The sequence below is a fragment of the Saccoglossus kowalevskii genome, chromosome 6, assembly GCF_978046115.1.
Source record: "Saccoglossus kowalevskii chromosome 6, keSacKowa6.1, whole genome shotgun sequence".
NCBI lineage: Eukaryota > Metazoa > Hemichordata > Enteropneusta > Harrimaniidae > Saccoglossus > Saccoglossus kowalevskii.
This window is the reverse complement of record NC_140646.1, coordinates 28,907,958-29,196,315: the sequence shown is the minus strand read 5'-3', so window position 1 is coordinate 29,196,315 and position 288,358 is coordinate 28,907,958. Positions and strand designations below refer to the sequence as shown.

The 288,358-nt window shown below is 35.2% G+C and overlaps 14 protein-coding genes, 3 long non-coding RNA genes and 2 other non-coding genes across 28 annotated transcripts; 11 read left to right on the top strand and 8 right to left on the bottom strand.

Annotated features, from left to right (window-relative positions):
- Window positions 1–10,096: 10,096 nt before the first annotated feature.
- TRNAR-ACG (transfer RNA arginine (anticodon ACG)) lies at window positions 10,097–10,169 on the bottom strand. The gene has a single exon. It is a non-coding gene; the product is annotated as a tRNA-Arg (tRNA).
- Window positions 10,170–16,683: 6,514 nt separating this feature from the next.
- On the top strand, window positions 16,684–32,577 carry LOC100373815 (CBY1-interacting BAR domain-containing protein 1-like). Of its 2 annotated transcripts, none has more exons than XM_085500327.1 (6): window positions 16,684–16,946; window positions 20,130–20,364; window positions 22,205–22,273; window positions 27,289–27,501; window positions 28,911–29,024; window positions 30,037–32,577. In XM_085500327.1, exons 1-6 carry the CDS (start codon window positions 16,915–16,917, stop codon window positions 30,265–30,267), a joined length of 894 nt encoding a protein of 297 aa, XP_085356453.1. In that variant the 5' UTR covers window positions 16,684–16,914; the 3' UTR covers window positions 30,268–32,577. The 2 variants fall into 2 exon arrangements, with proteins under 2 accessions (XP_085356453.1, XP_006818258.1); XM_006818195.3 differs by lacking the exon at window positions 16,684–16,946 and adding an exon at window positions 17,118–17,338.
- A 183-nt stretch (window positions 32,578–32,760) lies between these two features.
- On the bottom strand, window positions 32,761–60,829 carry LOC100373669 (RNA-binding protein 12-like). Of its 2 annotated transcripts, none has more exons than XM_078010474.2 (3): window positions 60,786–60,829; window positions 37,985–40,950; window positions 32,761–36,023 (listed from the first exon to the last, which is right to left on the bottom strand). In XM_078010474.2, the coding sequence occupies exon 2, from the start codon at window positions 40,938–40,940 to the stop codon at window positions 37,989–37,991; it is 2,952 nt and encodes a 983-aa protein (XP_077866600.1). In that variant the 5' UTR covers window positions 40,941–40,950; window positions 60,786–60,829; the 3' UTR covers window positions 32,761–36,023; window positions 37,985–37,988. The 2 variants fall into 2 exon arrangements, with proteins under 2 accessions (XP_077866600.1, XP_077866601.1); XM_078010475.2 differs by having other exon boundaries at window positions 38,291–40,950.
- Window positions 60,830–60,928: 99 nt separating this feature from the next.
- On the top strand, window positions 60,929–88,803 carry LOC100373519 (meckelin). Of its 2 annotated transcripts, XM_085500324.1 has the most exons (29): window positions 60,929–61,125; window positions 62,568–62,759; window positions 63,849–63,936; window positions 64,268–64,340; window positions 65,304–65,378; window positions 65,513–65,587; window positions 66,243–66,394; window positions 69,104–69,203; window positions 71,260–71,289; window positions 72,281–72,367; window positions 72,553–72,618; window positions 72,729–72,792; window positions 73,405–73,497; window positions 73,763–73,883; window positions 74,073–74,178; window positions 77,188–77,343; window positions 77,766–77,864; window positions 78,017–78,103; window positions 80,916–81,098; window positions 81,352–81,408; window positions 81,768–81,908; window positions 82,106–82,186; window positions 82,467–82,583; window positions 83,160–83,270; window positions 83,364–83,394; window positions 83,550–83,632; window positions 85,514–85,616; window positions 86,284–86,426; window positions 87,132–88,803. In XM_085500324.1, the coding sequence occupies exons 1-29, from the start codon at window positions 60,945–60,947 to the stop codon at window positions 87,210–87,212; spliced, it is 2,976 nt and encodes a 991-aa protein (XP_085356450.1). In that variant the 5' UTR covers window positions 60,929–60,944; the 3' UTR covers window positions 87,213–88,803. The 2 variants fall into 2 exon arrangements, with proteins under 2 accessions (XP_085356450.1, XP_006818273.2); XM_006818210.3 differs by lacking the exon at window positions 71,260–71,289.
- Window positions 88,659–97,658, bottom strand: LOC100373366 (uncharacterized). Of its 3 annotated transcripts, XR_014929705.1 has the most exons (8): window positions 97,516–97,658; window positions 95,939–96,550; window positions 94,591–94,749; window positions 93,906–94,097; window positions 92,571–92,730; window positions 91,918–91,987; window positions 91,012–91,539; window positions 88,659–90,931 (listed from the first exon to the last, which is right to left on the bottom strand). XR_014929705.1 is itself a non-coding variant. In XM_002736097.4 (7 exons), exons 1-7 carry the CDS (start codon window positions 97,565–97,567, stop codon window positions 91,515–91,517), a joined length of 1,275 nt encoding a protein of 424 aa, XP_002736143.2. In that variant the 5' UTR covers window positions 97,568–97,658; the 3' UTR covers window positions 88,659–91,514. The 3 variants fall into 3 exon arrangements, 2 of the variants coding, with proteins under 2 accessions (XP_002736143.2, XP_085356452.1); XM_002736097.4 differs by having other exon boundaries at window positions 88,659–91,544; XM_085500326.1 differs by having other exon boundaries at window positions 88,659–91,539.
- A 3,174-nt stretch (window positions 97,659–100,832) lies between these two features.
- On the top strand, window positions 100,833–116,989 carry LOC100373218 (uncharacterized). The gene is made up of 22 exons (XM_085500650.1): window positions 100,833–100,885; window positions 104,791–104,899; window positions 105,294–105,354; window positions 105,880–106,056; window positions 106,539–106,673; window positions 111,059–111,184; window positions 111,459–111,590; window positions 111,858–111,983; window positions 112,096–112,215; window positions 112,502–112,624; window positions 112,756–112,878; window positions 113,209–113,331; window positions 113,472–113,594; window positions 113,676–113,798; window positions 113,926–114,144; window positions 114,450–114,545; window positions 114,837–114,932; window positions 115,169–115,264; window positions 115,407–115,508; window positions 115,625–115,730; window positions 116,315–116,431; window positions 116,714–116,989. Exons 1-22 carry the CDS (start codon window positions 100,872–100,874, stop codon window positions 116,844–116,846), a joined length of 2,580 nt encoding a protein of 859 aa, XP_085356776.1. The 5' UTR covers window positions 100,833–100,871; the 3' UTR covers window positions 116,847–116,989.
- On the bottom strand, window positions 116,983–130,622 carry LOC100373068 (long-chain-fatty-acid--CoA ligase 1-like). 3 transcript variants are annotated; one of them, XM_006818194.3, is made up of 22 exons: window positions 130,324–130,622; window positions 128,304–128,377; window positions 127,823–127,937; window positions 127,271–127,338; window positions 127,043–127,144; window positions 126,738–126,837; window positions 126,388–126,560; window positions 126,125–126,157; window positions 125,903–125,954; window positions 125,661–125,734; window positions 125,407–125,484; window positions 124,451–124,585; window positions 124,262–124,344; window positions 123,867–123,921; window positions 123,621–123,716; window positions 123,315–123,476; window positions 123,041–123,157; window positions 122,646–122,699; window positions 122,189–122,278; window positions 118,741–118,842; window positions 118,566–118,637; window positions 116,983–118,245 (listed from the first exon to the last, which is right to left on the bottom strand). In XM_006818194.3, the coding sequence occupies exons 2-22, from the start codon at window positions 128,346–128,348 to the stop codon at window positions 118,084–118,086; spliced, it is 1,968 nt and encodes a 655-aa protein (XP_006818257.1). In that variant the 5' UTR covers window positions 128,349–128,377; window positions 130,324–130,622; the 3' UTR covers window positions 116,983–118,083. The 3 variants fall into 3 exon arrangements, with proteins under 3 accessions (XP_006818257.1, XP_085356449.1, XP_085356448.1); XM_085500323.1 differs by having other exon boundaries at window positions 128,304–128,361; XM_085500322.1 differs by lacking the exon at window positions 130,324–130,622 and having other exon boundaries at window positions 128,304–128,964.
- A 2,777-nt stretch (window positions 130,623–133,399) lies between these two features.
- LOC100372922 (uncharacterized) lies at window positions 133,400–145,277 on the bottom strand. Its single transcript, XM_085500649.1, has 15 exons — window positions 145,165–145,277; window positions 143,713–143,885; window positions 143,058–143,180; window positions 141,973–142,179; window positions 141,495–141,632; window positions 140,774–141,068; window positions 140,074–140,177; window positions 139,440–139,603; window positions 138,938–139,033; window positions 137,969–138,074; window positions 137,613–137,685; window positions 136,865–136,922; window positions 136,363–136,433; window positions 136,007–136,082; window positions 133,400–135,677 (listed from the first exon to the last, which is right to left on the bottom strand). The coding sequence occupies exons 1-15, from the start codon at window positions 145,275–145,277 to the stop codon at window positions 135,552–135,554; spliced, it is 1,923 nt and encodes a 640-aa protein (XP_085356775.1). The 3' UTR covers window positions 133,400–135,551.
- Window positions 136,529–136,602, top strand: TRNAI-AAU (transfer RNA isoleucine (anticodon AAU)). The gene has a single exon. It is a non-coding gene; the product is annotated as a tRNA-Ile (tRNA).
- Window positions 145,278–145,601: 324 nt separating the features above from the next.
- Window positions 145,602–156,260, bottom strand: LOC146742215 (uncharacterized). The gene is made up of 3 exons (XR_014929835.1): window positions 156,152–156,260; window positions 155,959–156,069; window positions 145,602–145,730 (listed from the first exon to the last, which is right to left on the bottom strand). It is a non-coding gene; the product is annotated as an uncharacterized LOC146742215 (long non-coding RNA).
- LOC144355066 (E3 ubiquitin-protein ligase TRIM9-like) lies at window positions 145,921–147,215 on the top strand (the record flags this gene model as incomplete). Its single annotated transcript, XM_078010464.2, has 3 exons — window positions 145,921–146,616; window positions 146,897–146,992; window positions 147,090–147,215. Coding segments are annotated over exons 1-3 (918 nt in total), but the record flags the coding sequence as incomplete, so codon positions are not given.
- Window positions 147,246–148,004, top strand: LOC144355063 (uncharacterized). The gene is made up of 3 exons (XR_013421113.1): window positions 147,246–147,326; window positions 147,545–147,567; window positions 147,880–148,004. It is a non-coding gene; the product is annotated as an uncharacterized LOC144355063 (long non-coding RNA).
- On the top strand, window positions 148,236–149,274 carry LOC144355065 (fibronectin type III and SPRY domain-containing protein 2-like). The gene is made up of 2 exons (XM_078010463.2): window positions 148,236–148,500; window positions 148,601–149,274. Exons 1-2 carry the CDS (start codon window positions 148,236–148,238, stop codon window positions 149,176–149,178), a joined length of 843 nt encoding a protein of 280 aa, XP_077866589.2. The 3' UTR covers window positions 149,179–149,274.
- On the top strand, window positions 149,987–155,495 carry LOC102809378 (E3 ubiquitin-protein ligase Midline-1-like). The gene is made up of 7 exons (XM_006818208.3): window positions 149,987–150,765; window positions 151,146–151,241; window positions 151,429–151,662; window positions 152,074–152,096; window positions 152,309–152,436; window positions 153,819–154,115; window positions 154,701–155,495. The coding sequence occupies exons 1-7, from the start codon at window positions 150,157–150,159 to the stop codon at window positions 155,369–155,371; spliced, it is 2,058 nt and encodes a 685-aa protein (XP_006818271.3). The 5' UTR covers window positions 149,987–150,156; the 3' UTR covers window positions 155,372–155,495.
- Window positions 156,261–157,427: 1,167 nt separating the features above from the next.
- LOC146742214 (uncharacterized) lies at window positions 157,428–166,142 on the bottom strand. Its single transcript, XR_014929834.1, has 3 exons — window positions 165,948–166,142; window positions 160,569–160,667; window positions 157,428–157,514 (listed from the first exon to the last, which is right to left on the bottom strand). It is a non-coding gene; the product is annotated as an uncharacterized LOC146742214 (long non-coding RNA).
- Window positions 166,143–175,136: 8,994 nt separating this feature from the next.
- On the bottom strand, window positions 175,137–222,929 carry LOC144355062 (uncharacterized). The gene is made up of 3 exons (XM_078010459.2): window positions 222,709–222,929; window positions 178,203–179,938; window positions 175,137–176,957 (listed from the first exon to the last, which is right to left on the bottom strand). The coding sequence occupies exons 1-3, from the start codon at window positions 222,899–222,901 to the stop codon at window positions 176,337–176,339; spliced, it is 2,550 nt and encodes an 849-aa protein (XP_077866585.2). The 5' UTR covers window positions 222,902–222,929; the 3' UTR covers window positions 175,137–176,336.
- A 10,833-nt stretch (window positions 222,930–233,762) lies between these two features.
- On the top strand, window positions 233,763–241,700 carry LOC144349076 (uncharacterized). 3 transcript variants are annotated; one of them, XM_085500833.1, is made up of 15 exons: window positions 233,763–234,005; window positions 235,475–235,551; window positions 235,648–235,685; window positions 235,956–236,020; window positions 236,389–236,450; window positions 236,732–236,779; window positions 237,164–237,250; window positions 237,648–237,722; window positions 238,094–238,176; window positions 238,414–238,490; window positions 239,633–239,683; window positions 240,248–240,289; window positions 240,446–240,495; window positions 241,080–241,393; window positions 241,622–241,700. In XM_085500833.1, the coding sequence occupies exons 1-11, from the start codon at window positions 233,786–233,788 to the stop codon at window positions 239,653–239,655; spliced, it is 855 nt and encodes a 284-aa protein (XP_085356959.1). In that variant the 5' UTR covers window positions 233,763–233,785; the 3' UTR covers window positions 239,656–239,683; window positions 240,248–240,289; window positions 240,446–240,495; window positions 241,080–241,393; window positions 241,622–241,700. The 3 variants fall into 3 exon arrangements, with proteins under 3 accessions (XP_085356959.1, XP_085356960.1, XP_085356958.1); XM_085500834.1 differs by having other exon boundaries at window positions 241,323–241,393; window positions 241,622–241,655; XM_085500832.1 differs by having other exon boundaries at window positions 240,446–241,393.
- A 6,965-nt stretch (window positions 241,701–248,665) lies between these two features.
- On the top strand, window positions 248,666–259,766 carry LOC100371575 (translocon-associated protein subunit alpha-like). The gene is made up of 8 exons (XM_002736086.4): window positions 248,666–248,861; window positions 249,728–249,973; window positions 250,839–250,966; window positions 251,875–252,006; window positions 252,679–252,758; window positions 256,818–256,896; window positions 258,581–258,680; window positions 259,536–259,766. Exons 1-8 carry the CDS (start codon window positions 248,789–248,791, stop codon window positions 259,601–259,603), a joined length of 906 nt encoding a protein of 301 aa, XP_002736132.1. The 5' UTR covers window positions 248,666–248,788; the 3' UTR covers window positions 259,604–259,766.
- Window positions 259,767–260,568: 802 nt separating this feature from the next.
- On the top strand, window positions 260,569–276,700 carry LOC100372774 (zinc finger TRAF-type-containing protein 1-B-like). Its single transcript, XM_002736093.4, has 4 exons — window positions 260,569–260,852; window positions 261,928–262,166; window positions 268,429–268,640; window positions 276,274–276,700. The coding sequence occupies exons 1-4, from the start codon at window positions 260,646–260,648 to the stop codon at window positions 276,669–276,671; spliced, it is 1,056 nt and encodes a 351-aa protein (XP_002736139.3). The 5' UTR covers window positions 260,569–260,645; the 3' UTR covers window positions 276,672–276,700.
- The last annotated feature ends 11,658 nt before the right edge of the window (window positions 276,701–288,358 follow it).

The following is a 288,358-nucleotide window of genomic DNA, read 5'->3' as shown; positions in this document are numbered from 1 at the left end:
AAATAAATAAAATAAAACGTTTTTCTATAATATTGTTATATATAATACATTTATTAATATTTTATTTCAATTACCTGACAAAATGATTTTGATAAAATAAATGCACATAATACCATGGTAGCGACACAGCTGTCCTATGATACTGATACACAAATATCATTCATGATATGGAGTTATATATTGACCCCCCCACACACACACACCTACACCCACACACACGTATGTCCATATACACTACACAATAATATGTAATATTGCAAAGTGCCAAACATACATCACTGGGGTTTATATATTTTATTTTGAATTTTATTATAATAACACTCGTCGATATACGCGGTTAAAAGCTTAACAGTGACAAACTTACCGGATAATTTAGATGAGATAGGGGCACTACACCCATTGATGGTATAGTCATTGGACATGCATAATATCGTAATAATTATACAGTTGTGTTACTTTTCAACTTAAAACATTGTCACATGTTATTTTGAATATGTAATGAGACAGTTGGCGCCATGCTGCAGTACCAGTATCATTCAAGACCGCTCCTCATCAAAACATTTCATCCAAATAGAGCTCGACTGTTTTTATTGGAGATTTATTTTTATATATAACGACCAAACGAGTGTCACACTTAGACTGGAGCGTAATAAAATATTATTCTCTATCATATGCCGAAGCCGCGTCCAGTCCGTCGTCGACACCGCCCTCACAACCACGTATGTTAAATTGATACGACTCTATGGGCTAGTATTGTTTAAGAATAGTCGCCTTAAAACATATGGATTGGGATTCCTAAAAAAAAAAAAGATGGTGGCCTTTCACCGACGCAAGGTGGTTCGTCAAATTATGAAACAAGTCGTTATTAAATGTTAAAGGGCGGTGGTCGTTGCGTAGCAAGTGCTCGAATTTCATGTTAACAAAACAATGTATTTTACACGCGTTGTATACGTCGCCATGTGTCCCATGTCGAACACGACGCAGCGCGACGACCACCGCCCTTTAATATTGGATGTACACTGCATGGTATTTTTCTTGTATCGTACCCAGGTCGTCAATAATCTTGCCATTACGTTCAAGATGTTACCGGTCTGTAGTATATGACTGAGACATGTGACTCCGATATGATGTGATGAGCCAGAAGGAACAGCGTGTTCGCCCTTATGCTGTGTCCCCTGTGCAAATAAAAATTGGTTCGCTGTTATTTCTCTTCATACAAAGGTAGATATATTCAAGGATATGTATTCACGTCCCAGCTGACGTGCCGTGCAACAGACCAGTGTGTCCCTAAGGTAATGCACATTTACGTACCGCCATCGGGTTGTTGGATGTGAAGGACACAGATATTTTGATTTTAGGTCAGAATACCAGCAACCCATGCCGTAAACACGCCATATCTCCCAAGACAGGCGACTATAAGTTGGACAGGGCTCTGGGGAATTACTGTCAATCAGTACTAGGCCCGCATTATTATTTCTTTCAACTCCGACTAAATCTCTTTTATCCCGAGGGATACTACACCAATCCCGATTCTTGAACTCGGTGATACCCGAATAATGGTAATAATACTGATTGATTGATTGACTGATTTCAGAAATCGTGGCTACATGTACATCGTGTAGGATTTGTATTGTTGCTGGCACCATTGTTTTAATCACTGATGGTCGGAGATAAACCTTCTATCTAGACCCCCTGCGACCCGATCCCTGTGCCCTGTGCCACCAGCATCATGCTTAATTGTCATTTCTGGTTTTGTTTTCGTTAAATTATATTCTGTATACAGTCTATGGATCAGAGGGTACAGTCTTTTATATTTGTTTATTTAACTGTACAGTATATATAAATCAGTCATTGTCTTGAGATGAGTTGGCATTATTACAATTTACAATCTGTGGTCATATAATGTAACTGAAATGATGATTCCATCTTCAATATAGACAATCTGTTTTACACGACATTGGAAAATAGCTTTTGCCAGAGGAAACCAGCTGTGTTTCCAAATCACAGAAAAAAGTGATGTTCACTCAACAAATGAATAATAAAATGGGCGTGGCACTGGAATGGGCGCGACGTAGACTATGGTAGACTATGTAACCGAACTAGTACTTATAATATTATTATAACATCGAGATAGATGTATTGAATAGACGTAGGAGGGGCGCAATGCATCTTTTCGGCGTCATAAACTAAGTATAGATGCGCGTACAAAATATAAATTAACCTAGGATGAACTAGTGATGTACATGATATGCTGTGACAAATATACACTCTCGCCACAATAGAGGGTTAAAGGTTACTGTGCAACGGTTGGTGTCACCTGACACAAATCATTCTCGTATGAATGAGTCCGGTGTTCGTAATTATGAAAATTACACTGCGTGCTAATTCCTGTGAAATCTGTGCCCGATGTAAGCCGTCACAGATGTGTTCCATGTAGCGCTTCGTATTGTGGAGAAAACAAAAGTAACACAAACAACACACTTTGATAAAGGTCGCACGATTCACTCGGTGGCACTTGATTGAAATATCAATGGTGTCAATTGAGTGCCCAGTTCAGTCAGGTTTATAGATTCGTTATAGGAAAGTCGGTAGATCAAAAGTGCAGCACATCAAAACAATTTGACATTTGATAATACGCGATTTCTTCGGGAGTTTGGTACATTTAGTACGCCGTATATATTGAATACAGTCTGCTACGGGTCAGAGCTGTTGTTTAGTACAGTGAAAGACGGTAAATTGCACACGTATGGCTTATCAAATAGACTACATAAATTATGACCGTCTGGCGGTAACCGCCAATAAATACAGTTTTCTTAGTTGAACAAAAAATCTTATTTTATTCCCTGTAATTGATGTAGTTTGTGGTAAAAAAATAAACCAACATATACATCTATTCATGTACTGGTAACTCTTGAGTTGCGAGTTTGTGCATGCGCAGTGTGGCTGCCAGGGGAGCGCCCTTAATTTTTGTTTGAGATAGCAATTTAAGTTTGAGTTTGAGTCCGCGGTATTTTAGTATGATGGCGGTACATTCGTCTCCAGTGCCTATATTTAACAGTCCAAAGCAAGGTATGCTGTTGATCACTGCACAACAAAGCACTGACCCGGGCGAGGCAGTTCAATAATTTGATGTAATGACACGGGGACATAGCATTATAATATCTGATGCTTATTCCATCAAACTTCGGAACACAATAATTTTACGCGTCGTCGGGTCCCACATGAAGGCGAAATTCGAGCTACCGTCTTTAACATATTCATTATTATTGTCTCAGTTTTTGCATACTGGAAAGTAAAGACATAATACCAAGCTCAGTAATTTATCACATGCGATTTATCACATGTGCTTCAGTACTATTTATTTTTTTGCGCTTGGTCAGCGTACCATGAACGAATACCCCTGTAGTCGAACTAATCTCTTCGCTGACGTTTATCACTAAACTTTCTTGCTATCCCAAAACGCTTGATCGCAAATTATATAGCAGTTCGTCTAAACATGGTGCTCCCAACTAATATATCGCAGTTCATCTAAACATGGTGCTCCCAACTAATATATCGCAGTTCGTCTAAACATGGTGCTCCCAACTAATATATCGCAGTTTGTCTAAACATGGTGCTCCCAACTAATATATCGCAGTTTGTCTAAACATGGTGCTCCCAACTAATATATCGCAGTTCGTCTAAACATGGTGCTCCCAACTAATATATCGCAGTTTGTCTAAACATGGTGCTCCCAACTAATATATCGCAGTTCGTCTAAACATGGTGCTCCCAACTAATATATCGCAGCCTATCTTGACATGATGGGGCTCCACATCCATATGATGGTAGTACTTATATCACAGTCCATCTGAATATCATAGTCAATGCTCTATACATAAGTTATACGGGCAATAACGTGGTCTCTAGCATTATATTCAGAGAGTAGTTGTAGTGGATGCGCCAACATGACATTGAATTGATCATCGTATTTTATAGCGTATGTTAACAAGCCTTATCACTGAGAACTAATCTTTAAAATTACATGATTCACTTCGCAGGATCTGTTCAGTGCAGTTCACGAGAATTCTTATTATGAAATCAAATTTAGAGCAACCTTATATGTTGATTATAACATGGAAGGTAGAAGGGCCATGATTATAACAATGACAAGTTTCTGGTGACTGAACCTTCAGTACAAGCTAAATCCAGTGCTCAAATATTTCACGACTTGTTACAAATCACCGTATTATTCATGATCACAATCATCTGTGGGGGATATTCTGCATAAAGTGAGATTGCATCTTTCGAGCAAATGTATCTGTATCATGGTCATATATGGAATATTCATTAAATGTAGATGATTTTCAGTATTTTAATTAAAACATGTTTAAATGATTGTTTTTGGATATTATATTTTGCGAGAAACAATATAATATGGTTTATCGTACAATATTTGTTTTTAGGAAGCAGCACTCCTTTAATTAACTTGTCCGTACATGTAATTACAAACTCATGTTTTCAGTATTTCATCAAGCGAATGTTATGATGTTTGCAGTCAACTCATTGAGTTATTCAAGATAAATCTTTTTTTATTTATTATTATTTATCTTACTATTTCAAATGCTCAAAAATACTCAAAGTTATCCACATTTAAATTTTCAACATGGTAATTCATGTAGATAATATGTTACATGTGATTTATCACATTTCGGTACCAGGCCGATTTTACTGTCAGTCACCTAATCTGGTGATTTACACATCATAGTGGTATGCACCACCTGTGGACTGTTACGCCTATTTGCATTTATTCGTAATAAATAAGTAATGAATAATTATAAAAATTAATAAATAAATAAATATTACTGTTCGCAAGACATCGTCTATTGTTGTTGTCTAAACTAATACATATATTGGAAACGCTGTGAGAACGCGCTAATCATTATGTTTTGGGGACGGCATGAAGGTTCTAGTGTCGAATTCGTTCGATAAAGTCGGTAGTAATTATATGACAATGATTTATGTAAACAGTTAACATGTTTTTACTGTATTTGACATTGCTTTGGGTGTCTGGGCATATATTTAGAGAAAACGAGTAACACGTCACGTGACAAATAATATTTTCTATGGAACACAGTGATAACATACTTAAATCAGATATATCATAGGAATATCGTTCACAACAGAAAACTCTACCTTGCCAGTAAATGAATTGTCAATTATTCTATGTGATGGCCCGAGGTGATGGTCTAGTGCCTGTACGTGTCACGGTCACGGTAACCGACATAATATTGATTCCATGTGGATGTGGGCCTTGTAACTAAATTACAAACAAGAAATTATTCTTGTACATCGTATGGGTGAAAGCAATGTCGTCGGTTATGATTTCTTTCGTCACCTAGAAACAAAACATAATCTTCATTGATTACGACTAAAGATCAAAACGACACCCTCGCTTTGAACACAGCCGCTTGAACACAGCCGTACCATTCCTTGTAAACAGAGGGAACGAAAATATCCCGATGTTTGATAAAAGTCGTATTTAACATGTTTTAGGCGACTGTGCTTTGAACGGCATTCGCGTCACCCATTTACGACACAGAAGCACGGTTTCACTAGAGGGCGCTGTTCACAGGAATGGTGTAGTTGTTGACGATTATAAATGTTCGGGGAGGTTGTTTAGCGTCTTTGACACTGTGCTACAGTCGTGGGTAACCTTTAAACACAAGATAAAATATTGCATAGTCACTACTAATCCAGATAAAAGAGCAATAATTGTAAATTTCGTAATACATGTACATGTGTGTGTGTGAGCATCCGCCAGCACATATTTCTGTGTTAGATTCAGTGTGCATCGCCAAACATTGTCCACACGACTTGGACGTCGACTTGCTGGTTAGCCGGTGAACTTGTTAACCATACGACGACTGGTTTGAACGTCTGTGAGATCGTGGCGGGTGTCAGACACAACGAAAGACGAAGTACGGCCTTTCAGCTGTTGTCGAAAAAAAGATATATGTCTTGTTAGGTACAAGTCCCACCGTCTCCACCTCAGGTAATACACATAAACGTGGTCTACCCTCACAATACAGCGGGTAAAACATTGCGCATACAGAAGGAAGTGTCGACTATTGGAAGCTGTTTACAATTACATGATGTTACAATCTTGATTCGACCAGTAGATTAACAGTGTTGCTCTGAATTAAATACCAGGGGTGAAAATTGTAATTACGTAAGCTAAATATTAACCACACCAATCCACACATGGCTATAACACACTGATAACATGGATAGAGATGAGATGGGTCCGTGAGTAACTTGAAGTTGGTGTAATGGTGACTCCGCTGGTACCTAATGTTGCATACTTTCTACCAATCACATGCTTCTGGTGGTCGACGTCATCTGACATTGTACGCAATGAATTCGCGGTAAACCAAACATATATTAGCCGAGTCACATTGTATACGACACAGCCTCTATATCATACGTCAATACTTAACAATGTTATATGTTTATCTTGATTTTAAAGGCGAATTTTACAAGAAGTATCAACGTCAGTCAATAGAGGGCACTACATAGTACAATAGAAGTCGACGTTCCAAATTTGACATAACATCGTCGGAAGAAATCATCAGCCTGCACTGTGACACTTAGCGCTTCAACAAGTGTCATAAAAGGTCTTTTTTTTTTATAATAACCCAATACCTAAAATGTAAACACAATATAGAATGTTATTTTATTGTTATCTGGCAGTCATACAAATATGTACGTCGTCAGTTTGCCCAGTATTACGTAATCTCCCATGCAACTATTGGCAAAGGAGGAGGAGGAAGAAGCAAATGAGAAAACAAATACGTCGTTTTTTTCAGTTATAATATAAACAGTCGTGTCACAATGAAGATAATTATTATGCATCTGTTGCCGCCGTTGTTTTGTCGAGCGTTATATTTACGTCAGTACACTGTGTACATACACTGTCTGGATATCTACTACGATGAGGTACTCAATTGGGAGGACTACATATTCCTGTGCATGTGTACAGGTGATGTGGCAGATTGGCCCAAGTCAGGGTGATTTGTTTTATTGATACTGAAAATAAATAAAAAAACGAAATTTCAACCGATATCCCATCTGTTGCAAGTGACAACGAATTTCGCTAAAAGTTGTGGTAATTGACTATTTCAGGTAAGTTTGAGACAGTTGTTTTCTGCTGCATTGCCAACGTATACGGACTATTTTAATTTTGTATCGGTGGGACATGGTATTGTTCAGATTGTTTTTGTATTGACAACAGTGTCGCATATCTTGTACATATGGTGGCAGATACAAATAACTCGTTTCTCATTGTAACATGTATATTTAGATGTTGGATATTTCTTTCTCTGTCGCGTTTCCATTTTTTGAAAAAAATGCCCAAAGCACAAGACACGAGTTGTGTCTGATTAGCGTCCGCTAATACCTCAAACTCAGAATATGTTGGTTTGTTATTCTGGTATCATATTTAATATAAATTATATTGTTTAAAATGCACGCATGTGGTCTATAGGAAAAAAGATATTTAAAAATGAAGGGGATTATCACGTGCGTGAATACAAATACAACTACTAATTGTGGAGTGAAGCACAGCGTCGCCGCTCATGCCTATTGTTAACGGGATTGGAATCCAGTAATTTATTGAAATTACCATAGTTGTACGTGATTTCATTATTTACATTCCATGGTTGATTGTGTTAATTGATATAGACTGCTGAGAATACAAAGTATCATATTTTAAATAAAACACGTCACGGTTGAACTATGGAGGATGGCAGAGAGACAAGCGTGCACACATCGTAAACGCCATGGTAACAGATTGGAAATTGTCGTTAAATATACAGTGTAATGACAATTTAAACTGTTACCCGAGCCGTCGGGTAATAGCTATGTGCGATTAAAGGGCGGTAGTCGTCGCGCAGCGCGTGTTCGAATTTCATGTAAATAAACAATGTATTTTACACGCGTTGTGTACGTCGCTATGAGTCCCATATCGAACAAGACGCGGCGCGACGACCACCGCCCTTTAACAATATTCAACGCGCAATCGCAGGGACACAGAAACTACTCGTAAAGGTAAGTTGTGGATATCTCAGCAAATCGTGTCATGCTCCAATAGATAGCGCAAAAACAATTATAACCATGTGGCATTGTGCTATTCTACAGAATATCAATCAGTCAAGTGACATTGTTGACGAGCATCGGCATGGAGGATACTACTAGTAATCTATCGATCAAAAGAGTTTTCCCAACTGTAGCAACTACGACAACATCTATATCAGCTAGCTTAAAATATCCTCACCGCAATTCAACTCGTAGTACAACATATACACCTGTTTTCTTGATTTTTTGTGTTGGCGCACCCCTTGCGCCAGGTATTGTATGTAGCGTCAACAACGGATTGGCAGTGCATTGTGCCGTCACTTGTTGACAATTGAAAGCATCTTAGCTAACTAGCAGCCATTTCTCGAAAGGCCACTGTATAATAAATACTTACTGCAAACCGACTGTAGCAAGTCCTAAAGTGATTATCAATGACACTGGCCGTTGAGGGCGAGGTCTAAAGTTTTTATGGTTACTAGTATTCAATAGGTATAGTCAGAGGTACATTACTTGGGGTTTGTAACTACGGTGACATGATACCAAGATCCCGTCACAATCTCGCTCTCGCATAAGCGTTCCAACTCAGAAAAAATGCGAATGCGCATGCCCGAGGTAACTAGGATACTGGGATGTCCAGGTGGATCAAAATAGCTGCCCACGATATGACGGATTACGAGAACTATATTTTCTGTACATTTTCTATGTATTAAATTTTTCACTATGATAGTGACAAGAAAAGTTTTATGTTTTTCATTACAAACCTTGAACATATGCGTCATGTCAGAAGGTCGTAGCCTCAGTCTCGCTATCTACGAGAAGAGACTTGAATGGGATCTTGACATGATGTCACCATACAGTACTATGCGAGTTGCAAACCCCAAGTAATGTACCTCTGGTATAGTATATATAACTGATTTCGACATTTTATCAGTTTACAGACTGTATTAATTATATTTTAGTTCGAAATAACAGATGGGGTACTTGTCAAAAAGTGGCTCGAGTTTGAAATTCACCCAGTCACCCTCTTTTTAATAATTTCACATTGCAGTTTTCTACAAGGTTGTTTTCATTTATTTCAAATATCATTTTCGGAATACACTGCGCAATTCACCTCTATTATTATGCCTATTTAAACAAGGAAACGTAGTGCTATAATTTAGCAATAATTTGTGATCTCGTATTCATTTTAGATTATACGCCGTCTACGATAATCGTATTGAATATACTACTCGCAATATTATTTGTAACAACATTTCGCCATGATGGAAATTTTCTCAACATAAAACTTAAATCGTTTTTTTTAGTTGGAGTCTTGTTCCAATGATGTTTTTTTAAAGCGGGGGGGGGGGGGTCGTCACCTGCGCACGCGCGGGAATTGAGTCCCAACCGACGATAACAACACAGGCTAAAACGCAAAGGCTCATGGGTAGACGCTTGTTTGTTAACAATGGCATAACATAAAATACAATAAATTAAACTTATATTCTCTGAAATTACTTAGAGGGTGGGAATAAAAAAATATTCACGACATGTATAATTATAAACCATTATTATAAATCAGTCACGGTAACACCACAAGTTACAGCCTGCCGTAATTTTGCGGTATTGCACTGGGTATTTTCATCCTACAATATAAGGAAAAGCGCGTAACAAACATGGCTGCCCCAGGGTTTGACCTGACCCCACACAAAGAAGTTCGCTAAATCTGTTCTAAACGGCATTCCCATGATGTATTCCTGGGGGTAAAAGATGTATAATAATTAGGATATTACGAGGATACTGCAAAGTATGCACTCAGACAGCACGCGATGGCTTTGCCCTCTGCTGCGCGTCGGCCGATACTCCCGCTGAACTGTCTTCGTGCATATTTTGTAGTATCTTGTAATAATCTCATAGTATGTAATATTATGAACTTCATCCGTGTGTGACATTGGAAGAATAATTATTTTGAAATAAACAGGAGCAAAATAACAAAATAAATCGAGCGTGCCAGGATTCGAACCTGGAATCTTCTGATCCGTAGTCAGACGCGTTATCCGTTGCGCCACACGCCCTGGTTAACTCGTTACGAATTACAAACTATCAACGCTTGACTGTACGTAGACCCCGGACTCTGATAAGATAACCAGATTTGACAACTTATTAGTTGGTAAGTAACAATAGAAAAAATAATCTATTTATCAATATATTCTACTCCTGGCCAATATTTGTTGAGGACATTATGGTTATATCACAGGGAGCCCAGAAGCTATAATAATGGAAGGTACTAACGTTAGTACCTATAGTATGCTATAATCAACTATACGCTTCATCTGTATGCAGGGTTATGGGGTGGGGTGTATGTGGCTTGTATCTAGTGTATGAACACGATAGTCTCTTATCATATTCGTTTATTTATCTGGCCGATCTTGGTCACGTTCAATTGAGTTTTTCATGTTAAATCTGGCTCTATCTCAAACCCATAGTTTTTATAAATCATTTTAAAAATACTAGTAAACCCTCGGTCTGAACACCCGCCTTTGGAAAAATCTACGGCCGAAACGTTCGTTCAACTTTGAGAAGTAGGGACTGTGTACAACAATGGGACATCAACGACCTCACATATATTATACAACAAAAGCTTGTCGCTTATATTTTTGCAATTATTGTCAGTTTTTACATTAGCAGAAATGACTAGTGTTCATCAAAGCAGTTGAATGAAAATGGCATACAATCATCGTTTTTAAATTAACGGGCCTGAACATATGTCACCGATCTCAATCGTATGTTGGTATCATTTGTCACAAGAGAAAAAACACATGGTCAATCCATAAAGCAAAATATAGCATTCGGACATAGGGGTTATTTAGCCCATCCACTCAAAGTATTGCGTCTTCTGTCATTGTTTGTTGTAAATCAGCGCTCATGTACGTTTAACAAATATATATAATAAATAGGAAGACTATACGAAGACTAATGTGAATACAAATATAATGTATAACATTGTCTTTCAAGCTTTGTACATTTCGCCACAAAAATGGAATACTCTTCACAATGAGTGGCAGGCAGAAAAATACAATGAATCACCAGCTGTGGTATCTATGCGTGATCACAGTCCCTTGTTGAGGGAGAGTAGCGTGTGGTATGTAAGTGTCCTTGGGTGAATATTTTGCAATCACACGTAACTTAAACATTCAGCATTCAGCGAAGTGTTTGGCGATGCTACAAACTAGCTTACTGAATAACCGACGAGGGGAATTCAGAGATGTTGCGCCCACAGGAAAATGGGATTAACAAATGTTATTTTGTGTTTTACAGTTATAACACGCTTAGACAAATATTTAGAAAATATTAAAAAAATATATTAGTTATATTAATAGTAAATTTCCCAAAAAACGGTAATGTTTCAAATAACAAAATTGTGTTTAATTTTACCATGGGACCATATCTACATGGCAGTGCATGATAAACCATAGACTATATATTTTCTTGCGGTATAAACCCGGGGGTCCGACTTAAAGAATGATCTGGTACGCACGTCTGTGAACGAAAACGCGTTAAAAGGGTGTGTTTTTTTCAAAGAAAAGCACGTTAACGCGCGTTACGCATTTAGGGTTACCATTTCAGTTAAAATAAACAAAAAGGGTGTCTTTTCCGGTACTGCCAACGTGATAAGGATGGTTATTTTTTAAATGAGATTATCATTTTTTATTGCTTTAAGGAATTCAATGATCGCAAAAACGAGGAAAACGTCCGGACCCTGGTTAACGACCCTCGATCACGGGCGATCACGGCATATGACCAACCCGTGCTTGCACTGAAGGGTTAGAAAGCTCGAATATCGCGAGATCAGGCGCGAGTTCAAGGTGCGTGATTTTTTAGCTTTCTAACAGTGAAAAGGGTACGAAATTATGACCTTTTAAAACGTATTTAGGGTCATTTTGAAAACCTCTTTCACAGACATGGGTTCCAGGTATTTCCACAAGTCGGACCCCGGGGGGTATATATTAAAAACTTTTCCAATATAGCAAGCATTTCACAGTATAGGTGAGTACTCAGGTGTGTAGATGAACATCACAAGTATAAAAGTTATCAATCAATCAATCTGATCGTGCGTTTTAGGAAGTATGTAAGGTAAGTGGAGTACAATAGTTCAGAAAGTCAACGAAACGAGAGCACAAGATAAGATGCTGTAAGTTCGATATTTGAACGTTTGTACGCTTATTATATACCGGTACATGTGACTTCTTGATTTACTATAGATACAATGTTGTGACTTGTCTCCATGTTCCCGCTCTCCTCTGATCTGGTGATATAGACACCCTGAATTGTTTCAGTTTCTTCATCTTCAGGATCTTCACTCCTGATTTCCTGAATAACAACTTGAATATGTTACCAATCTCTGAATCATCATTCTGTAGAATATGCTGTACATCTATCGATGGTCTGTGATTTCTGAATGTGCTCCACCCTTTTTTTCTGCATCTAACTTTATCTTGCTTCTTACTCTCTCTTGACAAACTGTGCTGTTGCAAGTATTTGTCAAGCTTAGATATCGTCATATCTTTTAGTTTAGTTTACAACAATGTCCAACCAGGTATAGTCTATATATTCTTTCTCCTTCGTTTGTTGTCACGGAGGTGGTGTAGGAGATATGGTTATGTTATTTACTGTTGTTTTGATATTTTTTATTAATAATAAATCTTATTTCAAATATATAATACTCATTTTCGCTACCTTCTTTGGTATTATACAGTATGATGAGTTGAGTTATTCAAAGAAGAAAACTATTTGAGTGCAAGCATTGGTTGTTTAATAACATCTAACAAGTACAATAAACTTTACATTTTGTAGAAAAAACATGATTTTGAAAGTGTTAAAAGAAAGTTCATTAACTTGAATGTTTTTGTACAATAAAAAATGTACGATACTCCCTAAATATTGTGTTTTTTTAAACTATGTAATTTGTTTTGCACAAAACAAAATTGGTTGCCCCCTTCCAGGCTATTAAAAATGAATGCCCCCTTATTCAATTTCAAAATAGGTTTGTTTCTAGATGCCTCACTGGTGCAGCCCAGAAATCCAAACTTGAACACTGCAGTAGTGCAATGTCTTATCTAAATATGGATGAGAAAGCTAAGTCTGGGGATCCATATTTTAGAGATACATTGTCTACGCATTCATAACCAGAACTCGATAGTTTTTTTTTTATTTCTTATGTTTTGACGCACTCGGTCGTCACAAGCCAACATTTAGAATGCACATCGTAAGCACCCGAAAAACGTGCAAGGCTTTAATAGAAAAATAATCATGGCTCAGATTCAGAATTGTTTGCATGTTCCAAACAAAAAGACAAAACCATGTTTGTGAGACCTACGTTATGACGGGAATACACATATTTTTGGCTTGATCGTCTAGGAAGTAATGGGCCATGCATGTCGAAACGAGAATCTTCTTACACGTCCTCTTTTTAACTATTATTTTACGAAACATCAACTATTGTTGGTAGTCATGATAGTAATAGTGTTGTTGGCGAGAGTGGTGGTAGTCATTGAAGCCATGATAGTAATAGCATTATCGGTGAAATTGGTGGGAGTCAATGGTATTTATGATTAGTGGCATAGTATTGTCGGCGAGAGTGTTGGTCGTCTATGGTAGTTATGATGATAGTAGTATTATTGGTGAGAGTGCTTGTAGTCAATGGTAGTTATGATAGTGGTAGTATTGTATGAACGATTGTTGGTGATGGTCATTGGGGCGATGATGCTGGTTAATTTAATGTAGTCATGATGATCGTATTACCAGTAAGAATGGTGGTAGTCAATGGTAGTTATGATAGTGGTAGTATTGTCGGTGAGTTATGGTCGTCAATGGTAGTTATGATAGTGGTAGTATTGTCGGTGAGTGATGGTAGTCAATGGTAGTTATGATAATGGTAGTATATTCGGAGAGTGATGGTAGTCAATGGTAGTTATGATAGTGGTAGTATATTCGGAGAGTGATGGTAGTCAATGGTGGTTATGATAGTGGTAGTATTGTTGGTGAGTGATGGTAATCAATGGTAGTTATGATAGTGGTAGTATATTCGGAGAGTGATGGTAGTCAATGGTAGTTATGATAGTGGTAGTATATTCGGAGAGTGATGGTAGTCAATGGTAGTTATGATAGTGGTAGTATTGTTGGTGAGAGTGATTGTAGTTATGGTAGCCATGATATTAGTAGTATTGTCGGGAAGATTGTTGGTGATGGTCATTATGGGGATGATGCTAGTTAATATAGTCATGATGATCGAAATATTGTGAGTAAGAGTAGTGGTAGTCAATGGAAGTTATGATAGTGGTAGTATTGTTGGTGATTGATGGCAGTCAATGGTAGTTATGATATTAGTAGTATTGTCGGTGAGTGATGGTAGTCAATGGTAGTTATGATAGTGGTAGTATTGTTGGTGATTGATGGCAGTCAATGGTAGTTATGATATTAGTAGTATTGTCGGTGAGTGATGGTAGTCAATGGTAGTTATGATAGTGGTAGTATTGTTGGTGATTGATGGCAGTCAATGGTAGTTATGATAATAGTAGTATTGTCGGTGAGTGATGGTAGTCAATGGTAGTTATGATAGTGGTAGTATTGTCGATGAGTGATGGTAGTCAATGGTAATAATACTGTAGGCCTCCGGCCTCAAGGTATACTCATTGTAATTACATAACATTTTACATAGGACAATGTCATTTTACAGTGACTGAAAAAGAACAAGAAAATATGAAAGAACATGAACAGCCAGACCAAAATAATTGAATTACGTTTTTTTTTGTGGCGAGGAAAATAAATTCAGAAATATTACGCAAGATTACTGCATTTTGTAATTGTAATAGCGATATAAATTTTTCGGGTTAGGAAAATGTATAATAATAACTTGGGATGTATTTAGATCTCAACTCTTGGTAAAACGGACAGATAATGCAAAAATGGTACTCGTACACAATTGGTATTACATAAAATACAAACTCTTTTTGTGCGTGTATTATGGAATTTCTATCAGTTTCAATACGTAGACAATGGGCAGAAATTCTTAGGCGACACAATGCTTTCCTGTAACAGTCTTTTTGGACTGTTTTAGAATAATTCTCTTGACCAAATATATATTTAAATTTTCTATAAAACACAGCTTCGGAAATAACTCGAGTCCACTTTGCCAATTTTGAATATCAATGTCCAAGCATCGCTGTTTGAAAAGCTTAACAAAGTATTCAGAGTTCCCCACCCCTTGGTTGTACCATGCCTCACCCAGACCATAAGAAAGAAGTAACATTTTTAAATTCAGGGCCCAACACTTTTTACCCTTTTCTGTTTCATGGTACTGAAACGTGTAAGATAAATAGACTAGTCTGTGCCGGGATAATGATAAAATGCGAAGCCAGTACTTAATAATCCTAATAAGTCTAAACGTTTTAATAGTAAACCTACCTAACTCCCCCCTTATAGCCAAATCTGGTGCATTAAGATAGACTTTCAATATAAATCGACAGAATTTGTTTTGTATAATTTCAACTTGATTGCCATTATGAAAGCCCCAGACTTCGCTAGCGTACATTAAAATTTGTAGGATTTTACCATCAAAGATTTTAAACGCAATATTTACATCAATACCATCAAATTGCGAAATCAATGGTAGTTATGATAATAGTAGTAGTATTGGTGAGAGTGATTGTAGTCATGGTAGCCATGGTAATGATGGGCATGATGCTAGTCAATGTAGTCATGATGATCGTAGTGGTAGTATTGTTAGTAAAGAACACATAATAAGGGTGGTATAGCCATGGTCAAGATCATGAAGGCATCTTTATAGTGGTAAGTATGATAAGTACTGGTCAATAAAGCAATACATAACTTTCAAGTTTTTTTATTCTTGGAAAGTGGACTAATAAGTATGACCCTCCTTCAAGACTGACATAAACAATGCAACGTATGCATGATAATTAACGACCTTCCACTAATTCCACTTTTCCTTACCCTTATAAAAAACGCCAGTTCCCTGACGCAAACAACCGTTGAAATGACAAAATGTTTTGAAGAAATAACACACAATCGTATGAATATTCCTGTTTGCCTCAATTTGTTAACAGCCAATTGTAAGCGATGTGCTGGATGTACATGAATAGCCCACACTATTCATATACATCATTGAGTTTTAGATTGTGGGGCAATACATAGTGGATTCATCATGTCATGTCTGTCCCCCGGGGTCTGTCCAAATTAAATAACTTATCATAGATCCATAACACTTAAACTTGTTTGTTACTAGGAACCCACAATACCACGACTACTAATTTAGTAGAGTAGCGAGACGATGATGAATTTTGCTTTACACGAAATATTTCAGAATAGGCAAGATCTGCTTTATTGCCCTCGTTGAAGGTAGACTACTACTCCAGTGGAGTGCGCATACTAGTATTTTAGAGCATATAGAAGTAACAATATTTTTTACCAAAATATGTATACAATTATTAGTTTTCGAGTTAGTCGTCAGCAGTGCTTGCTGTATGACAAGTTACTCAATGGTACAAGTTATGTAGCGCCCCCAAGCGTTGGGCACTCAGCGTCGTTGAGTGCGAGAGCGAGAGTGCAGTGACGGTCAAAGAAAACGATTCCAGCTGGAAATTGTATACATAACGATTTTACGGCGAAGATACATTGTTTTTATGCATATATGCTGAAGCGCCAGGAAAGGTTCAACATTTCGATATCAACTCATGTCAGACTGAACCTTGTTTATACGATTTGCACGTTGTTGCTAAATCGCAACTGAACTACGGAGTTGAAATGACGAGTCGAGGTGCGGAGGTCCGAGCGAGGTATGTATGACTGATTTTTAACCGAAGTGTTGGTTGGTTGGTTTAATCATTAAATTTTCGGTTAGATATTATACGTCGTTGGTTTATTATTTGAGAGATTACGTCGCTAGGATATTTGCGAGAGATTCTTGGCAAGAAACCATGTACGATTTATTTGTTTAATTTGTGTTTGGACGGTCGACGCCATTTTGTTGTCTGTGCAGTAACGATTGGGAATGTTACGACTAATATATCTGGAATTGTAAGATGTCCGCGGCACATTTAGGATCGTATCGAGGCAGTACTCGATCCACTACTGCCATAAACAGCTCTCACCATCACAGAACAGTTTCATATTCGCCACCGAGAGGACACGCACAGTCATCGCCGGGCTACATTCCACCAAGAGCGAGGTATTGTCTCGACTGACGACCTGAATTCATTTTAGACGCTGTGTGTAACAATAGCCAAGGGCGTGTATACTGGTCGTATATAAGCAATAGGCAAACTACGAGATTTTCATAATTGAATTATCGTCTAGGCTTTTAATTCTTATAGTTTATAGTTTATAGTTTACAGTTAACTGTTATAGTTTCATTGAAAAAATTGTATCCATTCATTGCTTCTCCAATTATTTGGTAATATTGGAATGTTTATCGTTTTGTGAATATAAACCAACCTATATGCATGTTCGGACAGGTTTAGTGTTTAAATGCCTCCAGTTTGACAATAGTGTATTTGCTACCGGGGTCATACATGTATATGAAACGATTGAATTAAAAGAACCGCTCCCTTTCTGTTAGATCTTTACCGTGAGATCAAATTTGTCCATTATGATCCGTGTATGATCCAATTTTTTCTTCTATCCATAATTTTAATTTTCTTTATCAATTACCTGACAACTGAAGTATGCATTGTTGGATCAAGAGAATTGACGGTATTGTTGTCCAGGTGAATGGATTTCTACTGATTAGCATGCTGGTAACAAAGCATCAAATAGTCCATAACATTTTAGGAGAACAAGTACAGTTACTGCCTTAATTTAAAGATCACTTGTTGTAGCATTGAAAAGTAATAGGTTACACTAAATATTGACTTAAAATACCAAAATTGGCAAAAATTTTACTGATTTGCATTACCACTGACAACATGCTATATAATATTTTTAACTATGAATAATTCTGCTAGCTCAATTAAGCAGTCGCTAGAGTAGACTGGTAGGCTAATTTATTAAAACTATCGCATGTCATCCAGCTCCCTGAATAGTAAACATTTTCAATATGAGTAACCATGCAAATTTCAATATATCTAATTTTAACTTCAGTGTATCTAAATGAAGGTTACCTGTATTCTTTCAACTGTTTTGTTTATAAATTATTCCATTTCAGAAACAACATGCATAAAGTCGTGTTTCCAAGAGTGTGTAACAATTGCGAGTGTAAAACATTGGACTATAATTCTATTTTGAATCTTCTTGCAAACTGTAGTGCTTTCAATCTTGTGCATATAGTTGAAAATTGTGAAACTTAAAATCTTTATTTGTAAAATTATCTGTTGTTTTGGCAATGATTGCACATTCAGTAATTGATTATTATAACAACATTCATTAAATACTGACAACAAAAAGTATCTACCTCCTTATAGACTTAACTAAACCTTAATGAACTTGAGTCTGTGGGTAAACATAGACAAAGACTTTTTAAACAAACTGTAGTTAGTGTTTATCAAAACACTACTGTGTTTGTGTAACTGTGAATCTATTGTGATGGTGTTTTTTTTTTTAATTGACTCCTTTCTTTCCATTTTTTCAATTAACCTTCTTGCAGTGGCCATTTTTTTCAGTTGACCATCAAATCACAATATTCAGATTCTGTCTCTGCCTGTTTTTGAGTGTACTCATCATGGACTGATCTCTTATGTTTACTCATTTTATGTGTAATATAAGAAATGCTTTTTTGAACAACCCCTTCCATGATTTCATTTTGGAGGATTTTGTGCTATAATGTAATGTTAGAGGTCTGGATACTGACTTCACATAATTCGTAAGGGTTGTTCACAATAATTTCTTATATAATACATACATTTATTTATTTTAGATATGTACATCACTGTTTAGTAAATGGGTATGGGGTGATTAAACTTTGAAACTGAAAGCAAAATTGTTAACAAAAATACACTACTATACTCAAACTATTATTATTTTTATTGTAAGGCAGTCTTGCTGATGAAGTTCCGCCTTGTTACTTCCAAAAAATGATGCTGATCAAGCACAACTGATTGTTATTGTTTTTCTTTTAAAAGCAAGAAGTAGAGTGTGATACATTACCGGTATTACATACCTTCACTTTCACGCAAATTCTATACATGGTAATTGGTTTAGAGTGAGAATGTCCAGGGTATTTTGTGGCCCAGTGAAGCGTGAATATAACCATTGCTATGTGGAGTACCGATATGTTTGTTCAAAATTGTGACATTCACATCAATTCGGCTTGGATTTTGTAAACCAGTAATGTATGTGCTAGTTACCTATCAGTAAAATTTATTGACATCTTGGAGGCATCTTATACAAATACTACTGCTTAAATTTGGGTGTTTGATATTTGCCCTCCTAATGTTTGGCATATGATCCCCTGCATTAGGGCACAAACTCACATAATTCAATTAGTAGTTTATAGTATAGAACTAGAGTCTAGAGAAAGAGAGTCTAAAATGACAACCTCTTTGTAAATGCAGGGCTCCATCATTAAAATACTCAAGAACTGTATAAAATTGAGCTTTCTTTTCTTTACTAAAGAATCCAATCACTTAAACATTCAGTAAACCTATTGCATCCCTTACTTCCAGTTCCTGCTGATGTGTAGCTTATGTACATCGCTGTTTAGTGTCAATGTTTCATAAATTACACTTCTTGAAAACTATTGGCAATCTATATTTGGTATACACATGCATACACACGTTTTCTACATATGTAGAAATGGATAAAAATGATTGTTGCACATTTTCTACTGTTAATGCTCACCTCCATGCTTTAGTACAGTTGAATGTACACAGTAAAATCATACCACAGTACTTTGTTTATCATCATATCTGCAACTGTTAGTATGGCATTATTTTGGTGGTTACTTCAGTGTATGTTTTTTTTTATGGTGAGCACAAAATTAAGTTATATGCTTTTTAAATGCACAATTTTCTCATGAAAAACAGGGAAAATCAGTCCAAGTTTGTACAGTCTAGAATTGGAAGCACAGAGAAACACTTTGCTGATCTATGTCAACAAATAGCTGCTTATACACGAAAGACAGCTAGACTTCGAGACAAGGGTGATGATGTGGCCAAAGCATTACTGACCTACGCTGATTCTGAGACTCCATCAATGAAGTCCGGACTTACTAGCTTTGCAGAATGTATGTCGTCAGTACAAGATTATAGAAATGCAGAGGTAAGGTCCATATATATTCAGCTCTTCAGCCGATCTGGAAACATAGTGTGCTGTCAGTATTCTTGGTTATGTCTGGTACCAAATACTGTACAATTCTTAAAATTAATAAATGTACCTCTTGATGCTATCAATAAGCTGATACATCAACTAAAATTTCTATTGCATTCTTAGTCAAAATTAATTTCTCAGCTGTGTTGTGAATATATTAGGTTGTTAGGAAGTTGTCATTATTGAACACCCCAGATCAGATCAGTTCAGGTCATGGTGTTCAAGGTTTAGAACACAGTCAGGTAACAATCAATTTACTTTGGAAATTGAAATCCACAGCTAAATTTTAACTTCCTTCTGCAAGCAACTTAACAGGCAATCAATTAATGTATTTTGACATGGTTCTGCTAGACTGAGTTGATCAGTAACTGTCCTTTGAAACCAATAGGTCACTGATAAACTAATCAGAAATTCACATTGCCAAATTTAAATTCAGGACAACAAAAGCATTTGACCATGTTTACATTGTTGAAATTTAATGATTACTTCATGCTGAACAGCTCAGTAGTTAAATGATCTGGAAGTATGAAATCTGGTGTTATTAAAATGTCAAGTAAAAATCACATAATATTGAATTGTAGATGCATAATTTATATCCAGAGATTGAATGACAAATGGTTCAATAATTGATTTGTGAGTTGTTTATATCTGACAAGCTGCGGTATTTGTAGTGTAGTCTCAGTTTTTGGCAGAATGAATTTTGTATTAGTATTCTATATTTGTCATCCAGACAGGTGTTACAATGGCATAGTTGATTGAATAATCCAGTACCCAGACAGTAGACGTATCAGTATTTTACATTATTTCTATATTTATTTACAATTTTATTTCTGTTATTTAAAAAAATGTTAGTGAAAGGAATGATTAATGAGGGTTCCTTGCAGTAGTAAAAATAATACAGTTATATAAAGTACATGTACATTGTTAAAGTAAAAAGGAATACAATATAAGTACAATGTTTTACAATTAATAATTACAGACAAACTGTAATCCAATATGTGATAACATCCTGGTAAGCTGTCATTTGCTGGGGTGTATCATATTGTTTCCTTGGTTACATTATTATCTGTATTATCATAAAATTATTTCACTCAACCAAATTCATTTAAAAAAAAAATAATTTAATTTTAATTTATCTTTTCAATTTTAAAGATTTAAATTTGTGTCCTTCTGACTCGTGCTTTAACTTTTGAAACATAATGAAGCACAAAAATAATTATTGTCAGACTAATGTTTTAATGTATGTTTCACATTACATCTCGGGTGATTTGCCTAGAGATGGCAACACTGTCGATGTGGGCATGATTAACTTTCTCATGCTAGATCATATCATGGTAGATATTATGTTCATCAGAAAAATAATGAATAACTATTTATTGAATCTATCAAAAATTATTATTATTTCACACACACGATAAAAATAATTTCCATTTTTATCAGATTAATTCACTATTTTGATTAAAACAAGCATTTTTACTACCATGAACTAATAGACTTTCTACCTAAGTCCTTATTATTAACAGCAGTGTTAAATATTTTAAAATGAATTTCAGTGACCTTAGCAACATTGTAATTAACTGAGTTGTAGAAAGTTCATGCCCTTCTTTCAATGATCAATGTTACAGTTCAGACTCAGAAATACAAGATGCAAGGAAACAATAATATGATGCCTTTATTTATTCCGTAGTGTCCTTTGATCAATTCATATATTCACACACATAAAATATTGCACTGTAACAGAATTCTTTCTTGTGTAACTCTGCAATGATGACAATGTTTATCTTTTCACCAGGTTTTAAGACTGGAATCCAAAGTAGTAACACCTTTAACACTATATGGAACAGAATGTAAACATGCAAAGGTGAGGTTGCTTGCTGAACATTGCCTTCTATGCAAGGTTTTACATTTACGATTTTGTATGCACTTTGACATGACGATTGGATATTGTTAACCCATACTTGCTCCAAATGAAGCTAAACAGTTAAATGCATAACACTTGTAATAGAACATTCTGCTCTGGAGACCTTGTGATGTTTCAGTGAAGGACAACACTTTGATGCATCGTCACCCAATTCAGTCTGTTTACCTCATTATGTGATGTTGGTTGAGAGTGTTCAGTCTGTTTACCTCAGTATGTGATGTTGGTTGAGAGTGTTCAGTCTGTTTACCTCAGTATGTGATGTTGGTTGAGAGTGTTCAGTCTGTTTACCTCAGTATGTGATGTTGGTTGAGAGTGTTCAGTCTGTTTACCTCAGTATGTGATGTTGGTTGAGAGTGTTCAGTCTGTTTACCTCAGTATGTGATGTTAGTTGTGGGTGTTCAGTCTGTTTACCTCAGTATGTGATGTTAGTTGTGGGTGTTCAGTCTGTTTACCTCAGTATGTGATGTTGGTTGAGAGTGTTCAGTCTGTTTACCTCATTATGTGATGTTGGTTGAGAGTGTTCAGTCTGTTTACCTCATTATGTGATGTTGGTTGTGGGTGTTCAGTCTGTTTACCTCAGTATATGATGTTGGTTGCGGGTGTTCAGTCTGTTTACCTCATTATGTGATGTTGGTTGTGGGTGTTCAGTCTTTTTACCTCAGTATGTGATGTTGGTTGTGGGTGTTCAGTCTGTTTACCTCAGTATGTGATGTTGGTTGTGGGTGTTCAGTCTGTTTACCTCAGTATTTGATGTTGGATGCAGGTGTTCAGTTTGTTTACCTCATTATGTGATGTTGGTTGTGGGTGTTCAGTCTGTTTACCTCAGTATGTGATGTTGGTTGAGAGTGTTCAGTCTGTTTACCTCATTATGTGATGTTGGTTGAGAGTGTTCAGTCTGTTTACCTCAGTATGTGATGTTGGTTGTGGGTGTTCAGTCTGTTTACCTCAGTATGTGATGTTGGTTGCGGGTGTTCAGTCTGTTTACCTCATTATGTGATGTTGGTTGAGAGTGTTCAGTCTGTTTACCTCATTATATGTTGTTGGTTGTGGGTGTTCAGTCTGTTTACCTCAGTATGTGATGTTGGTTGAGAGTGTTCAGTCTGTTTACCTCAGTATGTGATGTTGGTTGCAGGTGTTCAGTCTGTTTACCTCAGTATGTGAGATTGGTTGAGGGTGTTCAGTCTGTTTACATCAGTATGTGAGGTTGGTTGAGGGTGTTCAGTCTGTTTGCATCAGTATGTGATGTTGGTTGTGGGTGTTCAGTCTGTTTACCTCATTATATGATGTTGGTTGTGGGTGTTCAGTCTGTTTACCTCAGTATATGATGTTGGTTGCGGGTGTTCAGTCTGTTTACCTCAGTATGTGATGTTGGTTGTGGGTGTTCAGTCTGTTTACCTCATTATATGATGTTGGTTGTGGGTGTTCAGTCTGTTTACCTCAGTATATGATGTTGGTTGCGGGTGTTCAGTCTGTTTACCTCAGTATGTGATGTTGGTTGTGGGTGTTCAGTCTGTTTACCTCAGTATGTGATGTTGGTTGAGAGTGTTCAGTCTGTTTACCTCAGTATGTGATGTTGGTTGAGAGTGTTCAGTCTGTTTACCTCAGTATGTGATGTTGGTTGCGGGTGTTCAGTCTGTTTACCTCATTATGTGATGTTGGTTGTGGGTGTTCAGTCTGTTTACCTCAGTATGTGATGTTGGTTGTGGGTGTTCAGTCTGTTTACCTCAGTATGTGATGTTGGTTGTGGGTGTTCAGTCTGTTTACCTCAGTATGTGATGTTGGTTGATGGTGTTCAGTCTGTTTACCTCAGTTTTTGATGTTGGTTGAGAGTGTTCAGTCTGTTTACCTCAGTATGTGATGTTGGTTGTGGGTGTTAAGTCTGTTTACCTCAGTATGTGATGTTCGTTGCGGGTGTTCAGTCTGTTTACCTCAGTATATGAGGTTGGTTGAGGGTGTTCAGTCTGTTTACATCAGTATGTGAGGTTGGTTGAGGGTGTTCAGTCTGTTTGCATCAGTATGTGATGTTGGTTGAGAGTGTTCAGTCTGTTTACCTCAGTATGTGATGTTGGTTGAGAGTGTTCAGTCTGTTTACCTCATTATGGGATGTTGGTTGCGGGTGTTCAGTCTGTTTACCTCAGTATATGATGTTGGTTGCGGGTGTTCAGTCTGTTTACCTCATTATGTGATGTTGGTTGTGGGTGTTCAGTCTGTTTACCTCAGTATGTGATGTTGGTTGTGGGTGTTCAGTCTGTTTACCTCAGTATTTGATGTTGGATGCAGGTGTTCAGTTTGTTTACCTCAGTATGTGATGTTGGTTGAGAGTGTTCAGTCTGTTTACCTCATTATGTGATGTTGGTTGAGAGTGTTCAGTCTGTTTACCTCAGTATGTGATGTTGGTTGAGAGTGTTCAGTCTGTTTACCTCAGTATGTGATGTTGGTTGAGAGTGTTCAGTCTGTTTACCTCAGTATGTGATGTTGGTTGCGGGTGTTCAGTCTGTTTACCTCATTATGTGATGTTGGTTGTGGGTGTTCAGTCTGTTTACCTCAGTATGTGATGTTGGTTGTGGGTGTTCAGTCTGTTTACCTCAGTATGTGATGTTGGTTGTGGGTGTTCAGTCTGTTTACCTCAGTATGTGATGTTGGTTGATGGTGTTCAGTCTGTTTACCTCAGTTTTTGATGTTGGTTGAGAGTGTTCAGTCTGTTTACCTCAGTATGTGATGTTGGTTGTGGGTGTTAAGTCTGTTTACCTCAGTATGTGATGTTCGTTGCGGGTGTTCAGTCTGTTTACCTCAGTATATGAGGTTGGTTGAGGGTGTTCAGTCTGTTTACATCAGTATGTGAGGTTGGTTGAGGGTGTTCAGTCTGTTTGCATCAGTATGTGATGTTGGTTGTGGGTGTTCAGTCTGTTTACCTCATTATATGATGTTGGTTGTGGGTGTTCAGTCTGTTTACCTCATTATATGATGTTGGTTGTGAGTGTTCAGTCTGTTTACCTCATTATGTGATGTTGGTTGTGGGTGTTCAGTCTGTTTACCTCAGTATTTGATGTTGGATGCAGGTGTTCAGTTTGTTTACCTCATTATGTGATGTTGGTTGTGGGTGTTCAGTCTGTTTACCTCAGTATGTGATGTCGGTTGAGAGTGTTCAGTCTGTTTACCTCATTATGTGATGTTGGTTGAGAGTGTTCAGTCTGTTTACCTCAGTATGTGATGTTGGTTGTGGGTGTTCAGTCTGTTTACCTCAGTATGTGATGTTGGTTGCGGGTGTTCAGTCTGTTTACCTCATTATGTGATGTTGGTTGAGAGTGTTCAGTCTGTTTACCTCATTATATGTTGTTGGTTGTGGGTGTTCAGTCTGTTTACCTCAGTATGTGATGTTGGTTGAGAGTGTTCAGTCTGTTTACCTCAGTATGTGATGTTGGTTGCAGGTGTTCAGTCTGTTTACCTCAGTATGTGAGGTTGGTTGAGGGTGTTCAGTCTGTTTACATCAGTATGTGAGGTTGGTTGAGGGTGTTCAGTCTGTTTGCATCAGTATGTGATGTTGGTTGTGGGTGTTCAGTCTGTTTACCTCATTATATGATGTTGGTTGTGGGTGTTCAGTCTGTTTACCTCAGTATATGATGTTGGTTGCGGGTGTTCAGTCTGTTTACCTCATTATGGGATGTTGGTTGCGGGTGTTCAGTCTGTTTACCTCATTATGGGATGTTGGTTGCGGGTGTTCAGTCTGTTTACCTCAGTATGTGATGTTGGTTGTGGGTGTTCAGTCTGTTTACCTCATTATGGGATGTTGGTTGCGGGTGTTCAGTCTGTTTACCTCAGTATGTGAGGTTGGTTGAGGGTGTTCAGTCTGTTTACATCAGTATGTGAGGTTGGTTGAGGGTGTTCAGTCTGTTTGCATCAGTATGTGATGTTGGTTGTGGGTGTTCAGTCTGTTTACCTCATTATATGATGTTGGTTGTGGGTGTTCAGTCTGTTTATCTCAGTATGTGATGTTGGTTGCGGGTGTTCAGTCTGTTTACCTCATTATGGGATGTTGGTTGCGGGTGTTCAGTCTGTTTACCTCATTATGGGATGTTGGTTGCGGGTGTTCAGTCTGTTTACCTCAGTATGTGATGTTGGTTGTGGGTGTTCAGTCTGTTTACCTCATTATGGGATGTTGGTTGCGGGTGTTCAGTCTGTTTACCTCAGTATGTGAGGTTGGTTGAGGGTGTTCAGTCTGTTTACATCAGTATGTGAGGTTGGTTGAGGGTGTTCAGTCTGTTTGCATCAGTATGTGATGTTGGTTGTGGGTGTTCAGTCTGTTTACCTCAGTATGTGATGTTGGTTGATGGTGTTCAGTCTGTTTACCTCAGTTTTTGATGTTGGTTGAGAGTGTTCAGTCTGTTTACCTCAGTATGTGATGTTCGTTGCGGGTGTTCAGTCTGTTTACCTCAGTATATGAGGTTGGTTGAGGGTGTTCAGTCTGTTTACATCAGTTATGTGAGGTTGGTTGATGGTGTTCAGTCTGTTTGCATCAGTATGTGATGTTGGTTGTGGGTGTTCAGTCTGTTTACCTCATTATATGATGTTGGTTGTGGGTGTTCAGTCTGTTTACCTCATTATATGATGTTGGTTGTGAGTGTTCAGTCTGTTTACCTCATTATGTGATGTTGGTTGTGGGTGTTCAGTCTGTTTACCTCAGTATGTGATGTTGGTTGTGGGTGTTCAGTCTGTTTACCCTCAGTTTTTGATGTTGGTTGAGAGTGTTCAGTCTGTTTACCTCAGTATGTGGTGTTGGTTGTGAGTGTTCAGTCTATTTACCTCAGTATGTGATGTTCGTTGCAGGTGTTCAGTCTGTTTACCTCATTATGTGATGTTGGTTGAGAGTGTTCAGCCTGTTTATCTCAGTATGTGATGTTGGTTGTGGGTGTTCAGTTTGTCACTATTAAAATTCTATTTATACATTTATCTTATAGGCTGATTTGAGAGCATCTTTTTCTGCCTACCACAAAGAACAGGCACAACAAAAGAAATTAGAAAAAATAAGGCAAAAAAACCCTGGTGACAGGCACCAAATATCTCAAGCGGAATCTGAACTGCAGAAAGCCAGCGTAGATGCTACAAGATCAACCAAAGCATTAGAAGATGAAATGGATAGGTTTGAAAAGAAGAAGCTACAAGATATAAAGGTAAGCAGACTGTATTGCATTGTGTCTTAGTGATCCATTCTTTAGCTAACAAAATGAGAAACCCATTAGGGTGTGAATTGCACTTTCCAAATGCTATGAAAAATATTGTTTGATTACAAATAATTAATTGGAACTTTACACACTGTTTATAAGCAGATGTAATATATATTGTCTCATTTCAATGTACATAATTTACCACATTGTCATCACCATTGAACACATCATGTCTGAAAGTTGCAATTATTCATACCATCTATATCTACAGCATCATTTCTCCCTTCAAACATTGCCAGAGCAGCACATAACCTGGGTACAAATCCTGATGGAAAGATAGATTGTATGAATGTACCCTGTATCTTATCTTCAGTAAGTTCTAGGGTTTGGTCTGGTATTGCAGCTTGTGTAATATATCTTTTGATCAGGATCTTTAAACGCTGCTCTGGTGATGTTTTCGTAGGTCAGCACAGTTTATCAATAACTTTGGGATGTGCTGTGTTCAATGGGGTGATGGCATGTACATGAATTCACTTTTATCCCAGAGAAGGGTTTTAACATACTGTAAAAGGGTTAATTATTCACTGGGTTTTAATTTTGCTTATTTCGCTGACTGGAAAATGCGCTAAATTAAAACCCAGTGAATATGTAAGATTGAGCATAGAACACATTATCTAAATGATAAAACCGTGAATTTAAAACCTACTGAAACCCTGAAATGCTAAATCAGCGAAATTTAAACCCAGTGAAAATTAGTCATTTTACAGTATTCAATTACCGGTACTGCTGATTTTTACCTTGCCCGTACCATCAAAGATGGAAGGGAAAGGTATATTAAGGGAAAAATTTTGTCCGGCGTTGTCGTCGTTGTCGTTGTCGTCGTCGTTAATAATTGTTATTGTGTGCATAATAACTTTACTAATTCTATTCCAAACTTTATCAAACTTGGTCACCTTATTCATCAGTATAAAGTCTTCCCTGAGTTTGAACAACAGATGTCCTGTATGAAAATATCATACAAAAATTGAGAAAATCTGATAAAATATTTTGACTGTTTCTACTTGACTGATCACTGGTGATACACATCCAAGGTCACTGATCTCAGTGGAAATATGCATTGTTGTATGTGTTCAATGAAGCAAATGATTTATCTTGTAATAATATCCTTGGTAATGTATCTCAGAATCCCATACTGGGTTTCAAAACCAACTCATGGAGAGATTTCACAGTCTGATACACATTTGCAAACCTACCAATAAAATCTTTACAGAAAACAAGATGTCAGAAAATCAATATAAGCACTGCTATGAACTGGGTGCCAAACTTTGATCAATATCTGAAGCTAATTTAATCTGTTTAGTCAAAAGTTATCAAATCAATGTGTCAATAAGAAATCATGTTGTATTTTGTTACAGACCATTTTACGAGATTTTGTCAATGTAGAGTTATCATTTCATTCTAAGGCGTTAGAAGTGTACAGCAATGCATATCAATATTTGATGTCAATAAATGATGAAGAAGACTTAGAGGTAAGTCTTTGAATTCACTTATATTCGCTTGTATTCAATACACATTGATAAATTTACTGTACTCAAAAGATTTGGTACATGGTTGATAATGAATGAATTGCTTTTTTTACAGTCAAAAAGTATAACAATTCGTTTTATATTTGACTTACTTCATCACCTTGTGAAAGGTATTCAGCCTTCTCTCTCTATCACACCTGTTGATGAGATCAAAGTCATTGTAGACTTATATTAGTTTTCACTGCTATGACTTGTTTTGGGTTGCTTATCGTTGTATCATTATAATTCAATACTATTCAAATTCCATGAAACTTTTTTGTTGCCACTTTTCCTGATATAGTATTCCTGGATTTGGGGCTCGATACATACATACTTTAACCCAGAGAACACTCACAATAGACAATTTCCTTTTCACTGCCGGATCTCGTGTTATAGATGAAATCAAACATAGTTGCATCAAAATATTGTGTGAGATTCAAAAATTGCAAAAGTACTTTTTGGGTATTTAATAATGTGCTATACATTTATTTATTTTATTTATTTAACACTTTAAGAGGGTAGTCCAAAATACAGTAAAGTAAATTTCACTGGACACATTTGGTGATGGCCAGTTTTGCTGAAGTATGGTATATTAATTCCATATACCTCTCTGTTCGACATTGTACTATAAAAAAAGTTCAAAATCGAATCATTTGATTTTTGTACTTTTGATTTGCACCTTTCACGCTACGTGAGATCCCACAATGAATGGAAAAATCACCTATTTATATACAATTTTAATAGCATATTCAGTGTACCATATGTATGGGTATGCCATTTTGTATGTACATACATATAAGTAATATACCCCGGTAACAGATTAGGCCTGACCAGAATTGATTGTATACAGGGAGTAATAAAGATTGCCTGTTATATCGATAGTTGCCCCTAACCCTTGGTCTCCAGTTTGTCAGCCCCTAACCTTGAGTTATTTTGGGTGTGCAATAATGAAGTCTTTCATATTGTTTTGTTACAGGACTTTCGTAATTCACTGAGGCCGCCGAGTACACCAGGTCAGTCTAGATATGGTATGTTTGCAGCTCATTCCAAAGGATCATTGAACTCCACTGGTCATAGTGCCAACAGAACACCAAATATGGAAAGAGGAACAAGAGCAGGAGGTTCCAGCCATACCAATGGAAATAACATGAATGATTATGATGATGATGAAAGTGAAGATGAAGAATCAAGCTATTATGCTTCTTAATTTATTACCTTTTTAATTTATTTATAACCAAACACAATGCATACTTTACATGGCTCGCATCCACCCCAATTAGTTTCATGGCCACTTTACAGTTCAATTTCAAAACAGTAGAACTTTGTCTTGGTACTGTACAACTCTACATCGATGATCTGGATGCAGCATAAACTGCAGGCATTCTGAGTTTGCCTGTGCCACCAAACTTTCACAACCTAAGAAGTTTCTATCGCTGTATTAATGTCATGTAGATATTTGTATTGTTAATCTGAACTATGTGTCTAGAAGTGTAACATACTCAATTCCTGAGTATGTGGCTTTTAATAGTTGAATTTATATGATGCTGATTTGAACAGTGTTGATAATTACATTGTGAATACACATAGGTAGATGAGTCAGTCTCTCCATGTGATGATTCATATCTTCCTTCAGGGTCATAGTTTAGGTCTGTAATGTATCACTAAAAAGAAACCTTGCACCATCAGCTCCCTTCTTCTTCAACTCCTGATAATTATTAACTGACATAAATTGCCCTGTAGATATATATCATTTATTTGTTTTTATTAAGCAAGTTGTGGTAATTGATTGTCCAATCAACTTTTTTTTAAATGTTGTTGTTCATGATATGGAACACGTCCATTGTTTCTAGAAAGGTTGGGGGTCATAGGTCATGATAACACCTGTTTTAGATGGTGTGCAAGTTTTTTTTAAGTTTTATAAATTACTGTACAATTTGATTACATGTCCACACTTGGTCTGAGTGAGAGATTATTTTGAAATAACTTTATTTTTCCAGGGTTACCTCTTGCAAATCAATTTTTTTTTTAAAGCTTTTTTTTTTGCATATTTAGTTGAATGTCATTTTAGCACTTTTTGTGGCTTTGTTCACCGTCCACATCTCATGCTTTTATAATGTAACCGTCCAGTCATCACATCCCCATGCTTTCATATTGGTAACTTTAATGTTAAATGTTACATACTAGATACTGATTGATGACCTCTTCAGACAGTGCTATTTACTGTATACTGTCTGATAAACTTGAGTACAAGATCTCTATATATTTCAATGTACGCAAATAACACTGAATAAATGACATGGTAAATACTATGTCAAATCAAAGTAAACACGTACTGCATGTGTAATCGCCTAGCTTCACTTCACTACATGTCTTCCCCTCGGCCATCCCCAAAAAAGGATGCTTAATAACCAAGAGAGCATGAAACCCGTCTAAGCGATCCACGACACACAGCGTAGCAAGATTGCGACAAAGGCCTTCAGATCTGGCTGTACTAGGATGGTGAAAGCCGAAGGGAAGACGCATAGTGACGTGAAGCTAGGCAAGTCACGCAAGCAGTACGTGTTTACTTTGATTTGACATAGTATTTACCATGCCATTTATTTGCTTACTTTATTTTCTATGTCAGCAGCAACTATGAGTTTACAATTAATTCAATGTACAATGTAGAGTTTAGTAACCTTAATGTTGAATCAAATTGTGAAAGGAATCCAAATATCTACCTTCAATACAGGTACTTTTCTGTTTAACAATTGACTTGGCACTTTTAATTATATCAGGTTCGTGTACAACTTTGCAGGTTTATTAATTTGTACTGCATGTTTTGTTCTAGTGTTGCTCATAGAATTCCAATTACTTTGCAACAATTAAAGTTGTAGCATTATTGTTACTTATAGAAACCTAGGGAGTATTGGGAGACAGTATCAAAAAAAACCTTGGCATATCCATTTTGAAATTGGATCTTTTCTACAGCTTTATTGTGGTCTTGTGACTATTATGCGACATATTTGATGTCTGTATACAAGTGAAATTAGGAACAGAATTAAATGTTTGTGGGTTTGAAATACTCTGCAAAAGCAGACAATCAAATGTAAAGCCGAAACAATCTGAATATCATCATCAAATGATTACTGTTCACAGTAGCTACATATTGTACAGGCTATATAAAGTGGTCTTGAAATAGTGCCACAACAATAGGAAATGAGGAAATATGTAAATAGGTTTATATTAATGGATACTAAATGGCATATTTCAAGTCCAGTGTTGATAGAAGCCAAGACACGAGTGTCTTTGGTTAAAGTGTATACTAGAGTTTTAGACTGTTACTATATATACATAGCATGTTACTTCTGTCACACTTCAGATGTATGCCATCTGTATATACTTCATATAACTTATCTATTTATCAAAGATAATTAACTCGTAATATATGTTACTCTGTAATTTACCCTGTAGTAATTATTTCTGAAATATATTTTTGAAGCTGCAAATTTCACAATAAATAAAATGATAAAATGCATTATGTTCTAAAGTTTTGATTTGTATGAATAATCCAAACCAGAGTTGTAATCAAAGTTGCATTTTTTCAGGTGGTGCAAATGCCTTCTTCTATAGTTAGACACATGGGACACTGCCTAAAAGATTCATGGCTGGAAGTATAGCACTCTTTCTAATGCCAGCATTCTATTGTATGCCAGCACTAATCAACCATAAAATGTAAATGTCACACCAATCAGAGAGCAGCTCTAGATTTGTTCAATGTATCAAATTCTTCCTTCCATATATGCTTCAACTCAACTGCTAATTATGTATGCATTTGAAATGTATCATTAGAGGGCGCTATATCACATGGATACGCATTAAAACAAGAGTTGCTTAAACTCTAATTCAAAGAATGTTTGATTTTTAAAAACTTGATTTATTAGTAAGGGTATAAGCATTGAAACAATTACAAATTCTGCAACAACTTTATTTAATGAAGAGAAAAAAAACACCTTGTCTTCTTTTTATGACACATTGAATAACGGGCAATAAATTTATAAATGTACTGTGACACTGACATGCAGTTGAAAGATTTTTTACAAAAAAAAAGTTCTCAAGTTTTTTTATGCTGCTGTACCTTAATGTGTGACCAATCTGATTGTACTCGTAAGCAACTGCCCCTGCTTCAAAACATAGTGTAACTATTACAACCTTACCCATTAAGAATCTAGCCATTAAATAACAGGATAGACACAAACTATTGTCAAATATTTTCTTTTGTAATGGCAAAAGTAAAGAAAAAAGTTTTGAAACAATGCAAATTTTGCGCAAATACTGGATAAAAATTTGGTGTGAACAATTCTTATCAAAAATGAACAAAGAAGTCATGTGATTACACAAAAAATTGATTAAAATTCATCTTCATTTATTCATGTACTGTATTAATCCGAATGTCCCTTATAGAATAATATCACATAAATTTTATAAATATATCTCGGCACAATTTGACAAGAAAAATACTAACATTTTGGCTGGAAAAACATTGGGGCTAAAATGATTTATACTACGTGATGAAAGTAACATTGGATTACTACACTGCCTAACTGACAGTTCTTGGAGAGTATAATATCTGGTTCTTATAATCAGCAATAGAAAATGTCTGCATTCAGCGTTATTTTCTTGCTTCACTTCCTATGTTGACACCTACTAGGTGTTAGCTATGTTTATGCATGTTTCAATTTAGCCAAATTTTAAATCGTATCTTGACAATGTTACCGATTAGTTAAACTCAAATTGAACTTGGTTGACATATTTTATGAATTGATAAGATTTCCAAATGTGAAAATTATCAGATACAAAGGCAATTGCAAAGGCAAAGGCAACAATTTTAGGTGAAATTTTACCAATACTGGTCGAGTTACACTTGAACTTTTACAACCTTGCTACATAATTTATGTACATTTTCGTAAATAATTTCACAAAATGTGATTACCATATTGGACTCCATGTTTTACCAGTAACCCAGTGTTATGGAATACAATACGACTCCACCTTATCAGTCTGATGGGTGTAAATAAACAAATACATCAATATTACCTTGATACACAAATGTAGAAATACTGTAATCTCTTTGTAAGTGTGAGAAATCATATTATTGCATTTACTTTTCAGGTTTCCACGAGAGCACTTGGGGTAACTACTGAATGAGATGACAATCATTTGATGGGCATTGACACCAATGCCCCTCAACCATTTTCAATGTCATGTTTGTTTTAGAAATTTTGGAATAAAGTAGTTTAAACTATAATCACACTTGAAACAGTACAATGCCAGGCAGAAACTCTGGGGTTAACATTTATGGTTTAACTTTACAAACTGCAAATAACTAAACGCATTTGGCCAGATTGACTGTATATTTGCAGTCACTGTGTTTGGTACCACAAGTCATTCCTGTAGCCAATCATGAATAGGTTTTGATTTGAATAAAATGCAATTATATTTATAAACTTGAGATGTACGTATGTGAAAATGACAGTATCGATATTTCTACACTTGTGAATGCTTTATAGTTATTATCACATGACCACCATCATTCACAGTAGTGACGTTTAGTGTGAAATATCACTGATACTTCACATTGAACGTCATCATTCTGTGCGAGGTCGAACAGCACTCAAGGGGAAAAACAAATTCTGCAATAGTACCATTTTTATCACTGCGATAAGAATTTCTGGCTGGATAACAACCATTACTTGCACTCATGACAACTGAAAGTTTATTTTGAAGAAAAAAAATTTGATGATTTTGAATAGACGACCATAACTGCAAATGCATGTCCACCCACTAGCTTAGATACAATGTACCATGCCTATTTAGCAGTACCGGTAGATACATAAGCATAGTTCTGTAAAATCACGAATTCTGTCATTTTGACATTAAGTTGGTCTTGCGATAAAAAAAGGTTATCACCTGATATCACTTATTTGTAAAGCTAGTTGATACTTGTGAGTTGTAGTATCTTCTCACATTCGGTTTGTGGATAATACTAGCCCATGATGCCACTCATCCAGCTTTATGAACATTTGATATCTGGTAATAATCTCATAGTATTGCCTTCCAGCCAAGTAAATACAACTAAGGTAAAACTAAATCTTGAGCCATGGGAACAAGGTTTAAAGAATAAAACAAAAAATGCTTTGTCAATACCATTTGATTCGTATTAATGCAAAATTTAACATGACATACATAGAGCTGTCATTGTGTTAATTTTGATGCCAAAACACTGAAATCACTAATGTATGCAACTTAAATGTTTAAAATACTTATATATAACAGTTATTTTTAATAATTGGGTAAGACGTTTTGTTTTTGAAGGGGTGGGGGTGTCAAGCACTACTTCACAATACAATAGGCATCTTTTAAATAACAGACAATACAACACACCTTGATTGATATGTAAAATAGTTATAATGATAGTCTTCATATGAGACACTACAAAACAGAACATATATAAAAATTTCAAATAAAAAAATATCTACTTCAAAGTCACTACTACTATTGACTTTTCGACAACATAAAACATGTGCTACTCTAACAAGTCTAACTTTAGCAATATCAGTGAACACTGCGAGTGTAAAACAATAGGTACAACTGTTACTGTATAAAGAGGATATCTATATACAAAAATATAACAAAATTCTCTTTCAAATTTTTATCCCAAATCACTTCAACTATGTTGGGTTTTCTGGTTCAATCAGTGGCAGTATTCTAGATCAAATTACACGATCCAGAGTAAGAATATAATCTATCAAGTGTTTTTGTGCATCAGTGAAAGAAAAGAATACAATTGTACGACACTTATTTGAAAGCGCAGTAGAAATAACGTCTCAGCAGTTTGTGATCTTCAACAATACTATCCATACACCACGGACTATGTACATCTTCTATTACTTCATCTGTAATATCCCGTATTGAACATGTGGCCTATTCAACAAAATAAAAACAACGAAAACACACATGATACCATGAATAATGACTTATTACCAAGTTATAAATTTAAGGTTTTCTTTCAAACTCCTTTAGCATCGATAGACACTTGGTAGTCAATTAATCAATCACCAATAAATCAACTTTTTCAATTTAAGAATGCAATTACTTGAAGGTCGTGGTCGTCACACCATGCATGCGTTAAACAAGTGTTCATAAATGAATTTAATTTCCGACAACCTATGGCGCTCTACTAAAAATTCATGTATGTATGCAAAATCTGGGCGAGATGGACATACTGGAGGTTCATGATCCTAAAGTTTACTTAAATAAATCTTGGTACCGTCTTTTTCCTTGTTCATTTTGAACTGTGCATTATTGGAAGTTGTTTTGACAGGATGCGTGTGCATTCAACAATTTCATTCATATGAGACCATATCTGGCGCACAAGTGGCATGATGACCACCACCAATTAACTTACAAAGATTTCTCAAGTAAGGGAAAATGTGACCAGTTTTGGATTACGAAAATAATTTGTCTGTATTTCATGGTTTATCAAATAAAGAAATCCAACAAACTGCTTACAGTAGATCACATTCAATTACTATGAAGGCCACTTTGTACAGCCATGAGACAGTAAAAATTACCATGATGTTGTAACATTTACATGGCTGTTCTAATCATTATTCAATTCTAGAAATCAAAAATAATAGCATGCATTTGATATTTGACATCTGCACAATTTTCATTCCAATTACTTGGGTGAAATGTTATGCTTAAGCCAATCTAAGAGAGGATGCATACTTAAGAGATAAATTTGAATTTACTGGGAGAATCACTACCACCACCACCATATACAGAGACACCTGAGGATGCTATGGCTACAAGGATTTTGGAGTGCGAAATAAGATAGATATATGGAACTACTATGCATTGTGTTCTCCCTGAGAAAATATTCAAGCGCTGTGGCTAATTTGCATACACAAGTGCTAATTAATTTTTGTTTTGCCTTGTTCAGTTATTCGTTTGTCTCTAAAATATCTATGCCGAGATATTCTCAGAAGAACACTGTATTGATTAGTCACAATCTTTTGAAATCAGCATCAACCAAAAGACAATTCTCTGGATGTGGCACAAGTAGTTCTCAAAATAATGCATTAACGAGTAACAGATGAGGGAGGGTGTTGGCAGATAGTGTGGTTGGTTTACTATGATACACAGGTTGTTGACTGGTTAAAAATATGTGGCTGTTGGTTTACATTCACCTGTATACATGTAGTTGGTACAGCAGAATGCACACTGAATAGGCTAGCTTTTGGTGCACCCCAAATGGTAATCATGCTGCACTATCAGTCTACAAAGTGTGGTAATGGATGCACTGAACTGTTAACAGTAAATATGGCAATCAAAAAAATTAGCAAAAGAAAAACCAACCAGTTAACTTACAATATGCCACTACCTAGTAAATCCAACCACACACCACAGCTACGCAGATGTAGAAAATACACTTTTAGTACGGGGGAAAATTGACAGGAGAAAACAAACTAATTTGTATTCCCAGTGTTTTAATAGATACCTGTGACTACATTACCTTTTTCGTGGATCATGGCCAATTGCAAACCAAAACTGCTAACATCTAATTTGAAAGTAAAGGTCTGTGTCATTCATTGTCCACAGTCACAGTTATGAACACAATCCACTGGGAATCTAACATTTCTGTGGAGTTAATGATGCAGGCAGTTCATGTCATAGTAGAGCAAGCTATTTGACATAGTGGTGGTAATGTTATTAGATTTTATTGCCAAGTGAGTTCTGTGGCAAGAAGTCAAGCTAAGCAGTTGACCTTAGATCCAGGAAACTGTTAATGAAATGGAACCGATCTAAATAATGAAATTTTGCTATCTTTTTTTTAAGCCAGGTGAATCAAGTATGATACAATATTATTGTCTTTTATGTACCTTTTTATGCCATGTACAGTTGTACCTTTCTTGGTCCCATAAAGGTGTTGTTGAGATCCCTAAGAGCTCTGTTAGCTTCATGTGGACCATCAAAAGCTACCAGAGCATCTCCTGTCGGCCGGCCTGCATCATTGAAGTGTATCCGCACAGAGTCGGGAAGTACTCCATATCCATTGAAGAAATTGAGGATATCTGGAATAGTAGCACTATAGGGAATATTTGTTGCTCCTACGACACACGCCCTACCACCTAAATTTTCTACACCTGTTGGCCTTCCCTCATGCCTTCTATCATTGCCATACCCACCCTCTCTTGGATGCTGCCTAGGCCCCATCATGTCAGGGGGAGGTCTTTGCCATTCTCTTCTTCCCATTTCCCCATTTGGTCCACCATGATGCATAGGTGGACCACCTGGAATCAGTGGACCACCACGTGATGCTGCAATAGAAGCTCTTCTCTCAGATGCCAGTTGTTGAAGCGGTTCATTATCTTTCAAACGCTGTAGCATTTCAGATTTACTGACCCTAGTTATATAAATAGTTCTATCCCTAATCTTGCCTTCATTTCTTGCTTCAGCTCTCTTAGCATCTTCTACAGAATAAAACTCGATATACGCTTCATCAGTGTGAAGACCTTTCTCATTATATGTTCTCTCTATTCCTTGATGGACTATGGCAATACCAGACAAAAAGTGCAAGATTTCCCCTCTGTTAGAAGCATATGGTATGTTTTTCATACGAATACATGTACCTTCATCTGTAATAGATTTAGGAGCATTTTCAGAACTGCCTTTCTCTTTCACATCATCTTTAGGGGGTTCAATTTTATCTTCTAATGGCAACTTCTTATCATCACTTGTTGGTGTAGCAGGTGCTGTCGACATTTGTGAAACGGTGCGCATCCAGTTAGGATGTGATCTGATCTGAGCTTTCATATCTTCCTTTGCAATAGCCATTACTGTTACAAAACGAGTTCCAATATATTGCCTATTTCTTGCAAGAGCTTTTCTAAAATCATGCACCGTTTTGAATTCAACATAACCTGCACCTTTACAATTTCCTTTTTCATTTACTTCTAGAAAGATGTTTTCTTCCGGGACATCTAAACCTTTGAAGAAATCAAAGATGTGGGATGTGTTTGTAACAAATGGAAGTCCTCGCAAGGATACACATAAAGAGTCTCTTATGGGGGAACGGGATCTACTCCGATGGGAACTTCTGGAACTAAAGTTTGGGGCATCTTGGTGCTGTCTGTCTGAATGGAAAGCATCTCTACTGTGTCGCCTTTCAAAATCTGCCCCACATGAAGCCCAAACCTTTTCGGGACAAGGAATAACTTTGATATATCTTGTTCCCATATACTTCATGCTCCTTTTTAATGCTTCTTGGTGATCCATCTGGTTTCTAAATTTCACAAAACCATCTCCGGTTCTCTTTCCAAATGAATCAGTTGAAATCCTAATACCATCACGATCAATCTCTAAACCTGCGAAGAACTTCTTTATATTTTCATCAGAAGATGAAAATGGAAGTCCTTGAAGACGAACACAAAAACCATCATCTCCTCTTCTTTTTTCTTCATTGAATGATTCAGAATCTTCTCTTCGATACTGTGGTCTGTTGGGTCGATCATCCATAAAAGATCTTTCATGATGTCGATGGCTCGAGTCTGATTGGGATTCAGAACGACTACGTCCTCCCCTATCATCATGAGATCCACGGTGCCTTTGATCATTGTACCTAGAACTGTCTCCATGTTTGGAACCAGAACCAGAACCATAACGATTCCTCTCACGATCAGGTCTACTATCCGCGCCATGCTTATTTTCAAACCTATAAGGTTGTTCACCCGATCTTTCAGACTGATTTCCAAAGAGAAATTCGCTCCGTCTTCCACCTGTATCTCTGAAATGTGGTGGTTCTTCTGGCTTTTCTGAAAAATTATCTGGGTATCTTCTCTCCGATCTGTCAGGGGGTCCAAAACGCCTTTCTTCATTAAACATGTTTCCATAGTTACCATTCCTAAAAGATGGCTCCTCAGGTCTGTTTTGATCAAATGTGGGGACAACTTGGTTCCTGTTAAATGCCTCATTATTTGGAAGAGGGGACTGAAATTGTGCAGGGCCTTCACCAGGCATGATTGGAGTTGCTAAAAGTGGTTGTTGTGGTCGTTGGTCTAGGCGCTGGCCAGGTTGACTTTGATGTGGCGGCAATGGGTGTTGTTGGTGGTGAGGATGCATTTCATCTCTGTTGAATGGTTCATCTCTGTTGAATGGCTCTTCACCAAGCCTACCGAAGTGTGAAGGTTCAGCCGATCTCCCATGATTTGATGGTCGGCTCATTAGTTCAAGTTGATCTCCCATTCGCATTTGATCATATGGAGGTTGTTCAAATTGAGGTCTATCCATATGCCCATGTGGTACTGGTTCTCTTCCTCTGGGTGGGAAAGGCCGATCATCAGGTCTTCCGTACAAAGGAGCAGTTTCTGTTCTTCTATCATATGGAGGCGTTGGATGTTGCCCTGTTATGTTTGGTTTGTATGGTGGTGGAGGACCTCCTTGAATGGATTGCTCAGCTGGAAAACCTGATTTAGATTGACCAAAACCTCTATTATCAAGTGTAGGGGTAATGTTTCCTTCATTTCCTGCAGCAACGGCTCCATCAAAAGGATCACCACGTTTTCTAGCCTGAGCAGCTCTACTTGCTGCAATAACATTTTGCATTTCTGATTTGCTACTTAGCATTAAAGTAATTTTAGAGCCACACAGAGGTTGATTAGTAATGAGCATTGCCTTCCTTGCCTCTTCATCGCCACCAAATGCGATAAAAGCATCACCAGATTCACCTCCAACGATATGAACTCCACCATCCGGTATTGTCAATCCTTTGAAGAAATGTCGTACATCCAATGCACTAGCTGCCCAGGGAAGACCTTGAAGTCTGATTATTATTGTCATGTTTATGTACCTGCAGCAAAACAGAAGGTCCAAAGTCTAGATACAAGCAACAACACATTTAAATAAACAACCCGTGTTAGGAGTCAAAACAAAGCATTTTAACACTGAGTTGGTAAAAGGTAGTGGTAGTTAGGTAGAGGTGCGTGAACCAAAAGTCAACCCCCCCAGGCCACAGTAGACCAGTCCGTAAATGACATTGTCCCAGTCTGTAATTTAGGTGTCGATATTTTAAAATGAAGTCACCAAAATATTAAGCTTACAAGTAAAAGTTGAGAGACGGCAATGTTGATCCAATTGGGACTGTAATATAAAACTAAACACCTGCAAGTTCGATCTTAAAAACGAACAATATGCATCTTCATTCCACTTAGTTTTATTGTAATCGGCCAGCCACTTTAACATTCAATTTTTAGTACTTAACAATGCATGGCACAGTCAAGTTAGTTATCAAATTTAAGATATATAGTTTTGTTTATAGTAATATATTTCGAACAGAAACATGTCAGAATATATGGATCCAGAAGCTGATGCTTGATAATTTATTTAACATTAAAATGATTAGCTTTCAGTCTTGTATCTGATCGTCAAACGAGTATTTGTCCATACTGAGAGATATTGCTCTGGAACAGCATTAATTAAAACAAAATGGCAACTGGTCTGTCATTTTAAATCAGATCGTCAAATCAATATATCTGTATATCTATGACATGATGTATAATGAAAATATAAAATTTGAACATAATCAAAGCATGTCAGAGATAAGGCTCTAGAACCGCATTCATTAAAACAAAATCGGACATTTTGAATATGATCTAAAAAACAAAATGACGTGCAATTAAGGACCTATAATGTCAAATGTATGTACCAAAATCTATCTGTAATCCAGGATGCCAGATTTTGATGATTTTTCAGCAGAAAAATGGGCGCCATTCGGCCATCTTGAATCAGTTCATGAAACAAATTGATGTCCATATGTATAATATTATCGTATGTATAATGTATGTGTGAAGTTTAAATGTAATTGGTCCAGGCATGTCTAAGACGCACACATCAACAGAGGTCAATTCACAAGTTCTAGTTTTCAGATGGCATTTCATGGACGTCAGTTAATCAAAATTATTTAGATCACAAAACAAATTAGATGCACAAGTATTTTTTTAAAATAGTAACTTCTAACATAATTGGTCATGCCAGAAAAATAAAGACATTAAACAAGTCATTGAAAATAGTACTTTTTGATCTCCAACACCAAATAGGTGTATTATTTGTGAAATGTTACAATTTCATGCAATTAAAAAAAGCAGTGACCTATTCAAAGAAACAAGCCATGAAATGAGTTGATATGCATACATGTGACATGATGTATACTGGTATTGTGCATGTGAAGTTCAAACTGTGTCTTTTGAAACAAAATGGCCACATGTTGGTCACTTTTGAATCCATGTCATGAGAAATTGTCACGAGTGTTTTTTAAAAAAGTTGGATCAAAGATTTTGTAATGTCATCAAATAAAATTCCTTGTGAGTTCCATTTGTTATTATTGTTGTACAAGTCATACCTAAGTGATAGCAGCTTGGACTTCAAACCGACCATGTCAGACGTGTGCACTTATACCTGAGCGGAAGATTCAATGTGAAGAGGATGCCCAACTTTCTTCAGGATTGTAGGAATTAAAACTTTTAGGCATTATCAATGAAGTAGACTCTTTGTATTTTTGTGTTACAACCATAAAAGGGTATTATTATAATCAGATCAATCAATCGCTGCAACCTCCCAGCACAAGTATTTTTTTTTATGGATACATGTTATTGCGACACTTATGTGAGCATAAGAATTAATATATATCACTTGACACAAGCTACACCTGACCCTGAATAAATCTATTCTAGTATACTCTCACACAGACTAAATGTCAGTTGCGTATGCCTGCTAAGTCAGTTGCATTATGAGGGTGTCACAATCAAATGAATTTTGGAGTCCCCTGCATAAAATCAACCATATCTTTTGTACGCAGTGAATTGTGCCACCACCATTAATATATGCTTGAGTGTTTTTTTTATATCTTTCTTCATTACCGAGAAATTTTACCTCAAAGTTTGGATAAACTTTAACCAGTAACAGCTTTTTAACTCTTCTGTAATTTTTTTTTTGGTTGATTGATTTTGTTAATACCTGGTAAGCAGGTCATACTGTCACTAATTGGGAAAAAAAAATGATTTTTGAATACTTTCGCCCCAAATGTATTACCTTGTGCACAGACAAGAGATTACTGGCGCTGACATTGTATCAATGTAACTTTGAACTTTATATGAACTGTAAATGCTGTGTTTGATCAACGAATCTTGACAATACTATCGCACAACGGTCGGAAATAATAATTATAACAGAATACGTGCTAGTAATAAAGTAAAGTGACTTTTGAAGACTAAGTCTTTTTTGGGAACTTCGTATATGGGCCCGGTTTTAGTTATAAACCTAAGTTAGCTTCACGTTCATGTCCTACGATGCTTTTTTGAGCGGAGAAAATCGCCAACCAGCTTGTTTTGCATTGTGACCAAGTCATGTATATTTCGACAATTCCCACTCAGTGATCGAACAGTTTAGAGGATATCACTCACATCATTAGCACTATGCCCACACATAAACACACTCACAGATTGAACAAACAACTCGGGAATAACATTTTGATTTTGCATGAACCCATGATTGGTAATCATTTTGAGGACTCAAAATGACTGTTCAAAACATGCTTTCTTCTTGTTTTTAGACGAAAATAACCTCAGTTGTATCCCTTATAATTTCATCATGTACGACAAATACCATCCCCACACATTCTGATTGTCAAAATCAATGGAACGTATCAATGACAAATCACATATATTCTGTGGTTGCAGTGGGCCTGAAAGTGAGGCTTGGAAGAAATAACCGCAGCATGATAAAAACAAATTACTGTAAAATCTGTATTAGAAGCCACGTTTTCTAATAAAATGGTACAATGCAACAGAGAGGATGCGGTTTCTATTAACATCTAAATGTATGAAAAATGGTGAGTGTTTGGTTTGGTTAATTGTTTAAAAAGTATAGGAGAGACTTCTATTAAAGATGCAGCTTCTAATGCAGATTTTACGGAATTCAGTTTCCAGTTCTCTCCTACAAGTAAGTATCTATAAAAATTCTATGTTATACGAGTCTCCAGTATAAAGATTTGTCAGTCTGCCTACATTGGCAAATAAATAGAATGGAATACAAGATTGATCAATCATAGAGAATCTAATGCCCACAGCAGGTTGGACTTGCCGATCCATTACAATACTGTCGGTCATGGTTAGTTATAGCTGTGTACGTGGCTCCATGACCACAAATACACGTTTCAGTCAAGATTGAGAGGGATTTGTTCAGACTTTAGGATTGAACATCTGAAGTCAAGGATGGAATAATGTGAGGCAAGTCTTTTATGTGTGCGGTAGTTACAGATGACGTTCAACTGACCATTAAACTATATCCAACAAGTCATTGTCAATGACACGTCCCCGTTCCGTTCATATTTGAGTGACATATACATTCAAAGCAGATCATGACCGAAATGCACCTGCATATTTACAACACATTGTGCTAAATCTGAACAAAATCCATCCATGCATGACTGAGATCCGGTTCTGGAATTGTGAAAATACGCGATTTTGATGCATTTTCGGCCTTAAAATGGCCATCATTCCGCTATTGTTAAGCAGATCATGAAACAAATGCACATATCTATTTGTGACATGATGTACCATGTGTGTGTGAAGTTTGAACTTGATCAATCCAGACATGTCTTGGATACGGATCCAGAACTGAATTCTTTAACAAAATGGCCGCCAGTCGGCCATTTCGAACTTGATCCGAAAAAAAAGAAGACATGCATCAAAGTCCTATTATGTTTAATGTATGTACCAAATTTGAACAAAATCCATCCATGCATAACTGAGATACGGGTCCGAAATGGCGAAAATGTGCGATTTCAATGCATTTTCGGCCTTAAAGCGGCCCCCATTTGGCTATCGTTAATGAGATCATGAAACAAATGCACATACATATTTGTGACATGATGTACCTTGTGTGTGTGAAGTTTGAACTTGATCAATCCAGACATGTCTCGGATACGGATCCAGAACTGAATTCTTTAAAACAAAATGGCCGCCAGTCGGCCATTTCGAACTTGATCCGAAAAAAAAAAAAAATGACGTGCATCAAGGTCCTATTATGTTTAATGTATGTACCAAATTTGAATGAAATCCGTCCATGCATAACTGAGATCCGGGTCCGGAATGGTGAAAATGTGCGATTTCAATGCATTTTCGGCCTTAAAGCGGCCGCCATTTGGCTATCGTTAATGAGATCATGAAACAAATGCACATACATATTTGTGACATGATGTACCTTGTGTGTGTGAAGTTTGAACTCGATCAATCCAAGCATGTCTCAGATACGGATCCAGAACTGAATTCTTTAAAACAAAATGGCCGCTATTCGGCTATCGTTAATCGGATCATGAAAAAAATGCATGTGCATATGTCCCATATAATGTGTGATGTATGAGTGAAGTTTGAACTTAATCGGTCCATGCATGTTCGAGATACAGGTGATCACGGACGGACGCACGCACGGACGCACGGACGCACGGTCGGACGCACGCACACAGGGCAAAACATAAGTCCCCGTTTTCGGACTGCGTCCGAACGGGGACTAACAAGCAGCCTCTCGGCTGAGATAGCTCCGCTGTTAGCAAGGTACATTTCAATTAAAGAACAGAAGATATCATTAGAAAATGAACAATATGTATAAGTATGTATAGCAATTGGACTTGTTGTTTTCAACAAGAATTCAAAAATATCATTTTTTACCAAAAATGACAAAAATATTCATCAAAATTAGATAATTGAAGATATCAACACAAAATGAACAAATCTGAGAGAGGTCCACATGTAGTACCTATATATGCAACATCAAAGCAATCGGACTTTTTGTTTTTAACAAGAAGTTGAAAATATCACTTTTTACCAAAAATGTCAAAAATATTCACCAAAATTAGGGAATTGTGGATATCATCACGAAATGAACAAATCTCAGAAAGGTCCACATGTAGCATTTATATATGTAATATCAAAGCAATTGGACTTGTGGTTTTTAACAAGAAATCAAAAATATCACTTTTTACCAAAAATTACAAAAATATTCACCAAAATTAGGGAATTGAGGATATCATCACGAAATGAACAAATCTCAGAAAGGTCCACATGTAGCATTTATATATGTAATATCAAAGCAATTGGACTTGCGGTTTTTAACAAGAAGTCAAAAATATCACTATTTACCAAAAATGACATAAATATTCACCAAAATTAGAGAATTGAAGATATCATCACGAAATAAAAAAATCTGAGAAAGGTCCACATGTAGCATCTATATATGCAATATCAAAGCAATTGGACTTGCGGTTTTTAACAAGAAGTCGAAAATATCACTTTTTACTAAAAATTACAAAAATATTCACCAAAATTAGAGAATTGAAGATATCATCATGAAATGAACAAATCTAAGAGAGGTCTACCCCAGGTACATACACACCAAGTATCAAAGCATTCAGGCTTGTAGTTTTAAAGAAGAAGTCGAAAAAGTAAAACATTGACACGGACGATGACGGACAATCACTCATATGATAAGCTCCGCTCGACAAAGTCGACAGCGGAGCTAAAAAGGTAACTGGGTGAACACATGTGACTTGCATGTGAAAATGTTTTCAAACTTTTGTTTATATAATGTAGTGCTAAAACATACTTGCTCAGACACCGAGCCAAACCAATTTCAACTTCACATTGTATCAACTGTAGCAGGTTGTTTTATTTTCCTATCCCGATCACCGTTCCATCCATGGTTTCTCCCTATTCTATGGTCATTTATCCGAAAAGGTGACTGGGTGAATGCATGCAACTTTCATGGCGAAATTCTGAGCGCAACAGAAGACAGGCTGGTGAAAATGTTTTCAAACTTTTGTTTATAATATGTAGTGCTAAAACATACTTGCTCAGACACTGAACCAAACCAATTTCAATTTCACATTGCATCGACTGTAGCAGGTTGTTTTAATTTTCTATCCTGATCACGTTCCATCCATGGTTTCCCTCTGATCCATGGTCATTTGTAATAGATTAAAATCTCATGTTTTGTAATAATTTCAACACCCTTTGTGAGAAAAACTTTTAAAGTATACTCACAGGGAAAGTACATATATGTATGTGCAATGGTACCAAGTCACAATCAGATCTTGTACCAAAAATAGTGTTGTGGTATATGCCTAGATCAGATTAATACTTGAGTACTAGATATAGTGTCGTATGGTAGAAACAACCAGGTGCTAAGAGAGTTCAGCATTAACTTGTTAATTACAAAACATATCGGTATCAATATTTATATAATTTTTAATTAATTTAACTCCCACAAAATGATAATACTCAGATAGGCAGTGTGCAGCAGGCTTTAAATAGGTCACTGCCCTTGGGAACACTCATACAAACAGCTTGAATGAAATGCTTCAACTTCGCTGATTTTTGTATAGTCTGTGACCATATGTACCAGCAATATGACATTTGTATGGTACAAGAGTTGTTTTCATTTGTGATGAAAGGTTTATACATGCATGCCATTCTCGTCAACTTTTAGGCGTCAAATACTCTTAAACCTTGGCTAACTAATGCACTGATGTCAAAATCATATTCTCCATATATTCAGAATAGTGCAAGATAAAAAAAAAAAAATACAAGTCATAATACACATTTGTACGCCTAGTGATTCATGCATGCAATTTCTCAAAATGTAATACATTTTCGTTATGCAACAGATTTTAACCAAATTCATCAATGAATACCTGAAATATGGGTTACAAAGGCTGGATATTACTTATTGTGATTGATACTTGTATGACAGACATGATACCAACTGGAGTCAGTTGTGCAATTCCTTCCTTTAATGTACGTCTTTATTATTTATTACATCAAGACTTGTATTACATACCGGAGTAGGATAAGATAGGATAGGATGGAAACTAGAGTCAGTTGAGGCTATTTAGAAACGAGTATGAAAATCATGACACAAATGCTCATGTACATTGTATATGCATGACACGATTTCTGACAAAAATGTGTGGTTTTGATGCATTTTCAGCCTAAAATGGCTGCCATTCAACCATCTTGAATCAGATACTACAAAATGTTAGTGCACATGTCCGATATGGTGTCTGATGTACGCATGAAATTTGAACTTGATCTGTCCAGTGTCATAAGTATGACAATTTTGAAGAAGAGAAATAAAATTATGTGCATTACGATCCTATTGTGTTTAATGTACCAAGTTTAAACCAAATCCATTTCTACATGACTAAGATCTAGTTCCGGAAGTGGAAATGAGCGATTTCAATGCATTTTAAGCTATAAAATGGCTGCCACTTGACCATATTAAAGTCAACGGAAGATGACACTGCCCCCACTTGTCAGATGTGATTATAGTTGGCTATGAATTATAAAGTTTGAATGTATATGTATAAAATCGGGTAGGAAGATTAAATTGAAAATAAAAAGTATGTTACTCAAAGTTAACAGCTAGGATATCTATTAAATTTGATAAAATTTGCATCTATTTTAACAAAAATTCACAATCAATTGAAAATTCAATTGAGTCAATATTAAATCACAAATACATAAACTATTAATAAGTTCACAAGACATTAACAAAAATTCAAAATTAATTAAATATTCAAATTAGCTCATTAATTAAGTTGAAAGTCAATATTAATAAGAATTCAAATTAATAATTAAATATGCAAATAAGCTCATTAATTGATTCCTTGAAAAAATAAATCAATGTGCATCTGTACCAGTGATCACTCTGTCTTTGTACCAAGTCTCAGCTATATCGGGCCAGGCATCTCTTAGAAATGAACACGCCCAAAAAACTGGATTTTACAGGATTTTGACATTCAAAATGGCCACCAGGCAGCCATATTTGATCAAATCAGGAAATAAATCCAAGTGAATATGTATACCTCCTCACTGTGTCTTTGAATCATTGAAATCAGCCAAGGCATCTCTGAGAAATGTCAATGGACAGACAAAAGCAATGATTAACAATCAAAATAGCTGCCAGTCGACCATATTTGATAATTTCAAAAAAGTAAAACAATGTGCATCTGTATGGGTGGTCCCTTTGTCTTTGTAACAAGTCTCAACAAAATCGATCAAGCCCTCTCCGAGAAATGACGATGGACAAAAAAGGACCGAATTTTGGCATTAAAAATGGCCTCCAGTCGGCCATATTTGATTGAATCGGGAGAAAAAAATTGACGCGCACATGTATGGTTGACCACTATGTCTTTGTACCAGGTTCAGAAAAAGCAGCAGTCCAGCCATCTCCAAGAAATCACTCTGGACGGGCTGACGAAGGAAAAACTACAAGACCCATCTCGGACTCTGTCCAGGTGGAGGCTAAAAAATGCTCATGTATATGAAGGCTATGTCTGATGCATGTGTAAAGCTTCAATCTTGAATCTGAATGCATTCTTCAATAAAGGGTCCCATTGTGTTCAATGTATGTAATACCAAATCTGTCCACAGGTGTCTGAGATCCAGTTCTGGAATGGTGAAAATGTGCAATTTTAGCCTCAAGGATGTAGTAGATGTTTTTTTTTTGAAAATATCAAATATACTTTTTTTCCCCCCCACATTCTCGTATAAGAATACATAAAGCATGCATTCAACTTTTGTAGCGAGAAAACAATTGTAGCGATGGTTTAAAAGGGTGAAAAAAACAGCTTTTTATAATCAAAAGGAAACTCAAGTATCACTGTTTTGAAAACAAAGATGCTAATTTGAATAAATACACACACTTCAAGTGATTGACAATCATCTAATTTACTTATTGCACGTAATCGCTACCCTGAACAACCAACATCCATAGATAATCTTGGCAAACATTATTTACAAGCGTCTTCTACACAGCAAATCGTTTTATCCAGTTTTTATATATTGATTATGAAGTGAGGGCCAAAGAAAAGAATATAAAAAGAATGTCTGAGGAAGGCAAACTACAGGCGAAACGGTCATGATTAGAGAAAGCCGGTGTCCAAGTTTCTTTTTCTGGTGACAAATACCAACCACTTGCTGAAGAAAATGTTTATAGCTTGTCTACTCTAAAGATCCCACATGGTGATAGTGCAAATGACGCCGATGAAGGAATGGTAAACAGCGTCATCGTGGTTGACATCAACATTTTAAATAATTACATTTCTAGCAGAACGCTGTGTTGGAAATGTAAGGATGGTTTGTTGAAAATATCTGAACAAAGTCGCCATGGTTTTGAATCGCATTTCCAACTGATTTCTAGCAACAAGCGTCAATATCAGAAACATTTCCCACCTCAAAAATGAATGGTGATCACTATGTCGAGGGTGGACAAGCAATAGGGAAAGGCCACTGAAGTATTGCCAAGCTAACCAGCTAGGTGGGTTTACCACAGCCTGGTCATCACGAACTCTTCCTGAGGCACATAATATTATGGTATGGTACATCCTCACGATGAAATTAGGTTAGGGATGTGTCTCAACATTGCCCATTTCTTCCTGCTCCCTGACGGTGATTTTTGGCATAGGTAATCTCTGATAACTGCTAATGAAATCTGGCAAAGATAGTTTGTCTACCACTGACTTTAGGTATTAGACACACCTTTCCCCTTTCTGAACTCTGACATTATATTTCAAAACAACGCTGAAGATGTTTCTAAAAAAGTGTCACGAGGTCAAAATGTTGGTCATGCAACAGTAGACGATTTGAGAAATTGAATTCAAACCTTTTATAGTAACTCTAAGTACCGCAAACATAATTTCTGTGGCCTTTTTTCGGTTTCTTCAATAACGTATTTGCATAGTGATCACATGGTCCCATTTTTTGTTGGAATATTTATTTCATATTTCAAAAATATGCTTTCTAAAAATATATAACCTGAATGTTACTTGTGCTATGCAATTGCAATAAGCTCCACTACACCCTTAAAATGCCAGCATTTGGATATCCTAAAACAAATGTTCCATGATTGCTTTGCTTTGATTTATTTATTTGGTACACATTCCTGGAATGTGATTACATTCACGTCAGCTCGGAGCATCGCACATCAGTGCACATGCAATTGATTGAACTTATCTGAAAGTGTCTGGTATGGAGGGCGTGTTTTTTCTTTTCCAAACTGAAACAATTTTACTACAGGAACAGAGCAGTGCGTCGTCAACTCATGCTGGAAAACAACTAAAAGTATTTCGTTTCTGGTAGCAGGCCTGCTGGTCGATGACTTCATGTGAAGCATTCGGTGCATGTATATTGTAGCCACTTTTCTCATGCGTGTAGCAAATTGCAGGCAAGATATTTTTGCAGTCCCAAAAATTGCGAGTCAAACCTGTTTTGTTGATTAAATAAGCGAAAGAGATGAATGGTTGAAATAAAAAAATAATGGCGATGAGGTTTGAAGCAAAAGATCTAAATCTGTATTAAAAATTGTCCTCTCTCCTTTCACATTACCTTCCAAGGAATACTGTAATGAAATTTTTCGGGAACACTTTATTCATAATAATTATCATATGTTATTACTCAACACCCGCTTCATTCAATGTTAACGACGAACCAGCCTCTAACACGCATCAACAAAAACGGCAACAGAGATTATCAATGCAGAGATGATTTGGAATGGTCACGTTCAGAATACTGACATTATTTTAGTGCTACGAAAGAACGTCAAGAAACTAGGTACAATAAATAAACAACTCAAGTTATTTATTGCCGAAGATTCGCTATTACGAACTTGGGGGCGTATACACAATTCTGGACTTGATTTTGATGCTTATACATCCAATACTGTTATCCAGAAATCATCCATTTACCAGAGAGATCGTTTACGCAACACACCTGCGATTAAATCACGGTGGTCCATAAGTGATGATAACAGCCAGAGATTCTGGATTACTGCTATTCGTCGCATCGTTAACACTGCGTTACACAAATGTGTTACATGTAATAAGGTCGACAGACGCCCATATAATAAACCCATTACAACACCGCTTCCAGAATATCGTAGTAGTGTAGATTATACTGATGCGTTGCATGTAAAAAACCCTCACAATAACTGTACATCCGAAGCGTATGTCTGCCTATTCACCTGTGCAGTAACTCGAGCGATTTAACTAAATATACGACGAACACTCATCGCAAACTCAACAGCCGCTATGAACACCTCGCCGAACGACGATGCGCGTTCTGGAAAAGATGGTCATCAGAATATATGACAGCACCAAGAGTGGTATGAAAACGAACTCTATTAAAGTCGGTGACATTGTACTCATCCATAGTGATGTCAAAAAGCGCGTAAACTGGCACATGTCAAAAATTACGCGTCTACTGCCCGGTGCAGATGGGATCGTAAGAGCCGCTGAGATAAAGACAAAACTTTGCATAACGAACTGCCTAATTACCAAACTCTACCTACTGGAAACGAGTGAAGGGAAACCAGCAATAACAACCATAACATCATTGCCAAAGGGAATGTCGAACCCAACCTTCCCAACATCCTCGCCTATTAATTCGATGGACATAATAAATGACAATGCAAATCAATGCCGACATCACTAGACGTCCTCAACGCAAGGCCGCAATTCAAGCAAAAGAACGAATAAAGATACTATCCTATGATCAATGAACTGAACCACAAAGTTATTTGCATAAATCTGACCTGTACTTTTTACAGCTATTATTACTATGAATATGATGTATGAACTCTTTATCATCTCCTAGTTCCATATTTTTTCTTTCATGAATCCATAACGTACATTAAATTTCCCATAGTTAATTTCCAAGAGTTCTCTTTTGTCCCCGGGAGTACATCGGGAGCACTTTATTCATATTAATTATTCTTTCATTTTAATTTCGCTTTGAGTCGCAGTATTGTTGTACTCCTTTGACTGTTTCACGCCATTTAACTATTCAAGGTTATAAGTACTAATGTAAAAGTGAACACACTTCAAGGGTAAATTCAGCCAGAGTTTATTTACATGGTGTGAATCCTTGGCTGCCTACATAAACAGTGATTCAATGTAATTATGTAGTTGTTTCTACCTGATGCTCTTTGATGCATGTCATATTCCTGAATAAATACTGTCTCGTTGTCTCATAACTGCGTAATATACAATACACAACCAGACTGAATCCTGTCTTCTATTGTGATATCCAACGACAACATTTTTTCAACTAACAGGGTACTCCATCAGGAGTACATGCAGGGGATACAAGCTTAATGCAACTATATACATAAATTTGCAATGTCAATTAATTGTGGGCAGACAGTTCTAGAATGTGCAGCTGCTATGGAACAGGTTTTGGCAAAACCATAATCAGCTCTTCAGATTATACTGTAGTATCTGAATAATTTTAATTCAAATAAATCCAAGTTTTTCATATAAAACCATTGCAGTTTTGGTTGTCAAGATATATGAAAATGACTTTCATATCTAAAGTATGTTTAAAAGTTCTCATTGAGCAACGAATGATTCAAATGAAATTCGAACAGCAGTACTCGTAATCGTCAAGATAATTTACCACTGTTCTTCCCAAGCATTGGGTGCATTTCAGGTACTGCAGCACCAGCCATTTTGAGGCAAAAAGGTCTGCCATGATATAGTGAGATTCTAGTGAACTCATGAACCAAATTAATCCTGGATATTACCGGTACATGTGTAAAAACATATGCAAAGACTTTTTTATTCTCAATAGCCATTTTAAACATACAACTTCACTGCCATCCCTTTATAAGGTAGTTTGGGCTCAAGTCAAAGTGACTAACAAGATTGTGTCCGATTTCTTACCCAGCCCCATCAGTGAAGCCAATCAGAAAGCAGCTAGAGTATTTTTCAATCCTGTCATGCATAAATGATTTGATGAAAGTTTGGACCAAATTCATGCATGCTACTATTATCCAGCATACATGTATATACAATGCAGTGAGAAAACTGATTTGGTAATATTAGGAATTGCATCAATGTACCAATAATTTTAGCAGACATCACAAGGTGAAATAGTATGATTTGAAGAACATGCCATACACGGAACTAAACATTCATTTTCTTCTCCCAGTAAAAACCCTGTAATCAGACCAGTAATTTTATTGTGTGTAGTTTTTTTTTTATCATTACACATTTGAAACTCAAGACGTGTTTAACTGTTTACGACCACTGTATATATTTTGTGCACTTCATTTTATACTAAACATTTCTTGATCAACCAGAAAACTGTGAAGATAGAAAAGTGAACAGTGCAAAATTCCACACATTAGAAATATCAGTTTACTCTGTGTTCCCATTCGTTCAGCCATTAGTCTTATATTTATTTATATATTTTTTAAGGGCATTTTCTATGAAAAAAACTAAATTCTATTCAACCCAAACCTCCATAATTAACAAATCAGTTAGAATTAAAGGGAGGCATAAAAATATTCAAAATTCATGGGCATGTGATACGAGACAATATAGTTGAGTTTCATTGTCTTTCAGCAGGATTAATGTAGATAGTGCATTTATGGAAATCATGCCACCTAAGAATCAAAACTAGAATCAAGTAGATGTAATCAGCTAACCATCCTCCCTTCCAAAAAGAATGTTCCTTTTGTGACAATGCAAGTCCATTCCCCCCAAGCAGATACACATTAACAGATCCAAAGTCTGATCATAAACATCTTCTTCAAAATAAATTGTACCATGTGATTTCACTTTACATGGAAAGCAAAACACTAGTCAAAACTTGCACCATGAAAACTCCTGTAAACCAATGAACAGCTACTCTGTATGATTGCGTGCATATGAGCTAAAGCTGAAACATTTGTTTCGCTTTCTCCCGATACCCTATACTGTAACAGTCTTTGAAATATTATCAATTTCGTATATCATTCTGTTATTCCACTCTTATGACATTACTGGATTCTAGATTCATGTTATGAAGACCGCTAGTATCAAATCACAACCATGGCACTGCAGTTGATATTATCGAGATGCCATATTGAATTGACAGATTTGAAGCTCGGCAAGTACGATTTTGGGTAAATTCTGGACAGCACGACCGACTGATAGGATTATTATTACCTGCCAACAATAAGTTCTACTGGAATGCACGAGCGATGTAGTGAAAGGTATTAGTCCACCATGCAGTGTAGTGAGCTGTATTTACGGTAATAGTCATAAACTTAGTGTTTAAACTCTTGCACGAACGCAATATCAAATGTATTCTCATACCGGTAGTAACCATTACTGTCAACTTCAGAAGACGAAGATTTGTATATCACTTATCAAACTTTTTTCACATTTTTCTTGTAATTGAGGATACACAGACTACAGATTATTAGCACCCAACTTGACATTACAAGAATTGTTTTAATTTTTGTCATTCGAATTTTTCGCTGTATTATTGGTCAATTTGATTTACGATTCCATGTTCATTTCATGGTTGAATACAATGTTTTATTTTGTTTGAGAAAATTCAACCATTATATATTTTAAATATCGGTGCCATTTTGTCTTATCATAATCATACGAATTAACCACAAGACTTGACATCTATTCTGGAAAAACAAGCAAGATGTGTGAAAGAAGAGAATGTTGTATTTTATAAGGTTAACAGGGTACAGATCAACCATTTGAGGTATGGTGTAGTAGATGCGAATATAAGTTTTAAATGATGTATCTAGAACGGTATGCAAGTTTTATTCTTATCTTCAAAATCCGATATACAAATCCAAACTGCTCTGAAGAGCATGGTTGACAACTATCGGATAATAATGCAGAATTGGATCAATACACAATCCAATATTGAGCATAAAAATCAAGTGAAGTCATGGCACAGCATGACAGTTCAGTTCTTTCCTCCATGGTGTTTTATGATGCGTTCACCAACTGATATACAGTAATCAAACTACAGGACAATGCCAGAGTTGTTAAAATTTCCAACTACTTAACGGTTTCAATGATCAGATGCGAGATGTTTTTTTGCTAAGTCATTTCAGTTTTCATTCACAAGATATGCCACAGGGGCACACTTCCAATGTAGCACATTTCAATAGAATACTGGAAGTTAATGAATGCAGTAGTAAATTAACTGTAATATTCATTAGGAGGAAGACTTGAATGTGCATGGAATTTGTAAGGATATTTGGAGAGTCAGTGAACTATACAAACATGTATGGCAATATAGTCTAATATCTACCAGATGAATTTTTGCAGACATTTACAGTAATATGCATGACAGTGCAGTTGATCAGCAAAGGTGATGCACATGCATGTATTTTTCTGATGAATATTCTGATTACATACTGGAAACAGCAGATTTTTTGTTACCTCGGTATTTAAGTTTCCCAAGCATGTATGCAACCAACGAGTATGATGTAGATTCCGTCAGACTTTGCGCCTAATAATTGTGTCTATTGTGACTTGTGAAAAGGGTGTGGACTAGTAAATTAGGCATTGACCATTCCCTGTAAAGGCTGTTGACAACCATGTAAGATGTTAAATACTTTTTCCCACACTCAGCTTACCTTTCAAAAATTGCGAATCACCAGTTTTTAAAAATATCCTTTTTTTCAGAGTGTTTTTAACATCAGTGAATAAACTTTTGCATTTGTGTTAAAAAAAAGTGCCAGTCAATATCTAGAAACTCCTGGAGAACTGCGTCATTACGAAACAGCATTCTGATTGGTTAATACCAGGCAGGTAAAAATCTTGTAGAAAAACACCTCTTTTTATTGAGTTTGTGTCCGATTAAATACACTAACGAAGCCGATAATGAAGACTGGCTTGTCAAAGGCCCTATTAGCCTGGTAAATGGCTATGCAACTACGTAGTCAGCACAAAATTCCATGTCATCTGATTGGCTCTATCACATAAGTACATTACCGTGAAAATGCGTATGCATAGACTGACCTGCAGTGTGGCAAACTGTGGTTTGTTGCACACAAAAAATTGAAATTGAGCGAGTCATTCATTGACATTTAAACCAGTAAATTCATGCTTTAGTTTTACGATGTGTTGTGTTATCAAAACTTTTTTAGCGAAAGTTATTTTCCTCTTTTGTTATATTTTATGATTGCATCAAAAAATAGCTATTTCTAGTTCTCTGGTTGTGTCAATCAGAATCCCCTTGTTTCTGATGCGTCAATATGGCTTGAAGAATACACTGCTGACCAGTAGGGTAAAACAAGCAGACAGATGATAGATCACGATCATAGACGGCATCTAGTTTTTTTAGGGAATCTGTTGAGAATCTTGTAATGATATAATGCATGTTCAATCACGCAAATCATCACACTTTTCAGTAAAACACGAGAACAAAAATCAAAGTTGCATGTTTTAGATTGCTTTCTGGTGATATATACCACCAATGCCATTGTACACACATGTAATTTTAGCTTTTGAATATCAGTATTTTTAACACTTGCCATTATAATTATCCATTAATCAAACACGTTTCTTTTTTAAGAAACTGACCGAATAGCGAGAATAATACATATGCTGAAAGATTACGAGAATATGTAAATGTGTAGTATTCTTGCCCATATGTGTCTACCACTTCCTAAACTCTTTTTAAACATTTTAGTGTATCAGCAGTGTAATATTTACCAACTCCAATGAATATATTGCCGATTCTAATAATTCCTCCTTAGTATGATATTGATAAGTTTTCCTACAATGTACAACGAATGTAGCGATAGGTGTTAAAGACAGTTTGAAAGAGTTGTATCTTCAACAGAATACGTGGCTGAACTCCATGTGCAAGATTTACGAGAAAAACCAACAGTTTAATAATAAATTACAAGTGTGAGTTGTCAATATATTCCATTGCATGTGTAGTTGTAGCTTGAACACAAATGAAATTTTGTGAAATGAAGTGTTGAGTTGCTTTCCATTAAACTGAAGTTTAGCTGTTATATTATACCCGATAGATTAACATATTTTACCATCAGCTTATAAATTCTTGATTAGCAAAATGCAGGTAATCAAACTGAAAACAAGACAGTTCACACTGGTACACCTCAAAGGTTGAAAACTTACATTTACATTGTTCAATATGAATTGTGCATATGAATTGTGAAGCACACAACTCCCTCCTACAAGATTAACCAAACTGCAAAAACATCCACAGCGCACGAAGCTTGCTTATGGTCCAAACTACTTTCTTCTCTCTTTACGCAACATACACTAACAGGCGAGACAAAGTTACTGTACAACAACTGCAATATTGCGATGATTTACGATTTAGTTTTAGTTACCGGACTTGGTAATGAAAAAAAAAACTCTACACGATATCTTAAAGACACTAAATAACAGCAACTACATTTTCTCTATAGAAGCGCATACACTTTTGTAAATGCGTGCATCTATGGTCAAAACAGTTCTATTTTAATAAACAAGTATACTATTTGACTTACATAATTTGCATTGTTATTGGAAATGCATTTCTGAGAGCAAATACGGATATTACAGTGTCCGAGGAGCATGTGTGCGTTTATTTTTACACCATCCAAAACTAAAACTCCTGTACATCTATATTTACACAAATAGTACAATACTACATGTAGATATTTCATGAACTTTGTTGTGACAAACTTCCATACTATGGAAACAGGGTTCTTGTTTAAGCAGAAAATAATGTGGAGTTATCCCTGTTGATATTTATATGCATTGTTTGATAAGCTTATAACCAATTAACCAAGCTAATTTTTAACTTTACAATGACCCAAGATGTACTGCTTGCCTTCCTTTTCAGGTTTTGTAATTGCGACGAGAGTTTGAAGATCAACATTATAACACCATTTAATTATTTATCCTTTGCATGGATCGACTAAATTGTGATGAGACTGCACTGTTACGAATAATACGAGGACTGGATGCAACAGGCAACTACTTCCAGTAGTTATCGCATACATAATTAGATAACAATACAGTTTAAGGTATTAAGTTTGGGAAGGCTTTGAATGCAAAGGGTTAAACAATACTTCAGCCATAAGTTGAAACCCTTGATATTTTACACCTAGTAGATTCAAATTAGCTTTACATTGATATATTACTGGTTTGCAGCTTATATACATAAAAAAAATTTTATTGCAGGATACAGGATTATAGCTGTACTGATTAATGGTTGGCTGCACGGCGTGATATTACCATGTTAGATGTATAATGATTTTGAATTGACTGCCATTATGGCAGACAAAACACTCTGCATGTGACTCGTAACACACTGTCAACATGAGACTATTTCACCAAATCATACATTTTTATGTGCAGCAATTTTATGATGCACGCAATGATTCAATGTAGTTATAGATAACGTATATGAAAATTCTAATGCACCAATTCATTACCAATACTATCTATTATTCGTATTTGTTTATGTATTTCGAACAATGTAACAGTAATGTACTCTTTCAGTGCTGATGTCCCACAAATGCACATTTTTTTTGTGACAGATGCCATTCAGGTTTACCGTTGTCACACAAAAATTCAAGAAAGTAGCTTTAACACATTTGAATGCCAAAGTGATGAAAAGCATCAGTATGCCATTTACATAGTTAACGAAATGCAAGTTTCCAAATATTAGCTGATATTCAGCCGAAAAATAGTCTATATCAACTATATATCTGATATTGCATCTTTTGATTTGAAAAAAATATAAATGTTAATTAAAAGCAAAAAGTGTTCAATTGTATTATGATTAAATAAGGCCAAATATGATAAATCCTGTGTTTCCAGTGACCCTACCTACCAGTATTTTTGGACAAATTAATAAGAATTATGCAAACAAGCTAGAAATTATTCATTTCTAAGCAAAATACTAAGGTCATTCCACTAAAGTTGTATTTTTTTATTTCATATACATATACCTACACTTTGTTGTATAAAGGAAACACATCATCTGTAGTTAAAAATTACCTCCGTGTCATGTTCAAGCAAGGACGAGTACAGCTCACTGGGGAAAAATACGATTGAAAAAACCTGCTACTGTCCCAGTATTTTTAGCCAGTAAACTGGAAACACTAAATTTGTTCTATTTGGCCTAAGCCATATCTGTATATGACCAGTACTATCCAAAAATAATACAGTTCAACACATTTTGCTGGTATTCCCATGCATTTTGTTGATGTTTTAATACCCAAATTATTTGAAATTTGAATGCTCCCAAAAAATGTTTTATTTCCTGGGAAAAATTAATATAAATCAGAACCAGCAAAATAAACAAATAATAATAAATACGATATTGTATTCTGGACGACTATAGGAAAAAAATAACTCCCAAATTAGTGAACGTTGATGGCGCACGTACGCAGCCGTCATCGAAGATTAATGAGATTTGTATCTGCCATACTGTAAAACCACGCCACAAATGAAAAACGAAAATAAGTCCAATACGTGCCATACCCCCAGATGCTACCCTTAAGTCGAAGCCAGCGTAAACTCACGATTATATTTCTCCTGTATCTCTTCTTGGATTTGATAGAATACCATATATTTCTCGTATTCGGCTAACTTTTGCATAAACCTGCAGCGTTCGTTGACCCAATTTCTTCTAGGCCGCCGACGATTCACTCGAGTGAGAGAAATAGCAAATATTCCACCTCAAAGCGTATTTCTCATCAGATGAAAATGCTCCAAACAAATCCCATTGAACTGCTGATTCGATCTATCGAATGGATTTAACCAGATGTAGGTAAAATATCAGTTATTTTTTAATTTGTTCTCACCTGTAATAGTACCTACCAACCACAAAATAACAAGATGGCGCCAATGGAAAAATAAACCAGTTTGTTGTTTCTTTCCTCTGACGCTACTTATCCATTGGAGGAGAGATGCTATCTTTCGCACAAACAAATGAAACATATTTCTGAGCTACAAAAACAAAAATGGCGCTTCTACTTCAACAGATACATTTATGTATCGTCCTAATATTCTTAATTTTACCATTGGTGTCTGCTGAAGACTATTCCTTAGTGTATACGACGTCCTGCGAAGATACAGAATATTTTGATTTAGCTGAACTACAGTGCAAGTCGTGTGGCCTATTTCTTGAGACGAGCGAAGATGGTAGGTCTGTCACTAGGGTGGTAACCCAATGTTATACTGGGTAACGTAACTTACTCACCGTGTTATTAAATATTTGTATTTCTAAACTATTCTTGACAGTTAAGAAACGAAAGTGATGAAGTACTATCTTCCCGTCTATTTGTTCAATTTATGCCACCATGTCGCAGTAATGAAATGCACGTCACTACTCATTAAAGGATTACTGCAACAACCCAGGACCCTGGAGCAGTAAAAACCACAGCCATGCTAGCTGAAACTAGGGTACACACTCATTTGGGATCTGGCAATTAAATAATTTGTGGGATAATATTATTTTGTCTCATTTTACTGTACTTTTATATACAATTTACTTATTTCATGTCAGGCCTTGAACTTTGATACTTTGAAGACACCCAATTGAAATTAATAAATTGAAATATCTGACTCACTAAACTGTATTTTGATTCTGAGCTTTAAATATACTGGGTACTACTTGAATAATAGAACAGCTGTATCTAAAAATAAAAAAAATAAAAAACTGAGGATAAGTGTGCATGTACTCCAGATAGAAGTATAGAGACACTGAAACATTGACATTAAGAATAGAATACTGTAGAATACTTTATTTTTGCTTGGAATTTATTTTTGCTATTTTCGCTGAAGGGATGATTCCGTGAAAATAAAATCCAGCGAATATACTTTTTTTCCTATATTTCACATTAAACTCATCAAAAAACAGTGAAAATAAATTCCATACAAAACGCCCAAAAAGCCTTTTCAGCGAAAATTAATTCCAGCGAAAATAAAGTATTCCACAGTATGTTCTATATGTAATGTAAGTGAATTAGAAGATGAGGAGCATTTTAATCACATGCAAGCAAAATGAAAGGCAGGATTTATTTAATAAGCTAAGTATGGAAGTGATCAGACCATAATAAACCTTGCTAGAGTTACCTTACTAAGAAACCAAAATAATCTAGGCGAGTCAGAGAAATCTGTAATTTCATTGGTAACTGCTTCAAACAAAAGGCAGAAGTAATATAAAATTCAAACAACCAGTTGCCTCATAAAAAATCATAAGCTATCATTCAATATAGGTTTTTTTGTTCTGTTGTGATTTTTCTTTTCTTTCTTTTTTTTTTATTTTCATGCAATCAAAATTCCAATGGGGATAAAAGTTCAATAAAGATTATTATTACTTGAATAATAGTTAATAAATTATAAGGTCTAATGTTTACATATTTGGTATAAAGACCTCCATAAATGAGCGCTGGACTGAAGATAATCATTATACAAACTTTTAATGAATGATTTCTCTCAGGTTCATTGAGTGTGAATAATTTGTTGCATTTTGTTCTTTGCAATTTGCCCCCCCCCCCCCTATGCTTACGAGGTAGTATCTTCTGGGCAAAGTGTTCATCAACAAGAACAAGATTGTAGCAGTTATGCTATGTTCATTGTAGGTTTAGACTGTGATTGTGTGGCAGGATACAAACTAGTGAGTGATACAGGTGCCCCCAGTGAGAAAACATGCCAAGCATGTCCTGATGAATCAATGGTAACGTCGGATGGATGGAACTGTATAACATGTCCTGTTGCTTACCCTTTACAACCAAATGGTAAATGTGCTGATTGTGCTGCCGGAGATATTCCTGGTAAGTCTCAGACCACATGACAATATAGCCAATTTTGTTTCTTCTCCAATATTATAATAATTGTTAAATGAATTCAATGTAGGCATGAATGTTTTTTTATGTAAATTTAACACATTTACCCTGGAAAGTCCCTTGCAGTACATTCAAATCCGAATATACACTTGAATACTGTAAAATGACTAATTTTCACTGGGTTTGAATTTTTAAATTCAGTGGGTTTTAAATTCACGGTTTTATCATTTAGATAATGTGTTCTATGCTAAATGTTACATATTCACTTTTCTTTAATTTAGCGCATTTTCCAGTCAGCAAAATTAGTAAAATTAAAACCCAGTGAATAATTAACCCCTTTACAGTATTTCTTGAATATAGAAGCCATTTGGTAATGCCCATTACCACTGTCTTTGTACGTTTCCTTTAATCATTGCCATGCATCTGTTAATATCTTGTGATTGGTTAAGCGTTTTCAACTGTCATTTTAAATTGATTAAAAATTTATTTATACTTAATATAAAAATATTCATGCCTGCATGAAATTCACTGTACATTTCTTTGCCAACATCAAATGTTCCACAGAGACAGTATATCTCAATTACTATAATATTGATCCAGCACATACTGTACATGATCATCATGTTTGAAGTTTTTTCTGCTGAGTTCCAAGTGATACATCATGCATGGATTTTCGTTAAAATTCTTTTCCCTTTTTGGTAGAAAAATCAACAACGTTTAAACATGTTGTAAACTGTTTATCCTTTATTTGTGTCCCTGAACAGGACTATTTTGTGCATTTGTGATGAAAAGAGGAATTCACTGTGGTGAAAAGGTTAAATGTTAATTCAGCTAAATACAAACAGGGACTATATCATTGTCAATTAGGTGTGACAGATCACCATTGGGATATAAACTTGAATTGGTACTGACACTAGATATTAACACAAGGATATTAATTTGTCATTACCTTAACATGATTTAATAATATGACAAATTTCTGGATCAGATCTGGCACGCATTTTAAGTACACCATTTGAGTTTCAATTCTTTGGATATTCCGGTACAAGACATGTACTAGTATCTTTATTTTTTCAGTTGAATATTCCCTGGATGGTGTTTTACAGAGTGAATATTCATGTACATCATGCCAAGATGATACACAGCCAGATGAAGTATGTGATACGTGAGTATATCAGTGAACACTTACTTCACCTCCTAATACCAAAATACTTACCTGTAGGATGATTTGACAGAAGCATAAAAATGATAGAAACTTGTTAGTACAGGTACATGTACATTGCATGTTTTCAAAACAATGATGTATAACTAAGTTTCTATCTTTTTAGTGGTACATGTAGACTATTCAATACACAATGTCAGTGTCAATCGGGCCCTGTGGAACAGAAAAGAATAACCAAAGTTCTGAAACATTTATGAATTAATATTAAATTTACTAGATTCAATGAATGTATGAACCTTGTATTGATATTTTATATTATATACATGTCCTACAGATGTGAAAGATGTCATCAGAGTGTGATTGCTGTAACAGACGATGATAGCTGTGATTGTCCTGAAGAACAAGAAGTAAGTACCTTGATATGCATCTTCTATCCTGTGTTTATTTCTTTACTACTATTTAATGTCACCTTTATCATTTTATCTTTATTCTATCATCAATATCTGTCTCTGACAGAGTTACCTTATACATATACATCAAAAACTTACATTTTAGTTGTCCACATTGTATAAAATTAATTGTTTCATCTGACACAACATCCATTAGTTGCCATGACTTAGTCGCCTTTCTTCATCAAACTCTGCCTGACTTATCTTTGCTTTCTTTTATTGTTGGTGCTTTGAACAGGGTGTGCAAAAGGTAAATAATATGCAGTAAAGGGAATAGTAAGATAATTTATTCTCTTAAACACTGTAAACTGCCTCGATTTCACAAGAGATGTATTTTCACCTTTTCGTGATTAATCGGTAGCAACAATTGTGGTTGTGAACATTTTACTAGCCCTGTTTTGGCAGGGCTCACTGTGGTCCTCACAAATGCCCTTATCTTGAATTGACAAAATGGAGAAAATGTCCAGCTGACTCCCCTTTAATATTGGTTTACAACATTTGTCAAATGAATGAATTGAAAATTTTTTAGTTGACATTATGCCATGGGAAACACATTGCAGCATACTTGCAGCAATGGCATGTATAGTCATAGTATCTCACAAAAACATTCATGTTTACATCATTTTTATACAGACTCAGTACATTATACAATAGTAAATACTTGGTGATTATTTTCCATTCAAATTATGTGTGCTTTCCCTATTCCTAATTTGTATATTATTATATTCACTTCGCACATGTCACATATTGTGTGAATAAAATAGAAATGTTTGCACATACTCTCCTATCATGTACATGTAGTGTTTTGTAATCACTGTTAGTGACACTTGCATGGTTATCTTCCAAACTACACTAAATGCCTTTTTACCAAGGAGACATGTCCCTGTTATTTTGACAGTAACTTAAATTTGTTTTTAATAGGCTGGTGGTCTTTGTTTTGAAAGTTCTGATGATCTCTTAGAATATAGAGACGGAATGTATGACATTCCATATGAGGTAGGTTTGCAGTTAAAATGCTTATTTGGGTTGATATCTAAAATAATGTATTTTAAGTTGCTAAATGAAGCATTATTATGTGTGTAAATGTGGCTGCCACACAACAAATTAATATTTGTGTTCTCCTCGTTCAGAGCTATAATGACGGTAATGGGTTGACATCATGGTACTTTGAAGAAAATTATTTGGCTGCAGAGTCAGTCTGCAATGTAAGTAATTATTACAGTAGCATTGCCAGAGATGTAAAGCACATTTTTTGTACTACATGTACCAATGTTTAAGACCTGTTGATTCAATGTGTATAGAACTTATCAAATTGAGTGGTTCTATGCCCAGTAGGTATTCATGTTACTGTAAAACCATTTAATTTCACGGATTTAAGTGTTTTGAGCATATTCACTGTGTTATAATTTCATGAATTTGTCAAGGAAACAATGAGTTTTATTGTTATTTTACATGTTCACGTATTTTAGTGTTTTGAGCTTTTCACTGTGTTATAATTTCACGAATTTGTCAAAGAAACAATGAGTTTTATTGTTATTTTACATGTTCACGTACATTTAATTTAGCGAATTTTAATTATCAGCGAAATTAATTAAAACCTAGTGAATAATTATTGCATCTCCAGTTTTATTAAATTTTAAAATCTGCTGACATCAATTGGTTCTTCTATTATTCGTTAATCTTTAATTGACAATGTGAATAACACAATTGGTGATTTTAATCTTTTTTTAATTTAAATAGGGGATTATATTTATTTGTGAAAATCTTTTTCCGGTCGATTTACTGCTTTTTGTTTTGCATAACTGCACTGATGTTGTCTAATGTAAACTTATATCTCCATATTTTCCTTTTATATTTCAGTCCTACCTGAATCTAACATCCTGTCAGCTGTTGGGTAATTTATGCGTGTTTTTAGATTACAATCAGAACAACAGACTGTATGAAGATGCTTGCTATTCATATCAAAGCATTGCTGCTCAAACTGATGGATTTGCACATGGAATCGATGGGTGGTAAGTCTTACTGAAAACTGTCAATCATATCAATATAATTATATAACTGCAAATGTTTGGTGTTAACCATGTCAGCTTACTCTAGTAGAGTATAAACAACATAGTATACACCATATGTGAACATTCTTTACAAAACCACCATTCTACCATCAAGAAAACACAAGTATATTTTCAATAAAATTCTGAAATTTTTCTATGCGCAATTAGTTGAAAATAATGGCCACTTCGAAAATCATTCTTAAAAAAGTTTCAAATAATGTACCATTTCATATACTATAAATTTTGCGGTTTCACTCCTAATAAGGCTGTTACTCAATAATAAACACTTCCAAAAGTGATGGGTGATGTTTACTGTTTGAAGGTTAGCGCCTAGATGATGATTTAAGGATGTAGTAGATTTTGTGGTGATTTTTTTCTTCATTTTTTTTTCTTTTATTAAATGGTGACTTATACCTATAGGCAGCCATACGACCTTGCTTTTTTTATTAAATCACGTTTTTATTTCAAAAAAAAAACAGCTTTTTAAAAAATTAAAAAATAATTTACAATTAACGGAAACACCGGGAATGTGCATTTCGGCTAAGCCCCTCTGAGCCTAAATAATAACATTTGTAATTAGCTTAATCCCGCAAATAAACATCGCGTGTACGCGTCCGGTCAAATGACCGGATACACTCACTCGTTGCTGATAGTTCATCGCATCGCTTTTCTCTACTATATATTATTTTGTTTTGACCAAGTTTATTTTGAAAAATGGCACAGGGAAAAAATTGGAAAAAGAGTGTCCTAATGACAGGCAAAACCTGCAAGTTTCTTAATAGCAGAAACCGTATTTTTTACTACGAAACACAGTCCCTCTACGAAACAAAGTCGGACGAGTCGACAACAGACAAGTCGAGTGAAAACCCAAGTGACATCTGCTCCACTGCACTGGAGACTGAAGACAGCACCGTAACTACCTCGAATGCTGACGGTGAGGACACTATTATACTCATAATACTGTCACTGGAGGCGGACAACACAACATCAACATACAGGATGAGCATGATGTCGAAACGAAAAATATCGCCAGCGAAGTCTGCAGTATCTGGTAACGCTTGCGGTGAAGCGAATAACACGAGGCTCGTCGACCTGGATATATTGAAATGTTCTCGGTGTAAAAAGGGAAAAATAAATATTGATGAAGAATCTCGTTATGGCTGGGAATCTCACTTTAGTTTCCGGTGCACATGCGGCCTTTCGAACATAGCACATGTACGCTGATTGGCTAAGAATACGAGGTAGTCAAAAATAGACTAATCAGGTCCATTGTGTCATGTGGGACGGCAGACTGACTTTCAAATTTCAGTGACGCATCGGTGGTTCATAGACAAAGCAGTTACACATACATTCTTAGCTCTTGGAAATGAAAACTGTTTTGTGCTGGTAATAATTTTATAACAATCGTACTGCAAGTCGGCAAAACTGAACTAAACGAAACTCCGATTGTAACGAGTTATAGAGCAAAAACGACGACCTGTAATTCACGGTAGTACTGTCGGCAAGCTTGACTGACTTGCTTCCAAGCGGATTCAGTCAGCAAATAGTAGGCCTTTTTTTTTTTACTTCAATTACGATTTTTAATCGATATTCAACAACAAAAGTGTCATCGCCGATATTTAGTAAAAATAAAAAGCGTAGCTTTACCGAGTACTCGCATCTCATTATGTAGTTCTGGTCTGATGACATTTTCGCTTGGTTCAGGTGCCATGGCTTACGAGAAAGTTGCGAGAAAAGGAGCATTAGACACGACAGTGTTCAACGGTCACATATCACGTTTTGTACATAAACAATTGCCAAGTTTGTTGTGATATGGGATAACACTCGAAACTAAGCTTGTCAAGCAAATAAACTTAAATTGATAACGGGATTACACTGTTTATTCAAGGGCGGCCATACTTCGTTTTCACATTGCTTTTTTCAAATTATCGATTTTTTCATAACTTTATCGCCATGTACCAAACGGGTTGTTTTGATTTTTATAAAACCAACACAATAACTATCTTAAACATCAAAAAATAACTGAATATCATCTCGACTGTGCTACTTTTGGTTTTTGAGTCTTTTCAGCCATTTGAAACGTAATGTGTCTAAAACCACAAAAATCACGATTACGCGATCAGTTCTTGTCCGATTTCATTGATTTTTTTCAGAGATTGAACTCAAGATCAATTGACAACAAAATGTAAAATATTTTTCAAGTATCAGTAATATTTCATTACTAATTGACCTGTGAAAAGAGAGCACTCTAATTTACTACAGAATTTTTCTCCACCACTTTGTAAAAGAACCAAACAATTCAGAAACTATCTCTTTTACATTATTGTTAAGAACATTGTAGTCTTCCTTTTCTCATAAAAATGTGTTGGCTAACTGTTTTAGTTTTCTAGTAGCAGTAAAAATAGCAGAACAATCGATTTTGTTTATTTAGCAGTCACGTGACGCACTTAATGTTGACATTAGTGTTATCATAATTTTTTGATAGTGTTGCAAGGGCTACAATAACATGTAAACATTTTTAGTCATTAATCATTATTATTATTTTTATCAAGCTTTTTCTGTTTTGCCCAATGAAAGTCTACTACATCCTTAACATAGACAGACAGGCACCATGTTAGACAATGGCTTTAATATACTTATTGCTGATAATGCTGTTCTTAATGATTGTAGGCCAGAATCTATGCCATGGTTGTACTATTCAGAATCAGCAGATGAGGTTTTAGAAGATACAAGGATTTCCACAGTTTTTACTCTGAGTCCTGATAACGAGGTATGCAAGACATTGTTTGGTTAGGCCTTAAATATACTGGTGGCTTTACATAAATATTTAATGCATATTACATAAGTTTTTTGTTAGTTGCATACAAAATGAATTGTTTCAAGGAACAATATTCCATATATTTGTTTTCTATCTATATATCGAATGTTTTGTACTGTATTTGCTCTATTAATAATGCATGCATTTATGTTAATTAGTACACAGCCAATGCTATTTTGGGGTTATATGCGCGTCCATTGAAGATGTACTTCTAATAGAGCAAATACAGTATTTATTCTTGATTTTTGTTTTGAAGGATGCAAATACAAAACTAATGTATTATACTCAGCCATAATATTGTAATGGAAAAATAGATACAATTAAAATTTGCACGTGATCCCATACTCTTTAAAAGCAGAATTACGTTTTGTGTATGAAAAGAATAGAATCAGTCGGGTGGTGGTGTTAAATGCTATGTTGTGTGATTAATATCAAGGGAACATAGATGTAGTTATGATTGTCTTCTGCAGTGTCTAATTATAAAGCATTGGTTGTCGGAGTAGTATATGCTATAAATTTAAATTGTTAACTGCATGCTGATGATTGAAACATTGAAAACCTGTTAATATCAGGATTGAAAATTTGTATACATGTATATTCCATACTGTATACATTTGTGTCTAATTAATAAGCCATCTGTGAGTGCATTGATACTAAATTATGAGTCACAGCTGCCATGGCATACATAGATTGAAAATATTTAATTTGGTAATGAATCATCCTGTATTTCTGTATGTATGCGCATTTTAAATATTGTATTCACAATTTCAATAAACAAATAAATAAACTTTATGTTTGATTTTATTATTGAAAAATGCACAATTTATTAAGGCTTCCCTAACATTAAGGTAGCAATAGGGGTAAAACATGTTAAGATTTGATCTGTGATCATTTTTGACTATTCCAACTATTGTTTAACACTTTAAGTTGCACAGGATGTTTGTAATGCTGTAGGCGACATGATATTGTCTCTTTCGGACGGTAGTCTAAAACAAGAACTTGTAATTTGGATTCCATGTTTGTGCGTATTCTGGAAAGAATTTAAATAGATTTTATTCAAAGTTGGCATATACATGTAAGCATGTCAATTTATGTTATGTTAAGATATGCTTTGATAGATTTTGTTCAAAAAATTATGTCATGTGGTATACATACATTGTGTATGCCTGTCGTGTTATTTTATGATTCAATAAAATTTGACTAATTGATAGCCATTTTAGACTAAAAAATGTATGGTTTATATTTAAAGGTGGGACTATAATTACTTGTAACTAATACAAAATCTACATGTTGTTAGATTAATGTTAGTTGACAATGAAGATCAATGGAATCTGTGTCATTTTCAGTGACAACAACTAGACATGATTCCAACAATTGATTAAAGGTAGCATGTGTAGTTAATTGGTCGTAGCTGGAAAACTAAAGCAGATAAAAAAACAAGACATGATCGTACAGCCAACAGTGTTAAAAATGTCATTCGTCTAACTGGAAGTGTTAAAAAAATAATTTTGTTTTCAATGGAACAGTCCAAAAAGAACAATAGCAAAATTGGTATAGCCTATGCACTATCATATTCGCTTATATTTAAATCTTTCTGACGATGTATAGGTTGTTATAGTACCATGTTTCGTAAGTTTTGGTGAATATCTAAATCACAGATCAATTTTTTACTGTTACCCCAGTTGCTACCTAACATTAATTCATCTACTGTTAACAACTCACTCACAGCTTACTGGGAATGTGTTGCATTTCTTGCTGGGACTGAGTAAAATTAAGTATCAATGTTTGCATTGATAGAGCCTCAGAAGGGAGCAACTCTCACTTGCAACATAGGAGATGTCATTTGTAGTGCCGTAGTAGTTGTTAGTAGTAGGGGTGTCTTATTGCCAGAGAAATGATAAAATAAAATTGACATAATAAGTAAACAGAGCATGACCATAGTGAATGAATACTCTAAAAATGATGGAACATGCTCTAACCTATTTTGTACGATGTGCTTTACCAAAAGATGAACAAACCACCAGGCAACGCATCTGAGGTAATATGTGTGTAATGAGTATGTGTGTACACTTACCTAGCCTGGTAGTACATGTGTCTCAATTTACACTAGAACTCCCTGACTGAATGTATGCACTTACTTGGCCTGGTAGTACATGTGTATCTATGTACACTAGGAATCTCTGACTGAATGTATACACTTACCTAGCCTGGTAGTACATGTGTATCTATGTACACTAGGAATCTCTGACTGAATGTATACACTTACCTAGCCTGGTAGTACATGTGTCTCAATGTACACTAGAACTCCCTGACTGAATGTATGCACTTACCTGGCCTGGTAGTACATGTGTCTCTATGTACACTAGGAATCCCTGACTGAATGTATACACTTACCTAGCCTGGTAGTACATGTGTCTCAATGTACACTAGGAATCTCTGTCTGAATGTATGCACTTACCTAGCCTGGTAGTACATGTGTCTCAATGTACACTAGGAATCTCTGACTGAATGTATGCACTTACCTAGCCTTGTAGTACATGTGTCTCAATGTACACTAGAAATCTCTGACTGAATGTATGCACTTACCTAGTCTGGTAGAACAAATGTCTTGATGTACAGTATGACTCTCTGAGTGCATGAATGGTTTGATAGTCCACTATGTTTGTGAGATGACAAGTTGACAATTTCTTGTGTGTTCTAATGTATATAAACTTTTAGTTAAAATTTATTAGTTCTCAAACCAAGGAGCATATATAATCTACTTTGTTTTACAAGTTTTGACTCAAACTTTTGAGTTGACATTTTAACTTATTGTAAGTGCTATAACCAGGAATGATTTCTAAACCATTCAATGTGAATTTGGCTCTCTGATAACACAGTATATAGGTGTCTGATATGATGGAATAGATTTGATTTGATTTGATTTCTTTCAGCTGGTATCACATTAGGATAAAATAAATGTACCCTATAATTATATTTTGCAACATTGATGTTATTTCCTGTGGTACATTTATTTGTTTTCTTTACAGAATACCTATCTTAAATTTGTAGTTGGTAAATACACTATCAATGGTGATTTTGTTGGTTATGAAGATATCACTGGTAGCACTCTTCAGGTATTGTTTTTCTTTTATGTTTGTGTGATTATGAAAGTTACCATTTACTATTATCAAATAAAAGTCATACATAGAGATATGATGACAATTCACTTCAATTTCGTTTTCTGTTATATTACTTATATGAGTTGCAGTTAACTATGTTAGAATACATGAATGTAAATATTTCCATTTATTGTTTTCAGTTATGCCCAGATACTAAAACTAATTTAGATGCAGCCTTCTTGTTTGGGACCACCTACTCATTATCTGTAAGTAGTGCTTGTAGTTTTCTAGTTTCTATTTTACAACTTGTTGAAATTATCAAACTGTACTCTTGTGAAAACTTTTTAATAAGATTTTTACATTTTTTTATTTTTAGTGTAGTATCCCTGCACAGCAGTTCTGGGATTGGCCGCAGTATGAAAACTACATGTATGACATGTGTATCCTTTAAGCAACTCTTTGTTATTATTTTCTTTTTTTGTTTTGATTTTGTGAGCTTGCTTAAGAGATCGATGAACAGAATGAAAAATGGTTTATAAATGTTTAAAAATCAATTCCTTGAAAACAACTTGCTCAATTGATTTGACATTAAAGTGTCAAAAAAACTCTTCAAAATTCACTATGATTGGTCATGTGGTTTGGTGACGATCATTGATTTAAGAAAACACAGATGTACTCTATTTCTAATGCTTGTGGGAAGTTAATCTTGGGTACATGTACTTGTTGGTTTAATGGAATTGTGTTGATTAGTCATTTTAGTTGATTTACTGTATTTATCTACATTACCTAGATCAATATAACATCGGTATATTGATACAACACTCAGTAAATTATATCAACCTAAGCATCTTTTAGTGACCACATGGACTGATTTGAGATTAACGTGTTCTAATGATTATGATGCATAATCTGTGAATAAACATCAGTGATTACACAAATTCAGTTTTAATGTGCAGTTCTAATGTGCTAAATGTGAACTTGACTTTCACAATTGCTGGCAAAGTAGAGAATTTTGATATTTTGCTATGTGTACATCTTTAACCACACATCAGACATCGAATTTGAGGAAAATGGTGTCAAATACTTGCACGCCATACCATTATTATTGGAGAATTATAAAGATGGAGATTCAAGGGTTAATTCAGGTAAGATATGCTATGCCTCACAACATCCATCTCCATAACTGACTCTAAGTAGTTGAAGAACAAACTCATTATTGTATTATTTCTATAATTGATATTTCTGTCATATTCATAATGGTACCCGGTAATGGATGCTCTGTCGGCTGGAAAGGAGTGTAGGTCTAAAAACACAAATGATTGGCTGTCTATGGTTATTAAAACACATTACCATGCTACCGAGTACTAACACAAATCTTCATGCAATATTGTCTTATTTTGCTCTGTCTAGGGGATGACACCAGTACATGGGTATTGACTCGCAGATTTTTCATGGTTGATAATCTGAGTGGTAAGATTACTGCAGATACGTTGGCTGAAGTTGTACGCTACGCTAGTCTATTTAAATTCGAGTAAGTATTTCAAAAAGCTTTTTTTTTTACGCTGTTGTTTAGTTCTCACACTTTAATGCATTGCCATTCGCAAGGCATTACATGATAATCTACCACAGTTGATAACACACTTAGTTTAGTTGCATTGCTGTACATAGTAATTTTGGTAACATAAATTGCATGATTCTCACCATTTCATCCTTATTTTAGAATTGAAATTCAAGGTCAGAATGGGAAAATCTATACCCCGCTGTTGAGAATCAGGTACACTGAAATCAACAGAGAAAACTCGTATGAATCAAATGCATTACAAGGTGTAAGTACCACACATTGAATTCATCACTATAAAATGACTATCATTATTTATCTCTACTGCACTTCACCAGGAAATTGGGGAAAATAAGGGGCGGGCTGATATCAAAAGAAGGGATTAGGATAATTGTACCATATTCTTAAAAAACTCTGGTACAGTAAGAGATGTTATATTACAATATATGGTAAAGTGACAAGAGCTGTAACTATCGATCTTTCTTCTTCAATTTTTTATTTTTTTTTTATTTTTAATAAAACACTTCCTGTGTCATTAGTGCCAATTTGTAACAGCCATTGCCAAAATATGAACACTGAAAGTATTGCATATACCGGTACGCTATATCCTGAAGTCACTTGCAAGGAAAAAAAGGATGGCCGCAGGGTTGCGTCAAGGTTTCCAGAGGGCGACATCTATTGGAATCAAGTTTTGTCAAGTGAACTGGGTGATATGTCAAATAGGTTGTCATCTTGAAAGCTTTAGCCTTTGTCAAAAGGTCTCTCATGAATGATAATTTATGTGTCATTTCCCATGATAGTGTGTATCATGTGTCATAATTTTCCACGGCCCCAATCACTTGACCGATTTCAATGAAATGGCGACTATTCGACCCTTAGTTTTTATGTGTGATTTTATTTGACACTAGCTTTGTGTAGGGTTATTTTGTCCATGCAATTGTGTATAAAATAATAATTTGGATACGATTGGAACATCTTTATGTGGTTATATTTACACAAAAAATGTTCAGTATCACAGTTATTTAAATCTGAAAGATAATTTAGACTACACAAGAGCTGTCTCAATGTTAAGATCTCTGCCATGTATAATCATCTGCTAATGTCATACCGAATTTGTTCTGTTAAAAGTGCATTGCCAATTGAAGTGCATGTAAACTAAAAATCACATTTGCTGTACAGTGAATCATTACAATAACACATATTTTAACTGTAGAAACAACTCTGGAATTCACATAAGTGCATGTGCTTTTAATAGAGTAAATATGGTATATAGAACATTATAATTTTGAGTGTGGATGTGTTGTTTTATGTGTGTTTATTGTTGACTCCCGTGTGCGAAGCACAAAAGGGAGTCTTTGCAGTTACCCTGTCCGTATGTCCGTATGTCTGTATGTATGTATGTATGTATGTATGTATGTATGTATGTATGTATGTACATATGTATGTATGTATGTCACTTTTTTTGTTCCACCGTTATCTCAAAAACCACTAATCAAATTTTGGTGAAACTTGGTACATAGATGCTCTGGAATAATGCGCAGAGTTGATTAGGTTTTGGTAAAAATCTATGAATATTAATTACCTAATTTGCATGATACTTAGCTGATTTTTAGCTGTTCCAAGACTGTTCCACTGATATCTAAAGAACCACTCATTGGATTTTGATGAAATGTGGCACATGGATGCTCTGAACTAGTGCGCAGATTTGATTAGTTTTGGGTAAAAATCTATGAATATTAATTACCTAATTTGCATGATAATTAATTGATTTTAAGCTGTTCTATGACTGTTCCACTGATTTTTGAAGAACCACTCATTGGATTTCAATGAAACTTGGCACATGGATGCTCTGAACTAATGCGCAGATTTGATTAGTTTTGGGTAAAAATCTGTTAATATTATTAATTACCTAATTTACATAATGATTAATCAATTTTCGGCTTTTCCACTGATATCTCAAGTACTAATCAAAACATTTCAATAAAACTTGGTACATAGGTGTCATATGACACTGCACAGACCTGATAGTTTTTAAGGTAATATCAGTATATATTAATTACCTAATTTGCATAATTAATTAATTTTCAGCTTTTGATATTTCGAGTAGTAATGATCATGTTTCAATGAAACTTGGTACATAGTTACTTGAATACTGTGCGAAGACCTAATTAGTTTTTGGGTAAATATTTGTGCATATTAATCATCTTATTAGCATAATTAGTTAATTTTCAGCTTTTCACCTGATATCTCAAGTACTAATCATCACATTTCAATGAGACTTGCGACATAGATATTCTAGGACTATGCAGAGACCTGATTAATTTTGGGATAAATAATTGTGCCTATTAATTACCTAATTTGCATAATTAGTTAATTTTTTGCTGTTCTATGAAACTTTTAAAGAGTACCCATCACATTTCAATGAACCTAAGACTATGCACCATATTAGTTTTTGGTAAATATTTATGCTTCTTAATCACCTAATTAACATAATTAATTAATACTGATATCTCAAGTATTGATCATCACATTTGAATAGAACTTGGTCCATAAATGCTCTAGGACAATAGACAGCCTGATTAATTTTGGGTTAAAATCTGTTCATATTAATTCTCTAATTAGCATAATAACTAATATTTTTTTGGTTCTAATCACATTTCAATGAAACTTGGTACATTGTGCAGACCTTATTAGTTTTACACTTAAATCTGTTCATATTAGTTACCTTATTTGCATAATTAGTTTTCAGCTATTCCATCAATATCTCAAGTGTAAGTAATTTTGAATTAATTTTTAATGTGTCTTCCAAACTCTCAGCACATGGGAGTTCTTTCTAAGCTTTCTTTGATTTTTATTTGTTGTCACACTGTGACATCATTGTTTACATTTTCGCCAAACAGCATCAGCATGTTCGACTCAAAATTCATGCACAGTCAACACATGATCTACATTGTGTTGTTACACATACAAATGTATATTAAATAACAGAATCTGTGGACACCATTATTCTTTTATCTTTGGGTGCAAATTAAGAAGTACATCCGCTTATAGGGTATAGTGTTTAGCAAGTGTCATCTTCCTCCTCCGAATGTATGTCTCCCCAACATTGGATCTTAGCATTAAATGTATGGAGACCAAAATAAACATCATTGTATACAAATATTAGTGTACTGAGCAAGAAGTTGTTCATTTATATTGTCAACATAGGCTTCAAACAATTACAAAAGACATCAGTAATGGCAAGGAAAATTTATTTTATGTTACTTACTTTTAACAGGTATCGTTTGAAGTGGAATACAGCATGGACTTATCTTCCTATAATGAAGATGTTTCCATCGCTATGGGTGTATTAAGTGTATTAGCTGTAATATGGGCAGCTGTTAGAACAAATGCATGGAGGAGACGAGCTGGCATGATTACTATTGATATCATTGTAAGTTAATTCTATTAATACTAATGAAATGGCAAGCCCGCTCATCCCTTGTCACATGCATTCATTCTAATCTTTAATATATTGGTACTACCATAAATACACTGTCATTGTCTTTTTTCACAGCTCAGTAAAACATTGAAATCCACATGTCATCAGTAGCAATTTGTGATACATAAATCAATACACTGATTAATATGCAAAGAGAAAACTAAATACAAAATGTGTGTACAGATTTCTAGATAGAAAATATAATGGTCTCAAAAGAGTTAAAACTAATAACTAAAGGCAACATATTTTCGCAGGGATAATTGTGAGTTTAGTAAACCCACTGGTTAAGCATGTAAGCACAATGGTCATGCTATACATTAATCATTTCTCAATGAATTTCCTATAACTGTTTTGTTATGTCTTGTCTTCTACAGAGTATGTTCAAGTATTTCTTTTTCTTATGCGGTACCTTGGCTGATGTCTTCTTTATTGTGATGTTTGGATGTGGTCTTTACTGGCTCATTTTCTTCAGGGTTAGTTGCATCATATTTTACTAAAATAAATCTACTAATAAAGCAACCATTGTCTGGATACAGCAGGTTGCTGATTAAAACAGTTACTGTCCTCACATGTTTAAATTGTTTGCAATAGAAACTAACTAATATTACGGTATGTTCTTTTACAGGAGCAGTCTGGTGTTTATTTAGTCTTGCCAAATTCTGATGAGGAGAGTAGTTTCATAGCTTACATATCAGTTGCATATGTGTTGAAGGTAAGCTTTGTATCCAGTTTTACTTCTTTCTCCTCTCTTCTTTCACCCTACTTTCCCCTACCTCTTCCTCTTCTCTCTCTTCCTCCTCCTTCTCTGCTTTCACCCTCCTTTCCCTTCTCCCTCTTGCTCTCTCTTTTCTCCTTCTACTACCTTTTTTAGCTCCGCTGTCGACTTTGTCGAGCGGAGCTTATCATATGAGTGATTGTCCGTCGTCACTGTCCGTCGTCGTCGGTGTCAATATTTTACTTTTTCGACTTCTTCTTGAAAACTACAAGCCTGAATGCTTTGATACTTGGTGTATATGTACCTTGGGTAGACCTCTCTTCTATCTTTAATTCTCTAATTTTGGTGAATATTTTTGTCATTTTTGGTAAAAAGTGTTATTTTCGACTTCTTGTTAAAAACCGCAAGTCCAATTGCTTTGATACTACATATATAGGTACAACATGTGGACCTCTCTCAGATTTGTTCATTTCGTGATGATATCTTCAATTCTCTAATTTTGGTGAATATTTTTGTCATTTTTTGTAAAAAGTGATATTTTCGACTTCTTGTTAAAAACCAATAATTCAATTGCTTTGATATTACATATATGGATACTACATGTAGACCTTTCTCAGATTTGTTCATTTTGTGATGATATCTTCAATTCTCTAATTTTGGTGAATATTTTTGTCATTTTTGGTAAAAAGTGATATTTTCGACTTCTTGTTAAAAACCGCAAGTCCAATTGCTTTGATACTACATATATAGGTACTACATGTGGACCTCTCTCAGATTTGTTCATTTCGTGATGATATCTTCAATTCTCTAATTTTGGTGAATATTTTTGTCATATTTGGTAAAAAGTGATATTTTCGACTTCTTGTTAAAAACCGCAAGTCCGATTGCTTTGATATTACATATATAGGTACTACATGTGGACCTTTCTCAGATTTGTTCATTTTGTGATGATATCTTCAATTCTCTAATTAATTTATTTTGGTGAATATTTTTGTAATTTTTGGTAAAAAGTGATATTTTCGTCTTCTTGTTAAAAACCGCAAGTCCAATTGCTTTGATACTACATATATAGGTACTACATGTGGACCTCTCTCAGATTTGTTCATTTCGTGATGATATCTTCAATTCTCTAATTTTGGTGAATATTTTTGTCATATTTGGTAAAAAGTGATATTTTCGACTTCTTGTTAAAAACCGCAAGTCCGATTGCTTTGATATTACATATATAGGTACTACATGTGGACCTTTCTCAGATTTGTTCATTTTGTGATGATATCTTCAATTCTCTAATTAATTTATTTTGGTGAATATTTTTGTAATTTTTGGTAAAAAGTGATATTTTCGTCTTCTTGTTAAAAACCGCAAGTGCAATTGCTTTGATATTACATATATAGGTACTACATGTGGACCTCTCTCAGATTTGTTCATTTTGTAATGATATCTTTAATTCTCTAATTTTGGTGAATATTTTTGTCATTTTTGGTAAAAAGTGATATTTTCGACTTCTTGTTAAAAACCGCAAGTGCAATTGCTTTGATATTACATATATAGGTACTACATGTGGACCTCTCTCAGATTTGTTCATTTTGTAATAATATCTTTAATTCTCTAATTTTGGTGAATATTTTTGTCATTTTTGGTAAAAAGTTATATTTTCGACTTCTTGTTAAAAACCGCAAGTGCAATTGCTTTGATATTACATATATAGGTACTACATGTGGACCTCTCTCAGAATTGTTCATTTTGTAATGATATCTTTAATTCTCTAATTTTGGTGAATATTTTTATCATTTTTGGTAAAAAGTGATATTTTCGACTTCTTGTTAAAAACCGCTAGTCCAATTGCTTTAATACTACATATATAGGTACTACATGTGGACCTCTCTCAGATTTGTTTATTTTGTGATGATATCTTCAATTCTCTAATTTTGGTGAATATTTTTGTAATTTTTGGTAAAAAGTGATAATTTCGACTTCTTGTTAAAAACCACAAGTCCGATTGCTTTGATATTACATATATAGGTACTACATGTGGACCTCTCTCAGATTTGTTCATTTTGTGATGATGTCTTCAATTCTCTAATTTTCGTGAATATTTTTGTAATTTTTGGTAAAAAGTGATATTTTCGACTTCTTGTTAAAAACCAATAGTTCAATTGCTTTGATATTACATATTTAGATACTACATGTAGACCTTTCTCAGATTTGTTCATTTCATGATGATATCTTGGATTCTATAATTTTGGTGAATATTTTTGTCATATTTGGTAAAAAGTGATATTTTCGACTTCTTGTTAAAAACCAAAAGTTCAATTGCTTTGATTATACTTATATAGATACTACATGTAGACCTTCCTCAGATTTGTTCATTTCGTGATATCTTCAATTCTCTAATTTTGGTGAATATTTTGTTCATTTTTGGTAGAAAGTGATATTTTCGACTTCTTGTTAAAAACCAAAAGTTCAATTGCTTTGATATTACATGTATAGATACTACATGTAGACCTTCCTCAGATTTGTTCATTTCGTGATGATATCTTCAATTCTCTAATTTTGGTGAATATTTTTGTCATTTTTGGTAGAAAGTGATCATTTCGACTTCTTGTTAAAAACTGTAAGTTCGATTGCTTTGATACTATACATATTGTTCATTTTCTGATGATGTCTTCAGTTCTTTAATTGAAATGTGCATTTCTAACAGCGGAGCTATCTCAGCCGATAGGCTGCTTGTTTCTTCCCCTTCTCTATTGTCAGACCCATGAATGCCTTTACTTGTTGTCAGCCTCAGTTCTTATTATTTTGTTTTCAGTTCTTTGATTTGGTTCATCTGATTGGCAGTCAGTGCTTGGTTGATATCTTCTTTATTGATTGGGAGAGACCTAAAGGTCGTATTGTCCAATCCAATGAACCTGGTGCGGAGAATAAAGGTCAAATAGCACCTGTCAGTGCTTGGAGAATGTTTTTTGTCGCCAATGAATTTAATGAGATACAGGTAATTTTAATCTATATATATTTTGTAGTATCTATAATATGATCTGATATGATGTGATAATATAGAGGACAAGTAAAATAGCCATTCAGACTGCTGAATAGTAGCTCACTTGCATTAACAAACTTTAGTAAATATATAGGTAACATACATTTCAGACAGTTGAGTTTAAAATTTAATGTCAAGTCCTGATACATATATATCATCAGTAGAATGCATTAAATTAGTCTAATTATTTATTGTTTATTTTTTTCAGACCACTAGGAAAATCAATGTTATTTTCCAGTTGTTCATGGTTATATTATTTCTAGATGTAAGTATTGCCAGTGACATGTGTCTTGTATTAGTCATAATATGCTTAACTATCACTATTAGATTTTAATGTGCAAGCAGCAGTGTTAAAGTGGGAGTCAAATGCTACCGTATATAAAATACCCTGATTAACATTCTCAGTTGTTTTTTATGTCAATTTTCTAACGTTTTGAGGATTATTTTCTTACAAGCTAACGATATCATGTATGGTTGACATATTGTATTCAGTTGCATTAGCACCATTGACCGCAACTCAGAAAAATTATTTTTAAGCAGTGGATGCTTAGCGCTTAGACAATGTTGTAATGTAAGTTTTTGATATATAAAAACATACAATCCTTTTACTATGCTAAACTACAGGTTATTGGCTTTGAAGACTTAGCTTCAACTAATCCTCGTGCTTATGTCAATACTGATGAAGAATATTACACTGGTGATGATAGCCGTATTCTTAGATTTGCTGTGTCTTCCATTGTGTATTTAACTATTGCACTTTGTCAGGTTAGTATGTGAACAAAACAACCCGATGTGTCATTCTTAAGGTCATACCATTGTTTTGTCTGGATCCAGACCTCTTTTTTTTTCCAAATCTGAAATCATTTGGACAATCTATGAATGAAATTGTTTGCAATCACCCAAAATAGACACTTGTGTTTTAAAATTCAGTTTATTGTCATCAATATGTAATTCTCTTTCAGTGGGTGTTTTTCACGTTTATATATGAGAGATTTGTTGAAGATTATCTGAAGAACTTTGTAGATTTGTGTTCCATGGGGAATGTATGTATATCATTTTGCAATTACCCGATAGTTGTTACCGTACATTGTGTGCTGTCTCTCCTTTTGTATCACTGAAATAAATCTAGTTTAATGCATATTTGTTTTTATCTTGATTTTTACTATTGATAACAAATGAAGGTAATAACAATTATGACCACAACAGATTAAATATATGTCATATGGTATGTGTACATTTAACAGGCTCTAAATCTTATTATGAAGACTGAGTTGCAGAAATCATTGCATGTCATTAATTGTGTTATTTGCATGAATTCACCAGGTGAGCATCTTCATCCATCTGAATAGATGTTATGGGTTTTACATCCATGGTAGATCACCACATGGTAAAGCTGATACGAATATGAAAGAAATGCAAGCACAGCTCAAGAGAGAAGAGGTGAGGTCTTGTAGCGTGTTTTCTTGAGGGGGGGGGGGTCTTGTAATTCAAACACATTTACTGAACTGCTTAGTCAGTTAGAATTGTGGTTAATAAATCACTTTCATACCTTTAAAGGTCACACATCCTTGTACTTTCATTATTATAAAAATCAAAAATGAATTTTACGGTATTTTATTAATATTTCAGCACAATTTTTTAGAGTAAACTGTTTGTTTAGCTACTTGAATGTTAGTACCTTAACAACATAGTACTTTCTGTTTAAATAGTAAAAAAAATTTAAATGCCCCAATTGTGCATGTTGTTATAGCAACAAAAGTACCAGTATGTGTGACCTTTAGGAAATCATGAAAGTGGCCTATTGTGATATCATTGCTTTTTCTGTGTCATACATGTTGCATGATGCCAGCACACCCCAGTGGAAGCCTCATGCTCTTCATGGGAGCTGACCTGACAGAAAAGAACCACTATTATTCATGGGAATCTGCTACTATCAGTATTTTTCTTTATTGGTGCACTTCTGTGTAATTATGAATACTTGTAATTATCATTTGTTGGTTTTCTTTTTTATATCAGGATAATTTAGTTGGACAACGTGGTTTACTTCCTAACTCAGAGCAGCAGACATTTGAAATGCTAGTACAGCTTAAATTACGAGAACAGTATGATAAAATAATGCAACCCCTGGTAAGTGCTTAATATAAACTCGTATATGATATGATATCTTAACTTTTTTTTTACATCTAATTCTAATTTTCTCTTCTTTCATTTTGTTCTCAGACTGCTCCACAAGAACGAGGCCAAAGATCGGGTAAGTGTTAACGTTCTTCGAACTGCAATATTGCTGGTAATCAACATCATATGTAATATTGCGTAGCACACAATTGAGGTCTTTGCGGTTACCATGTCTATATGTTTTTGTTTTGTTTTTATACATTATATATCATTGTTTTTCGTTTGTTTTAGGAGGTCGTGGCAGTGTTGATATGGAGCGTAGTCTTCAAGCCTTTCAAACCATGAATAAATTCCTTTCAGCTTTTCTAGATCATGTAAGTGGTTCATTGTTTGAATAAAATACTATTTCAACTGACCATGTTTATTCTTGATGAAAGTCATCTCAGTTGATGGATGAAGGTCTCAATAATGAAAATATCATATTTTGTTGAAGACTATTGCCACTTTTTAGCTCCGCTGTCGACTTTGTCGAGCGCAGCTTATCATATGAGTGATTGTTCGTCGTCGTCATCCGTGTCAATGTTTTACTTTTTCGACTTCTTCTTGAAAACTACAAGCCTGAATGCTTTGATACTTGGTGTATATGTGCCTTGGGTAGATCTCTCTTAGGTTTGTTCATTTCATGTTGATATCTTCAATTCTCTAATTTTGGTGAATATTTTTGGTAAAAAGTGATATTTTCGACTTCTTGTAAAAAACCGCAAGTGCAATTACTTTGATACTACATATATAGGTACTACATGTGGTTCTAACTCAGATTTGTTCATTTCATGATGATATCTTCAATTCTCTAATTTTGATGAATATTTTTGTAATTTTTGGTAAAAAGTGATATTTACGACTTCTTGTTGAAAACCGCAAGTCCAATTGCTTTGATATTACATATATAGGTACTACATGTGGACCTCTCTCAGATTTGTTCATTTTGTAATGATATCTTTAATTCTCTAATTTTGGTGAATATTTTTGTCATTTTTGGTAAAAAGTGATATTTTCAACTTCTTGTCAAAAACCGCAAGTCCAATTGCTTTGATATTACATATATAGGTACTACATGTGGACCTCCCTCAGATTTGTTCATTTTGTAATGATATCTTTAATTTTCTAATTTTGGTGAATATTTTTGTCATTTTTGGTAAAAAGTGATATTTTCGACTTCTTGTTAAAAAACGCAAGTCTGATTGCTTTGATATTACATATATAGGTACTACACGTGGACCTTTCTCAGATTTGTTCATTTTGTGATGATATCTTCAATTCTCTAATTTTGGTGAATATTTTTGTAATTTTTGGTAAAAAGTGATATTTTCGACTTCTTGTTAAAAATCAATAGTTCAATTGCTTTGATATTACATATATAGGTACTACATGTGGAACTCTCTCAGATTTGTTCATTTTGTGATGATATCTTCAATTCTCTAATTAATTTATTTTGGTGAATATTTTTGTAATTTTTGGTAAAAAGTGATATTTTCGACTTCTTGTTAAAAACTGTAAGTCCGATTGCTTTGATACTATTCATATTGTTCATTTTCTAATGATGTCTTCAGTTCTTTAATTGAAATGTGCATTGCTAACAGTGGAGCTATCTCAGCCGATAGGCTGCTTGTTTGTCATGGGGTCACTGACATGAGAATTTGGAGGTTGCATATCAGGTCATATGGGCAATTTAATGACCATTCAGTATTATAATGATATTATTACAAAAATACCACAAAGTATGCACAAAGTCAGTACAGTGATTGTATAGACAGACTTGTATCAGAGGTAGCTGCCATGTCTGAGTGTATGTTTTTATTGCTAGATGTATAATAATTATGCATACATACTTTCCATTGATTTTCTATATTGTTTATTTTATTTATTTATGGGTGACAAGAATAATACTATAAACTCTCAAACTTTCACCACTAGAAATGGTCACCAAGGTTACTGCAACTTCTTTTTTTATGACCCCAGTGTTAGCTACACTGCTACAATATTTGAGCATTTTCCCTGACTCTTGGCAATTTGTCTGAAATTGAATTGGTTTACAGTATAAACAATGAAGATTAAATGTTAAACACATGGTCTGCTGAATGTCTCCATGGTAAGCTGAAATGAATGGGAAAAAAAATGGCATCAGCAGATGATATGCTAATTTGCTTCTTTTGAAAGATACCCATGAAATTAATTCCTGTCTTTTAATCTTACAGTCCCTTCGTGATTTGGATTACATAGTGAAAGATAAATTATTATTAGAGAGGATTTTAGACATGGAATTTTTTGATCCAGTTGATAAAGGATTCTTTTTTAATGGTAAGTATGTAGGTTTGCTATTTTGAGTTAAAATGACAGATCACAATTCAAATTTCGTTTCTCATTATGTAGTGTTATTTTGTTGTTGTTGTAATAATAAAATAAAAAACAAATTTACACAAAGTTTCCAAATCGGCTAAATAAAGTCTGCATCAAATCATTCTGATTCATCCGTGATAAAATCCAAATGAAATGAGTTCTTGAACAAGCATGTTTATATTGGCAGCATAAATTCCAACCTGGCTTAATTATGATAATTTTTCTGAAAAGTAACTTTTTAAGCATCATAATGTTTTTTATTTCAGTTTTTATTCAGTTAAAAAAAATTATGTAGGTTCTTCAAAGATACTGATTTGTTAGACATTTTTGATATTCATATTCTGGGACCTAAAAATCACTTTTACGGGATACATGATGCTTTTCTCCTAACATCACTTTATACAAATATTTGTGTCGCCAAGACAACAATTTTTCTTCTTCTCAATCTTGTTGATTATGTTTGGGAATCACTACCAAACAGATACACGGGATAATTAATCTCTACAATATTTAGTTAATTTAATGTCCTAAAGATCTTTGAAAAAAGTGAAAATTGCTAATTCTATAAATGTATGTTTCATTTCAGAGATTCTCATTTTTTGTAATTCTATTAATTTGTTGTTTTTAGATGATGGTCATTCATTTGATGGTGCTTTATTCCATGGCCACGAGTCCACATTACTTGTGTATGATGTTTTGTTCTTCTCAGTTATTGATCTTATCTTCCAAAACTACATGTTATCTGCCGTACTTACGTATTTGATGGTTGTGGTAAGTACTAAGTCACAGTAGTCACATCATTTGATATACATACTCCTTAGGTTGAAAATTGGTGTCTCAGAGTAAGAGCTAGAATTCATCAAATTATGGAGTAATATATATATAATTGTTATCATATATGGTATATGCAATCATCTGCTCATATGAGTTCCCAAAGTAAAGGTTCCTATATCTGTTATACTATGTTCTATACTATTCTGAATGTTGTTTGTGATGTCAGAGATTTGACTTGCGCATGTCCATCTCGTCACTGTAGGTACATTTTTATTGCACACTATTTCAAGCTGCCTTTTTAGGGAATTTAGAATAGCGCAGTGATGTGGCGTATGTTTACTGCACTGAGGCACATTTTCTGTGGTTCTGAGTTTGAATTTGTGTTTATATGTGCCTTTAATTTATATAGTTCAGTTTTATTTCACCTTATTTGTCTGATCTCTAAATGGGCTGAATTAAAACCCAGTAAATATTCAAAGTTAACAATAAAATGTAGTGTTTCCTTCACAAACAAGTTAATTTAAAACCTAGTGAATATCTCTGCAACATAAAATCCACGAAGCTTAAGACCCCCCCCCCATCAATATTTTTCTTTATTCATTGTTGAGATGATATCTAGATGTATTCCTTGTTTCTGCATAGCTTTCAATACTACAGTTATATATTATATATTTATGCTATAATGGTCTATTCATTTCCCAGATCTATAGTAAAATCCGTGATGCCTGGGGAAGAAGCAACTTGGCTAACAAAACACTTGTGGATGATAGATTTCTTATTTAGATGAAAATAGCACCTCATTAGTGGCTTTCAGCTTTCATTTTTGACAGTACTCAGTCTAATTTCCCTTGATGTTTGGGATTTATAGTCAAATGAATCTTATAATGATCGGTGCCTGAAGAAAGAAACTGTCAAATATCTCATCACATGAATAAGCAGACTCAATTGGTTTATCTGAAAATGGGTGTTTTTTCCTTAGTTGCGCTTGTTATATCATTGACATTAATGCATATCTGTCATTGTTTCAAACATTGGTACAGTGTTTTTCAGCATTAATGTATAAATAATGCGCTAAAACATGTACCGGTAGTAAAAATGTTTCTATATGTTGCATGCACTTTGTAAGGAATCAAAATAAATAAACTGCTTGCAACATAGATAGAAAAAACACTTTTGTCAGAAAGTAATTTCCAGTGGGAAAAAAATATTCTACGATTAATTTGTTCACTATAGGAATTTGATTACATTCCAGTAAGTTATAATGAAGGTCTTTTCAGTACTTAAAGATATTATTATTATTATAAAGATTTATTTTTACTAATGTTGGTAGTAGCCAATTTGTTTATGAAAGAATTCAGTCTCCCTGTACTTGTAAATATCCAATCATTTTTGAAGCTGTCTCTATTTCAACAGAGATAATTAACTGGTTATTTACTTGCTGTATGTATGTATGTATTATGTATTGTTGTTTTTTAATTATGTTAGATAATCACAGTATTTATTGAAATGGACCATAAAGTTTTCCGTCCATCTTTTGACAGCATTCCATCCAGTGTGTGGTCAATTTATTCTCCTTATTTTTTTTTAAACTTAGACTGTTTAGAGGTGATATATCAAACTGAATTATGGTACAAAATGTGATGACAAAACATTTGATTACATTGGATTATATCATTAATAATAAAACGTAGTTACAATTCAGTTTTACACTAATATATTTTAGACTGCACCAGAATTCAAAATTTTAATTTGTATATCATGTAAATAAAATAAAAAAGGGGCAAAATATTTGATTATGTTACACTTTTAAAAACATCATTCACATGATGTAACATGATTCAAAAGGGATACAAGAAAAAGTTCAGATTGTCATTTTGGTGAAATGACATAACACAAATTTGGAAAACACATTTTTGAGGTTTTTTTTTTAATTAACCCCTTTTGTGCCTTAAAAATTGTAAGACAATTACTGTATATACGTGTCATCTCCCACCTCAGTTTGTTTTGTTTCACTGGAATGTACTGTAAAAACATTAATTTTTTGCTGGTTTATAATTTTATTCTTTTGATTTTTATCCAATTCACAGGGTTTTATCAGATTTTCAGTTAACCAATTAGTTTTATCATAAATTAAACACAAGTTTTTAGCATGATTCATTTTCCCTTAATGGTAATAAGGTTTGTGCACAATGGTAGGCACATTGCCTTGGTAAATAATTGTACAAAGTCTTGAAAAGTATTGATGTTTTTTTATTACACAGAATATTTTGAAATATACATAAATCAGCTGTAAATATATTTATAACTTATCTGTAAATTGGATGGCTAAAAAATTTAGCAAATGATAATAAAGAATTTTTTTTTTAATTCACAACATGTTATCTTTTTATATTTTACTTCATACATTTGCATACTTCATTTGGGTCATCAGTACAGTAACCATTACTACATTACGATCTCTATTACAACAACCATTACGGTAACCATTACTACATTGAAGTGTGGATAACCACATTATAGCAATCATTACTACATTGAAGTGTGGATAACCACATTACAGTAATCATTACTACATTGAAGTGTGGATAACCACATTACAGTAATCATTACTACATTGAAGTGTGGATAACCACATTACCGCAACCATTACGGTAATCATTACTACATTGAAGTGTGGATAACCACATTACAGTAATCATTACTACATTGAAGTGTGGATAACCACATTACAGCAACCATTACGGTAATCATTACTACATTGAAGTGTGGATAACCACATTACAGCAACCATTACGGTAATCATTACTACATTAAAGTGTGGATAACCACATTACAGTAATCATTACTACATTGAAGTGTGGATAACCACATTACAGTAATCATTACTACATTGAAGTGTGGATAACCACATTACCGCAATCATTACAATAATCATTACTACATTGAAGTGTTTATAACCACATTACCGCAACCATTATAGTAATCATTACTACATTGAAGTGTGGATAACCACATTACGGTAATCATTACTACATTGAAGTGTGGATAACCACATTACAGCAACCATTACGGTAATCATTACTACATTAAAGTGTGGATAACCACATTACAGTAATCATTACTATATTGAAGTGTGGATAACCACATTACAGTAATCATTACTACACTGAAGTGTGGATAACCACATTACCGCAATCATTACAATAATCATTACTACATTGAAGTGTTTATAACCACATTACCGCAACCATTATAGTAATCATTACTACATTGAAGTGTGGATAACCACATTATGGTAATCATTACTACATTGAAGTGTGGATAACCACATTACAGCAACCATTACGGTAATCATTACTACATTGAAGTGTGGATAACCACATTACAGCAACCATTACGGTAATCATTACTACATTAAAGTGTGGATAACCACATTACAGTAATCATTACTACATTAAAGTGTGGATAACCACATTATAACAACCATTACGGTAATCATTACTACATTGAAGTGTGGATAACCACATTACAGCAACCATTACGGTAATCATTACTACATTGAAGTGTGGATAACTACATTACAGCAAGCATTACTCTTGTGGTATGTTACAGCAACTGTTACTGGTGTTCTATATTACAGTTTGTCACTAGATTGATGAATTTTGTAAAATTCTTGTCACTCTGTGTATTGATAACTTTTATATTCAGAAAACTCTGAAGATTGTGTAGAAAATCATATAATCTCCCCAAAGCTACATTTTAATACATGTTGGATGGATGTTTATTATATTGTTCCAGTAGTTCAGGATTTATAGAGTATCATATAGCCTCACTGCTTTTGTTTAAAATTTGACGTTATCTGTAAAGTTCAAGAAGCAAAACATTTGTTTTCTGCTTTCTAAAATATATTTACTATTGGCAACTATATATCATATATTGCACACACTTGTATGATAGTACTTTACGTAGATGCAACTGTAGCAGCAAGTGCATTAAGTAGATGCAACTGTAGCAGCAAGTACATTAAGTAGATTCAAGTACATTACAGCCATTCTGAGAATACCGACAGTCAGCAAAAGGACTTGCTACTTTGCAAAACATTATCATATCCATTATAATATTAGAAGAGGGTAAAATGCAGTTTTTTAAAATGAAAAGCGTTAATTAGAATATACAAACAGAATATTTTGATATGTTTTAATATTCCTTGTATTACGAACAATGTAGATAACAAGAAATGAAGAATAATTATTAAATATGTACACCAAGTTTGCAAATCATAATGTTGATCACCCTATGAAATAGTGAATCATATACAGCACGCTATATGACAAGCGAAACGAACAAATCAAACGCCAAAGTGTTTTGCAAAGTTGCGAACCATCTTTGTAACGGTTAGAATAATTCTCAGAATGGCTTGAGTAGACGCAACCTTAGTAGCGAGTACATTAAGTAGATGCAACTGTAGAAGCAAGTGTATTGAACAGATGCAGTACATACATCTACATACATACATACATACATACATACATACATACATACATACATACATACATACATACATACATACATACATACATACATACATACATACATACATACAGGTATACAAATTCTCCAATACTACTGGTACACTTTTAAGAAAACCATTTTACATGCTTGGATTTTATACTACACTACACTACAAGCTTCACAGCATTGACATTTAGGTGACTTTGCTGCGTGTAAAATTGAAAAGAGTCCACAGAAATCTGTCCAATTCAAAAATTATTAGCGAATTCGAACAAAAGTAGAAACAAGTAGATTTTCCATAAACGTAAAAGGGAAATAAGTGCGATGAAAATTACATTATTCGTTTACGATATCTCCCTTTAGTACCGGCTCTTTCATTGCTAAATAATCAAGACAGAAGGAAGTAGAAATACACTTCAGATTCTGTCCGTTCTATCGTCAAGCACATTTCATGTACACCCAGTTCACTTTGCTAACATCGTCACAGTGGTACACTACGCTTGTGTGGCTGGCGGCGGAGAATCAAACTCTTTGTATATAATCATTAAATCAGTGACTGCAACTCATCACTTCTCATAATGGGCCTGTACTGAGACCGCTATTCTGAAACAAACAAAGAACAATTATAACCACAATTCCACGAATCCCAATTATACATAATCATTTAAGAATTTTTAATATCTATTATAATGACAAAATCTTATGCGAGCAAACTACACTAGTATGTAAATCAGTGACGCAAATTTGTTTGTTTGAGTGATGCTCAGATACGCACTCAACCTTGAAAGATGAGAAGATATTTAATTGAATTCCTATCTGTCAAACAAATTGAAAGTCTTCTGCAAGTGGTCCCATCTGACCCCCTCGGCCATCGTGCTATGGATCCCTGCAAATATGCATACATTCTGACTCACAGGTACTCATACTCCTTCATACTCGTTTCTACAACAACCCATTAGTTTCCATGGTAACTTACCGGTTCCCCGTCATATAATGGGTTGCTGAATGATAGTAAACTAGTCTGTAGGTGAAAGCTTCCCTGTTTCCTGAAATTAACCAATAAACAAATAACTCAATCGCAAGCTCACAAAGTTGTATATTTGGACGTTTCTGGGAAAGACTCATGAACTATATGGAATCGACGATGTGATTTTGTGCTGCTAGTTGTCAAACTACAAAGACATTAACATTATATGGATATTTGAGTGTAGATAATGTAGGTCAACTATAACAATATAGGACACAGTGCGTGAACATTCAACACATACGTTGTAATTTATACCAATTCATTCAAATCAATATCACCTGAACATGTGACCCAAATATATGAATACATCGTAAAATAAAGAAAATAACATATCATAACCAATCGATATCAAAATCAATAATTTGGTATTTTTCATTTTTTTTAAATATACGACACAATTGACAAACACATTACATGACTTGTTCAAATCAAAACATTTTACGGTCATCAAGAAATACGAAACAACTAATTCTATACTAGTATATCCTATTACTTGAAATGCCACCAATCTTATATTATTATGTGTGAAATGTGACCATTGTTAATTATGCGTGAAATTTTATCAATATGTTCAATCTTCTATATTTATGCACGATACCTACTTGGTTCTATAGAAGTAAACACCGGCTATTATGCAAGCCACAACGACGAGAGGGACGAGTACGCCAAGAACTATGTACATGCTAACCGGCAGGTCATGTCTGTGGGAGGCCGGTACTGGCGTAGCGTTCAATCCATCGGAGACTTTCTGACTTCCTAAATCTGAAACAGACAAACAATCCAACCTAAGTATACTAGTTTGTTCCGTTCGGTGCATTTTGTGTTGTACAAAATTCCTTAGTTTGAAAGCCGCGATTTAAAGTCAAAATCAGAACACATGCAATGATCTAAATTATAATCATTAATTAATTATTCATCTGGTTTCTCAATATCCTATTATATTTTAAAATGTAACAACAATAAGAATCGTGCAAGTAAAAGACCACGTTTAGTAGATATTATTGTTAAGTCAAAGAAAAGAAAATCCCCGAGCTCGTTCGCCATTAATATTTAATCGCATGAAATAATATCAAATTAAGTATTAACGAGTCATGGTCTCTCAGCATTGAGTGACCGCCGATATTGAATCAAACGTTATTTAGTGTGTTTTGAAAGAAATGGTACACCTTTTGACTGGCACAACAAGGAAATTTGTATTTGTCGATTCCGTTCAGTTATATTATTTACATATAACAGTTTTATAGTTTCAGAAATGAGATAATCTCAACTGGATATTTGGCCCGTTTCATTGTAACACACGACTGAATTTATGATGAAATATTATGCATATACGCGTTTTGCGTTTACTAGAATGATAAGCAGTTGTCATATACCTTTTGTGCATATTTGTACATTTACCATGATATTTACCGTTAAAAACAAATAAAGGTGTCGAACACATTACATGAAAAATAATATAACTGACAAAATAACAAATGTATAATCATTGGAAATGATGTTTTGTTGTTGTTCAGTCTCCAATATCGATTGCGAAAGAAAGATTTGTTTCCTAGAAGATTTTTTAATGAATCAGTCTGATAAAGTGGCCCATTACGTATTTGAGGCACTTGAACTATGATACATTTGAAATATCGTATGATACTAATTTCCGACATAAAAGATATATAACATTATGAGATATGACCATTGGAAAACGTTGAATAATGTATAAATAAAACGAGAGTAGGTTGCATCGATAAATTACATTGAATATGTTATTGCTTTGGAGATTTTCAGAATACTCAATAGCACTTGACATCAAGCATGCGTAGAATGATAATTATTCTGCTTGTCATACACAACGCCGTTTTCTGATTAACCCGGCGTCAAATTGGATCGTAATATCGCCAAGAGCGCTATTGATGTGATTATACGTGAAAAGATTGTTATTTACATACCGAGTTGCATATGGAAATTGCCAAATCCATGTCCTGTCATGTGACCAGAATATAAATACATAGGATATGTGACCACGCTTATTACACCAATCATTGACCACGTATCTTTGTCAAACCTTGGCATATCATATCTGGATAAAATGATATCATCTACACTGAATATTAACGTATGCGATGTTGATGAATATTCTCCTGAAAAAATAAACACATACATCGAAAATAAGATGACAGTGTATGTTATTATTTTTTCCGCCAAAACGTAACTTTCTTGGTCTGGATTCAGTTGGATTTTGACACTTCCGTCGCGCGAAGTTTATTCCCACATATTTCACGTGTGTTTCTTCTGAAACTACTCTGCTAATCGTTGCAGTTCAATTGTAAATTGAGAAAATGCTATTTGCTTATACAAACGAAATTGTTATAAATAGAAAAAAAAAGTCACTGTCAAGGTCGAGGTAGTTCATGGATCCCTGGAGAAATACTGTAACGACAAATGCTAAATTGCATTATATGAAATGTGATATTTCGATTCAGAGCTGCAATAAGTAAGCATACGATTATTTTTAGGCCTTTCTCATGCATTATTAAATCACCTGGGCACATTGAAGTCGACGCCACTGTGAATATGGCGACCGCGTTCAGTCATTGAACTCAATAGTAGTACATTGTACCAGGAATAACTTACCAGACATAGAAATGATCGCCTTCCCGTCATTTATTCTGGCCGTCAGTATCTGGTTGTTGAGGTTAGAGATAAAGCCCATATGGAATGGAACTTCCTGGTTATCGTATATATAGACTCCTGTCCATCCTGAGCCTGGTACAAAAATGTGTTGTACATCAACTGAAAGGCAACGACGGTTTGTCAATTAGCGACAAATTTATTTATGTGTCAGGTGTTTAGTTGTGACGGTGAACTGTGCCATTCTTCAACTTCCAAATTGAAAAGTATAGCGCGAAACGTAAACAGGGACCGTCAATGACCGAACAAATAGGACAGGATTTTCTTAAATAATCATCGTTTCAGTCGTATACTGGAAATAAAACTTCCGAGATAACAACACTCAGTACTCTATGGAGTGTTATTTGTTTTATTGACTGCGTGATAATAAACATTTCTACTTGTTTTGAATATCTGAAAATGCCCCCCCCCCCAAGACAAGGCTTGGTTCATCCCAGATGTTAGTGTTAGGCTGCTTAAAGGGGAAACTGCCAAACCCAGGGATTGCACGAAGGAATCATGAGACACTATTGATTATGTTGTTTACAATGTTAATCTATCTTTTGTTATCAATAGTAATTTTAATTCAGAATGCAAATTTGTTGTGAGATTAGGCCTAAATAGAGATGTCTCTAAAGCCCCTTTCACAATTGGCGCCAAACAGACTCGAAATTTTTCCCGTTGTACGACTCGTTGTAGCCGTTGTACCACTTAATGGTCGCATCTCGGTCGGGAAAAAAACCGTGCTGCTCCGATATTTTGAGCGACTGACGCGATGAAAAATAATTGCACGACAGGCAGTACGAGTGTTGTGCGACTTTGCACGTACTCGTAAGACCCCGAACGAGTGTTGCACGAGTATTTTCATGTCGTACGATGATGCGTCCCGTCGTACGAGTCCGTTGTACCACCCTAAGACTATTGGAAGACCCGTCTTGCCCCCTTTGCAACGTTGTACGATTTTTTTTCACCCCCAATATAAGCTCGAGAACTCCTGAGCTTTCATCCCAAATGTCTGGACCATCCATACTGTAAACATGGCTGCTGCTCGACCAATAGCTCCTGGGAGGCTCTTGCATTTGCTAAGTCTGAGAAGGCAAATCCAAAACGTTCAAGACAGACATGTCATATTGATGGCCTTACGATTTTATTTATTGCTTGCGACTCAAAGACAACACTTCTACAACAGGACGGAAAAAAATATTTTCGAAAAAAAAAAATTATCGCACGAGTGAGGCGCCAATTGTGAAAGGGGCTTTATACGCCTCTGTTACTGACATTTCCAAACATATGACAACTTTTTTGTTCTTACTTGTCTTGTTTATTTCATTCGATGCCGCAGCTGAGGTCACGGCACTGGTTGTTGTTTTTATCTTCTCTTGTAATATCGTTTGTTTTGTGGTCAGCGTTGTCGTGGCAACAGTTGTTAAGACAGAAGAGGTAGGCGCAATTGTCGTTATGTTGTTGGGGGTGGTCTGACTGTGGGCGGACGGTGTTAACAGCGCAGCGTTGGGTGTCGTCCCGGGAGATGGTTGGGTGGTGACCGATGACGTCACAGCAGAAGACCCAGTTACAGTATTGTTCATATTCCCTTTCATCGTAATTTGTTCATCTGTAGCTGTCTGGTTTAATATAAATTCGGGAGTTATAAGCGTTGTGTTTGTGGTATGTGACTCATTTACATACTGTCGCATATTCGTTCCTGGAAAGGGTGTCGTGTTGTTGACGCCGGTATAATTCGTTGTAACTGATTTCATGGTTACCGTAGTATCATTGCCGCTAACATCGTTATCTTGTGGATATGTTGAGTTGTATTCATTGCCATTATTACCATAATCCGTTGTGCCCGCAGGCAATGAATTTTGCTGCGGTGTTGTCGAATCAACATACGACGTGGTCGCTGCCAAAGTAGTTGATGCAACCCCTGCAAACAACAACAACAAATCGGTATATATACTAGTATACTACTCATTTACTACAGTGGTATGCCCAGGTAAGGTGCACACGATAAACTACCAAACGGATAATTTTCCCCGGAAAATTCACGAATTATGGATAAACTTTTTTGTGAAAAGCTGCGTTGGATTCTGAAAAACTAAAAAAGTAAGATTTTTAGACACACATTTCCACGTTTTTTACCCTTTCGCCCAAATATAACGTGTTCTAGACATTTTTTGTCATATAATTTTCCAAGAACAGGGTTGATATTTTAATTTCGGGCAGCAGACCTCCAATTTGTTTAGTATCCCCAGAGCATGTCTAAATGATGCGGTTAAGTTGGTCCGTTATTACGTCACATTACGCTAATTATACCGATCATAAAGTCTATAGATCACATCGAATTATCATTTTAGATGTAATAACAGTTACTTTCAGTGTCCATCCTGGAAATAATAACAATGCCGCCACGTACGGCTGATGCCATAGCAACCACAAGGTGATGAATGTATATTCATCGCACGTTGTGTTTGTCTCCATGTTCAACGAGCATTAATTACCCAGCTGAAAACGTCAAAAATGAACAAATAAAATAATTAAATTTAAATGTATTCATCAACGGCGTGTGGAAATTCGAAATACAGTTAGGATATCGTAACAAAATAAATAAATAAATATATATATATTCATTAATAGTTTGTGGCAATTTGAAATTCAGGTGATCTTCACGTTCAACAACGCCGGGTATATATTCGTTATTTATTCGTTACGATATTGCTCAGCGCTATATGGGTAATGATTTTTAGATAATTATTGACGTCAATATGTCATTTCCTGTTGTGTTTTTTAAATTTAGATTAGTATTTCCAAACACAAAGAAAGCGGTCAGAAAACAACGAAATTTCAACGCCCTTTTAACTCAGTGAAACTGTACAGTGAAATAGTACTTACACGTTGATGAAATTATCGTAGACAACACCACGGCTAAGATATGTTCCTGCATGTTGCTCTGTCTAGCCTGACGAGCAGAATTCACATTTCAAGTAATGAAACTGAAAGCGCGTTGTGTTAGAGTCTCAGTCGATCGGTCGCCATCTTGGAAATAACATTATCTGTAGGTAAGAGTACGAATGGAATGGGCGAACGTCAATTATTATTATAATGATGCTTTCTAGCGAGATATGACCTCAATTAAGCAACCACACTGCATAATTCATATAGCATATATGCTGTTATATCATTATCATTAACAATTTATACATATTTTAAAATTCGTGTGAATTTGTGGCATCGTATTATTAATGGGGCAATAATTGTTACGGCCTTTGTGCATGAGATTTTTATACCGGTTGTCATAGCAACGTTACATCATGGACGCGCTGCAAACACACAAAGCCCAATTTGTTATTCTGAAAGTCTGTTTTGTTATTAGGTTATATAATGCGGTATTACGTGGTTATATGGGTTGATATAATGCGGTACTGTTTGGTTATATGGGCTGATATAATGCGTGGTTATATGGGCTGATATAACGCGGTACTGTGTGGTTATATGGGTTGATATAATGCGGTATTACGTGGTTATATGGGTTGATATAATGCGGTACTGTTTGGTTATATGGGTTGATATAATGCGGTACTGTTTGGTTATATGGGTTGATATAATGCGGTACTGTTTGGTTATATGGGTTGATATAATGTGATACTGTGTGGTTATATGGGTTGATATAATGTGATACTGTGTGGTTATATGGGTTGATATAATGTGATACAGTGTGGTTATATGGGTTGATATAAAGCGGTACTGTTTGGTTATATGGGTTGATATAATGCGGTACTGTTTGGTTATATGGGTTGATATAATGTGATACTGTGTGGTTATATGGGTTGATATAATGCGGTACTATGTGGTTATATGGGCTGATATAATGTGGCACTGTGTGGTTATATGGGTTGATGTAATGCGGTACTGTTTGGTTATATGGGTTGATATAATGCGGTACTGTTTGATTATATGGGTTGATATAATGTGATACTGTGTGGTTATATGGGTTGATATAATGCGGTACTATGTGGTTATATGGGCTGATATAATGCGGTACTGTGTGGTTATATGGGTTGATGTAATGCGGTACTGTTTGGTTATATGGGTTGATATAATGCGGTACTGTTTGGTTATATGGGTTGATATAATGCGGTACTGTGTGGTTATATTGGTTGATATAACGCGGTACTGTGTGGTCATATGGGTTGATATAATGCGGTACTGTGTGGTTATATTGGTTGGTATAATGCGGTACTGCGTGGTTATATAGGTTGATATAATGTGGTACTGTGTGGTTATATTGGTTGCTATAGGGTGATACCACATGGTTATATGGGTTGATATAATGTGGTACTGTGTGGATATATGGGTTGATATAATGCGGTACTGTGTGGTTATATTGGTTGATATAATGTGATACTACATGGTTATATGGGTTGATATAATGCGGTACTGTGTAGTTATATGGGTTGATATAATACGGTACTGCGTGGTTATATAGGTTGATATAATGCGGTACTGCGTGGCTATATGGGGTGATATAATGTGTTACTGCGTGGTTATATGGGCAGATATAATGCGTAGTTATATGGGTTGATATAATGCGTGGTTATATGGACTGATATAACGCGGTACTGCGTGGTTATATAGGTTGATATAATGCGGTACTGCGTGGCTATATGGGGTGATATAATGTGTTACTGCGTGGTTATATGGGCTGATATAATGCGTAGTTATATGGGTTGATATAATGCGTGGTTATATGGACTGATATAACGCGGTACTGTGTGGTTATATGGGTTGATATAATGCGGTACTGTGTGGTTAAATGGGCTGATATAATGCATGGTTATATGGGTTGATTTAACGCGGTATTGTGTGGTTATATGGGTTGATATAATGCGTGGTTATATGGGTTGATATAATGCGTGGTTATAATGGTTGATATAATACGTGGTTATATGGGTTGATATAATGCGTGGTTATATGGGCTGATATAATGCGTGGTTATATGGGTGGATATAATGCGTGGTTATATGGGTTGATATAATGCGTGGTTATATGGGTTGATATAATGCGTGGTTATATGGGCTGATATAATGCGTGGTTATATAGGCTGATATAACGCGGTACTGTGTGGTTATATGGGCTTATATAATGCGGTACTGTGTGGTTATATGGGCTGATATAATGCGTGGTCATATGGCTTGATATAACGCGGCACTGTGTGGTTATATGGACTGATATTATGTGGTACTACGTGTTATATGGGTTGCTATTGTCTTTAGTGTATGATTTTTAACATTTTTTTTATAAACCCACGTTTTAATGCTTCGATTTTCTTTACGATAGCCGTTGTTAAGATCCTAGTAACTGCGCCGTATAACTGTTGACCACACATAACAAGCTAATCTTGCTCTTATTTTTAAGTTTCTGATTTGTTTTTCAAATGCTATTCTTGCTATTAAATTTTAGAATTTTTATTTGCCGTGTGTCCCAGATATAACATGTTTTGGACGTGATTCAACATAACCGATATAATTATGCCCGTCAATAACAGTACCTATATGTTATTATGCCAACGTATTCATCCATTTATTTGTGAATTTGGAGAGATATCATGAATATAATCATAGATAACATAAATATGTAAAATACATAAGTTTATTGATGGGAAAATTGTTTTTGAAAAATGGGGCGGTGTAGCGTTTTTTTTTTTTTTTTTTTTGCTTTTGTTTTATATTTTCGGGTAACATATTTGGCGGTGTACAAATTTCACAGGTTTAATCAATTCGTCAACAGGGAGTGCAGTGGCGACATAAGTGGACACAAAATAGTCCCACACTTTTTTTGGCAGTGACTAAAAACTGTTTTTCATGTCAAGTGTAATAATTGCCTTATACTAGTTTCGTGCCTTATCTTATATATTTCTACGCTCGTTAATATAAGCCAGCTTGTATGCAATTACAATTTCGCACAGAATCATATTCTATTAGATGCATTCTGTGGTGACAATGAGCAGAAAGAAAAGATAAACACAGATACACACCCTGTCCTTTGACATATGTTTATTTTCGTGTTGTGCATTGACCTGTAATCTTGATTACTATCTTGATTATTTTGTTACGTATAGTATCTGCACATGCGCAAAAAATAACTTCCGTTGAAGTAGGAATGTGTGATTTGGAACAAATCTGTTTTATACGTATAGAAAAGACGAAAATCGATTTGAATTCACGACAAGAAACACGCAAGTCTGTGTAATGGCGGGTCACGGGTAAGTGGACTACCATGGCAACAGAGTGGTTGAATTATTTTGATGTATATGAACTTTTTAACATTTACTTCACTGTTCACTGATTATTTTCTTATAATATTCCATTGCACAGAAGCTGAGTAAATGTAATACGTCATCGATTTGTGTCACATTGTATCCCATGTTACTAAAGCACTGATCGGGCAATTATATAAAGTGTACAGATACAAAGTCTGACACGGGGTCAAATCACGTCGTGTCCTTGCTTTGTTTTAATTTGAGACACGTGTGCGTAGACTAGCGTAGACCATGGACGTACGTCTACCTAGAAAATAGTATGTGAACAATGCTTCGCACTGTGTATCCTGTAAATAGTTTATGTTGTATTATATGAAACATTTAATTTGGTGCCTTTTCCTGTCGAAATGTGGTTTATTTTTACGTATAAACAACGGGACTAAAATGTGTGTATGCAACGGTGTTAGTGATGTTCTCTTTGTGCTTTAAAACAGCTGTTCTGGGTTTCATGTTTGTTCATACATTTAGGAATATGGTGTAAAAAGTTACCTTTGTTATTAAAACGATAAGAAAAGCAGGGACCTCAAAATGAAATTATTATTATAGTTATGCTATGCCGAGATACTGCGCCACCCATGTGTGTAGTCAGATACAAATCATCGCACATTATATTTCATGTTCTCAGTTACTATCTTACACTCAAACTATGCAAGTTTCGTAGCTGTTAAGAAAATTAAATCCCCGTTTCGCGCATCCTCGAGTATATTTCTTGACAATAATTATGCTTAATAATGTCGTCACATATTTTGCTGTGCCTAATGGTTTTAAAATGTAAATGATATTTTTATTTCCAGATTATAGCGTTAAAAGCCAGGGCTTCCTTTAAACAAAAAGTGTAAATAGGGAGATGTGTGAAGCTCTAAAAAAGATAAATGATCTGTTGTTTTGGATGTTTAGAATTACTTGAAATTAAAGTAGATCAACAACCAAATAAATACTTGGAGGTGGCCATTCGAAATTGTGGCGCTGTCCCAACTACAACAGATGAAAGTAATGTATTTAAAAGAAGAATATGAAGTATGTTGATGAACCTAACTAATTTCCAAACGAGGAAAAATATCAGACTGTGAATGAAATCAGAACTCATTCAACGCACATATTTTATTCCCACGCTTAAGAATGAAATAAGATTCCAGTCAATGTAAATACTTCATTACCACATTACGAATGAAGTAAGACTTCATTTAATGTGAATACTTCATTACCACATTATGAATGAAATAATATTTCAGTCAATGTAAATACTTTATCATTACCACATTATGAGTGAAATAAGACTTCATTCAATGTAAATACTTTATTACCACAACATGAATGAAATAATACTTCATTTAATGTAAATACTTCATTACCACATTATGAATGAAATAAGATTTCAGTCAATGTAAATACTTTATCATTACCATATTATGAATGAAATAAGACTTCATTCAATGTAAATACTTTATCATTACCACATTATGAATGAAATAAGACTTCATTCAAAGTAAATACTTCATTACCACATTATGAATGAAATAAGATTTCAGTCAATGTAAATACTTTATCATTACCACATTATGAATGAAATAAGACTTCATTCAATGTAAATACTTTATTACCACATTATGAATGAAATAAGATTTCAGTCAATGTAAATACTTTATTACCACATTATGAATGAAATTAGATTTCATTCAATGTAAATACTTTATTACCACATTATGACTGAAATATGACTTCATTTAATGTAAATACTTTATTACCACATTATGAATGAAATAAGACTTCATTCAATGTAAATACTTTATCATTACCACATTATGAATGAAAAAAGACTTCATTCAATGTAAATACTTTATTACCACATTATGAATGAAATAAGACTTCATTCAATATACATACTTTATTACCACATTATGAATGAAATAAGACTTCATTTAATGTAAATACTTTATTACCACATTATGAATGAAATAAGACTTCATTTAATGTAAATACTTTATTACCATATTATGAATGAAATAAGATTTCAGTCAATGTAAATACTTTATCATTACCACATTATGAATGAAATAAGACTTCATTCAATGTAAATACTTTATTACCACATTATGAATGAAATAAGATTTCAGTCAATGTAAATACTTTATTACCACATTATGAATGAAATTAGATTTCATTCAATGTAAATACTTTATTACCACATTATGACTGAAATATGACTTCATTTAATGTAAATACTTTATTACCACATTATGAATGAAATAAGACTTCATTCAATGTAAATACTTTATCATTACCACATTATGAATGAAAAAAGACTTCATTCAATGTAAATACTTTATTACCACATTATGAATGAAATAAGACTTCATTCAATATACATACTTTATTACCACATTATGAATGAAATAAGACTTCATTTAATGTAAATACTTTATTACCACATTATGAATGAAATAAGACTTCATTTAATGTAAATACTTTATTACCATATTATGAATGAAATAAGATTTCAGTCAATGTAAATACTTTATCATTACCACATTATGAATGAAATAAGACTTCATTCAATGTAAATACTTTATTACCACATTATGAATGAAATAAGACTTCATTCAATGTAAATACTTTATTACCACATTATGAATGAAATAAGACTTCATTCAATATACATACTTTATTACCACATTATGAATGAAATAAGACTTCATTCAATGTAAATACTTTATTACCACATTATGAATGAAATAAGACTTCATTCAATGTAAATACTTTATTACCACATTATGAATGAAATAATATTTCAGTCAATGTAAATACTTTATCATTACCACATTATGAATGAAATAAGACTTCATTCAATGTAAATACTTTATTACCACGATATGAATGAAATAAGACTTCATTTAATGTAAATACTTTATTACCACATTATGAATGATATAAGACTTCATTTAATGTAAATACTTTATTACCATATTATGAATGAAATAAGATTTCAGTCAATGTAAATACTTTATCATTACCACATTATGAATGAAATAAGACTTCATTCAATGTAAATACTTTATCATTACCACATTATGAATGAAATAAGACTTCATTCAATGTAAATACGTTATTACCATATTATGAATGAAATAAGACTTCATTCAATATACATACTTTATTACCACATTATGAATGAAATAAGACTTCATTCAATGTAAATACTTTATTACCACATTATGAATGAAATAATATTTCAGTCAATGTAAATACTTTATCGTTACCACATTATGAATGAAATAAGACTTCATTCAATGTAAATACTTTATCATTACCACATTATGAATGAAATAAGCCTTCATTTAATGTAAATACTTCATTACCACATTATGAATGAAATAAGATTTCAGTCAATGTAAATACTTTATCATTACCACATTATGAATGAAATAAGACTTCATTCAATGTAAATACTTTATCATTACCACATTATGAATGAAATAAGCCTTCGGTCAATCTAACTACTTCATTATCACATTAGGAATGAAATAAGGCTTCATTTAATGTAAATACTTCATTACCACATTACGAATGAAATAAGCCTTCGATCAATCTAACTACTTCATTATCACATTAGGAATGAAATAAGGCTTCATTTAATGTAAATACTTCATTACCACATTACGAATGAAATAAGCCTTCGGCCAATCTAACTACTTCATTATCACATTAGGAATGAAATAAGACTTCATTTAATGTAAATACTTCATCCCCCACATTAAAAATGAAATAAGACTTTTTAATCAATACAAATATTTCTTTCTCACACAACGAAATATATGCTATAATGAATTACATTTTTCGATTATTTTCAGAATCCATCTGACATTATTTGCAATAATGGCACTGTGTCAGACATCCATTGTCTGTCAAAATTACGTAACGTATGACGTCATCGATGGCCAGGTGTCTGAAGCCCTTTCGGTGAGTGAATGATGTCACTGAGATCAACGTCACCAAAAATTGTCACAAACCAAAATAAGCTTTGTTGAAATGATAGTAGTTCCAAAAAGAAATACTTTGTGTTCTAGTCTACGACATTTGTGTCGTTACTTTTCTTTTCCGCACTGCATTACAAACACAAGAAATAAACCTATATGGACTTGTAAATGTGATCACTGTTGTAATGAATCCAGATAAAAAACGTGTTCTTGCTCATAATACTACTATACTCAGAACCATGGATACAATAAATACGCGTATATATCACGTAAGACAATTACATAAAAATGAGATTGTCTATATTTTTATGCTTTTATTTTAAGTTCAAACAGCAAATCTTGAGCGTTTTTCTGTCATGTTTTTGTATTTTTCACAGAATAATACTAACAGCAGAAATGGGACAGACAATGAAATGGACATCATAGTTTATTTAGAGAGTAAGGATGACGTCACAATTTACATGCCGTTTTAGGAAACAATCGTATATCTTATTTTGCTCATTTTGTTTTCCATTCTCTTATTTGAATATTATTATTATTGTAATTATTATTATCAATGATGGATTTAGTGATCGACCTCGTGTAAATCACCTGTTGCGCTCAATAGCTGTGAAGTTGGTGGTCGTTCACTCATTATGTATGACCAGGTGTACAGTGTGTGTGCCCTTGGTCTCAGTAGAGTGTGTATATGTACAGCGAATACACCCAGGTTTTCATTGGATGTACGCTGAATCTGCCCTGGTCCTCAATGGGTGTACAGAGTGTGTGTCCTGGGTCTCAGCTAGTGTACTGTGAGTGCACGGGCCATGGATCTCATTGGGTGTAGAGTGAGTGTGTAGTGGATTGGCACTGGGTCTTACTGATGTAGTGTCCGTACCCGGGGTTCATTGATACAATTTTCACTGAATTTTTTCACTACAAATGCGCTTGTTTGCATGATATTTATGTTTAACACTTTCGTAGATGAAAGGAACTCAAGTATATCTGATTCGAGGGTGTTTACACTTCCGCCCGATTTTAGTGATCCTTGTTTTCCTGACAACGGGGGATGCTCTGATATATGTCTGCCATTTGACAATACTCGTGAATGCGCATGTGCAAGAGGCTTTGAATTGTTAAATGACGGAAAAACATGTGAAGGTAAATTAGGATTAGTTAAATTCATGCTTCTGACCTTATTTTACGATTAAATGAATAATATTAAACTATATTATAAATATTATATAATATTCTTCAAATATAACATACATTTTATTTTAAAGTTGCGATATGAACGAAAACATATATTTTTAATAATTATGTATGTCGAAGACCAAATTGATTATGAGGTATCATAAACTAAACATGTCTCTTTGTGGCACACACAATAGTATTTGTTTGATGAAATGAAAAAAAAAACATGCACACATCTGCAGGGATTGTCATTGTACATACCAAAATGCATCTAGAAAATTGTATTGTTTCGTCAAACTAATACTTAGCCGTGTGCTACAAGAACATTGATTTTAGTTCATTATATTTATTCATGTATTTATTCACATAGACAACCAAATAACAGTATTGAACATCACCTGTTCACATTGCATCCTTATTATATAATTGTTGATAATTATTTACTGCAGACATTGACGAGTGTTTGTTAGACCCAGATGTATGTACAATCCACTCCAACTGTATAAACACGCCAGGTTCATATATCTGTGAATGCATGGAAGGTTTTAATGAGATATTAGATGGCGACGGTGTATCTTGTGAAGGTAAGCTATATAAGACGCCATTTTTCAGACAGCAACAATTACTCTACTTAGACTAACTACTGCAGGCTACTGATCTAAACCATGTGGATAATGGTAAATTAAGTATTAGAAACACTCACTTTGAATTATTCATGGTAAATAACAAAGCGTAAAATACATCACTTGTATTGATGTAAATTACCACACGTGCAGCACTGTGAACTGACAGCGCAGTCGATTTCTGAGACTTTCAAATTTATCGTTTTTTGTGATACAAATTGCCACGGACTATGATAAAAATGTGGCGTTATATCCGATTACCCACACTATCTTTTGGTCTTTCTATTAATTATACCACACATGTTCACAAGCACATTCACATGTTTTAAACGTTCATGTATTACTGTAACACCAATCGTTCGTATGCAAACTAATAAACATGTATGGTCACTTTGATATTCAAATTAGCTAACCTTACATTTGGTATTGTTGCCGATGAAAAAGTTGTGGTTCCGTGACTATCTATTGAATTGTAGTCAATGTGTTTTTAATGGAGATGTTCCCATCATATAAAAAACCACCAAGATTCCATTCTTGGTCAAGTCATTTTTATAATATATGTCAATGACTGAAAAATAATCTTGTATGCAGACGACACCGCTATAATGTTCACTTCCAAGGATAGACATGTCAATCGAACTTATAATTGGCTGACTAATAACTGACTTAAGGTAGCGAGACTATTATTTGTGTTGAAAATTACGATTTTCACATTTATTTATTAATTGATGAAATGCACTATAAACTTTCATATGATAAAGTCAACATAACATAGAATGTCATGTAAGTTGGTTAAAATGTATATTTTCTGAAGGGAAGCAAGGCAGCCTCAGTAGTGTTTTCCAAAATCAATAATACAGGTTTAATCTGTGTGCCTATAAGTTTCAAAGATAAACTCAAGACAAAGCAATGTTAGGATGTGTTATCAGTAGCTATCTGACACACAATGAGTGTTTCCAAACATTCGAGTGGTTTGTCTCCGCCCCTGTTTGTTTCACAGATTAGTCATTTGCATATGAATGTGTCAGACACAAGGTCACACAGCCACTGAAAAAAATCATTGATTTTGGTGTTTTCATATGCCGAATTTATCCAATTATAGCTATCCCATTCCTTTATTTTTTTGGTTTCTAATAGCCTTACACATTTGGATGCCCCTACACATGGTAAAACAGATCTTGATGGGAAAACAAATTGATTGTGCCGATAAACAAGCTTGAAAATCTTTGCTGTTACTTCATGGACGTTTTCTAGGAGTTTATGTTTTTCAAAATACAAGGTCTTTAACAAAAAATAACGTATACTTATTGTCGTCGGATTAACACCAAATTTTCACAGATTTAAGGTGACAATGAGAGGAACTTGAATGTGTCCAGACAAACTATTTCATCGGTTATTTACAAACGAGTTGTGGTTTGAGTTGGGGGCAATGTGACTAAAACAGTAATTGAAATTCAGCACACTATTTTTTAAAACGCGTTGCTTGAATAAAACTGACCAGACACATTCAATTTACCAGACTATTGAACAACTAGGAAAAGTGAAAAAAATACTTCTTATCGCCAGCGTAAATGCGTAATTATTTTTTTTACAGAAAAAGTAATTTTTCACCTTTGATTGAGTAACGCGTCGTAGAATGCAGATACGGGCATGCAAAATACACTTGTGAAAAGCTTGAAGTCTGGCGATTCTAAAAATATATACTTTCCCGGGTCTAGTCATTTAGTCACAATTAGAAGATGAAAACAAGTATGCAAATAATAGTCTCGCTACCTTAAGGTAGAGATGCAGGTTGGGAGACTATATTTCTAATTGCCTCTAATTACTGTAATTACATGAGTAAAATATACTTTTTACCAATCAAGTTATATATCATTTGAAAGAGTTTTATTTAAACTTTTGAGTTTCATGGTTTACAATAATGTACTATGATACCATATTAAGTGGTGTTGATTTTGGGTTAAAATCATGCATTTTAGGTGAAAGTGCACTTAAAACTATTTAACTTTTGAATGCATACCCTGATTTTAATTTAAGAACACTTATTTAAAACTTCTGTTTACTAGGAACATAATGGCTTATTTATTAGTGCTTCCATTGAAAAGTTTTTACACAGTGCTTTTTGAAACATTCACATTTTATAAATCGTTCACAGTTAACAGAGCCGCTAATTGGCAGCTCTATTGTTTCTGTTCCAGTGAAGACAGTGAAACCATACAAAGCCATTTACTTAGGATAGACCTGAAAATTTCATCGAAAACAAATGAACCGTCTTGAAGTTAAATAGTTTTAAAGTTGAAATTTGGAGTAAAAAATGAAACTGAGATAAAAAAGAAGTTTTAAAACGAATCATTCGCTTCATATGTGTAACAGAAACTCCTAGAAATACACCATACACCGTAATTTGCCGATGTTAAATCGTCAGGTAAAAAAAAATAAAATAAAAACATTTACAATTCGAGGGAAACGGACAAAAAATCGTCCGCGAAGTCTCAACCTAGCGTGAAAACTGTCATGGCGTCGTGTTATCAATTCCACTGAGGGAGGGACACAATGGATTACGTAAAGCCGATATTCATACAGTTATATAAACATAGCGATCGTCATTGGGTGGATTGAGTCTAAATTTACCTTCCCTCAAACCTTTAAAAAATACTTTGTATGACGCCGTTTCCGTGGACCGTGCGAAGTTAGACGACCAGGTTGAAATGGGCCCTAATATTTTACTACACAACGGCTATTCGCAAACGCCGGTGAAACAAATTCGAAATAAAGTCTCATTGGAAAGGGAACTATTGTAAATCGATGCAGGTTTCATTCAACTACAGACGAGACAGGTTGATGCAAATTAAACGAACTCCGACCTCTGGAAATACCTCATTCATAGAGTTCCTTAGTACCAGAGGTCGCCGATCACGACCATACAACGTAGTTTGCGACATCGCTACCGGTGCATGCTAGCTGACAAGGGGGTTTCCGATTAAGGTAACCAAGATGGCATCGCAGAGTGCATGATTTTTCCGCGGTGTTTAAAAACAGCATCTCAATGCCGATTTTTTGGTAATTTCCAGGGTATTTTTTTATTTTTAATTAACCGAGCATTTTATGTTTGTGTATTTTGGCACTGACAAGTTAGTTATCGATGACAGCAACAGCAGTGTTGTTTGTCAATTGCATCATAATTCTATCAGCACGATAATCATTACATCGAAACGAAAAATGTTTACTTCAGTTTTAAAATGCCGTTGGAGTAAAAATGTGTGGGAACATTTTTTAGTTTCGCCCACAATGCGAAAAAGCTTGAAATCTATGCACCAAGAAAACAAAAAAAATTGTGGCCTTGTTTTGCGCGAAAATTAAATCGCCCTATCGACGCTACCTCTTACATGAAAATAAATGAAAAAACAATTTATTTAAGGGTGAAAAAGTTTACTTATCAGTTACAAGTGTATGTTTTGTTTCATTCCGCTTGCATGCTGGAAGCATCTACGTCTTGTCTGTTTTTTGTAGTTTGCTAGTTGGTCGCGCTTGAGGTAAGTAAACAGAGAGCCAGAACAGGAAGTCGCACACCGGCTGCTCCGTAACTGGGGCCAGCAATCATTTGCATATAACATCAACAGTGACTTGTCAATCAAAGAGCAACGCAAACAAACTTTCGGGACTTTTAATCACATACGCGTGCCTCGTTTTCCTATATTTTTAAATTGATTTTTGAGTATGTTCCAACAATGACAATACTCCGAAATTTTAACACTATCTAGCCAAGACTGTCTGGGTGAGAAAAAGCAAAAAAAAAAAAAAAAAAATTCACGAAAAATGCCCACGAACCTGCATCTCTACCTTAAACTAATTACATTTTGTTAGGAACCAAACAACGTGGACTACCCTGTCAAAAACTCCCCGTAGTAGCGAGAACACTAGTATAAATATTTTAATACAATTTAGATTTTAGTGCTTTTTATGTGTATATTTTTGTAATTCTATAATTATATCTTTTGTAATGTATATGTCATTATAGTATTCTTGCTGTATGTGAGTTACTAGTAAATGTCACGTGACCCACTGTAATGCAGCTATTCATTGCTGAGTTGGGCCATCCTGTATAAAAAAACGTATAGCTGAAATAAATGCTTGTCAAGTTAGTTGGTCGCTTGTTTATCCGGAGTGCGCCGCCAACCGTGGTAAAAATGTAATGAAATGTGCGTATGGATGAGGAAATACTCATTCGTGGAGAGGGATTATAGTACTAGCCAACTGTGAACACTCGTGTGTATAAATAAGCTTCGTCAGATATGTGACGTAACAAATCCTTCACAAAAACGTAATATTCAATATTTTTATTTCAGATGTTAATGAGTGTGACGTAGTTGATGACGTGTGTGGCAAATATGCTGTGTGTACTAATTCACCCGGTTCATATCACTGTCGATGTTATGACGGCTTTGTAGAAGGACCGGACGGCTTATGCGAAGGTAGTCACACGATTAATAATTAAAATAATTTCTATTGTTGCGGGAAGTATCGCCTCACTTTCGCATATGTGTTAGCCCATAACATCTTTATGGCGTCGAATATGTTTTGAATGTCTCCCACATTACATGACAACTTGAGGGCGCCTTGATACGAGCACCACAGCCTGAGTAAATCATAAATCGAAGCGTGACATATATATCTTCTAATCAGGTTGACCGATTTTACGAAGATATCTAATCCAAGACGTAATGCTATATTTTATGTTTTTCCCAGATGTGGATGAATGTGAATTTGTTGAATTATTGCATATTTTATGTGGTAAATTCGCGACTTGTCAGAATACACCAGGGTCATATGCTTGTCGGTGTCATCAAGGATTTGAACGAACTGAACTTTTCTGCCACGGTGAGTAAATTCAGAATACTACTGATAAATTCTAACAAAATCTTTTGAAATTGACAATGAATGAGTGAATGAATGAATAAACGAATGAATGAATGAATACTAATATGTTTCGAAATGGAACAAACATAGCATTACTTACATAGCATGAAAAGATGTTTAATCGTAGTCAAATGTCCCACACTTTCAAATATATATCTTCTGGAATAACTCGTAAAGCCCAAATATTTTTATTTGTAGTCTTAGTTTTAATAAGTACTCTTCTCTTAGATGTTAATGAATGCATTCAGTCAGAAGAACCAGTTTGTACCGTTGGGTCTTTCTGTGAAAACACTATTGGCAGCTATCTTTGCATTTGCGAAGAAGGATACGTAGAAACTATGGACGGTTGTGAGGGTACGTTAGTTCTATGTACGCTTATATCAAAACTTACAGCTGATTCTATCAATTTAAAATTATGATGTGTTTTTGAACAGTTCACATTTATTTCCCCCTGCCATTTGTATAGATTATGACGAGTGTAGCGAATTAGACCTGTGCCCAGCTGATACAACGTGCTTGAATACACATGGATCTTACGAGTGTACCTGTCCGGACGGATATAGTGGCAATGGAACGAACTGCGAAGGTAGGATATACGTTGGTCCATTTACCGATTGGGACATACTATAGCGATCTGTTGACAGTACACGAGTGAAGACATGCAGCCATTGCGTTGCATTGAGTTATATGAATAGTGATAGTTCACCTATTGAGTGCAAACAGGCAACCACGGCCTCAGCTACGTAAAAGAACCCGCCGTACCTGTATGGTTTACATGATATACTTGTGTGTTTTTACTCGTAAATATTTTAGTCGTGTTTTTGAAACCAGGGTGTTGAAAATTCACGAAAAACAACTCCGTTTTTACACAGATATTGACGAATGCGCCGAGGGCATCCATGATTGTCACAGTTATGCTAGATGTGGAAATGTTATGGGATCGTACTTCTGCCAGTGTTACAGGGGTTACTATGGTGACGGCAAATCCTGTCATGGTAGTTATATCCACCACTTAAACTTACATTTCGCGTTGTTTCTCAAATACGCAATGCTCACATATCAATAAGTTAAAACAAAATAGCTCTTTTTTTAGTATTTATACATTCAAGTATTTGGTTCATTGCAGACGTGGATGAGTGCGACTTAGCTAACGGTGGGTGTGAGCAATTGTGTGTCAATACACCTGGTAGTTACCAATGTTCATGCCACCAAGGGTTTACTCTACATCCGAATGAGGCAGACTGTGAAGGTAAGTTGTTTCCATATAAGATAATCTACTCCCTATTATAGCTATATACGGCAGAAGACATTAGTGTCATACCAACATATCGTACTAGACTGGATGTTCTGCTAATATTCAAAGCTTATCACGCAATGTCATGGTGAAATAGATGAATTAATCTATTAAAATATAAAAAAAGACTAATCAATAATAAATGAAATGTAATGTAATGTAATAGAATAGAAAAATCTACAATTCATAGTGATGGAATGCTTCAGTCCTAGCAACTATGTATATACCCATGGTAACCTCACATGGACCATTAAAGATGCATGTATTCTATCTTTTTAATCATAGACGTAGATGAATGCGCAGTACATCCCAGTATGTGTCGTCAGCACTGCTTCAACACAGAAGGTTCATTTACTTGCAGTTGCGACGATGGCTACCAACTCCATATCGATGGGTTGGATTGCGTTGGTAAGCGGAACATAAGTTATCAACTATATGTATAAACGTGCGTCTTCTTCGCCACTGTACACAGCATTTCTTCATATGTATACTGATAATTACAAGATATTGGACAACACCTCACTCTATATACATGGGGTATTTTTCAGATATCAACGAGTGTAATACAAATAACGGCGGATGTCTAGACGAGTGTATTAACGTACCCGGCTCTCGTGAATGTGCGTGTGGGGAAACACAATCACTGGACGACGATGGAGTCACGTGTGTAGGTAAGATGATGCATATTACTGCACTACATGGGTGAATGAGTAAATAAATGAACAAACATTATTATTTCCGTTGTCTTGCAGATATTGTCAAGTGTGGCGTTAAAAACGGCGGTTGTGAGCAAGTTTGTGAAGAAACCCTGCTGGGAGTGAAGTGTTCCTGCTTAGAAGGATTTCTACTGCATGCCAATAATAGAAACTGCCTAGGTATGAATCAAATACTGTTCGATCGTTTTTCATCTCCAAGTACATCATTATTATTTTTATGGTCGAAATATGTCTAATGCCATTTTTCACCTTATATGTTACTACCCCCATCCTTCTTTCTCTGTAGATATTGACGAGTGCTCAGACGTCAACGGGGCATGTCACCACGCATGCGTCAATACACATGGGAGCTACCACTGTGAATGTAGGGAAGGGTACCACATATCGGTCAGAAATCGATATAATTGTGAGGCAGTGTGTGATCCCCCCTGTTTGAATTATGGACAGTGCGTCGGTCCGAATGAATGCCTGTGTCCTGCTGGATACCCAGGACCACGTTGTACACGTAGGTAAAGAAATGTGGCAATAACATGACGTTGTGTTATGTTATACAACATGCGATATTTGTATAAATGATTTTGAAAAATATTAAAACAGATGTACTAATGCATGAAATTTAAAAGTGTTACATGTAAAATCATTGTTGTATAAAGTACTGAACATCCACAACGCACTATTTCGTATTGTACTGAGCGATGCAATATATAATGAAATATACCTGTGCATACTTTGGCTGCCGACATGTCTATACAAATACCAGGGTTACCCAATGGTCTTAATACTGCAACATCATCTGGTATTTTTTTCTAGCGATGTGTAATCCACCCTGTTCTCACGGTGGTACTTGTCTAAGATGGAATAACTGTGTATGTCCTCCAGGATACAATGGACCGGCCTGCCAATCAGGTAAGATTTGATGCTGCGAACCAATCAGGCAACCGAACAAATTGATTGATTTGTAATAGATAACATGGCGTGTATTTTTCATAATAGCTAGCCACATTCTCCCAACTGCGAGCTTGCATGCAAATAACTGAAAAATAAATTGTAAGCGTTTTTGCCTGTAGAAATCGAATATTTATGAATATTGAAGAAAAATAATTCGATATAATAAGTCAGATAATTCGATATAATCAACACATTTTCATGGTTTTGTAAAATTTATTTAATTTTCTTGTTCTTTCCATGATATACCAGCTCGTTGTGATCTACCATGTCTAAATGGTGGTAAATGCGTAGGGCCTAACCTATGTCAGTGTACTGCGGACTATACGGGAAGCTACTGTGAAACACGTGAGTTTATCCTTGATTAAGGTTATCACAGTTTGGTGCAGGCCGGCGTATTAGTACACCCCACAAACAAACACATGACCGAGGTTGTAAATATTGAATTTGGATAATTCAACCAAATCCAAATTGTGGTTCGGGGATATTTTCACATTTCTTCGGTTATATTTATTGGATATTATAAATTAACATTTTCACATTTAAATCTACCATAATGTATCGATCATATCGTTGTTTCATAGCTAACTGTTCGCCTCCGTGCAATAACGGTGGTACATGTACTGATGTGAATATATGCATGTGTCTCAATGGTTACAGCGGAGCACGATGTCAAACCGGTAAGATTTACTATGAACATAACACGCCCATTATTATGTTGTATATTTAAGGTTTCCGGGTGATGAACACACCCTCATAATTTGTAATGTAAACTAAATCTGCAAAAAGTAGAATAAACTGAATGCTGTTATTTTCCATTAGAACTAGCTATTTGTAAACCTGCTTGTCAGAATAGTGGAAAATGTGTTGGCATTGGTCAGTGTGAATGCATTGCTGGCTACACCGGAGCACGCTGCCAAACACGTGAGTACCGCACATAATAGCTTAATAATATATGGAATCTCGAGTGCCTGGCAGCATGAGACGTTGTCTACAGTTTGTTTATATTAATGATTGCGACATATTATACCCATATTCAGAGGAAGTGACGGACTGTCGACCACCATGTCAACACGGCGGTACCTGTATTCCTGGCAATAAATGCGAATGTCTTGAAGGCACTGAGGGATCACGATGTCAAACCAGGTACTAGAAATTATTGTCATTTATAAGTCGTGAGTGTAGGAATCACTAAGAAACTGAGGGGTAATGAGAGGGCGTAGCCCAAAATAACTCCCCGGTTACTGGCTTAATATAATTAGAAGTACAAGGCAAGGTCAACATAATTCCCCATACAACAAATCATTCTCTAACCTCCACCACCTGTTGACGTGGACCACTCAGAAGCCAGTGGTACACCTGTTTTACGACTTCACTGCTTAATCTAACTTCACCCGTCCAACAGGCCAGTTGTTGTAAGTTTGTATTTGGGAATTATGACCAGTAACAAAATGGCTCGTCTCATATTAATGCAATAAATTACCAGCTGTACCACGATTGCTGATTGGCTACTCAAACTGTCAATCACCAATCAGTATGTATCACAATTTATTATGCAGCACACACAAATTTAACCAATGGAAGTATGGATGTTAATTGGTATTACATTTATCTCAGTGTAAGGATTTACTAAAGCCACTATTAATGTGGTATTCCTCGCCTCATCACTTCATATATCACTCGTATACACCGATGTATTTCAATTATGTCGTGTCTGGTTTCTCTTTAAGAACTTGTCCGCTGGTGACTACAGTAGTAGGCGTCAATAGAGCTATTAGACGAGGATTCGTTGAACGTTATCTCGGACCGTGTGGTACATTCGGCTGGAGGACGTGTACCTTATATAGGTGAGTGTGGATAATCCTAACCAAACCTGAGTTACATCTGACCCATGATTAAATTTACCGTGTGGTAAACTTTAGTACAACAGGAAACCTCAAATTAAGGGCACTAAATGGTTCAGCGACTGAATGTGTTTAAACAATCATAAACTGTATTTAAAGTCGTTTTTTATACGAAATAAAATGTTGCATCCTGTTCAAAGATCTACACGCATATGCTATGCGATGCCAAGTTGTCAGACTTTCTTGAATTTTAACTTCCCGCACATTACATTTTTATTTCCACAGAATAACACAGCGACGTGTATACGAAACAACGTACAGAGTTGGGTATAAAATCGACTGCAGTGCGGTGGAGGAGGGTGACAGCAAACAACCATCGGGCCCATTCCAGATACCAGTGCAACCTACTAGACCATGATGTCATCAATGTGTGTTGACTGAGGGTTACAATTGTGTTGATAATACGCGACAATTGCAGTTCATAACATTTCAAACTTCATTTCATTCAAAATATGTTTGATGAGTTTAAAAGTTTATAAATAAAGTAGACAATACAAGCTAGTAAGTCTGTTTTAATTGCCGTTTCCTATAGCACACATGTCTGATACAGAAATACATAAGTCATTTTAAGTTGTCTAGGTGCAGTATGGGTGTGTCGCTTCTCGCTGGCTTCTGCATTTATATGCGGCGAAAACGGGACCTACGTCGAATTGTAAGCAGTCTGCTGCATGTGATACACGAAGAATTGCAAAATATACGATATTTCAATCTTTCAGATTGTTTCTAATTCACATGAATGTATAAAGATTACAGAGACTAGCTTGTATGTTGCTAGGTTACATCCACCATATCGTTCATTGGATTTGATAAATAAATAAATAAATACAAGATATGCGTATATCCACTTCATGGTGATACATTTTATATTAAAATAATTTCTTTGGAGCAATAATTTAAATATTTCATATAATGTATATCTTTAATCACGTCCTCATCGTTTTATTTTGACGGTCAATGCATGCGCAAATGAGAACACAGGTACTGACTTTACTTTACTTTACCCTAAGACTTTGACATGTACGTAGATGTTGATACCAAATTAATGTCGAATTATGATTCTGTATTTAAATTTATAAATGGTGAAATACAACACATCTAGCGGTACTACATGTAATTGTTCACCTTCGCTGTCGCATGTACAACAAAGTGAGCTACTAGTATAGAATACAGTTCACGATATTGCGCATTGGCGGTTTCATCGTAAGTAGGCAGTATTTGCATAGTTATCACACATACTAATATCTCTTTTAGAGTGTGTGCTTATAAATCCTTAAAACAATTGTAAAATATAAAACCACAATAAGTTTTTGAGTGGAGTTATTGACCACTCCGTATGTATGTGTCTTCTAAATTGAGAATTGTTGTACACTCTGCGTTACCCCATCAGAGTGAAGGAACAATAATTTCTACGGTCATTTTGAATGTTAGACTACTTGACAATGATTTAACTGCATTTCAATAAAATTAATAAATACTTGTTAGTAGTTCATAAAGCCTTGTTAGTGAATAAATAGATGAATGCTGAAATGTACAAATCACACAACGTGAAATCAGATCGCGCACGGCGAAAGCGCGGTGTCGATTTCTTGTTTAATTTATGATTTGTGCGATTCTCGCAAGCAGTTCAAGTTGTCGTACATTTCCTCTATCTTTTGCGCAAACCGTTTGCGTAGTTCTGGTCGCTTCATCTTGAATGTGGGTGTCATTAGTCCATTTTCAATGCTGAATGGTTCCGATGACAGGTATATGTCTTTCACCTGTGTTAGAAAGAAAGGACATTCACGTAAAATAAGACATTATAAATTCACAATAGTATGATCAACTCTGAAGTTAATGCCACAACCTACGTGGTAGGAAATCGATGAAATGAGGCAAAAAAGTGCGCATGCGCCCGGTTTTTCTTATACGTACAGCTAACTCAAAGCGCACGCGCACTTTGTCGTTTTCAATATTTAATACTGATTTGTTTGTTTTTATTTTACGCTAAATCATATGATAAAAAATACTTACATTTGAAATGATAATTGAAATACAAGTGCATTGTACATTATACATACGCAATAAATATTTATATTACCTGCTCAAAACCCTTTAGTCCTGACGACTTGCCCAGTTGTACAATATCCTTCAAAATGGCGTCTTTAATTACCTGAAATAAAATGAAATAAAATATTAATGAATTAATGAACACGTGTTTTAGTATATATTCGAGTCATTATTTACGTCAACACTAATTTAGCTTGTATGACTACCTTGTTATCGCAGAAGTCGTCGAGTGTTCCCGTCAATCCCTTTGACCGAGCCCAAGACGATATGTTTTCGGGATCTGGAGTAACCACAGCAACTAGATATCTCTGTAGTAAAAACAAATTGCACACTATTACTGCCTTGAACATTACCTTCATTGACACGAAATGTACGTATATATCTAAAATATATGTTACGTGCGTTCGCGACACCAATGCGACGAATACGTGACACCAATGTGAAGAATACGCGGTACCAAAGCGACGATTACATGAATACGCGCGACACCTGTGTGATGGATACACGATACCAATTCGATGGATATGCGATACCAATGCGGTGAATACGCGATACCAATACGATGAGTACGCGACACCAATGCGATGAATACGTGACACCAATGCGATGAATACGTGACACCAATGCGATGAGTACGCGACACCAATACGATGAGTACGCGACACCAATACGATGAATACGTGACACCAATGCGATGAAAACGCGATACCAATACGATGAGTACGCGACACCAAAATAATGAATACGCGACCCAATGTGATGAATAAGTAACACCATGCAATGCGATGAGTACGCGACACCAATGCGATGAATACGTGACACCACTGAATGCGATGAATACGTGACACCAATGCGATGAATACGCGATACCAATGCGGTGAATACGCGATACCAATACGATGAGTACGCGACACCAATGCGATGAATACGTGACACCAATGCGATGAATACGCGATACAAATGCGATGAAAACGCGATACCAATACGATGAGTACGCGACACCAAAATAATGAATACGCGATACCAATACGATGAGTACGCGACACCAATACGATGAATACGCAACACCAATGTGATGAATACGTGACACCAATACGATGAGTACGCGACACCAATACAATGAATACGCGACCCAATGTGATGAATACGTAACACCATGCAATGCGATGAATACGCAACACCAATGCGATGAATACGTGACACCAATGCGATGAATACGCGATACCCATGCGGTGAATACGCGATACCAATACGATGAGTACGCGACACCAATGCGATGAATACGTGACACCAATGCGATGAATACGTGACACCAATGCGATGAATACGCGATACAAATGCGATGAAAACGCGATACCAATACGATGAGTACGCGACACCAATGCGATGAATACGCAACACCAATGCGATGAATACGTGACACCAATGCGATGAATACGCGATACCAATGCGGTGAATACGCGATACCAATACGATGAGTACGCGACACCAATGCGATGAATACGTGACACCAATGCGATGAATACGTGACACCAATGCGATGAATACGCGATACAAATGCGATGAAAACGCGATACCAATACGATGAGTACGCGACACCAAAATAATGAATACGCGACCCAATGTGATGAATAAGTAACACCATGCAATGCGATGAGTACGCGACACCAATGCGATGAATACGTGACACCAATGCGATGAATACGTGACACCAATGCGATGAATACGCGATACCAATACGATGAGTACGCGACACCAATGCGATGAATACGCGATACCAATACGATGAATACGTGACACCAATACGATGAATATGCGATACCAATGCGATGAATACGCGATACCAATACGATGAGTACGCGACACCAATGCGATGAAAACGCGATACCAATACGATGAGTACGCGACACCAATACGATGAATACGCAACACCAATGTGATGAATACGTGACACCAATACGATGAGTACGCGACACCAATGCGATGAAAACGCGATACCAATACGATGAGTACGCGACACCAATACGATGAATACGCAACACCAATGTGATGAATACGTGACACCAATACGATGAGTACGCGACACCAATACGATGAATACGTAACACCATGCAATGCGATGAATACGTAACACCATGCAATGCGATGAATACGCAACACCAATGTGATGAGTACGCGACACCAATGCGATGAATACGTGACACCACTGAATGCGATGAATACGTGACACCAATGCGATGAATACGCGATACCAATGCGGTGAATACGCGATACCAATACGATGAGTACGCGACACCAATGCGATGAATACGTGACACCAATGCGATGAATACGTGACACCAATGCGATGAATACGCGATACAAATGCGATGAAAACGCGATACCAATACGATGAGTACGCGACACCAAAATAATGAATACGCGATACCAATACGATGAGTACGCGACACCAATACGATGAATACGCAACACCAATGTGATGAATACGTGACACCAATACGATGAGTACGCGACACCAATACAATGAATACGCGACCCAATGTGATGAATACGTAACACCATGCAATGCGATGAATACGCAACACCAATGCGATGAATACGTGACACCAATGCGATGAATACGCGATACCAATGCGGTGAATACGCGATACCAATACGATGAGTACGCGACACCAATGCGATGAATACGTGACACCAATGCGATGAATACGTGACACCAATGCGATGAATACGCAATACAAATGCGATGAAAACGCGATACCAATACGATGAGTACGCGACACCAAAATAATGAATACGCGACCCAATGTGATGAATAAGTAACACCATGCAATGCGATGAGTACGCGACACCAATGCGATGAATACGTGACACCAATGCGATGAATACGTGACACCAATGCGATGAATACGCGATACCAATACGATGAGTACGCGACACCAATGCGATGAATACGCGATACCAATACGATGAATACGTGACACCAATACGATGAATATGCGATACCAATGCGATGAATACGCGATACCAATACGATGAGTACGCGACACCAATGCGATGAAAACGCGATACCAATACGATGAGTACGCGACACCAATACGATGAATACGCAACACCAATGTGATGAATACGTGACACCAATACGATGAGTACGCGACACCAATACGATGAATACGCGACCCAATGTGATGAATACGTAACACCATGCAATGCGATGAATACGCAACACCAATGTGATGAATACGTGACACCAATGCGGTGAATACGCGACACAAATACGATGAGTACGCGACACCAATACGATGAGTACGCGATACCTATACGATGAGTACGTGATACCAATGCGATGAATATGTGACACCAATGCGATGAATACGCGATACCAATACAATAAATACGGGACACCAAAATAATGAATACGCGACCCAATGTGATGAATACGTAACACCATGCAATGCGATGAGTACGCCACACCAATGCGATGAATACGTGACACCAATGCGATGAATACGTGACATTAATACTAGTAAATGTGCGATAGGAATGCAAAACTAACGACTGGTTAAGCCAAACCGTACTGAGTGTCTGTTGTTTTGAAATCAAGGAACGCGAAACTAACATTTGAAATTAAATAAAATAACTGAATATACCAACCTGCAAGCTGTCACCATGTACAAATATTTGAGCAATAAATTGGCTTCTTGTATACACATTTTCGATCTTTTCAGGTGCAATGTATTCCCCCTGTGGAAAAAATGTTAATAGTTCTCACGTTAATACTACCCAAAGTCAAATTCGCTTGAGGATTGACAGCACGCACCAAGCATGCACCGCCCTTCAGCCAGCAAAAACAATTGACAATTCAGTTGACAAACCCAGTTCACCTGAGGTGCGCGGACCACGTCAATAGGAGCGCGCCGCCCCCTTACCGAATTTCTGGATCCGCCAGCGGGTCACAGTTATAGTTTTGTGTTGCCCTAGCAACTGAGCATACTCTGTATGCGGGTACCAAATAACGATGCACTCACCAAAGAATGTGTCGTAGTTTCTTTTTTGTATTTCGGTATCAATGATTAATCCGAGAGAAACACTGGTGTGAGTGTAAACTTACTTGATCGAGCTTGAAAATATGCTTCTTTCTATCAATAATCTTCAACGTTCCGTCCTGCATGATAAAACAACATACTATCTATCAGTGACCATAGGGTGTATAACATATACACGTACCACATCAAGAATAGAATGTCACGTTCTCCATTCTTTGGTATTAAAATAATTAGGCAGTTTAGTATACAATTCTAAATAATGTAGGCCATTGTGTATGTAATGTGCTTACTGCTTGGCCTGAGGCGTTCAGATGGCGCGAGTTAATACATTGATTGACATGGTCAGAGAATATAGGTTAATGTGGTTTCCCACCCACACACTGCCTACAAAATTTGTGATCATCATTATTTGCTGTATCGTCTGGATTATACGCAATATACCACGAGAACGACTACTTACCTGTAACCATTTACCAATGTCACCAGTATGCAGCCATCCATCTTTGTCAATTGTTTCGTCAGTCTTCTTCTGGTCGTTATAGTAACCTTTGAACACACTTGGTCCTTTTAGACAAACCTGTAATACCAGTTGATATTGTAAAGACTGCATTTCACTATTTATTCCCTAAAGCCGAGTCTGGCGAATTCGAGCAATGTACACGACATATATAATCACATTGACAGAAATCCAATTGCTTCACTCAAAGTCTACCACAAATAGTCGACTTCCTTACCTCTCCTTCATGGTTCTCAGCAAAATATTCCATATCCGGGACATCGACGAGCTTAATGGAGCATGATGGGATAGGCGGTCCGACTCGACCCGTTTGATGCTCTAGTGGTGACGTCATAGTGGCGGGAGATGCACTCTCTGTTTGACCGTAACAGTCGTATACCTAAAAATCATATATCATAATGTTATATGGGTTACATTAGTCCGGCTATTCGCTGGTTATTGGCGTTTTATAGAACGTGATATACTAGTATTCCTCCAATAAAAACAGCCAATTTACAATGCAGCGCTTATCGAAGCAACTTACGTGACATCCCAAAGCACAACGAGCGAACTGCAGAACAGTCTCCGACATCGGCGCACCACAACTACAAAATTGTTTAACATTACCGCCTAACGTTTCCTGTAAAACAGATACATGAATTCAGTTGTTAAATCGTATTAATTAATCGTTAAATCGTATTAATAATACATCTAACGAATGGTCTGGGTATAGGTGTGCCCAAAGCACACTGACAAAAGATCCTCGCGATCGAAGTGATGATCAACGTACCTGTATTTTTCTAAAGACCAGTCTGTCCCATATTGTATTGTTGCAGATTATTCCCCTAAAAGTCAAAATGGGAGATAATTATATTAAGAAAATCGTTACCAAAATCGTGACAAAATGACAAAATAACCAGACCAAATACATTAAGGAGGCACCCAAGTCTGTAATCATATTAATGAGATTTTGTTGGAATTTTCTTTTGGCGCACGTGTACCAAGATATCTTTCTATACACATTATCCTGGCACATTGCCTTGAAACTCGTATTACTAGTCTGAGCTTGAATGCACCTTGGAGCTAGCTCGCTCCATGAATGCACCAAACCACGCATTGCCGGCTAGGATTTACTGTAAATCATTGTCCTTTGTGTTACTTTGCTTTGTATGACGTGTTACATACCTTCGTAAAAGTGCTGCCTTTTTCCTCATGGCCATGTTGAAAATAATAAGTTTAAAACAGCTAGACGTAACTTGCGATATCACCTATATTAACAAAACACAATACAAATCAAATGACTAGCAGCACATCAGCAATACGTTTATTTCGAATGTAAATCACGTATGTACTCTACTTAGCAGTCTCACTCACCTTATCATAAATTCTGTTCAACACTCCGGGGACAACAGGGACTAATGTCGGTTTCAGTTCCTTGATGTCGTCCATTAATTCACGTACATTTCCACGGAAAAATCCAATCCTTGCCCCTTGCATGTAAACCCATAGCTGTCAGCGAAAACGATAAGATAGTACACATTGGAGAACGTTTCTAATTCTGGTATTCAGTATCACATTGCAAATTCTAACGATCTTCGCGCCTCGCTGTGTTCAATGTGAGTTCCATGCAACTTACATGTAACTAGTCAAAATTCGGAAATTCAAAAGCGTAACTAATTCTTGATATTTTGCTGAGCGAAAAGTTCAAACAAATAAATGAAAATTTGAAAACTTTCAGGAAATTCCTGTCAGCCGCGTCCAAATTCGAACGTACACAGTGTGACGGTAATAGGATATGCTGTAATTGTATGACAATTGTATTGTAATTGATTTTCAGAATTACATTAATTTAAAAAAATATTTTCCAAATATGACAATATATATTATCGATTATAAGATATTTCCACAAAATCGCTTCAATTCATAATATGTTAATTTACAAGCAACCAACCAACAAACAAACATTTCATTTCTCGCGATCATGGACAGCACTGTACGTGTCAACTTTCAAAAAGTACCATGATTCGCGGCTTCAATAAGATGCAGAGCCAGCTTCATTCAAGATATGAGATTTTGACACAACCAACACTCAGTTGATCAATGCACATATTTGTGCATGCTTACGGATTATTTGTTTACAATTTGACGCAAGTATTATTCAAGCCTCAATTGCTATTATGGTGCAAGGCAAAAGTTGAAACAAATTCCAACAATAAATACCTTTTTCTACTGAAGATGGTTCAAAGTGTGCTGATGCGGTGGATGCAATTATGATTTTAGAATAAGTTGCTGTATCGTGTGAAACCGCTTCACTGTACGTGTCAACTCACCTGTCCGCTTCGTTCATACATGTGAGCCAGTGGTAGATATGATATCGTAATGTCATCGGGCGTCAAATCACCATAACCCTGTGTCGGATATAATACTCTAATCAGAATCACACAGTACTAAGAGCCGGAAACTGATTCCACAGGTTGCAAAAAAAAGTACATGTTGTAGCCATGTGTTGAGAATTACTTGTTGTGTGGATCATTGTATTATTTTTACAAATGATAATACATTGTACAACTAACCTCCTACATACCTTTAAATGCTGACAACATCCAGACATTCCAGCTATTATATTACCATGCGTTACCATAGCTCCTTTAGGGTCACCTATTAATTATAGAAGACATATATTATGTAGCATTGTTTATTTCATACACCAACATACGTGTGATGAAATCCTGAGTGATGATTGAATCATATAGGTCAGGTGATGTGTATATGACGAGGCGGTCACATGGTTCGTGAATGTCACTGTGTCAAACAAATGTAATTTACCTGTTGTGCCACTTGTATAGCAGATTGTTGCCATGTCGTTAGGATTAGGCATCTGAGAATATAAATATGTGTTGTATTAACTAACGTTACTATCATATCTTATACTATACTGGAATGTGTGTGTGTTTTTTTTCATTATTTTACTCCAATTTATATTATTCTACAAGATATTATCATCAATGACAACACTATTTTCAATAACAGATGATGGTATGTACTTACCACTGGCTCATACGGTTCCATCCGTCCCATTTCCTGTCATTATAACAACATGTATTATTAACGATAACACAATTTTAATTCACATCCGTATATATTGCGTGTAAATATTGGGAAATAAATTTGAGATTTAAATCGACGTGTCGTCAACATACAAGCTTCTTATAAATGCATAACATACATGCATTGCAACGCAATAACTATACGCCTGAAGATCGCGGCAAACTTAATCGCCATAGAAACTATGGTTTTAAACAATAACTTACTTCCACGTCTGAGAATGAGAGTATTTCCACGGTCATTCGGCGAGCAATGTCTTTCACCTCGTCGGAAACCGGCTCCATGACAACAATTTGTTGTAATATTGGTGTCCTCTCTGCTTTGTTTAGAATCAATTTTGCCTTGGCCTCTCCATCACAAACGACTATATTGAGACCAGCTGCAATATAAATACCACGATGTTTAGTGATATGTTTCACACATCTACACGTGTTTTGATTTGAACAAATACTGTTTGGTCAATTCTGCTACATGTTAGTCATAATCAGAATCAATTAATATTTATTCGTACAATATCGCCCGAATCCTCGTTGATATGCAGTAATAATTCACCTACCCTGGTTTATTATAAAGGTGACTGCTTCTGGACCCAGTGTATCGTACAATGGTACCGTTATCATGGAGTACATTCCACATGCCTGATCCGTCACCACCCACTGCAAAAAGAATTTAGAGAGAGCGATAAAAGGCAAGTTTGGTGGAGGAAAGGCTAGAAGCCAGTCATATAAATACTAAACTTGCATTTTTTATTGTGTGAGCAAAATACATACATAATATTAAAAGTGCTATAATTTTGTTTGAATCATATTCATCGGTATCTAATATTGACCTCAAACTGTCTGATTATTTATATTAACTCACCTCAACCCTGTTCTGAGCATATATACCAACAAGTGTAGATTGTCCGGGTTGGTATCCAAGCTTTGCCAAACCAGAACCAAAATTCTTTGCCCGTTCCAAAACCTATAAAACGAAATTTAAAACTACTCTGAGAAAAACTCAACGTGACACACAAGTACTGGTAAATACTGGTAACTATTGGAAAACCCGGAGTATAAATAAAATCGCTTGTACATCACAGTAATGTACCTGATCGTACGTCAACCACTGGTACGGCTGGTCGGCACCAGACCTCCAACCCAAACATTGTCCATTATCTGCAAAAAATGGTTTAAATTCATTAACAACAGTACTCTAGGCGCAACAAAGCCATTGCGTTCATCTTTATATACATATTTATAAATTTCAATGGCAGTTTAACTTGAATCAACCAATCAGATGTTGAATATAATCGTGTGCAAGACATAATGTCATATTCACGCTACGTGACCTACATACGAGATACACAGTATTATTATTCATACTGCAGTTTGAGTAGCAAAAAACATGTAAATACGAACATAAATTATTAATTAATTAATTAACAAGACTCCACAAACACGATCTGAATTAACGTTATACTTATAACTATAATTCTGATGTGAGTTTGTTCATTTCAAAGCAGACTATTCCTAAACGAATGTGTCACGTGACATATGATTAGTTGGATGAGGACCGAATCTCAAGTTGAATACTTTGCCACACGGAATATGAATGCAATATATTTTGAGCAAAGGTTGCTGCAATCAAACTAATACTCACTCGAAACCCTCGCCCCTCGTCTAAATGCTTCTGGTAACGTTCGAGCGTCTTCGTACATATATTCCAGTAAATTACCGTCTTTGCATAGTGAAGACACCCTGATATATTCGTCTCCCTGGAGATAAACGATCAATTAAATAATTATATCACCATAGTTAGATCACAGGACGTTCCACTTCCCGGGGTCTTAAGTGTTACAAGTAATTATGCCAACCGTGATTCCTTTCTCCCATTAAACCATAGACCCTCAACAAATTTGTTGAGGGTCTATGATTAAACCAATGCGTACAGCTGCGTATAATCATGGGACATTGCGCAATAATCATTCATGATTCATTATCACGAACCTACTCGATAATAACCATTCATATTACGTGTAGCGCGTGGCACGGTGACGAGAGGCTGGCATTTAACAAATCTGTCAACCATGTTAGCAATACAAAAATGAGTTGTAACTATATTTAAACGTGACCTATCTTACCGGAAGTTGAGTGGATTGATTGTTTAGATCATTTGTTGCCGTCATTATATTCTGTAACCTGAAAGTAGCGAATACTGCATGAAGATACAATGAGGAATTAATGCATTTAAATCTACTAGTATAAAGACATACAAAACATCAAAGCTGTGTTTAACTGCTACTGCGTTACACATATACCAAATCAACAATACGGGCCGTTGTCAAATCAGTATTTTTTTAAAAATTAAATCAGTTTTGGTTCATGTTACGATTCCAAAACTTAAAATCCAGAGACTAAAAATGATTTCAATGTAATGGATTGGAACATATCGAAAGCAAATAATAATACATACATTTTTGCCAACGGGAGTTACGCAATGTTTAGTTACACGTGTTTATAATATCTTACAATTGAAATTGTAATATTATAATGATCATATTTGATCGTTCACAGCATATATTTGACAAATCAGTGTGTTCGATGTTTTAGAGAACATTGACAGATAGACATGTCTACCCTTTATGTGAATCGCCATTAATCGAGGGTGAAAAGTGAAAAATACTAAAACAATACAATGAACGTGTCAAAACAAAATATAATATTTTGTGCGATTCAGTATTATCAGTATATGTGAGTAAAATGTATCAAGCTATATGTGTATGTGCTATATATAGCTTGAGATAGTTTACTGCGCGCAAGGAGGTGATACATTGTCGCATCTCTATAGTGGCGTTGAAGGAACTCGATAACTAGAAATTCATCATATGAAACAAATAATTTATAAAGTGTACATCTACAAAATAAACAAAATGACGTGTTACAATATATGGAACTGAGATAGAGTTTTAGTTTGGTTTCGTGTGTCATGTTTTAATGAATATACCATAATTACAGCGACCTACATTAAGTGTCGTGATGCTTGGTGTCATATTATCAGCAATTGCCCAGTCTTCAATATGCCAGCAATTTAATTAAAGAATCTCCCGCTATTTATGTCTGTGCGTTCATCACGCGTGAACACTATTCTCTGTGGCATATCCGTTGTTTTACAGAACGCTGGGCCCCATTATGTTAATTGCACATACAAATACGAATATCCTATAGTCATGGATCCCATCATACACACTTAATGACACGAGCAGTTTCGTTTCAGTAATTAATTGCATATACGTAAACACTGCTATATTTGCGTCTCCAAAACGGCGTGCCTCAGTGGATGTCATGCGAGTAAGGTAAAGAACAGTTCATTGAACTCCGTATAAGTCATGACAATGCAGCTGCGTACTCAGGATATCCTGAGGTACACTCCCGCATGTCACGTTATTCTGGGGAAGGGGGAAGTAATTTCAAGTTTCAAGTTATTTGCAACTTTGTTTTTACACGCGATATTTGCCGCCCAATTTATGTGTGCAGTACAAGATATGTTGACATCGTGTCCCCCATTTACTAATTATTAAGAAATTCATACTAGTATATGTCATTAATCATGTGGTGAACCGGCAATAAAAGTTTGATATTCCGTAAAATCTATATTTTCAGAAATACATTTTGCTGGTTGTTACATCTACACAAAAACATACACAGTCACAATACCGGCAACTCCGGTTTGCGTCTACTACAGTATATAAATAATGTGATTATGTAATTATTTAGATATTACGTTTATACAAAATATTTCCTCCATTACGTAGCAATGGTGGTGTGGAACACAGACATGGTGTATTAACTCTGAGCATGCGTGGTTCGATTCACTAAACCGAGAACAATGATGTACAATCATTGCGGAGGCTGAAAACAGGTCAGACTATTTTATTGATACACTCTGAACGACAATCGATTTTCATCTCTCTCTCTCAACGTCATCTCATCTTTTCACCAATTTAACGATACAGTATGTTATCGAGGCAAGTATCACAAGGACGATGAAGCCTGAAGATAGGCATGGCTGCTCCAAAGGACAACATAATCCATCCTGATAAAACAAAATATAAATTTACACACATTTTATCTTGTAAAAAAGCTTGTATAATGTTGACATACCTTCAAGGTTTCTCCGTTTCCACACTGAGAGCTGATCAGTTCTGTAAATTTACTGTTCTTCTATACCGGCGTGCGTAGCAGCAGATAGTATGGCTTTGTGATCTTGTTATTACTCCAAGCTAATTATCATAGCATTATCATAATAATACGGACCCACGAATAACACCAGCTGTGGGCACGGCGTGTTGCGTGGGTGTCTGACTAAATGGACAGATGGGATTGGAATGGGCAGTTTTGAATAGGAGTGGTTACACTGGGCGGATTTAGAATCATTCATAAAAATAATAAATGGTATCATGGTATGTGTTTGTAACACACCGTTCACAAAGCCTCACAGATCATTGATTCAGTGGGACAAATGTGTACGGGAAAGATAAATTTTGGGGCTCGGCACAGGAAAGATACATGTGATTCATCGATATAGTCACCAAGACCGGAAGCAGGGGCAACAAAACCAGGCGGCACACACAGACACTTTAACTCCACAATCTTTAATGCAATCTACTTCAGTAAAATAAACAAAGGTACAATAATTAGCATATGCATATGAATATGTGAGATAGGATATCCTGAAAATATATCAAAGAAAGAAAGAAAACCTAACCTTAGCTAATTAGAGTTTGAGTTTAAATGTGCTAATCGGTCCCTCAATGAATAATAAAATCAGCTAATTTGTCCCTAACAAAGCCAATGTTATCAACAATAAATGAACAATAACCATCAATCAATCAAAAAACACAAGTGTACATAAGTAACAAACACATGAATACGTCAACAGTTCAGCATCGATGTTCACATCAGGTCACAGTTCACTCACAGTCAGCTTCTGTGTGCAGTTCCTGAGACTTGACAAAATCCACCATTGAGGGCGCTGCACGACGAAATCGGGCATGGCCTGGGTGTGTCCGGTGATTACCCAGGTACAGCGTAGAGGGCGCTGTTCAACAACGGGCGTGGCCTGGGTGTGTCCGCAGATTATTCTGGCACAGCGTTGAGGGCGCTGTTCAACAACAATGGGCGTGGCCTGGGTGTGTCCGTAGATTATTCAGGCACAGCGTTGAGGGCACTGTTCAACAACAATATTATCAAAAGTTCATTCGTAGAAATTCTGAACAATAGTCATAATCAATCGTCATAATTCAGAAATAGTTCTCTGTATAGTGGGACATAACTTGACTCCCAATCCCAACTCACAGTACAAGTGTTATTCAGCAGACAGTTTGAAAGTAGAAAGTTGAGAAGTAGAATTACTGTACCCTATATTAGCTCAGTTACAGCTGCCATCAAATGTCACCAGTCAGCGGTTCTTTTGATGAATGAGGACTGATGTCACCACAGAGTCACCAAAAATTCAGGGTGAGATTCACCCAGTCCCGTTGCATAGGAAATCTTGAAATACAGCTGGAAACGTTGATTCCGGACCGATTTCCCGAAAACACAGTTCTCTGAGTTCCTCTTCTCATAAGCTCTCTGAATATGAGAACCACATCCCAGCTGACTCCTGGTTTAAGCAGGAATGCAACTGCTCCCCACAGAGCTGTCCCAAAACACTGTCGACACTCTGGGAACTATCTGCTGACTAATTTAAACTTGCAAGTTAAGCTAATATCTTTACTGGGGGTAACTCCACCCTTGGACGCACCCCATAGGCCAAGGAGTCCATCATCTGATAATGACGGTGTACTTTTCGACAGGTATTAATGATTCTAAAATTCCCCAATCCCTATATGGAGTGAAACACAGCTCAGCCCATTGTTTCTGAAAAAGTGGGAAAATTGCCTTATAACTTTGAAAATCTGGATAATTGTGTGTGATTATCAATAACAATAAAACTAAAAAATAAAGAAACCTACGTCAATACACTATTATCATATGTCTAATTAGTTAACTTATTAATTTCGCGACTAATTAATATTAATCACCTCAATTCCTTATTAAGCTATTCTAATTAATTTCTGCCCTAATTAGTACTAAGTAGCCATTAACTTGCTTGTAATAAGTGATTTCATTTTCATCTTCAATTTGGTCTCCATGGTTACCCCCATAGCTACCAAGAAAGCTATAGTACTCTGTATAGGAAACTTAAACAGTAAACACAGTAATTCTGGAAGCGATTAAGCAACGCTCAAAAGCTCCTAATAAAAATCACAAATTATCTATGATATACTACGGCTAATCTTCAAACATTAAATCTCTGCTAATTATACTCATTACCACATAATTGGCTTTGACCTAATTCTTACTTTCCCTGTAGTTTTAACTGAAGTTCACACACACTAACCATAACACTAATTAACTGTCACTCTCACCAACTGATAGTGGGTTCTCAAATATCAATGAACACCAGCTGGTATACATACACTAACATGTACTAGCTATCATACCCTGGGTCTATTGACTTACAATACATACGCAGTTAGAACCTACTCTTAATTGTATGAAATCATTAAGTTCTAATTATTTCAATCGGTTACACTTTACATCTATACATTAGGAAATACCCAGAATTCATCCACAATAAACTTACTATGGAAGAAAGAGGTAGTTTTATATTAAATACGATGCCGGTCTTACCCACATCGGACACCAAGTTACCTACAGCGGACGTAGTAGTACAAACCACATGACACCACTCTCCGTGGATCACGCATGTGTTTCGGATAAATAGGCACAAACAAAGACGTGTCCTTTACGCTTATTCACATACACACCCGAAACTCATTGAACATCATATTGATTGCATGCGTAGCTCTGGTGTATTCAAGTTGCTTGGAATACGTAGTCTCCGAAAATTTCTCAAAATCCGATAACAGACTATAGTATCAGATGTCTACTACCATATCTTATAATCCAGATATAATACAATAGCCGATGCCCGGATTTGCTCGCCAAATCATTGTCGTCATAAGCAGAACGTTCATTTCTGCCTCAAATGTTTCCATAGCGACTACTGTTCAGATTAGTACGTTATCATCCCTTGTATTAATAAATTGAATCTCAATGGCACAATACGTTCAACAAACAACTGCACAAATACACAATACAATTATACAATTAATTCCGAGACACATGGCAGTTCTTAATTCTAACTTTATTGCATACATTCCACCTTCCAAACTAGAAGTAGAACTTCTTCAATATCATTCAGTTCACTCTACAGTATTTTAAAGATGTGATAAAGACTAACACATATATTTCTTAAATATTGTTTGATACTGTAGAACAAATCGGAATACGATTTTTATCCTAAACTAAAATTGTTGCGTTTGCAGGACACACACATTGCAGTATTCGTCAGATGACAAATAATTGTACGTACCAAAAAAACAAGAAGAGCATTTGCAGATCATGATAAATTATAGACAAAATCATGATGTATTCATCAACATACAGTATCAAACAACAATTATATACAAATTAATCGTCTACATTGCATCTTTAAATTCCTAAAACGTCTGGCTTTAATCTTGTAAACTTTCGACAGACTTCGAAGCAAAACCGATTCTGCCATAATCTTAATACTATCACCACCGCCACTAGCACTAGCACCACCACCACCACGTGTCTGTTTAGCTGACAGTATGCATACATACAAATATATAATCAAGCGTTTATTGTGTACATGTATATAGATGGAACTCAATACGTGTACAACAATTAAAGTTTCCCTACATCATTGTTTTCAAATAAATAGTTCATCTAGACAAGATTAATTTAATAATATAACCTGCGACGTAGGGGTGACACACCAAATAAGCTATAATATTATAAATAATATAAATAATATAAATTCATAAAATCACTTCATTTTAATATATAACCTTTATGACGATCTACTTCTTATAACTTAACTATGTAAAGCTCAAAACATAATGTATGTAAAATCCATTCACCAAGTAAACAATATACCAGTATGTAAATATTTTAATAATATGCTAATAATATGTAAATACATTAAAATATGTATTGTATTAGCAAAAATATATCGTCAGATCTACACGTAATCTTATTACACGATACCCCCTTGGCATTGATAACAATACTCGGCCCGTGGTATCATCAGTACCATCGTGGTATGTAAACATTTATAACGCTGGTCGTGACAATTTACATTTGAATTCATTGTTCAAATTGAAAACCAACCATTTAGTTACGACCTATTTAATAATAATATTCTTTCAGGGTAAACTGCTGTCGTCGCGTGAATATCGCGTGATTATTTATCCCAGTGTTCCATGATATCTAAAACTGTTCTGCTACTTCGTTTAGCCATTCAGACTTCACAGATTCCATAAAGAGGGTATTTTCACAAGTATTCATTGCATGTTATCCCACTATGTTCTAAGTTGACCTAAACTCTCCAGAAAAGTGAAAAACAAAACGTCTCCCAGGAAAAAATCAGGGTTTTCGCAGGTTGGTAGCATGGTAAACTTTCTTTCCAAGCATGGAACAAAGCAGTTTCATGGTTTCTACATTTTATCTAGCGATTTACACTATCAAAGTTACCATTTCTAAATTGAAAAAATTACAATTCTTTTTTTGGGTGCCCATAATTATACCAAAACGGGCTGTTTAAGTACATGCCACTACTTACATGAACTGTTAACTATGTTTGTGTCATGTATACTATTGAATGCCCTCATCCAGATTTGGTTTCGAGATACAGTTTGAAATTTAAGAGAATTACCAACAAAACGTTAAAACAAATAATGCCAATGAACATTGAGGTTCTGCGATTTAGCTTTGAAAAGAAAGGGAAGTGTTAACAATAACAAACTCGTTATTGTTTTTCGTTTTTTTCTTGCGTTCTACGTAAATCATATAAATTGATTTATAATCAATTCTATAAGTGGGATTAGTTGAAGGCACGATTTTGTTATGTTTTTTGATGGTATGTAAATTATAATACAAAGTAATTCTAAACCAATGATATACCTGCAAAGGGGCATTTAAATTATTTTAATGAGAAGTAGAAGAAGAGGCAACGACGAAGACGCGGTGAGAAACATAGAGAAACAGTTTCTGTAGATCTCACATGTGGATAGTCTACAGAATGTGTGCTCAAAATTCCACTTTGTCTTGCTGAAAAGGTAGTCTCTATGAATTTTAGACCAGCTTTCAAATAAATTGTTCTAATGACATAGAAACTTTCTACAAAAATGATGTATAATTGTAAAACGAAATCTAAATTAAAATATAAAAACATTTAATATATGGATTTTTCTTGTTCATAATCTTCGAAAAAATAACTTAATAATTTGTGAGATATAATGCAGGAACTCGCAGACTGTGATGATAGACAGACCGATATACAACCCTAGACTGCCTCCGACGTCACTTAATAAATCCGAACGCTGTAAAATAAGATAAAATTATCAAAGATATACAGAGATCGCAGTCGCCCTTGTTTTAATAATTTGAACTATACCACCCCTGTAATGTATTAAGAATATTACAGAGTTATAAAACAATTAACGACTTTCTAAATTGTGATTTGAACATAAGTGTGATATCACCCAGTGCACCCCGCTTACTGGTTGGCCGAGGAATATGATTGCCGAGGTGTATCTTGCGATGTACTGTCTGATTGGCAATAGACAATGCTATTGTGGGGTATGATTAATTGCCAGTGTTACGGTGTATCCCAGGTAGTCGCCAAATATATCGAGTATTGTATACTTACACCATATGCAGGAATCTCGGACACGTCTTGGTAGTTCAGCTCTTCAAAGTAGACCTCTAAGCGAACCAAGTTAGAGCTGAAATTGATTAAAATTCTCAGTCAATCAAAATGATACGTAACAGTAGTTTGACGAACATTACCAGTTACTATTTTCTCATAAGAGACCGTGTTCGTCCTTAGTCTTGTTTTGAACACAGTCCCTCTAGAGGGATTGTGATTTGAATAATTGCGCATTCGATCCGCTGTCTGTGGTTAGACTCGTACTTTGTCCCAGGCCGTTTAACACAAAGGTTCATGAAACAAAGTACAAGTCTAGCCTGTAATTTAAGCATACTAGCCACAGAGGGCGCACTCACCTGACAGCTTTTTCGTCGTTGATATTCCTCGTTTTGTCGTTAATACCATGGATGTTTTTGAGAAGGTGTTTCTAATGAAAACAGAAATATTAAAATAATATAAACAGATCAGTAGTGATTGATGCCCAGATGATTTGAGCGTTAAAAATACAAGCTATGTCAAGACGGCCGGTTAGCTCAGTTGGTTAGAGCGCGGTGCTAATAACGCTGAGGTCGTGGGTTCGATCCCCATATCGGCCACGTCTTCTTTTATTCCATTTTTTTGTAATTCAATTTAACGTTTGGATATTTTTGGTCTCCGCGAGAAAGAAATGCGTAATAATGATATATGAACATTTTATACTCACATGACCTTTTACAATCCAATTTACATAAGAGCTTCGTGTTATTGTTTTAAACCGTATAAAAAAAGAGCAGCACCTTATACAGAACTTATTTATATCACGTGTTCCTTTAACTATTCATCCCGCGTCTCACTCATAAAATGTCAACATATACTTACTAAATATCTGTCTGATGGCCACAGTGATTGCGACAGCGTTATTTCGTACCACTTTTCACTGAAAAGAAAACGTAGCATTGCGTTAAATTATATGCTCAATTGATTATAGTCGATGTTTATGACGTCAGCGAAGCTGCGTAGTTTCACTTTTAGCTTTGTTGATTCATGGTTGCTTCAAATGCCGTATTTGTAGTACACCAGAATCACGATGCAACAGTGGCGGATCCAGAGGGGGGCCAGGGGGGCCATGCCCCCCCCCCCCTCAACGCATGAAAATGCATCTGGATAACGCATAGCTTCTCTGCGATTTACGCTCCGTAAATTTTAAGCCAATACATTTTGCTGGATCAGCCCCTGCGATGCAGTGCGGATCATGGTACCGGGTTGTTGGCTATGCTTCCTTTCGACCGCGTCTAACACCGCTGCCATCATAGTTTGTAAAACTCGCATACATCTGCATACACGCGGGGACTTGTGTGCTACAATTATCCAAAGAGTGATAACACACATAATAGTTGAGGTTACCCGATTTGTGTGTTTGTATTCAAATTATGTCACATTGAAAGCCACCTGCGACCAGTCACGAATCATAATGGCATGCTTTGTATATCAAGTGGAAAGTAGACGTGGAGTGTTTTCGATTACATGATTTCAGGACTCGAAAAAAGTACCTATACAGTCCAAGCGACCGTATCTTGGGATGGGTTCGGGTGTTGTATTCATGCACGCCTAGTAAGCATGTACTCACTCGCATGACTGCTTGCAATCACATGGCAGGAGATCAGCTTTGTAAAAAAAGTACATCAATTGCTTACACACATCTGGAAATAAATAATAACAAACAAATAAAAAGTCATGACTTGTTCATAAAGAGTCTGTTTAGGACACATTTAGACTCGTATTTATTTATATGACGATAATTAAAATATGAAATGAAATTAATTTTATTAAACGGGGTGCGTTTTGGTACATTAAAATGTCGAGCGTGTTGAAAGTTGTTGGTTATTGTCATCTGTGTGCAATCAGGCTGCGAGATTTGCGTCGACAGGAAACCACAATGACCACAATGCATTGCGCTAACAACTTACGTGATATATACCTTACCTTGCGTCCGATTAAGCAGATGACATCTTGGTGCCTGAATGAGATGAGTATCAACACAGTGACAGTGTTTTAATATCTGATGCTGCAAGCAGGTTGACTCACACGCCTATATCAAAATAAAAAGCAATGAGGATAACTTTCAGTAGGTTTAAATAATTTGAAATTGTTTGAAAATGCATTCTGATTAAAAACAATATAATGTCATGATTTATCATAAAAAAGAGCAATAATGGAAACATTTTCACTCATGCGCATCGAATACCAGTTCGTATAGATACGTCAATGATGCGTGAGAATTGTATCGAACAAATACTGCGACATTTTCTGCAATACATATGTTCCTACCGAATAATTTATGAAACAGAATTATCTAAATATACTCAAAAATATTCGCCCTCATTGGCTCTTCAATTAAACTATGTCACACCAAGTGAGACTGGGTATACGTTTTATGTTTACGTCATAATTTTATTGCCAATCATTGTGTACGTAAAAAATGAGATGCATTATGGGATTCTCGCAATTCACTTGGTGTTCTACTGAGTATTTGTGGGATTTTTTTTTCAATTATCAGATTATATTCATACATACACATATACATAATTAAACATTTTTCTTAAATCGCATTTGAAGACATAAAGAACCAGTCGTTATTATTGAACATAATGCGTCGGGGACACAATTCTTTAAAACATGTTTATGTTGCCCTTACAATTTGTTATACACAGGTCTGGGCCGGTGACTACTAGTATGCTAGAATCAGAAACAAGAAACCAGCCTTGACAACAATTTCCTGGATTATGGGGGACACAGATGAAAACATCTTTCCAACCCACAGCTCAACCAGGTTGCATATAATGTATGATGGTGATGATAATGCAAACCATGCTAACCCAGGCAATATTGTTACACAGAGACCATAGACTCTAATTTCCAGAAATAGCATTTTTCAAACTTTTTAAATCTTACCAATTTCGTATACTTGAAATCGTTTCCATACATGGAATCAAACTCGGCATTCTGTGTGCAGTTTCCATAGGGATGTGGTTTACGATGAATAACGTTCTGGAATATAATGAACGCTGCTGGTAATATCGAATACATCGATAAACATATGGGAATGAGAACAGTACTGGTAATGCCAAAACGAAAATAAGTATATGGAGGTGTCAACGAAATGCGGCAAGGTACATGCGGAGTACCGCAATGATATTGCTATAATAGGCTCTGAATCACGCAAGTTTATCAAAACTCCAATTATATCATTTCAGTTGACGTGCAATTTGGAGTCATATACAGAAAATAAGTACCATTTTATTTCGGGTTCATACCTTTGATTTAAATAATGTCTTGATTTCAATGTCTTAAGATCTTACATTCTATACTAAGCTGTATGTAAATATACCAAACATTTAATCTGTACGAAGTTGAATGTTGATCTCAGTGTATGGTTAATATCAACATAATTTACCTCTCTTATGCCGATAGATGATATAGATCCAGGTCTTATCGTGACTCCTTCATCCTCAGGGAATGCCGGGACGAAGAGAGGTTGAATAGCCACACGTACCCCAGAATCACGACCATAAATGCTAATGTATTCGTATTGCTCGGTGAACAGAGTCAATTTCAAACCTGTCATTAAAGATAGAAAGCGTTTGTGAATAATATTCAGTTAAATGGTGCGCAAATCATTACCATTTAGATTGCATTTTAATTTTGTAAATATGTAAAACATGTTTATTCGGCACTGCAGTTCTCATTACTCATCCACAATATCAACATACCTCACAAAATTGAGAATTCGACATTAAAGGGTTTATTCAATGAAATGACCAGGTTCTGAACAACCCTCATGGAAAGCTGCACGTAGACAGTTAATACATACATGCATATACATACATTAATTAAAAGTAATACTTGCAACCCTCAAAGTTTAAATTTAACTGAAACAAATTATAAATACAATATACAGGGATTTCATTATTCGAAAAATTGATCTTAATTAATAACTTCGATAGAACCGAAAATAAGTGGTGGGTGTACATTACAGGAATGTTTTATGTTTTCAGCTCATGCTGTACGTTAATCTCAGCTATACCTACCATATTTTGCACCTGTTCTGCTAGCATACCGGCCTGTTGAGTTTCTACCATGATTAAATTGAAAGCAATTGCCATATTTGTCGTCCTGGATTGTAATGAAGTCACTAAAGAATTGAAAAAAAAAATATTGTCAATACATAGAGTGCCAGTTTGAAAACAAAAAAACGAGAATCAAATATGCCACTATAATGTAGTATTATATAATTTTGACTCCTACTTTCGAAATAGCCCGTTTTTTGAAACAGTTACGTTAATGGCTTTTATATTTATTATTGTTGAAAACCAACTTTGAGCTTCTTATACTCGCATATATGGTATTTTTAAAACGTTTACATTTGTGACTTGCATGTTTGGCATTGTTATACTTCATATGTTAGAAATATGTTTCATTTTTGACGTTTGCCATTTCTTTAAATACCAAGTTACGTGGGACTTAATTTTTTTACTCGCACGTTTTGCATTTTGAGATTATTTGAAACGTAACATTGTGGCACGCTTGACATGTTTGAACCCATAATTGAAGCTCTGGCGTTCAAAAATGTGAACATGTATTTAAAAATAAAAAAATATGAATCTTAGTGTGTTGTTAACAAATTCCCGCTGTGCAATTGAAAAATAAAAAAAAATGGGAAACCAGACTCTCTTGGTGATGGGTGAACTTGAACCATATAGGAGTAGCGGATACAAATAAAACACATACTTCATATCACAGCTTTTCTGATCAAATGTACACTGCAAGATGAAATCATCGAATTGATGACCCAAGTGTGCAATTTCTTCAGTAGACAACTTCAGGACGTCTTCCATGTCGCTGTAGTCAGGGCTGGAGCTGAAAGTCTGAAATCCAGACCAATCCGGTGGATTTTCACCTTTCACGCGATCGAATCCATGATCCGAAAAAAAGTTATTTTTGAAATCTTCATAAATGTTTTCGTCGTCTGTTAATATCAGATAGGGAATATTCCATCCCTGGGGAAACAAATTCACGCTTCCCTCTGAAAAAACATATTTGTACATGTTTAGTTACAAATAACATGCACAGTTAGTCGACTGAATATCTCATTCTTTTTATCTTCGTTGTGCTACATTAATTTCGATGTCATGATGGATGTATGACATTCTCTAAGCACCCTCAACCACGCCACCGACAGCAGTAAGCGGTCGGGGCTTGGAAGAATGGGCGTTAGCTGAATTTATTGCGAGTATTAAAGGTGTTGCAAACGTTATTCAATATGTGCATTGACACATAATAAGTTCTCATCACTGCAAAATATGTTATCGAACAAAGTATCAGTCGCAGTTTATATTCTGCTCTCGGCAGAGATTGTGTAAGTAAGTAAACAATAGAGACAGTGAGTTTTCTTTGTTTAGCATCACACAAAAACTAACATGAACATTTATCTGTAAATCGAGAAGGTTACCTTGGTATCTGTACATGCATTGTTCTGGCACCTCGTCAGTAGAATCATCACAGTCAACAACACCATTGCATTCGCCATATAGATGTATGCATTGACCAGATGCACAGGCAAACTCACTCTCCGTGCAATTAAGTGGAGCTAATTACAATGATATATAAATATATAAATTAAAGTTACACTCCGAGTTTAATCATATAGCAGTATTGGTGTCATAGAGACTATGACATGATATGTCTGATTCGTTCAATATAATAAACTTTCAATTTTTCAGATTTCCAGCGCAACCGCACGTTGGCGATCGTTTCGGCTTCCTATTTGTCTGTGTTTAAATTACATTCGCCAGCGCTCTACAATAGTATTCCGAAGTGCATGGATTCACATAACTCACTTCAGTAGTTTCGCGTCCAGGCGAATCATAAGTTTATTTGAGTTGAATGGCGTTATTGAAAAACTAAAGTGAAGGAATGAAGTGAATAACCTGGTGGATCTGGAGCAGCAGTTGATGGGGTTGATTTCGTCGTTGCTTCATTTGAATCACAGTTAATTTCATCGCTCCCATCTGAACAGTCATCAAATGTGTCACATACGGCTGATATCGGGAGGCATTCTAGAAAATCCGCACAGCAAAACAAATCAATATCCGATTCCAATTCCGATGCTGATGATACTGACGTTGACGAAGAATCTAAAAATGTGGATCAATGTGTTTAATCCAATATTATTCTACTTATCAATAACATACATATATGCAAGTGTACTATTAGTAAAAACGTGTTGTCTGAAAGGGATCCAGGGAGAATCGTTGTATTATTTATATACGAGAATGTGAGGCACCAAATTTTGGTGAAAATCACGAATCAGGAGTTTAAATTCATCGAAAAACCCACTCATTGAAGCAAATTTCCAAGGAAAACCCACCCTAAATTGATTATACAGTTTTGCAGCATCAGAAAACCTGGTTAAATCGATATGGCATTACCCACATTACTAGTATATCCACACAACTTTGGATTCTAAAATTGTCAAACAAGGACCTGTTACCCATTTTAAAACATAATTTATGGACCCCATGGTTGCTAGGTGACTAGTGAACCCCGGAAGTGTGCGTTTACTTAAAGTCTTCGCGTATTTCACAAATTAAACTGCCTCGCTTTCAATACACACTACCGTGATTGTGACTGACACATTTTGGGTCATCGTTTTCATCAGAAAACCTCTAACTTTTTTCACATTCCACATCCTACTACTAGACTATGCTTTACAATGTTGGTGGAACTATATTTACAGGAATAAACAAATGGCTCAAATGACTGCCGGGAGTAAGCCAATGTAAGCCATTGTGTTGACGGTGCATTTAGTTTTACTTGATCTCACTATGCAGATTTATTTTTGTAAGCCGCCATTTGGTTTCTTTCGTACTGACTGCCCGTGAAATGAAACATGCATATGAATGTACGGAATAATACAATGAACAATATGAAAACGTGGGATTGTGGGTAATTCGAACCTCGGTCAAAGAAGACATTGTTGGCATGTACATGGATTTAGAAGACATTGCCTTACCTCGTAAATGACAGTTTTCTGCCAGTTCATCAGTACCATCTACACAGTCTAGGAAGTCATCACATATCCATCCACTGACAATACAATAACCGTCACCACACTCAAATCCAGAGCCGCATCCAGCTGTTAAGTCAATGTATGCATTAGCATATGCTATAATAGTAATTTCAATAAAACACTATCTTCCATGACCATGGAGTGGAGAATAATTGAGAGGAATGTGGTGACGATAAGGGGTGAGACAATTTCTACTCTAAATTGCTGTCGGCGCAAAATATTCCAAATACAAATGCACTTACAAGCACAATTCCTATACACAGACAGTGCACTGAACTACACACTCATGTACTTGGAAGGTCTACACTAGTACAAACCTAGTATAACTGTATCAATGATACGAATTTAATTTAGAATATGCAATTACTTGTAAATGTGGTACCATAAAACGTGTTACACGTGTATTAATATATTAATTATGCAAGTCAAGAGGGCAATAGGATTTACAAACAATTTATTTGATTGAAATTATAATGTTCATAATACATTTGATTCGCAATGAACGAGAGTATTCAAGTTTAATATCTAAAATGTGAATTATGGTACAAATGGTAGTGGAGATATGGTGATTATAGAAATAATACTCATTGATACTTACTGCAGTTTGCTTCGTCCGTGCCGTCTATACAGTCATCCCAATTATCACATACCCAAAAATCAGGAATACAATTGTTGGTATCACACAGAAATTCACTTTGACCACAAGTTCCTGAAATTGCAAATATAAATGCTGCATAGTACGGCAGAGAATATAAATCATCAAAAATATCTCTGGTATATTAATACAAAAACAGTAAAAACAAATAAAACAGTAAGCATGTATCATAACATAATTTCATTATATATGTGTATATTGCACATAATTGTCGAGGAACTGTGAATTGTGTCACGGTTGCTAAAAGTTCCTCTCGTAACCATGACTGTGTGTGCATTGATATAAACAGAATCGTTTCCCGAATCTGAAAAAAAATAGCTTGAATGCAAAACTATCTACCAATCGTAAATACGCAACTAAACAGTGAAGTCTCAGTTCAAATTAAAGGGCGGCAGTCGTCGTGCCGCGTCCTGTTCGATATGAGACTCATAGCGACGTATACAACGCATGTAAAATGCATTGTCTATTTACATGAAATTCGAACACGCGTTGCGCGGCGACCACTGCGCTTTAATCAGGTTATTGTCATGAATTTGTTTTTGCGTATCTGTTGACCGACTTTATTAGCTGATTATTAGCGAATTGCTGTGTTATGTCTGTCATCGTGTAGGCCTATTTGAAGTTTTGGACGGAACTTGGCTCAGTGATTTGGAACTAATTACCAGATAACCGCCGCTTTTTAGACTACTCATTCTGACAGTTTATATTCATAGTTATTAATGTAGTGAACGATTAATCAAAAGATATGACGTATTCAGTGCTTAGTGTGATTGGCTTTATGATTGAAGGTTACGCCCTAGAGTCTTTTTACTGCATTGTAATTGGTCAGAGTTTTGAAAATGAATAAAGAGAGTTTGAGTTGGTCTTGACGAATACTCCAGAACAGACGCAGTAGAGAGAGTGCAGTCGAGAGTCCAGTCCTGGGGCGAGCCTTGAGGCAGTCCAGTCTTGGGCGAGTCTTGGTTCAGCCTTGTGATAGCCTTGGGGATTTTTTCCCCAGGGCGCTGTGTCTTATAAAGTGCTCGATTGACCGACTAAGACGAGAGTTGAAACGTATTTCGTTGTGTGTGCCTTATTTGACTGTAAAGTATAAGTGACTTCCCCGATCCCGTACCTCAAGGGGACGAGATAGAGAGACGAGACGAGTTTCCCCCCTGACAAGTGTGGAGAACCCAGAGAGAAAAGAGATTTACCCCTGATATTATAACGAGCAATCATACGAAGGAAGTACAATGTACATTGTTTTACAAACCATTGTATCCCACAATTCAATACGCACATCAGCACCATGATGAAGGCGACCGAACCAGCAAAATAGTGACCGAAAATGACATCGGCGCTGGACAATTTAAAACGAGTCACATGATTACAAGTATACAATTTTACATTCAATACGTTACCATCTGTTCCATCGCCAGTTCCAGTGCCACAATTCGCCTCGTCGGTGGAATCTCCACAGTCACTGAAACCATCACACACCCAGTACTCTGGTATGCAATTTGTTGCATCGCATAGAAATTCAAATGACGTGCAAATAACAAGCGCTGTGAACAAATGATAATAAATCACAAGAAATATATATTCGCGTTACCATTTTTCTGTAGTGAGTCCCGGTGACAAAAAATGAAGAAGAATTGAAAATATATGCTGTACATATATTTATGACTAAATGGTCTCTCTCGAAGATTTGGATTCCGGAAAACAGTATACGGGGTTAATGAAATTCTTGGAAGATTGATGGTATTTAAATTCAGGTGTAAAACGTATCCGTGGCAAAATAGCGTTAACTCACGAAAAACAAATAGGGGCGTAAGTGTGGTATATACCTGTTGCGTCCGTATCACAATCTTTTTCGTCACTTCGATCAGCGCAATCAGCGAATGAATCACATTTCCAGCTTGAGGGTATACATTTGTCTTCGTCACATGACAGACCCTGACAATCAGTAGGGTTGTACTTATCTATGGACAGACAACACAAAATATCAATATAGCATATTGTCGCCAGAGGGCGCAATTCGAACTCAACGTTAAATATTAAACCACCTGTTAACCGTCTGGATTAACGAGATTGTTATTGAGCGACGCTTTTTGTGACATCTAACATAAAACGGTTAGACTTATAACTTTTAAATTTGTTTGGGGGATTGCGATGGAAAATCCTATGGAGAGAGAGCTTTCATGTACAATATGCATGGAGTTGTACAACGAACCTCTTCTTTTGCCATGTGCTCACACGTTCTGTCGAAAATGTTTGGAAGATTTGATAGCGAAATCCAATGGATTTGCCGCCACAGCTACAAGCACATGCCACGGCGACGATGGTGGTGATTGTAGACCAGAGGCCGACGAACCGTGCGATGTACCAACAGATTCTAAAGATTCAGATGGAATTGTTATAAACTGTCCGACTTGTAGACGGGAAGTTATACTGCGCAGTGAGACGGGACTAAATGGACTGGTCCGTAACTTCCTTCTTGATAGTATCGTTAGCCGATACAAACAACAAGAAACGTCCATAGTACGGCAGACATGTGAAATATGTGATGATAAGCCTGCTATAACAAAGTGTGTCCAGTGTCAAGTCACATACTGTGACCTCTGTAGAAATATGTGTCACCCAAACAAAGGTGTATTTAACACCCATCAGCTGGTACCGCTATCTCATGATGGTCCTGTACAACGCACGTATGGCATCCAGCCATTACAGTGTTTTGTACACAATGGCGAAGGGTTAAAACTGTACTGCGATGACTGTCGAATACCGATATGTTTCATATGTGAGCGATTTGGGGAGCATAAAGGACACCATGTCCGTGAGGCACATAGCGCTTTTAAGACTATCAAGGTATACAGAGATTGTATAAATGAATAAACACGTCATGGAAATGACGGCTCCGATTATTACAACCCGACAAGTGGTTCATTTCATTACACAATGATCGTGACGATAATTGATAATATCAATGATAGATAAGTGGCATGAATTATATCGTGTATTTATGTAAAAAGTGCTATTTATTTTAAATCACCTTCGCCATATCATTCCAGTGTTTATACTAACTGTTAGATCACGTATGCAAAACGTTATGCAATCGAGTCATCAAAAAATGTCATTATATCCACAGGAACAGATGAGCGATAACGTGGCTACAATGATTGGACTGCAGAGCGATATTGACGATTTCCTCATAGCTCTGTCAAATGGACGAGATTCGATTCAGGTGAGTTGCTCTTCTAACGTAACGTAAATTTAAATTTCCATTTTACAGTCTACAGAAAGAACTTATTTAAGAAATTACCACCTGTGTGTTTTTGTAGGAAGATGCAGCCAGTCTGAAAGAACAAGTGTCGAATTCTTGTCAGCGCCTCCACGCGACGATAAACCAAAAAGAGCAGGAGATGCATGAGGTCATCGTAAAGGACATGACTAATAAACTGTATGAAATCCAACAAAAGATGACGATGTGTCAAGATAAACAGCGCCGCCTATCGGGGTTGGTACAGTTCGCCCAAGTAGTTCTCGAAAACAACAATGAAACGTCAATATTTCTTACGGTAAAATACTAATGTTAATAACACAACCACAATGAATAATGTATACGGTGAACACTGGCATCTTGTTCATTTAACGACTATTCCATTTTCCTTGTCGTTGCAACGTAAACATATAGAATAGTTGCTAAATTGGAACTCCCTCGAAATATGCACATGTAATTATGTTAAACAATTATACTAAAGTTATAACAGACATTAACAATTATGTTTTATTACAGTCGGCTGCGTCTCTGGATGACAGGTAAGGTTCGCAGCAATTTTATTTCATATATAGCATGAAACAAATTGGATTTTTTAATGAAATCTCTTGGGAAACCCACGAATTAATATCCCGTAATTTCGTAGAAGAGATACAGATATATTACCTTCGACTGTACACTGGTGCTATAGGGTGACTATGATGTCACTTGTCACGTCATTTCCGGTTAATTACTGATAATACATAGTGTAACTGTCACGTTTAATTTAAGCTATTTTTCACGTATAATCACCATATATATAACTGACCAATCGTATTCGTATTTAAATTTCCTCGCATATGTTTGCATACTAGACTAACATCGGAGTTGTCAAACAGTCCAAATCTCCAACTTAACGAGGCCTTCTTGACCTTTGACCACATCATAATCGATGTCAAATCAGCAATACGAGGGATTAAAAAAATGCAAGCAAGAAAAATTACAGGTAACAAAGTTAAAAACAGTCTAGCAGTTGTTTGACATTGAAAACTGTATCGTGGTTAGTGAAAGCCTCGACTTTCTGAAGAATGATCGGAATGCATAGAAATTATATTCAATATAAGAAAATAATTCAATTTGAATAGACAATTATAATTAAATTTAATATGTTGAATAATAACATTCGTTTGCTTTAGAACCCAAAGTTCCCATCATCACGAAGACAGAAATTATGAACCGAAATGGTGTTATGTTATCTGTCAACCATGAACCCTGTGACGTCAAATGGTATGACGTGGCTTATCAACCAATTAACGGTCAATGGATGACAATGAGATGGGAAGTTATGGCAGACCAATCAGGGGCGAGTTTAGAAGATCATATCCATCTTGGCAATCTTGATTACGACTGTGAATACTATTTCTGTGTGTGTATGACCAATGTAGCTGGCACCTCACCGTGGTCACAAACTGTTGCAGTGAAAACTAAAACAGTAGGTAAGAAAAAGTTACTTGAACATATATGGGATTCTGTTGACTTCTACATTTGAAACTCCAATTTGGTCATTGCTGATTAGCATTTTTTTTTCGTTTTTAGCAACTGAATTCATTTTAAACAAAGAGACAGCACATCCGGCGTTGCTCTTATCGGAAGATGGTAAAACTGTCAAAAGAAGGGAAGATTACATCCACAAAAAAATGAAAGTAAGCGAGAAAATACAACTAGGAATGAGGTTCGTACGAAACGTGCATTGCATTCTGGGTGATGTGATATTATCTGACGACGCGCATTACTGGGAAGTGGAGGCCAGCCAATCGGGTGCAACGTCATACGCCATTGGCGTTGCTATGGCAGACTGTCACAGAAACCAACAACTTGGAACAAATAAGTCGTCATGGTGCCTTGAAATAATGGGCATCACTGCCCGTGGCTATCACAATGACAGGTGTACAAGGATTAAACACAACTTAGAGTGCAATTCAACGCGTCGATTTGGCATTTTGTTGGACTATCAGCGGAGAGCACTGGAATTTTTCTATAAAGAAAAACTACTGCTTTCTTATGCAGTAGATGCCAAAGTTACTGACTTGTGCCCAGCCTTTGACCTTACTAACTCCAGCGCTAAGCTGAGCATTATTACGGGACTGAAAATCCCAGAATTCTTAAACACGTAGTTGTATGCCTACAGTAAAAAAATAATAAAACTGCCCGTAAATGCCAATTGTTATTATTCGTGGGCTATAGGGGGAATAAAACATAATAACAAATAATTGTGTAATGTGAGTACATACGGTGTGTGTGGTTGTGTTTGTCATGTACGCCTGGTAGTTTCTAATGCTATACAGACCCAGCCTTGCGTACCATTGCACTTACTAAATAGATTCTTAGCAGGTGGCGACATACTGGCATATATTAAAGAGAGGTCACGGTTTCAGATTGTATTATGACGAGTGGTAGGGGCAATTAATTCACGTGTCTCAGGTCGGTATCCATAATTTGAGAGCAACCACCCATCCCACATGTACCGTTAAAATAACTAAAATAAGTGTCGTGCCGCGTTCAGTGATATAGTAGTATATAATTACTTGGTTACCATGTTGTCAACATACACACACATATAACACAGTTGTAATTTAGAAACTTGCAAGCATAACATTAAAGTAATTGATATAGTTATTGTTACAACAGTGACGTCAGAACAAATCTAATTAGCTGAACAGAATGTATTGTCAACACGCACGTTGTTTTGACGTCGCCATCGAATCACACAGTCTCTTATATAAAAAGTACAAAACGCTTCACCCAACGATGATTGGCAGTTGTACGGGACAACCTCCAGAACTTCTCCTTATTTCCACAGGTAACAATAGCGATGGTTTGACCCCATCGACATGACAATAGCAAGTGGTTTGAAACCAATAATAGGAAACACTGGAATTGGTATTGTCTGCATTTCGTCAATAGTATGGATCTAGGCCATAATAGCCCTTTGTATTCCGTTATATGATGTTTCCCCGGTTCGTACACGGTGGTTAAATACACTCTATAACTTGGCGCTGATTTTAGAGTTTATTTCCACTCCAGCTACATATTTACTGCTCTGTTAGTGAACTGAGCCTTTTTTCAGTTGTCACCTACACATTCAACAAAAAATGGGCGATTCACTGGAACGAGAACTATCGTGTGCAGTGTGCATGGAGCTTTATACAGACCCACTCTTGTTGCCTTGTGCGCACAGTTTTTGTCGAAGCTGTTTGCCCGATGTTCTGAAGCGCAACTCCAATCAGAAATCTGGACACTCACGTCTCGTCTGCCCGTCATGTCGCTTTACAGTGGAACTGGATAAAAGAGGGATAGACGGTCTACCCAGGAACTTTTTACTAGACAATATAATTGAAAGGTACAAGGAAGAAAAGTCGACAGACGGGAGGCCAGTCAAGGTTAAAGGTGTCGCGTGTGACGTCTGTGCTGACAGTGGGGGTGCTAAGGCCAGTAAAACATGTATACAGTGCGGCGTATCCTACTGTGACCGGTGTTTACGCACGTATCACCCGAGTAAAGGTGTGTTTTCCAAACACAAACTGGTGAAAGCTACCCGTAACCCAAAGCGCAAGGACGTGTACTGTCCCGAACATGACGACGAGCTCATTAAGATGTACTGCGTGCAGTGCAAGACACCGGTCTGCTATCTGTGTGATAGATTTGGGGGTCATAAAGGTCACCAGGTAGCGGAATTAAAGACGTCATACAAACTCATGAAGGTACTAGTATATGATTTAGAGTGCTTTTTAAACTTTGCAAATAAATCCCCGGAAGATAAACACATACTAGGGAGTACTAATATGATAGTAAATGCCGCATTGTAATTTATGTAAAATGTCCAATCATAAAATATCTATTTATTTCATTCAATTCTGTGAGTGTGTAGCAACAACACCATTATACAATGCTGTTTTCTGTATTTGGGCACAGGTGCATATAACAACAATCATATCGCGAGCCGGGTATGGCGTCACGGCTGAGAAAAAGTCAATATAATTTGCATGCAAATGCAATAGGCCAATGCTAGCATGGCGAATGATCATACAACTATACATACAATATATTGATTAACATGTAATTGTCAATGTTCATTTTATAGGAGACACTTAGTAGTAACTTGGCTCAGCTTGTATCTAAGATGGCGAATGTTAACGAATTTATAATAACGCTAGAAAGAAAAGGTGAATCTATACAGGTATATAGCACAACATGAATATATCAATGTCATATAACAGTATTACGGATATATATCAGAAGAAAACAAATAATAATTCAGGCAGCGTCGCACAAACATATAGAAATTATCTATGCAGTACCCCCTCAAAGATTAAGATGGGGTATACTTTGTTTAATTCAAAATTGATTTCTGTGTTTTACCACAGACCAATGCAGCTGTAATGCATCAAAGAATATCAGAAGAATTTGCAGTGATTAAAGCCATGCTGGAACAGAGGGAGAGAGTTATGCACACAAAGATATCTGAAGAAACGGCGAGGAAACTATTATTATTAAAGCAACAGAATATGGCCTGTCAAGATAAACTGCATAACACGGCGGGATTGATACAATACACCAGAGAAGTGTTGAAAGAGGAGGTACCCGCTGCGCTGCTATTGGTAAATTTAGTATCCTTGCTATGATTATACAAATGACAAACAATGAAGGGTCATTGACCGCAACCTCTTGTTGTAATTACCAATCATTGTGATTACCGATGTTTTGCTGAATTAATGTTCATTATGGATCATACTGACTGATTTATTTTGAGGGGCGTGTTCTAGCAGTGGTCATTTTCCTTTTTTCTTATTGTACGTTTTTTGATCATAACCAATAAGGCTGTGTTGCATGAATTATGTATACACATGGCGTACATGAGGGAACTAAAGAATTCTTTAGTTTTGATTTAATTTAATTTTGGTTACTGACAAAGCAGTTAAGCCGACGTTAGTTTAACCAAGGTACGTACACCCATCTTTACTGATTTTGTTCCAGAAATTAAAATTGTTTTTTTTTGTTCATTTCAACAGACGGGAGCATCATTGGACGACAGGTAATGCATAATGCAATTGTGTTAAAAAAAGTTTTATAATTAAACATGTTAATTAAATTTCTTTAAGTTATTTCTATTAAAATTAAATCGTACTACGACTGTCGGAATAGAACATGTTTATCTACTCACATGTAAATATAATATACTACAATAACATCACACATCAACTTACTGATATGTTTAACTTTTAAGTATTTATTTTGTTCTGCTAGGTTGAATTGTGCGATAGATTCGTGTCCCCAGCTTCAGCCGAACACAGCGGATGATTTTAGTCACGTGATCCTCAATTTAGAGTATGAGAAACAAATTATACAAAAAATGGACTTACTAACCATAAAAGGTAATACAGTGGCCCCTCGCTAAGTCGCGGGTGTCGGGATCCAAGCAAAAACCGCGACTTATCGAGGGCCGCGACTTACCGAGGGACCTCGTGAAAGAGGGAGATCGTGCATTGAAAAACATATAAAAAGCGCATATAAACCCTCGGTTTAGCTAATTGATGTATCATCATATGTGTCAGGCAGTATTCCAATAAAATCATGATTATGTTTGCTGTAAACATTGCGTTGATTATTTTGTTTGTGTCCGATATTATGTGGGTCGCTTGCTGTTGCTTGCGACTTCGACGGTAACAGCTTCCAAAATAAACCAGTTTCATCGCAATTATAAACTTGTTCGTCAAAATAACCACCTTCATAGATAATTTCTCTCAGTTTTTCGGGAAAAGTTCTGACAGCGTCCATGTTCACAGATCGAGCTTGGATTGAGACTGCGTGTGTCGATAGCGTGTCCTCTTTGCCATCGCAAGAACCACCCTGAAGTGGCCTCAAATTCAAAGTCGTCATATCTGAGTTGTGTGCTTTGCATTGGGTGATGGGACCAGATAGTGGAGTTCTGTCAGACCGTTCTTGAAGAAACGTAAACAGCTTTATCGGTGTCATCATTGTCGGACACTTTCGCATGTTTTTCTGTTCAGTCCCGCCTCTTGGTCAACTTTGAAAACAAATTTACTTTTCATTTTTTACCCACCCACGAATAGTGGGCTCAACCACGGCTAGATCACGTGCAACCCATAACTTGGTTTCACCTCTACTTGACACGGTCGATCGCCGTGAGTTTATGGCGTACGAACAGGCTGGATAGTTTTTGCTTTGACATGCTGCTCAATTGAGAAATAGAGATCAGAATTCTATGAATTCAACTCATTGTAGCGAGTTTTTTTAGAGGTATACCAAATGGGACCGGGCAAGAAGTATGTACGGTCACTACTCGACACCCCTGTTGACACCTTGAGTAAGGCCGCCGTCACCCATTTCGTCTCAGCAATTGACGGACAGTAGGTGTTAAGTTGTCTCTTTAACGGTTAGTTAAAAACACTATGCCACGAAACATTAGTCTTTGTACTTCAAAACTGCTGTCAAAACACAAGAGAAATTTTGGGAGCCATCCAAGTACCCGCGACTTAGCCGAATCGCGACTTACCGAGGCGCGACTTAGCGAGGGGCCACTGTATTTGTATATTAGTAAATTTACCAGAATTCGAAATTAATGACAAATAATAATAAATAAATATTCCACTTTAAAATATGCACGGACTTTTAATACTGAAATCACGTATGAGTAAGCGATCTATTATTTATTTAAACAAAATTATACGTTTTTAATACCTTTAAGTCGAAATATGATTAATGAAATATGTTTTCTGTCACGGGCTGCTATTAGCTCCTGAGAAGCCACGGATGGGAGGACACATTGAAGTACGGAACACCGTACATCTATCAATAAAACACGCACCATGTATCGTCGACTCTTATGATATGGGTGTCTGTAGGAGTGGTGGATTGTGGGATTACTTCAAGATAGAATGTGGTAAAGGCGATGAAAGGGAAACGGACGAATACCGCTTAGTCAAAGAAGACTTGGCATTTGATTCGGAGTATTTCTTTAAAGCACGTGTTCGGAATAAAGCTGGTGCCTCTGGATGGAGTAATGTATTTCCTGCAAGGACAGGACCACAAGGTACCATAAGTCAAGTCTTACTCGATTCTCACCTTCCTCCACCCAATCCTATTTTGGTATATATATTCGGTGCAATCATCACTGTGTTTCAATTATATTCTTACTGCCATGATGTAAACAGATAGGTGCATTTATTTATATATTGTCATCACTGGCGGATAAAGAAATTTGGTAACTATGGGCGGGGTAAAGCGTGCTACTACTATTGAATCTCCTCATCACATGGCCGAAGAGATTGTTTGGGCCTGGCGCGCCTCCCCCTAAATCCGCATAGTCATACAAAAATATAACTAGTATCACTTGACAACAGTTTCAACACACAATAAAGATCGTGAATTTATTTTCTTGGTTGATCTCACACCCAGTAACACAATATACGCGTTGGATTTAAATTTAAATTTAAAGCGGGAGAGTCGTCACCTGCGCATGCGCCAGCTGGCCATAGCGTGTCATTGTTTACAAACAAGCGTCTACCCATGAGCCTTTGCATTTTTAGCGTGTGTTGTTATCGTCGCATGGGACTCAATTCCCGCGCGTGCGCAGGTGACAACCCTCCCGCTTTAAATACTGTATTTTGTCCCACAGCTATGACATTTCGACTTGATCCGGAGACAGCTCATGAAGATCTGGTTATCATAAGTGCAGGACGATCTGTCATATATCAGCCCAGGCCACGTGGATTTTGGGTTATGCAAGAAGAAGGGAAAGCCAGTACGGGTCGGTTTCATGGACGGGCGTTATCCGTTCTGGCAGATGTAGTCCTAGCAACAGGTGTCCATTACTGGGAGGTCACCACTCAGGTTGCAGAAAAGCAGCATGGGGAAAGCCTTTCACACTATACGGATCGTGATGCATCAGTCTATCGTGGAGATATTGCAATAGGACTTGCTAAACAGAATTGCAACAGAGATCTTTGTCTAGGTAGCGACGGCTCATCATGGGCGCTGAGACTTCCGTCAAATGGTGGAAACTGGTATGTAGCCCACAAGAATAAACAACACGTTATCAGCGCTGCGTCAGCAATTGATAGCTGCCCACGCTCCCAGTTTCCTGCTGGCCTACACGTTGGAATTCTAGTAGATTTCACCCACCATAAGCTAAGATTTTATGACTGCAATCGTAAGATACTGCTTTATTCGTGTGATCAAATTTCAAAGGAGAAGAGACTTTGTCCAGCTCTGGAAATCAGCGATAGTTCTTATCAATTGAATCTTAGAACTGGAACCGGCATACCTGATTATGCCAATTCTAAGTGAAAATGTAAACTATTGTGGGGAGTAAGAAAAACTTTATAAATGTCCGCAACTTACACTCATTCAACTAATATTTGTAAGCAATTACAAGGACTAAATATTTACTGATTAAAATGAATGTAATGAATATCAAGTGTATTTGGTGGCGTTGTTGTATAATTATATAACTGAAGATAATTTATGCATTATCATGCAGATAGTATATATTCTTCAGTTCTTGGCTATCTATTTTTTTAAACATTCCAAATAGGGAAAGCATTTGAACTTTTTAACGCTTCCATATGGTGTTTTACGGACGGGTAAATTTTATTGTTTTTGGTGCCAGATGTATAATTATAATATAGTATACATAAAAGTATTATCGATATTTAGCCATATGTATAAGATAATGATATTGTAAAATATATGAGTATACAATTTTATTTTATTCATATAAATCCATGTATCTACTATTTGGATACGGGATTCCAAATTAACTTTAATCCTAAACCAACGTACCACGCAGAAACCATGTTTTCTAAATGTGATATGAAGCAAATTCAATATAGTATATAGTAATACTGTGACTGACATGGGTTGGTATAACTTACCGCACTCGTCTTCGTCAGTGCCATCCGTGCAGTCTAAATTACCATCACAGAATTTATCTTTCCCGATACATCCACCTTTACTTTTACATTTGAATTCCCTGGATTTACATTCTGTTGAATAGAACATGTATATTCTTTTATACTACCATGGCCAACCTCCAAATAAAGTATTAACAAATTTAGGTATACTTACCGCAGTCATCCTCGTCTGATCCGTCATAGCAATCTTTATTCCTGTCACATACAAAGCCTTCATCGATACAAATGCCCTTATCACCACCAGCAGTGCATTTAAACTGATTATCGCCACAGTCACCTGTAAAAAGTGACAGTTATAAAAGTACGCGATGAGAATGTAAGGTACACTAAAACAGAGAAAACTGGAGTAACTCATAGCTACGATAATTACTGAAGACAATATTTTTCAATAAAATATCATACAACGATCCAGTAACGTGTTACTGGATGGTTGTATGAGATGTTATCACAACGTTGTACAATTATGGCTTTGAAATATCTACATGCTACATAGTGATAGTTGAAATGAGGAATATATTTACATAATTTAGGTACATACCATAGGTACAATTTGCTTCATCGCTCATGTCCTGGCAATTGTTTACACCATCACACACCAGATACAGTTTTACGCATAAAACACTGTTGTCACATTCAAAATCACTCTGCAAACAGGGAACTGTAAGAATAATATAAAGTAGTATATCCCTTCCACATTAATATTATACTAGGTTTCATAGTTATTACAATAAAATGGGTTTTCTGATCATGAGAAAGAGAAAGCATAATAGTGGTTTGATGGCTGGTTTCGTTAGCAATGATACGTATATACTGACCATAATACGGGTTGACTATGTCATCATCCACAATCAAGATGTCTTTGTAAGTAGATTCAATGATTGCTGATCGCCGCAATTTGTTAGTATTGCAAACTGTTACACTTGGAAACAGTAAACTCTTCTCTGTAACAACGTCAATCTGCAATAAAATGTTACAATCACTGTTAGCACACATTTGAGATGAGTCGTTCATATTGGCAATCTATTTATTACACGCTTCATACCGATATAAATGGGCTAACTTGAAGACGAGACAACAGTAAATTCGATTGTTTCTTAGAGCTTAGAAATCACCAATGTGTTTCATATAATGCAATTACAGGTGTGAACAATTAAATGCATGTTTTCCAAACCTTAACAGTGACGCCATATTCCATATACTGTAAAATGAGTGTAGTTGCTTGCCAAATAAAACAGCCACACGAAGTGAAGAATATCAGAGCCCATACGCAACTACCGAGATAGCTCGATGACTGGAATATTCTTGGTATTCCGTGGGTTGTAGTACTCTTCCCAAAGTTACGCGTTATCTCAATGAACGATTTCTCTTTCAAATCTTTCATACCATCACTAGATTTAAACTTGATGTCCCTCTTCTTGTTGTTTGCGAGATGTGTGTCATCCCTATCATAAATAGGCAATGCAAATTCAGTACGATCTTGCGTGTGTGTTTCACGACTTCCATAAGAATTAAATGCCCTACAGAAGAACACATGTAACGATATATAATTACTTACATACATTCATCTCATTCTATTCTAACAGTAGAATAAAGAAACAATAGAGAAACAATCATTTTTTTTGATAATGTTGGCGACCCTAAGTAATTTCAATCAATGAAGGGAGAATACATTTGCGCAATAACAATATATATACTTTTTAATTGGCACAAAGCAGCATTTCAATTCAATTCCATATAATGATGTGTTATCAAGAACCCATAATAACTTGATTTAATTAACAAATTTGCTAAACTGTTAAAAATACCCATTTATACTTCGAAACGATCAGATTCTTTATTGGCGATCCGCTCCGCTAAAATTGTCCTTAAAATCAGTCTTGTAATATCAGAGTTCAAATGACCATGCTTTTTATTTTGGCTAATTTGCACACCGACGAGAGGATCACCGGCACCGACGTTGTTACACGGTATCAATGTCCGAACGCAACTTTAGACTTTGAATGAACTGTAAATCCTGCGTTCAATCAAAGAATCTAGAAAATACAATCGCAAAACGGTCGGAAATAAAAAGTTTGTCATCTTATCGAAATCTAGGTTAAAGGTTCAACTTGCGTGAATATAGTTATTATAACCGCAAAATACGGTATAGTAATAAAGTGAATAGACTTCAGAAGATTGAATGCTCTTTGCGAACTTCGTATGTGAGACTTCGTATGTTTTAGTTATAAACCGACGTTAGCTTCACGTTCATGTCCTACCATGGCAAAAGTCGAAAATATGTTTGTTTTTGAGCAAAGCGTATCGTCAACCAGCCTACCGGCTTGTAATTACTATGTCAGTCACTGTGCAAATTGAGAAAATTAGTATTCAACTGTTATGCAAGGTCGGCGTAATGGCTTTAAGCCGAAGTCTTAAATGGCCTACGGACAGCAAATATTCTTTATTGAAAGCTGACAAGTTACAGTCATATAGTTGATAAGGGTTTGATGTCTTGTGATGTCTCGTCTCATTATCGCGTGATAGAGAAGCAGTCTATTTTTGGAAATGTTTATTAGTCAAACAAGACAAATGGGCTGTGCACAATGATTCGTTTGTTCTTGCTAAAATTTAATAGGCATATATATATATATAGTGGTGTCATATATCGAGTGTTTTGTGTTTTACTATCAATCAATTATGAACATGCTGTTAAAGAGGCAATTCGTCGGTTCAGGTTGCCGCATTAGAATAATCAAACAAAAACTCACTAGTTTGTAAATGGTTGTTTTAGTTTTAGCAGTAACTTGCAAATGCATTTTACCATATACTCCGCTTATGGGGACCTGAAGACCATCTTGTTTTTATGTAAAATAAACATACAACGTCTGAAATTACAAACTGTTAACAGGAAGTTCATTAATAATGTAATTAAATGTTAAAGTATTTGTGTTTATGGTACAACTTTATTTTATTTTAATATTAATCACAACATGATTAATGAGTTATTTATGATGAGTTATTCATGCAAATTCTTGGTTGTGTTAAATATAACTTGTAACAGTAGGCATTGTGCGTTGAATATTATTGGTATACAACATATTGCTTTATCCTAAACGACATATTGTATCCGTTGATGTTTTTGATGCATTCTCGGACTTCATTGTTACTAAGGTGACATACACATTGTGCATATTATTTAGAGTAACAACGCTATAGAGTGAACTATCATTGTTGTAAACGTCACGATATTCACATTACACGACATTATTGGCATGATCGTTTGAACATTACGCCGTGAAAAACAAATTGTGAGACAGTTTTTATCACTGCAATGTGAGAATTTCAGTGTAACAAAAGTTACTCGAATAGTGCAATGACATTAATATAATGCCGATTGAAAGTTTATTTTGAATAAATGTAGGAAAGAAAGGTAATATTTTGACGGAAGCGCTTAGACGTCACGCCTGATCAGCATAAATTAGCTTTTGAATATTTTAAGCTAGTTCTGTGAAATTGCGATTTTTCTCTCTGACACCGGAATTGGTCATGTAATACCTGACTCATGGCTTCTTGCGATGTAATAGTATAATACAGAGTCCACTCTTGCTCTTGTGATAATCTCATGTAATCTATTATCCGCATTTAATATTGAAATGGGAAACCAATCTGACATTTCATTATAACACACATTTGTATGCGACGATTACGTCATATATTCACCCTAGAATCGAATCGTTGGTTTACCTTTCCGGCACATGTTGAAAGTTGAAATAAACATAATTACATATATTCAGTTCGGGTCAACTGCCCGCTCTTGAAAAAAAATTAATATAGAATTGTGAAAAACCCAACAACAACATATTATCTTTGACAAGGAAGTTCCTAATAACATTAAAATGTGGCGAATCATTGTTGAGTGCAGTATTAATTTGTCACTGAATGTAAATTTAAAGTGCAAAATTAATCGATACTGCGTAGAAAACGTCATCACCCAACGGAAACTATTAATGAATTGTGTTTAATTGTAACGTGTTTGGGTTGGATATTATAAAAAGTGATTTATTAAAGTGATTATGAAAAAAAAGCAGTCTCGAGGAAATCAATTAAACTGGAATCGTTTTTAACTGAGTCCATCGCCGACAGGAGAGAATGTGAACATATTTGCATAATAACTATTTAGCCGCCAGCCACATACACAATACGCGGTTGGTAAAACAAATTAACGAAATATATAAGTGCCTGTTGAAAGGAGCATTCGACAAAACGTCATATATTATGCAAAGTGAAATTGTGTGGTTGGAAAACAACGAAGCAAATGGCTTTTTACGAGTATGTTACATTACACATTACATAACGTTATCATGACATCACACTATTTGAAATGGTACATACAATGTGCATTGTATATTTATTGCTTAAGTTCAAAAATGACTAAATAGTGACACTATAATTGTTGTATATACTCGAATATTATCAATAATTATCACGGCACGTTTTGTACGAAGAAAACCTGAAATGACTGTTCTGACAAAATTAGGAATTCCCGTAAGAAAATGCACATTTCGGGAAATATAAATCGTATGTTTTCTTACTGTAAATCTGCTGCGTCGAGGGTGCGCCATTGTAAACCTTTATTGTCAGTCATTATCGCATCTTATACCACACAATCGTAATACAATTTTACTTCAGATCTGTAGAAAAAAAAATGTGAATTAATTATAGCGTCATGATTAGTGAATTCCGATTGTTCGTCAATTGTTTTCATAATATTTAATCCAACAAATATATTTGTTTCCAATAAATGAGTAAACACATGGTGATTTGTCATGTACCATTTTGTATGTTAACAGCATGCAAATAGTTAGAAAATGATTGTTATTATTCGACTTAAGTTCAATTTGCAAGCTGTCTATCAGTACATCGTATCCCATGTGTGTACTACAAATGTCATGGTGGAAAAAAAAGTTGTAGACAAAACAAAAAGAACGGCTTATTGCCATTTTAACACAAAGAACTTCTTATATTGATGGCGACATGTAATATGACAAACCATGGCAACCCATATAAATGCAAAACACGCAGTAACCTAACAATGCAAACCTTCACTCATGGTGCATGCATACATATGTATTCGCATATCTCGATTACAATTGAATATTTGTTCAGTACTACGTAATCCAGGCAATAATATATATACACTACTATCTCCTCTTAAGTAAAAACCATATGAAGGACTTTCTTGCACATTATGAATTCATTATAGTTATCCACTTCATCACATGATGATGGTCGATACAGTTTCACAACAAAAATGAGAATGTCGTCATTGTTTGTAAACTGGGAGACTAGTTTAATATAAACGTCTTTTTTGAGAAAATTGTATGATATGTTTAAATTACACAGTTAACATAAAGGTTTTAACAAGAAAAAGTAAATTGTGAAACATTGTAATTTGTTGAAATAATGTATAATGGTGTGGTTGCAGAAAAAACAGCATCTTTCACAAATTTAAATAAAGTCATCCGAACGTTTCACGATGGTATTCACGTCCTAAAACCTTGCGATACATGTGTAGCGCAAGGTTTCACCTTTTCTCGCGTGAAACGCATCCGCGTTAACTTCGAGTTAACAACGTGGAAACGACCATACACCAGTATATTCGAACTCGTTACCTTATATTCTATGATTTCGCACAGAGATTCAAGTAGTTATAGTTGATACATATGAGAAAATGAATACCAAGCTGGATGTGCTATTTTGAATCAGAATCTTTAAGATAAAGCAATGTATTCAACATTGGAACATTGCCATTGTAATCAACTAATTGTTCTATTTGTCCGGTTATAAAATATGCGAATAAAAAATATCCCGATTTGCTATTTACTGTATTGTTTCTTTCCGTGTCTTTTCATGTTTCATCACTGTTGATCCATGCTCGACAATTTCTTAAAACGCGTTATATTACAGTTTCATACATTTCAACTACAACATAACAACAGTAAGAGTCAACATTTCCATGTATTAAGCTGTTTTATACATTAATACATCGTAATATATTATATTTGTAACATTGTTACACGCAAACTGAATTTACGTCATATCTATTTTACATATAGGAATTGAAACACAATATTTAAGAGCACTTTATTACATGGTAATAAGAGTGCTCTCCCCAAAGCGTCATATCTATCGTATTAAAATATGCATTCAATGTTACAGTATTGATTATTCAGTCAAATTTAATACAATAAATTCATTTAATTTTGTTGTCACAGATTCGATTTCAAACAAGCTATATATATATAAATCGATTCTAAACAATTTCACAGGATAACAAATAATGGCTTATAATGTCCCAATCAAATACGATACTCATACCAATATTTAATGAACATTACATGAATGCAGTTTTTTTATCATGTTATGTGAGCAAAGACAATTCATAGTAAAATGTTAGCAAGATATTCAGTCCTTACAAACATAACCTTGGAAGAAATACTCAATTCCTTTGTGTAAACATTTGAGCATCCATTCAAGTATGTAAAGCATTAAATTACAAATGTATTAATATATAATTCAGTGTTACCAGGTCATTTTATCCACGCGAGAAGGTAACAACATGAATATTATCATAAGCAGCAATGGCTGTAACCAAGGAGGGAGCTGAAATTGCAAAATTAATTGTCAGATGACTTCGAGTGATCACGAAGACAACCTTGCTCGTTCTTTGTATGTTCCTGTCGCCATTCGAATTAGTTTAAATAATAAATATATGTGTTAATCCGAACCATTTGCCGCTAGTTACCATGGAAAGCAATTAACTTTGACTTGAAATCCGTGTTCGTGATATATTAAGTTTCTACAGAACAAACCAGTGGTGAGTATTGTCTGACATTATTAAATATTTTAATTATAATGACCAGTCTGTCTGAGGCATTTGACAAGTAGTGACACTGACAACAAGAACTAGTAAATACAGTGAATAGTGACTGGTGAATAATGATTTGAAATGTCAGACAAAGGTGACATTTTATTTGACTTAGATAATATTTGCAATCATGCAAATTAACAGCAGCAAATGTGTGCTGTTTCACCGAACTGTTTGTTGACCAATGCTTTTAGTTACAATGGATAAACACATGTATATAATTATTGGTTATTATTTTTTCTCTTATAGAAAACATACATAACCTGCTAAAACATGTATCACCCATAAAACGTGAAAGCATCGTAGTATAAAAATTTACGAATAAACATATTTTATATTTTTTAAACATTAATGCCCTCGGATATACTCGATTCAGATTTAAAATAAACAAAAAAACAGTAGCGGTAACAGTTTTGGTATGAGCCCTTATCCAGTGCGTGTAAACAGACGGACAATATTCATCTGTATTCCACTATTTACGCTATCGGTATACAGCAAATTATAATTCTTGAGTGAACATCATAATGACCTATGTAACTAAAACATTTTTGCTGTTACAGAGGTCATTCAGGATTAAAAATTGTAAAAAGTAGAAGGGTAGAGAGAAAAAGACGAGTATAATCGTATTTTTAATTCACATATGATATTCCAACTCACTGTAGAACATACAGTTTATAACTTAGTGTAAACATCCAACTTATGCAATTCACTGATCACACACATAAATGTAAATATACGTATACATGACGAAAGACGAGCGCGCAGACAGTGGTAGTTAATTCACGAACATATAAACACTTACAAATTTCATTGAATTTAAAAAATCTCTAAAAAATATAATCGGGCGTGAACAAACTAATTGTATACTTTGTACAATATCAAGGCACCTCTCGTCAACAATGATATATTGTTCAGTGAAAACGTGCATGATAAATCGCCAATGGCCCGACAATAAACACAACAGCGGCTACTCGTGTAAAACTAATTAAATTGTATACAATGTTAAAAAAACAAGTTACATTTTGATTTGGTACATATTACATTACTTTTGTCATTATGTAATAAAATATTGACTTATTTGTGTTATTAAAACAAGCTACAGTTTGGTATTTGGTCAACAAACAATTTATTGTAAACACTGAATCTGAAAGCTGTTCTTCCAATTGGATTAATAAAATATTCACGCAAATTAAGCAGCTGACTTATACGCAATTGTCATAGTTTTAAATATTACATTCAAGGAATAAATACTCCATAATAGTAGTAGAAAACATTGCAACTATTAAGCAAGTCAACGACAGCTGGGACAATTTAAATCTGTCACCTGCCATTCAAATCTGACTTCTACATTGATTTCTATTCACATATATAATGAGTATACGATGGATATTTTAATTTATTTTACATGTACTTCATTACAATAATTATTGGGGTAGGTTATTCCTGGTACAAAATGGACAGAAATATCGGTCTACAAAATTCGAGAAAATTGAGATATCACAAAAAACGTGCCACTAGAATACAATGTGTTTGTTAGATTTATCAATTTATTCAATGTCTTACCGATAACAATAAATATGTATTGGTGCATTGTAACTATGCAATTGTCTTTGTGAATTTTGCCTGGAAAGCTAATATTATTCACTGGGTTTACATTGTTTAAATAGATGTTTTGTGGGTTTTCCCGAAAGTATAATGAATTTATGGTTTTTTTAATTATACAATTATGCAATCATTTAATTAATTGGTGATTTGCCGTTCACTGCGTGAAATCGCGTATTGCATAAAACTAAAGGTGCGGACCGAACGTCTGTTGCAAAAATCGAATAATTTTATCATGAACCTGCATTCGTCCTATAGCTCAATGTCAAAATGGCGATCTTTCAGAGGAAAATATTGCTTTGAGACATAATTGAGACTTCGACATAATTGGCTATCATTGAATGTGGAAATATCGTACTATGTTTTGACGCCACTACAACACCTTTGTTTGTCCTGTTGTCACCTTCAATTTCACGCGGGATCTCGCATTGAACAGAAAATTGTCTATTAATTGGCTTTGAACCATATCACTTGGTTGTTTATTCAATACGTGGCGAAGTATGCCATTTGGCAAATTGTTGCATTTCACAATATGTTAACCGAAATTTCAAGGTTAACGCTATTCAAAGTTAACTTTAGTTTGCGATAAACATTGCCCGATAACAGCGATACTCGATGATTGTTCGAAGACATTCAACCAAGGACATGTGTTCATTCATCATCGAGGCTGTTGAACGTCAAGATAATTATGCTTCGACGCATTAAATATTGAAATTGGAAAATTAAATTTGAGCAAAAAAATATATTGAATTGACAATAATACAATAGCATAGTTTAAATTGTTTCTGTGCATATTTACGAAAGTACAGCCAAAGATAGAAACCAATTATATATTTTCATTTTTCAAAAAATAAAAGAACTTATCAGATGGGTTCAAATACACTATTTGTTGATAACAAAATGTATTCATTGTCTTTTACCTTTTACAATTTTCTTCAATGTAGTCAATGAAGCAACTATTGTCAAGGGAGCACGCCATTTTAATGTTATATTTAATAAAGTGTTATTGGGGTCTTTCCACTGCTATATAAAATATGTTTTGAACTGAACTTGAGGAATTATGTTCATTTCGGCTTCCTATTTGGGTTGTTCTAATATCATTTTCTAACGCTTTTGAGTAGTGTTCTAATGAAACAAGATTTGCAACGATATACCTCTGTTTCAAATTAGTACAAACAGCAGTTATTTGAAAGGAGGATGAGTCCGGAACAAATTTTTAAATATTTCCCGATGCCATCAAATAGTTCACACAATATCAATAGTCACAATCCTTCAACAAAGCTATAGAAATAACGATCTCAAAATGTTAACGAGCACACCTCAACAATATTAAAGAAGAATTACTGATTGGCGTAAGCGACATTCATGTTCAAATATAAATTTATACGCTAGAATATATTATTCGTTTTATCGTCAACGCGTATTGCCATTCTTTGCCTACCTTTACAGTTGAGATGACAGCACGAGATTACGGCACACATTCACAGTATGATACGGGATATAAATGAAAACGCCCAGTTCTGACCACCGTGTGTTTCTAAATTGTTACTCAAGGTCCGACCCCACAAGGAAAGTTAATATCTGCAAATACTTATCCTGTGTTAGCTCCCTGTTGCCACCGAGGCAATGTACGACGAGTTTACGGCAGGCCACAGTGTTAGAAATCAAATAGATGGGGAGGAATGGAGTCGAGAGCGGACTGTTCCAATGAGTCCGTAGGTGGACGAGCTAGGAGGCAACAATACATTCTAAAAATAAAATTAATTAAAATAAACGATTGCTCTGATGCACCGACTTGTTGGATTGCTTACGGATAATTATCACCACACATTCATTAACTGTTGGTGTATATTACAATGTCTGATGTAATGTCATCATTTCTATCGTTCCATCCCAGTCGTCTAAGGACGTCCTGCAAGGAACTTTCTGATTGGTTCAATAATGCCACTAACGCAACAGAGTTGGCTTATGTGATGATGCACACTGTAACTACAGAATAATGTACGGCATCTGTTCATATTTTTTAATGAAATATATACGTATTTCAATATTACAAATGAAATAAAAACGAGAGTAAAAAAAATATTGTCTGAAGAATGGACTAATTTATGTTTTTATAAAAACTGATAACAAATTACAGCTAATTTCGTATGAGATGGTTTACTAAGGGGTTCAGTGTGACGAGCTGGTAATTGCAAGGGGTTCAATAGAAAGAAGTGGCATGAAAAGAAGTGTATTATAACGAGGTGGGTTCAGTATAAAGAGGTTGCATATTAAGGTGTTATAACGAGGTGGTATATGAAAAAGTTCGGTATAACGAGGTGGTATGTGAAATGTATTCAGTATAGCAAGGTGGCTTGTGAAAGGGGTTCAATATAAGAAGGTGGTATGTGAAGAACCATTTTCATTGTTACGAGTTGGTGTGTGAAAGGTGTTGAGTATAACAAGGTGTCATATGAGAGGGGCTCAATATAAAAATGTTGTGTGTGAAGGGGTCCTGTGTAATGAAGTGGTATGTCATTATGAAGAGGTGGCATGTGCCCGGGATTAATACAACGTGGCATGTAAAATGGTTTCCGTATGATCATGAGTTGGTATTTGTAGGCGGTTCAGTATAACAAGGGGATGTGCAAAATAGGTTAATATATAACGAGGTTGCATCTAAAAGAGTTCCAGTATAACGAGGTGGTATGTGACATGTCAAATAATTGGTATAGATAAATATACCATTCCTAGAAATCATGTACACTTTGAGTTGTTAAAAATAATAGCATTATCAGCGACATAATGACCAAAACGTTTTTGGTATGGCATATGATGAACTGTTATTGCTAATTGTTATGTTCTTTTATTGCAAATAGTTAAATAAACATTTTGACCATAATTGTGGTGTAAAAAGCTTTAGGAGAGCACTATGCCCGATTGATCACAAAACTCATAAGATTAAAAATACATAAAAAATGGGAAATCGAACAACACAAAATAAATGGCTGAATGACAGTCAATAAGTACAAAACAAGCAAACTGAAACACAAATAACATGCACAGAAAATAATGATGGACAACTGCATTATTTTGTGTTGTGTCGTGACTCTAACATCAATTTTACGTCATTGAGTCTTACAAACACCAGCTTCAACCTGTCACTCCATCCCTTAATTTAATAGCCTTACTTTCAGCTTATCTGAAATGAATGTCATCATAAATAATATAACATAGTGGTCAGTGACGTCATTCACGTAGTTGTTATTCATTACGATACGAAATCTGACGAAGTATCGTTGTTAGTTGAAACTAGTTCATTTGCTACACTTTTGTTTTTTAACTACGATATGTCATTTCACCACTGAGACACAATCAATTAGACCATGATAGTAACTGATACAGCTGTGTATTGTCATGTTACATAAAGCAGCCTCTCAAAATCTAGCGAACGTTTGAAAGGACCTTAAAGGTCAGTGGTCGTCGCGCTGCGAATGTGCGACATGTTGTTGATAAACATTGATTTTCCCACAACCCAATTTTCTAGTGGGAATCACAATTATGAGGTTTGACAATGGCACTAATTACCGCCGATCATCATCATATATATACGGAATTAATAAAAAACAGCCAAAATGTCCTTTCAGCCAAAATTAATGCTAGCTTAAATAAACTATTTTACAGTATATAGTCGGAATGGGGTTTTGAAGCTTGTGTTCATTCAATTAAAGTGCACTGTATGACAAATATCAATATAGTGAATTGTGGGTAATCTTCCCTGGAGCAGTGCGGAACACATATTAACAACATATACTAATGCAGTAAAATAGTTTTTTATATATTCAATGTGTAAGCGTACGTGTGATCCCTAAGGGTGTGCTTATATAATAATCCACAAACGAGTCCCAACATATCTCTACGAGCAATACACACTACAATTCTCTGTTTAATACAATTTCCTTCCGTACTGGCATATGTTTCAGCTGGTTGAATAATTAAAGTTAAAGATACAATAATTGAATATATTATTCGCCAATAATAATGGTGTTAGAAAATACTTCTGTAGTTTTTTATGTAATAAAAAATCTACAATTTGTATTAATGATTTTTCCCTGTTATTACTCCAAACTTCGCACAGCTTTTACGGCTGTAGTTGAGTTTACATTTTCCCTATAGGACTTTTGGATATGTTATTTCCACTTTACATAATGTGTAAATAAATGCCATAGTGAGACGTTACCATAGCAATATCACCAATGGCGTTGGAAGTGCCATGTATGCTCCTTGTATTATGCATATTATAAAAATAATAATTTTAAATTGCAAGAACATTGAAATAGGTTATCCTGTGGGGAAAGAAAAGATTTTAATGCTAAACTTTCTCGAACCTGTGACTTCGTTCATTTTATCTGCCCATATTATTTCTTCTGGGGTAGAATTGGTACATGACGTCATAAGTCGTTCCTCTACGATATTTATGTTTCTGGTCGTGATAATTGTTCTAACACATCAGTCCCAGTGAATATTTCTAAATACTGGAATGAGACTAGTACCTAAAGTGATAAAACTTGATATAAACGAGATATTGCAGATGTACTCTGTACAAGATATTCAATACACCCATGACATATGAAGTACCCAAACGAACAAGGCTAGACTTACAGGGCCATAGTTGCGAGTACGTATCCAATGTTTCATGTTTATATGTGTGTATGTGTGCCTGTAACTTTGAACTCAATATGAAATATGAACAGCTCGCAAATCAAAGTGTGTGAGGAGACTGAAATGCATTTACCAGTCATGACATGTTACTGCCTGGGGGAGTTTCTCGAAGTCATAGAGAACAAATGACCCTCTACCAACACATGATCAATAGTGACGTCAGCACAGAAAACACGGGAACTCCAATCGTGCATCTTAGTTGTGTGCATTGCTTAAATTAGTAGACAACATGCAAAGCTGGTTTTCAGTGTCATATTCACCTTCTCCATGGAAGAAACATATTTAAGTAGTGTGTCCCTAATAATATGTGTTGTGCCTCTGAGAACACCATTCAAGGCAATGACCAGTCCAGCAAGATAGGTGAGGCAGTTGAAGGGTGAACTATAGAATAATAGATCTGCTCACTCATTAGGAGATAAGTCAGTCACCTGTTGAGACCCATAATATCTGTCTGAGAACTGCTAAGAGTCTGAACCACAATCTACCTTATGCTAGGCAGACACGCTATTCATTGTGTTAGGTACCAGGTTTGACAATGGACTGTTCGATGATGGTATATATTACAAAATCAATATTTGCAATATGCTTAGTATGAAATGCACACTAGACTTTGTTTTATGTAGAGCCATTATGTCCCTTTCTTTCGAACTTATTGGATTACTATATTAATTCTACTTGTTAACTTCGAACTACATATTTTCTAGGTTAGTTCAGCATGCACCTTATGCAGAAATCTAATATAAATGACGGGATTTATAATAGTGAAGACAATAATTTATACCCAAAGTATATTTCAAATTGAAAATTTGTTTTGGAATTTAATGACATTATAAATTTGTATGTGGCAATCAGATATTAAAAATATTAAATGTTGTTCATAATTGAATGAGTAGTTAAATTGTCAAAATATTCATTATTGTGGCATTAAAACTATTGACAAATGTCTTGCCATTACTTATCGATTCAGAGTGCAATGATTTTGTATCATATGATACAGTTCTGTTGGAAATAGTGATGGAATTTGACGGAGGAAAAGTAGAGACTTTCACTGGAAGCCTCGGACGAAATGCAATGCTACTCGTACGCGAGTGAGTTTGGGACATATCCATTGGCTAAATCACAAATCTCTTCAGCACACTCGCATAAATATTATGGAAGTACATAGTTTTTATGGAAACACATCTGAAATACCTACATATAATTGGGGAACAATGTTTTAATATGTTTCATCCTGAATGAATAAGGTTAATTTACACTGTCCACTTTTCAATTGTACAAGTAGTACTGATATTTTCACTTCTATAACAATAGAAATAAGTGGATAACACACTTGTATGCATGATAATACCATATATTCGTACAAGATTTATCTTGTAGACAAATTAAGGTTTTATTCATCAGATTATAAATCCTTCGGTCATATGATGTTTTATATGATACAGTGCCCTCCGCTGACAGGATGGGGACACTGGGTACTTTAAAATAAGAATTAGTTCAATTTTAACCAAGGGTCTAGGAGACCAAGACCTGAGACAAAGACGCTTGGAAGAATACTTCAAGAATCACTGAACGCTTTTCAGTCAAGTGTGCCTGTATCTATTAACATTGTTGCAAAGTTCTACAAATGTGTATACTGTTGAACTAAGTCAAATTCTAAATTGTTGTCTCTTTAAATCTGATACGGATACGGCGGGATAAGATTGTACCTCCACTTCTACATCAACTTTCAAATTGGTCTTGAAAGCGAAATAACCTTTTTAAATAGTGTTCTGTTTGTCAGTTTGTTTCGCTTACTAGTGAATGAGTTTATTGAACGTGATTCTTTTAGGCCGCAAGTGTTGCTGCCTCTCTCCTTGTAGTTTGTGTATTGATTGGAGAGAGCATCAATGGGCTTTTGATTGAAAGAGTCACGTCTTGGGGTTGATGCCACCATCCTGGAAGCTGCTACGAGGAAATCAGCAAAAAGAAAATAGAAATGCTAAACACAGGTATAAGTGACCACATCTTCATCTGACTATTCACTAAATTGTTAACAGGACCTTCTGCAAAAATTAAGTCTCAAATCCTCGATGTCTTTGTGGAATGTGATGGATCTTGCTCAGAGATAATGTTTTTTCATGTTTCATTGCCTATATTTCCAATGAGCCAAGAGTCACTGAGTCAACAAGCGTTTTTGCAATGTAGTCTCCATTAATGTTAAAGACCATAAAACATATACAATTGTGTAGTATTTTATAAGTAATACATAAATATACAAAACAATTATCACTTAATCAAGCTTTGCCTTAAAGTTCATGGAAAATTCAAATTTTGGCATGTATTTGGATACAATGTGGAAGAATTCCATTGTATAAACAAGTTTTAATACTTGATAGAACTATGCACATACAGTCCAGAATATATGCATTGTAAAAATTGAGAGATATCCATACACCCATAAATGCCCTCAGGCCATTGGTTTGGTCATTCGCCGTAGACATCTTAAAAATGGGCGAATCAATATCTTGAGGGGGGGGGATCTAGGTTTGTATAATCCCATAACTGCACATGCACAACTCACTTCTTTAAGTATTAAACTGCATGATTTATACCCAATTCGTGAACAGTATAAAACAGATATATACCAGTAGTTATTCTTCATGTACATCAGTTTACCGCAAAAAGTCTATTCTACCACAATGAGAAATGTCTCCCTCAACGGCCAAATTAAGCATTTTCTCCCTCAATGTTAGGTGGCGCTAACCACTGCTCAACACAGATCAATTATCTTCATCTAGGAAAAAAAAAGATGTACAGTTGAATGCAGTTAAATATTGCATCTTGTGAACTAGTTTCACATTGGAGTCTAATTTTGCACATCTTGAAATTTCAATGTTTTGGAAAGTGGTTACACATACCAAGATCAGATGTACAACTTTCACATGTACATGCATATGGATGACATATCCAATATAGTATGTGTATATAAAATTAGCACAATTTCTTGTTCCATACTATAAATATGGTTAGATACACATGTCTAACATGATACAAGTGCAATATTCAGAGGCAATGGCTTTAAATAAAACAGACATTTATTGCAATTATATAGAGACACTATATTACCTTTTTATTCCAGGAATTTTTGCAAACATTCCAACAATAAAATTGTGTGGCATGCACAGCATGACAATTAAAAACAGGTAGGATGAAATAAAATTAGAATCGGAGGTAGCAGAATCTCTTTCACGCCAAGTCATTTTGGACTGGTAATTGGATTTATACCAGATAATATATTCAGTCTATAATGAGTTATTAGAGTAAATGTTTCTTAAGCTTCCTAACCCTGACCTGTAACACCAGACTTTCCATGTAAAATGAAATGGTCTATTTATAATATTAAAAAAAAACACAAAGCATTACATGGTATACATATTGTAACATCACATTTGGATAAACCATTTAATTGTTGGGGAATATACTACCAAGCCAAGGAATCAAAGTTTCCCACTTTACAAAGACAAGGCACCAAAAAAACACAAAGGGTGCATGTATGAATTTATGATTTGAATGTTGGAAAAACAATAAATGATAAAATGGAAAACATGATTCCAGGGCAAATTAGTTTAATGTGCAATAAAATAGGTTGTAATATATAGAATGTTTTTTTTGTTTTTGTTCAACCTTAAAGTGCCACAGTCACATGTTTGATACAAATTCTATGCAATATACACCATATGTATAAAATGCAATTTTTACACAAAATTGAAATGTATGCTTCACGATGACTGTAACCCTTCAAACGCTCTGGTCAGGTGTATATAGTGAAGTTCACACATAATAGCAAAGAAAGCTGTAGTATACATTAGCAAACATAAATATACAATGCAACGTGATTTGGGGGAAATGTAAGACTATCACTCAAATTGCCAATTCACAAGGGGATGAGAAACTGTACAGTGCTATATTATTTTCATTTCACATATGGAAATAATACAGCAACAAAAGAAGTGCAAAACAAGTTACAGCGATTGTTGTTCCAGCCATAATACTGGTGAATTAAGTATTGAGGTAGCTATCAGACATTGCAATTTTGTATTAATACACACTAATTCAGTAAAACACTTTCCTTAATCCCCAGTCAATGAATTGTGTACACCTATCCTCTGTTTTTAAGTTAATGACATTACTTATAGATTTTTACCACTGGTTTGACAATCCTGAACATAATATTAAAGCAACACAAGTTTACACATGCCAAGTTCCTAATGGGTGCCATAAAAAATATAAAATGCATTGTTCAAACAACATTTGAATTACCGGTACACATGCTTTGAAACTGCGGTGCTTTAACAATCTGCAACAAGATTGATAGTGCTGAAATTTTACAATCCAGTGTTACTTCCAACTCTACATCGGCACTAAGTTGAAAAAAAAATCCATTGAAACTAGCTTACATCCCATTGACTTGCAAATAATTCATTGTAAATCACGAGTCTCCTCAAAATCATTTTCAAATGAGATACATGTAAAGTGTTCATAGTACATCATTGCCACTGTTTATGTGTAAATAAAACTGCTACAAGAGAATAAATCAAGATATCTGTAAAAAGACCAGAACAGCATTTTTCATACATTTGGCACAAAGCAGAATCAAGCATTGATTTACAATTACTCGTACAGTAACAAATCGCATCCAGCAAGTCCTAGCATTAAGTTAGTCAACATGATATGTTGAATATGAAAAATCAAGGTTCCTACAGCCAACAAATATCAAGGTTTCTTGTTAAATACAATCTTGGCCATTCTCTTGAATGTAGCAACGAGCTCTCTATCCCTGTACAAACCATGAAACAGACAAAAATACAATGTAAATGTTTTGATGAGAAGCGAACACCAGCTTAGTTCAATGCATGTACACAAAATGGTAGCATGTAGGTAAGCACATTTTATGGTGCTGCACACAATTTGAACTGATGTGTACGGCATTGCCTGGAGACTGACCTGACACCACATGTCGCATAGGTCAAATCAAACTTTGTACATTCTCCATGAACTATTACTTTGGGCTCACACCATGGATTAGTTTAATTAGCTTTAGTGATTGTGGGTAATACTACATTGTTTTTCACAGCCCTCATACCAACTATGCAAAGCCACTTTTCAAATAGATGGGGGGAAAATAACACACAAAATTGTACTTTTAACAATTTCCATCCTGCAATATCTTCAATTTACCTTTCTGCGATTGAGGCTACATTCTAGTTCATGATCAGAGCCATTTGAAATTGTGCTTACCCATTGGTGGCGAAAATTACAATCTGTAGCCAAATCTAAATGCAATTTGCCAATGCTGAAGCCCAGATTACTAATGTACACTTTTCTGCTTGTACTTGTGATTTGAAGGTGAATGTTCTAAGCACTAAAAACACTTCAACTTGAATTTACTGCAATAAACTTATTGTACAGTTCTATTTGCTGTATTACCAAGCATCTGTCAATGTTAATTACCAATATGAAGAATCAACAATCATTTCATAATTTCCTTTGCAGGTAGTTATGTTTACACAGTCAGTGATGCCATGGAATGCAAGTGGACACCAAATTGATGCTAACTTTCGTTTTTCTGTAATACTACTGTAAAGTAATACCATCACATACAAAGTTGAACAGCATCAAGTGAACTTACTATTAGTGCATCGCACAAAAATAAACTACTTCACTACCAGCAGAAAATAAAACCATAAAGAAAGGTTTCTGACAATTATTTCAGCCCTTGTTGGTTCAGCAAATGATATAAACAGCTAAAAAGAAAAGATATATTGGATGCCTTGTAACTTGCAGCACAACACTTCAGGGCAATGGGTGGTTATTGTGAGAATTGAGCGCAGGGTTAATTATTGCCAATCTTTCATGCACATAATTATGTTTGCGAGAGACAAAAAAAAACTTTCTCTTCTTTTTACAGATTTGCCATACATTGGTAGTATCAAAATGTATAAAATGTACATTTCACAGCAAGAGGTCCATTTTAGTTGCATTTCCAACTCTGAGAAAGGAAAGGTCAACAACCCATCACATTATATGAACTTATTTGTTTATTTATATATACCATATGTATATAATATATATGTATGCAGTGTTTAAATCTAAAAGCCAAATATACCAAGATATATTGAGACCATTTTGCAATAAGTGTAAAACAACAAACTATGAAATCGTAACTTGTAAATGTTGAAATATTCGGAAATGTTGGAAATACTAGTATGAACATAACAGAAAAAAGAAAGCTTTACAATGTACCATGCAGCACCAAGATTTGTTATAACACAATTTAATAATATAGTCAGCCCTCCCTTGTTACTTGTAGGTACAGGTACATTTTCAAAGTGACCTAATGTACATGACAAATGGGTACTTTCAATAAAGAAATTTAAATGACCTTAACACAAACAAAATCATGCATCCAACACTATTATCGTTATTATTTATATGAAGAAATGGAATTTTGAAAACATTTCAACTATAATTTATAAAGCTTTCAGTTAAAAAAAAAAGTTCTATATTATAATTTTTGTAAATATGTTTTTTTTTACTCCAGTTTTAATTCAGTACAAATACTATATAGGAAATGAGAATAAGCATGTGAAGCCTTGGGGCACAACAAGAAAAGTACAAAACTCTCTACACCATACAGACTTATGTAAAATGTAAATGTAGACAGTCGTATAAAGAGTTTGCTCTTCCCAGTTGCACCTTGCAAATCAATGAAAGCATGGCAGCAGCAATATTATTTTAAGAGCTAGCTATCTTGGGTGGAGATAGATATTACAACTTTAATACAGATACTTCTATGTGCTATTTATTTGTGTCAGCATTGTAAATGGTAAAAACACACTAAGAAACTAATGGGATATATGCCAAAGAATTCCTTTTTTTTCATATAAGAGAAACCGACACATATTGACAATTTGGGTGTTTTTGACACAAGGCAGTGATTACAAAGCAGCTGCTAAATTTGTCTTTCTCAAAAACAGAAAAAACTAAGTTTTCTCAAAATGTACAAAACATTGGAGTAGGAAAGACTAGACATAATCCCATTAGCAATTCTTGTGTAATATAATGATATTTATATATTATGCATTGCCTACGTCCCTGAGATTCCATATGGTATAGGTTGACGTGAAAACTTAGCTAGAGTTTCTAACGGTAAAGGTACAGGAAGATGATCATCAGATTCTTTGTCTTCTTTTTCTACAAGTTGACCCGGATCTGACCATCTTCGTTTTTTCAGACGTACTAACTTCTTGTCTTCTTTTGCCGACTGTTCATAAACATTTCTATTCTGGTCAACAGGTGTTGTACTCCTTTCCACAGACTGTTCTTTGTTGTTGTTGTGTTGTTGTTGTTTATCTGTTATAGTATAATAGGTTGTATAATGACCTATATTTGTCTCTAGTGATCTTGTATGCATGTCTGTTTGCAAACCAATGTTTTCATGAGGTAGTGCTGGCGGTTCAAGTTTCGGTCTCTTGAATTCTGGTTGCTCTAAACTGTCAGCAGTGTCACTCGCAATATTACCATGTTTCACTTCTTTTTGTTGTAGTCTTCCATTTTTCTCTTTTAATGTCAATGAAATACAAACATCACCTACAGACAGCTGATGGCATGATAGGCCATACCGCTGCAAGGTACGATCAGGTCTAACGGAAGACCAGCCTTGACCAAATACAAAGAATGGATGTTCAACAGTTGATTCCACAGTAACCTATTAAAATGAATGTAAAAGATAATATGTAAATCAGTTCAGTCCCAGTGAAAAAGGAATAAAGGAGGCATGCTTAGAAAATCTTTTAGCAACATCTCTACTAAAATGCAATTATTAAGTTTAAGGACCTGAAATGAAGTCCACCGAGCTCATTGTGCTAATTTAAAATAAAATTAGGTGAGATTATGATGTCCTCTGACAACTCCCAGGATGTAATAGGCACTCCAATTTGTTCTTGGAGTCTATCATTTAGGGAGGACGGGATCAGATTTCCAAAATATAACATTTTTACAAATATTTCATCTTGATTGGCTTAATATATTTTGAGATTTTAGTGACATTCCAAAACAAAACATTCTTACAAAAACATTGTGGTAGCCTAGTTAAGTATTGCACATGCACAAGACAAAACAGTTAATTCACTAACATGTAGTTTGGCTCTGGCTATTAAGAACAAATTATGTACACATCAAATATTAAGTCAATCGAGCTGGTAGTTTTCAAGACGAAGATGAAAATATCAATTTCAACTAAATAGAGAATTAATGATACATTTGTAACGTCACAAAATTCACCAAAAATGGCAAAAATATTCACTATCAAGCTAAGCTGTTTCTCAGCTTAGATACATGTAGCTCTGCCAACATTAGAAAATGAATAAATCTGAGAGAGGGCTACCTGAGGTACATATGTGTAGATTATCAAAGCAATCAGAAATGTAGTTTTCAAGAATAAGTTGAAAAAGTATAAGTTGACACGGACTATGGGCATTGGACAATCACTAAAATGATGAGCTCTGCTTGACAAAGTTGACGGCGAAGCTAAAAATAGAGAATTGAAGATATTGTTCTAAAATGAATAAATCTGACAAAAGTCCACCCAAGGTACCTACATATCAACTATCAATTGAGCTGGTAGTTTTCAAGAAGTTGGTAGACTACGGACAATAACCTATATGAACAGCTTCAGCTGTTATTTTCAATGACAGCAAAACTAAAAAATTCATGACAATAACCCACAAGCTAAAAATGCTTATGGCTGTGTTTATTCACATAATGAATATAGTTTTAATTTTTTGCAGTAAATACAAATAAAATCAAGACAAGCAGACATCAGAGTAATGGCCTGTTTGTTATTCAACAATACCTGCTCAGAAACATACACAAGTAACCTACACCACAGCAAGTTTGAATGAGACAGTTGTTATTTACAGAGAACCAGATCTAATATGAAAATATGACATACTTGTATTCTGAGTTCGCCCACAGAGAATCCAAGAAGAGCCAGACCTGCTTCATGTTCTTCATCAATTCTAACAACAGTACTAGAGTCTATTTTCAAGTCCTCGCTCAAAGCAGCACTTTGAACAAAGTCCTCAGTTCTCAAATCTTCAACCTTTTTGAGTTCGCTGTTTGCTAGTTGGATGATGGATCCTTTCATGAAATGAGGTGGGAAATGTGGATGGGGTGGTTGACTTGAGTAGGCAGGAGGTGATAACTGATACTGAGAATCGGCATTCACTGCTTTTGTTGACTTGTTTGCAGAGCTAGGTGTACGAGGAGTATGAGGGGGTGTCTGAGGAGGTGGCATAGCACAAGACCATCCTGGTGTAGATGAAGCCCCTTTTGCATTACCATGCACAGTATGTGACAATGGTGACTGACTGTCAGCCAATCTATGATGATCCTGGTTAATTAACTCATACTTATTGGATTGGATACTCATTGGATTAATATTAATATTAGGTGGTCTGTTGTGTCTTAGGCTTCTCTCTTCCATAGGGACAGGAGAGCTTAGTTTGGCAGGAGAAGCAGTCTCAATGTCACTTACTCTTGAAGTAGCAAGACCAGCCCTGACCATTGCAATATTGACTGGGGAGTGTCTTGGAGATCTGTTCATAACGGCATAAACACTTCCATCTGGTTTGTCTTGAACTGATAGTTGTTGAGCACATTCAACAATATCTTGGCTGTCAATTCTATCTTTGTTTTCACTTTTCATCATAGGTCCAGGTGGAGGGCTATGAACATGAGGAGCAATGTTCACAGGATTCATCACAATACGTCCAGGTGCCAAAGAGTGAACTGTTTGGTACACTGAAGCACTGATTGCAGAATTTTTCTCTGTGCTTTCTGCTGAATGTGCTGATCCCATAGACTGTATATACTGACTGTGCAAGGAAGATGCTAAATGGGCTGGTATAAAAGTACATGGTCGATGATGCCCTTGCGCCTGTACATGACTTCCCATACTGGCTAACATAGCAGAGTATGACTCAATCTGGGGATAGTGTCCACTAGTCAACTGAGCATGTGTGAAACCAGGAGGTGGGTATGGCGTTGTACCAAATGGAGGTGGTCCAATATATGGTGCAAATGATGGCAAAGTTGTAGAATGCAAAGTAACAGGAGGTATGTGAGATGAATATTGCAATGGAGGAAAAGGAACTTGTCCAAGTGACGACGTAGAATAAACAGTAGAAAACTGACCAGGAGTATAAAGTCTCTGAGCAGCGTTATATTCTGGTAATGGTGGGCGGAAAATACTCCCTGAAGGTATACTCGTAGTTCCAGTAGGCATGCCAACAAGAGTTCTTTCTGATTGGCTGACAGCAACATCAGCTAACCAGTTTAAGTTTTCACTTGTAGTATTTATTGGCAATGTTTTATAGTTGTCCGTCATTTTTTGACTAGTGGCATTATTGCCACATGCAGCTTCATATTCCTCTCGCCTGTCGTCAATGACAGGAGTATTTCGTGAGTTACTTTGATTTTCACTTTGTTGAGAATAATCCCTTATCCTGTCTGGATTACTGGGCGAGGTCACTGGCTGGGAAATAACAGGTGACTGCCGATATTGAGACACTTCATCACTGTGTTTCCATGGTGTTCCAGCCTTGTCTGTTTGCCTCAGAGATTCATCAGATGGTGGTGTGGATGATAACATAGACTCTGAACACAGCAGTGATTGGCCTTCTGACACTGTAATACGATAAAGACGATGAAAAGGCATTAGGGCAAATGGCAATACAAGAAAACAGTCTATAAATAATCCATGCTAGAACTATATTACCATCACTATAGATAACAAATGGATTTAATTATCATTTTATACCTGGAAATGAAACTGATATTTAGTAATGGAAATTATGAATGACTGAATCAATATAAAAGATCTTTTTATGTGCATTATATCATTGAATATTTGTTCATGCCATATTTATCCATCAGTTATCATAGATGCATGTAATCATGGATCAATAAAATTAATTATCCAACTGTACATTTTAATTTTATGGCTGCCATGATTTTGAATCTATTTTCACTAACAATCTAATGCTGAAACGCAGATTGATGCCCAACAATTATCAGTCCGCATTTAACAAATTTGAATCCATTTAAAGCAATTGTCAGAATATCAACAAACACATTGAAAGTTGTTAATTAATATGCAAATAATATATTCTGATTAACCTAAATATAGTGTTAGACATCCAACTACAAAAACATTAGGTACACCAAGTGTCACTCATCGGATATCAACAAAATAGTAGTAGGCTGACAATGGTAAATATGCAAATTACATAATTAATATGCAAAGATTTGTACTAATCTGGCATGGAGTTTGTAGTAGTGGAACAAAACTTGATGCAAAAACATCCATCCAGAAAAAGACATTTGCCTCCTGTATGTGCTTTGCACCATATACATGAAATTTTTGGTTTATGTGTGCCTCTACTGGAGCAAATACGCAATCACACAAATACAAGCATCACACAGTTGCATAATAACCTTTACTATTACTTGTCAAATTTTAAATACACACTGTCCACTAGTTAGCTTGATGATGACAAAAGAAGCCGTGAAATCACTTGAAACACGTCTTTACTGATACAAATATATAATATCAACTCATTCAATACAAATAAGATCCTAAAGTAACTGTTATTAACTTGTCTGCTGTCATCAGTTATAGGAAAAGACTTGAGGCACCCCAGCTACATGTACAAAATTGATCAGCAGGCCAGTCTTTGTCATAACACTTGTGTAACTGACACCAGACATTAAATTGCTTTCTAATACTAGTGATGTTCATCATGACATATTTATATAAACACCTTTAACCTATACTGGTCCATAGTATTTAATTATAGTTCTGAATGTTTCATTAATAATGGATTTTCAGTTATGAATACATTAAAATGTACAAACTAATATACAAGAACAACTGTAAGGGCAGCCACAAGCATCCTGCACTGGACAGGGTGCCTCACAAAAGGTCATCTACCTTTTATTCATCTTTCCAAATCTACTTAACTATCTGTCTGGGTAGACCAGCACAATGGTATATTTGAATACACAAAGCAATATACTAGTTGATGTGGCGATTATACAGGGTCAGAATGAACTAACTTTCAACTGGTGAATTTTCCCAGATAGCCTAACATAAATGCCTCAAACGCTACAAGCAAACTGTCATAATAATATCACAGAATGATTTTTCCCGACTAACATCTCCCCTTATGATAACCAGCCCCCCCTCCATGTTAACAATAAAAATCTTACTTTCTGTTCCCATGAAAGAATATTGCTAGTCACTGCAAAGAATTTAACCTTGATAAGTTCATATAAACACAGCAAGAAAATTTACAGCCCGACATAGTTTAAAACCTATAGATATATGTGCAACTGAATATGTATTCTGAGATATAATTAAAACATATATAATAAAAAATACACTTGTGCAAGGTTTCCAATTTATCCAGTGTTGTAAACATAACCCAGCAAAATGCCAGTTATTGAAGTACAAAAAGTTCATGAATATTCAATAACGATAATTATAAATTCAGTCATCTTTCCCCAGCTCGAAACAAGATTGGTAGTGAAAGTTGCTCTTGTCTTTTCTTGTACGCATGTATACAGCAGATTCTGTTGTAAATACACCCATCAGTTCAATTGCCATGCGGATGATAGGTGAACCATTATTTGGTTCTATATCTGGGCATCTCAACTTTTTTGGCTTGAGTCAGCAATTAAACCAGAAAAAATCTGACCATAATTTCAGGGATTGAGTTAACCGCATATTTTGCTTCCTGTAGCCCCAATATTACATCGTCCGAATCGCACGGTTTCGCTAAAGCCGGCCATTCATAACCGGCCCCCGAAGCCGTGCGTGATAGTGTTAGAAAAAGCGGTATTTCACTGCAGTTTGATTGGATGCGCCAAGAAGCTGGTGCTACCAATCAGATCCGGGGGTCATTATAGATTAAAACAATGGCAGTGTGTAGGCTTCGTGGTGATTCACCCTGAGTCCAGAACAGAAGGTCTATGTTCATTGACACGTTTCCAAAATGTTTTATTCCAACTTTGAAAATTGTTTGTGGACAAGTGAATGAAGACTATGGAATGATTAAATATTTGTGCAAACCATGTTTTAGCAAACTGACAAAACAGTCGAAACAAATCAGTAACATATCGACTTTTCTGATCTGTCTTCGTTGCTAGCGCCATGATTTTACCAAGTAATATGTCGTTTCTAAAGTGAGTTCTGATTGGGTAATGCAAGTGAATCTTATAATAGTTTGAGGGCGTGCGACATACAATAAATCATGGTGAAATCTGCCAAAGGTTAATGTTGTGGCTTCGGCCGAATAAATGGTCCTTGGCTGATGAAGATGCCAATATTACAGAGATTTCCAATTTACTAAAGGGTCCCATTTCTAACAAGGATACACAAAATAGTCAATACGACTTCAATTTTCTAATTGTGACTTGTGCAATCGCTGAATTTTGTGAACATAAAACAATGATGCATCCAAATTATTTCATTTGCGACAACCATACCGCACAATAAATCAGTAGACCAACTAAACCTTTACCTATACAAACAATATAAGTTCACAAATCTCACCATGCTTGAATAACAGTAAACTGAGAATTTTATCCATCTTTTACATACTGCATTGTTAATTTTACCATTCCACCATTCTGTTTCAATTTATTGTTTGTTTGAATTCAATTTTGCTGATCTTTCACTAAAAACACTGAAATAACTTTCACTATTTGCACAGTTTCATTTTCATGCCATTTTTTATCTTTGCTTGAGACATACAAAAATGTACCTGTCAACCAACATGTCTGCTGCCAATATGAAGGTTTGGAAGTTTGCCATAGTCACCTGCAGCGACCCCAAATCCACTAATTCTGCTATAACGTACACTAGATGACAATTACAGTAAAAGTTGAGATATTCATATGGTACAAGTTTTTGTACTTCATAATGGCATCAATTCCATACGAATAGAATGTTGCAGGTCACTACAGTAAGTCTGGACCCAATGTTGACAGCTTAAATTTGATATACATTCAGAAATGTGCAAAAAAAGAAAGAAAGTAAAAACAAAATGGCTTCCAGTTGACCATATTAGATTTGATTGTAACACAAATAAGTTTTTATTAATGAGCTTAATATAATCGTCTATGGACCAAGTTTGGAACTACAGTACAGTTCTCGCGGAAGCTTTGGCTTCACTTCAGCGTCAGCTTCGCTTCAGCATCGCATCATGATGGCATTGCTATAGCTTCAGCGTCGCTTCATTGTCGCGACATAAAAGGTTGAGGCGGTTATCGCATCGCTTCATTGTAGCCTCATTATGGTGACAATGTGGCATCAGCTTCGCTTCATCGAACAAAGAAGTAATTTACATATGTAAACAATGCTGAGAAGTATCGTAGTTAGCCGTATGTTCACACCGATACTCTTTGCTGTCTTACACGCAAGCTGTATTATCTAAATGCTCGGTTCAAGCACGGTTACTTCTTCTAGTAACCGTGGTTCAAGCTAAATCATGCATGACCCCGTCCAATTATCAAGATTGACTGTTTATGTTCGGCGACGAATTCTTTCCTAGGCGGCCATTGGAATCAAGCAGGTAGACATCAGGAAGAGATTGGAGGAGGAAGATCGAGTGTTGGTTTCTAAAAATTCGATCGGCAAATTTTTACAACGTTATAGAAAAACAGGACGAATCAAAGACTACAGAAACATTCAGACAAAACCAAACTCGGAGTGGAGCACTGGGATTTTATTGACAAAGAAATGGAAAAGAACTGCGAGTTGTCAGCAAGAGAGCTTTCTTATAAAATAACCGACGAATTTGGTCTACCGGTGTCAGTGTCCACCGTCAAAAAAGTACGTCGAAAATTAGGATGGCGAAGAACCAAGACACGGTATTGCTAAATGATCAGACAGGTTAACAAACCTAAACGCATGGCATGGGCCGTAAAAATGATGAGAGATGCTGAAACTTTCGATAACGTGATTTTCTCTGACGAAAGTAAGGTCCAGATTCAAAATAGCACCAAGTCACGAATGACGAAGGATGGTCAACAATATATGCACACGATTGATTGTGACATTACAAAACAAAGGTTGGTTTGCTCATGGTTTGTGAACATCAAAAAATAAATAATTAAAATAATGGAAGTCCAAGTTTTGTTGAGACTTTTTTTTCTTCAAACTTGACACTTCTATTCACACAGAGAAAAAGAATAAAGTACATAACTAGGACAATTAAAAATTGGAAAGATTATCGCTTTGAACAAACAAAAAAAAAACGTTGCTAACATGACGTTTTGTTTTATAATACAGCCAAAACAAAGTCAGCTTGGACGTCCAGTTGCGAGACATGACAAAATAAACGCAGCCACTACACGCGCGCTGGAAATGATAGAACACGTTGCAACAAGGAGTCTCACCTGCCTCTTTTCATGCTTTTACTCGGGGAAACTCACACACACACACGTGCTATTTCGGCAACGAAAAAAACACCTGAAGGGACAAGTTTAAATCATGTTTGTATTAACGTAACATGAACGCAACGGTGAATATATGTTTATCAATCATCAAACTAAACATTCGATGTTACATGAAGCAGTCTGCGGCGGTTATGTGGCTAAGACGAAGGACATGTGACATTATTATTATGCTCGTCTACTACACGTTCGAGTAACTTTCCGATAAAAACGTGATTAGTATCAGCAAAAATTTATAGTACTGCATGGAGAATTGCGTATTATTCGTTGTCATCAGACATATACCTGTACAGGATTTTTTGAACAATGTCTAAAATTTCCGAAAGAATATTCGAATACTAGTTGGGGCATAGACCTTAGAATATGTATTTTAAGGTATATGGTTTGGGTAAATATGAATTGAATACTTAGTATCCATATGATATTTTGAAAAATCAGCTAAACAGTTCACAACCACGATTATGGTGAATTGCCGAACTCTTAACGAAGACAACGGTTCCGGTCATGAGCAGCTGTGTCATGAAGTTTACAATGTTGAACACTACTTTTCGTTCTCGACATTGTGAAATCATTTCGTTGTTTGGGAGAAAAAAACAAAAAAAAATTATTTTGACAAGAGAAATTTATATTAGGAATAATTCATGACGAAATATATTCCATACGCACCCATAAATTATTTTCATAATTACACACGAATATTACAGAAAAATAGATAATTTGCTATATTCTTGTTTGCACGTCATGTTCACAAAATCGCAGACATTTGAAATGAAAAACTTTCTCGATGTTTTAACGAGTACTCCGTGGGGTATATAGCGTGTTCTCACACTAGCATAATTTTTCTCGAGTTCACTCATCGCTTTCCCACATACACAGTGCATTTTAAAATAACATAATTATATTGCGTGAGTGGGTGGTGGTGAGACTGTGTCACAACACGTTCTATTTATTTCCAACGCGCCTGGCCGGCGCATTCGATTGCGTTTATTTTGTATTTTTATTTTCGAAATGTAGCACTCGATGCGTTTATTTTTTCATGTCTCGCAACTGAACGTCCAAGCTGACTTTGTTAATTATAACTACATGACGCAGCATGCTACAGCGTGTCGTCATGTATAAATCTAGTGACAAATCACAAGGTTGTCAAGGTACCGCAGCCATCGAGTCGTAGTTGGAAATGTACGCACTTGTTTTGGAACTTTGTACCAAGACGACGCCGACGCACCTGGCGGCGTACGTGTGTTTTGCAGGTATTAGTGCGGGCATGGGATCGGATTCGGCTAAAACTGTAAACGAAACACGGAAAAATACCACCGAAATGACGAATCTGAACATGTTCTCTTGCCAACTAATAAAAATAACGAAAATAAGATAATCTTATAACAAGAACAGTTTCATTTCGTATATAGTAGTAAGTTGTGTTGTGTCCGAACAAAGATTGCATCGCGTGAATTTCAAATTAATTACATATCGATCTTCTGTACATTTTTTTTCTCTACTGCCTTTCTATATGCAAATAATGAGGTACGTCATACTGATGCCACAATACTTTGAAGCTGATGCCATGTTGATGCCATGAGACCGCGAAGCTGAGGCCACGATGATGCCACACGAAAGCGAGGCTAACACCGCTTCAATTTTCAATGACGCGAAGCTGATGCCACAATGATGCGATGCTGAGGCGACAGTGAAGCCATGCGTATGCGACAATGATGCCACAAAAGCCAAAGCTTCCGCGAGAACTGTACTGTAGTTGAACAGCATCGACTCTCGTCCACTTGCATCTTCAGAACATAAGTATCATGTCAGAATAAACTGATAAGCAAGTTATTAGCAAAAATAAGTATTTTTGCCATACAAAATGGCCACCAGTAGACCAAAAATACAAAAATTGAGAATCTGTCTTTGTATGCCAACAGCAGAACTTGGAGATAATGCTTTACACATAAAATGTAGGTTTTTAGGCAATTTTGGGATCAAATACGGCAGCTCATGTATACCTTCAACTATGTACTAAGTTTGAAAAAAATCAGCTCATGAACTTCTGTGATAATGTGACAGACATATCCACAAGTGCCCGGACTTGCAAAAGTTATGGTAATTAACAATGTATTGCAAAACCCATCTGCAGTAACAAAATAATTTAGCCATGGTCATTGACTATTTAAAATGATTCCCAGAACCTATGTACAGAGTTGTAAAAATGGCCACATTTCCATGCCAGGTTTCACTCTGTTAACTCTTATTCAAAAGATAGAGCAAATAGAAATGCAAGAAACAATTTGGTAAACTTGCAATAAATAATGTTTTGACAAAAATTAAAAAAAGAAGCTTATAAATTCATTAATAAATTGAGTTGTTTAGTTGAGGGGTACATTTGAGGATGTCTCAAGAAATATCATGTATCCTTGATATGATTTATCCAGGACATGTCATAATGAAGACTGTATTGTATGACCTATAGCTGGTTGGCTGCACCTACAGGGCATTCAATATCTGAACACTATATATAGTAGCAAATGGTTAAGCTGAGGGATGACTCATTCTCATTTGCAGTTGAATGATATTAAGTATGCACACCTTAAAAACAATCATTACTAGTCTTGCTCTTCTGCAAAGTGATTAATTACACACAAGTTGTCATTGTTTTTATTGATTCTTTGAAATGTACAATTTAAAGTACAATTTACGGGATCGATACTCCATTCAATAATTTGAAACAGCTCGAGGCACTTATATCAACAAAACGTGAAATGCACCATGGAATCTCCTTTTTTTTCATGCTAGTCACTGGGAATTACTCAATTTACTTTGAACAAATTAACATATTCAATGCTCCATTGTGGGATGATGTAAATAATACATCAGTTGTGTGTTCAAATGCAAAACATGACCCATAAGAGCAGTAGGATATGCAAGCACCTGGTGAAATTACAATCTAGTAGATTAAGTTAATGGTTTAAAAGGAAGACGATAACATGTAAACTCATAGATGCTACTAACATAGGAAGTAAAGCTAGGAAATAACACCAATTGTTACAAATGTACTGCAGTTTACTTTGTTTCAACCTTGAAAATATACTTAGAATATTCCACTGCCAAAACTCTAGTGCCGTCATTGGACGCATTTGAAATACATGTTTATTTTTTGATGTTGATGTCAAATAAGTTTAAATAAGGTCGCCATGTCTCAACCAACAGTGGTGGATTACAGTGTACATTTTTTATTTTGAAAAGCTTCTGCATTTATTGGTTGGTATTTGTCACTAACACTGAGCGAGTACACATTAGCATATGAATAGAATGGAACGAAACGCCAACACTGAGCGAGTACACATTAGCATATGAATAGAATGGAACGAAACGCCAACACTGAGCGAGTACACATTAGCATATGAATAGAATGGAACGAAACGCCAACACTGAGCGAGTACACATTAGCATATGAATAGAATGGAACGAAACGCCAACACTGAGCGAGTACACATTAGCATATGAATAGAATGGAACAAAACGCCAACACTGAGCGAGTATACATTAGCATATGAATAGAATGGAACGAAACGCCAACACTGAGCGAGTACACATTAGCATATGAATAGAATGGAACGAAACGCCAACACTGAGCGAGTACACATTAGCATATGAATAGAATGGAACGAAACGCCAACACTGAGCGAGTACACATTAGCATATGAATAGAATGGAACAAAACGCCAACACTGAGCGAGTATACATTAGCATATGAATAGAATGGAACGAAACGCCAACACTGAGCGAGTACACATTAGCATATGAATAGAATGGAACGAAACGCCAACACTGAGCGAGTATACATTAGCATATGAATAGAATGGAACGAAACGCCAACACTGAGCGAGTACACATTAGCATATGAATAGAATGGAACGAAACGCCAACACTGAGCGAGTACACATTAGCATATGAATAGAATGGAACGAAACGCCAACACTGAGCGAGTACACATTAGCATATGAATAGAATGGAACGAAACGCCAACACTGAGCGAGTACACATTAGCATATGAATAGAATGGAACGAAACGCCAACACTGAGCGAGTACACATTAGCATATGAATAGAATGGAACGAAACGCCAACACTGAGCGAGTACACATTAGCATATGAATAGAATGGAACGAAACGCCAACACTGAGCGAGTACACATTAGCATATGAATAGAATGGAACGAAACGCCAACACTGAACGATTCACTGAACAGAATTTAAAGTAGGTCAAAAATTGCGCACATGAAAATTGTAGCTGCTGTGATGACAATTTTCTTGAAGATTTTCATGAAGTCTTGGGACATGTGTAATAACAGAACCATATGCATATTCATTTGTTTCGCTCATGTAAATATGGCTGCAGGATACACAACATCACTTTTAACTTCCATATCCCACAAACATGTTGAGGCTATGGAATTGTCATAACACACGACATAAATACTACTAAATACTATGTTAATCAAACTAAACATGTACTACATGTGTGTCTCAAACTGATGCACATGCAAATGCACAACACAAAATTGCCTAGGTATATGTGTGTGTCCACATGGCCACAAAAAGAATGCTTAATAACCAAGAGACTGAAAACTTTCCACACCAATTTAAGATACAGCACAGCCACAGAGGGGCAAAGACTATCTGATCCAGCTGTACAGATGATTGTGAAACTGTGCAGCATTTATAATTCTAATAAATAACACTGAGATAATTATAAACTCTAACATAGGAAGTAAAGCATTAGAATAACGCCAAATATATAGGAAGGTATATAAGTATGTTAATCATACTAAATGGACACTATCATGTCTGGCAATTACTGTGAAATCTGTTATCAGCAGTATGAAAGACTGAGAAAAAAGTAAAACATACAAGTCATACAAGTCTGGTAATATTTTAAACTTGATAGATTCATCTTTGAGATATCATAAATTAGACAAAGGTCAGGGACAATGTTGTCATACACATACACTGTAGAAAACCCCTATCATTATATGACTGGCCTCTACCATCCATAAATACAGTATAAACACATAAGGCTACTCATCTTTTAGGCCTTAAGTCAATGATACACATACCCATATCTACGCCTGATTAGAATTCCACTTCCACTCCTGTAGACTACACACCAACATACAACACCATTCCATGTCTGTACTATGTAGTATAATGCATTAATCAAGACATGACAGACAGAATGCCAAGTTTGCATTATGGATGGATTGACCACTACACACCATTAACTTACTCTACATATGAGTCATCTCTTCAATATTAAACCCTAGAAAGCAGTCACGACTAGCATATTTCATCTGCACATCAGAATGGGCAATGGCCAGAAAAAAAAGGGGGGGGGGGGCATGTACACGGATATATGAAAGGCATGCTATATCATATTTTAATAAATCTATTTTAAGCAACAACAGCATAGTACTTTGTGACAGCAATACATGATGGTGTTCAATCAATATGACAAATTAATTAATGAATTAAGTAATGAAATAAGTAATGAAATACGCATCAATATGCAAGCATGTGGTATATACTTCCACATTTTTAAAATGACATTCTATTTACTGTCATAGCTAGCAAACTAGCAAACACAAATCGTCATAAAAACAGCCCGAAAAAAAACACGAACACTGAACAATGAATGACCACCCAGAAGCAACATTAATAGCATTATTGTGTATATAAAATTCATGTATACATTGCATATAAAAAATATGTAGCAGGTATTAATCTAAAAGTGAGGGTTATTTATATTACTCGCATTGCATTATGTCTAAAAATACAATTTCCAATAAATATTTATCCCATTAAGTATTAGATCATGGTGATGTAAAATCGAAATCTCTATAAAAAAAGATTTGAAACACAATTGTATCCAATGGATCAACAATAAATTAACATGCAAATAAAGATCAAAAGCCTTGAAACTAGTATTACATGTAGTAAGTACACGAGGCACAATAAATTTATATTTTTCACTCATTTGTAAACATTACCAGGGCACTGAATTTGGGTGGGGCATTCTCTACCAACCTTGACACTAAGTTGAAAAGAAGAATCCCTACACTCAGGAAAGATGTACATCATCATCAGTGTAGTAATAGTATTATATAGTTAATACGCTTTCATATTGGTACTTACAATATAATTGGTACAGTTTTCACATATTATATCATACTGTGGACAATGAGCAGTAGGGAAGTGTAAAATAATTTGTTTCCAGTGAAACACAAAATGTACACTCAGAGTAATGGTAAGCAGTTTTGTGTCATTTTATAGCAGTCTAAATTATCTTGTCCTTTGGTACCATGGTGTGCTAGCCAGCAGCTGTAGATACTTGCATACCACCAACATTCTTAAGTATTTCACTGTAACACATCCAATATATACAATTTACTCTCCTGGACAGGTCTCAACAAACGTACCAAACCTGAACTCTGTTCAAAGCTGCACTATTCTCACCCTCTAATATGACATACAGTACCTTATACAGTATTAAACATGTAGTAATACTCACATCTCACATGATCAACTTTTAATGTATAGCCATCACTGCCTGTGTGAGTGTGTGCGCACACTGCCTATCAAATGCACACTATAAATAACCTGGAGCTGGTCAGACAGCATGCAGCAGACAGTGGCATGATGGGAAGAATACCTCCAGAGAGACTATGGGGTTAAAGGTTATGTAGTACAGACCACAATGACATGCTACCATTGATACTTGATAGGTTTTATCAGATGACTACTGGCATTACGCACTGAATTAAATTACAAGGCTGAGCTGCATGTAACATTACAGTCCAATATTTTAACCACTTACTCTAGCAATCATAGCTACATAACACGGACTCATTCAGGAAATGATGAAATATTGCCCATCAAGTTTTTATTAATTTTGCATACATAAACAGTGAAAGATAATAACTTGTGTAAATAAATCATGCTGCAGAGTCTACAGCTACAAATAAATTTTCACATTGGTAAAATAAAAATTTAATTCAAAATATTGTCAAATGAACTGAATGACATTATAGTCACAATTAACAGCTTAGATCAAATCTAGGTTGAATACATTATATTAAATTATTTTATTTATTTTTAAATATTTTTGTGCCAAGATACATGTAGCACCAGTCATTAAACATCACAAATTTCTCTCCTAGTTTTTTTTTTTTATGTGCAATTTGCATGTGCGAGGGAGAGAGTCGACATATACTGTATTTGCTCTATTGCAAGTACATCTCCAGCTCATATTAACCAAACAAGCAGCCTCTCGGCTGAGATAGCTCCGCTGTTAGCAATGCACATTTCAATTAAAGAACAGAAGATATCATTAGAAAATGAACAATATGCATAGTATCAATGCAATGGGACTTGCTGTTTTCAACAAGAATTCAAAAATATAATTTTTAACCATAAATGATTGTGGTTTTTAACAAGAAGTTGAAAATATCACTTTTTACCAAAAATGACAAAAATATTCATCAAAATTAGATAATTAAAGATATCATTACAAAATGAACAAATCTGAGAGAGGTCCACATGTAGTATTTATATATGTGATAATATCAAAGCAATTGGACTTGTCGTTTTTAACAAGAAGTCGACAATATCACTTTTTACCAAAAATGACAAAAATATTCACCAAAATTAGATAATTAAAGATATCATTACAAAATGAACAAATCTGAGAGAGGTCCACATGTAGTACCTATGCGTGTAATATCTAAGCAATTGGACTTGCGGTTTTTAACAAGAAGTTGAAAATATCACTTTTTACCAAAAATGACAAAAATATTCACCAAAATTAGAGAATTGAAGATATGATCATGAAATGAACAAATCTGAGAGAGGTCTACCCAAGGTACGGTACGGTACATATACACCAAGTATCAAAGCATTCAGGCTTGTAGTTTTCAAGAAGAAGTCAGGAAAAGTAAAACATTGACACGGACGACAGACAATCACTCATATGATAAGCTCCGCTCGACAAAGTCGACAGCAGAGCTAAAAATGCATTGCCTGTATACTAAATCATTGAAATTTTACTTATTCTGACTATAGAAAAATCCCTTAAAATTATGTACCAGGAAGTGAATGCACTACTAAGACCAAATACAGTAATGCATTTTGCCACTGAAATGATATTCCTTGTTTGAAACTACATGACGGGGCTGAGTGACAATCTTCTGATTATAATGGCAATTTAATGCGTTATCCTTGTCGAACACAAGAACCTGCTGAGCATAAAGTGGATTTGGCCTTCCCCGTTGAGTTGGCACACTCATCCAGGATAGAGGTCAATCCTTTTGGTGTTCAAGTCAGGTATGATTTGAACTCTGGCCTATCGAATCAAGGATATGGTGCAACAGCAACTATGCTTCCAGTTATAATTATTAATAATTTTACATTAATTTTAACAATACATTTCCCATATAATTCTATATTTCACAAGTGGTAATATTTATTAAGAAATGGTAAAAATTTATATCGTTACTCCATACGACATCCAACATGCATTGTATATGGACATGTAGTTTTAAATAATTTCTGCAAATATATAGTGTACTTTAATATGCAGGGACGAACATGAACACCTGTATACAAAGTCACAAGAGCAAGGTCTTTATAATTTATTAACAATCTTAATAAATTATAGTCAGTTGTAAATCCCAATGTTTCATCAAATTTATAGTCTTGAATGTAAATAAGATATTTTCAGACATTACTGATGTTATCTGTCATGAAGTTCAAGTGCAATCATAAGTATATGAAACATGATCAGTGACTATAGCCACAACTTAAACATAGTAAACCACCACAATGCTATTGGTGATCAGCAAGCATTTTAATTTAACCCAAACTAACTTTCCCCCACAAACAGATGCACTGTTATTGGTTGGAATACTTTGTGATTGACAGATTATGAGCGGAGAACACAAGGCTCGATAGCTAGGGAGTCTGCTGATAGATTTGAATCAACAGCTGCAGCGGGATCTGCAAATTTATGACCAATTAAAATCTCTCCAAGCAATTTATGTGTAGAAAATCAGTTCAAACTAATAAATAAACATATTTTTCATCATTTGGGAACTACACTCATAGCAGACATATTTTAATTGGAAATAAGTAATTTACCGCATCATACAGAAATAAATTAAAAAAAAAAAATGTTCATGTCTGTTTATACATACTGTAAAGGGGGGTAATTATTCACTGGGTTTTAATTTAGCTTATTTCGCTGACTGGAAAAAATGCGCTAAATTAAAACACAGTGAATATGTAAAATTTAGCATAGAACACATTATCTAAATGACGAAACCGTGAATTTAAAACCCACTGAATATGCCTGAAATGGTAAATCAGTGAAATTTAAACCCAGTGAAAATTAGTCATTTTACAGTACCTATATATCGGGGGGGGGGGGGGTGTCAATGGACAACCTTTTGCAAATATCCATCACACTAATTATTTCATTCACTAAACAGCTGTCATGATAAACAATATCAGTTCTATTTTTAGCTCAGTAACAAGTAAGCTGAGCATTTTGAACTTTCCATATACTGATCAACATTTTTACACTATGTAGTGAGAATGATGAATGCTGTAATTCACATTAACACATTTACATGCATGTATGTATAATCAATTCAAGAAGCTGACAACCAGCCTGGGAGTCAAGTACTGCTTTCAACATCATCAGATCTTTGTATAATGTTTAATTTTTTACTTCAGTTATATTTTTCAGAGAGTACGGTAATTGAGAAAACTGAATTTCCTTTCAAAATAGTTAGATACATGTAGGCATTTTTTTTTTTTACAGAAATAACTGGTATATAACACGTGCAATTGTTTTACAAAAATGCTACAGTTAACTCTTACTTTAAAAGGGTCCAAAATTTCTGGTATATGTACCTTGTACGTATCGTGTAGGTTGTACCGGATAACGAATATAATAGAAAAAAAAGGTGTGATCTAGTGTAGAATCTGAATACTCAAAAAGTGCACTTCTGTATGAATACAGCAATAATGCTAGAGTATGTTGTACTGTAACAGCATAGTATACAAGATACTAATAGCATGTTTTATCTCTTAAATCAAAATAACGCATATCTTGGCAAATCAAATGGTGATACTGTAATTACTTCATTATGAAAACTATGTGACAACACTGTCATTAGATTAAGATTGACAACTGAGACCTAGATTATAAACTCAATATAGACAAAGCAATAGCAGGATTTGGGGTTCTTTGTTTGCTTAGAATGAATGAATGCTTGTGGTTGATCATCATTGATTTACTTTTTGGTCAGTAGGAATATCTAGTTGTAGGCATATGTTTTTAATATACGTACTTAGTACTACTCTTGTTTTCACTAACGAATCATATGCCAACCACTAGTATGCACAACTTCTAAGTGCATTTTGTGAATATGCATTTCCAGTTAAAAAATGCTGATGGTTTTTAAAATCGGCAGAAATAACCACCCATCTTACAAAAATATTATGAATTATTGTCATTGCACCATGACATACAGTTGTCATCCAGTCTGGAATTCTCAAGTTCACACGGACTAAGAACATTTAACTTTTTCACCACCAGAATTTCTCCCCCACATTTTCTGCACCTTTTTTTTATATCCTTCAATATTTCTAGAAATGAACCCTAATTTTGGAGCCAAATGACAAAATACGACCTCAATTTTCAGTTTTTACTTTTAGCCATTTTGTTATTTGAAAATGTGATGCAGTTTTTTTTTCAAATTTGGTACATACATTATAATGTTAGAATTGTCGGGAACAGACATGATGTCTACGTTACGATTACGTAACAACCCATATACCAAGTTTAATAGCTAGATCAAATACAAAGCTAAACTGTCGCCTGACATCTGGATCATGTTTGACTTTAATTACTACATCCTGTGTATTGTATATTTAATAGCTTAGTGTCTTTCTGAATAAACCAGTTGTGTGTTAACCATCATACTGTAAGCATCATCTTGTACCAACTATCCCTATACTCGCCCACATTTGGTGCAGAGACCAGGATTGTCGTCGAAAACAGAAAACGTTGCAGAGACCGATCAAGTATATAACAAATTACCATGTCCGACGAAGAACCCGAACAGACCGTGAGAAGGGATGTAGTACAAGAAACCACCATGAAAAGACGCGGTCATCGATGTCAGATGACTAAACAACTCAAGAAAGCTGAGCAGATCCTCGCCAAAGAAAACCCAAGTCAGTCCGACCTAGTTCTTCTAGATACAACGGTGGTCAACATCGAACAACGAATGCAGACCATAGAAAGCCTGGATGATATAATCCTTGCAAATACAACTGATGAAGGTGCGTACAGCAAGCTATTCGAAGAGATCGATGACTACCATATTTCCAACAATGAGAGTGTTGCAACTATCAAGCACTATCTTAGAACTAAGTCTCCTGTAACACCTATACCTACTTTACCGGACACCTTAACCAACGGCTCGTCATCGTCACCATACCAGTCAAGTCGGAAAGTCAACCTACTAAAACTGGAATTGCCGAAATTCGATGGTGATTTTATGAAATGGAACGCATTCATTGACACTTTCAATGCAGCAGTAGATCAAGATAGTTCCTTAGAAGATATACAGAAATATCAATACCTAATGGCACAAGTAGAAGGTGAAGCCGCAAAAACAATAGAGGGACTACAACTGAGCAGCGCAAACTACAAGGAAGCGTTACAACTATTGAAAGACCGCTATGGGCAGCCACACAAACTGATTTCATGTCACATGACAGCGTTGTGGCAACTACCAAAACCGAACACTACTATTGTGAGTATTCACTCCTTTTATGATTCGTTAGAAACACATATAAGAGGCCTTAAATCTCTGGGGAAAACTGAAGAAAGTTACGGCGAACTACTAGTTCCTATTGTTCTCGATAAACTGCCCCAAAGTGTGAAAATACAGATTTCACGTGAACATGGCGATAAGGCGTGGACCATAACAGAACTGAAGGATGCTCTTTATAAAGAGATACAAGCAAACCAGGCCGCAATCAACATCGGAAATGAACAATACGATAATCCAATTCCTACTGCCGCTACTCTACATGTGTGGACCAGAGCCAAACCGAAACCGTGTGTGTTCTGCCGGGGATCTCACCTATCGGGAAGATGTCAAGTCGTGTCAGACGGTAAGACCCGTATGGAAATACTGGTGAAAAACAAGATATGTTTTAATTGCTTTGGTGGAAAACACAGATCGACTGAATGTTGGAGTAAATTCTCGTGCCGTAAATGTGGAAAAAGACATCACACATCGATCTGCGATGCCAGTCAAAAACACGGAGAGAATACCCGCACTACCACGGAAACACCAAATACTACACATGTGAAATTAACTCCAACGTCTGGACCAACATTATTGAAAACAGCGATTGGAAATATCTCCCGTAAACGCGTGACTACAGAATGTAATATTATGTTTGACGAAGGCGCTCAGCGAACATTCATTACTGAGTCGACAGCTAGACGTTTAGGGATTGAAAACGCGGACTGTGAAATCGAACACCTAAGCTTAGGTACTTTTGGCAAAGATAACACCGGAGTGCGTGCGATCAAATCTGTAGATCTAATGCTGAAGACCAATTCTGGCAACATTACTTTACGTTCACTTATTGTACCGAAAATTAGTTCTCCGGTACATAACTACATCGAAGCAACCGTACAGAAGCATGTTTACTTACACGGACTAAGTCTTGCTCCACAAGTTAAATCGGAAGAGATGGAAATCGATCTGTTAATAGGGGCCGATTACTATTGGTCCATAGTAGAAGATCGCGTCGTCAGGGGAAATGGACCTACCGCCGTCGCTTCTAAACTGGGTTACTTGTTGTCCGGACCATCTAAACTAGATACTATTTCTGTGATGAATACAACAGTGATGAAAATTCTAACCAATACCGAATCGGAAGAACAGTTAGTGACCAAGTATTGGGACTTAGAGTCCATCGGCATATCGAACAAAGGCGACGAGGAAACAAATGTTAAACAAACATTTGAACAATACCGTGACACGAAAATCAAGCGAGAAGGCAACAAGTACATCGCTGAATTACCATGGAAAGAAAGTCATGCACCCCTTCCAACAAACTACACGCTTGCCAAATCCAGAACCAGATCAATGGCTCAACGTTTAACTCCAGAAATGCGTGAAGTTTACAACTCTATTATCCAAGAACAATTAAATCGAGACTTCATTGAAAAAATCGTCGATGATGACCCAAAACGTGGACATTATATCCCACATCATCCCGTAGAAAAGCAATCGTCTACTACACCGATTAGAGTAGTATATAACTGCAGTGCGAAATACCGAGACCAACCGAGTTTAAATGAATGCCTGGAAACCGGACCGTCAATCAATAATGACCTAGTCAAAATGCTGCTTCGATTCCGTACACATAAAATCGGAGATATCGTGTTAGTCCACAGTGACACTCAAAAACGGTTACTCTGGCCGCTCGCTAAAGTTGAAAAACTACATGTTGGAAATGATGGACTTGTGAGATCGGCAGACATTCGAACGAAAACGGGAAAAACCAGCCGTCCAATATGTAAACTTTATCCGCTTGAACTTAGTGCTGTTGTAAATACATCTGATGACGGGAATGCCGACAACGAAACTAGGGGAAAACAAATACCACCCGTTTTACAACGTCCTCAACGCAACGCTGCCGCTATTGCGAAGTTGAAGATTCAGGACACCTTTCATAGTGATTTATGTGACAATTAAGACTTTGAATTTTTACTCGATATATAACGTAGAATGCCGTGAACAATTAGCTTAGATTTTTGTTATCGTGATTCGTTAGAAATAATTTCGTTATTTCGTGAACTTTTAGTATGTTAACATACCCGACTTATTACCCGACTTAGTATTGTTTACTAGACTAAGTATATTATTTTATCGTTATCTATCGTTATAATTTACCGATTGTTATTCGTCATCATTTTAATAATTTACATAACGCAATATCAACCCTTACTGTCGAAATTAATTTGTTTACTTTCGGCCGCCCGGAGAATGTCGGGAACAGACATGATGTCTACGTTACGATTACGTAACAACCCATATACCAAGTTTAATAGCTAGATCAAATACAAAGCTAAACTGTCGCCTGACATCTGGATCATGTTTGACTTTAATTACTACATCCTGTGTATTGTATATTTAATAGCTTAGTGTCTTTCTGAATAAACCAGTTGTGTGTTAACCATCATACTGTAAGCATCATCTTGTACCAACTATCCCTATACTCGCCCACAAGAATACATGTCTATGGAAATTTGCTTTTACAATCAGATCTAAGAAGGCCAACATGCGACCATTTTGCTTTTGATCGTACTACTATATTACAAAGATTTATAGACAATTTTCATTCATATTTGGCACATATATGTACATCAAACAAGTCCATATCAGTTTGCTTCATAACCACTGGCAGCCATATTGTTTTTTTTGAAAATGCTTCTGTGACATGCTTTTTTCCCCTTCAAATTATAGATGTTAGGATACATGTCCATGACAATTAGTTTCACAATCGGATCAAAGATGGTTGACTGGCAGCCATTTCTTATTAAGCCATACTCGATACATCTTTCACCTATGTACCATTTTCATTGATATTTAGCACATGTGTCATAAATAAACAAATGTAAATTAAAGTGCCTGTGAAATGGCTGCTATTTTCACGCCTAAAATTATTCATTGATACATAAATACTATTATTTTTTATGTTTCTAAGCATGAATTATTTTTTTTAAGTGAAAAAATGTGTTTTTAACTCAATCTACGGCAACTTTATTTTTGTGTATTTTAAAACGAGGCTCCTCATTAGCTTCATATTTGCATACAGAAATTCCCCTTGTGACGTCAAAAGGGGAAGTCGCATGGCAGCTTGCATTGCCCATACGTGTAAATAAAGCAAATTTCTTCTGCAGTTTTCTCGTCTTTGACTAAACTTTCACTTATGTACTTGTTCGTCGAGGAGGAATGGAACATAATGAACACATAGTATCAATTTTTGTTACATGGGGTTGAGTTAGATGCGAAATATGTCCGTTCTGGTGTGAATTCGACATTCAACACCAACCACCAAACAATTCAGAAACTTTTAGCCTCTGAAAATGAAAATAATTATCAATGTGTAGGGGCTGTGTAATTTCCTTTTTGTCCGACGCTTCGTTTTCGTGTCACTGTCAAAATTATTGCTACCTTTGACCTAACAGTTCTCTATAAAACGATAATCAGGATCGCAAAAAAAGTCAACTCATTTGAAACACTTGCCGGACGTCTCTCTCTCTTCTGAAATCCGCCTCGGTGATCATGGTCTGGAATCTATTTCTTTCAAACGTGTTGCGCCAGGTTTATGTTGTCAGCGTTTTCTTTCAACCTGGTTGTTTTTTCATGGATGAGGACAGTTTTTCCAAAAAAAGGAATCTGAGGTTAAGTGGCTTTCGTCCACTGATGTCGCACCTTCGGATCGATTAGAAACGTGTGAATACTTACACTATGACTATACGTTTCACTACAACTGCCCACAACACAACATCTAAAAACTCTCTCAAAAAAAACAAAAAAAAGCGCCGACTGAAAAATGTATATCATTTAAAAGTATACTGAATGACCAGTGTTATTACGGCTCAGGGGTATGACTTCCTCTCACATTTTGGCATTTGGTGGCGCACTTTCGGCGAGAGTCGGAAATCCGGAAACAGTTAACCGTTTCAGGATAGGTGGGCGTGGCTACAACACGAGAAATATCCCAAATTTACTTGGATACGAGTAATCATTTTCAGCAAAACAATCAATAACTGCCCATTTCAGTGGAACACAGATCTAAAATGGGAAACGTGAGGGTGGGCATTGCACAGGCACTTTAATGTGATGTTAAATGTAAATTTTGTGATTTGATTAAAATGGCCTTCTGGCTTGTAGGGATACACATGCATGATGATTTGTTTCATGATCAAATCAAAGATGGTCTACTGCTGGTAATCTTCCTTTTTGGCCATACAACCATATCTATGTTACCCATGTACATTGTAAAGTCTCGGTTTTTGTCACATTCATCATAATACACACCTATGTTAATTTGTAGGAATATCTTCCAAAGGTTGTATTCAATGTTCATTGTCAAAAAATATACATAGATCATTTAGTATGAGCGAGTCTGGTTGCAAATGAATTATTGAATGGCAAGATATCATCATGAGATGTGTAATAACTCGTACAATAGATTATGACTATATGTGTGAGTAAACTGAGTTGTATATTCTCGAAGATACAATGCATGTCAGTCACTTGGTACACGTTCAAGTTTGACATGTGCTTCTTTTTCACTAAATTGTAAAGTGCCATGAAAACATTGTTCAAAAGAGTGTCATTGAGTAACACCATAACTGTTAAGCTGGTAAATATTTACAAATACATGCACTTTACTTGAGTTTGAATACAAATAATTGAATATAGAATAGCAAATAGAAATATAATATTTGTGACCATATATTAGATTGCAAATTTAGAAGTCATGTAATAAATCTACCGGTAGATTAGTCTGTTATTCACTCAATTACTGACCATACACTACAAATTTATTCAGAAACAAGTGACCTGGTCACTTGATGAGTGATTTGCATATCCAATTTGATCACATATATAACATTTTAATTTGTGTTTCGATAAAAGACAACAGACTTGCAGCCTTGCTTTTCGGCCATATTACTTTATCTTGGGCATGAATAACATTTCCCTAATTACAATGGGGACTGTGTCATTAACAATGACTTGTTTTAACAATATCCAAGTATGCATACATATTGGGCAATTAGGTGCAATACAATTTTTTTTCTGAGATGATGCACTTCTAATATAGCAAATGTGTTGAATGTGAAGTGACTTTCAAATTAAGTTACACCCACAACATGGCAAATCAAATAAGTTTGTTTTTACACCTGTGCATTGATTGAAGAAGACTGTTGCGAGGATGCAATATTAGCCTGTTAGATGTGACTATACATCTACTGCTGTTTTGACCTTGCAATCCAGGGGCCAGACATCATATAGAGATGTGCAATTTTGTTGTCTGGAATAGCCAAGAGACCAAACTGTTATAAACATGTGGTATACTCCATGCATGTTTACATCATTTAGAAGAGAACAAAAATATGAACAAATTCTACACTGTCTGGATGCCTATCTAAAAATAACCTGAAATAATTGTGATGAAACAACATGTACTCAAGAGAAAAAGTGGCAAGTGAAGAAGCCTCAGATAAAACAGCTGTGTTGCTACAACTCCTTGTAAGAATGCTTGGAACATTACCGTGGATGAGTAGAAAGGATTGTTAATTGACTGTTTGCAGTGGTATAATACCAGGGTAATAGTGACATCAACAGTTTGGATGAAACCCAACGACTATCACCACGCAGACCCTGGATATTTTGGAAAAACAAATATACACTTCAAATCATAGACTTTCCACCAATATCTATAATGGTAGAAAATATACATGCCAATTAAAATTAAACACACTTGGTATACAACTGAGATGACCAGAAAAGAAAAAAGCTGGGTCATGTCCTGAGGACTGATGTAAGCATACTAGTCTCATGACCAACATACTGAATGTTTTTATAATTAGCATTGGTATGGGCAATCTATTAACAGTTAAAATTTGCAGTTGACTGGGAAGTTAAATATGATAAAACATACACAACAGACCATCAAGCTCAAGGGATGGTTATACGATCTATAATTCTCTCGATAATTAACACCTTGTAGGTGTTCTTAAAGAATAGGGTGTTTAATGTATTCGATCTCACCAAGTTGGAAAAAACCAATTGATCAAGCTTTCCTTGATCTCACATTAGATTGTCAAAGCTATTGAAAATCGCTTGTAATAGTATTCATCTGGGAAATAACTTAAAGTCCACTCAGTCTCTGCTCTGGTGCATCTGGCAAGTACATCCATCACACACTCAAGTTAAGCTAGATTAGGGATATCCATGGAAGCAGCCATCTTGAAATAATCGCAAATGCTCTAATTTTACTCCATCATCAGTGTTTTTCAAGAAACCTGTATGTCAACTGAGGTTTACACATATTAAAATGCAAGATTGATTTGCATATGATTAGCGTAATACGCAATCCTTCATTATTTAAATATTTAAGCTTTGAAGTATGTGTATACATGTTTTTAACAGAGAGCAAAAATGGCCATGTATATGCGTTCGACTCGAGCCAAGTTTGGCTCCAATAAACCCTCAGAGTTGAACTCGGATAGGGTTGAGCACCGACAAGGCTCTGACCGTGTATACGCACAAGGCCCAACTTTCGGAGACAAAAATCACGCCCTCAATCGCCTTTTTCTAGTAACCTATCATTTTCAATTATGGCGGAGAAAACATTGTTGTAATTTCACACAATTCCTGGCTTGACAAAGATGTAAGCCCCCTCATATCCATTTGGCAGAGTAAAGAAATTCTGCAATAGATTGATAACTTAACAGGAAACAGAAAAATGGCGTACGATATTATGCGTCAAATACTTGAAAGCACAACTGAACAGATCCAATGGAAATTGAAGAAACTTTTTAAAGACACCAAAGATAACAGTCGTAGAATCAGTCATGGTACAGCCACATGTTTCAACTTGGTTTAGATTGACAACTGGTTCACATATCACAACAGTTGAACAGTTACAAGATGGTAATAACTTAAGCAAATAGGTTGTAACACATTTAGCATATTTTAGCTGCCGTGTATGCAGTTTATTCAAGATACCTAAATCATAACACCAGCACATTGTCTCAGACTAGTCACTTTTTTTTTTTGCCCAGCACAACAGCATCTTGGCATGTAAAGAAACAGCACAAGCATAACACCAAATTCATTTTTTGGCAATGTTGTTTTCACACTAAGTATTTGAGGGCACTAGTCCTTTCAGCTCTGATAAAACTGGATTGAACTCTGGCAGATCTCGGGCCTCGTTCATTTAAACGCATTGGAGATAATCTCCTGTTAATCAGTGGGAGGAGCAGTACGTAGTTCGACCCCGATAGAAATCTGCCGTGTGAACGTGGCAATAGCAATTATTTTATTGTTTTAGCAATCAATGTTGTGATTACAATATAACTGCAGTAATATTAGACTTTACATGCATGATTATTAGCTGCTTTATGAGATAGAGCTCTCTTACAGAAAGTCAATTCACAGAAATAAAAAACAATAGTGGGTGTATAACACATAATCCCCCTAACACAATAAATATTGCTAATTGAATGTGGCCTTGACAGGCTTCAAAGGCAATAGGAACAGTTTCCACCACACACAGCAATATTACCGTAATGATATATACATATAATGCATTTATCTCAAAAACAGAAAAAAATGGAGTAGATTTAAATCTCCAAATGATAAATTTATGCAGAAATATGAGACACTTAAAGCATATGCTGCAAGGCAGGCACTGGATTATGTAGAAAATGATTAGACAATATTAAAAATATGCAATGAGCAGGCTAGATTCCAGGATAAAGGACTGTCGGTTGTAACATGTCTGTCAATGATTATTAAACAGACAAAATACTACCACAATGAAAATTGCAAAATCACTATGGGATAGTAAAACGAGACACTTTTATGATAATATACAACATGCATTCCTTGTATATGGAAGCCTGTATAAATCAAACAAGACATTTATGTACCGACTGATCATAGCAAAATAAATATTGAAGAACATGATGAATACAAAATAAACAAGAATTGTGAATTATCTTTTGCTATATTATTAAGTAATGACTAAAATACGGCAAGCTAGAGAGTATTCTGTAAACTGCTATAATACACAAATTTTGCGAGACGAATCTGTAGCAGTGAAAAATTCAAAGGGGTCCTCAAGACGTGGGGGGGGGGGGGGCAACAACTTTATCAAAATTGTGAACAGCAAACAATCATCAAATCAAAATAGTCCTGGAATTAGTTAACAAGCAGCTTTTACATTTATTATCACAGAAATTTATTTATAAGTGGAGTCTTGCATTCATGTCCTGTACAAGTTGACAGCTGGCTGTATACAGTAACACTAATTACTTTGACTGGATTTATTACTGCTCCCATGTTGGCAGGTATAAAATGATAATGGTGATTAAGTTGAAATTGATATCTTATGTCATTCATTGGGATTGGATTATCAGCACCAAACTATTGCTCCTCCCACCAATTAGCAAGAGATTATCTCTTGTGTGCTTATACGGTTTTGGTTTTGCCCGAGTATGGATCAAAGTTCGCCTCAGTTCACTAGAACAGTGCTGGAATAGCACTCTTGAATAAGGGTTCTTGTTTTAGACTGTCAGAATAGTCAGGAGTTCAATGCCAAGCAGAGTTTAATTATTCAAACCTAAATTGGCTCGAGCTGAACACATTTACATGGTCATATTTGCTGGCTCAAGCTGTTGGGCTCCTATGAAATTCTGTTATGTAAATGAAATAATACTCATCGGGAATGTTGAAAGTACATGAGTAAAGACTTAGAATGGTTACAGGAGCATTAGAAAATTTGTCATATTGACACGAGCATTTCATATTGATAGTCATCAAAAAATGTGTTCCATAGAAGTGTACAGAAGTAATAGAATTTGACAACAGACAAGTCATTGAAAATGACACAGTCCCCGTTAAATTTTGGAAAGTTCTCTTTGTGCTCGTAATATTAAAGCAGAGGGGTTGTCGCGAGCCTGTCCTTGAAACTTGAGTGCAAGTGGCGTATACAACAGATTGTTTATTTACATCAAAACACGTGTTTTGTGTAGTAGTAATATGGCCAAAAATAAAAACAGCCGTTATTCGTCCATCTTTGATCTGATTATGAAACACACTGATATGTATGATGTATGTGCCAAATATGAATGCAAATGGTACATAAATTGTGGAAATATAGTAGTAAGGCCAAAAAGTCAGATGGCTGTCAATCGGCCATCCTTGACCAGATTTTGAAACAAATTGTCATGGACATGCATCCTAACATGTATAAAGTACATGCATAAAGAGATACCACATTTAAAAAAACAAACGAGATGCCTGCCAGTTGACTATCTTTGATCCAATTGCGCAATAAATTGTCATGAACATGTATCCTAACATGTATAATGTATGGACCAAGTCTGAATGACAACTGAGAAAGCATGTCCAAAATACAACATTTTCAAAAAACAAGATGGCTGCTAGTCGGCCATTTTGAATCGAATCGCTAAACCACTGCATGTGCATATGTCCCACATAAGGTACTAGGCACATGCAAAGAATGAACGGTATCGGTCCACAGGATTCTGAAATATGACTCTGGACGCACGCACGGACGGACGGACGGACGCACGGACACACGGACAGACTCAGGAACTCACGGACGGTCGGGGACATGTATCCTAACATGTATGATCTATGTACTAAATTTGAATAAAAACTGACAAAGCATGTTAAAAATATGACATTTTCAAAAAACAAGATGGCTGCCAGTCGGCCATCTTTCATCCAATTGTGCAATAAATCATAATGGACATGTATCCTAACATGTTTAATCTATGTACCAAGTTTGAATGAAAACTGACAAAGCATGTCCAAAATACAACATTTTCAAAAAACAAGATGGCTACAGTCGGCCATTTTGAATGGAATCGCTAAACCACTGCATGGGCATATGTCCCACATAAAGTACTAGGCACATGCAAAGAATGAACGAAATCGGTCCAAGGGATTCTGAGATATGACTCCGGACGAACGCACAGACACACAGAGACCAAATTATAAGTCCCCGTTTTCGGACTTCGTCCGAACGGGGACTAATTAGAGAAATAAACACAAAACGTGGGAGAGAACCACCACAGGTACATTTGACTTTTGTCGAGAGTATGAAACCCATACAGGTGATGTTTTTCTAACACATTGCCTTCTGAAGTGAATGGGAAAATGCAGTCAGCAGGGGATGCGTTAGAAAACGCAAGTCGAAAACCTAAAGTTGGTGACATCAAACAATTGGTAACATGAACAGCTCTGTCAACAGACAAGGTAAAAATACACATATGGGTCTAACACATGCTCTGAAAAGTTTCAGTGAATCCAATAGCAAGGCTGAAAAATCAGAAAATCAGGAGCACATCATGAAAATTAATGTCAGTAATTCACCTGAATATAAGATTAACGATTAACCCTCAACCAGTCATCCACCCATCACCGGCCACCCACATTCTATTTTTCAAAATAGAGAGTACAGCGCAATTTATCAGGATTTAACCAAAATATTTTCCAGTTCACACCAGTTTCAACAATCATTGGATAGCTGTTTGACCCTAATAGAACCAGTGCACATTTTCAAATACAAGTTTAACGGTATGTTCTTGTCAGAAAGCTATAAACATCAGTATTCTAGTCCACAAATTATATCATACACATTTCATTTCCCAACCTCAAGGCTCGGACCCCTCAATAAATTGGATACCTTGAGTTGCTGGTACTGGAAGATGATACACAAGCAGATGACGGCCAGTTTGCTCTTCCATATCTCTGCATCACGAGCATGATAACAATTACAGAATATATTTGTATAAACATCAGCTAGTTCAGCATATGTAGCTGATAAACAAAGAGGCATGCAATATATGATCATGCAGAGAGATAATGGCAGTCTCCCAATGGTGGCGACATATTCATCTAACCTTTGACTCCAAGTTCAGACAGAAGGGAAAAGAAGATGTTTGGTTACTAATAGATGTTGTCAGTTGTGTGCATCATGGCCTAGTCAATTATTTACACTATCATTCCCTCTGGCAGTATAAACACAATCTGCTAAGTATCAAATTTCAGCATCTGGTCAATTTTCTGTGGATTTGACATTCTACGTATCAGGTCAGACAGCTTTACCTGCATTAAAGTTCACAATGTGAAATAGCATGATAATTTATTAAAACAGATGTGGGCGAGACAAACTGACAAGTGGTTGACCTTAGACTTCCCTCATTACCCTGGTAAACGAATATAGTAAAACTACTGTGAGTTTGTCCAGTTCTAATCATCTGGCATTCAAAACATGCACAGCCAGGAATGTAGTTGAAAGCAATGCAGTATTGACATTGGATTCAGACAAGTGAAATTATTTAGTGAAACGACTTACTAGAATTAGGTAATTGAGCAGCAGGTGTAGACTGAATAGTCTATGAGAAGTCACTTGCATATGAGACTAATGAGACGCATGTTCTGATGAGTCAATTACAAAGTTTACTATTCTCATTTCAAATGTACAAATTAGTTATACTAACAACCTTGTGACATTTAAGCACAGGCAGAGGAACTATGACAATTAAAACTAAAGTCCAGAATTTCTAGTTTACAATAAAATGCACAGACACAAGAAAAAAAAAATAACCTTGACATAGCACAGCAACATCATAATGAAAGAATTATGCAAGAACAAACATTATACCGGTAATATCATACAAAATTCAAATTCTGATACATTAAGGGTATTAATATCAAAACACCAACCCCCAAATTTTAGCTGCTCTAGACATGGTTCAACAAAATCATGTTTAATCCTTCACAAACTTATAAAAGCTATATTGACAAACATCCAGGAAAGACATTCAGGGTATGCTGGGATGCACAACTATTAATAGTAATATAGGGATTTGGGTCAAAACTTGCATTACTGATGCATGGATTGATAGCAATATTTGTTGCATTTCATTTCAACGTACACAGATATTAAAAATGCACCTGTAAGCTAGTCAGTAACAGAAATATCAAATTAGAACACTGGGCTTATTTTTTTTTTTAGTGATTTCTGTTAGTAACTAGTTTACAATTAAAATTGACATAGAAATACAAAAATACTCCAAACTCCACATGTTATTGTTGAATTAAAGATTGCAATGCAATATATAGACTTTGCTAAACTTCTGTCAATGATACATCAATCTCCATTTTATAGGCGAACTACAGAGGGCTCTCTGACTAACAAGAAGCAAAGGAGTACGACAAAATCAACTATTCTCCCTTTCACTGTAGTGCTGAAAAGCTGTCATTGTTTAGCATACTTGTTCATTCATTTATTTATTTATTGTCGTAGTACATACTAATTTGCTTCATTGCATCTACACTATAGAACTATAAATCTGCAAAAACCTCTAACCTTAGTGATGATCCCTGAAGACTGAAGGATGTATTAGTCATAAAGCAAGGTAAAACTGCCTCTTTGATAGCGCCACAATCATTACATTGTTCACCCCTAGACAAGTGTAAAGATAATAATCAAATAACTGAATCACCCCTCCATCCACCCACTATACTCTCATAAATAGACTGTGCCAGGAAAGACTCCTCTAGTTTTCATTCACACTGGAACAAGTAGTCAGTCAGTCTATTGTAAATGAGTACATATTAAAATTTAATACCTTATTGCAGAAAAGAGAATCAATTACATCATTCATGCATACAATCAACCCATCTACCATCACATCCCACAACATGCTTTCATTTTATTCTCATTTTTATTAAAGGGGAACATGATTAGTAATTGTTTACTGATGTTTGACATTTTAACTATTGAATTATTGATGACTACATGTTACTTAGATAGAAACTAACATGTGTTGCTAACTCATGAAATTATCCAATTAGATTGTTATCAAGGACAATTCTATCGGATCACAAACCAAACCAAACCAAAATAGGGAAAAGAAAATTTGGTTAATATTTTATAAAATTTGCAATTTACAGTAATTACATGACCAGATCAGTTGAATAGTTTCCTTTCTCAATGTTTCTAGTAAAGATGTTCGACACTGATTTGGATGGCTAATAGAGCCTTATGATACAAGGTGATGAAACAACTGGCTCTTGAGATGAAACCAAGAAAATAACTGACAAGCTAACTAGGCAAATTGAATCACCTTATATTCAGAAACATGATCCAAAAATAAACAAAATCACTCTGGATTTTCAAAAAACACACACATGTACAGTAGAACGTCGATTATCCGGACGTCGATTATCCAAAATGTTCGGTTATCCGAACCTACTGTGTGTCCACCAAAGTTTGTATGCATGTCTGGCTGCGTTCCGTTATAATACAAAAGTGAACTGTGAACAATACATACTACAGTCGTCTTGTGTGATTTCCTGGTGCAACACTTTCAATAAAACTATTATCAACATGTAATCAGACGTCTTTCACGTGTACGTTCATTGTTTACAGTGTCTGCGCAAACAATGAAACAAATTATTTTTGTACTGTAACCATTAATTTCCTAAATTCAGACAAGCCTTTTATGCAACACCAGTGGTCCACTGTAAATAACAAATGTCCTAAAAACACAAACTTCATCAAATGTCTTCTCCACTGTTTACAGTCAGATCCTTAACTTTACCAAGTTGTAAGTCACCACAGTTCGGATAAGTTTCCCGGGAAAATTGTACGGGGTTCCACTGTCGTCAAAGAAATGCGGCAATGAGCCGATCCCATGTTTTTTTCCCGATTTTTAATTTTAATGTCCAGTATCAGAGGTCACATCCTTTTCGAAATAAAAAAAGAAAGAAAATATCTTCTGGGATGTCTTGCCACAGAAGCGACGCCAGTTTATTAGTGCAGTGAAAAAGAGTGACTAAACTTTGGTGTGCCTCTTTGATGGTTTATCAGCAGACAACGGCAACCAATGACCAATCGGCGGGCCGTTTGATGGTACACAGTGTCGAAGTGTTTACGTCCGGTGATCACAGTACCCAACCTGGATTTTTACAACAATTTATTATGTCAATCGTTCTAGGTGTTAAAAACTTTGCTGAATCCAATAAAATCGGGACATCTTGTAGCAGTTTACCATTCGAAAATCCATGAGCAATCTGGTAACATCGAGCCGATCTATACACAGCGTATACGAAGCGACCTTTCACCTGTTTACTTTATCAGCATCTTTTATCTAGCGTTGGCATGGCTACCCCAGCAAAACGCAAACCCTGTGTGCTTGATTTGGACGCGAAGGTGTCAATTAGAACGTGGCGAAACCGCAAGCAATCTATCTACCAAGTATAAATGTGTTGGTAAATCGACGATATCCGATAAAGGCAAAACAAAAGCTGCTGGATTTTTCCAGTAAAATGGATTCAAGTGCAGGACTGAAATGAAAGATAATGAAAACAGCCAATGACGATCGTTTAGAGAAATCCGTCTTCACTTGGTTCCGGGACTTGGTTTTCCCAAGAAAGAAGCAAAGGAACTTTATTATCGCTACATTTTACGGACATTTTGAAACGTTATTACTGATTAAATAAAAATGTTTTTAATGACGTAATCTACATGTACATGTACTATTGTTTGATTTCATTACAGTCATGTGCGTTATAATTTGTGTGTACGTGAGCCTGTAAATTTGAGCACGCCCACACAAGATCGCATATCCGAACTGTTTGCATAACCGAACAAAAAGCATGTCCCCCCTAACAGTCCAGATAATCGACGTTCTACTGTACTAGAAATATTTTTTGAAATGTTGGTGAAACATGTATACCAGTACATGAATTCATTTATACACACCATACATTTGCAAACGTGTGGTAACAAAAAATGAGGCATATGCCTACAATTATCTTCGTAAAATAAGATATGTAATCATCTAATGTTATACATGTAAATTGTGTAAAAAAAGAAAGAAATCATGGTGGTCTACTTCTAGTTTACATAGCAAAATGCTTGTAAAATTTGTAACTAGCTGGCAGACAGCCAGCCAGTCTTTATGCCAAGGCTAAATTTAATGTTCAATAATTGTTTTCCAAAGAAAAGTTGGTCATTACACTGGACAATATGCAAACCCACTGCGCAATGTTAGCATAGGATGAAGTGGTCAAGGTATGTCAGGATTCCATTCCACAGATGCCCAAACACACTGATAGAGGCATTGTGCATTAGTGTTAATATAGTCGAGCTCTGTCAGTTGTATATAATATTATAAGTTATACATATTAGCATGTTTTGTAACATTGTTTACTTAGCTTGACTATATGACCCAGAATTTGGTGAGCAAGAGTGAGACAATGGAATCTGTGTCACCTCAGGACGTGCTATCAAGTGCAAGTCACAAGATAATAAAATAATTTCAACCCATCACATTTGCAGATTAAAAAATTGAAAGTTGGAAAATAAACATGTCAGGAGTATGATTATGATTTTTTAACATTAAAATGATTGACATCTTGCATCTGATTGTCAAACGAGTACTTGTCCATATTGAGAGATATTGCTCTGCAACGGCATTAATTAAAACAAAATCGGCCATTTTGAATACATCTATAACAATGTATAATGAATATATAAAATTTGAACATAATCAGTCAAAGCATGGCATGGCTCTAGAAGCGCATTCATTAAAACAAAATGGCCACCAGTCTGCCATTTTGAATCTGATCTGAAAAATAAAATGACGTGAATCAGTAATGTCTAGTGCATGAACAAAATCAATCTATAAATGCCACAAATGCTTGATTTTTGATGATTTTTTTAGCACAAAAATGGTCGCCATTTGGCCATTTTGAATCAGATAGTCAAACCAATATACCTGTATATCTGTCATGATATATAATGAATATATAAAATTTGAACATAATCAGTCGAAGGATGGCAGAGAAATGGCTCTAGAATTGCATCCATTAAAACAAAATGGCCGCCAGTCAGCCATTTTAAATCTGATCTGAGAAATAAAATGACGTGCATCAGGAACCTATAAATTAGAATGTATGTACCAAGTTTGAACAAAATCTATCCATAAATGCTTGATATTTGATGATTATTTAGCACAAAAATGGCCGTCATTCGTCCATTTTGAACGTGCATATGTATAATATTATGTATGATGTGTGAAATTTGAATGTAATTGGTCCAGGCATATCTAAGATATACGGTAGGTCCGTCCGTCTGGATGGACGCACGGAGGTCAATCCATAAGTTCCCATTTTCGGACTGCATTAGAACGGGGTCTAACTAGCCATTGAGAATGTCACAGCTGTAGTCAATGTGAAACTACTCGCACGATTTTGCCTGATTTATACCCAACTCAATCGGTCAGACAATTAGAGAGGAGTTTGTTTATTGAGGGGTTTTTTTGATTATCAAATTGTACTTGTATATATGCTTCAACTCCACTGCACAGCTCCCTCTTTTCTTTAAGTTGCATAACAAATGCAAGACAACATTTATCACAGGGTTCACACATTGTTTTGCTCAAAACCATTAATAGCTACTGTAAAGGGGTTAATTATTCACTGGTTTTAATTTTGCTTATTTCGCTGACTGGAAAATGCGCTAAATTAAAACCCAGTGAATATGTAAAATTTAGCATAGAACACATTATCTAAATGATAAAACTGAATTTAAAACCCACTGAATATGCCTGAAATGGTAAATCAAAGAAATTTAAACTCAGTGAAAATTAGTCATTTTACAGTATTACATATGGAATTACATATAATAAATAAACAAGCAAGCAAGCAAGCAATCTTAAACAGCTCTGCTGTCTTTTTGTAGAGTGTCTTTTCCAAAACAAAGTTGATTATGTTCTGTATGATGAGATATTACTCATTTTCCAGGCTGATTGTCCACCAAAGTTTCCTAGATACCAAGTATCGAAAATATCAAGCTGATAGTTTTCAAAACAATAATATGAAAATGAACATTAATTTTACAACTTTTATTCTAACTTGCACGGAAAAGAACCCACCAGGCAGCAAGTACATCATTAGTTTATATGCATTATTGAATTATTTGGTTTTTAATATCAGGATTCTCAACAGGCAAGGTTACACTATGTTTTTGTGTTTTACAAAGATAGGGTTGATAACACACTAATATGTCAATAATGTGCAGTAACTGAAAAGAAAGCTGAATACCAAGTCCAAATATTTTGCATATAACTTCTCAACAAAAATCCATACTTGTATATAATACAGTGAATTATTTTGATAAAATTAAGTCCGGCTATTAAATGTGTAAATTAGCTGTATTGAAAAACTACTCTGATCATATAATACAACTACTACTATTACTAGTACTTGTCTTTAGTTTGTTTTAATATAACTAAAGTGTTACTTAAATTATGTCTACTAGTAACTAGGTGATTCATATAACAGCTTTGTAATAGTGCTGAAATGAAAGTCTGACTTGCATAGTTCATTGAAGCAGGCCACTTTCAATAGTCTGACTGTTGTCTTCATTGCTGTTTTGGGTAGTTCATTGCAGATAGACACATTGGATGATATGAATGGTGGTTCCATGGGTGTCCTGTATCCCTTATCTTGTCAAGTCTATGTAGGAGTATATGGGAAAGGCAGAATATGGGGTATAGTTGATTGCAGGTAGATACATTCAATTATTTGACTGGTGGTTTCATTGGTGTTCTGTGTAGTTTATGGCAAGAAGATGCATTAATCTGACTGGTAGTTTCATTGGTGTCTTGTTTAGTTCATTGCTGGTAGAAATATTCAATTATCTGACTGGTGGTTTCATTGGCGTCTTGTATAATTCATTGCCAGTAGAATCATTCAATGATCTGACTGGTGGTTTCATTGGTGTCTTGTATAATTTATTGTCGGTAGAATCATTCAATGATATGACTGGTTTCATTGGTGTCTTGTATAATTTATTGCCGGTAGAACCATTCAATGATCTGACTGGTTTCATTGGTGTCTTGTATAATTCATTGCCAGTAGAAACATTCAATTATCTGACTGGTGATTTCATTGGTGTCTTGTATAATTCATTGCTGGTAGAATCATTCAATGATCTGACTGGTGGTTTCATTGGTGTCTTGTATAATTCATTGCCAGTAGAATCATTCAATTATCTGACTGGTGATTTCATTGGTGTCTTGTATAGTTTATTGCCGGTAGAATCATTCAATAATCTGACTGGTGATTTCATTGGTGTCTTGTATAGTTTATTGCCGGTAGAATCATTCAATAATCTGACTGGTGATTTCATTGGTGTCTTGTATAGTTTATTGCTGGTAGAAACATTCAATGATCTGACTGGTGCTTTCATTGGTGTCTTGTATAGTTCATTGCTGGTAGAAACATTCGATGATCTGACTGGTGGTTTCATTGGCATCTTGTATAGTTCATTGCTGGTAGAAACATTCAATTATCTGACTGGTAGTTTCATTGGTGTCTTGTATAGTTTATTTCTGGTAGAAACATTGAATGATCTGACTGGCGGTTTCATTGGTGTCTTGTATAGTTCATTGCTGGTAGAAACATTCAATGATCTGACTGGTAGTTTCATTGGCGTCTTGTATAGTTCATTGTTGGTAGAAACATTCAATTATCTGACTGGTAGTTTCATTGGTGTCTTGTATAATTTATTGTCGGTAGAATCATTCAATGATATGACTGGTTTCATTGGTGTCTTGTATAATTTATTGCCGGTAGAACCATTCAATGATCTGACTGGTTTCATTGGTGTCTTGTATAATTCATTGCCAGTAGAATCATTCAATTATCTGACTGGTGGTTTCATTGGCGTCTTGTATAATTCATTGCCAGTAGAATCATTCAATGATCTGACTGGTGGTTTCATTGGTGTCTTGTATAATTTATTGTCGGTAGAATAATTCAATGATATGACTGGTTTCATTGGTGTCTTGTATAATTTATTGCCGGTAGAACCATTCAATGATCTGACTGGTTTCATTGGTGTCTTGTATAATTCATTGCCAGTAGAAACATTCAATTATCTGACTGGTGATTTCATTGGTGTCTTGTATAATTCATTGCTGGTAGAATCATTCAATGATCTGACTGGTGGTTTCATTGGTGTCTTGTATAATTCATTGCCAGTAGAATCATTCAATTATCTGACTGGTGATTTCATTGGTGTCTTGTATAGTTTATTGCCGGTAGAATCATTCAATAATCTGACTGGTGATTTCATTGGTGTCTTGTATAGTTTATTGCCGGTAGAATCATTCAATAATCTGACTGGTGATTTCATTGGTGTCTTGTATAGTTTATTGCTGGTAGAAACATTCAATGATCTGACTGGTGCTTTCATTGGTGTCTTGTATAGTTCATTGCTGGTAGAAACATTTGATGATCTGACTGGTGGTTTCATTGGCATCTTGTATAGTTCATTGCTGGTAGAAACATTCAATTATCTGACTGGTAGTTTCATTGGTGTCTTGTATAGTTTATTTCTGGTAGAAACATTGAATGATCTGACTGGCGGTTTCATTGGTGTCTTGTATAGTTCATTGCTGGTAGAAACATTCAATGATCTGACTGGTAGTTTCATTGGCGTCTTGTATAGTTCATTGCTGGTAGAAACATTCAATTATCTGACTGGTAGTTTCATTGGTGTCTTGTATAGTTTATTTCTGGTAGAAACATTGAATGATCTGACTGGCGGTTTCATTGGTGTCTTGTATAGTTCATTGCTGGTAGAAACATTCAATGATCTGACTGGTAGTTTCATTGGCGTCTTGTATAGTTCATTGCTGGTAGAAACATTCAATTATCTGACTGGTAGTTTCATTGGTGTCTTGTATAGTTCATTGCTGGTAGAAACATTCAATGATCTGACTGGCGGTTTCATTGGTGTCTTGTATAGTTTATTGCTGGTAGAAACATTGAATGATCTGACTGGTGGTTTCATTGGTGTCTTGTATCATTCATTGCTGGTAGAAACATTCAATGATCTGACTGGTGGTTTCATTGGTGTCTTGTATAATTCATTGCCAGTAGAATCATTCAATGATCTGACTGGTGGTTTCATTGTGTCTTGTATAATTCATGGCAGCAAAACAGACTGAAGAGTTGATAGTATAATATACTGTAACTTGCAAATAAAGTATATTTAGACATTTTGAATAAATACAAAATAATGTAAATAAAAACACGAAAACAGTAATATGTATGCTGTCAGACCTTGTAAGTGAGTCAGTCTTGCAGGTTTTCACCACAAGTTCTGTCCTGAGGAAGAAGTAAAACTTATAACAATGTTCATAAAATATGGACCAGAATTACGTTTATCTACAGATGGAAAGAAGTAAATTTAATAGTCAATGATGACAGTATGCAAAAGACAATGTTAACAGAAACATTTTTGTTAAGGAAACGTAGTGCCGATGACAAAGTACATGTATATACTCAGACCACCTCTCGCTGCAAACTGCAGGCCAGGTCCAAGCAGCATCACAAAGCAAAATGTGGCCGAGTAAGCTCAGGACATTAGGCCTAATATTGTAATTATATGACCAAATATCATCACATAGAATACAATAGAATACCTGCCAGAAGTGGATTTCATTATATGGTGATCATGCGACCAGATAGCCCACCCTATCAAGGATAGTTTTCATCACGTGGTAGTTGTGCAACGAGATAACCTACCCAGTCATGAGTGGATGTTATTACATCGTTGGGGGGAGGATATTGCATGATAGACATGTGATCAGATATAGCTCACACTGTCAAGGGGAGATATCCCTCCATGGTATAGCCTACCTTGCCATGGGTGAATATTATCACATACTATTTATGTGACTAGATAATCCACCTATTTTGAGAGTTGACCATTTTGAATTTGAGATTCAATGTCGGGTTCTAGAATGGCAGATGTGCATGATTTTTATGCCCTATTCAGCACAAAAAAAGGCTGCCATTCAGGCATTAATTTGATTGTGAAATGAATACATCTGCAAGAGTATGACATAATATGTACATTTGTAGGTGTAAAGTTTGAAAATAAACTACCCCAGTCTAAGATGGCTGGGTGTGGATATTGCCTGCTAACTCAGATTCCCTCCACAGGCAAGCAATAGATTTGTATGTTCTTGCATAACATTTGAATAAATTTGATCAACAAATAAGAATTGTAACAAACTCCTAGGGGATGAGGTTAAACATATTTAGTAACAATGGTATTTTTGAATTTTAATTGCCCATGACATGGGTTTGATCGAGCCAGAGATTCTGATTTGTAATGATTATATTATTTCAGGCAGAGCTAAAATTGCACAAGACACACAGCACAAACCAAAGCCTCATCTGAGCAGATACATTATGTATGAATATCAATCATCAAGCACAAGAAATTACAAGCTACTGGATTTTCTCTTTGTTAATACTTATTTTGTGTTGGTCGCTTGGAAATGCTAAAGGGGAACCTTGTTATCAGATCAGTCGCTGAGGAAAATTGCTTACTGGATTAAATTTCAACAAAGATAACTATAAACACAAAGTGCACAAAACAAAAGGTTTTATAGGTTACACTAACAATGCATTACAAAGATATACATCGCCAAACAAGAAATACAATACGTGATTAAATATTTGTATGAATGTTTTTGTTTCTGAACTTTTGCCGACCAGCAATATTTCATATTTTAATCAGAGTGCAACATATCGTACATGTGCAACATAAACTGCAACTCATTTACCCTTTGAATTTTGTTGGTGCATTTTCAAAATATTCTTGTAATTTCTCTTTAGACAAAAGATCCAAAGATTTAAAAAAGCAAGGATATATAGTAATGAATGACCATTACACTAGAAAGACATCAATCCAAATTCAACAATTTATACCAGTTTTCATTTTACAAGTTTTACTCAGATCAGTCCATCGATGCTCAGGGACAAGTACATACCTTTTGCTTTTCCAATCACTTTCCAGACTTGTAGCAATACAAAATGGCCAAGGAAAATACTTGTCACTGCATGAATCACAAAGTAACATTGTACTGGCAGATAAGGCTTTGAATGATTTGTTTGTATTTATAAATAATTACACACCAACAAGCCCAAATATTACCCACTGCTACATGTATGCAAATAGAGATAATGAATGGCATCTGCAATCTTCATTGCTAAAAATATTCTAATCAAATCACTATTTTTGGAGGTGATTTCACAGCAGTTCAATGTTCAATGGGCTCTATATCATGCTGTAACAGCTAGACAACCAAAATGACAACTAGGAACTGGGGCATATCTGGCCATCTAATAATGAAACAGAAGACAGTGGTGAATTTCATGTTGGAGAAAGAGAAAGATGAAGCAAACAAAATAGCCATCAAATAGTACATACAACCATCTTGAATCAAGGTTGACTACAATCCAAGAAACAGTTATTCGAACAATAGGGTTTGTTATGACCAAAATGGCCACCAGTCGTGCTATGCAAGGTTAGGGTATTTTAGAATTAAATCAATGTGCTTCATGTTAACTAACGAGTTTAGCCAAGCATGGTTCATTGCACTCAATAGGCTTCATCAGGAAAAGACATGGTCACCTTTTTTGCTGGTCCAAGAATCAGTAATGTACCTTAGGTTGACTGTTGAAAGATCTATATGGGTCCTAGTTCCTGGAAGCGGGGTCTGTAATCATGTATCTGACTTGGAAACAAACAAATATGCCAAGTTTGTGCCATGATAGCTTAGTCTGTATTGGCAAAATTCTAAATGCTGGAGAGCAGATTAAAATCCAGACAATTGTCTTCCCACACAGACTGACCAGACATTCCAGAAATACTAAGTAGAAGCAAAAAAGCACTGCACAGTCTAGTTGCAACAGCAATGTAGCTGTCTCTTATGCAATGTAATATTTGAGCCACACATGTTTGTCCTAGGTATAGAGAAGAATGACAAAGATGAAAAAACGATGTATTATGAAACGCCAACAAAGCATAACAATGAACAAGTTGCTTCAGTAAAAAGCTGATATCGACAGCAAATAAATTATAATAGTTATTTCTGTAATTTTCTGTAAAAACAGCAGAACCTAGCTTTGATTACCATGGCAGACTGTTTTTATTTTCTCTGGAAAACTGGATTCAAAGTTGAGTCCATGTATTATGGTCATGTTTTAAATGATCCATTACAATAAATGCAATTTTGGGTCTGTGTGCTGTGTGAAAGACAACACTCAGAAGCAGAAACTGTAAAATTTCATCAATTTATCTTTCAAATTTTATTTTTTTAAGGTGCAATAAACACAATTGCACCACTAACTGCATCATGGGCTTAATTTTTAAAGAGGCATCATGAATAGGACAGGCACTAAGCAAACTGTCCTGCAGAAAGAAGTCATACACAACCTCTCCCTGACAACATGCACACTTCCTCATGACAACTGACTGACCTACACAACCAACTAAAAATAATAGGGATTAATTTTAATAAAGATGATCACAGTTACCATGGTAACTTTAGTGCTAGCTACAACTACGGCCATTAATAACAAATATCATAAATATATGGGTCACAAAATTTATGAATATTATTGTATTGTATTGTACTATGGATTCACAGGACAATTGCCCAAATTATAATCTGTAACATTCTTTTGAACATCCAAAGGTTATTTTATATTCATATTATATTACTTCAAGGCAGTTTTACCAGAACTTGAACTTTGTACTCAGTATGCTATCTTGCCCCTTTTATAAAAAAAAAAAGCATTCATAATTAATACCATCAAATATTCCTATACATACATGTGTATATTGCAATCAACACCCAAACACAATTAATATTATTGTACACCATTATTACTAGGGATATTAAAATCATTATGTGAAAATTGAACATATGGTGGTAAAAAACGAATACAAAAATTCATAATTTCAAAATCTAATTTTATCTATTTCAGAATTCAAACAATACAAAAAATAAAATGAAATCCAGTAAATATAAAAAATACTAGAATTTTTATTACTAAACTGATATTGGTAACACAAATTTGACTATCAAAGGAAAGGTGAAAACAGCTAACAAACAATGGATTAAATGTACAGTACTCACTCAGGCTGAGAAACCTGTACGTAAACATACAAACAATAGACTTTATTGTTATTCAAATTACAATTAGTGAGTGCACAAGATTAACTGTTTCTCTTGTCACATGAGTACTTGTTACATTTATACTTAACTTTTATGATAATTTGTTGTAGTATTTTTTTCAATGTTACAATTAATTAATCTGGTCAACCATTCCAGTCATAACACCATGGGAGCAGCACACTTTTTAGTTTCACAATTGACAAAACAAAATACAACAGAATAGTATAATAAATTGTTTTATTAAATGGTCATCAAATAAGATCTTGGAAGCGAATTAGAGAGGTGTGTAACAAGGAGATAAGTATTATTAAATTTGAGAAAGGGATTCATTTGGAAAATCAGCATTTGTTTGAAGATTTTAATAACAAACTTCTAAATACTGATATTTTAACCTTTTGAGCATCATTTTGTTCACATTTTCTACAATTTTCATTGAATTCAATTTTAATTTCAGACCAAACAGACAAAATGTGATATTGCTCCTCATTTTTGATCAAAAAAATTGAAATTTTCGCCAGCATTTTCTGTGGAAAAGAGTCGACTATAAATAAAACTATTTTGTGGATGGTGCCTAAAGTTAATTTTGCAGCCCAGAGGGTTAAAGAAATGCAACAAAGAAGACATTTTTTTAAATATTTCTATTATTGATTGAAACTCGCATCAGCAGGTCCAACTACTGTGTTGTAACAGGTTCACCCAGGAATTTAAAGAGAACACCCACATGACATGGTAATAAATTGACAGAATTCCAACATATCATACAACTTTCTGAATGAGGTGAACTCTAGGAATTTATGTCAATTGATTACACTAAATAAATTTGAACCCTGTGTGTTGGTTGGATTTGCAACGCAAAGATAAACAGAAACACTGAAATCTGCAGTCTCACTATAGACGCAGTGATACGGTCCCCAGCGATCAATGAACGGCGAGTAACATAATAGGCATTATAGTGAATAGAAGGTGATTTACATAACAATAATGTCTCTATCACCTATCAATGGACCTTTGACATACCGACTGATTAATGTTTCATGGCTGGTTTATCAACATAACAATGGATGGGTGGGTTTATTTCAGGACCCTGCACAGTCAGTCTTTGTGAATGGAAACTCCGTCATACAAAGTATCCCAGGCTGGCAGTATGTGGGTGGGTGAACCAGATCATGAAATAAACCACATACTTGAGATTATGTAGTTGTCAGTCAAGTGAAATAACAAAATATGTGGTTCAAACCACTGACAATATGCTACGTGTTGAATCTTGTTGACCTAACCAGGTCATACTTCCCTTAAAACAGACTGTACTTTAGCAAATATATATGGTAGACGAGAAGTAGTGGACTGAGTAAGTGACATTTTAGGTTAGAGCATGTCTGTACATGCATTTGCAAAACCTCAAGGAATGCAGCTAGCCAGCCAGTGACCCATTAATACAATGGCTGTCAATGCTCCATTCATCTCTCCATTTAATATAGTGGGAAAATCATTTAAAGTACCAGCTGGTCATCCATTACATACTTCTCATGCTAATCTTGTTCATGGTGAAAATAATATGAACATAAATATTCTAAACAGGAAAATTATGCACAAACAATGGCAATGTCAAATGACTACACCCAAAATACATTTGATTGTTTTTTTTTACAAGCAAAGCTTTGGCTAACCAAAAATTCAAGTTTACATAAACTATTTAGATGAAGCAGGAGAAACTTTGAAAATAAAAATATTCTCAATTTTCAGTGGTTTCTGTTTCTAAAAAAACAATAAAAACAAAAAAGAAAACCTATCAAATTAAAATCCTTCCTATGACTATTAACTACTTCAATAATGAAATTGATAGAAAACACATAATTAATTGTTATTATAATTTGTCCTCAATGAAGTTTACAAGAAGAAAACCATCTACATGTGTACATAGTTACATAGGATTGTTTTGTAGTGGTGTGTACTTACCAGGTAAACTGGATGTATTGCTACTACTTTGAGAACAATTGTGCTTCAATGATCCCATCCCAGCTGTGGATGATGATGATGATGATGATGAAGTTGAATGAGTGGAGGACAATCTGGAGGGTGTAGTCATCAAACCTTGGCTACGATTAGCTGAAGGTTGCTGCACTGGATTAACTTCAGGTGATGATGTCATACTACAGTAGTTTGGGGCACACCAGGTATTGTTTGATGATTATTACCAAATCATACGACTATGCTGTTCATCAACTGCCATGGGTGACATGCATACACAACTTTTCTATAATGTTCAAATAAAATGGAATATTTGTCAGTGTTATATTTGATACCAGACTGGCTGGTGAGACTATCATATGCATGATATGTGATAGCAACAAATGTAGTTCGAATAAAAGTGCATACACATGCCAGGGGGTCAGTACTATTTTTATCGCTGACGTTCACATGATTGGCGCAATTTTAAATTCAGTGCATTATAAAAGGGAGTTTCGAAATTCAGTTGTAACCTATAAACATACTACAATCATTTATTTTATAAACTTCTGTACAAAAAAGACGCAATGTATTACAGTTATATATAATAATATTTAGTCGCTAAATCATTAAGTACTTTCTTTTGACAAAAGCTTTGCAAAGGGAACTCGACACCCTTTAAATAGTAATGTCCGCAAGACAGACCATGTGTTCTTTAAATTCAATTGAAAGTCGGAGGCTAGGTGTTGTCTTGACCTTTTTATTTACTATCTGTGAACAAATATCCATGACTCCGCAAATCAAAAGTTTAGTTGCCTTCATATTTTCGTTTGCGTTAAAATACATAGTTATGTTAGGTAAATATTGCGCATCGTGTAGTACCTGTCTGAAGTCGCAATCTTAGATCATGCGAGTCGAGAGTGGAATCATCTACATCGCTATAACGGGAGATAAAGTGAAGGTCAGTTTGTGACAGCGATCTAAAATGTAACTGTATATACTACACGAGAACTCAAGACTAACAACTTGGGTGAGACGCAGATGACAATGATTTCGGCACAGGTTATCCAATATCCGTTGTGAATGATATGTGTGTATAGGTATACATAGACGTTCACAGGGTATTTTTACATTTCGACCCTGTCGGTCAATTTTTTCTTGTGAGAGTCGAAAAATAGCACTGTTTGAAATCATTTTATCAAAATCTTACTTATATGAAGTATCTAAAGGTTACTTACCAACCCATATGGAGTGACACGATTTCTGAATGCACAAAATGGTGGCAAAATGAACACGAAATACGAGAGCTGATAGAACTCGCAACTGGAACGAAACTAAATGACGAGCTGCAGCCGGCTTATTTGCATAAAGTTCACACAGAACAGAGGTGTTCATTGGTTATAATGGAAAACGGCTCTAAGATAGTCCAATGCTCGTATGCGTTATAAAATACTGAATGCGGAAGTTGATTCAGAACAAACCATTCTATTATGGGGATATCGTTCTTGTTTGTGCTGTAGGGTCAATGTGATGACTTGTTCAACCATAGAAGTATAAATGGTTTATGGTTCAACCCGACAACAACATTGGTACGTGGCCCTGGGTACGAAATATGGACACGGTGTATGGAAACTGTTTACTATTTATACCATTTAAATGCACATGGACGCATAAATATAACTCCCATACAATATAATAGCGGTATTGGGCAAGGGGATGGTCTAATATTAACATTAATGACACAAAACAGCGTATATAACACTTCTTCAAAATCACTTTTTTTGTCTGCTGTATGCTTATGATCTCATATCTCTTTCGGGGTCGAACACATTAAATATTTAATAAACACGCCATTAAATATTTGGAATCGTGCTAAGGTAGTGGAGTTTGGATATCTAAACAAAATCTAAAGTCATGATATTAAATAAGTCTGACAAAGTGTTAACACAATTCAAAATTAAAATTAATGGTTTTCGATTAGAGAATGTACCATCTTTCATTTATTTAAATAACTAATACCGCTAGAGGATCTCACACTGAGAACCATGGAATGAAAAAACTCCGCTTCGTGTAATGCGGCATTCCTGTCAAAACTTCATCTTAAAATGTTCTACTCCAAAAGGCAGTCTCTTGTAGTGACTCAGTTTGCCGTTCAACACAATTTGAGTCACATGCTCCCAATTGAGAAGTTAGAATCCAAACACTGATCCAGATATACAGTACCAAGACAAGTCTGGGGACATACTCAAAGGCTAATAATATATTATGTGATTGTTTTCACGAACCATAGACACTAAAAGACTTGAACTTCGCAAAATATCAGGGTTTACGGTTTCAAATCCGAATGACAATAATACTGAAAATTTGTTTACTGGCATAAACAATTTCATTTTCATAAACATATGTATGGGATCAGAGCAGGTGAACGATAACAACAAATAAACTACGCCTAGGAGTGCAGAAATAAACAATTAGGGTACGTGTTTCTAGCAGTTTATCAGAGCTTCTACCAAGCTGTACTGCTGTACGAGTGGTAATGTGTTAATTTGCATATTAAGCCACGACACAGGCGTTATATAATGCAAAACCCATGTCTTTAAAACAGTCTTTGGTCTAGAACAATATTAAGAAATGAAAAGAAACCTGATCATATAACCCCCAAGGCAAAACTGTTACACGTGTACTTAGAATTACAGAGAACAACGAAACATATTGATATCAAAAGAGAATATGTCATAATACAAATTAATTAGAAGACGAGGAGCATTTTCCAATCAGATTCAAATAAGATGACAAACATGATGACAACAATTATTCAATAAAACAAATCTGCCAATTACTACAACCGGACATGATAAGCTAGTCAGGAAATCGGTAAATTCATTATTTAATTAACTGCATCAAATAAAAGGAAAATAAGATAAAATGCAAACAACCAGCTGCCTCATAAACAAAAATTAGCTTATTTTCATCATAAAAAGTTATTTATTTATTGTTATTATTTTAATATATTTATGGTTCCCGTGTAATATTTTCACTCTGGGGTTAAGACTTCTGCTATTAGTATTAGGTATCGAGCATTAGAAACTCGTGAGTAGAAACGCTATTTTTTTCCCATTCACAGATTTCAGCCTGATTCTTCTTTCCGAAATGAAGTTACTGTAGAATATTGTTTTCTTCCATTGTTGATAATTTTATCCGTGTTCTTCTGTTAATTACTACGATGCATACTGAGTACAGTATATCGTAATTTGAGTGTGCTAATAAAGTTAGGTTATATAGGATTTCACGCAAAGCATTATTGGAAATCATTGACACGGTCGACGTGTGAGTGGGCGTACCCTTTGTGTAGAATTGATGAGATATACACGTAAATACCATATATACCCCTGGGTATCTACCCAGTCGCGTTACAATGTGATACTCAGCTACCTTTTTATGGTTCGTCTAGTTTGATTCATTGATTGATAGATTGATCAACCAGGTCACATTTAATGTAGCATGGTTGTCTAAGCAATCTTTAGACATGATTTGTTATCGAAGCGAAGTGCTTAGAACAAATCTGTATTATTTTACTGATATGGCATCCTGTTTTTTTATGTTTCCAGATAATATTCATATTGTTCTGATGTCATTTACGAAATGACCAATTATCATGAAATGTGGTGGCATGGTTGCTATATTATTTGCGCTATAATTCAAATGGGGTTAATAGGATGTAATGTTTGTTTTATAGTAGATACAACAGACCAACCGTTAGTAATCGAGTTATAACATTAACCAACGTACATTCAATTGTAATATTCCTAGTACATACGAATTTACTTAAATCACTTGACATTTAGATATAAATATATGGATTATCCTGTTACGGATAAATAGTTAAATATGCAGTATGTTTGTAGTTAATTAATTATGCATATACATGATAATTTTTAGCAGATAACTGATTTATTTTCGACTTGAAATGTTAATAGTTGTGTTAAAGCACATATCCAGGGTTACTGTACAGAGAGATCAATTTAAATTTGTATATATTTCGTATGTTTGGTCGTCACTTAGTTTGTACTAAATGTAGGCCTCTCCCATACGTGAACACAACTGAGTCTAGTCGATATGCAAACATATGGGATTAGCTTTGATCTCAGCCCGTACTAGTGTGCAGCCTGAACAAAAATAATTGCTATAACCCTGGCAGCTATTTGATTTGAAATCTGAGAACACGTATCAACGTGTATTTTTTCAGAAGTAACGTCGCCAGAACTATATGCACAATATGAAACACATGATGCTCCCAGAAAGAAAATAGTTTTATCCCGACGCCCATGTTCCACTGAAATACATGCAAATGTCTGCGTGCGTACTGTTTGTTACTGTTTTTCCAGATGTATGTTATAACATGCTGCACATTTTCGCTACATATAATTACGTGCAGTCTGGGCTAATTTCGCCAGGCGGTGTTTGGATCCCCCGAACTTGTGACACCATCTGAACGAAATCGTGACGTTTTACCACTGTGTCCGTGGTAATTGTTTTTTTTTATGTAGAACGTGAACACTATAGCAATCTGTTGTCGTTTGTTTTGTTTTTGAGTGAATTGTCGCTGGTATCGGATTTTTGTTATTGTGAGCATTACGTCGATGTAAAACTTAACGGTAACTGCAATTGTATATAGGTGCGTGGTCACATATAAATCCCTTTCATGACAATTGATAGATGACAGTGCTTGTATTTTAAGCTATTTTTTTTTTTTGAAAACGATTCAATAAGATACGCAAACTACCAAATCTTATTTTTAATGTGATTTTAGTATAACACAGAATGAGTACTTAGTTGGGTCAACATGTATAAAATATGCATGGGTCGCGGGAAACTTTGTCGACCAATGTATAAAGCGAGTGTGGATCGCAGGAACAAGGTATTTTCATGTCAGAAAGGGGCTCTGGGGTGCGGGGACACTGAACATTACATGTTCAAGCATAAACACAAACATGATGGATCACAATTATATGTCATCACGTAATCAAGTTGATTAATGGTAGAAATACAAGAAGCAGCACTAAGAAGATCCGGCTTGGCATCTCCCAGACTAACAATACACAGACACTATGTCAAGGAGTCACTCAAAGGTCACAGGATGGGAAATATGACATGTATATTTCTCTGATTTCAAAGGAACTATCTGGGTCTATATGTAACGATTTGTTGTCATTTTTGTATTCTGGGAATAGTTGAAAACAACTATTCACATTTTTTTTCTAAATATGTTTTAATTAATGTTATTTTTCATATATATTCAATTTTGCAACTTATTTGTTTGTTTGTTTTGAAAACCGACATCCCGCAGAGCAAAAGTAAACATAACATAAATATAGAATAAGACGTAATACAAAAATATCGAAAAATACTAATATAGTACCAAATAATTTTTAAAAGATAGGCAATCATTAAATCACAATTGTAAATTCAATTATCTTTAATATTTTTAGGTGTCATACTATTCTTTGAAGAAAAGGTCGCTCCAAACTCTCATATAGTAGAAAATAGGTACTAGTATATCATGGAGAATAGGCAGGGGTTACTGAAAGGTCACAAGATGTAACATATAGCAAACAAGCCGGTGGCGGCGCACTTAACCTGTTCGTCAGTAGAACGATTGTAGAAATGGTCATGAGAAATGGTCATTCCCGAGTCCGAGAGTTGAAACAGTACTTTTTTTAACAAGATACCAGGAATCATATAATTGTTGGAATTATGGTTGGTTGGCTTGAAAATAGTAATTTATTAATTATTTTAAAAAATAGTAATAATATTTTATTACTTTAACTTGTTCAACGCCTGTCGTAAAAAAACACACACTATGCACGCGTTCCTTTTTGTGTATTCAGCCGAGTCCCGTACTTCGCAAGCCAAATATCGCCGCCTACGTTTTCATAGTAACATGTTGTTTTTTTCTCCGATGAATGCGCAGATGAAGTGTGTCGTCTGTTGAACCATAGACCCTCTAAAAAGAGTCTATGGTTGAACGATGTGAATATTACATGACTTGTCTCACCCGGGGATATCTGACCCATATATACTTCGAAGGTAGTATGAATTGAGGCGTATAGACCTAGCTCGAGCCATTCCATTAGAGCGCGTCCGTTCCATTAGAGAGCATTCCATTAGAGAACGGTCATGTGACGTGTGATCACCTGACAAATGCTGGATACACGCTCTAACGGCAAATACCGTTAGGTTTAGCGAATTTACGAACCGTTACGAAAGAGTTTGCTCATTCGAAGGCCGTTTTTGTAAAAGCGACAGCCTTGATCGATACACTGTTCATTTACACAATCTTTCCTGGCACCATACGCACTCACACTGTTAGCGGCGGAGTGAAACGCGCCCATGTCATGCCATTAACCGATTACTGACGTCTATGTATTTCATGTCTTTGGCATGAAAGCTATAAAATATATGAAATACAAGGCCTTGCTATCATTTGAACATTTCAAATATTTAATTAGTCTAGCGTTTTTTTTTTCATTCCATTGGAGACGAGTCGCTCTTCATTCCATTACAGGACGGTATGACACAAACCACCCTCTAACGTCGCTCTATTTACTTGAATTGATATGGGAGCTATTAAATATATTTAATACAATATATTCAAACAGTTTTGAACATTTTAATTATTTAATTCGCCAAGCGATCGTGTCATTCCATTACAGACGAGTCGCTCTTCATTCCATTACAAGACGGTATTACCCAAACCACCCTCTAACGTCGCTTTATTTACTTGAATTGATATGGGAGCTGTTAAATATATTTAATACAATATATTCAAACAGCTTTGAACATTTTAATTATTTAATTTGCCAAGCGATCGTGTCATTCCATTACAGACGAGTCGCTCTTCATTCCATTACAGGACAGTATGACCCAAACCACCCTCTAACGTCGCTCTATTTACTTGAATTGATATGGGAGCTATTAAATATATTTAATACAATATATTCAAACAGCTTTGAACATTTTAATTATTTAATTTGCCAAGCGATCGTGTCATTCCATTACAGACGAGTCGCTCTTCATTCCATTACAGGACGGTATGACCCAAACCACCCTCTAACGTCGCTCTATTTACTTGATTTGATATGGGAGCTATGAAATATAATTAATAAAAGATATTCAAACAGTTTTGAACATTTCAATTATTTAATTTGCCAAGCGATCGTGTCATTCCATTACAGACGAGTCGCTCTTCATTCCATTACAGGACGGTATGACCCAAACCACCCTCTAACGTCGCTCTATTTACTTGAATTGATATGGGAGCTATTAAATATATTTAATACAATATATTCAAACAGCTTTGAACATTTTAATTATTTAATTTGCCAAGCGATCGTGTCATTCCATTACAGACGAGTCGCTCTTCATTCCATTACAGGACGGTATGACCCAAACCACCCTCTAACGTCGCTCTATTTACTTGATTTGATATGGGAGCTATTAAATATAATTAATAAAATATATTCAAACAGTTTTGAACATTTCAATTATTTAACTGGCCAAGCGATCGTGTCATTCCATTACAGAAGAGTCGCTCTTCATTCCATTACAGGACGGTATGACCCAAACCACCCTCTAACGTCGCTCTATTTACTTGAATTGATATGGGAGCTATTAAATATATTTAATACAATATATTCAAACAGCTTTGAACATTTTACTTATTTAATTTGCCAAGCGATCGTGTCATTCCATTACAGACGAGTCGCTCTTCATTCCATTACAGGACGGTATGACACAAACCACCCTCTAACGTCGCTCTATTTACTTGAATTGATATGGGAGCTATTAAATATATTTAATACAATATATTCAAACAGTTTTGAACATTTTAATTATTTAATTCGCCAAGCGATCGTGTCATTCCATTACAGACGAGTCGCTCTTCATTCCATTACAGGACGGTATGACCCAAACCACCCTCTAACGTCGCTCTATTTACTTGAATTGATATGGGAGCTATTAAATATATTTAATACAATATATTCAAACAGCTTTGAACATTTTAATTATTTAATTTGCCAAGCGATCGTGTCATTCCATTACAGACGAGTCGCTCTTCATTCCATTACAGGACGGTATGACCCAAACCACCCTCTAACGTCGCTCTATTTACTTGATTTGATATGGGAGCTATTAAATATAATTAATAAAATATATTCAAACAGTTTTGAACATTTCAATTATTTAATTTGCCAAGCGATCGTGTCATTCCATTACAGAAGAGTCGCTCTTCATTCCATTACAGGACGGTATGACCCAAACCACCCTCTAACGTCGCTCTATTTACTTGATTTGATATGGGAGCTATTAAATATAATTAATAAAATATATTCAAACAGTTTTGAACATTTCAATTATTTAACTGGCCAAGCGATCGTGTCATTCCATTACAGAAGAGTCGCTCTTCATTCCATTACAGGACGGTATGACCCAAACCACCCTCTAACGTCGCTCTATTTACTTGAATTGATATGGGAGCTATTAAATATAATTAATAAAATATATTCAAACAGTTTTGAACATTTCAATTATTTAACTGGCCAAGCGATCGTGTCATTCCATTACAGAAGAGTCGCTCTTCATTCCATTACAGGACGGTATGACCCAAACCACCCTCTAACGTCGCTCTATTTACTTGAATAGATATGGGAGCTATTAAATATATTTAATACAATATATTCAAACAGCTTTGAACATTTTAATTATTTAATTTGCCAAGCGATCGTGTCATTCCATTACAGACGAGTCGCTCTTCATTCCATTACAGGACGGTATGACCCAAACCACCCTCTAACGTCGCTCTATTTACTTGAATTGATATGGGAGCTATTAAATATAATTAATAAAATATATTCAAACAGTTTTGAACATTTCAATTATTTAATTTGCCAAGCGATCGTGTCATTCCATTACAGAAGAGTCGCTCTTCATTCCATTACAGGACGGTATGACCCAAACCACCCTCTAACGTCGCTCTATTTACTTGATTTGATATGGGAGCTATTAAATATAATTAATAAAATATATTCAAACAGTTTTGAACATTTAAATTATTTAACTGGCCAAGCGATCGTGTCATTCCATTACAGAAGAGTCGCTCTTCATTCCATTACAGGACAGTATGACCCAAACCACCCTCTAACGTCGCTCTATTTACTTGAATTGATATGGGAGCTATTAAATATAATTAATAAAATATATTCAAACAGTTTTGAACATTTCAATTATTTAACTGGCCAAGCGATCGTGTCATTCCATTACAGAAGAGTCGCTCTTCATTCCATTACAGGACGGTATGACCCAAACCACCCTCTAACGTCGCTCTATTTACTTGAATAGATATGGGAGCTATTAAATATATTTAATACAATATATTCAAACAGCTTTGAACATTTTAATTATTTAATTTGCCAAGCGATCGTGTCATTCCATTACAGACGAGTCGATCTTCATTCCATTACAGGACGGTATGACACCAACCACCCTCTAACGTCGCTCTATTTACTTGAATTGATATGGGAGCTATTAAATATATTTAATACAATATATTCAAACAGTTTTGAACATTTTAATTATTTAATTCGCCAAGCGATCGTGTCATTCCATTACAGACGAGTCGCTCTTCATTCCATTACAAGACGGTATTACCCAAACCACCCTCTAACGTCGCTTTATTTACTTGAATTGATCTGGGAGCTATTAAATATATTTAATACAATATATTCAAACAGCTTTGAACATTTTAATTATTTAATTTGCCAAGCGATCGTGTCATTCCATTACAGACGAGTCGCTCTTCATTCCATTACAGGACGGTATGACCCAAACCACCCTCTAACGTCGCTCTATTTACTTGAATTGATATGGGAGCTATTAAATATAATTAATAAAATATATTCAAACAGTTTTGAACATTTCAATTATTTAATTTGCCAAGCGATCGTGTCATTCCATTACAGAAGAGTCGCTCTTCATTCCATTACAGGACGGTATGACCCAAACCACCCTCTAACGTCGCTCTATTTACTTGATTTGATATGGGAGCTATTAAATATAATTAATAAAATATATTCAAACAGTTTTGAACATTTAAATTATTTAACTGGCCAAGCGATCGTGTCATTCCATTACAGAAGAGTCGCTCTTCATTCCATTACAGGACAGTATGACCCAAACCACCCTCTAACGTCGCTCTATTTACTTGAATTGATATGGGAGCTATTAAATATAATTAATAAAATATATTCAAACAGTTTTGAACATTTCAATTATTTAACTGGCCAAGCGATCGTGTCATTCCATTACAGAAGAGTCGCTCTTCATTCCATTACAGGACGGTATGACCCAAACCACCCTCTAACGTCGCTCTATTTACTTGAATAGATATGGGAGCTATTAAATATATTTAATACAATATATTCAAACAGCTTTGAACATTTTAATTATTTAATTTGCCAAGCGATCGTGTCATTCCATTACAGACGAGTCGATCTTCATTCCATTACAGGACGGTATGACACCAACCACCCTCTAACGTCGCTCTATTTACTTGAATTGATATGGGAGCTATTAAATATATTTAATACAATATATTCAAACAGTTTTGAACATTTTAATTATTTAATTCGCCAAGCGATCGTGTCATTCCATTACAGACGAGTCGCTCTTCATTCCATTACAAGACGGTATTACCCAAACCACCCTCTAACGTCGCTTTATTTACTTGAATTGATATGGGAGCTATTAAATATATTTAATACAATATATTCAAACAGTTTTGAACATTTTAATTATTTAATTTGCCAAGCGATCGTGTCATTCCATTACAGAAGAGTCGCTCTTCATTCCATTACAGGACGGTATGACCCAAACCACCCTCTAACGTCGCTCTATTTACTTGATTTGATATGGGAGCTATTAAATATAAATAATTGAATCAGTAAATGAAGAATGTATGAATGAACGAATGAATCCGCTTCTGTATTAATTATTTTAATAGGATCTTGTGAGTGCAGATCTCCTGGACATGAAATTGAGCTGGGACGAATATATTGAGAATATGAGAAAACCAGGTGTATGGGGTGATCAAATTGTGCTTACAGTTGTTGCAATAATGACAAACACTGTAATTAAGCTAGTTTCACCGACTTTTACAAGAGTGATCCGTCCACCTGAATCGGGTACTGACACTATGTATTTAGGGTATATACCTCATTTACATTTTTTGTCTGTTAATCATGTTGCAGGCAAGTATAAAACTGTTAATTAACATTCCAGTTACTATATGCTGACGTTACAAATTAGATGAGAACTCGCAAAAATAAAATATAGGCATGGTCAATTTTGTAACTCGATGTTTTCGTAACTCGATATTAATAATTCGAAAATTCAGCATCTCATACAAAACGCTGTGAAATCTCGGTATGCAAATCGTTATGTGTTTTCTCCACTTCGTAAGGATTTCACATTTTTGACTCCTATGTGCGAAGCACAAAATGGGAGTCTTTGCAGTTAGTGTGTCTGTCTGTATGTGTGTGTGTGTGTGTGTGTGTGTGTGTGTGTATGTGTGTATGTGTGTCCGACTGTTCCACTGCTATCTCAAGAACCATACATCGGTTTTTGATGAAACTTGGTGCATAGATGCTCTGGGCCAATGCGCAGATTTGATTAGGTTTTGGTAAAAATCCATGCTTGTTAATTACCTAATTTTCATGATAATTAGCTAATTTTTAGCTGTTCTATGACTGTTCCACTGATATCTAAAGAACCACTCATTGGATTTTGATGAAACTTGGTACATAGATGCTCTGAACATATGCGCAGATTTGATTAGTTTTTGGTAAAAATCCGTGCATATTAATTACCTAATTTGCATGATAATTAGCTATTTTTTAGTGGTTCCATGACTGTTCCACTGATATCTAAACAACCACTCATTGGATTTTGATGAAACTTGGTACATAGATGCTCTGAACTAATGCTAGGTTTTGATTAGTTTTTGGGTAATAATCCGTGGATACTAATTACCTAATTTGCATAATGATTAGTCAATTTTCGGTTTTTCCACTGATATATCAAGTACTAATCATCACATTTCAATGAAACTTGGTACATAGATGTCATATGACACTGCACAGACCTGATAGTTTTTATGGTAATATCAGTACATATAATTACCTAATTTGCATAATTAATTAATTTTCAGCTTTTGATATAAGTAGTGAGCATCACATTTCAATGAAACTTGGTACTTACATACTCAAGGACTATGCAGAAATTGATTGTTTCGGATAAATATTTGTGTATATTAATCACCTAATTTGCATAATTAGTTAATTTTCAGCTTTTCCACGGGTATCTCAAGTACTAATCATCGCATTTCAATGAAACTTGGTACATAGATCCTTTAGGACTATGCAGAGACCTGATTAGTTTCAGGGTAAATAATTGTGAATACTAATTACCTAATTTGCATAATTAATTTTCAGCTTTTCTACTGATATCTAAAGTACTAATCATCATATTTCAATGAATTTTACAATCAAATCTGTTCATGTTAATTTTCTGATTTGCATAATTAGTTTTCAGCTAAGTAATTTCAAATTATATTTAATGTGTCTCCAATACTCTCAGCACATGGGAGTTCTTTCTAAGCTTTCTTTGATTTAATAATATGTGGTAAAAATAACTTCTATTGTTGATTATGTATTGACAGATGTACCTACAGACGATTTTAAAGTCGTTGACCAAGAAGGAAATCTTAAATATAACCTCAGACAAGACTATAGTCAGGTAATCAATAGTTACTAAAATTGTGTCTTTTGTTTTCTCATCATGAATTGAAAACACTGTTACTTATTGAATATCTCTTGTTTTTTCTATGCTTAGAATGTGCAACATAAGAACGATTATTTGGAGACTGATAGGTAGGACTTGACTGGGTGTTTTACATGAATTTACCTTTCAAAATTTTCGATTTTAACAATTCGCTCAAACAATGATTAAAATCATGCGCCAATCTATGTAAAATTAAAACAATTATTAGTTTGTAGTTTAATATTTATATATATAGTTGCAATTGTTGGTTTGTGAAACATATATCTAGTATATAGTACTATCGTAACATTCATTATCGTGAACTATTATCGTCAACTATATAGCTTGACTGACTATTTTAGTTGTTTACATTTGTCTAGTACCGAAGTTCTTGTTGGAACGGAGGGACATAACCAGTATATTACTACGAATGAGTCACCCACAGGTATGTCACATGTTTTAGGAGGCAGGTATTTGGGTGTTTGGAGGATTGATCGATGTGGACGAGTTAATGGTTTTTGTTCACTTACTAGGAGTAAGAACTTGTAAAAGCAGGGTGGTTGTTTTTGGTTTGGTGAATAGATTGGGTGATCGGGTGGGTGGTTCAATGATTGGCTTTGTGTATATTTAGGCGTCATATAATTGCATGTAGTAGACCAGGCAGCCTTTTGATATTGTATTTTCAATTCTATATTAAGTACATGTCTCCAATACCACCAGAACGCGGGAATTCTGTTAAAAGTTCCTTGATTTTGTTTGATAGTGAAGGTCAATATTTATTAAGTTCTTAACTGTTATTTTTACTATCTACAGAAGATATTAATCTTAATACCGAGATGTGTGAAATTATTGACAATGGACTGTTAACTTCTGATGTGAGTATATGGCAAGTCTTTGACTACTTCCCTAATTGCTCAGATGATTTGAATGCTATTTGATAACTATTTTACGATGGAGTCGTTCATTTGTTGGCGCATTTTGTTGCCAAATAATGATTCAACGGGGTAATCTCATAATTCGATTGATAATAATTTATTTTATCATTATCTTGTCCAGTTTATTAATATTAAAATTGTCTAAGTGTGATAATAGTGTAATGGAACATTAGAACATAGCACTGTAAATGTAATTCCTATTTTAAATTGTTTTGTTACAGATAATAAACATGTATTGCCAGCTTCTGTTTAAATCGTTGTCAATGGAGGTGAGATTAATTTATACAATGATAAGCTATTTACCTCTAAAAACTGACACATGTACCAGATGATTGTGAAGTTCTATGTGAACAGCGTTTTCTAATAAGTCTTATATACAAATACAACTTGGATGGATCATGTGATTATTACATTGAATTCAGTATTAATTAAAACATAAGTGCTCCAGTAATTTAGTTTTATAAATCATTAATCTTGCTATATTTCTGAATTGGTATTCTTACTATCACTGATATAAATATTGATTGAAATAAATACCATTACAATATTTGTCGCAAGGTTAGCCATGTGCGAAAAATAGTTCTTACAGTCTCCTTCACATGTATCACCACTAGTTTATTATCATTGAATACCCTAGTGTCTTTTATTTACAGAACCGTAGCAGCGATCTGGGTATTGCATCTACATTCATGATACCAGCTGTCGAAAAGGGAGGAAACTACAGGCCATTCATTACAAAGGTAATACATTATGGCCCATATTCCGGAGCTACCCAATTGTTAATGTATGGCAACTATAGTTGCCGATCATTATTTCTTTCATAAATATTGTGTTGTCGTGGCAGTATATATAGCTTATTAGTTATATTCGTTTTATATATATCTGTCTTACCAGGAAACATGAAACATTTGAAGCATTAACTGCTACAAAGCATAGCATTGTAGCTACTCTCACTGAGGGGGTGATTCATTACAAGAAAGTACAACCCATACCCCCCTCCATACCACTCGGAACACCTAATTACTAATATTATATTCAAAAAGGAACGTAGAGACGATAAAATACATGTAAAATATAAACAAATAACTTACACATTAATGACAATATGAAAAAGGTGTTCTCGTCTGTTCAATTCAGAAATCATCTCTATGGCACCTTAAATTGCTGTATATACCTATGCATATCCCAACTGCAGGTCATTGGATATTGGTTGTAAGTATGAATACATTTTGAATGTTTGTTGTCAGTGTTCAAACTTCCTGAACATTGGCTGCAATTATGCAATTATTGCTTAATGCACCTACAAAATGATTGTATATAAGCGTTGCCGGCGACAACGTGATAGCTATGAAAAACAAATGTGATCCTCTTTTAAAAAGTATTATATGAGACAATATTTTTTTTCTGTGACGTGTTTTAATTGGTAACATTTCACTCAATCAGTAGGACAATATTATTTATGTTTTTAGTTAAATAATATATTCACAAGAACTGCCATATCAGAAAGCAATAATTTATGATAGCTAGTACATTTTCAGCAGTCAAACCACTAAACGGCTGATTGTTTTTTAACATTTTTGCAGCGGATTGATGTTCAGCAGCATAACGTATTCATATATGACTCGCTTCCTTGCAAAGAATATGCTTATATAGAAAATTCCCTCAGGTAAGGTCGAAACAAGTTATAAGAATTTGTCTGTTTAATCATGATTTAAGTCAGTGATAATCTTTGCATGTAATATAATTTATAGTTTGAAACCAGTATTTGTTGAAATTATAATCAAGGGGAGTATGTCGATTTCTACTTTCCTTTAATTTACTGCAGCCGAGGAAGATTTTATCTCGTTATAACGTCTCGGCAACACTTTCTTAGTTTTTAATCATCTAATCTATATTTTTGCAGGAAATTCATATCGGAAGAATCAAAAACTAAAATAATGACTCGAGAAAAAAAGCAAATGGAAATTTACTTATATTACGGTAATAACATTTTTGACTCCCATGGGAGTCTTTGCAATTTCCATGTATGTGTGTGTGTGTGTCTGTCCGTTCCAATGGTATCTCAAGAACCGTATGTTGGTTTTTAATGAAACTTGGTGCATAGATGCTCTGGACTAATGCGCAGATTTGATAAGGTTTTGGTTGAAATTCATACATATTAATTACCTGATTTGCATGATAATTAGCTAATTTTTAGCTGTCCCTTGACTGTTCCACTAATATCTAAAGAGCCATTCATTAGATATTGATGAAACTTGGCACATAGATGCTGTGCACATAATTAACCTGATTTGCATACTGATTAGTCAATTTTTGGCTTTTCCAATGATATCTCAGGTACTAATCATCACATTTCAATGAAACTTGCATAGATACATAGGACGATGCACAGACGGATGTGTGAAATATTAATTACCTAATTTGCACAATTAATCAATTTTCAGATTTTGATATGTTAAGTACTAATACTTAAAACAATACACAATACACAGACCCGCTCAGTTTTGAGTTAATAATAATTACCTAATTTGCATAATAATTTACGTTTTCGCTTACCGCTATTTTAGTTATGAATAATCATCACATTATAATGAAACTTTGTACATGTACACCAGAAAAGATATACAGACCTAAATCTATGTATGATAATTGCTTAATTTGTATAATAATTCATTTGGTTCATTGAGGTAATCCACGGACGTGATTAGTGTCATGTTGATAAACATGCATATTGATTATCTATTATTAGCCCATTTCTGATATCTAAAAAAATCAGATTTAAATTTAATTCATCACAGAGGTGCTTAGGAACTAATTAGACTAAAAACAATGGATGATAAATAAAATGTATTTTCTGTATGTATTATAAATTTTGATAGTATGAATCACATTCGTTTCATGTTTCATGAATCTCAAATAGCAGACACAAATTATTTGCCAAGCTACTTGTTTGAAAAGCAAATTTTAAATTTTGAATTAATTTTGATAATCTCACAACACGTTCTTTCTAAGATTTCTTTGATTATGATTTGTATTCAGTGTATTGATTAAATGTAATTGTAGTACAAATATAAACTTGCATTGTTGTAATTGCCTTTTCCTAATCACATTTTATTTATTAGGGATTACCCTGCCAGGTCAATAATAAAGATTGTGGCGTGTTTGTTTTGAAGGTAAGTTGTAATAACGTGCACTGGCGCATACACTATGTCAAATCAATCAATTATAATATAGTACCAATCATACTTACTTACATTCTGCCAAACGTGTATACACATGTAAATATCATTTAATTGTGTAAATTGTGAATATTATAATGTGCCCACTACACTGCAATTCCGACATACTTCCAGAAAAGCGTAATATGGTTTTCTATTAAAAAAAGAAAATGGTTTATTTGCAAATGTCTCAAAAGGACAAAATATGGTGATTGCAATCTCCAACAGGCTAAACATAAATGTGTGTGTTTCAATATCACATCTCTGTATACGATTCTAGCCTTAAGTCCCCACTAGAGCTCATGTAATTAAACGAAACACGACAATTAATCATCCACATCCAAGGATGATTGCCCTAATTTTTATTTGATTATCAGTTGATATTATACTTAAAAAGTACCACATATTGAACTGTTCCTCCTTTAGAATATATAATACTTTCAATGTTTGTTAATTGAACATTGTATTTACATTATATTGTACCTTATTACAATATCTATGTGTGTTTTGGTTATGTAGTACCTGAAATGTTGTCTCCTTGGTGAGGATATCATGTTTAAAGTGAGTAAATCGGAATATTTTGTAGCATTTTCCAGGTTACCTTCTTGTATTTTTATTAACATAACACCATATATTCTTTTATCATTGTTGCGAATTTTCCGAGACATGGAGATGATTAACATTCTAGAATTTGAATAAAAACAATATTTTTTGTAGGTCAAATCAACGCTTTTAAGAGAAGAGGTGAAAACAGACTTGTTGCAATGGTATGTATATTGCAAGACTACAATATTTTGGATTATGAACGATTATTAACTTTCATTTTTCGTGTCAATAATGTCAAAACATTGCTGGTCTCAAAAGATAATTTGAAAACATAATGATACAGCGTTTGAGTTGATATAAACATAACAAGTATTGACATTACCAGAAACGAACCGTTAAACAGTGTAAACAACATGAACATTAGTGTCCCATGTTAAAGTTGTGCAGTCTCGGGATTGTGGTGCCACAGTTTAAACTCCATATATTTTGCAATAATGTATTTAAACATTGAACCACAATTAACTACTATCTATCCAGTCTTGCTTTCAATACTTAATCCTAACCGGAACTTTTTCTAACATTCTTTTCACTTGAATTTATCGTAAATGATATGTTATCCCATTTTGTATGATCAATAGAATATATCTCTATGACCCTTAGATGCATATCATAGGTTTGGGGTTTTGTATATATCTTATCAGTGACATTGTTTCTGCCAAGATCAGGCTTAGAATTCAAACTGATTTTATCACTTCTTATGGTGATATATCATAATATATATATTTAATAAATAATTTATTGACAGGAAACAAGTACTGGAAGTTGGGGAAGTTGAAGATTCTGGTTAATATCAACATTTTCAAATCTTTCATATTGAATAATTACATTTTGGGTCTTTGTTAATTGTCATGTGTTAAAAATACGTCTGCCGTTTTAGGTCAACATTATTTAATATAATACCTGGCTAATAAGCCATGAAACGTATGCTATTTCGATTATATAACTGAAATGTAATGATATATCAATGGTTTGTTGCGTTTGTTTGCAGATTGTAGTTCATCAATAGAGATGGAAAATCTTGATAATGACAAAATAACTGGAGAAATTACAGAAAATCAGGTAAAACACACAAAATAATACTACGTAAAGTCTTTGTGTATGACTAAAATTATTTATGTTTTTGTAACGTGTAAAGTCTTGTAAGTTCTTCTTTTATATCTATGTAAGAACCCAGCAACAGAGCGTTATTTGGTTTTCATTTGTAATTTGCATAACTAATATAAATATTCAAATCAACCTTCTGACAATGATCTAATGTTCGATACTTTGCATTTGTTTACAATATAGTACCAAGAAATGTTACACCTCACAGATGGTATAATAACGTGTAGTGGAGATTGTATTGGCCATTTAAATCGACACGTCATGTTTGTGGCAGACTACAACAACAATTATTGTGGAAGAACTACCCATGTGAGACATGGGTATGGCAATGAATACGTGTCAGATAAGGTAAGTTTATTTGATTATTTATGGGTATCATTAAATTGTCTTGTGGAAATTCAATATTCCTTTATAATAAAGAGATCACGATAAAGTTAAATTTGTTGTTTTCACATCTCACATTGTATATTTATTTGTATAACCACTTCCCACACCACTAACTGTCCTATAATCATCCTCATACATTTCATAGGTCCATGAACAAATCAAAGAACGAATGATAAAAGAACACCTGGTGAAGAAATAAATGTCCAAAAGGTTAACACTTATTACAAAATTGTTATTTTGCAAACACACTTATTGAATGGAGTGAAATTGTTGTCTCTTCAATCTGTGGCGTCAATGTTTCCCAGTGTATATAATATGTAAGTGGTCATATATATGCCGTTCGCATAATTACAGGTAAACGAACACAAGATCCGAACTCGCAATTTAATTAAAAACTTAACTAAATTTTGCTAGTACTATGATTGAAATTTGACAGTTGTAGCATGAATGCTCATGTAAATTTGTTTTCTCTGTATGCTTGTATCATTTATCGTAGTGTATATGTGTTGATTGTTTAGACTTGAATAGATTCGTTCACTCTTATAAATTTCAATACGAATTTAAATATGAAGTGGTCGTAACAGTGTTTCTATATGGTATTTCTTAAATTAATTGTCTTTTAATTGTAGTATATTTGAAACAAGTACGAATATGCTATGTACAACAAGCAAAAAAGTGTATATGAAGAGAGAAGCATTGAATTCTCCTATGTTGTAAGTTAACTTTGCTTTATTCAAACAAATCATAATTTCGCGATCATGGGAGATTGTCATTTACACAACTTTTTATGATTTAAGACAATACATACGAAAGTCGACATGAACGGTTCTCCTAAAGAAACTGGGAAATGTTTCTAAATGAATGAAATGGAAATGTAATTATCTAGCTAGACCAGTTGTGTCGGACATGAGTAGACATTTGCATATGTATAATATATACGGCTTACAATATCAATTGTGTTTTTGCTCAGTGGACAATTTGGATACCAGATATAACTTTCCTTTTCAATATGAAAGAATTAAATAAACAAAAACGCTTTTTAATATTTTTGTGAAGGAAACAATGCAATTCCCCAATATTGACAGTATGAATCAAATTGATTAAAAAGAATATTTCTTATTTTTCTTTCCAGTTTTGCAACTAGATTTGTGGATGACGTATTAGTGAAAGAATGTATCGCATATTTACTCAAGGTTAAACTGAACATTTCTTTAAAGGAGGCAGATGATTTGTGCAGACAAACTGACAAGCTGAAAACTGAAATTTGAAATATTCATTGTTATGTGTGTACTACAGTCGCATATGCATATTTCATGGTGTACGTCTCTCACTACATTATAGTGTACAAAGTCGAAGTTGTTAGTTTAATTTATACTTATTAAAACGAGTTATATAATTGTTACTACTGCGTTGCGTTTCATTACTTTATTAAATACACTTTTGTATAATAAACATGTTTCATTCTAGCATCATCAATATTTTAACTATATTTAGATTATATATAAAAGTAATGACGATGAATCAAACTCTAGCATCATAAATGTCACAACACCAATAACATGATATACATGTCAAAGTAATGTAAACTCGCATTGCAAGATAGCTATAAAATTTGCTTCTTAAAAGACCAACTGAGATGTTAATTTAAAGAATTAGAACGTGTCATTTTTTTGTAGGAGTTCATTCTGCATTGGGCTCGCCGAAAATATCGCTATCAAGTTTATATTTATCAAACAAAAGTTAAAAAATGTAGAAAAATCTCAGCTAAATCGACAATAGTAATTACTTTTGTAATATGTGCAAACAAAGATAATTCTTATATTTATATGTTGTTCTTGTACTTTGAAAATTGGCTATTATGTATTTCAACAACAATTTGGCATACAAATTCAAATAAAATAAACAAATAAATGGATTATTATGTGAACTACGTTGGTTGCGTACGTTAATAGGTCACATTTTGCATTTTTTACGCGCGTTCTCATCCGCCCTCTCAGATAATGATACGGTTCAAATTGCGTGCACACCAAAGCCGTTCGTTCAATAAACTAGTTTGTTATTTAGGTAGTTAATTTGATAGCCATCTTGCAACACTGTAGTTCCATGCGCACTTGTCTTACGAGTAAGTACCCCAAACTAGGGAGGGTATATATAGGTCCCAACAATGAACTATTCAAATTATTCAGCATATTAATAGCAAATTAATAGCTGTAATTCATAACCTAACCACCACCACAATTAACTTGAACCAAGCAGCGCAATTCTGTGCACAGGCAGTAGTAGTGGTATATGTTAACTATTATTTAACTTAATCACTTAATCAGTGGTTTGTAAACAAACTGGTTCTAATGAAATGAGGAGAAACTGTAAGGAATAAAATCGACACGTACTACGAAGAATTACATAAGTGTTTTCGTAGGATATATATAAAATTAACTTATTTTATCAGGTGGTTAGAAGAATAAACAAGTTAAACGAAATGGACACATAATACGCGAATGTTCAATCGCCATGAGATGATTCAATAAATAAGAAAATGAAGAGCGACTCGTCTGTAATGGAATGACACGATCGCTTGCCCAATTAAATAACTGAAATGTTCAAAACTGTTTGAATATATTTTATTAATTATATTTAATAGCTCCCATATCAATTCAAGTAAATAGAACGACGTTAGAGGGTGGTTTGTGTCATACCGTCCTGTAATGGAATGAAGAGCGACTCGTCTGTAATGGAATGACACGATCGCTTGGCCAATTAAATAATTGAAATGTTCAAAACTGTTTGAATATATTGTATTAAATATATTTAATAGCTCCCAGATCAATTCAAGTAAATAGAGCGACGTTAGAGGGTGGTTTGGGTCATACCGTCCTGTAATGGAATGAAGAGCGACTCGTCTGTAATGGAATGACACGATCGCTTGGCCAATTAAATAATTGAAATGTTCAAAACTGTTTGAATATATTGTATTAAATATATTTAATAGCTCCCATATCAAATCAAGTAAATAGAGCGACGTTAGAGGGTGGTTTGGGTCATACCGTCCTGTAATGGAATGAAGAGCGACTCGTCTGTAATGGAATGACACGATCGCTTGGCCAATTGAATAATTGAAATGTTCAAAACTGTTTGAATATATTGTATTGTATATATTTAACAGCTCCCATATCAATTCAAGTAAATAGAGCGACGTTAGAGGGTGGTTTGGGTCATACCGTCCTGTAATGGAATGAAGAGCGACTCGTCTATAATGGAATGACAATATCGCTTGGCCAATTAAATAATTGAAATGTTCAAAACTGTTTGAATATATTTTATTAATTATATTTAATAGCTCCCATATCAAATCAAGTAAATAGAGCGACGTTAGATGGTGGTTTGGGTCAAACCGTCCTGTAATGGAATGAAGAGCGACTCTTCTGTAATGGAATGACACGATCGCTTGGCAAATTAAATAATTAAAATGTTCAAAACTGTTTGAATATATTTTATTAATTATATTTAATAGCTCCCAGATCAATTCAAGTAAATAGAGCGACGTTAGAGGGTGGTTTGGGTCATACCGTCCTGTAATGGAATGAAGAGCGACTCGTCTGTAATGGAATGACACGATCGCTTGGCAAATTAAATAATTAAAATGTTCAAAACTGTTTGAATATATTTTATTAATTATATTTAATAGCTCCCAGATCAATTCAAGTAAATAGAGCGACGTTAGAGGGTGGTTTGGGTCATACCGTCCTGTAATGGAATGAAGAGCGACTCGTCTGTAATGGAATGACACGATCGCTTGGCCAATTAAATAATTGAAATGTTCAAAACTGTTTGAATATATTGTATTAAATATATTTAATAGCTCCCATATCAAATCAAGTAAATAGAGCGACGTTAGAGAGTGGTTTGGGTCATACCGTCCTGTAATGGAATGAAGAGCGACTCGTCTGTAATGGAATGACACGATCGCTTGGCTAATTAAATAATTGAAATGTTCAAAACTGTTTGAATATATTGTATTAATTATATTTAATCGCTCCCATATCAAATCAAGTAAATAGAGCGACGTTAGAGGGTGGTTTTGGTCATACCGTCCTGTAATGGAATGAAGAGCGACTCGTCTGTAATGGAATGACACGATCGCTTGGCAAATTAAATAATTGAAATGTTCAAAACTGTTTGAATATATTTTATTAATTATATTTAATAGCTCCCATATCAAATCAAGTAAATAGAGCGACGTTAGAGGGTGGTTTTGGTCAAACCGTCCTGTAATGGAATGAAGAGCGACTCGTCTGTAATGGAATGACACGATCGCTTGGCCAATTAAATAATTGAAATGTTCAAAACTGTTTGAATATATTGTATTAAATATATTTAATAGCTCCCAGATCAATTCAAGTAAATAGAGCGACGTTAGAGGGTGGTTTGGGTCATACCGTCCTGTAATGGAATGAAGAGCGACTCGTCTGTAATGGAATGACACGATCGCTTGGCCAATTAAATAATTGAAATGTTCAAAACTGTTTGAATATATTGTATTAAATATATTTAATAGCTCCCATATCAATTCAAGTAAATAGAGCGACGTTAGAGAGTGGTTTGGGTCATACCGTCCTGTAATGGAATGAAGAGCGACTCGTCTGTAATGGAATGACACGATCGCTTGGCTAATTAAATAATTGAAATGTTCAAAACTGTTTGAATATATTTTATTAATTATATTTAATAGCTCCCATATCAAATCAAGTAAATAGAGCGACGTTAGAGGGTGGTTTGGGTCATACCGTCCTGTAATGGAATGAAGAGCGACTCGTCTGTAATGGAATGACACGATCGCTTGGCTAATTAAATAATTGAAATGTTCAAAACTGTTTGAATATATTTTATTAATTATATTTAATAGCTCCCATATCAAATCAAGTAAATAGAGCGACGTTAGAGGGTGGTTTGGGTCATACCGTCCTGTAATGGAATGAAGAGCGACTCGTCTGTAATGGAATGACACGATCGCTTGGCTAATTAAATAATTGAAATGTTCAAAACTGTTTGAATATATTGTATTAATTATATTCAAAGCTCCCATATCAAATCAAGTAAATAGAGCGACGTTAGAGGGTGGTTTGCGTCATACCGTCCTGTAATGGAATGAAGAGCGACTCGTCTGTAATGGAATGACAAGATCGCTTGGCTAATTAAATAATTGAAATGTTCAAAACTGTTTGAATATATTTTATTAATTATATTTAATAGCTCCCATATCAATTCAAGTAAATAGAGCGACGTTAGAGGGTGGTTTGGGTCATACCGTCCTGTAATGGAATGAAGAGCGAAAAAAAAAACGCTAGACTAATTAAATATTTGAAATGTTCAAACGATAGCAAGGCCTTGTATTTCATATATTTTATAGCTTTCATGCCAAAGACATGAAATACATAGACGTCAGTAATCGGTTAATGGCATGACATGGGCGCGTTTCACTCCGCCGCTAACAGTGTGAGTGCGTATGGTGCCAGGAAAGATTGTGTAAATGAACAGTGTATCGATCAAGGCTGTCGCTTTTACAAAAACGGCCTTCGAACGAGCAAACTCTTTCGTAACGGTTCGTAAATTCGCTAAACCTAACGGTATTTGCCGTTAGAGCGTGTATCCAGCATTTGTCAGGTGATCACACGTCACGTGACCGCTCTCTAATGGAATGCTCTCTAATGGAACGGACGCGCTCTAATGGAATGGCTCGAGCTAGGTCTCTCTCAATTGAGGGGGTGGGTCTACAAACATACACACACAATGGTGAGTTATCGTGTACATACTAGTATATATTTACTCCGGATATTAACATCTCGTCACTCGTTATCGAAGTACCCTGGACAATTAAAATATCGTACTTGCTATACAGTTTAGAGAATTTCTTGTATTTTGGAAAGATTTTATATAGTCATGCTATTGTTTGATTGATTGGAGTAGGGATCAATATATAGCTTTGTATGGTTCAGTAAATAGTTTAGATTGAAACATTAGTTTAGAAAATCAATACCAAAAACCTACCGGTACGGTATACAGCATCCTTAATCAAACGAAAATGGCACTTCGAAAAGTTATATGTTACGAGGCTACCATTAATTTATGAATTCGTCATATTCCGTGTCTGTTGCTACGTGGTTTTATTTTATGCTGTTGTTCATAAAACTCAAATGAAAAATATGGTCAGTTTTGAGCAATTTACCATTGTTCCCATGGTAACAAAGTCTAATGCTTCACAATTATTTTCAGTGATCATATGAGGTTATATGATGGGCAAGTATATTATTAGAACATTATGACGAATAATATCATGTCTTATATAAATTCCTATGTGAATAGTCCTAAAATATAAAGTTTTGCATTTCTTTCTCTCCAGTAAATATAACTAGGTAAGTGCATGCACTAGGTAAGTTTGTATAAAATAAATGGAAATCATTGGAGACAATTGACGAGGAAAGTATACCGGAATTTGACAAAGTAAATAATAAATGTTAATTAAGTAATACTTCCAAATCTATTTCCAAAACTCTTCAGAAATTGTGTTGTTTTTTTTATAAAAAAATAGTGCACATACATTAGGACCATACTGTGTTGCACCGGATGTTGCATTGTTGAATAACATGTAATAATTTATTATATATGCCCACTTCATATATTTATATAGTTTTAGAGTTGAAATATCAGTTTGAAATAATGAGAAACAACGACAAAATACTGTAGCATGCGGGCGCCCACGAACAAGTCGCACAATGAAGTGTCAATTGCTTACAACCGGGTCACAGATCGCATGGCGTCCAACGAGGTTATGTATTGCCTCGTTTTCGGTGAATCTATCCTTTTGTAACCTGTACGCCATCTTTATTCCTTCGAGTTGGATACAGTCCCTCTTCAAATCCACTGTCATCCGCTCTTATAGAGCGTTTGGATTTTTTAAAAATCATCATGAAGATTCTTACGAAATTTCTTCTCGTGTTTTTGCTAGTTTTGCCGACCGCAGTGTTATTTACTAACCGTGGTAAGTATTCAAACCATACAGGGTCTCCAGTGAAATGTTCCATTGTTATACGGAAGCGCCTACGTGGAAAGTTTGCTTAACGCTATGTGCACCTTAATGTTATTGTACCGATCATATCCAGCCACCCACGGAATTTTCATCATATAGCAATATATATTTACTACGAATTTAAAAGATTTGTCATGCTTAACACGAAAGTCTCGAATCAAGACGCAGAGAATCAACAATATGTGATCTCGTCAAGCTTCCGGGATTGTACTACTACTTCCGGTTTTGCTGCCACGGTTGAACAATATTTTTCTTGCAGTGTATCCGTTAACGTTTTCACTCTCAAAAAACCCAAATGCATTGCAATATCGACAGCGGACCATAACAAGAGTACACTGTCGCAATTGATCATCACGAATGACCTTACGTTGATGTGTAATCATTGGTTACTTGAACTTTGTATATAATAAGTAGCACATGGTATCATCATCATGCATGTTTACTGCTCGGAATCGATTGATAATTTAATCAATTTAATGATAAATTGTTGAATTCTCTACATTTTTGCCAACCTCTCTGTCCACAAATTGCTTCATATTATAACATTTCTTTGTTTTCGCCATTGTGATATTTGTTTAAGTGCCTTGATGATAGTGGCATGATTTTTAAAGAGTTCAGTATATTATGCTGATCCATGCACCATTTATAACTCTCTACCATGTCTTTCTGCACAATAACGAAGTAATTTCCAATATTCACTAACCCCCATCACCAGAAATAATTATGTATACCATATGGTATGAAAATATTGTAGTGCAACAACCTTTGGTCCATATGGTGATAGTAACTAACTACAGATAATTGTTGGTTTGCTGCAGACAGCAGATTAGTTGCCAATGCTGAGGAAGATCCTGTTGAGGATTTAGTAGAGGGAGAAGAAGAGGAGGAAGAGGAAGAAGATGCAGATGTACAGGTAGAAGAGGATGAAGAAGGGGATGGTGATGAAGGAGATGCGCCTCCTGCTGAAACAGACGAGGAAGTGGAAGAAGAGGAAGAGGAGGAACCTTTGAAACCATCAGTAGATGCAGAGACAACAATTTTATTCACTCTTGGTTCTGAGCAAGGTAATTTGTTTTGTAATAGCAGACAAAATTTGGGTAAATTGTATCGTAGGGGCTCCTCCACTACTGTTTGCAAAGTCACTATTTTGTCATAAAATTCCAGCCTATCATATACAAGTAATACAGTAGAGCATTTAGCAACAATTATTTTTGTTCTACCACTTACCAATAAATTTAGTCTTTGGTGAATGTACAGAATGTTAAATTTGTAACATTTATCCATGCTACACAAAAGCAATGATTTCCAAGAAATGTTTACCCTTCTTAATTTTCTGATGGTCAATTTGGCATTCAGTTCAATTAAAGGATCAGATATCCTTAGACAACAAGAATCCCTCTAGTTTATCTTCCCCTAAATAGCAATCATAGTTATTCTTGAATTTGTTTACAGTGTCAACATACTCCACCCAATCTTGCAACTTGTTTCTCATTTTCACTACATGTGGTACAAAAGAATATTTTGCACATTGAGATGACAGCTTTGCTTGTCAAGTTAATATGCGTGACCTCCAGTTTGATGAATTCCAGAGAGCATCAGAGAAACATTACAAGAATTTTCAAGATTTTAAAAGAATTTAAAAACTTGTCAGTTTAGGATGCTGTAGTATTCTTTCATGAAACATCCCTAAGTCCAAGAATTGTATAAATCAAATATGGCAATATGGCAACATGGAAATAAAAATGCTTCAATTTAATGTATATATAATTTTGAGTTCACTGGTTTCTGCCAGTATAATTCCTCTTGCCAAGATTCATTAAAATACCACTTATGACCATAAAGACACCTACAAGCACATACACTAGTAACAAGGCAAATACAGCACTTGTGTGTTCTATCATAACATTCTTCATAATTTTAATGTTCCAGAGCTGCCGGCTGGTAAACTTATTCGTGTACTGGTAGGATTTTCCAACAAAGGTGATCAAGACTTCTACGTTGAAACAATGGACGCATCATTCCGGTACCCACAAGATTTCAGTTTCTACATTCAAAATGTAAGCATTCCTTGTGGAATGTGATTTCTCTATAGGAGTAATTACTGTCACAAGTGATGCATGTTGTAACAAATCAGCCTTGAGTCTTAGGCTTGACATGCTACTAGACTTGTCTGATATCTGTATTGGTAAAGTGAGATTAAATAAGGGGTTTGCAACCAGACAAATCTAGTGTGAAAAGGAGTTGTGCAGACAGCACACAATAACTATGTGAAAATCTGGTTACACCAAAGACTGACATTAAAAAACTTGGTACTCTTGTTTCCTCCAAAAGAAGCTTGTTAGATTAATTTACGTGCAATCAGAAATTAGAAATTGTGTAACCGAGAGCTTCATCGATCTGGCAAAATTGTACAGACTGTACACAAAGTGAATCATGGTATTCGTATATGGAGGTGATGAACTTTAACCTTTCATGATGACCAAAGTCATTCAAGCTGATGATTCTTTCTATCAGTTTACTGAGCAAATTTTAAGATCATGTATGAATTTTGCACAATTCTGCTTGCTATATACCTGTACTTGCATTTAAAAGTAAGGTATGTATGATATGTTGTGATCTAGGTATGATCGTTGGCGAAGTATGTGGCGAGACAATGGTGAATGTAATTCAAAAAAACATGCATATTTGTGTCAAGTTTTTATAATTCTGATATGCTTAAAATATTAGAGTGCAAACTACCGGTGGGTTGAAGGGCGATGGTTGTCATGCTGTGCATGTGTGACATTTGTGTTGATAAACCCACTAACATTTTGTGGAGAATATGCTGCATTTGTCATTCATCTGTATTTTACACAATTTTTTGCAAATATTTATTAAACGGTAGAAATTATAAGTTTTGAACCATATCTACTCCCATCCCATCCAATTCATCATTGAACTAAGCATTGTGTATTTTTTATTTTAGTTCACAACATTCAGATATGATGTAACTGTACAGCCAGAGAAACAGGCAACATTTGAATATGTATTTACTCCCAATGAAGCCTTTGCTGGACGTCCATTTGGACTGGTTTTAAATCTGAATTACAAAGATGCTGTAAGTATATCTGTATCCGCATTAGGGGCTCTTTTTATTATCTGTTAAATTTATTTGAAGCCGTTAACATATGTAGTAAAATGAGCCATGAATTAGAATCAGTAGTTTAGGCATACCTAAAATCCTAACATGCAACTCTACGCTCAAAACAACTAACCTAAAGTATGAAATTTAGAAAGTAAAGGACAGGACAACTTTAAAAGTAGGTGTTCATCAAACAATTCTCAGAGATGCTTCAAATTATGATTACCCGGTTATTAGGTGGGCCATATTAAAGAAACATCAGTTTCCAGTGCAATTCGATGGACTTGTTGATGCCCTAAGATGCTGAAAAGTAGATCACAGCCAAATCTACCGGTACATAAATAAAATATCAGATAATACAGATTTGAAGGCATTATACAGTGCTGGTGTCTTGTCTGTCAGCAGGTATTAGTTATTATTTGACATTCAAAATTAAAAAGAGAAAATGTTTGAATTTCATCAGCAACTGGAGTCAGTCTTGAATTGCTTATTTGATAATAAAAATAAAGTGAAATAAAATCTTGTATAAACCTTGTTGGTGCATGGTTTACATTATGACAGGGAGGCTTGTGTTCTAAGAGAAGTTGCTTTTTCATTCTAGTATGATGACATTGGCTGTTATTAATGTGTTGCATTTTTTATTTGCAGGAAGGTACAGTATTCCAGGATGCAGTGTACAATGAAACCATCAATATATTTGAAATTGATGAAGGTTTAGACACTGAAACGTATGTATGAAGTGAACGCATAATGATCTTTTTTTTATTGACTCCCATGTGCGAAGCACAAAATGGGAGTCTTTGCAGTTAGTGTGTCTGTATGTGTGTATGTGTGTATGTGTGTCCGACTGTTCCACTGCTATCTCAAGAACCATACATCGGTTTTTGATGAAACTTGGTGCATAGATGCTCTGGGCCAATGCGCAGATTTGATTAGGTTTTGGTAAAAATTCATGCTCGTTAATTACCTAATTTGCATGATAATTAGCTAATTTTTAGCTGTTCTATGACTGTTCCACTGATATCTAAAGAACCACTCATTGGATTTTGATGAAACTTGGTACATAGATGCTCTGAACATATGCGCAGATTTGATTAATTTTTGGTTAAAATCCGTGCATATTAATTACCTAATTTGCATGATAATTAGCTATTTTTTAGTGGTTCCATGACTGTTCCACTGATATCTAAACAACCACTCATTGGATTTTGATGAAACTTGGTACATAGATGCTCTGAACTAATGCTAGGTTTTGATTAGTTTTTGGTAATAATCCGTGGATACTAATTACCTAATTTGCATAATGATTAGTCAATTTTCGGTTTTTCCACTGATATCTCAAGTACTAATCATCACATTTCAATGAAACTTGGTACATAGATGTCATACGACACTGCACAGACCTGATAGTTTTTATGGTAATATCAGTACATATTAATTACCTAATTTGCATAATTAATTAATTTTCAGCATTTGATATAAGTAGTTAGCATTACATTTCAATGAAACTTGGTACTTACATACTCAAGGACTATGCAGAGATTGATTGTTTTCGATAAATATTTGTGCATATTAATCACCTAATTTGCATAATTAGTTAATTTTCAGCTTTTCCACATGTATCTCAAGTACTAATCATCGCATTTCAATGAAACTTGGTACATAGATCCTTTAGGACTATGCAGAGACCTGATTAGTTTTAGGGTAAATAATTGTGCATATTAATTACCTAATTTGCATAATTAATTTTCAGCTTTTCTACTGATATCTAAAGTACTAATCATCACATTTCAATGAATCTAGAATTATGCAGACCCAATTAGTTTCCGGTAAATATTTGTGCATATTAATCACCTAATTTGCATAATTAACCAACTTTCACACTGATATCTCAGGTACTATACATCACATATCAATGAATGTACATGGATGCTGTAGGACAATAGACAGACCTGAATAATTGTGGGTTAAAATCTGTACATATTAATTACCTAATTTGCGTAATTAACCAATTTTAATCTTTCACACTGATATCTAAAGTACCGTAAAAACTCCAAAATTTCGACTGGTTTTAAATAATTTGTGTTAGAAATGTGACGTGTTTTTAGAGTCAAAATTAAGGTGCATTTTCGGACGGTCGAATTTTTCAGAATAGAAATCAGCAAAAAAAAATGGGGATGATAGACAGTGTGCTTCATTAGTTTTTAAAAAATGCTTTGTCCGTCAATTGACGTAAACTTCCTCATGTTTCACGGTAAAAGCAAAGGTCGTGGCCGAGTTGTAACTCAAAATCTAAACAAAGTCATCAATCAGTGAGTATTATGACAAGCAAAACAAAACATCAAGACGCGGAGAAGAGGTCAGCACAAAACTAATAGGTCAAAAGACAAAGCTGTCTCGCACTACCTAGGAAAACTTGCGAATGTTCGAAGTACAGGTACCCATTGGACAAAAGATACATGGAAGTTTAGCAAACGATCTCCCCGACCCAGTGCAATGTATCCGGTTAGAATCAAAGCTCACGTGTCCCTTATTTGAGCACCGTACCGGTGATTTGAGGGACCAAATTCTGCCGTAAATTCGCCCTTGGATTAAAAAATATAATGGGATTTAAGAAAATAAAATGGGACTTTTAAGGTGTATTTTGGCGTCATTTTTCGGACATTTCAATCAATCCTGCCGGCTAAAATAGAGTCTAAGTTTTACCGTAGTCATTGACGTCTGTCTATTCAAGAGTACACGTGTATGATTTTTATCGTGACTAGCGTGAGCGGGTAAGCTTCCTTTCGAGAATGAGCTGTTATCACTGTGAACAATGTTAAATTATTCTTCAGATGACCAGTTTATTTTTTAAAAACAACTAATTTTTTTATTTAAAAAAAATCATGCCGTTTTCGCATCATCCAGCTTTTTGATTGGTTAATTAGCGATTTGACCTAAGAGAACATGGCGGATATCCTACAGCATCAAACGTTTATACGAGATCGGAATCATTCGCTTACGATGAAACTAAGTTGACTTTTATTTGTATTTCATAACCATTCAACAAATTTATTTTGTGTACATTATTATAATCACTACTGAGTACAGTAATAATCAACAATTCAGAAACGCAGCATGCCGAGATTTTTGTGTTCGTTTTTATTTGAAACTTCGTTTATTTAGAATATATTTTCGTTACCAATAAAATAAAAATCTCTCAGTCAATCAGAAACCCGGATTCATGCCTTTGAGGAAGGTCCCGTTTGAACGCTCACATCGTTTTTTTTTTCGTTTGGGGGAAAACTAAAACTGGTCGCAATTTTCGAATAAGAATGAGTCGGCAATTTTTAGTGGAGTCGAAAATTTGGAGGTGAATAAAACACCGAAACCCGGCAAATAAATAGGCGGTCAAATTTTTAGAGGGGTCGAAATTTTGGAGTTTTCACGGTGCTAATTATTCCATTTCAATGAAACTTAGTACAAAGATGCTCTAGGACAATGTACAAACCTAATTAGTTTGGGGTAAAAATCTGTTCATATTAATTCCCTAATAAGCATAATAATTCATAATTTTTTGGTTCTAATCACATTTCAATTAAACTTGGAGACATAGATTTTCTGTTACATTGCGCAGACCTCATTAGTTTTACACTCAAATCTGGTCATATTAATTTTCTGATTTGCATAATTAGTTTTCAGCTAAGTAATTTCAAATTATATTTAATGTGTCTCCAATACTCTCAGCACATGGGAGTTCTTTCTAAGCTTTCTTTGATTTATTTTTTTATTTTATGAGTATCCTCTTGTTAAAAGAGTACCATATTTGCTCTTTTAGAAGCGCATACACTAAAAGTACACATTAGTGGTGTGAGTCTATGACCAAAATAATTATTTTAATGTACAATTTGTGTGCTTTTATTGAAGATGCACTTCTAATAGAGCAAATAAAGTTATGAAGACTATGTGTTTATACCATCTAACAAAATGTATGTCCTTTTTGGAAGTTTTGCAAAATCATTCATAACTATTAATGTGTATTAGAGTTGTACTCGAGCTGTGTCCAATGATGTAATAGAACAAGGCATTTGGGCTGACATTGTTTCAGGGTGTGTCATTGTAGGGAGTGATGATACATGCCTGCATTGTTGTGTAAGATGTGGGCAGAGTTTTTCTTCTCACATTTTCACTTCATGCTAATTTTATATCATCTCTCTGTTTTCTGAACACCTGCAATTTCTGCCTGAAGCATGTCTGATTAGCTGTTTTTTTTCTGAGGACAATAGTTCCAAGCTGTTAATAAATTTGTATATCCAAAAGATCCATGAAATAAACGTCGCTTATTTTAGCCCTTATCCTGCCAGCTCCATGTACTTTTACATTGGCTTGACCAGATACGGTCTAAATATATGCATTTCCCATTGTGTAGGAATTTTCACAAACATTATACAAAATATTACCGTAAAATCTGTATTAGAAGCTGCATCCCTTATAAAAGCCGCACCCATTCTTTTTGAATAATTGAGACCCAAAAATTCATCATTTCTCATATGTGTAGACGCTCTAATAGAAGCCGCATCCCCTCTGTTGCATTGTCCCATTTTAATAGAAGCCGCGGCTTTTAATACAGATTTTACAGTACTTATCAATTTGATTCACTCCCATATGTAAGCCATAAATTCGAAAGCTACATCATTATTTTGTTTTGTTTAATTATATAGAGTAGATTCGGTATATGGCACACGTGTTTCTGTACGTCTAATTTGTCAATAGTTTTTAACAAGTCGGTTCTGTACATTTTCTTCCAGGTTCTTTCTCTACGTGTTCCTAATAGCCATTGTTGTGCTCCTTGCAGTTGGTGGCCAACAACTACTAACAAACTTTGGGGTGAGTTCCAATTATCATGTAAAAAAACTACATTATCAGGTGGTATGCAGTACCGGTATCTTAAAGCATGTGTGTTAGAACTTCCCTGACACTTTTGTGTTCAATACGAAATGCAACTATCGTGTTGGAAAATTGTTGTGAATAGAATAAACGGCCATAATGCAGTTTAACCCACTGAGCGTTAAAGACAAATTTTAAATTTGTGAATGGTGAATTAACCAATTTAAAACCTACATAATATTTTTATCATTTTTCCAATTTTGATTGGTGACATAGGATGAAGAAATGATCTACTTGTGTTAGTCTTGCTCTCTTGTGTATTTGTTTATGTTTAGAAGTATTGATAGTTTTTTCAAAAAGACTAATAGTAAATTTAAAATGTTCAAATTTTTTTTATTTAAAATGATATAACTTTATTACGCAACTTAACCATCTGTGGGTTTAGTAAGGTAAAAAATGATTACAAAGACAAATAAAATAAGACAAACTATAATTAAAATACACTAAAATACAACAAAAGAAAAGAAATAAAAATTGGAAAATCTCTGAAAAATTGCTTAAACAGCAGCAAGGTTCTCCCAGACCACAGTTACATATTTAACTTTACAATTTATAATTACCAATATCATGTACACATTTTGACATGAAATATTGTCACTGCTAAGCATGCTAAAATATGTGTACTTGTCAATAACGTGGAGTAGCATTTTACTTGCATCATTCATCATGTGTATTCTGTTTAAATGTGGCATTAGTCACATTTATAAAGTTTGGCTTGCGTTTGATGTCTATCATTGATGACTTTTTCCCATGATGCAATGCACAAACAAATAGGAGAATACCAGTAAATTCAATTTCAATAGAATTTGTACATTGAATTCTCAAGTGAACAGTTGATTTAGTATTTGTCCCTCTGGTAATTTGTTTTTTGCCCTGACATTTAATAATTGGAATTTGTACATTTAGTTTACATTGTATTTTTGTTTTATTTTGCTACAGGTGTTTTAAGAATAAAATTAAAATAAATGATTATGTACTTAAATTCCTTTTTAGCTCCACTGTCGACTTTGTCAAGCGGAGCTTATCATATGAGTGATTGTCCGTCGTTGTCCGTGTCAATGTTTAACTTTTTCGACTTCTTCTTGAAAACTACAAGCCTGAATGCTTTGATACTTGGTGTATATGTACCTTGGGTAGACCTCTCTCCGATTTGTTCATTTCATGATCTTATCTTCAATTCTCTAATTTTGGTGAATATTTTTGTCATTTTTGGTAAAAAGTGATATTTTCGACTTCTTGTTAAAAACCACAAGTCCAATTGCTTTAATATTACATATATAGGTACTACATGTGGACCTCTCTCAGATTTGTTCATTTCATGATATCTTCAATTCTCCAATTTTGATGAATATTTTTGTCACTTTGGTGAAAAGTGATATTTTTGAATTCTTGTTGAAAACAGCAAGTCCCATAGCAATGATACTATGCATATTGTTTATTTTTTAATGATATCTTCTGTTCTTTAATTGAAATGTGCATTGCTAACAGTGGAGCTATCTCAGCCGAGAGGCTGATTGTCCTATTTATAGGTTAGATTGCTGGAACATTTATTGATGTCATTGTTAATTCCCAGCTGTGTCCTTCATTAACTTATTGTTATATTGTCTATTGTTTTGCTTTGTAGAAAAAGAAGAGACCTGCTAAGCAAACAATTGAAATTGGAACTCAGAACCATTCAGATGTTGATTATGATTGGATACCAAAAGAAACACTAGCTGGAATGAGTAAGTGTAAACACAGATGGTCCCAATCTATCACAAAACCATTTAATTTAGTTTATATTGTCTCCCTTTATTGTTCAATTAAATGAATACATTGAGGATCTTCAAACTGGATACATCAAGCTGTTTATACATTGTAACAGTTGGTTAATACCAAAAAATGAGCTCTCATTTCACTCGCTTCACACATGGGAATCAAAACACAATATTTAAAACAATTGTACTTCTGGTTAGACTACTAAGCCATGTATGAATTTTGGAAACAAGTCTAGACTTGAGTACAACTGTTAGAAATTGGTGTTCTATTTTTGCCATAGACTGGTACTCACCAATCACTCGCCTGGTCAAGCAGGACTTGGTGCTCGAACACTTGCTACCTGCATGCCAATGTCCAATGATGTAATAGAACAAGGCATTTGGGCTGACATTGTTTCAGAGTGTGTCATTGTAGGGAGTGATGATACATACCTGCATTGTTGTGTAAGATATGGGCAGAGTATTTCTTCTCACATTTTCACTTCATGCTAATTTTATGTCATCTCTCTGTTCTCTGAACACCTGCAATTTCTGCCTGAAGCATGTCTGATTAGCTGTTTTTTTCTGAGGACAATAGTTCCAAGCTGTTAATAAATTTGTATATCCAAAAGATCCATGAAATAAACATTGCCTATTTTGGCCGTTATCCTGCCAGCTCTATGTACTCGATACATCTATGAGTGACTACCCAAACATCCATTGAAATTTCCCAGCTGAGCCTGGTTTATCATTCATATTATCAATCTATATATATACATGTAATTTGGTAAATGTTAAAAAACTTCCTGCTTCATCTTTCAATACTGTATCCATTCCTTGCAGATAAAACCTCTCCTAGAAGATCTCCACGCAGGCGTACAAAGAGAGGAACTGGTTCAGATGACAAGTAAAACATTCCATCAAATGGCACTGCAAATGTTAAATTTCACGTGTCACATTTTTTTTTAACTTGTTCTGAGAATATTCTCCAGAATCGAAAAAGGTGCTTGGAAAAGACAAAGATAATTGTGTAATGAATAATAAAGTGACGTGCGAGAGAAGTCCTAAACTTGATACTGTCTTTTGTGTGAATTTCATCAATAAAACCCCCCCAGCAGCGTAATGCTGTCTGTAAATATAATGAAATGTTGACTGTACAAATATTTTATATAGATGCCTACTTTTGGAAGATTGTCTTGTATTAAAATAAGTTATCATGGTTTAAGTGGGTCTGGTAACACAAAAAAAAATGATTGTATTTGAATAGCAACTCTCAAAACTGGTGGTTTCATAAAGACACGTGTGCCCATTTTATGAGATTGCCAAGTACATAATCATCATATTGGACACTAGTTTTATTTTCACAAGTTTAGTGCCTGTGCTATTAAATAAAGGCGTTAATTTTACATGCTATGGCTATTTGGAATTAATTTTAGTCAGTTAAAAATTTGCACAATACAATTGGGACTTTAGTAGTCTGTCTTATTTTAATGAAAGGCGTGTGAAATGTTATGCAGACTAAGAGATGAAGTGCGCTTGTTTTTTTGGTTAATATTTAAATGAAATTTAATATTGAAACAAATTATGAACTTTATGCAATTTTGATGCACTAGCTTTTAATGTACACCTTTGAGTTGAATTCTGAATAAAATTCTCTAACAAAAATACTGTTGAAATGTGTTTATCTAGATCCTCTAGTTATTTAAACATCAGTGGTTAAGTAGGTCAAGGTCATAGCGTTCATTTGCATTTTGGGTGCCAAACTTGCCACGTCAAAATAGGGCATAAATAATAGTTTACATAGAATGCTATTAATTCCTCATGAATTAGTAATGAGTCGCCTGATTTTATTGGTCTGTATAATTCACAATTGAAAGGTGCTCTCTGATTGGTTGGTTATGACGTCACAAATTTTGCATTCAATCTAGAGAATCCCAAAAAACGTCAACAAACATGGCGGACGTTGCGATCGCACCGATAGAGACTGTCGCAGAAATTTGCGAATCGAATGAAGAAAAACTCGAAATGGCTGAACCCGTTAAAAAGAAACAGAAGACGGAAGACGATAGATCATTAATAGAAGAAAAGTTGGAACAGAGACTCAATGGAATTCTCTGTTGTGCCGTTTGTTTAGATCTGCCGCGGAGTACAGTTTTCCAGGTTCGAATCATGTAGTTTGATTTCGTAATTATAATTTTTGCGTCGCAGAAAAAAATCTCCCAACTAACAGTTCGTTGTGTGTTCTGAACGGAAATTCACATTTTTATATTGTTTATATGATTTTCTTTTAACTGTACGTTTTAAAAGTAAATTCGTTGTGGGGCCAACGCAAAAAATGTTAGATTTGTGTGCAGTTCTGGAGTCCGCGACTACAGTCTGTGACTGCAAAACAGCCCTTGTAAAGGGGCGATGAAGCCTGGGAAAGCTTGACCTCTGAATGTAGCTGCGGTTCAATTGTGCCAGTTGAAGTAATTTGTATTTAGTTGAAATTTAATATTTGACGCGAAACCATCGTAATATTGGACAGCTAGAATATTCAATTTAGGTAAATGCATCCTTACTAAATAAATATATTTTTCGATTTACATTCAGACGACTCTGAGTGTTCATAAACTAATTCCAAGGGAGGATATAAACAATATTGTCGCTTAGGTGTTTGCAGTCGTTCTGATCGTACTGTTTGATAAACCACTATCTTTACATCGATAATTGTACACAAATGTTGTGATTCAAAACTTTGTCAAAATACCGTACGACCGAGGGAAAGAGTCTGATCAATCGATTAGGGTCGAAGTCTTGCTGTCCCCGGTGACCAACCCACAGAGCTCTGCTGGCTGACCACGCCCTTAAAATTCATTCCCTGCATATTATGCATGCTTGTTGTGCATAAATTAAACTCAACTGTTGGATGAGTAAACTAATATTGTATCGGGATATATTGATAATTGTCCAAAAGTAACAATTTGTGATTTTATCTGATTATTTGGCTATCAATTTTTAATAATAGTCCACTGCTGAGGTTTCTTGATTGGTTTGACTTGCGTGATTGACAGGCTATGTAAAAGTGGCTTTGCAACCAATTTTGTGAACAAGACATTTTCTGAAATGTCCTACTCGCATATAGTCTATTATATATTACACTCACAGATATTTTAGATCACCTATTTTACCTTTAATACTTCCCATGATCTGAGAAACCGGGATTAACTAATTGTTTTTAATGGTTATATTACAGTGCACTAATGGACATTTAATGTGTGCTGGGTGCTTTACGCATCTTCTAGCAGATGCACGTCTCAAGAATGAACAGGCTACCTGCCCAAACTGTCGCTGTGAAATCAGCAAAAGTATGTGCTCTCGTAACCTAGCTGTTGAAAAAGCAGTATGTGAATTGCCAGCAGCCTGTCAATACTGTAACAATTACTTACCAAGAAGTACGTTGGAATTTCATGAACGACAAGAGTGTAGTGATAGGTAAATATTCAACTAAAATATTCATATAATTATACTTACACACACACATAGCATAATGTTGATTAAACCCCCATTTTGGCAATGCAAAGTAATCTTGAAGCTTATGATGGAGGGAGTTTCTGAAACAGTTTACCTTCAATGACATCTATTACAAACTTTGTTTGTTTCTTCTGAAATAAATATTTTTTGAGTGGTGATGAATTTAGTATGCTGAAAAGAATACTCAAGAGTATTAGTCTTGTATTAAATTATTCTAATTTGATAGTTTACTATGTTTTCCAGCTCCGACATCACCGGTACCATTGACCTATTGTCTCATTATTCCAATGCAAACGTAGTTCTAGTTAATATTTCAAAAAGTTGCATCATCACCAAGTTATTGTGATATCCTCTGTTTGGTTAAGTCTGTAGTTGATTATTTGAATACTGATATCTGATGTGTCATTGAAGTTAATTTTTCAGAGTCTTACTCAATCACAATTTACATTTCATATAAATTGAATGATAGCTTTGATGTCATTTTATGAGTGAGTGTTAAGGAATAAACAATGTTAATGTATACTAATCTCAATAATAGTAAAAATGTAGTAAATACAGAAATTCTGCCAGTTTAATTTAAAAGAAATAATTTCTAAAAGTGTGATTGATTAATACATTAAATTCTGTGAATGAAACAATATCCTATCCCCCACCTGTTGTATATGTTTATATTACAACATAAAATAGAATTGCAGTATTTATTAAATGTGGATATGACTTTCAACCTTACATGGTTTGCACATTTATTTCATTATGGAAGAGTAAATAAACAAGGGTCAAGATGTAGGTACATACAGAATTCATACATGCAGCATTCCAACCAAACTGAAAGATTATCCAGTGAAATTTTTATTTAGGCTACATGTGTTGTGAAGTCTTTATAAAGAAAGAAATAAGTGCAATCACATTGTGCAAGCTTATTTGACATGCTTTCTTTGTGCACAGGAGGCTACATTCTAAGCAGATTATTATTTTTTTGAGAAACTACATATTAAGCAAAAAACAATCAAAGTGCAGCAATATGTTTTTTTGAGATAGGCAAATGGTAACAACTTATTTTATTACCAACATTTAATAATCAGGTACAGACATTATCTATTATTTTTATTAACAGCCATTGAGATATACAAATTAAACTGGCAGTTTCTGCTGAATTTACTAAATTCTTGTAAAAAAGTGATATTGTGTTTGTTATGTACTGTTAATAAGGCTGATTTTACTTTTTATACAGAAAAATTAAATTTGACAGATAAATATTGAACACTTATGAATAACATTGCAGCATTCATATCCAGTGGAAAATTAAAATTATGTGATGGTATTATAATAATTTAAATAGTAAAAATAAACTTTACTAGTAGTAGTAATAATAATAATAATAATAATAATAATAATAATAATCATACAAATTTATGATGTCCACCTTTAATTGAATGTGTCATAATGAGCATATTTTTTATCAATGCCAGAATAAAATTACCTGATGGTGTGGATTTTGTATCTTTTCTATAAAATAAATTAGCAGTCATAAATAAAATCATAGATACATACTGTTACCAATACTAATATGCTATTTATATGCTTAGTATTTAAAGGCACTTCTACTGCATATCTTTGTTTTTGGCATATGCATTACCAATATTCAGGTTTTGCCAGTTTCAGTAAAAACCTGCACACAACAAATGCTACAGTACATAATGATTTACCAAGTTTAGTGTAAACAAAATTCTACATGGTACTACCATATGGTCTTGAATGTTTTTGTATGCTTTACAGCATTTTAGCTATAAATAAAAATGTTTATTTTGTCTACATAAATTATAATACATTATTAACTGATTAAATATATTGAGTAAGTTTTACAACCTGGACACACTACTAGTTTGAAACACTTTATGTCCAAAATGATGGATGGCCAGAAATACTTTCAGATGATTTTTTTAATTTGTTAGGTTTTAGGGGGACTGCTCCATATCCAATGGCATGGGGTTGAGGCTCCTTAGGCTACTGGTTAATTTCCAACTCAAATCACCAATGGTAATTTAGTTTTAAATTAACGAGGGCCAGTTATTTTTGATTCAGTAAGTCAGTCCATGAAAAATGACTATTACGGATTGTCATTTTTTTGGGAAATTGTCTTGCCTTTTTAGGACAACTAGCCAACCTGCCTACCACTACAGTCCCTGCTCAACATCGTTGTCAACAGTGTGATTTCTGACCTGTATGTGGTTTGTAGTAGGAGGATTGGTGTCTGTTTGGTTGTAGGTAGCTGGGTTCTCGACAGTCAACTATTTAAAGCGTTCACCCTTCTCCGAGAAAGTAACGCTGAAACTAGCAAGCCTAATGCTAAATTGTTATACCTGGTTTACTCTGATCCTTCCAGTGCAGTGTCCGCTCAAGATCAGAGACCAAATACCCATCTGGTTTTGACTTGACTGTCATCAGCCACAAGTTTAAGTCAGCAATCCAGGCTCACAATTTACAACATATATTGTCACAAGCTCGTCGCAGGTCTTGTTACCTAGTTTCTGATGCCTACCCAGATTGCAATTCTGTTTCCCCAGCCATTAATTTCAATACTACTTAATAGACTACTTTCTCAATCAGGGTGAATTTTTACAGGTTTTCTTCAATGACTTTCACTTCATTCAGGAAACAGTCTAGGCAATGCTCAGATTTCCATGAGAGGTAAGGCAGTTATTGCCATGTAAGTCTCTTCCATCACTGCTTACAGTAGAATCACCATTGCATCTGCAGACATTGGCATGATCACACCTGGTGAAGCCTATAATGATATTACTATTTGCTGTTTTCCTTTCTATAGTCACATATGTGTTGCTGTTAGTCTTTCTAGAGGAGGGTTTATTGACAACGATACTAGTGATCGCAAGCATTCCATCTCATGGCATTGCAAGTAAATTTGTTACAGTGTTCATCACAAGGAGTTTTAGTTTGTATTGTTTGTGTGGGTCATGTAGATTTGGCAGGGCCTTTGCTCTGTTCATACATGCTGCTGGGTTTTCCCACCCAGTCAAACACAAAGCGACCATGCTTCTTGCATCAAGAGGAGTGTGATGACGTGATGCTGAATGACTTGTTAGTAAGAACATCATAACATCGCTCCATTTTACTGGTAGCATTCTCAAGGCCTGAGGGACTGCTTCACATAATGAACCCACTAGTTCAGTCAATGGCAAGCTGTCTCTAGACATGTTCACCTGCCACTAGAACCAACTGGTCCAGTGTAAAAGTTGTGGCTTTTACCGCCTTCTAACCCACAAAATCATGTGTTCTTCACTGCCAGGCTAAAGCACCAAATAGGCTTGCTTGCCACTCCTTGGAATAACAACCCTAGGATCATGCTGCCAGATCCATAGGCATGTCACTGAAGGTGCTTACCCTCATAGTTTGTTAAATCACTTTTGAATCATCTCTCCCCCTTCCTCCCAAGGGACAGAGAATTGATTCTGTACCAGGACTTGGACTGATGTAGCACTATAGGATTAGACTGACACTAGCTGGCCCTCCAACACAAGTTGTGGACTGGCACAATCCATCAAGTCCAAGACCAAGGCAGGTGGCTCCCTAGCAACCATAATGTACATGAGACCGCTTTAAGCAATGTTGGCAAGATCTCCATAGGCACACATCCCCAGTGATACCAGACCCCATCTTATATCCTGTGATTGAAATTAGACAGGTCATAGGTGTTTCTATCTATTTTCCTGCATAGGGCCAAGTCAGCTGCTTTGCAATCAGCAGGCGCATCCTTCTTCGTCTCACTCAGGTCGAGATAGCCCACTAGAATGTTTGATCCTCGTGCTTGGGAGGTCAATTCCACTCTGTTTCCACCCTTGAGGGTAAAACTAATGTTAACAGCTAAAATTGCAAAAAATGCTTTGCTACTTTTTTGATGTGAACCCCTTCTTGGGGGTGGGAGCTGTGGGGTTCCCCTGAGGGGACTTTCCTACTTCCTTAGCCAACTTTTGGCCTTCCTGCACAGTTTCCTTCCAGCCCTTATTCTGGCCAGGATATCATCTAGTAGTCTTTCACCTGGTGTTACAGTATGCTTCCTGCCTTTGGTTTTAACAGTCAGAAAGGGCAATGCCTCATAGTGATAAGATGTCTCTTAACTATCACACTTTGTAATTGACTTGTAGCTAGTACCTCTGTTTTAATTATCATATATTCTTTCTTAAAACATATGCTGTCAGTAGAGAAGTGCTATTTTCAATTAAAGTTAAAGTTGTTAGGGTTTTCTTGTATGGCTTTAGTCTGTAGAAAACGATTTGGGTTGCATAGGATTTGCTAAGTCAGACTCTCTCAAACTTGTAATGTGTCCAGGTTGTATGACTTCAGTTTATAAAACAATAAAAAAAATTTTTACACCTAATAATACAAACCAAACATACTTGCAGCTCATCTAACCTACCCAATAATTTTTTTTCAACCTGAATAATAGCAATAAATTTTTAGGAAATTAATTAGTAGCATGAAGATCTGCAGCATCATGCTCAATTGGATATGTGTCCCTTAGGACTGGCTATATTCAAAAAATGTGTATTGGCTCTAAAGTATTTCAGGCAAATTATTCATCACTTTTGAAGTTCTGTTAAACTTCTCAAACTGTAAATATGTCCAGGTTGTGTTAAGTATGAAACCTATTTTTTATGGTATGCTATTTAGTAACTAGAATAAGTTGCCTGTCTTTTGTGTGTAGATTCAAAATTCTTGTGATTTAGGTAGGTTTAGATAGTGTACCGGTATATCCGTAAATAAATTAGCTATTTAGTTAGTAAACTACAATTGCATGCCTAATATGCAAAATCACACAGTTTTTTGATAGTGGAGGGTTTTAACCGAGACTTAATTTGGAAAAAATACTGACCACTGAAGATCTGGTTGAACCAGGAATTAAAAGAAAAATGCATTTATATTCATTCTTGATTAAATAATATGGATCACTCTTCCTAACTGAAATGATATATACCATATAACCAAAAGAGGCCCAATAATTTTCCATCTTCTTTTTTCATTGCTTGTAGTTTTTAAGTTTTTTCAGAAGGCACTTGTCCTTTTCACAACTCCTTCCTGGCAGATGAAGTTCAAAATGAAGATTTAATTAATTATGTAGTCATTTGGTTGATTTTTTCACACATGCTTTGGCAAATTTTGTTTCGAAGTTGATTTAAGTAAATATCAAACTGGCAAAGATGCGTTGTCTGGTACAAACACAACTACATATAATTTTGATCCAATATGGCAAAAACATTAAAATAAACAAAGCTTTCCAGCTTTTAAGACACACCTAGATCGATTGTATTCAAAGCATGGTAAGAGCATAATAGGAAGCAGTACTTTATGCATATCATTTAATGTTATTTAAATGTGCTGACCATAGCCATTCAGTTTTAACGCTTTGTGTTCGTTTTCCATTCTCTGAGACACCTTGACCAAGTCACAAAATGTCAATTGCAACATAAACTGAGTTTGCTTATATCGTATTCTTTAATGGCTACACTCATGGAAGCCAATTTTTTTAGGCCTATATAAAATACACAATCTGATCAAGAACTGATGAAATTGATGTGGATACATTTGATCAGTGCACCTGCTACATTTATAGGAAATCATTTTACTAATTTGTATATGTCCATAAAAAGATGTTGTGTCATGCCCTTGACGCAAGATATTTATATAAAGAATGAAACCATGATAGATAGTCAAAAGATAGTCAAGTGAAATACAAAATATAAAAGAAATTTATGTGAAGAAATTCAGAGCATGAATTAGTCCGGCTATTAAGATCTTTCGTGGTCAGTACAAATATATATTGACATTTAATGCTAGTTGTAAATAATTATTGAAAGATGCTGAATCAAATTGTTCTTTTTCTGTATAGAAGACAGTGCTTTGAATGTTAATATTGTTTGTTCCTTAACATGTATGTTCTTGTTGGGATTGAATGGTGTCCACTGTTTTCAGTAATACTGGTATATTCCCAAGCAGTTGGGTAGCAATTAGCTGGAGTTCCTGCCAAGTGTATCTGGACATTTTGTTGTTACTTCCTGTATATCGTGATACTTTTTTATATCTTTCATTTTTTGAATTGTAATTTCTATATGATGTTCGATTTCTGATACAATACACATGTTAGAAATGCTATCTGGTCTAATCCATACAATCCTGTATATTGTTAACTATACCTGCAAATACAAACTAGGTTGACAAATTGCAAGTATCAGCGCATTGGCTGCTCCTGGTGCGGACCATATCATGAACTACAGGAACATGAGCAGCAGTGCTGTCGCCCTCAAAAGAGCGGGGCTGAAATCCTGGAGGCCCTCCAATCCATAGACCAAATTCGTGATGATGAGATGAAAGTGTACAGCAATATATTCAACCTCCTGTCTTTTGAGAAGATAACATTAAATGGTTAATATTGTAGTGAGATCTCTTCTTTGTTTTTGTTGAAAATTACAACCTTGGCTTGTACTCTGGATTCAGGTTATGTCCTAATGGTTTGTTTGTATGAGTGTGAGAGAGAGAATAATGGCAAAATGTTTGCTCATCAAAAAAGCAAAATCAAATGAGACACAGGCAATTAAAATTGATCACCTCTTCAGTTTGGTAGTTAAAGTAGAAACAATGCCAGTATTCATTTTAAGAACTGATTTTGGGTATTCACCAAATTTTAAGCTTCATGTAACTTTAGTAGAGATGACAGTTCCAGAATTAACTAGTCTCATCAGAACACAGTTATCTTTTCCCTGGTTGCCAGAATAGATTTTAATCATGAGTTGAAATGTGAACAATCTAGAACAAATTATTCATTAGAGAAATAGTGGACTGGTAACTATGCTTCAGTCATAGTTCATAAATTAGTGTTAAAAGTTAAATCTTATTAAAAGGTAATGGTTCACCCTTCAGCCCTTCACTGTTTCATGCATGGCCTTACTCTTAATTGTCAACATAATGAACCTGACTCAAACATTTTTTTGTGGTGTTTACTGTGCCATTATGATACATTTTACTCAATCTTTACTGAACGGTAAAGCTCTTCAATGCAAATGGTTGTCAAGACTTCAAGGAGCCAGGGAATGGACTGGAGCTGGTTAGAATTACTGCTTAGAAAAGAAGATTTTCCTAACCAGACTAAGCGTTGCATTATACTGCAAGACAACAAGAATGTCTGAATAGATGAAAACCTGTGACATTTTCTGTGACCATGAATTTTATTGATACACCTGACCACCAATATCATGCTGCAATCTAAATCTGATGATGACCCTGCCTCCCTGAAAGCAACATTGCTTGCAGCACAGCTGTATTGTAAAAAAGTAATAAAATGATGGTATTTAGGGTGTCCTCATACTGATTTGATCCTCGCAAGAATGGCAGTAAAGAGACTAGTAACATTATGTAGTTGTAGACAGTACACAATCAATCTGTGATTTGCACCTCACTGGTACAGTTACTGTAGCAATAAACATGCAATGCTTACATCACTCAAGAGTAGATTGTTAACTTTCCGGCAACGAATGTGCATCCAGTAAAAATATCAAGTTACTTTGGAACAAAATCATGATGTAACAAGAGATTGCATTATCTGCAGAAGGGTGTGGTTTATTGTCACAACACATCAGATCAAAGCCATATTCCTGTATTTTCGGAGAATGCCAGCTAGCTAGAAAATAACATTGTGTGAAAGTTACATATCCAGACTGTCCACAGTGATGCTTGTTATTATGCTGGCCATTACAATTCATGGAGGTTGAGGTCTACCAGAAGAAGGTGTTCTTTGATGCAACAATTTCAGTACAGGGATAACATATTCATGTACAAAACATTGTATATGATGCGTGAAGATTGGAATGTATTATCCTACCACAAGATGCTATTACTGGTACTTGCGAAGGCAGCTGGACATTTTAGTATGTGGAGATGGGGTTCTCTGAGAAAGTTACTACTCACATTTCCACAGCACTATATTACATGTACTACTCTATGATGATCAATAAAGTTGAACTTAGTGACCAATTACCCTTCTTCTGCTTTCTTCTACTCCTTAACACAGGAGGGATTTTAAACAATCCAGTTAAATGTACTACATGTATATAAAGGCCAGGGGGTGAACCATTAAATAAAAAGTAATAGAATAGAATAGAGTACATGATATGTCTGATACAATTCTAATATATAGGTATAATGTATACAGTTTTAGAAGGTTCGTCAGATTTTAAATACAGAATTCTAATTATTAACATTACTGGTATATACTGGTATAAACAGTATATGTGTACACACCTACCTTAGTCTGTGAACCAAATGATTAGGGTTGCCTTTTCGATCGACCTGATATCACTGGATTAAAGGATTAAACCTCTTCTGAATCCCCCTACTTTAATAGTTGAATGGACAGTCTCCTTTCATTTTTACTCATCTGTCCTCTCATTACAGGTCCACATTCTAGTTTGCGGGTTGCTGATCTTGAGCTGGTTCATGACAGTTTTCGACTCACTACAGTCAGATGACTATAACATCAGTGATAAGGGTGTTGCAAAATGATATCTTGGTCTAAATATGACAATATCATTAGGAAAGTCATCATAATAATGTAGTAGAGGTCCTAATGTTTATGACAGAACCCTTCAATACCACTGTTAAATCTGATGGTCAGTTTAAGTGTGCTGCAAGTGAGTTCTCAGTCATGCCAGTTGTTAGGTTTTATTGTCTGGCAAAAGGTGGAGCATGTCAAGAAATTTTATCATGAGAAGGATTCACCAGGTGCTAAATTTGTACATTTCCTGATGTGAAATTAAGTTTTATCATTGGTACAAGTGATGGATGATTGATATTCTTTCCTACATTTGTATTTGGTATAGCCACTGTTTGCTCTAAATTGCTATTCTATCGTGCTATTATTGTCGGCTACTGTATAAATGCTGCTCTGGTGGAACTGATTAGACCTCATGCAAGTGAACTGATGTGTGTCACATTCTGTTTCCCTGTTTGAAACGCACACAATTGTGAATTGAGAGTTTTTTTAGTACTGAATTTCTTGCCCTACTGTCCTTTTGAACCTCCTAAGCAGTCTTCATTCAAGGATTGAACACAACGACAGAATCTGTCATATTTATGCTGGAGATTTTAAGTCAGTTTCACTGCTTCCAAACATGTCTTTTCTATATATGAGTCAGGATTCTTTTCCTTGGTTGACTTTTATCTGATCTTGATGATCTTTTTCAGCATTGTATGATATTCTGGTGCTCAAACTCTTGTCTTGTCCCCATATTACTGGTGCTTAGATAGAACCAAGGACAGTCATCTTCAACGAGACTTTAGCACACTATGGAGAGTTTTTATTCAATGATATCAGGTTGACTAGGGAGGTAACCGGCCTGCTCATGTGGTTCATAGACCAATGTAGGTTAATAGTATACTGTAAAATGCTTTGATTTCACCAGTGACAAATTTTTGTGAATTTCTCAAGTCAAATGAAAAATATACCGTAGAATAGCCAGAACCAGTCATGAGAAGAGAGGTTAAATGTGCCACCAATGTAGGGGAGCCTGGACACGACTCCTAGCTCATCAGTTTCAAATGTATCTGACAATTTTAAGCTAAAATGCATCAACAAATTTTAGAGACCAGAAATCTGTGAAAGAACTGTTTAGACGTCTTCTGAATAAACTAGAAGCTTCTAGGCTGTATTTTATATGTATTGTCTATGTATTTTATGGAAAAGGTGAACTGAAAGTTGAGATTCATTCCCCATTTCTCCTCTAGATGGCTATTGTGTCATCAGATAAATTGTTATTTTGTCAACTTACTTATTTGTGATGGATATATTTATTGTTTTATTGATTGATTTTGTGACTATAGCATTTGACTCAAGGCTGGAAAACTCTTTCACAGAGGAAAGTTTTATTCATCTTGATGTTGATAAACCTGCTGAAGGTCAAGTGCATCAGGTTTTAGTACTTGTACTGATGTAGTGAGTCGGTCAAGATTGGGAAGGTTGCTGTATTTGTTCACTGATCAGGGAAAAGCAAACCTGAGACTCTGTGACTGGCAGAGTCCAAACTTGTTTGTCCTGCAATTGCAAGCAATTAGCTTCTCTAAGTATCAACAACGGTTACATGTGATGTTATGTTGTAGCAAAAGTTACCTTCTTGGGCAGTCCTAGGCTACTTGCTCAGAGCCTCTGTAAATCTTCACCACATTCAGCTGACAGTTCTGTAGCCATGCTTGGCTGGAGTTTGTATAGAACCTGTGAACGTGGACAGATGAAAGCAGAGGCCATCACTCCACTCAAGCAAAGTGAAGCACTGGTAGGAGAGCCTTTGACAACTGGGCATCCACTATTGTGGTTAAAGTTCCATCCTTTTCTTCCTCATCGTCATCAAAATGCCTTCCAGCTGATTCGCTAAAAAAAGTTTGAGAATTGTTAGCAAAGGGGCGATCTTCATAGTGACAGGTGAGCTACTCAACTGATACAGTACGCCATATTATTGACCTGGCTTGAGCCTACCAAATCGGAACATTCCAGCAGATTTTTTTTGAGTGGGAACCCCTGCCCCTGTGTGATGCATTGTATACATGCACATGGGCAATTTTCTAGCATCACTCGTTTTGAAAGACGTATACCAGGTATATGCATGTACTGTTTTGTCTCAAGAGCCGTTAGTACCTAAGCCTTATGGTTCAGGGTTTAAAAAGTACTATCAAAATGTTTATGCTTTAGGGCTAAACAGCCCACCCCCCAGGGTACTCACAGAATATTTTGGAGTACCCATAGCACGACTGTACTGATCTGACATGCTATAAGCACATGTCTTTAAACAGTTACGATCTTGCACATTCTGGGTTTCTTAGTAAAACTGACAAAAGTCCTTCCCAACCCCTACTCCTGGGTACGGAGTTCAACTCGCTGAAGGGTCTAATAAAGTTCTCGCTCGCACAGTGCACCAAGGTCAATGACCTGGCTTGTGTGCTCCATGCCAATTCAACAGTCAAGTTTGTAATTATGATGAATTTTTGTGGGAATGATGGCTTCTATGCAGGGACTGCCCAATTCAGGCATTAGCACTACGAGCAAGGTGGAAAGAGTCCAAGGCGGAAAGAATCACTGCTTTGGTCATACACACCATGGACCTCCACTAGTCAAAATACCCTCCTGTAGGGGATGGACTTACTTACACAGCAGGGATAGCAGAACAAATTATCATCTCCATTCATAAATCTGGTAACAGACGCCTTAAGGTAGGATGGAAGCCCATGTCATAAACTTTAGGGGAGAGTGGCATTATTGGAAGCAAGAGTTCCTGTACTGAGGTTGGCCCTTAAGAGAGTACTAGTCCACTTCCTGGGTGAGATTCAGAAGAAGTTCTAGTTAACAGTAGTGCCATAGTTTCACTACTCTTGTCAGTTCTGGTATCAAAGCTGATCCATATACCCCCTCTTAAGGGGCTGTTTACAGGAGCCAGACATATTATGTAAGCCTCCTTCGAAATGAATTCAGTGACACTTTCACTTTCTCATTTTCCAACTTTCCAGCCATTGGAAAAGCAAAATAGTGAGAGAAAAAACGGGCAGGATTTAACTTGGATTGGCTTTCCTTTTCCCACAGGCATTACTGTTTAGTTTTTCCAGTCAGAGCCCTGTACTCTTATTATTATAGAACACAGAGATCAAAGGGTTTTGTCAGTTTTGTGGTGGGGAAACGGTGCTGTGCATCCCCTACTCTAGTGTGCCAGCTAGGTCAGAGCACTGGCTAATTCCCTAGCCTTCCATTAACATACATATTGCAGGAGGCAAAAGGTATGAACTGCTTCCGCCAACTGGTTGCTAGTCGGTGGGTGTGTGGACAGTGCAAGAGAGACTCACATGTAGCACAGGAAAGAGAAAAACTTATACCAGCTAATAAGCCCAGGCTTACCTATATATAGTGAGGACTAATTTTTTCTGTATCAGAAAACCTCACGCCCAGAAATCACTTTTCACTTTGTGTTGTGGGCATAGTTCTGTCGTACAAGTGAAAGTAAGCATCTCTAAGTTTCTCCACTAAGGTGAAGAGCTGCACCAATGTCATTACAGTGAGTACCATATCGGCTATAATTAATTAATTGTATGGTATTAGGTTGCATGCCCCTTTCTACCAGGGTTTCAGAATCAACAGATTACCCACCTCCTTGGTGTGCCTATGTACTTGACCACCTAAAACTTTTAATCTATATCTCTCTGTCAATTTGTATATGGTAATTATGGTTTAACATAGTAAAATAGTTCAGATTTACGGTACATAGTGAAATCATACTTACCATACCCTGCCCGCCTTCTGTAAATTTATAATTCTGTGGCCCTTGTTTTAGAAACTTGAAAACGATGAGCTAGGAAGTCACTCCCAAGACGCTTTTAACCTTTTTTCTCATGCTGGGTTCTGGATATTTTAAGATATTCTGAATTTGGGGTATTGATTATATTTCTATTGATTGTTGTAAGCATGGTGGTCACTGTGTAAAATAACAGATTATCACTATGTGAATCTAAACTATTTTATATTTGTAATCTTTAAAAAAACTACAAATATTGATAATTAGAACCATGTTCTCCACAAAACTGTAGTGCTAGATAAGGGATCTAATTCCTAATTTGTATATAGTTAATATGACAGCTTTGATTTCTTGGGGAAAAAGATAGTCATGTGAATGGATGGAGATCCCATTAAAATACACCTGTGGAGAACACCACATCTTTACACATAATGTACAGATCTGCTGCATTTCTGGAATATATAATTGTCCTGGTGTCTCATTTGAATTTGTCATCTGAAACAATTGAAGAAATTATTGCATTCACAGTTCACATTTATTACCTGTGTTACACTTCTAACTATTTAATGATTTCATATTTCTATATTCATTGTGATTTAGTGGAAGTTTAGAACAGCTAATTTTGAGCGTTTTCGTTCCATCAGAAAAAAAAAATACCAATACAAATTGCGTTGCATAATAATATTGTTTTGGGACTTGATAATTGAACCTGACTAGTACGTGCAGGGATTGTTATTTTGGAATGAAACTTAAAATGACAATATTATTAAGTGTAAAAGTATACATGTAGTGCTTTAAGCATATGCTGCAACCATGAATTAGTATGATTTTTTGATATGACCACAAAGAATCAACAAGGTATGTATGATATGTATATCAACAGTGAAAAGATTACAAGTAGGTATTATGCAGCAAATAGAAGATTAAATGTTTTACCGTAAATACTCTAATTTAGGTCTCAGGGAAGAGTAAAAGGCCTTAATTCGGCATCACAAAATTATTATTTTCACATAACAAAAAAATACTATGCATGGGTTTTAATTTTGTCGGTAATGTAAGATTTCAAATAAAAACAAATCAAATCCATTGCTTAGTAGCAAATGATCCGCAAGGTAGCGCAATCCAGTCATGCTGTGTTTCACAAGTGAATAATTTGAGGTATTGCAATTATTACTCAGTCGTAAGTATAATATCGTACAAAAAAACAATTTGTTGGTTGGTTGGTTGGTTGTGAAATGCAAGTAAAATTCAACTTAGTTTCATAAGTGAATGTTTTCAGTCGCAAGCAAATGCTGGATGCAATTTGACATCCACCATGTTTTTTCTATACATGAGTTGACCTGAAACTGTGTTCTTTGACCTGATAGGTCAAACCATTTATTAACCAATCAGAATTCTGGATGGTGTCAACGTATTTGAATTACCATAGTTATTTAAATGTTAATGAGGGTTCAGCGACCTCATTGAATGGCAATTGCAACACAAAAGAAATTGAATGATCTTTTGGCTCTGATTTTGTTGGGAAATTAGTAAATTTTGAAAAACAAACTGAACTTTGAAGAAGCATTTAACACATTTCACAGCAGAAAAGAATGATATGTTGAAAAAGCGGTGCCTAAATTAGAGTATTTATGGTAGTAAATGAAAGTACCGGTAGTAGAAAAGTCAAATGTTGCTGTAATTGTTAACAATAAAACGTAAGGTATTGTCTGATAAATGCTTCTGTTTTACAGATTTACAACTGAGACCATACCGTACAGATGATTTCATTCCACGTGTGTATTACGAAACTTCGCGTTTCTCAGCATTGGATCAACAGTGGGTTGTGAAAGGCCAGGTCAATGATAACCACCGTGATCCATCCCAGAGCTACCAACGTACGATCAGCTACCAGCTGGTATTGAAGAGTCGTGTGGGATCTAACTGTAACCTGGATGTCCGCTTCATTGTTCTGAAGGGTCCATTCGGTGAAATGAAAGTCAAGCCTGTTATCTACAACTATGAATTCACCAGTGACAAGTATGAGAGTGATTACAATCTACTTCCACTGTTCACCCTTGGGGAATGTAACAAGTTGTTGGCTTCAAAGACTATCAACTGCAGAATTATCATGTTTCAAATTCAAAAATAATTACCATGTTCTTATAAAACTGAAAAAGGCATTATTTGGTGGTGTGTTTCTATTTTTAAAGTATTTAATATATTACTGACATGTAACATGCATTAAAACCATTGAATTATATATGATACTAAGATATATATTAATGGCTATGACAATATATAAGACACAATGTCTGCCATTCAGGGAAAAGTCTTTCTTTTACATTGTTGAAAAACTAACATTGAAGAAAAGTATTGTAGACAACTGTCACCATGTTATTTTGTGTCTCGTATCATGGTATGAAATCTATATTGATGTCATATATATCTGACATTACCATGTTCATGATGAATCTGCCACAAAGTAACATGCATTTAGCAAATCTCATCATACCCTGGTTTTAGCCTCTTTTATTGTTATGGGATACTAGAATCAAAATATATGTATTCTGTACAACATGCTTGTAGAGGGTTCATTTTGAAGCACATTGAAATATGCTTTGTGTGGTTCACACATGTTTATTGTTCTTTATCATGCCCTTGAAGTACATAATATATAGTACTCTTTCTATCAACAACTATTTACATTAACTCAGTAGTGCCTAGACGTGTTAATTGTATGCATGTATTGAAATGTAATGAAGGGGTTCAATTGTATTGACCAAAGTAAATTTTGCTTCAATTTTTTTTTTTTTTGGGGGGGGGGACAACCCATGTAGTGTTTGTGCTTTAACATTCTATATGAGTAAAACTTGTCTCAACCGAACACCAAAAAGACTAGAAAAAGTGTTTACAGATTTGTCATTCATTTGTACAAATCAGTTGTTCTTGTATATCAATTTGGTCAGGGTGAACAATATTTGGTCTCTTGTATAACTGACTATAGTGAGTCCTATCAAGAAGGGACTAGAAAATATTCCTGGTTTATGTGATATTCAGTTTACACAGATTTCATTGTTTATTGTATCTGTCTAATTTGGATACACTATGTATAGTTTGTCAAAAACCCTCAGATGTTATGTTTTATTAATTTCATCAAAACTGAATAACAAGCAATATTGTATTTCTTATATTTGAGGCTTATGTGTAATAACATGATTACATACTATTATCCATGAATATTATAATATTGTTGAACCAATCGCCATTTTTGAGTTATGACATATAAGGTTCTAATATAAGAAATCAATGTACATTTTGGAGATCTGTTGAGAAAAGGAACCAATTAAATAGTTTTGCACCATCAGCTTTATATATGCAAGAGTTGTCTACCTGCTTTCAAATAATTTTTTAGTCATTATTTGGGTGTGTTAATTTGTAGTGCTTTATTCTCAGCATTCAGCATAGATACACTTGATTTGTACACTATCACAAGAGACTACAGTCAAACCTGTGTTAGTGACCACCTTTATATAAAGACTACCTGCCTATAGTGATATTTTTTTGGTAGTCGTAAGGCATAATGTATGAACAACCTGTGCCATGTGACCACTCATTCATGAATACTTTTGCAGATTCATTTGTGTTTAGAGACCAAAGTAATAATTAACATTCTGTTTAAAAAATAATTTTCAATTTCCCCAAATCAAACTTTTTTTATTTTGATCAACTCAAATAGAAATGTTTCTGTTGAACAGTACCAGCTCATTATTCCTGAACAAATATTGTCAAATGTACGAGCTTGCCATCCATAAAAAAGGTAATTCAACCTCCATATACCACCTATCTATAAAGAATAATTTAATGAAGTCCTTTGGTGGTTTATATACACAGGTTTGACTTTATTGTTACTTCATTATGCCAAATACATGTACATGATTTAGTACATCTTTTTTAAAAATGTATTGTTTTACTTTGTAAAAAAATCCATTTTTTTTTTAATTATATCCTACCTTAATATTGGATATAGACACCAGCTCTTCAGTCCTTTGCCAAGGATTTTTACATTACTTGGACACTGTTATTTTCTTCTGAATTGGTGCAAGAACTGTGTGTAAACTTTGCATCGTATTCACATTAACATTATTTTGATGTTTCAGCATTGAGCGAAAAACAATAGTCAATTAATTGACTACCATGTTTGTTTTAGAAAAAAAAGCATGGATGTTCATTGAATTAGACAGTGTACCCAGTAGTTCAAAAGACCCACACCACCAAGCTACTGATATGTTGCAGTTTATTCTTCAGAAACAACATTTACAACAACAACCTGTATCTGTTTTATGTAAAGTGTAAGTAAGAAGAAATGTTGTCTATGTATCTGAAAAGTGTGTGAAGGACTGTACTGATAAATTGCAGTTTATTCTTCAGAAACAACATTTACAACAACAACCTGTATCTGTTTTATGTAAAGTGTTAGTTAGGAGCAATGTTGTCTATGTATCTGAAAAGTGTGTACTGATAAATTGCTAGTTTCTGTTTTGTAGTATTACATGATATTATTGTAAGACATCAACAAAATGCTTATCAGTCATGAGCTGAGCTTCAATTGAAACAGGGTCATTATTTATTATATACCCCCAAAAATTTAGTTTTTGCATGTTTAGCTACTGTGACATGATTGCTATATATGCAAGAGGCAAATCATGGGGTATTGTGCCACACGATGGAGCATAGAAGCTCATTCAAAAAGATCACAAAACATTTAGCATTATCTACATGCATTTACAAAGCTGAAGATGATAGTAGAAGCAAACTAGTACCAGTAAATTGCTGCACTTAGTATCAATGTAGTATACAAGAATGTTTCTTGGACAAATTACAATGTCCAGCAAATTTAGTCAACTTTAAATATGTAAATAAGTTCAAAAGAGCAGTGGCCAGTATTGTTTTTGTTGTTACTTCAAACGTTTTACTTTTACATTTGGTTTTTAGATCTAGCACCGATTGTTTTAACATTGTATTGTTTCTATGCTGCAGTATCATATTTTTAAATAATAGTGTTATATTTAACAAATTATTGTTATTTATATAAATTGTTTTAATTATATTTTGAAAGTGTTGCTGTGCACAGCAAGTTAGAGCTAACATTTTATAGCTAAAAGATAACAAGGAATATTGTATTGTTATCACACATGGTAGCTTTTCTCCCCACCCATTTGATATAAGTTTAGTTGCCAGATATATACAATATAGCATTAGGCTATATACATCCAGATCTGCTTGGTGCGGCTCATTTCTGCTCAAGAACTCCCTGAAAATCATTGGGGAATTATCATTTTTACCAGCAACATGATTGCATAGTGTATCTGCATTTTCTTCTTATTCAGAAGTGCGTATTACTGATAGTCTTCTGTTTAGTATCTTGAACAGTGTTCTCATATGCATGCTGCATTTATTTGAATAGATTTTGGTGAATTGCTGCTGTTTGATTTGTGCACAATAAATATAAATAATAACAAATGTTTCCCGGGTGTTTTTTTGGCTTCCATGTCTAAGCACACAATGCAAGCCTTTCAATATACCCATGTGTATGTGTTATAGACAAAAATTTTATTACCTTGAAGTGGCTAGGTGTAGTGGTTACAATGTCTGTCTGTGTTGTCGTTAACACTACCACAACATGTCAACTAATGCATAATCACTTGATATAGCTGGCTTTAGTGTTTTTGGAGATATTGATGAAAGTGTGCCTCATTAGCTTATAAACATGAAACCAACACAAATATATTCATATGTATAATTGAATACTGATAAGAGTAGCTTAGCTTCAAATTAAGTAAAATAATAAGCACTTTCATTTTTTTTTACCTTGCCTGTATCATTAGATGAAAGTGAGGTTTATGAGGTTGAAAAATCTGTCCTTGGTCGTTTTGTCTAAAATCATTGTTTCTTGTGGTTGCAATAACTTAAAGCGGGAGGGGTGCCACCTGCGCATATGCAGGAATTGAGCCCCAAGTACAATAACAACACGCGCTAAAAACACAAAGTCTCATGGGTGGACGTTTGTAAACAATGACATGCTATGCCATCTGATGCATGCTCAGGTGATGACTCCCCCGCTTTAAAAATCATTTATAATTTTTGAGATGCAAGTAAAATTGGGCTGAAATAAGTGCAGACATTTTAACTAGTGATTACAAGAACAAGATGTCAGTACTACACTCTCTAAGATCTGATACTTAAAGAGCATAGTAACCAGATATATTGTTTTCCTTACAGTGATATCAATCATTTTTGGCACCAAAAGTAGATAATATTTTTCCTGCCAAAATCATGGCTTGTATATTTTTCCCCACCAAAATTGTGCTTAGCTAAATTGTTATTAAAGTAGTATAAAAACTGTTATGCAATTCCTGTCATATTCGTTAAGGGACCATAAGATTAATGTTACTATTCCAAAAAAGAACCTTTGGATTAATATAGAACATGTACTACTTAAGGTATAAAATGCTATTATACAAGTATTAATACATTCTCTGGTATTTATTCATTTTATATGTTCATGAAGTAAGATATTCACCAGTGTGATAATTACATAACAATCAGTCTAGTTCTCATGTAGTATGAATACATTTTCCCCAGCATATTTTGAAAAGTATTTTTCACCAAAATTGTGAGAGTATCCTGAAATTTGCTGAGAAATAATTGTTGCACTATTTTTATCTCATTCTGTAAGGGGTCGCAAATTAATTAATTAATACTGTACATTTAATATTAAATGAGAGAAACAAGAAGAATCGTTAATTTGATAAATGACTACCGTAAAATCTGTATTAGAAGCCGCATCCCTAATAGAAGTCGCACCCATTTTTTTTGAATAATTGAGAACCAAAAATTCATCATTTCTCATATGTGTAGATGCTCTATTAGAAGCCGCATCCCCTCTGTTGCATTGTACCATTTTAATAGAAGCCGCGGTTTCTAATACAGATTTTACACTACTTATGACCTAATAATGTTCAAATTTTACACATATATCACACATCTTATCTTCATTATGTACATTCATTTCAATTGATGATCCAATTCAAGATGGCCAAATAGTGGCCATTTTATTTTTAAAATTTACAGCCTTCAGAGTTGTACTGCTTTGACAGTATATTCAAGCATACAATTATTTGTGTATAAGGAGGCTATACAAACAGTTATTTCATTTAGTTTGTAAACACTACGATATAAATTTTAGTGACCAATAGTTTCACTATATATTGTGTGCTTCAATATAATTTCTTGGGGTTTTGCATAGTAATGAATATATAATTACTTAATTCCCATAATGATTAGTCCATTTTCAGCTTTTCCACTGATATCTCAAGTACTAATTACATTTGAATGACATTTCGTACATAGATACTCTAGGAAAATGCATTAGTTTGGGGTTGAAAGCCATTAATATTAATTAAAAAGATTGTTTGGGATAATGTGCAAACCTGATTAGTATTTGGTTGAGATCAATGTGGTTAATGACTAATGTTTCAGATGACTGTATATGGTCATGTGACCTCAATAATATGCATAACTGTAATATCTTAAGTACTGTTGCAGACCAAAATATCAATATTCATATAATTGTTAAACCATAGCTACTTGAAACCACCTTGATCAGTGCTTGCAGTTATATTTTTAATTGCTGTATAGTAAATACACTACACTATTTGTACCTACTTTATGCCTCCAAAACCTTCAGTGCACTGAGTTCTTTCTAAACTTTCTTAAGAATTAATCATCACATTATAATGATACTTCTAACAATATACACCTATAATTAGTTTTGGGTTGCAATCTATGCATAATAATTCCCCAATTTTCTACCTATATATCAAAAACCAATTATTGCATTTAATATGACTGGGTATACAAGTGCCTGGGAACAATGCTAAGGACTGAAATACTAATTGTTTAATATGCATGGTCATCACATTTCATTGAAACTTCATAGATATAGATGCTCTGGGGTAATCCACAGACGTGATTAGTTTAATGTTGAAAACGTGTACATTGAAATATCTATAGATTATTACCCAATTTTTGATATCTTAAAAAATCAGATTCAACTTGTGGTAGAGGTGCTCTGGAATAAATAAGACTGCAAACCACAAATGTACAATCAAATTTCAATAATGTGCATCACATTGTTTTTAAATAGTAGACAAATATTATTGCTTTTTTATTTGAAATTTTCTTAAATTTTGAATTAATTTTTAATATTCCTCCAATACTCTCAGCACACAGATCTTTCTAAGCTTTCTTATTTTTTTCTAAGCTTTCTTGATTGTTTGGGTTTTGTGAATGGCGACAAACAATAGAACCATAGCGTAAACGTCAACGAATTGATGCTTTGTGAATTTCAAGTGTGTGTGTGTGTATGATATGTTGTTTGATTACACCAGTAATGCCACAGGCTCATTCATGTTCGTACACGATGCGCACCATCAATGGTTCATATTAACCCAGCACATTTCCTGGAGTTCATGGTACATTAAGTCAAATGTAAACCTGGATACTTAAAAGGAATATTTATATTAACCCACAAATAGTCTGTTCTGATCATCTATTGTGAGCCATTTACCTTGAGTAATGAATAAAAATTGAGGATGGATAAAAACTACATGGTTTTCTATATGTGATTATTCGACTCTATGAATATGGAATATAATCCCTGATATTTGTATTAATACATGTATAATAACATTTTGATAGTAGGTAAACCCAAGATTCGGGGGCGAGTCAACGAGCACAAGTTGTTCCTTCCGTTAGTATGCTATAGATTTCCTCTATAGTGACAAAATGCAGATAACAATTGTCAGGTACTGTATTTTCTCTATTAGCAGCACACATAAATTAACTGTACTCTGGATCATTCAAATATTGATTATGGACACACTTCTGTCATCTATGTAAGCGCATTAGAGCTAATGTGATGTATCTCATTTGGTAACCTTTTAAATCTGATTGGGAAAAACACCATCAGATATAAAATGACATTCATCAGGAGAGGGAGAATATCTTTTGAGTGCAGTTCAGTTCAGTTGGGCTGTGTTGCTGCATAAATCTATTGACTTTTAACAATATCATTCCACCTTGTCTTCCACATACCTTCAGCACACCAGAATGCTTCCTTATGATATTAATAATTAAGATCAGGTGTATGAATAATTAAACCAGAGCTCTCATTCATTTAAATTAACAATTTATCGTGATATCAAAATAATTATTTTAATTATATCTGTTCTATAGGTTTTCTACATGTATATCACAAACTCAGTCAATATGAAAGTCTAAATTATTAAAACATAAATACAAATGCATCAGTTACACATTACTGTATCTGTCATGTTTATGATAGCAATGTAATTTTTGTTCATCCATTAACGCAGAACATCACTATTTATTTCCTGTATGCTTACACTTGAAGACAAATTACCTCCTCCATTAGTTTAAATTCCACCAACCTGATGCAGCATGGTCAGAAGCTTGAAAGTTACTCCCTAACTGAAGAAACACTGTACATTCGCAATATCTGGTGTATTCTTGTATGTGCAGTAGTAAACAATCATCCCATCATCAGGTACTTTTCCCAGTAAATTTCATTCTTTAGAGGCTCCTCATCCATAACATAAACCTAACTTTGCCCCTTCTCTAATTTAAAAGTATATGTCCTCTTCAGGATACTCTAGTTATCTATGTATATACATTTAACATTCAGAGGAGGCTGGAGTGTTAGGGTTAGGGGGTTATTTTATTGGACGATAATAGATCAGTGGTTCATATTGTTGAAGTGCTTTCATCAACGCTACATTACCAAACACAAGCACGTAGTGGAACCAATCCACTCTCTTCATTCCCAGTAATGTGCCTTTAGTTCCAATAACTGCTGACAAGATGAAAATGAGAGCGCCGACGAGACCATACGGGTTGAACCGAAAAATGCTGAATGTAAGGATGGATATTACTGCAGAAATTGTTACTCCCTGACTTGCCAACTCTTGAATTTCAGGAGTGAGTACCCGTGTAACCGCCGTTAAAGCCAAAGAAGCTGCCATGTGGGCGCTTGACATCATGTATTGCCCATTAGACCTGTATAAGGCCGCCGCTAGCGAAGATAACCCAATTGTTGAAGACAACCACGAAAATAAACCGTGCAAGCCCACTAGCTGTGGAGAAGGTGTGGAGGAAACAAAACGAGCAACACCAAGGGTAGCTGCTGATCCTATAGTACTGAAGCCCAAGGCCCCGAGTTTAGAAGTAGCAATAACTGCGAAGGCTGCATTGAATGCAGAAACTGCTAAAATAAAATCTGAGACTGCAACACTAGTGTGTCTCTGATTAGTAGACAATGTATCGCTCAATGTCATCTTCGACTTATCTTCGTGATCTGGTCTAACTGGTGGCATGTCCACCTCGCCGCCAGGAGTTGCTTGGCGATTAGCATCCATTTTAACTTCATTAAACGCAATCACAGATAAGACTAGAAATACCAGTCTCAAGTTCTTGGAATTCCTATGTATCATGGAGAAGGGAAGACGAAAATAAAATCTATAAATATAGACAACTTTAGTTCTTACTTCCGTTCCCACAACAACATCAATACGATGATTTTCTAACAAACAAACAAACACTCAAATCGGGCTCCCCTAAGTTGTTTATAAAAAAAACACATAGAGGGCGCTCTACTTTCGAGTCAGTCACTGACTGCATGTGCTATGGTCAATACTAATATAAGTACCAGTTACATCTCGCACACTTTACTACGCACATTAACATAACTACGGCCTGTAAAACTAGATTTATTTATTTTTATGAGAATATAATCTTTATTGCTATCGTACCCCAGATTTGAGGTTTTGATGAAAAGTACAATAAAGTAATTAATTCTGAAAACATAAATAGTTAACACTAACAATACAAGAAAACAATCAAACAAGACGCTCAAATTTCTAAACATAGAAAAACTGCTTAATTTGTATTTTCTGAAGCAGCTGGTTTAAAGCATTTTACTTTTAATTTTTCTCGTATTGTAAAACAGTTATAAATGTGTTGACATTTCTTTAAGAGTATGCTACCTTATCAAGAATGTATATGATAATGGTATGCAGTCATAACAAAGACATATTTATTCTTATAAATATAATGAATGAGTCGTTTCCACCAATTAGGTAGCAAGAAGCAAGATTTATATTTTATGTATGAATTATATAAATAAAAGGCGTTTCATTTTTAAACAGAGGCGTCATGATTGACAGGGGACCCCAGGAGAACATGTGCTATTGCGCAATGGCTTATAACATTGTAATAATATTGGGCGGCACCATGTGACTATATGTACCTTGTTACTTGACTGTCCTAGCCATGGCAAATGTATTGTTTTACTAATAAGGTTACTACAATTTCGCGCCAGAAATTATTGTTAAAATGAGTTATTACACCAATTTCGTATTAAAATCATGGAAAGTTTATTCCAATTGATAATGCGATAAATGTAATCGTAGTGTAGCACGCTACGGTAAAATTGCCATTTGCTCGGAATGAAAACACCGCGGGTTCAAGAGCATCCCATTGTTATCTTGCACATTTTTATTTAAACTGATTTTTAAATGCTTCCTGGAATAGGTTTTACCGAATTCTTGTTCAGCTAGTAAGTTTCTCTTCTCATCCATTGTTCAACTTAGCTCGCAACCCGTTTTCAGGGACGGTTTGGAAACCTCCCCTGTCACTAGTGACAATATATGAGTAAATAACACTGAATAAACTGCATAGTAAATGTATACATATACCATGCCATTTATTCATTCTTATTTACTTGCTTTACTTTCTATGTCAGCAGCTACTGTGAGACTATATATTAGGTTGAATTCGATGAGCAATTGTTTTTATTTTTCAAGTATGGGTTATAACACTTGATATATTTATATATAAAATATAAACAATCCATAAATACGTATATGTAAGTATATTTCAAATACATAGTAAAATATTGGACGTACTAACACATTAGAATGTATAGATATAGACAACTTCAACAAAAGTTAACGGTATGAACCGAGTGCCCTCTTCTTGACCTCTTACTTGGGATCACATAACATGACACCAACAAAACCCTGTTAATGCAGCGATTTGTTAAGTGAAACACCAAATTATACATCCTCGACACCATAGTTTGCAGTTAACACCCTTAGTACACTAAATACGTTTTAATAATTGTGAGGAGTGGTTTGCGCGGTCTACCTATAAATAGAGACATAGCCCAATGCAAAACTCGTAACTCGAAGATATCTAATACATTCTGTTAAATGTTACGAGATGACATTTACAACGCGTTGGTTTTTTGGTGATGAAAAAGCTTAATTAATTTCCAGATCCTTCTCGTCACCCAATCAACGACGATTGCGAGATTTAACGTTTATACAAATGGGACGTCATAGTTCATTGGGGTCACCTTACTACTTGCCATCGTTCATTACACGTAGTAAGTGATTGAAATCACTGTCATGCATATATTATAAGTAATTACACTATCAGTAACATTCATGTAAAGGTTAGTGGGTGAATAAATGTGCTGAATGTAAATTATTATGAAGCTCGTTATAAATTACTGCTAAGTTGACAATATGTGACACAGGCGTGTGTCTTTATGATGTAAACATTCATTGTTATGATATCCTGTATTAAGTGCATGTTGTTGATGTACTCGTTAATACGAGTTCTTTCACATATATGTTCTAGTACAAAATAGCTTGGTTTGTTAAGATTGAATTAATATAGCTTAGTATAAGACGCCATTGTCAAGGGATAGATGTCTTATAGAAAGTTAACTTGAGTACAATCAATAACAGAGAACTGGATAAATTTAACAATTTATACTATGGAGAAGAATTGTCCGAATCACACTGCTCAATTCTCAACGTAATTTGAAAAGAATTATGATCAATTATCTCAGATCCGTTATGTTTATATGATCCACAGTTGGGAAAGACGAGGCAGGATTCACAGTAGTATTGAGTTGTATGCATAAATGTACCGACAATAAAACATAACTGTCCTAGATTTATGGTCAAATATTAATCTACCCTCTCCACCTAGGCATGTTGCCTGATATTACATTGTAGACGATAGCGTGTGTATTATCCAACTCACGTTTATGAGCTGAAGTTATGATCAATCAAATATTTCATTAGCTAATTGACAAATATTATCATAGTAACACATCAACTGTGACCGGATGCAGTGTAACAACGACAAATGATAACGTTTCACATGCAACGGCCTGTACACAGATTCATTCAGGGATCAAAGGTAAGGACGAACTGTTATCGTGTTACGTAATTAGCAGGTTGACTTGGTTGTATGTGTACAGGAATTATGTGAATTTTATGCCAAAACTTAAAGACGAGTATAAAATATGTCGGGCACAAATAGAGTACCTGGTCATATGATATGTATGCTTATGTGGAATTGACCGCTATTGTACACCACTTTCGATGATCTTCTCCGATTAAAAAATACACATCACAAGTAACCAAATATACCATGCCGGGAGGTGGTAGGCTAGCTATAGTGATTCAGATGACAGACGCTCTGGGTAACTTTCTAAAAGTGTGATGATATGACGAAAACAAGATATTCGGCATTACAACTATCCCAGACATGATTCCATGTTGTAATGTGCTGTCATTGAATGTACAAATGTTGTTTTTCTTAGAATGACCTGATGACCTAGCTGGTGACCTGAATCATATGGCCAGGTCGATAGCTGGTAACTGTCATCGTATGGCAGGT

Bases quoted from the DNA above. Each gene is read 5' to 3' on its own strand.
- LOC100373815 (XM_006818195.3), top strand. From the start codon at position 17,193: ATGTCCGCGGCACATTTAGGATCGTATCGAGGCAGTACTCGATCCACT. The intron at 27,502-28,910 runs GTAAGCAGACTG...ATTTTGTTACAG, and splicing joins AGAAGCTACAAGATATAAAG to ACCATTTTACGAGATTTTGT. The intron at 29,025-30,036 runs GTAAGTCTTTGA...GTTTTGTTACAG, and splicing joins ATGATGAAGAAGACTTAGAG to GACTTTCGTAATTCACTGAG.
- LOC100373669 (XM_078010474.2), bottom strand. From the start codon at position 40,940: ATGACAATAATAATCAGACTTCAAGGTCTTCCCTGGGCAGCTAGTGCA.
- LOC100373519 (XM_085500324.1), top strand. From the start codon at position 60,945: ATGGCGCTTCTACTTCAACAGATACATTTATGTATCGTCCTAATATTC. The intron at 72,619-72,728 runs GTAAGTAGTGCT...TTTTATTTTTAG, and splicing joins GGACCACCTACTCATTATCT to TGTAGTATCCCTGCACAGCA. The intron at 81,099-81,351 runs GTAATTTTAATC...TATTTTTTTCAG, and splicing joins ATGAATTTAATGAGATACAG to ACCACTAGGAAAATCAATGT.
- LOC100373366 (XM_085500326.1), bottom strand. From the start codon at position 97,567: ATGCAGGAACATATCTTAGCCGTGGTGTTGTCTACGATAATTTCATCA. The intron at 94,098-94,590 runs GTAAGTTATTCC...TTATTTTTTCAG, and splicing joins GGCGATCATTTCTATGTCTG to GAGAATATTCATCAACATCG. The intron at 91,540-91,917 runs GTAAGTTACCAT...GTTTCAGAATAG, and splicing joins CATTATATGACGGGGAACCG to CGGTCTCAGTACAGGCCCAT.
- LOC100373218 (XM_085500650.1), top strand. The intron at 112,625-112,755 runs GTAGTTATATCC...GGTTCATTGCAG, and splicing joins TGACGGCAAATCCTGTCATG to ACGTGGATGAGTGCGACTTA. The intron at 114,933-115,168 runs GTGAGTTTATCC...GTTGTTTCATAG, and splicing joins GGGAAGCTACTGTGAAACAC to CTAACTGTTCGCCTCCGTGC.
- LOC100373068 (XM_006818194.3), bottom strand. From the start codon at position 128,348: ATGACGGCAACAAATGATCTAAACAATCAATCCACTCAACTTCCG. The intron at 126,158-126,387 runs GTAAGTTATTGT...TTATAATGACAG, and splicing joins TCTCATTCTCAGACGTGGAA to GAAATGGGACGGATGGAACC. The intron at 118,638-118,740 runs GTAGTCATACAA...ATTTTATTTCAG, and splicing joins ACGACTTCTGCGATAACAAG to GTAATTAAAGACGCCATTTT.
- LOC100372922 (XM_085500649.1), bottom strand. From the start codon at position 145,277: ATGCAACAAATTGCATACCAGAGTACTGGGTGTGTGATGGTTTCAGTG. The intron at 136,923-137,612 runs GTGAGTACATGC...TTTTCTTTTCAG, and splicing joins GATTGCAAGCAGTCATGCGA to TGAAAAGTGGTACGAAATAA. The intron at 136,083-136,362 runs GTGAGTGCGCCC...AATCAATTTCAG, and splicing joins AACGACGAAAAAGCTGTCAG to CTCTAACTTGGTTCGCTTAG.
- LOC144355065 (XM_078010463.2), top strand. From the start codon at position 148,236: ATGAACCGAAATGGTGTTATGTTATCTGTCAACCATGAACCCTGTGAC. The intron at 148,501-148,600 runs GTAAGAAAAAGT...TTTCGTTTTTAG, and splicing joins AGTGAAAACTAAAACAGTAG to CAACTGAATTCATTTTAAAC.
- LOC102809378 (XM_006818208.3), top strand. From the start codon at position 150,157: ATGGGCGATTCACTGGAACGAGAACTATCGTGTGCAGTGTGCATGGAG. The intron at 151,663-152,073 runs GTAAATTTAGTA...TCATTTCAACAG, and splicing joins TACCCGCTGCGCTGCTATTG to ACGGGAGCATCATTGGACGA. The intron at 152,437-153,818 runs GTAATACAGTGG...GGCTGCTATTAG, and splicing joins GGACTTACTAACCATAAAAG to CTCCTGAGAAGCCACGGATG.
- LOC144355062 (XM_078010459.2), bottom strand. From the start codon at position 222,901: ATGACATCATCACCTGAAGTTAATCCAGTGCAGCAACCTTCAGCTAAT. The intron at 179,939-222,708 runs GTAAGTACACAC...ATCGTATTACAG, and splicing joins CAATACATCCAGTTTACCTG to TGTCAGAAGGCCAATCACTG. The intron at 176,958-178,202 runs GTATGTCATATT...TCATTTTAATAG, and splicing joins TGGGCGAACTCAGAATACAA to GTTACTGTGGAATCAACTGT.
- LOC144349076 (XM_085500833.1), top strand. From the start codon at position 233,786: ATGAAATTGAGCTGGGACGAATATATTGAGAATATGAGAAAACCAGGT. The intron at 236,780-237,163 runs GTGAGATTAATT...TTTTATTTACAG, and splicing joins TTAAATCGTTGTCAATGGAG to AACCGTAGCAGCGATCTGGG. The intron at 238,491-239,632 runs GTAATAACATTT...TTTATTTATTAG, and splicing joins GGAAATTTACTTATATTACG to GGATTACCCTGCCAGGTCAA.
- LOC100371575 (XM_002736086.4), top strand. From the start codon at position 248,789: ATGAAGATTCTTACGAAATTTCTTCTCGTGTTTTTGCTAGTTTTGCCG. The intron at 248,862-249,727 runs GTAAGTATTCAA...GGTTTGCTGCAG, and splicing joins AGTGTTATTTACTAACCGTG to ACAGCAGATTAGTTGCCAAT. The intron at 252,759-256,817 runs GTATGTATGAAG...ATTTTCTTCCAG, and splicing joins GAAGGTTTAGACACTGAAAC to GTTCTTTCTCTACGTGTTCC.
- LOC100372774 (XM_002736093.4), top strand. From the start codon at position 260,646: ATGGCGGACGTTGCGATCGCACCGATAGAGACTGTCGCAGAAATTTGC. The intron at 260,853-261,927 runs GTTCGAATCATG...GTTATATTACAG, and splicing joins CGCGGAGTACAGTTTTCCAG to TGCACTAATGGACATTTAAT. The intron at 262,167-268,428 runs GTAAATATTCAA...AATACAAACTAG, and splicing joins CGACAAGAGTGTAGTGATAG to GTTGACAAATTGCAAGTATC.